The following is a 241,954-nucleotide window of genomic DNA, read 5'->3' as shown; positions in this document are numbered from 1 at the left end:
AGAAGAATGGAGCAACTCCTGGCTGACTCGGTAGAATATGTGACTCCATATCTCAGGGCTGTGAGTTCGACCCCAATGTTGGGTGTAGAGTTTACTTTAAAAAAGCTAAGGGAACTAAGGGGTAAAGTAAGACTACAAGATGTTAGTACAAAGATGGATACTATGGAATCCTGTATACTTGAAATGATTAGCTAATTCTTGTGTATATGTGTAATTGATCCCCAAAAGGCTGTCCACTTAAGAAACCCATGAATTGTAGTCATAGAAAGCTGTTGCTTAACGCAGTCTTGAGTCCCCATGATATACTGTGATGTGCAATCTAACTTAATCCAGGGATAAATTTTCATGGCATAATTTTCAGACTTCTACAAATACTGTTTCTTTGTAAATCTGAGAGGATACTCCCTTGATGCAGGAAGTGTAACTGGCGTAATTTTACCGAGTTGGGGATAAAATTTACAGATTTGGGGAAAATGAGACTATCAAAAAGAGGACCTAGGGGCACCTGACTGGCTCAGTTGGTGGAGCATGTGACTCTTGATCTCGGGATTGTCAGTTCAAGCCCCATGTTAGGCGTGGAGCCTATTTTTTAAAAAACTATAAAAAGAGGGCCCAAGTAGATTATCATACTATCCCCTCAGAGGTGAGTATGGGTACAGGTGTCAAATTATGTAAAACAGTGGAGCCCTGTTCACTTTTTTTTTAGATTTTATTTGTCAGAAGGAGGGCAGGAACGGGGTGGGAAAGAAACAGGCTCTCCGCTGAGCCAGGAACCCACCACAGGGCTCCATCCTAGGATCCTGAGATCATGACCTGACCTGAAGGCAGACGCTTAACTGACAGCCACCCAGGTGCCCCTCTGATCACTCTAAGTTTGAGAAAGTTCAAAGCGTGTATAAAGGAGAGAATGGGGTGTTGGAGATGGATGGTAGTGAAGTTTGCAGAATTTGAATGCACTTAATGCCACAGATGTGTGCACTCTTACAAATAGTAAATATGTGTAGTTTACTACACACAAAGACATAGTAAAAAATCAAACTCCCTAAAATAGAGATCCATACAGGGGCACCTGGGTGGCTCCGTCGTTAAGCGTCTGCCTTCAGCTCAGGTCATGATCCCGGGGTCCTGGGATCAAGCCCCGCATCGGGCTCCCTGCTCAGTGGGGAGCCTGCTTCTCCCTCTCCCACTCCCCCTGCTTGTGTTCCCTCTCACGCTCTCTCTCTCCCTGTCAATTAAATAAAATCTTTAAAAGAAAAATAAAGATCCATACATATCTTATTTGGTATTATTTCTCTCTGGTGTATCCTGTCATTTGATAGTTACCAAGTGATTAGGTAACCAATGAAGTGACTTGCTTCATGACTTGCTGTATCGTTGGTGCCTAGAACAGTGCCTGGCATGGAGTAAATGCCCAATAAATGTTTGTACAAATGAATGAATGAATGGGGATAGTAACAGGAAAAAGATTGGTAGGGTCCATAAACTAAATTCCCAATCAGAAAATTCCATCAGGTTAAACTAAAAAGCTAAAATATAAAAGGAGTAACAGAAGGGGGGTATAGGATGAAAGTATATTCAATCATGCTGATCCTCTAAAAGGGTTAAGACTCACCTTTGTTATAAACCCCTCTAATAAAGGAAGAGTAGTGACAATATAACAATTATAAAAGGATTGGTGCTTAAGTCACCTTGAAAGTTCATTTATATGGAACACAGATCCCTGATGTCAGATAAGTGAAGCATTCTGATATTTACAAAATCAAGTGTAGAGAAGTCACAGTGGAAAATGTTTTTTTGAAAGAAAGACATGAACTTTGTTTTCTGAGTACTGTACATTAAAAATTATTTTCAAGGGGGCGCCTGGCTGGCTCATTTGGTAAAGCATGCAACTTTTGATCTCTGGTTTGTGAGTTTGAACCCCACATTGGGTGTAGAGATTACTTAAATAATCTTTTATTTTTTATTTTATTTTATTTTAAAGATTTTATTTGAGAGAGAGAGCAGGAGAGGGGGCAGGGTCCGAGGGAGAAGCAGGCTCCCTGCTCAGCAGGGAGCCCGATGTGGGACTCAATCCTACGACTCCAGGATCATGACCTGAGCCAAAGGCAGACGCTTAACCAACTGAGCCACCCAGGTGCCCTTAAATAATCTTTTAAAAAATTATTTTCAGGGCGCCTGGGTGGCTCAGATGGTTGGGCGTCTGCCTTCGGCTCGGGTCATGATCCCAGTGTCCTGGGATCGAGTCCCGCATCGGTCTCCCTGCTAGGCGGGGAACCTGCTTCTCCCTCTGCCTCTGCCTCTCTCTCTCTCAATCTCATGAATAAATAAGTAAAAAAAAACATTTTAAGAAAAAATTATTTTCAGGGTGCCTGGCTGGCCCAGTTGGTGGAGCATAGGATTTTTTTTTTTTTAGATTTTATTTACTTCTTTGAGAGAGAGCACAAGCATGGGTGGGGAAGCGAGCAGAGGGAGGAGATACAGACTCCCTGCTAAGCAGGGAACCTGACACAGTGCTCGATCCCAGGACCCTGAGATCATCACCAAGCCTGAAGGCAGACGGTTAACTGAGCCACCCAGGTGCCCCAGTAGAGCATGGGATTCTTTTTTTTTCTTTTAAAGATTTTATTTATGTATTTGAGAGAGAGAGAATGAGTAGAGAGCACGAGAGGGAAGAGGGTCAGAGGGAGAAGCAGACTCCCCGCTGACCAGGGAGCCCGATGCGGGACTCGATCCCAGGACTCCAGGATCATGACCTGAGCCGAAGGCAGTCGCTCAACCAACCGAGCCACCCAGGCGCCCTAGAGCATGGGATTCTTGATTGTGGGGTTGTTAGTTCAAGACCCACATTGGGTGTAGAGATTACTTTTAAAAAATCTTTTTAAAAGTTATTTTCAGGGATGCCTGGGTGGGTCAGTCAGTTAAGCATCTGCCTTTGGCTCAGGTCATGATCCCAGGGTCCTGGGATCGAGTTCCACATCGAGCTCCCTGCTCAGTGGGGAGCCTGCTTCTCCCTGTGCCTGCCACTCCCCCTGCTTGTGCGCGCGCGCTCTTTCTCTCTCTCTCTCTCTCTCTCTCTCTCTCTCTCTCTCTCTCGCGCGCGCGCGCGCGCGCGCGGTTAAATAAATAAATAAATCTTTTAAAAAATTGGAAAAGAATATTTATAAAAAGTTATTTTCAGGGTGCCTGGGTGGCTCAGTTGGTTAAGCATCTGCTTTTGGCTCAGGTCATGATCCCAAGGGTCCTGGGATCGAGCCCTGCATCGGGCTCTCTGCTCAGCGGAGAGCCTGCTTCTCCCTCTGCCTGCTCCTCTATCTACTTGTGACCTCTCTCTCTGTCAAATAAATAAATAAAATCTAAAAAAAAAAAAAAAGTTATTTTCACTAATCTCTGTAAAGGTACAAATGTAATTAAACTTTTAATACAACTTAAAAATTTAAATTATTGTTTATATGTTCTGGTTCCTCAGGATTATTTAGGGTTGTTTACACTTACTTTTTTGTTAAGTTTTAAGTAATCTCTGTGCCCAGTGTGGGGCTCGAACTCACGACCCTGAGATCAAGAGTTAAATTCTGACTGAGCCAGCCAGGCACCCCCATTAATACCATGAATTTAAATACAAGACTTGAAGGGCGCCTGGGTGGCTCAGATGGTTAAGCATCTGCCTTCAGCTCAGGTCATGATCCCAGGGTCCTGGGATCGAGTTCCACATCAGGCTCCCTGCTAGGCAGGGAGCCTGCTTCTCCCTCTGCCTCTGCCTCTCTCTCTCTCTCTGACTTTCATGAATAAATAAATAAAACATTAAAAAATAAATAAATAAATAAATACAAGACTTGAAGAAAACAATATTTGTTGTCTTGTATACATGGGTCCTGAATCCATTTGTACACTACTGAATGGGAAGCCTAATATAAATATTCCAATCCTTACCCCATCTTTATATATACATTTCAGTGGAGTTTCAGAATACTCTGCTACATCGATCAAGGTGTCTTCTTAAATTCCAGCAAACAGGAGCGCCTGGGTGGCTCAGTCAGTTAAGTGGCAGGCTGGATTTCGGCTCAGGTAGTGATCTCAGGGTCCTGAGATTGACCCCACGTCAGGCTCTGTGCTTGGTGGGAAGTCTGCTTCTCTCTCTCCCTCTGCTCCACCCCCGACTCATTCTCTTTCTCAAATAAATAAAATCTTTTTTTAAAATTCCAGCAAACTTTCAGGGGTGCCTGGGTGGTGCATTCAGTTGAGCTCAGGTAGTGATATGGGTGGTGGGATCGCGCCCTGCATTGGGCTCCACACTTCGCTAGAGTGTACTTGAGATTCTCCTCTCCCTCCGGCCCTCCCGCAGCGTGCTTTCTCTCTCTCTCTCTCAAATCTTTTTTAAAAAAAATTCTAGCAAACATTCGGACATAGAAAATTATGTTAGTTCACATATGGCATCATATCCACTTAGGAAAATATAGGATGGGAAACAGCATGCAGCAGGGCAGGGTCGGACATTGCACAAGTTGCTGTAGTAGTCCTCACAGCAGTACAACTTGTGCAAGATGATGAAATCCACAGCATGCAAGTGCAGGACTCTCCCGGCTTTGAAAGCTTTATGTATCAGCACCCAGTATCTCTTTTGACAACTCTGTAGTATAACTTCCAAAGCTCCTGGAAGGCCTGTCCAGTTGTGTTACTGCGCTTGGAAGCTTCCAAGTATGGTGTCCCCATCAGATACAGTTTCTTTTGGTTCAGATGCATTTTACCAATCAGGTCATTTTTACCATAAGCAAATGTAACTGAGTTGACGTATTCTAGTTACCAGGGTGCCAGAGAATTTGACCTTTATTAATTTTAATCTGCTTCGACAGCACAGAAAGCGGTACAGAATCTCTCAAATTCTCATGCAGAAAGGGGCAGGGTTTTGTTAAGGAGAGTCCAGAATAGATGGAAGTACCTGTTAGGATTTATATGATAAATATGACATTTCATTTTGGTAGGAAAAGGACAAAAGATAGTACAATTGACTCTTTGGAAGGAATTAAATTCACACCCTTACCTCATACTACATTAATATAAACTACAAGTGGGTTAAATATGTACAGGTAAAAAATAAAGCTATAAATTAACCATTTGACAATCATGATAGTAATAAGACAAGCAAGAGTCCAATGGTTGCTAAAACTGGTAGACATATAAGTTTTAAGGGATGACGAGAAACACAGAGTCTGAACATCTTTCCCGGCAAGCTGCTTGCTGATTACAAAGGGAAAAAGTCTGTAGTTTTACGCCAGGGAAACCTGACAGACACCCCTTACCTAAGTGTTCAAAATGTGCATCACCACCAATGAGATTAATGGGCATTATATGCTTCCTGATAGACTGAGCTAAAGGCAATATCACTTGTGCATTGTATAAAAATATATAATGACTCTAATCATAAGGAGAACCAGATAACCTCTAGTCAAGACACATTCTATAAAGTAACTGATCTGTATGCTTCAAAAATTCCAATGTCATGAAAGAAGAAAGATTGAGGAATATTCCAGATTTAAGGAGACTGAAAAGACATGAATGCAAGCCATGATCTGGGGTTGTCTTGCTGTTTTTGTTTTTAAAATGTTTCTTATTTTGGGGACACCTGGGTGGCTCAGATGGTTAAGCCTCTGCCTTCAGCTCAGGTTATGATCTCAGGGTCCTGAGATCAAGCCCTGCATCAGGCTCCCTGCTCAGCGGGGAGCCTGCTTCTCCCTCTCCCTTTGCCTGCCGCTCCCCCAGCTTGTGCTCTCTCTCTCTCTGTCTCTGACAAATAAATAAAATCTTTTTAAAAATTATAAAAAAATAAAATATTTCTTATTTTAATTTTTTAAAGATATTATTTATTCATTTTTAGAGAAAGAAAGAGTGAGGGGAGGGGCTAAGGGGAGGGAGAAAGACAAGCAGACTCCCTGCTGAGCGTGGAGCCTCACCTGGGCTCTATCCCTATGACCCTGAGATTATGACCTGAACTGATATTAGGAGTCAGATGATTGACTGAGCCAGCCAGGTGACCCTTAAAAAAATACTTTTTTTAAGATTTTATTTATTCATGAGAGACAGAGAGAGAGACAGAGAGAGAGAGGCAGAGGGAGAAGTAGGCTCCCAAGGAGCAGGGACCCCGATGCAGGACCCGATCCCAGGACCTCGGGATCATGACCTGAGCTGAAGGCAGACGCTTAACCATCTGAGCCACCCAGGCGCCCCGCCTTAAAAATATTTTTAAATGTTTTGTTTTCACTTATAAGGATTCATACTATTAATCCTTCTTCTAGCCCTTTTTAAAATCAGCTTTATTGAGGTATAGTTTACATAAAATTAACCATTTTAAGTGTACAGTATGATTTTTGATTTTTGAAATGTATGCAGTTGCGGTTTACGTTAATCCGCTTCGACCGTGCAGAAACCTGTACAGAATCCCATATTGTCAGTTGTGCTCAGGCCCTCCTTAGTATTTATCCCATTAAATCTGTGAATTGACTTTCCAGATTTTAAGAAAAAGTTAAAAGGAAATTAAAGTTTAAATTAAAGTAAAAGTTTAAGTAAATTAAATCCTTGGTAAACGGGGCACCTGGATGGCTCAGTTGGTTAAGTGTCTGCCTTCGGCTCAGGTCATGATCCGGGGGTCCTGGGATCGAGCCCCGCATCGGGCTCCCTGCTCAGCTGTGAGTCTGCTTCTCTCTGCCACTCCCCCTGCTTGTGCGTTCTCTCTCTTTCTCTCTCTCTGTGTCAAATAAATAAATAAAATCTTAAAAAAAATCCTTGGTAAACTAAGGCTTACTCTACTTTTAGGTAACAGATGTAACATAACAAAACAAAGTGATAACCAAAATTTTATTTAGTGAAATAATTTTCATTCTATGGCCTTTTTATCTGTAGAGATTTAATAAAGGTCCTTCAATTTCCATAGTAAATTACAATTAGACTTAATTTTAAGGTATGTAAAGATTGCTAAACGTTGTTTATTAGATTAAAAGTTGGAAGCTAGGGGCGCCAGGGTGGCTCAGTCGGTTAAGCATCTGCCTTCAGCTCAGTTCATGATCCCAGCATCCTGTGATAGAGCCCCACATGGGGCTCTCTGCTCAGCAGAGACCTGCTTCTCCCTCTGCCTGCCCCTCCCCCAGCTTGCTCTCTCTCTCTGTCAAGTAAATAAATAAAATCTTAAAAAAAAAAAAAGTTGGAAGCTAACAGATTTTAAAACTTACTTTAAGAGTTGAAATAAAGGACTTTCTGACCAAAAGTCAATTGGTACAATTTAATTAACCAGATCAGTCCAACAGATGATCAAAACTTTACTAAATCTTAACATGAATATTCATAGAAATGGGCCTAAATTTGAGTTAAATTTATGTTGATCCTATATAGTACTCCAAATCTGAACTGGACATTTAGATTTAGAATTCTAAGTCATCTCTTGAACAACAGAACACTAATACATTTAAAAACCTAATTGACAGTTTAGATTGTTTTTCTCTCTTAGAATATGCCCAAAGACATACACTTATTTTTACTTAATAATTGCCAAACTAGTAGGAAAATGATGGTCTTAAATTTAAATAACCACTTCTAGGAATATACCTTAGGTATACATGAACGTGGGCACAAATATTCATGTATAAAATTCCTTATTGATATAACTTAGAAGTCCATCAACAAGAGACTAGTTAAATTATATAATGGCAATCCATTCAGCGGAATACTGTCTAGGTATTAAAACTTGCAGAAGGTGCGCCTGGGTGGCTCAGCCGTTAAGCGTCTGCCTTTGGCTCGGGTCATGATCCCAGGGTCCTGGGATCGAGCCCCACATCTGCTCTCTGCTCAGCGGGAAGCCTGCTTCTCCCTCTCCCCTGCCTGCGGCTCCCTCTGCTTCTGCTCTCGCTCTCTCTCTCTCTCTCTCAAATAAATAAATAAAATCTTAAAAAAAAAAACTTGCAGAAGAAAAATCCTTAAAAAATGAAACAATCTGGGGTACCTGGTTGGCTCAGTCATGTCAGGGTTGTGAATTCAAGCCCCACACTGTGCATGGATCCTAGTTAAAAACAAAAAAAAAACAAACAGGGCTCCTGGGTGGCTCAGTCCGTGAAGCATCTGCCTACATCTCAGGTCATGATCACAGGGTCCTGGGATCAAGTCCTGCATCGGGCTCCCTTTCCCACAGGGAGCCTGCTTCTTCCTCTGCCTTTGCCTCTCTCTCTCTCTCTCTCTGTCTCTCATGAATAAATAAAAATCTTTAAAAAAAATACAATCTATGTGTACTGATAAAACAATCTCCAAGGGATGCCTGGGTGGCTCAGTCTGTTAAGTGTCTGCCTTCAGCTCAGGTCATGATCCCAGGGGCCTGGGATGGAGCCCCAAGTCGGGCTCCCTGCTCAGCGAGGAGTCAGCTTCTCCCTCTCCCTCTGCCTGCTTCTTCCCCTGCTTGTGCTCTCTCTGTCTTTCTCGATGTCTCTCTCCCCAACAAATAAATAAATAAAATCTTAAAAAAAAATCTCCAAGATATATTGGTAAAGCAAAAAACATAGGTGTATAGTAGTATGTATTCTATGCTGTAATTTATGTATTTATGTGTGGTGTATATATGTACATGCATAAAATGGAGATATGTACATATTGCTGTAAATACTTAAGAAACACATGTAAGTGGTGCTTGGGTGGCTCAAGTCAGTTGAGTGACCCACTCTTGGTTTCGGCTCAGGTCATGATATGGGACCGAGCCCCATGTGGGGCTCCACGCTCTGTGGGAGTCTGCTCCAGATTCTCTCCCTCTCCCTCTGCCCCTCCCCCCACTCATGCTCTCTTTCTCTCTAAAAATAAATAAATCTTTAAAAACAATAAAATACATGTGAAATGGACATGGTAGTTTCCTTTGGGGAAGGAAATTAGTTTACTGCAGGTTGCATATTGAAGGGAGACTTAATTTTCAGTCCATTCATTAGCACTGTTTGAATTTTTTTTTTAAGATTTACTTATTTATTTATTTGGCAGAGAGACAGCGAGGAGGGAACACAAGCAGGGGGAGTGGGAGAGGGAGAAGCAGGCTTCCCGCGGAGCAGGGAGCCCGATGCGGGGCTCGATCCCAGGACCCCGGGACCATGACCTGAGCCGAAGGCAGATGCTTTACGACTGAGCCACCCAGGTGCCCCAGCACTGTTTGAATTTTTTAAAAATCATATATGTTTATTGTTTATTTAAAATAATTTAGGGGCGCCTGGGTGGCTCAGATGGTTGGGTGTCTGCCCTTGGCTCAGGTCATGATCTCCGGGTCCCCGCATCTGACTCTTGGCTCAGCAGGGAGCCTGCTTCTGCCTCTCCCCCTGCTCATGCTCTCTCTGTATCTCTCTGTCTCAAATGAATAAATAAAATCTTTAAGAAAAATAAAATAAAATTAAATTAAAATAAAATAAAATAAAATAAAATAAAATAATTTAGGAGTGCCTGGGTGGCCCAGTTGGTTGAGCATTAAACTCTTGGTTTCAGTTCAGGTCATGATCTCGCGGTTCTGGGAATGATCCCCGTGTCGGGCTCTGCGCTATGCAGGGTCTGCTTGAGACTCCAACTGCCCCTCCCTTACCTCTCTCTCTCTCTCTCAAATAAATAAATTTTTTAAAAAATTTAATGAAATAAAATAAACAATCAAATTGTGATTTTTTTTTTATTTCCAAAGATAAAATGTATAATTTTAAAACATGGAGTGATATTCGTCACCTGATTTACTGGAAAATGTTTCTCAATGTATGAAAAAAAAAACCAACACTGAAATTCTTGGAAAGAATTATTTTTAAAAAACAAGAAGGGACGCCTGGGTGGCTCAGTCCTTTAAGTGTCTGCCTTCAGCTCAGGTCATGATCCCAGGCTCCTGGGATCGAGCCCCATGTCTGGCTCCCTGCCAAGCAGGGAACCTGAATCTCCCTCTGCTTTGCAGCTCCCCTGGCTTGTGCTCTGTCACTCTGTCCAATGAATAAATAAAATCTTAAAAACAACAACAACAAGAAACTCTTACCTGGAAGAATTTCTTAGTTACCATTCTAAATTCATATAGCCCTTTTAAAATTGACTACTTGGATAAGTAGTCCATAAATGCTTGGTCAATCTTTTATGCTCATTTCTTCTTCTTTTTTTTTTTTTTAAGATTTTTTTTTATTTATTTGAGAGAGAGGGAGAAAAAGAAAGCACAAGCAGGGGGAGGGGCAGGGGAAGGAGCAGAGGGAGAGGGAGAATCAGGCTCCCCACTGAGCAGGGAGCCAGATGTGGGGCTTGATCCCAGGACCCTGGGATCATGACCTGAGCCCAAGGCAGACACTTAACCTACTGAGTCCACCCACGCTTCCCTTCTTCTTCTTTTTTAACCATTTAGCTAGACATTCTAGATTGAAATCTCAGGATTAAGTAAAATTTTATAATTATTTAATCCAACTCTCCATCTAATGATGGAATCCCCTCTAGAACAAGTTACTACTTAGATTAGGTAGTTTAAGGAAATGAGTCTTAACCTAGGGTCCATGGCTAGGAGTAATGAACTTTAAAGAGACCATGAACCTTTTAATATACGTTCAGAACTAGATGTGTTTGTATTTGTGTATATTTTCTCTAAATACCTTAATCCTCCTATCAGATTCTAAAAAGTGTTCCAAATACTCCCCAAATAAAAAACCATGGTCTTTTGGGTTAACAGAATTGAAGCCATGTTTTGGTTTGAAAATCATGAGTGGAAATATGGATGTTGGGAACCAATATTTTTCATTGTGGGAAAAGAAAGATGGAATAAGAGGAGGTGAGGAAGATCTCCGTCGTGTAGGATTTGAACTAGAGGTATTAGCATGCATTTACTCATATTAAAATATGTTTCCTTTTATCAGTATTACCCTCCCTCCATAAAGACAGAAAGCTTAAACAGACCAATTTCTAGAAAAAAATAAATATACTAAAGAACTAACCCAAGAAAATACATTTATTCTTTTTAATAGTCTTTCAAATCATCAGTAAGTATAAATTTATTTAAACAAAAACTAAAATGGGGGCACCTGGCTGGCTCAGTTGGCAGAGCATGTGACTCTTGATCTTGGGGTCATGAGCTTGAGCCCCATGTTGGGGATAGAGTTTACTTGAAAGAAAGAAACAGAGAGAGACTAAAATGTTAAAGTGTTTCAAACCTATCATTTGAAAGGGGAGACAACTGTGGTTAAAGCATACTCAATTATAATAAACAAAAAACTGGAAAAAATCCTACCTTTAAAATAAGAATGATCCTGGGTTTCGGCACCAAAAAATTCATGGAGGCACATGTGTTGTTCCACTATTGATGATGCTAGATCTGATCACTTTGTTAAAGTGGTGACTGCCAGACCTCTCCAACGTAAAAGAAAATTTCCGTTTTCTTTTAAAGAAAGAAATGAATGGTGCGGGGCGCCTGGGTGGCTCAGTCGGTTAAGTGACTGCCTTCGGCTCAGGTCATGATCCTGGAGTCCCGGGATCGAGTCCCGCATCGGGCTCCCTGCTCAGCGGGGAATCTGCTTCTCCCTCTGACCCTCTTCCCTCTCGTGCTCTCTATCTCTCATTCTCTCTCTCTCTCAAATAAATAAATAAAATCTTTAAAAAAAAAAAAAAAAAAGAAATGAATGGTGCTCGCTTCGGCAGCACATATACTAAAATTGGAACGATACAGAGAAGATTAGCATGGCCCCTGCGCAAGGATGACACGCAAATTCGTGAAGCGTTCCATATTTTTAATAAGTCAATCAGAGAAAGACATGTATCACATGACCTCACTGATATGAGGAATTCTTAATCTCAGGAAAGAAACTGAGTGTTACTGGAGTGGTTGGGGCTGGGAGGGATGGGGTGGCTGGGTGATAGACACTGGGGAGGGTATGTGCTACGGTGAGCGCTGTGAATTGTGCAAGACTGTTGAATCACAGATCTGTACTTCTGAAACAAATAATGCAACATATTTTAAGAAAAAAGATAACAGGAGAGGAAGAAAAGGGGAATATGTCAGAGGGGGAGACGAACCATGAGAGATGATGGACTCTGAAAAACAAACTGAGGGTTCTAGAGGGGAGGGGGGTAGGGGGATGGGTTAGCCTGGCGATGGGCATTGAGGAGGGCACGTTCTGCATGGAGCACTGGGTGTTATGAACAAACAATGAATCATGGAACACTGCACCAAAAACTAATGATGTAATATATGGTGATTAACATAACAATAAAAAAATTAAAAAAAAAAAGAAAGAAATGAATGGTCCAATCTCCAAAAACATTTCTTTTTTCTTTTTTTTTTTTTTAACTGGGCTTGGAGCCCAATGTGTGTTTGAATTCATGACCCTGAGGTCAAGCCCTGGGCTGAGATCAAGAGTTGGATGCTTTAAAAAAACAAAACAACCAAAAAAAAAAAGGGGGGGGGTTGGATGCTTAACTGACTGAGCCCCCATGTGCCCCCCAGAAACATTTCTTAAATGGGGTGGCTGGCTGGCTCAGTCAGAGCATGCGACTCTTGATTTTGGGGTTTTAAGTTCAAGCCGCCTGTTGGGTGTGGAGCCTACTTAAACAAACAAAAAACATTTCTACAATGTATATGGTATGAATTACTACTCCTGGGCCTGTTGGCACAGGGAATTTCACTTCGCTAACTACACTGCAAATAGGCTTAGAATATTTTTCAGCAGATTAATCCTTTGGAAAACAAATCCTGGCCTCATATTGTGAGAAAAACGCAACTAGTAGAATATTGTGTAGTACATAAACAGAGAAGTTAAAAAGACTTTGAGGGGCATCTGGGTGGTGTAGTTGGTTAAGCCTCTGATTCTATGTTTTTTTAAAGATTTTATTTATTTGACAGAGAGAGACACAGCGAGAGAGGGAACACAAGCAGGGGGAGTGGGAGAGGGAGAAGCAGGCCTCCCACTGAACAGGGAGCCCGATGCGGGGCTTGATCCCAGGATCCCAGGATCATGACCTGAGCCGAAGGCAGATGCTTAACGACTGAGCCACCCAGGCACCCCTAGAATTCATGTTTCATTCTATAGGTAGTAAAATCAGAAGAGTAAATGATGTCCAAGGGTCCATGAAATATGTTTGCTCTCTCTCTCCTTAAAAGTGATGCTTAGGGGCGCCTGGGTGGCTCAGTCGTTAAGCGTCTGCCTTCGACTCAGGTCATGGTCCCAGGGTCCTGGGATCGAGCCCCACATCGGGCTCCTGGCTCAGCAGGAAGCCTGCTTCTCCCTCTCCCTCTGCCTATCCCCCTCCTCATGCTCTATCTCTGTGTCTCAAATGAATAAATAAAATTTTTTAAAAATGCTTAAAAAAAAGTGATGCTTAGATAGGATTTCTTTTTGGGGCAATGAAAATGTTCTGGATGGGGTGCTGGGTGGCTCAGTCGTTAAGCATCTGCCTTCGGTTCAGGTCATGATCTCAGGGTCCTGGGATCAAGCCCCGCATTGGGTTCCCTGCTCAGTGGGAAGCCTGCTTCTCCCTCTCCCACTCCCCCTGCTTGTGTTCCCTTTCTCGCTGTGTCTCTCTCTGTCAAATAAGCAAATAATCTTTAAAAAAAAAAAACAATTTAAAAAAAGTTTTGAAAAAAATGTTTTGGAACTAGTTAGTGGTGATGGTCACATAACATAGTGGATATACAAAATGCTATTGTGTTGTACATTTTATTTTATTTTTATTTATTTATTTATTTTTATTTATTTGACAGAGAAGGAGAGAGAGAAAGCACATGAGCAGGGGGAGGGGCAGAGGGAGAGGGAGAAGCAGGCTCCCCGTGGAGCAGGGAGCCCGATGGGGGGCTCAATCCCAGGACCCTGGGATCATGACCTGAGCTGAAGGCAGACGCTTAACGACTGAACCACCCAGGCGCCCCCCAAATGATGAATTTTTTGAGAAGTAATTCTTCTAAAAGAATTTTTAAAGAGTGGTGTCTAAGGACAAAAGCCCACTCACTCCTTCTCTCACTTTTTTTTTAAAGATTTTATTTATTTATTTAATTGACAGAGAGAGAGAGAGAGAGAGAGACAGCGTGAGAGGGAACACAAGCACTCTTATAAGTGAGGTTTTTTTAAAAATGAATTCTACCACAATTATAATTCTAAATGGAAATGCATTATCCTCTACCATATTCTGCATTTCTTCCTAACAGAATAATCTAATTATGATCTATATCTCCATGTTAGCTGTGACATATGTTTCTTCAAACAATATTTAAATAGTAATGTAAAAACTAAGCTGTAGAGAAAATCATCCTTGGGTAGCAGTTTCCTGTTTCACGAGAATCAGTAAAATTTCACAGCTGGAAAGGGCTTTCAAGATCACTTAGTCCAGGGCGCCTGGGTGGCTCAGTCAGTTAAGGGTCTGGCTTTGGCTCAGGTCATGATCCCGGGATCCTGGGATTGAGTCCTGTGTCGGGCTCCCCCCTCAGTGGGGAGCTTGCTTTTCCCTCTGCCCCTACCTGTGCTTGTGTTCCCTGTCAAATAAATAAATAAAATCTTAAAAAGAAGTCATCTAGTCCAGCCTACTCATTTTCAAACTAGGGAACAGCCAGATAAAATGTATAAGGCTAAACATGATTTAGATGAGTCTAATTTGTTAACCATTAGTAGGCAAGAGTATCCTACATCTGGGAATATGACAGTGCACTGATATAATAATAATTTCTGCTTAGTTAACACACTGGCCAACAATTACCTGTTTTTTTCTCCATCCATTTGCTTAAGAACATGAAGAGTGCAAAATAAGCTTCAGCCTAGGTAAGGGTGAAGGGGAAAATGAGGGGCTCTGCTCTGAGCCAATAACCACTACCCTGTGAACTTTTACTTTCACAAAATCATCGTGAATCCATGCCTGGATGTTGAATATTGCTCCAAAAACAATGAAAGAAAGACAGGAGTCTGGAACAAGGCAATAAATGATCAAAGGCATCTATCAATGAATATTTTAAGACACAAGACTGGGAGAACCAGGATACTGTAATCTAGAAAGTCAAAATAAGAGGATATATGATTGCGTTTCAAAAGTTGCTGAAAGGGGCACCTGGCTGGCTCAGTCAGAAGAGCATGTGACTCTTGATCTCGAGGTGGTGAGTTTGAGCCCCACGTTGGGTATAGAGATTATTTAAATAAATAAACTTTAAAAACCTCAGGATCATGACCTGAGCCCAAGGCAGACACTTAACCGATTGAGCCACCCAGGTGTCCCTCACCAAATGTTTTTTGATGACACTTATTAAACAGAGAATTGCAGATGAACAAATCCATTTCAAAGTGTGCCCAGTACATAGAAGTCTTTACAGAAAAATCTATCTGCTATATACATCATTTTCAGAATCTAGTGATCACATATATGATTGTTTTTTAGCTCGCCAAACCATGAAACCTTATAACATTATACTACTACATTTTAGATGATGCTATTTGCTATTGTCCATCATAAAATAAAAAATGTAAAAACTGGGGCACCTGGCTGTCTCAGTCGGTAGAGTATGCAACTCTTGATCTTGGGGTCGTGAGTTTGATCCTCACGTTGGGTGTAGAGATTACTTAAAAAAAAAGAGGGGCGCCTGGGTGGCTCAGTCGCTAAGCATTTGCTTTAGGCTTGGGTCATGATCCCACGGTCCTGGTATAGAGCCCCACGTCGGGCTCCCTGCTCGGTGGGAAGCCTGCTTCTCCCTCTCCCACTCCCCCTGCTTGTGTTCCTGCTCTTGCTATCTCTCTCTCTGTCAAATAAATAAATAAAATCTTTTAAAAAGTGTAAAAATTAAGGATTCCATTAAAATCAAAGCATATGGGGCACCTGGGTGGCTCAGTTGGTTAAGCATCTGCCTTCCGCTCAGGTCATGATCTCAGGCTCCTGGGATTGAGTCCAGCATCTGGCTCCCTGCTCAGCGGGAAGTCGGCTTCTCCCTCTCCCTTTGCCCCTCCCCCTGCTCATGGTCTCTCCCTCTCAAATAAATAAGCAAAATCTTTTAAAAAAATCAAAGCACATATTTCACTATCTGATAATTACAGCTATTTTAAAGTGGAAGTTACCATGAGTTTACTGTAAATTCCTAGAACCCCATTTGATAGTTTATATGAAGTTCTCAGCAGGTTTACTTTTTTCACCCAAGAATTATTGTTTAAGGAGTTTAGATCAGATTAGCTCTTTTTCTGGACATTTTGCTATTTCTTCTTTTCAAACAGGACTATATCATACGGCTACATCATTAGGACTAAATCATAAAAATTTTATGTTTACTCAGTATATTTTGTCAAATGTGACAAAAATCATTCATAGTAAGCCTTAAAAAAGTTTTTTTTGAATTCTCTTATTTTTTAGAAGTTTATGTATGAATAAAACTTCATGATACTCTGACATGACTGTACTGATAATGAATTATGAGCACAGATTTACCATCACCCTTACAAAACTGAAAACTATAGAGCTCCAACATATTTTGGTTCAGAATTAGTTTATAGTCTCAATCCTGAAGTGGCTAGTTTTTCTTTGAAACTGGGTCACCACATGCCTTTTATGTTATTATTTTTAAGATTTTTAATTTTTACATTTTTTCTTATTTTTAAGAGATTTATCTTATTTTAGAGAGAGAGAGAGAACATGCAGGCACCAGAAGGGAGGGTCAGAGGGAGAGGGAAGAATCTCAGGTAGACTGCCCGCTGAGCACGGAGCCTGAGTCGCAAGGCTCTATCCCACAGCCCTTAGATGATGACCTGAGCAGAAATCAAGAGACAGATGCTGAACCACCCAGACACCCCTAAGATTTTATTTATTTATTTAAAAGATTTTATTTATTTGTTTGAGAGAGAGAATGAGATAGAGAGAGAGCATGAGAGGGGGGAGGGTCAGAGGGAGAAGCAGATTCCCCGCTGAGTAGGGAGCCTGACGTGGGGCTCGATCCCAGGACTCCAGGATCATGACCTGAGCCGAAGGCAGTCGCTTAACCAACTGAGCCACCCAGGCACCCAAGATTTTTTTATTTTTAAGTAATCTCTACACCCAACGTGGGGCTCAAACTCAAAACCTCAAAACCAAGACTTGCATGTTTCACTGACTGGGCCAGCTAGATGCCCCATCACATGCCTTTTAGAGTGTGAGTGGAGTATGTATTTGCACAAACATCCTAGCATCTGTATGTTCACCAGCTTTATTTGAGGACTTGCTTCATAGAAGACTGAACGTTAGATAATATCATGCATTCATTCAACAAATATTTATTGAGTATACACTACATGCCAGACAAAATTTTAAGTATTGGGAAATTAGCCGTAAGCAACATAGACCTAATACAAAAAAAAAAAATCCCTGCCCTCATGGAGTTTACTTACATACAAAGATAAAGCAGACCTCGCCAATCAGTTGACGCTCTAATAGAGGAGAAAAGTGTAAATTTTTTTTAATTTTTATTTTTTCAAGGATTTTTATTTTTTAATTTATTTAAAAGATTTATTTATTTTAGAGAGCATGAGTAGGGGAAGGGAAGAAGAGAGGGGGAGGGAAGAAGAGAGGGAGAGAGAACTTTCAAGCAGACTCCCTGCTGAGTGTAGAGCCTAGTGTGGGTCTCTATCCCAGGACCCTGAGCTTATGGCCTGAGCTGAAACCAAGAGTTAGCCACTCTACCAGCTGAGCCACCCAGGCACCCCCCTCCCCTTTTTAAAGTAATCTCTACACCCAACCTGGGGCTTGATTTACAACCCTAAATTCAAGAGCTGAATACTCCACTGACTGAGACAACCAGGGGCCCCCCAAATTTTTTTTTAAATGATAAATGTCTTGCAATATATAGACAAAGTGCTATGTCAAATTCAGACTTTAGGGGCGCCTGGGTGGCTCAGTCATTAAGTGTCTGCCTTCAGCTCAGGTCATGATCCCAGGGTCCTGGGATCGAGCCCCGCATCGGGCTCCCTGCTCAGCGGGAAGCCCACTTTCTCCCTTTCCCACTCCCCCTGCTTTTGTTCCCTCTCTTGCTGTGTCTCCCTCTGTCAAATAAATAAATAAAATCTTAAAAAAAATCAGACTTTGTTTTTATTTTTGCTTATTTATTTTTAAGTAACCTCTATGCCCAACATGGGGCTCAAACTCATGACCCCAAAATCAAGAGTAACCCATTCCACCAACTGAACCAGCCAGGCACCCCCAAATTCATACTTTAAAATTCTGCTATCAGAGGAGAGAGAGATTGTTTCTAGTTTCAAGGATCAAGGACTGTCTTCATGGAAAATAGTTTCAGTTGAGGCCAACCTACAAATGTCTAAGCTATGAATAACTGATACATAATTATTTTAAATTCATATATTACAAAATAAAAAGAACAAAGAAAAAGGAGGTAAGTTTAAAATATAAAGTGCACAATGTGTCTACCTTTGAATGTGTCATGGACATGAAATATTTTTAACCTGAAAAAATAGCAGCTTAGGAATTGAAAGGAAAAATAAACCCAAATTTGATTGCGTTTCTCAAAGAACTGTTAGTTCTGATTTTAGACCATAATGACTTTTCTCATTAAAAATATATTAAAATTTTGCAGTGGAATAAAAGTTTTATCAAATAAAAATCTCTTATCTTATATTGCATTATTAATAACTCCAAAGTAGCAGAACCAGATTAAAAGGCTTTTATTTATTTTTTTAAAGGCTTTTATTTTTATAAGCCTGGGAGCTATAAACTAAATAAATAATCTTTTCTACTAAGTTATCATTGAAAGTCTTCATTTATTTTCACATTATAAAATTTGTGTTAACGAAATATCCTTTCAATTTGCCTAGACTCTGAAAATTTTAGTCTCTGCAAAAATTTGAAATATCATAGGTGAAAGCACCACCCAAATCTCTTTCAATAAATTCCAATGAACTGGTTTTTTTTGGCATTAAATTTTATTATTTTAAGTAAGTGAGAAATAAGAAATGTCTTCTGAATCACTGTTTGCTTCATCAAGCTTCTCTCTCCATTTTACAAGAATGAATTAAACAGATAAAATGCACAGGGATACTCATATCACAGAGTATTAAAGTCTGAGTCCTATAACTGTGTTTATTTTAAATATTTAAAATAAAGATTCATTGGTAGAAATTTTTTTTTCTTAGAGCCCTGCTATTCCCATTATTTTTGCTAGTTTTTCAAGTTCGCCACTGCTAAAACTATTTTGCAAGGAGCAACTATGCTGAAGTTCTTTAATTCTATGGAAATTTCCTTCTGAATGTTGCTCAAATGAATGTTTCAACTCTAGAAGGGAAAACCCCAAGCCAGAGATATTCACTGCAGCTCAAATGAGAATTTTATGTCTGTCTTTTTTCTAAATAATTCTTACAGAATTTTTCAAGAAACCACCAAGAATAGAAGTAAACATAAATATTTAAACTGAGCACTTTAAATTCTTTAAATTCAGTATATATGAGTTAAATCTAATGATATTTTGTTTCCCTTTAGTTTGATCTAGAATATCTTCCAATTGGTCTCAAGAGGCTCCCGGGTTTTTTTTTTTTAGGTTTCAAGTTTTTTTTTTTTTTTTTTTTGTAATTTCTACACACAATGTGGAGCTCGAACTCATGGCACTGAGATCAAGAGTCACATGAAGAGGGGCGCCTGGGTGGCTCAGTGGTTAAGCATCTGCCTTCGGGTCAGGTCATGACCCTAGGGCCCTGGGATCGAGCCCCACATCAGGCTGCCTGCTCGGCGGAAGCCTGCTTCTCCCTCTCCCACTCCCCCTGCTTGTGTTCCCTCTCTCACTGGGTCTCTCTCTGTCAAATAAATAAAATCTTAAAAAAAAAAAAAATCACATGAAGAGGCTTCAGTTTTTGTTCTAATGATCTCTAATTTGTTTCTATAAAATTAAAATATCTAAATTGGTACATTCTTCAGAAATCTAAGGGAAGCAGTTAGAAAACTAAAGACAACTAATTATTAATAAACATTCACACTGATCATCTACTAATTTGACATTTGACTCACCTGTTTTTAAATTCTTAACATTTTTGTTTTGCTTTTATATTCTCTTTAGCCCATAAATTCTGTATAATGGTAATAATTTCTTACCTAAGTTCATACGAAGCATGAGGATCAAATTCTAACAGAAGGAAACCTTTGATAAAAATAAACTGTGGGAGCACCTGGCTAGCTCAGTCATCCAGTGTGGGGCTCGAACTCACAACCCTGAGATCAAGAGTCAGTCTCCACCGAATGAGCCAGCTGGATACCCCAAACATAAAATCTTTAAAAAAATCATTTTACTTGGAGAGTAATTTCTTATTTTATTTTTTTAATTCTTATAAATTTTGATCAGGACATTGGCTTGTGTTAGTGGTTGGAATCAATAAGGGATTCCTTTACAAGGAAGATTTTTTTTTTTAAAGATTTTATTTATTTATTTGACAGAGAGATACACAGTGAGAGAAGGAACACAAGCGGGGAGAGTGGCAGAGGGAGAAGCAGGCTTCCCGCCGAGCAGGGAGCCCGATGTGGGGCTCGATCCTAGGACCCTGGGACCATGACCTGAGCCAAAGGCAGATGCTTAACGACTGAGCCACCCAGGCACCCCAAGATTTTTGTTTTTATTCTTTTCCCACTTTTACAGATCTGTGGTATTTAAATAAGCTTTCTTTTCTCTGAAACTGGTGATATGTACACAAAATATCCCTCCTTTCATTATTTTTCGGTTTCAAGCAGTAATCCCTTCCCCACTTGCTTTTTATAGAACTTTCTGAAGTGGTCCAATAATTTCACTGATATTCCTAGTCTTCCTCCTTTTTCTGAAACTAAATTCCACAAATATTTGTAGAAAGCCTACTCGGTGCTCTGTTGTGAAAAAGGTAAAGGATGGTGTAAATAGTTTAAACTCTCTTTACAGCTGTGGAAACAAAGGCCAAGGAGGTTGAAAGAAAAAAATAAAACAAAACCCCAACCAACCCAGGGTGACAGGAGGGTCAGCTGCAACAGGTGCTGTTGTGGCGTCCACAGTTTATGAAGACCAACAGATCTCCAGGTAAACAACATTATGTAAGGGCAGCTTTTAATTCAAAGGTACAGCCAAGGACTTTGAGCTCTGAGGGTCATGTATCTAGTTAGGGGTGGGGAGCCAGAAGGATTTATGGCCAGTGACCACCACTCCATACTGGTATGAGCAAACAGAAGCTGGTGGCACGTGAGCCTCTGCCAACGGTTCAACAATCCAATGGATAGAAGAGGAGGGAAGAGTTTGAGTTACTGGGGAGATGTGTGTATGTGTGTGTGTGTAGTAATACACAGCTCCTCCCACCCCTGAAATTTCACGAAAGCAAAAAGAAAAGAAAACCCAAGCCCACTGTGAAACTGTTATATGGAGTAAATGTGAACATCCCATTTTTGAAGTTTGATATGAGGAAGAATTTCTTAGCTTACCACTAAGAGTGTGTCAGGTGGTTATTAATGCAGATTTCTTGGCCCCTAGAGGTCCTGATTGTAGCTGGGCCTTGAATCAAGTTTTTTGAGAATATACAAAAGAAATCATTGGATCTTCTTCTATACCAGCCTTTTCCACTGAACTGATTTTATATTTGGGATAGTTTAAATGAGATTCTGGACAGAGTTAGTGAAATGAACCATCACTCCCCCCACCCGCTCCGGCCCCCACAGGTCTCTTCTACCTCGAGGCTTTTGCCTTTAGCTTTCAAGGACTCACAGAACCATGCATCAGGATAATTGTAGGTTTTGTTTTGTTTTGTTTTTTTAAGTAATGGTATTGAGTCTGGGCAAACCTCACCTTGGGTCTGTTTTCTTATCACCAAAAATAGGAAAAAAAGTATTTGTTATATCTCCCACTCAGGACTGGCACATGGTTTCATTCTGTGATAAGCACATCTCAGCCTTGCCACTGAACCTGCATTGGACCTTCCCTGACCTCAATTTCCTCAACTGTAAAATGAGAAACTAACAGATCCCTAATAATCCTTCCAACCTGCACATTGTAGAATTGTTTCATTATGAAACAGGTTCTACTGAAAGTCATATGAAAGAGAAGATACTCTGTACAATTTCCTAATGAAACACACAAACAAAAAATCCAAAATTATTTATACAAGGTATCCAAGAATTTGGAATATATATAAAAAGGGGGAGATGTTTTCCCACATTGAGTCTTTTAGTGGGAGTCTCTAACATTTTGCATCAATCTCTTTCTCTTTCCATTAAACAAAAAGTGCTAACAGTATATGCTTCCAGAGACAAAATATTAACTACTGAAATTACATTTTAGAGAAATTTTAACTATTTACTATAGTGAATTTAGATTATCTTCCGGTTCACACAGCCTTTTCCTGTTACAAGTGCCTTAAACACTTTGACTTCCCTTTACACCACAGACTCTGCTTTCTTAACTTTATCCACTCGAGTCTAGGTTTTTGAAAACAATAATTTATTTGCATACTTATATTGGTATGTCCATAGCTGAATTCAAAATCCAGAGCCTATAACTTCATATTACATTGCATAATCACTTTGATAATGCCACTCTGTGGCAAGTTGCTTGAATTGTATTGCTTTCAAAATGAATTTCTTTGAATATTCAACTTCTAATCGGTTATATATACATAAAATCAAATTCTCTGATATCCTTAATTTACCGGTAAGATTTAAAAAAAAAAATCAGCAAAACCTGTTTTACGAACTTATAAATGCCTTTAAGTCTGTTGGTTTTTAATAGGTTATGTTTCAAGCTTTCATGGAAAAATTAGAAGGAAAAGAACAATATCTTAACCCATAGATAATAGATTTTAACTAAATAATTAAGTCTTTAGCTTAACTCTTGGGTTTTTTAATTTTCTGCAAGGAAACATGAAAAAACCTTTAAAAAACCAAGTAATGTTTTTATATCACATATAAAGTCACATAAATGAAACTACAAACTATTAAAGAGATTCTTCCCAAGTTAATTAGTAATATCTGCATACTAATCATACATTCAAGTTTATTAACTATTAACAATAAAAATTAGGAACCCGATCACTAGATTTGGTTGTGGGAAGACAGTTTCATTTTTGGCTTAATCAAGAGTTCCACAAGAAAAAACAAAAACAAAAACAAACAAAAAAGAGTTCCACAAACATGATTTTAATCTTTTTTCTTGCTTATACATCTTCTCTGTGCTTGGCTGTAATATATTTTTCCATTAGCTGCCACAGCTGAGAGTAATTCAGCTTATTATTATATTAGCAAAACAATGGCATAGACAAGATAGTAAGTGCAATACTTATTGTGAAATAAATAATAAACTTTTATTTAAAAAGCACTGGTCATTCTTCATCTGTTTAAAAACTCAAAGTGTTAAAACATTTGGCTATTCTAATATAACACGACCCCATCCCACCTCCTTGGTAATGAAATAACTTAGGGATATTTAATAATCAGGGAAAGAGAATATTTTACACAAATAGTAATAGGAAGGGACTATCATTGGTTGAAACAACATTCTTCATTTATAGCCACTAAAAACTTTATTGGTGGTCAGCTCTGAAGCAACATTAGAGTTTAATCCATTTCCTTATCCTTCAATAAATATCAAAAAGGCAGTAAATAACAGGACCCAGCTTTCACTTAAAATCTGAGTTTCCTTTCCACTGCCATTTGAATGGCTCCAAATTTAGGTTTCAAAACACGCTGCTTCAAAACAGCAAGAGACCCTATCTTCAACTCTTTTTTTTTTTATAGAGACATTTTCTCAAACAATGCTACTTACTTTGATTAAAACAAATTATCAACGTATGGATCATGTTTACAAATAGAAGTGGTAGAACAATCCAACAGGAAGGATTTGTGATAACTTATTTTGTAAATAAATTCAAAACCATTTTCAAAATAGGTGATCATGTTATTCTGTAACTTCTTAAATTGATCACATGTATGTTTTATTAATGCCATTGGATATTTTATGGGTATAATAAGTCTTTTACAAATAGAAAACAAGGCACAGAAAGAGAAAAATAAAACACTTTGAATTACTTAATTTCTACTGTTGATGTATTAATAGCATCCTAATTCCAGTTTGGTCTGTTTGTTACTCTTCTCTCCCCAGCTTTAAAAACACCGTATTGAAGAATTCTGATGGTGAAGGAAAAAACTTAAAAAAAAAAAAAATTGTGTCGACCTTGCCTGTCTTAACCTGCAAACTCAGAATTTGAACACAAGTTCTATCTTGCTTTATTCCTTTACAAATCCCCACAAAAGGCTTCTCAACAGGACTATGTGTGTATATTCTCACATCCAATTGCACACACTGACTGCATTCCATACCCAACAAAACTGCCCTCAACCACATTTGTTGCTGTTGAGGAGAAAGACTAATATTACCTGTAACTCTATTATCTATTTTACTAGATGGAAACACTCAATTTTTTGTTGTTTATTAATATTTAAAACAAAATTCAATTTAATCTTGTTTTTAAAAGTTCACAACTTTGGCTCCAAATTAAAATAAAATTTGAATATAACTATGGTTGCCAGGGATAAGCACCAATAATGCATCACACCAAAATTTCAGATTTTTTAGTTTTTCTATTTGGCTTTTTATAGATGGCCATTCACTTAAATCAAAACCAAAAATGTCTTTTTATTCTTGGTAGTAAAGAACTATAAGAGGAAAGAAATAACCGTTAAGAGATATGATAATAGGATTAAGGAGCAAAATCCAGGCAATTTTCAACAAACGAAAACAAAACATGGCGACATCATTCTGTATTTAATTGTTCCAGAACAAAATGTTATCAACATAACAGAGACCATACCTATTTCTGATGCAACAGAATTGGTATTTTTTTCTTGTTTTTTTATGACCTTTGTTAGTATCCTTTTATGAATTAGATTTTTAATAGCTGGATTAGAATTAAGATGTGTTAGAATTAGAAAGAAAGACCATATAGTTATGTTAGTTTAATGGAAAATATTCAATATGTTTCCTACTTGTTTGTAGGAAATTATACACATTTTAAAAAGTCTTTACTAATATTTGGGGGGGTAAGATGTAGTTACTTTTAAAGTATTCTCCAAGACTTGGAGAGTGCTGGGAAAAACATTTTTAGATTACAAATAAGATATGAATAGTTTACAAAGAAAAATAACTTAAAAATAGAAAAGTCACTCAATGATTGACACAGGACACCCTCCCTGCAAAATTAAATAAGGAGAAACTATCAAACAGGTTTAATTATTGATATCAAACCTCAGTTCAAATAAAACTTTGCCTTAGAGAAGGCACTAGCACTGTCATTTTAAAAATAATTGATCAGTAATTTGTCATTTGAGAAAAGCAACAAAAATTACCACCAACTTTTATGTTTTTAAGCAATCTACCACAAAAAAGAGGTAAATATTTCAAAAGAATTGTTAGGCACAATTTTTAGGACAGATCTTTATAGTGTCAATTTTGATAAAGATTTCAGATTAGTTTTGTTTTCTTTTCTGCTATGTCTTATGTTCTCAGATTCTTATGAACTTCAGCTGAGATGTTTTGAAATAATAATAATCCTCACCTAGCCTGCTGCTTCCATCTTTAAAACTGGGATCATCATACTAAGAGAAGCTCAGGACTAAAATGTAAACTGAACTCAAGGAGGAATGAATTTTAATGAGCCAAAGTGGAAATGGTAATGGTCTACCATTATTCCTGCAAGTAAGGAATTTACAAATATACTCTGCCTTACTAAAATCTAAAAATACACTTTCTATTTATAGACAGCATGTGGAATTCCTCAATTTGTCACTAAAATCACCTAGGAGCTGATTTGTTTTTATCTACTTATGTCACAAAATCTGCTGTTTCATGAAGGGCACTTTAGTTCCTGAGTTTTTTGTAATGGGATTCTGAGAAATGGTCAGGAAAAGAAAGGGTCCTAATAAGAAAATAGTACCTTAAAATGTGTCTTTTAAATGCACGTGTTAGAAAATGCTAAAAACTTGCCATGACCTCAGCATGTGCTTTGCTTTCCGATTATTTGAGTGAGGAGAGTAGGTTCTTACTGCTCTTTCCAGTGGGATTTCATGCCTGGATTACTGTCCCATTTTACTCCATTAGGTAATACATTCTCTTTACCACCTTCCCTCCACCTTTAGCAAGGAAACCTGCAGAGTTACAACCAAGAAAACAAGTTTAAATGCCCAACTCTTCTCAGCCTCTCCACACCCCTCCCCCCCACAGACAAATGCCTATCTTCTTTGTTTTCTGTGGCCCCGTCAGCAAATAGTTATGTACACACACCAATTACCAAAGACTCTTTCCACTAAAGGTCTCATTCCTCCCTCCTCCCATAAGAATAGTAATAATAAATGAATATTTTTAAAGTTTCACTCAAGTGAAGCAATAAAGGATATAATTGCAATAAAAGGAATCATGTTTATCTACTACTTTAACAATCATGTATAAAGTTTACCAGATAGATTAAAATTCGTAATCCTGACTTAGTTGAAAACTTAATGAATCAATTTCTCCCAAACAGAACAAATCTTTTTTTTAAAGAAAAATATTGGTTATATAAATCTTTGAATTTGAGAAAACGTTTGAAAATATCTCAGGTTTTAGAGTTTTGGCTTGTTCAGATTAATTTTGGAACTTTCTTTTTCAATTGAAATTTACTCTAAAAATTCTTTATTTTTTCTACTATATCATTTTCAAAATATAAAAATTACAGATCATGTAAGTCCCAACTTAGAATCACTTCACAAATAATCATCTTCACATTTAAAATTTTTTAGGTGTTTAAGGGTTATCTAAATTATTAACTCTATAATCTTCAGCATTACACTATAAATTTAGTTTCTAAGGTTTAATTTGTTCAACTCAAAATAAATCATTTGTAAGTTACTCTGATGTTTCTGAGAAATAATTTTACATGAAACTTCAAAAATAGATACCTATTAACCACATTCGAGAAACGTAGTTGAAATATATATACAAAATGTAAACAAAATCTGTATTTAAAAAGTTTTTCCTTACTAATTCAGTTTTTAAAAATTTGTTTTAAAGAGCTGCTCAAATAGCTTTTAGTATTATGGTAGGTGGTAATTTACCTTACTTCAGTTAGTTGGCTTTTAGAGATTAAAACGAAAAAACTAAATAGTTTTTCCAAAAGAACTTAGGAGGATGATGTAACACCATTACTAGCTAAGAGTTAACAATATAGAAAAAATTTTGAACTCACAGTTTTAAGCCGATTCTCTGAAGGTTTTTAATATTTACTAGGCAATTTTTGTTTTACTGGTTTTTAACCAAACCAGGTATTTTGTCAAGACTTAAAAAATGAACAATTATATTATCTGTGAACAATTTATTAAGTTGTATTTCTAATTGGTACATTTCATTTTCTTCAGATAATGAAAGAATTTGAGTCTGTTATGAAATTAGATATTCCAAACAAATTTACACTTCCCTCTTTTCTGTTATGGCCAGAGTTCTGATCTTTATTTTTGAGAAGAACAATAGCAACGTATGTCTATAAATACGAACCCACCAAAGACACCACTCCCTAGAATACAGCACTACAGCTGTTAGCTTTTTCAGTTAACCAAATTAAATATGGTTATTCGTTTGTTTTGTCCTTTTCCAAGCCAAATTCTTACTTATTTTTTCTCACCGTCTCCACCAAACGTCAGTAAAATTTGAACATTTCAGTTACAGAAATCGCTAATCCTTCAAGGTCGGTCTCGGCTTCTTTGGTCTTAGGGCAGCTTCAACGAAAACGTGGTCTCGGCATAGTTGATTTTACCCGGAATTTTTCGTTTGCTTTTTTTGGAGGGGTTGTTTGGTTTTGCTTAAAACAACCCTGTGGACCACAAAAGGGGGTTAGAAAGGGAGGGGGCAGAATGAGTCGGTTTCTCTGGAAGCCCAGGAAAATTCAGGCATCTGAAACCCTATCTTGTTGTTTTAAATAAAAAAGAGGTATAAATTCTAAGATGTTGGAAACGGGCAGGGAAACGATGTGACTCCAGCTGCTGAGCATGGCGCAAACCGAGGACCTCCGGGTGCTGGACGTTGGGGGAAGGGAGGGGACTCTGCGGGCACCACGCGGTCAGCCCAAGGGGCGGGCTCCACACGCACTCCCAACTATTTTCTACTCTTCCTCCCTCTTTCCTCCTTGGGGTTGGGGCGGGGGGCTCGCAGTTAAAGGGCAGGAAAAACGAGAAGACGAAGAGAGGAATTCAATCCCACCCCTCAACAACAAAACCAATGAGAGGGAGCAAAGGGTTATTTTCGCGCCACAAAAGATGGAAATCCAGGGGCGGCTCGGGGTCCAATGAATGGAAACCAGCAAACGGCTCCGGCGGCGGCAGCCGACGGTGATAGGCTCCCTCCGTCCACCAATCGGGTGAGAGAAGCAGCTCCCCCCGCCCCCTCCTCAGCCAGGGGCGGTGTCTCTCTCCATGCCGGTTGCTCAACTTGGTCTCGGCGAGTCGGCCCCGCGGAGCGCGAAACCCCGCCCCGGGGCCGCGTTTGCGCGCCGTGCGCCCGTCTCGCGGCCCCGCCCCGCCCCGGACCGAGGCGCCTGGCTCAGCCTGCGCTCCTTGCGGTCTTTCTCCGTGGGTACCAAACATCCCCCAGCGCCATGTAGCTCCTCGCACAGTCGAAATAGGCCTGAACTGCGGGAGGGTCGCCAAACACAAGCTGCCGCGGGCGGGCGCGCGCTGGCGAAAGAGAACCTCAGGTGGTGTCGTGCGCCGAGGGGAACCGTAGAGGTTCTCCCGACCCCTGCATTTAACTCGTCCACAGCTCCGCGCGGAGGGACAGAACCTGCGGCGGAGCCAGAAGGCGCCTGTCCCGCGGCAGGGCCAGGACGGTCCGGTGGTTGAGGGCCTCCGAGGCGAGCAGGCGAGGAACGAAGGGTCTTCCCCAGTGGGAGCTGCAAGAATCCCGCCCTCTTTTTTCCGGGCAGAACCAGGGGAAAAAGGAAACCACCCCATCTTCTCATCTCCTGGGGCCCTATTTTTGATTTTTAAACAAAAATTACTGAAGGCAGATGCCGGAGAGGGCAGAGCCAAGTTACCACTTATCACGCATCTGGTTTCAACAAACGAGTCCAGGAGAGCTGTTGGAAGGAGCAAGAGTATGATAAAAACACCTCCTATGGGGCCCAGGCGTCGCGGCGGGCATTGTGTGCCCACCCGCGGTAAGGACTTCGGCTCTCGGGTGCTCTCAGAAGTGGACGGGGTTTAGGGGTAGCAGCAAAAATGCCCTTTCCTTCGCTTCTACATGCTCAGCCTTCGCTCATAACCTGTGGATACAGCAACGGTAACCGACCTTCTAAACATAGTTTTTCTTCTTTAATATTACACTGACCCATAAGAAGCATTTTTATTGCCCTCAGGAGATAAGGAGTAGGTGCAGCTGTCCAAAGCATAAACAGGCTGCAGTTGGTGACACTCAGCCACATCAGAGCACACACAATGGGTGGGATTCTCTCGTGGGGTTAACATTAATTAGGAGCTGCAACTGCCTCGGGAAGAACTCGGAAGTAGCCCATGTGCACGGTTAATTTCCTGTGGGAGACTCATCGTAAGACTGGAACAGTTTGACTGACCTTATATTCATTTTTGAAAATCCACCAAAGATATTTTTGCACTTGAAATGCCAGAAAAAAGACAATTACCCGTGCTCTTTTTACTCAGCCTGTGAGTATATACTTGCCCCTCAAATGGCTGGAAGATTGGAAGTGGAGTGGACTGTATCTACCATCCTTTAATGTCTGAGCTTATACAACTCCTGTATGTTTTTAAGGTCCTACACGGAGTATCCAGTTTGTTACAATAATACACAGATTAAGTTCACGAGTCCCAGGAACATATTTCATCAAAACAGCACACACTTGTCTTAAATTCCAGGTGTTAGATGTGTTTGATAGTGACAGACAAGCATGGTCCAGCATTTACGGAAAATAAACAATTTATCCCATGGTTTAGAAGTAGCTACTTCCTTAGGTCTCAGTTTTAATAAGAGCAAATACAGTGAACAATCCCGAAGGCACCATTCAAGTGACTTTGGAAGCAAGCTGAATATAGAAAATTTGTTCTTAATGAAAAATTACTAAAAGTTAAATGATCAAGACTAATTTTTATAAATTACAGAGTTACAAAAGCAAGTATTACTAAATGAATGAAAAGCACATTTCTCCAAGTAGTTTTTGATCACATGCAACAGGTACATGAAAAATTCATAATTTTTTATATTTACATTTTGAATACCACAGAAGTTACTTATTTGTCTTTTTTAGAACCAAGATTTTCTTTTTCAAAACATGAAAAGGAAAAATAAGCTCTTTTTAAAAAGTTAAACCTAACCATAAACTTAAAATCTCACCACCCAAATGTTCTTTAAAGATAGAGCTCATAATTACTGAACATTACACAAGAGCACATCTGTCTCCTCGATCTCATAAAGTAAAAACATTTCACCAAATATCAATGAAAATACTGTGAAAGTGAGTTTACATTTAAAAAGTTGGATTTGCTTAACAGAAAAAAACCTGTTAAAAAGAACAGTTGCATTTAAAATGGATGATCTGACACCTTCCGGTTCAACACAAAATTATAAAATAAGTTCCTTTTAAAAGCTAAAATGTAAATACTCTATATCCTGCAATAGATCCCACATGTAGAAAAAATGTCATTCATCTTTTAATGGGAAAATACACATTTAAATGCCATATACGGATTTGACAAAGAGAAACAAACTATCAATTTTAATTACTGAAAATGTTTCAATGTAAATCATATTTTCTCTTTCGCACAATACATTTTCTACTACTAGGAGTACCAGGTCATTAAAGATTCCTGTTTTTATTTCCATGCTACATAGAATTTCATTCACTTTAAAAATAAGCATTTTTCATCTTTTCCATGGAATACCTGTTAAAAATACGCCACAAGTAACTGGTGCAAATGAAGCTTTTGAGTGGAGTACACAATCATGAAACGACACTTGCAGATTTCCACAAGAACCCCAGCACTATGTTCATTTCCGTATTCCTCTTCTCCAGTCTACATTTTGTTGGCCCAGTAAAGGCTTCACCGGGCCCAGACCCTCCCCCACACTCCCACCATTGTACTCGTTACATACGGGGGAAATTATGAATGGTTCTCATGGCCGAATGCGGGCAGAAAGGGACTCGAACAATTTTTCAAGTGCTAATATCACCTAGGGGTAACGCAGAATGGTCTTCCTGTTTCAAGAGTCCCAAGTTCTCCAACTAAAATTCTTTAAATAAAAGTACCAGCCTACCCCACTCCTCCTCCTCTGGAAACTACAGGAAGAATTGGTTTCCGTTTAGATACCGACTTCTCCCACTCTGACTTCTCTCCTCCGGCCTCCGAGGCTCCGGCCGCCCCCATCCCCACGCCAAATACCTCCGCCCCTACGCTCCCCTCCCCCACCGGTGGCCAAGCCCGCCCCCGGCCTCATTTATCTCTGAGCCTTTTCTGAATCGGGCAACCAATCGCAAACGCGAAGCCGAGAGCCAACGCGAGCGCAGGCGGAGGAGGTGTCGCCCAGACACCCGCCCAGGACGCCGCGGGCTCCCATCCCCCACCGCCCCGGGCTCGGGGCCGCCCCACTTCCCCGGTGCCAGGGCCCGTGAAGGGTGCCTGGGGTGGGGCGCGTCTGACCGCCTCTGCCGCCCCCTTCCCCCCACCCCCTTGCTGCGTTTCCGCCCCTGCCAGCCCTGGAAACGTGCTTGCGGCTTTGCCGGGGTTACACTTCAAATGTCATCAAAGCCACAAGGCGAGTTCGAAATTGGGACTCTTTGGTTTTGTTAATTACCTATTTTTTAAAAATCGAATATTTAAAACTCCGGTAACTAGAGCTGAGAAATTGCCTAGTTAGCACCTCCACCCGTATCTCATTAAAAAAAAAATCTTCCCTTTTTTCCTCCCCTCCCCCTCAGGACCCGCCCCGACCAGATAACCCTTTCTAAACTCTGTTGTGACAATCAGCGCCGCCAGCCGCGCTCCCCTCAGAGCCCCGGCTGAGGCTCCTTTAGTATTTTTCCCCTTCTTCCTCCTCCCGCCTCTCAGGGTCTCTCCCTCAAGCTCATTTCCCCTCCCCCTCTTCCTCCTCTCTCTCGCTCTTTTTTCCCCCCGAAACCCACTCTAATTGAGGCGCTGGGATTCCTCACGTGAGACGTTGATTTGTAGTTTGAACACGTGGCTCATTCAAAAAGCCGGACACTCGGAGCGGATTTTTTCCGCCTCCTGCGCCTTCCTCCCTCCACCCCTTCCCCCCTCCCTCCTGCCAGTCACCCTTCTGGGTTTTTTTATGGGGAGGCGGTGCCTGCCCTCACGTAGTGTGATATTTTCACAGTCCGCCGGCCGATGCCAAAGGGGTTGGGGAGGAAGAGACAAAAAGTAGTTCTTCCCCCCTCCTCCTCCTCTCCTTTTTCTCGCTAATCCCGCCTCCTCCTCAGAGTTAGGAAGACTCGTTGATACGTTTGGTTTGCAGCAAGGCTTTTTCTTTTCCTTTTTTTTAATACCCAGAAAAGGAAAAACAAGAACCTTAGGATTTGATTTTTCGCTCCTCGTTCTTGTTCTTGGTTCTTACTGTGTTTGTGTGTTTTAACGGCGAGAAGACGAGGGGAACAAAACCCGCCGGAGCCCTCCATCACTGTGGGTGGTTTTAATTTTTCGTTTTTCTCCGAATTTTTTAAAAAGCAACCACTCTTCACAATGAACAAACTGTATATCGGAAACCTCAGCGAGAATGCCGTCCCTTCGGACCTGGAAAGTATCTTCAAGGACGCCAAGATCCCGGTGTCGGGACCCTTCCTGGTGAAGACGGGCTACGCGTTCGTGGACTGTCCGGACGAGAGCTGGGCCCTCAAGGCCATCGAGGCGCTTTCAGGTGGGCCCGCCCCGGCCCCGCCGGCGCGCCCGCCCCAGCCCTGCGCCGCCCGCCCGGGCCTGCCGGGGTCGGGGACCCGGAGCCAGGCCCGCGGCTGCCGCTGGGGCGTCCAAACAGGGCCCCAGGCCCCGCGGAGGGCGGGCGGGGAGGTGGGGCGAGGCCCGGGCGCCCACACGCGTGAGGTCCGGGGTGCTTTCCTCAGCTAGGGCTCCAACCCGGCCCCCCCGGCTCCCCTCCTCCCGCCGGGGCTCTGCGGGCGGACGGCGGACGCGCTGTCAGAAAGCCGCGGCGCGGGCTCCGAGGGCAGCGGGGCTGGGGGAGGCGCGACCGCCGGACCTTCAGCGCTCGCCCCGCCCGGGCCCAGGCGCGGGCTCCAGTCTCCGGCACGCCGGGCCTTAGGGGCCGAGCGCGCTCGCCCGCTTCTCTCTCCCTCCCTCCTTCCTTCCTCTCTGCACGTTATTTATGGTGTTGGCTTCGCAGTTCTCCCGGTTCGCCCCAGACCCCAGGCGTGGGAGAATGCAAGTGGCCTCGACCCTGCTGCGGAGTGAGGCCTCGGGCTGGTGCCTAGCGCAGGCGGCCCGGCGCTTCCTCTAGATCCTGCGGGACGCAGGCTAGTGCGACCTGGGTGCCACGCTCCACCTCCCCCGCGTCCGACGAGCCGGAGGGGCAGGTGGGCGAGAGCGGCCAGTGGTCGCTGGCAAGGGAGCCCCAGCCGCCGCGCCGGGCCCCCCGTCGCTCCCCTCGTCCCGGCCGCGGCCTCCGGGGGTGGTGGGGCAAGCTCGAGTCCCGTCCCCCCCACCCCGCCCCCGGAGCCTGTGTGGCGGGCGCCGCGCAGTCCTTCGCGCCTCGTTCGTTCTGTGCTGAGATGCCTGTCTGGCCGTGCACTCTGTGCCTACCCTGCCGTCCTCGAACCTCTCCAGCTACTCCCTGTTTCTGGAGGGCCTGGGCTTGAAGCCGGGAGAAGGGCTCAGCGTCCCCTCCCGAATAAAAGCCAGCGTAGCCCACTCTGCAGAGTTTGTCTTGTGCGAGTGCCCGGGGAGGTGGGCGGAAGGGCCGCGTCAGTACTGCGGCTGTCGTGGAGTTGGGTGACCCCTGAGGTGGGCGGTGGAGGCCTGGGGGTAGACTGTTACCCAAGTAGTGGGCCAGCTAATGGGCCCTCTTCCCCACCCATCTGTAAGTTCTACACAGCCCTGAGGGGTCAGCTTTCCTCCCGGCCTTGAGACACATCCGGGTGCCTTGGGTGGGTGGGTGGGGGTGTCTCAGGAAGTCACTTGTGTCACTGCTTAGGCTTTGCCGGTCCTTCGTGCGGGAAGAGCCGCTAAACCCGGCCAACGTCTTGCACCTCTTGTGTGTCCTCAGGTAAAGTGGAACTGCACGGGAAATTAATGGAAGTCGAGCACTCTGTCCCAAAAAGACAAAGGTGAGCTTATTTATCACATTTTCATTAATTCTGTTCTCCCTTGTTGGGAGGAAAGACTCAACACAGCTGAAAACAACTTCTCTGACGCTTTTTGGATTACTGTATGCTGTATGGCTTGGCTTTTCCGTTTTTTATTCCTTGCGTTTAAGTTTATGGCAGGTGTGTGTGCGTGCGCTGGTAAGGAATAAAGATCTTGCCCGTCGCTCCTGCCACTGGATTATTGGTGTAGAAGTCTCTCAAGGAAGCTCTCACAGCTGTATGTTCTCCGAGTTGCTACAATAGGAAATCAAAGTCTTGAAGGGCAATTTTGGGATCTGTAGGAATTAGGAAGCAGTGGGTGACCCTCCCCCACTCCCCACCTATAAGTACAGGATAGAGGAAAGCAGCTGCAAACACGCGTGGGTATGGAGTGTTTTTTTCTCTGTCCCGAGTTGGCGGCGATGAGTCTGAGAGGCCTGGGAGGCCGTCTGTGTGTCTGAGAAGAGAGGAATTTGCTGATTGGAACACGTGAGTGAACGCCTGGGCTTCTCCTGCCCAGAAGCGCCTTTCAGTCACTCCAGAGTTACACAGGTTGGTGCAAACCAGCCTTTGTCTTCCACCCCCTCCCTCCCTCCTCGTCCCCCACCCCGCCAATATTTTTGCTTACAAATAACCACCAAGAGGTCGTGAAGATTAAAGATTTGTACTAAAGCAAGGGAATTGCATTTTTTGGAGAGCAAGTGTAGTGTGTCACTTTACAGAATGTTTGCAGACTGTTTTAACCTCTGGTGTATTGTGAAGAAATGGCTCCTTCAAGAGCAGGCCAGATCCCCGCTCTGTAACTAACTGGAAAGGCGCTGCTCCCTTACTGTGGTGCTAGGTTTAGTTTGTGCTTTTCTGAGTTGTGCAAGGTGGGGTTAGGGTTTCTGCCTTTCTCTCTTTCCATCCCCCCACTCCTAACTTGGGCTAAGAATAAGCTGAAAGTTAATCTAAACTAGGGCTGTATGTGTCTGGTTAGGTATTGGTGAGTGGTGTGTTAGAGGGCAGGAGAGGTTTGCTATGCATTTCCCTGGTGCTCTGCAGAGAGGTGGCTACACGAAGTGTCACCATGTGCCTATTTCTATATTGAGCTCCCTTTCAGGTAAAGCGTTTTCACAAACCTTGTTTTTGTTAGCTAGATTTTTGTGGATTTCTCTTGTTCATGTACTTAATTTTTATTAGCATTGTTGAAAAAGGATTTGTGTGATGAGATAGATTTAGTTCTAGTTGGGAATTTTGGTGAGGTCAAGTTATTTCACATAGTAGAAGGGAATTATTTTTTTAAGAGCTTCTAAAATAATAGAACATGTACTGAAAAGTATCTAAACTGATCTCCGTTTAATAGGAAGTGAAAAATTGAGGGAAAAGGCACATTTCCTTAAATATTTAAAGGCATAGTCTGTATTGTATAAGTAGGGTGGGAAAAATGTAGGTGCATTCTGCAAATTCTTACTGGTTTCATGTTTAGCCCGTGTGTCCTAATTTTCTTCAAATGTTGGATAAAAAAGAGGCAAATGGTTGTGTCAAAGGACTGGCATTTTAACATTTGAGAGTTTCTAAAGTTAAACATTAAATGTCTGGCATTTTTCAGATACAATTTATGGACCTGCATGGAAATGCAGATTATTTTGCTTTGCTCTCCTGATTTTCTTTTCCATCCTGGTGTGAATTTCCCCCCATGTGTAGGGAATGAAATTAAAAACATCTCGTAACAGACTGTTTTACCTTTAAGGCTTTTGCCCAACCTAAAAACATACTTACTTGTTACTTTATAACGAATAGGAGTTTGTTTTAGGAAAGCATATAAGGTATGATGCCACCAGGGGCAGCAGATCTTTATCAGTGAAAGCTTTTTCATTTTAACAACTTAGATTAAAATTTCAGGCTGATTTCGCTTACATTAAAATGCTCAGAATTTTAAATGAGATATTACTAGCAAATAGAATGAGGACATTGGAGACTTTTTTTTTCAAGATTTTATTTATTTTGACAGACAGCGAGAGAGGGAACACAAGCAGCGGGGAGTGGGAGAGGGGGAAGCAGGCTTCCTGTGGAGCAGGGAGCCCAATGTGGGGCTCAATCCCAGGACACTGGGATCATGACCTGAGCCGAAGGCAGATGTTTAACGACTGAGCCACCCAGGTGCCCCTGGAGACAACTTTCTACCTATAGGGAGAATAATTAAGTCCTTTTCTAGGATTGAAATGGCAAAAAAGAAAAGTAGAGGTTTCTTTTCTCTGCCCAGGGAAATTTGTTAGAACTCTAATTATAATACAATTTTGTTTTAACTGAACCTTGGAACTGTGATGCAGTTTCCCTTATCTGGACTGTTACACTGTCTGAATAGGCTTTGGGAGGGGGCTGAGGAGACACGTTGGTGGATCCATGCCTAGCTCCTATAGATAGTCAAGAAGTGGTATTGGTGGGGCGCCTGGGTGGCTCAGTCGTTAAGCGTCTGCCTTCGGCTTAGGTCATGATCTCAGGGTCCTGGGCTGGAGCCCCACGTTGGGCTCCCTGCTCCGCGGGAAGCCTGCTTCTTCCTCTCCCACTCCCCTGCTTGTGTTCCCTCTCTCACCGTGTCTCTGTCAAATAAATAAAATCTTAAAAAAAAAAAAAAAAGTGGTATTGGTGACAGTTGGTATTGGTGAATGCTGCAGACCAGTCTTTGCCAAGTGAGCCTGCTAGACTTCTGCGTGGAGTTTTTTGTGCTTAGCAGTCATTGCATTCCATCCCATCATCATGTGGGCATCTGAGGCAGGCACACCCACATGTGCAGCAGTGACCTTTATACCTGCTGTGCAAGGCATGTTGGGAGCCTGGTGCTGAAGAATGCTTATGGCAGCACTCTGAGATGGATGAGTGGGCTTGCAGCAACTAAATAGAGGAGCAGGCCCAGGAGGCAATTTGATGGCCCAGCTGTGACTGGGAGCTGAGCTGGGCACAGAACCTTTCAGGAAGGGGCACTGTGGAGTTTGGTTCTGACCAAGCTTGGCTTTTGATGGCCGAAGTCTCAGGGGAATGTGGAAGGAATGTTGCTTTTCTGCATTCAGGTACCCCTCAGTTGGGGAAGGTGATAGCACTGTTTTACAGAGCTTGAGATCCCCTGGGTCCAGAATGAAAAGATTGTGTTGAATATCTGTGATAGTGTTGCACTTTCTGTTCGGAGGTAAAGGATTCAGCACATGAATACTTGGCTTCACTCTGAAGTATAAGCTTGAACACTCACCCCACTCCCCACCCTGCCTTGGGGGCAAGGGTGGCTGTGAAAATTGTTGTGACTTTAGAAGACTGTAGCTCAGTTTGATTGGAAGAGCCGCTGGTATCTTGTGGGACCGCATATGTGCCCCTATGTGATTATGTAAATAGTACCGATTTCCTTTTTTGTTATGTTGTGGGCTGTTGGGCATGGGAGAGGGAATGGGAAAGTCGCTGACACTGGGGAACTGACAGGATGGTCGTTTTAGTTTGTTTTCCATGACTTTTTTAAGTTATGAAAAATTTTTTACATTTTTGGTTTTTTATGGCTTAAACTTGCTCATGATTTAGCTGTCAGCATTGATTAAGATTATATGAAGCCAAAATATATTTCAATGAAGGATAAACAAAATGGTAGGATATTGTAGTTAAATATTTTTCCAGGAAGGATCCATTAAAACAGACTGGTGTCTAAGCTCACATGATTTTGTTGTTTCCTTAAAAAAAGAAAATTAAGTGAACAACTTATTTCTATATTAGAGTCTTGTGTTTAGTATGTAAATTAGGTAGACATAGCATATGTAAAAGTTACTGGGGTTTTAAATGTATCTTTATTTATTTATTTAAAGGTTTTATTTGACAGAGAGAGACAGCAAGAGAGGGAACACAAGCAGGGGGAGTGGGAGAGGGAGAAGCAGGCTTCCCGTGGAGCAGGGAGCCCGACGTGGGGCTCGATCCCAGGACCCTGGGATCATGACCTGAGCTGAAGGCAGACGCTTAATGCCTGAGGCACCCAGGTGCCCCTGTATCTTACTTTAAATGTCTATTTAAAAGTGCTGCATTTTAACAGCTGTTATATATGGAATAGCATGGGGCCATAACCAGCAATTTGTCCATTAGCCAGGGCATATGATCCTGTTGTCTCAGGCCAATAAAAGCTGTTTTTAATGCTGAACATTTAAACATAGGCATGAATAGCTGTGCTGCTCCTTGCTTATCAGTTTGGAACAGGTGAGTCTTGTGAATTGGAAAGGTTTCTCACACAGAGACTTGAGGTTCTGTTAGGAAACTTTCATGGCTGGTAAAGAATCATAAGCAGTGTCTTTGGAGTGCTCAGTTTAAGGTCAGTAATGCATGACTGCTTAAGTGATTGTAGCCAACAAGATTTTTCTTGATTTCATGTTGTTTTCTTAGTACAGCTTGAGAGAGAGTAAAAGATTTCTTAACTTCAGCATTATTAGAATTAAAAAAATATATAAATGAACGTTGATGAGTCGCTTCTGTGGGGCTGTCCACAGTAACAAGGAAGACCTTATGGAAACATGACATGTGCCTGGAGCCAGTGGGAATTGAGAATCTTGGCTTCTGTTTCTGGCTTTCCTTTTGATTTGTGTGATCACTTACATTCTCTGTTCATGCCAAATGCCACTATAGTAAACTAACAGGGGGCATATTTTTTGAGTTTTGCCATTCTACTTGAAATGAGTTACCAGCTGAGGCTTAAAAATACCTTTTGGAATGAGACGTAGGGTCTTCCCTGTATAAAACTTGTATTTCTTGTATTTTCTGTAGTATGGCAGCTCAGTTGCTTTTGCACGTGTACCTTTTTCGGGCAGTCAGCAAGAGGGAAATGATCTTTGTCATACTTTGAAATCCTTTTATGAGTCATACCATTGCAGTTAATGTGTTGTCAAATAGGTGTTGGATTTTCTATTAAAGTGAAGCTGTTGAGCCACCTGGATATATATTTGAAGCAGCTCTATTGTAATTGTCTTCAGTGTTCAGATGTCAACTTTCCTAGCAGTAACTAATTTTTGAATTGTATGATTTATCCATTTATTATGGTAGATTTATTTATCCACCAACTTTGGTGGTTTGCTCTGGGAGGATGGAGAACCGCTGTGCTATTCTTAGCCAAGTTTCCTTTATTGACTATTGCCTCTGATTCAAGCTTCTAGAGTCACAAGACAGGAGGTGGCAGTGTGGTAGCGGTGACCAACGGATGGTATTGGCGTTTTTAGTTAGGAACTCTGCCCCGTAAATCTGATGTTTAAAAAAACTGGCTTGGTCTTGCAGGGTTTTGCTTGAAAGCTGGTCGCAAATGCAATTTTCAGTGCTCCATTAAAACTGAGGGTGTAGGGCGCCCGGGTGGCTCAGTCATTAAGCATCTGCCTTCGGCCTGGGTCATGGTCCTGGGATCAAGCCCCGCATGGGGCTCCCTGCTCGGCGGGAAGCCTGCTTCTTCCTCTCCCACTCCCCTTCCTTGTGTTCCCTTTCTTGCTGTGTCTCTCTCTCTGTCCAAGAAAAAAAAAAAAACAACTTAAAAATAAAACTGAAGGTATAATTTATCATGGTCTGAAATTGCTGTTTGGCAAGTATTGGTAAATAAACACAGTTATAAATATTAATATAGTATGTGGATTTTGTTGCCCTGAAGGGGAATACATAGTACATAAATTATGCATTTTAGAGGAATTATCCCGAGGCCATTTAACTTGATTAGGAAGTAGTTTGAAATTATTATAGATGTATTCTATGAGGAATCTAGTGGAACTATAATTTTTTTTGTTTGGTTTTTAAAGATTTTATTAAGTAATCCCGGCGTGGGGCTCAAACTCACAACTCTGAGATCAAGAGTTTCATGCTCCACTGGCTGAGCCAGCCAGGCGCCCCACGTAGAGGTGTAAGTTGAGAGAGGTTTAAGTCTTAGAATAGCTGGCCTTATCATTTAGTTGTTTAGAAGTTGAGTCCATTGCTAACATGGTGTTTCAGTTATCTCTTGCTTCATAATAAACTACCCCAAAACCTAGTGGCTCAAAACAACTTATTCTTCCTCATGATTCTGTGGGTCTGCTTGGTTGGTTCTGTTCCACATGGTGTCATTCTGGGTCCTTTGCTGAGCTGGTCTGAAAGGTCCAAGAAGGCTTCATTCACATGGCTGGCCTCCTCGTGCTGGTCCACATGACTTTTCTCCACATGGTATCTCAGCGCTCTGTAGTAGCCCTTGGTTACCAAGTGAGAGTAAGTAGAAGCGGCTAGACCTCTTAAAGGCTAGGCCCAGAATTGGCACATTATCCTACACATTCTGTCGATCAGGGCAAGTCACAAGGCCAGCACAGATTCAAGGGGGTATGGAAATAGTCTCCATCTCTTTTATTTATTTTTATTTATTTATTTATTTAAGATTTTATTTGAGTGGCATGAATGTACAGAGAGGAAGGAATTGATAGTGACCATCTTTGTAGATTCTCTTCCATAAATGGAAGGAGGGGAGGAGTAGTTCTTCAAAGTGATTGAAACCTAAAATATCTGAAAGCTACATTTCCTCTACCAGGAAGGTAGAGGAAAGCAAGCAGAGTGATCTGCTTCTGGGAGACTCATGAAAAAAGCCCGTGGATAAGGAAGGTGTAGTCAACGGGATGAAATACCACTGAGAGAGTGTGATTTAGATGGACCAAAGTGAGTGGGGATGGTGGTAAGTTCCAGCCTTCTGGTTGGGCAGTAGATAGATGGAGAGTGATTGATGAATTTTGGAGCAACCTGGAATATAGCCTTTCTTTCAGAATTCATTTATTAGTATCTAATCTTCTTTTTCTTTCCAGAAATATCTCTGAGCATGTTCTATTTATAACCTGCTAGAGATGGAAGAGTCCTAGGTTGGGTAGATCCTCTTGCCACTGGACAAGACTTGTTTGTTTCAGTTGACCTACTCTGGCATCTGTTTCAACACTTCTGGTGACTGAGCTTACTTTCTAGATTACCCGTTCTACTTTTTATTATACATTTGGAAAATCCTTTGAAGCTGTCTTAGGTTTCAAGGCAGTGTAGATCCAGGTCCAGTGCTTCTCTGTGGTTATCTAAAGACTTGATTTGGGGTACCTGGGTGGCTCAGTCCTTAAGCATCTGCCTTCGGCTCAGGTTGTGATCCCACAGTCCTGGGATCAAGTCCCGCATCAGGCTCCCTGTTCAGCGGGAAGCCTGCTTCTCCCTCTCCCACTCCCGCTGCTTGTGTTCCCTCTCTCGCTGTGTCTGTCTCTGTCAAATAAATAAATAAAATCTTAAAAAAAAAAATAGGCTTGATTTGAGTGGTGCTTGGGTGGCTCAGTCGGTTAAGCGTCTACCTTTGGCTTGGGTCACGATCCTGGGGACCTGGGATAAAGTCCCACATCTGACTCCCTGCTCAGCGGGGAACCTGCTGCTCCCCCTGCTTGTGCGTACTCTCTCTCTGTCACATAAAGAAAGGGGGGGGGCGCCTGGATGGCTCAGCCAGTTAAGCATCTGCCTTTGGCTCAGGTCACGATCCCAGGGTCTTGGGTTGGAGTCCCGCCTTGGGCTCCCTGCTCACTGGGGAGCCTGCTTTTCCCTCCCCCCTGCTTGTGCTTCCTTGCTCTCTCTCTCAAATAAATGAAATACTTATTTTATTTAATTTTTTAAAGATTTTATTTATTTGACACAGCGAGAGAGGGAACACATACAGGGGGAGCAGAAGTGGGAGAGGGAGAAGCAGGCTCTCCGCTGAGCAGGGAGCCCGAAGCGGGGCTCGATCCCAGAACCCTGGGATCATGACCTGATCCGAAGGCAGACGCTTAACGACTGAGCCACCCAGGCGCCTCTAAGTAAAATATTTAAAAAAAACAACAAAGACTTGATTGGAATATGTTAACTAACTGGAACTAAAAACTTAAAGACTTGATTTGACAAGCAAGGTTGAAACTATTGGCCAAAACATTTGTGGATATCATGGGCTAAGTTTAAAATACTTCAATCACTTTGTTATTTTAGGATGCTGGAATAAGTAAAGCATTCCTTCCATTTTATTCATAAAAATTTAGCTATAAGAAATACAAGAAACCTTTTGTAAGTACACTAAATTCCCTCATTTTTGCATATTTAAAAATCTGGTCCTTGGTAAAGCAGCTTTCTCCTCAAATTATAATTCTGGTTTTGGCTTCCATAGTCACCAAAACTAGGTGATGTGTTCAATCAGTTGGAGACTGATGACTGGATCTCAGTATATGTGGGGCGTCTGGGTGGCTTATTCATTAGGCATCTGCCTTCGGCTCTGGTCATGATCCCAGGGTCCTGGGTCCCAGGTCCAGCGGGAAGTCTGCTTCTCCCTCTCCCACTCCCCCTGCTTGTGTTCCCTCTCTCGCTGTGTCTCTCTCTGTCAAATAAAATCTTTAGAAAAAAAAAAAAGACTTGGTTTATGCAAATCCTCTGATTAGTCAAGTACTACTTTCAGAATGTGTTAAATATCTCCTATTTAAAGAAAAGAAAACCAATAAAAATGAGATAGAGTAATAGATTTTTTTAGTGGCATTAGTAGTTCTACCAAAGGATTCTCCATAAAGGCCTGAGAGAAGTGACTTGCCCAGGGCACTGCAGGTAATTAGTGGAACCCATTTTCCCCTTCGACTCTGTCCTGCCTTCGTTCCTCTCATTTAAATTGTCAAATCCTAACAGTAGCTTACACAGCAGCCTGATCACGTTCGCAATGGCAAGTTGGAGCAGAGATGTCCCGTTTCTTGCTTTCTCTGAAGAAAAAAAAAGAAATCTTGTTTGGCTTCTTTGAAGGTTGATTTATTGTCCTCCTGTAGGAAAAAGGCAAGTACAGATAGCCTGGAATTCTGGGGCTTACTATAGAATAAAAATATCTGGACATCTGTTGTAAGATGGAAAGGGGAACGGCTTCTTACTTGAAGGTATTTTTTTTTTTTTTTTAGCAGCTTCATCTTAATATAAACGAATTGTAGAAAAGCTAGAGGGGCGCCTAAGGAGGTAGGAGAGTAGAACAGAGGGCACGAGGAAGTAGATGCCATGGCTTTATCTCAGGCATGTGATTGTGACTCACGGGATATGTTTTAGATTGCAAAAGAGGTAGAAGTGTTTGGAGTGGAGTCCACGGTGCCTGCTTGTCCCAGCTCCTTAGCAAGTTTAGTGGGATCCAGGCTTGCAGAAGGAAGGCTTTTAAACTTGGAATATTGTTAAGGATTGGGAGAGAATAGGAGGGAGAAACTGTGCTGGAACTTCTTTTTTTTTTAAGATTTTTATTTATTTATTTGACAGAGACACAGCGAGAGAGGGAACACAAGCAGGGGGAATGGGAGAGGGAGAAGCAGGCTTCCCGCCGAGCAGGGAGACGGATGCGGGGCTCGATCCCAGGACCCTGGGATCAGGACCTGAGCTGAAGGCAGACGCTTAATGACTGAGCCACCCAGGCGCCCTGTGCTGGAACTTCTTGATGTGGAGCTCTGATGCTTGTGCCATGGGCCCTTGTTGAACTGAAGGGTATTGCCAGAAGAATGTGGGATATGAGGTCTGGGATCTGGGTTGAATCCCAGCTACATTTTCTAAATGCATGATGATTAAGGACAAGGAAATTCAGGTCTGGGGAGGTTAGAATGGTAAATAATGCCTGATAGGGTCCTGGGGACAACTTGTGTCAAGCATCACTACGGTATTTTTCCGTAGTAACTTCAGTGGCCGCTGTTGTCTTTTTGCCCTTGAGATTTAAGTACGAGGGCTGGCTGTAGATTATGTTTGGTGATAAGAGAAATAATGGAAAACTTTTGTTCTGGTTTTGGATGTGGACTCATGTAGATAGAGATCTGGGTGGTGTGTTTGTTTTTATTTTCATTGAGCTTGTAATACCTTTTTAAAAAATATGGTATAACCTATATACAATAGAGTATATAAATATTAAGTAAACAACTTGAATTTTTATGTATGTATGCATGCAAATTAATTCAAAACACAAGAAATAAAATGTGAAAAACTTGCTTTTTATTCCTCTTTATCTCCATGTATTTCCCTGGTCTTATACCTAGTAATTTGGTATATTCCAGAAATTCTTCTATGCATGTATCAATAAACTTTTTTTTGAAGATTTTATTTATTTGACACTTTTTGATTTTATTTTTATTTTTTAAAAAGATTTTATTTATTTATTTGACAGATAGTGAGAGCAGGAAAACAAACGGGGGAATGGGAGAGGGAGAAGCAGGCCTCCTGCCGAGCAGGGAGCCTGATGCGGGGACTGGATCCCAGGACACTGGGATCATGACCTGAGCCGAAGGCAGATGCTTAACTGACCCACCCAGGTGCCCCTCAATAAACATTTTTTAAATTTAATAATCAAACTATATTGTTTATAATTTGTTTTTACTGAATAATGTATCCTGAAGAATCTTCAGTGTAGGTACACTTAATTTTTTTAAACTCACCCTATTGTTCAACATAGGTGTGCAGCAGTTTAACCATTCTTTTCATAGTAGTCTCACTTGAGTGTATTTTAATGTCATAAGACTCTTGGTTGAGGGCACCTGGGTGGCTCAGTCAGTTAAGTGTCTGCCTTCGGCTCAGGTCATGATCCCGGGGTCCTGGGATCGAGCCCCGCATTGGGCTCCTTGCTCGGCAGGGAGCCTGCTTCTCCCTCTGCCTGCCACTCTCCCTGCTTGTGTTTGCTCTCTGTCTCTCTCTTGCTTGTTCTCTGTGTCAAAAAAAACAAAACAAAACAAAAAAAACACCCTTAAAAAAAAAAAGACTCTTGGTTGGATATTTTTATAAGGTAAACTCTTAGATTGGGAATTACAATGTCAGAAGACATGCACATTTTAATTTGTAAGTGCTCTGCCAAAAACACTTAACTTATATTGACGTGGTTAGTCATAAGACAACCAAGAGAGCAGTTTTCTTTTTCTGCCTTTTTTTTCCTTTTATTATGGAACTCTTTATGAATTTGTGTGTCATCTGTATGCAGGGGCCGTACTAATCTCCGTATCGTTCTAGTTTTAATGTACGTGCTGCCAAAATGAGCTCAAGAGAGCCATTTTCAATGAAGTATGCAGTAAGACAGTTTGGTTAAAAACTGTCTTTTCAAGCATAGAGGACTGTATGAATCTGGGAATAGCCTTATTCTTTATACATGGATATGGCTGACAAGTCTAGTCCTTATTCCTTTGTGCCTTTTGTATGTAAAAATTAAGTTAAAAACTATGATGATTAAGTTCTGACAACTTGTAGCTCGAATACATAGGGTTTATGTTCTCCTGTTCTTAGCACCTTGAAGTTTGGATTTTACCTCAGGGACTAATAATATTTTCTTGCAGTGAGAACTTTACTAAGTCATATTTTGAGGAAAAATTTGATTTAAAAATTAGTTTCCAAAACAGAGTGCTCCTCAGCTTCCCACTCTAGCTGGGCAGATGATTGGGGAGCTTAATTAAAAGAACCTGTGATTCCAGTTATGGAATAAGTCATGGGGATGAAAGGAGGTCATAGGGAGTATAGTCCATGGTATTCTAATAGCCTTATGTGGTGAGAGATGATGGCTACACTTGTGAGCAGAGCGTAACACACAGACTCGCTGAATTGCTGTGTTGGACACCTGAAACTAATGTGACATTGCACATCAACAATACGTCATTTAAAACCAAAGGAACCTATAATGGTAAAGCTGTTTGAAAAATGATTGTGTTCTTCCCCGTCATGCCCAAATGTCTGTTTTAGGGGCACCTGGGTGGCTCAGTCAGTCAAGCGCCGGGCTCTTCATCTCAGCTCTGGTCTTGATCTCAGGGTGGTGAGTTCAAGCCCAGCATTGGGTTCCACACTGGGTGTGGAGCCCACTTTAAAAAAAAGGGGGGGCACCTGGGTGGCTCAGTCGTTAAGCGTCTGCCTTCGGCTCAGGTCATGGTCCCAGGGTCCTGGGATCGAGCCCCCCATCAGGCTCCTGCTCGGCGGGAAGCCTGCCTCTCCCTCTCCCACTCCCCCCACTTGTGTTCCCTTTCTCGCTGTGTCTCTCTGTCAGGTGAATAAATAAAATCTTTAAAAAAATTTGGTAATCGTTTTTTTTTTTTTAAGATTTTATTCATTTATTTGACAGACAGCTGGAGAGGGAACACAAGGAACGGGAGCGGGAGGCGTCCCGCGGAGCAGGGAGCCCGACACGGGGCTCGATCCCAGGACCCTGGGATCATGACCTGAGCCGAAGGCAGATGCTTAACGACTGAGCCCCCCAGGCGCCCCCCAAATGTTTGTAATAAAAGTAAGCTACTCTTGGAAAAATGGAGAAGCTCTTGTGTTTTTTTTGGCTTTTTGTTTTTGTTTTTTGAGAGAGAGAAGTATGGGTGAAAATTTTAATTTTAAAGTAATCTTAAAATTTTTTGGGTGCTATGCTAATTTACCAATTTCTGCATTTTTGAGTTTCAGAAATGAGTTTATTTCCCATGGCTGATGTAAATTTTTAGTTTAACAAGCATAGATTGGGCACTGGTGCTCAAGGTCAGTTTAATGCTGGGTTTCAGGAGCTAGAAAGAAAAATAAGATACTTGTTCTGAAGAAAAGTTCGTGGCGTATAGTGGCCTTCACTTTGTTCTCTGTCAATGCCTGGGTGATATTTTTATCTTGAACACCAGCAGTGGCTCATTGTGGCATTGATCCAGAGGGTGGATGAATATCTCTGCAGGTAAAGAGAAGGTGTAAATATGTCATGGGGTATGTGTGGTATGCCCCAGAAACACGGGTTGGGGGGCATTAGGCTTAGGTGGGTATTGGTACAGCCAGCCAGGAAGGGATGTGAAGGTAGATGGAGGCTAACTGTGTGCAGTGGGGATGGAGAAGGCAGAAGGGACAGCAGGAGCCAAGGCATGTGAGTGTGAAATATCCTGGTGTGTGCTGGGGAACTACAGGCTGTTTGGGATTAGAGAGGCTCAAGTGTGAGGCTGGATACTGGTTGAGGCTGAGCCTAGAGGGGCTGGTGAGAGCAGCCTGTGTGCTTGAGGAGGGTCTATTACTTGGATTCTTGGATGTGTTTAACTTTCAGGGCTCAGTCAGTTTAGTTAATGCCATTTAGCAGATGGTTATTTGGGATCATCATGCAAGACTTGATGCCTAGATTAATTTAGGGTTCTGCTCACCAGAGATCATCTTGAAATGCTTTTACCTTTGAAGTACTTTGTGGGAATGACTGTGCCCCAATAAACTCCATGGGATTTAGGGCTGTTCTTAGGACACCCTCTGACAGGGTAATTGGGGTAAATTGTGATACGACGAGGAACCCTATAGTAAGACTGACTGAGCCTGGGTTGTTATATTACCTTTTTTAGGTCGTTTATGACAAGACAGTCAGCAGTGATTAAAACACCTGGTACTCTGTGATTTTTATTAAGGCATTTCAAATGATATAATGAACCGTTGGAGCAAAATGAGACACTTCTGTGTGCACACGTGATTAACTGAGCAAAATTAGGGCTGGCAGTAAAGCACAGCAGTAGGGAGGGCCAATGACATCTTGCTTGGAATCACCTAGACCTCAGTTAAAATCCTTGTTCAGCTCAGTGATCCTAGGCATAGTGATGAAACTCTCTGCACTCCTTAGTTTATCTAGAAATAGGGTCAATAAAACTTATTTGCACAAGGTTGTCGGGAATTCAATGATGTTTGTAAAGGATTCCTTGGAGTATCTGACACCTAAGTGGTATTGTCTCATATTAATAAGCTTGTGTATTTACATGTGGCAATTGAAAATAAAAGATAATTTTTCCGGGGTGCCTGGGTGGCTCAGTCAGTTAAGCGTCTGTCTTTGGCTCAGGTCATGATCTCAGGGTCCTGGGATCGAGCCCTGCATCGGGCTCCCTGCTCAGTGGGGAGCCTGCTTCTCCCTCCCCCTCTGCCTGCTGTTCCCCCTGCTTGTGTTCTCTCTCTCTGTCAAATAAATAAATAGATCTTAAAAAAAAAAAGATAATTATTCCTGCATAATCTCATGGCTTGTGCCTCATGCACATAGAAAGTTTCCACATTTCTTTGTAGAATGTGTGTTGTGAATAAGACTTTTTACTTTGTGTCTAGATTTGTAGCTTTTAGGATCCCTAAAATGTATCTAGTTGTGAAATTGTCTTAAGATGTTAAAAAAAAAAAAAAAGATTAGGAGGGGCGCCTAGGTGGCTGAGGCAGTTAAGCGTCTGCCTTCGGCTCAGGTCATGATCCCAGGGCCCTGGGATCGAGCTCCACGTCGGGCTCCCTGCTCAGTGTGGAGTCTGCTTCTTCCTCTGACCCCCCTCCCCCACCTCGAGGGCACGTACGCTCCCTCTCACAAAAATAAAAACTTTAGAAAAAGATTAGGAGATAAATAACTGCTGTTAATTTCAAAGAGGGAGACAACATAGTACAAAAATGTACAAAAAAAAAATAAAACTATAATGTACAAAGAAGTGGGAGTTCAGAAGGAAGTATCTGAAAAGCCAATGTACTTAGGAAAAGAGACCTAATCTTATTAGTTATTAGGTAAATGACATTTGTAAGAGCAATTTTTGCCTATCAGGTTGGGAAAAATGAACAAGATTGATAATACCTGGTGTTGGCAAGAGTGTGAAGGAATGGGCACTCATAAGCTAGAGTAAATTGGCAGACTTCTTGGTAGGTCATTTGGCAGTATCTGTTAGAACTTAAAATGTAACTACCCCTCAACCAAGCATATGAAATATGCAGAGAAAATCCAGCCTCACACAGATGTATAGTTGGAAAAAGAAAGGAATATTTTAATCTTTTTATTTTTTATTTTTTTTAGGATTTTATTCCATTTTTTGACAGAGAGAGACAGCATGAGAGGGAACACAAGCCAGGGGGAGTGGGAGAGGGAGAACCAGGCTTCCCGCCGAGCAGGGAACCTAATGCAGGGCTCGATCCCAGGACCCTGAGATCGTGACCTGAGCTGAAGGCAGATGCCCAGTGACTGAGCCACCCAGGCGCCCCTTAATCATCTTTTTAGGTAACTGTGGATATTCTTTGTTCCTACACCAGAACTCAACAAGTGGTAGTTTTTTTTAAGGCTAGTTGAAACGTGGGATATTGTATCAATGTGAAATCATTATCAGTGAATTTTATTCTGCTAGATTAAAATCCATTTATCTCTCTTGCACTTTGAATGGCTCCCTTATCCTTAAATATTAGGAAACTGTCAAAGCTCATGGCCAAAATTTTGATTTTTTTTTTTTTTTACTTAAAAGCTCAAATTTAGTAATTGGCAACAAATACTGTTAGTTTTTCTTGAAGTGACTGGCTGACTTTCTTCTCTTTTGAGAAAATGTCTGCCAGATACTCAAGCTTAAATAAACATAGTTTGTCTATAGCTCTTTCAAGTAAAAATGGTGCTCCGTGAAAAAAAAGTGGCTGATTCAGTCTTGCAACTCAAACAACTGCACAGTGCTTTTTCTCCAGAAAAAGCCATGATAGATAGCAGGAGTACTTTATGCCTACTGTCCTTTTCTTCATAGTTATTGACAAGGTGTGTATCCAAGGGTAATTGAAGAAAATCAATAGTTTTTACTGCTTCATCAAGGACATTTAAAAATGAAACTTGGATTGTATTTTACTGTGAGTGCCTGTGAAGAATGTAGTGACGACTACAGTTGAGTACCACTGCTTTGATTCATGCTAAGGTGCCAACAGTTTACCCACCATTGTCTTTGCCCCGTTTGCTTCAGTGCAAATGTCAACACAATGAAAAAGGCAAATAACATCTTAGTGTTGTAAAAATAGTTAAAAAAAAAAAAAAGTTTTGACTTCTTGTCCTCTTGACAGTGTCTCATGGACCCCCTAGGAGTCTGCATACTCTACAGTGAGAATTGCTGCTCTACACGAACGTGATATTTGAAATTATTTGGATTAGGTTCTCCTGTGAATATGTATTTACATCATCACACAACAGATGGCAAGAACAAGTGAGGATTTTCTGCAACTCCGTGGCATGTTAGCCTCAATAGGGAGTTTTACACAAGTCAGTTTGTGAAAAACAGGTGTGGGAAGAGGAAAAAAACAAAAAATAAGCACAAAGGAACAATCTAGGTGTATGAAGGATAAGATAATTAGAATAAATAGTTGGGGAGCACTTGAGTTGAATGCACGTGAGTTGAAATGAAAGGAGTTTGGAGTTTGGAGATTCAGTGACCCACAGTCACGCTTGAAGTTCCTTAAACCAAAGTGAACCCCACATGTTGTTGGCTACTGGTTGTGCCTCAGGAAATGAAAAGTCTTCAGTACCTTTGTTATTCCTGGGACATTGAATTCTAATCAGAATCTCAGGGCATCATCAAAGTTGAGGTGTTTTGAGGCTGGAAGTTTGTGGTGACTCACTGTGTGTTTGTAATGGTGACCAAGTGAAGAGTCCTGTCTCTGACCTATATCAGCCAGCTTTCCTTGCCCTAAGTAACTGTTGGTTAAATATAGAAAATAACTACCTTTGTTCCTATCACAGGAGAGGTTCTTTTCTTGCCTTAGACAATTTTTTTCTTTAAGAATTCTAAATACAATGGGCGCCTGGGTGGCTCAGTTGGTTAAGCGACTGCCTTTGGCTCGGGTCATGATCCTGGAGTCCCAGGATCGAGTCCCACATCGGGCTCCCTGCTCAGCAGGGAGTCTGCTTCTCCCTCTGACCCTCCCCCTTTCATGTGCTCTCTCTCTCAAATAAATAAATAAAATCTTAAAAAAAAGAATCCTAAATACAATGAATGACCTTTCAAGTCTTTTCCATTCTGTATATTTTTTCTGGTTTGAGAAAGCTTGGTAGCTTGCCATTATGTTATCTTTCTGCAAATGGTTCTGTTTTGTTGATTTTGGATCTTAGGAGTTTTTATTTTATTATTTTTTTAAGATTTATTTTGAGAGAGAGCCTGTGTGAATGCATGCATGTGCGTGAGTTTGGGGAGGGGCAGAGGGAGAGAATCTCAAGCAGACTCCCCGCTGAGCATGGGTCTGTTGTGGGTCTCCATCCCATAGCCCATGACATAGATCATGACTGGAGCCAAAAATCATGAGTTGGACACTTAATCATATGAGCCACCCAGGTGCTCCTCATCTTGGCCGTTTTTAAATGACTGATTTAACAAGTTTTTTTTTGTTTTTATTTATTTGTCAGAGGGTGGGGGGGGAGCACAAGCAGGGGGAGCGGCAGGCAGAGGGAGAAGCAGGCTCCCTGCCCGATGTGGGGCTTGATCCCAGGACCCTGGGATGAGGACCTGAGCTGGGGCAGATGCTACCGACTGAGCCACCAGGCACCCTTGATATAACAAATTTTTGAGTGTTTACTACTAGGGAGTGCTTTAGGTTCTTGGGAGAGAATTAAGTGGAAGATAGGAACTTACTCATGAAGCATGGGATGTAGAGTGACACTGCCCACTAGAGCAGCCCCAAGTGGCTCTCTAAGCAATGGAAATGTGGCTAGTCCAAATTCAGTTGTTGGGTACATATAAAATACACACTGGATTTTGAAGGCTCTTGAAAAAGAAAATATAAAATATCTCAGATAATTTTTATGTTGATTTCACCTATTTTTACTTGAATGTGGCTATGGGAAAATTTAATATATATGTAGCTTGCATTTGCAGCTTGTGTTATTTCTGTTGGGCAGCACAGATTTAGAGAGGAGATATGGACAAAATAAATATGTAACGTGAGGCATGTTGAAGACTACAGAGAAAAATAGGGTGAGGAAGAATGAGACAACTGGCAAGGGCTTGGTTTTGATTTTTTCATAGTGGATGATTAGGGAAATCCTCACCAGTACGGTGCTGCATGAGCAGAGGCTTATAGGAGGTTAAGGGAATGAGATGAGCAGGCAGGTAGGTGCCAAGTGGGGAAGAGTGACCCAAGCAGAGGGGACAGCCAAAGCCCATGCATGCTCACTGCCTTTCTAGTCATTAAGGAGGCCATCATGACTGGATTAGAGCAGAAGGAGAGCCATAGGAGAGGAGCGTGCATGTTGGTAGATGAGGAATGGGATGAGAGGAAGCCATGGATGGGTTTTTATTTTTTAAAAAGATTTTACTTATTTGAGAGAGAACATGCATGTGCGCACGAGCCTGGGAGGAGCAGAGGGAGATGGACAAGCAGACACTGTGCTGAGTGCAGAGCCCAATGTGGAGCTTGATCTCACGACCCTGAGATCACGACCTGAGCAGAAATCAAGAGTGGGATGCTCAACCAACTGAGCCACCCAGGTGCCCCTGGAAGGGTTTTTAGAAGGGACAGTTGTGATGGGATTTATCTTTGAAAGGGAACTCTCTCAAAATAGACCATGGTGGGCTGGTGGAATGGGATCAGGGAGACTAGTTAGAAGATTATAATTGTAGAGGTCAGAGACAGTGATATTGGGACCAGAGCTATTGAGGTGTTGTGGTAGTGGTGTTGAATGGTTAGAATCTTCTTCTTCTTCTTTTTTTTTAGATTTATTTGAGAGAGAGAGAGACAGTGACAGGGATGGCATGAGTGGGGGAGGGGCAGGGGGAGAGAATCTTTCAAGCAGACTCCACACTGAGTGTGGAGCCTGGCGTGGGGCTCGATCCTACCACCCATGAGATCATGACCTGAGCTGAAACCAAGAGTCAGAGGCTTAACCAACTGAGCCATCCAGGTACCCCTAGAATCTTCTATTATTATTATTTTTTTAAAGATTTTATTTATTTATTTGATAGAGACAGACACAGCGAGAGAGGGAACACAAGCAGGGGGAGTGGGAGAGGGAGAAGCAGGCTTCCCAAGGAGCAGGGAGCCCGATGCTGGGCTCTATCCCAGGACCCTGGGATCGTGACCTGAGCCGAAGGCAGATGCTTAACCGACTGAGCCACTCAGGCGCCCCTAGAATCTTCTATTTTGAGCAAAGGTGGAGGAACTGGGTATAGGGAGTGACGAAGGAACCAAGGATACCTTGACAGTTTATATAGCTAAAGCACCTGGAAAAATGAAGTTTCCACTAACTGTGATGAGCCAGATTGTGGGAGGGCATGATGAGGGATAGGGGAGACAATGAACTCAGTTTGACCAGGTTAAGTTTGAGATACCTATTAGACAGGTGGAGATAGGACAGTTAATGGATAGTAAACGGAGGGGAACTGGTGATGGAGCCCGAGGACAGGCCCATTGAGGAGGAGGAGAATCTTGAAAAGTCCCTGGAGGTTGGAAACTTGATGACAGTGTTCAGTAGGAAGTCATCAGCTGTGACAAATGTAGCAAAGGGTGAGAATGGAGTTGGCAACATTATCATCATTGGTGTCGTGATAGGTAGTTTAATGGAACAGAACGACTGAAACCCTGAATGGTGTGGGTTTGTGAATGGATAGATGGAGAAGAGGTAGAGACAGTGAGTATGGTTAGGCTTTCACGTAGATTGCTATAAAGACGTGAGAAATGGGATGGTAGTTGGAGGGGTTGTGGTCTAAAAGGGAGAGCTTTAAAAGCTTTTTACTTCAATTTACAGGAAAGTTGCAAAAACAGTGCAGATGATCCATACACCCTCTTTTTAGTTGTCCCACATTCGCTTTGACTACTCAAAATTTTCTGGAAAATTTGAGAGTGACTTGCACAACTACTGCCATTCTCCTCTAAATACTTCAGTATGTGTTTCCTAAAAACAAGAACATTCTACTACATGACCATAGTAAAATTACCAAAATAAAAAGGTTAACATTGATACAATAGTGTTTAATATATGGATGTTTAGATTTTGCCTATTGTCCCACTGTCTTTTTTTTTTTTTTTTTATCCTGGATTGAATCCAAGATTATATACTGCATTTAGTTGTGATGTTTCTTTGGTTTCTTTTATTTTTATTTTATTTTTTTAAAGATTTTATTTATTTCACAGAGAGAGACACAGCGAGAGTGGGAACAGAAGCAGGGGGAGTGGGAGAGGGAGAAGCAGGCTTCCCGCCGAGCAGGGAGCCTGACGCGGGCTCGATCCCAGGACCCTGGGACCATGACCTGAGCCAAAGGCAGATGCTTAATGACTGAGCCACCCAGGCGCCCCTCTTTGGTTTCTTTAATCTGGAACAATTCCTTCATCTTTTGTCTTTTCTGTCCTTTGTGATTTTTTTGTTGTTTTTTCTAAGACCTTCATGTTTGTGAGGAGTATAAGCTAATTATTTTGTAGAATGTTCCTCAGTATTGGTTGGTCTGATGTCTCCCCATTGTTAGAATCAGGTCATGTATTTTTGATGGAATACCACAAAAGTAATGGTGTCCTTAGTGTACCACATCAGGAATATGAGATGTTGATTTTTGTTCCAGTAGTGGAGATGTGTTAACTTAGACCGATTTTTTTTTTTTTTCTTAAAGATTTTATTTTATTTGACAGAGAGCAGGGGCTTGGGGGAGGAGAAGAGGGAGAGAGAAGCAGACTCCCAACTGAGCAGGGAGCCTGATGCAGGGCCCGAATTCCAGGAGGTTGGGACCATGACCTGCGCTGAAGGTAGATGCTTAACTGACTGAGCCATCCAGGCACCCCTAGACTGATTTGTTAGAGTGGCATCTGCCAGTATTCTCTAGTATAAAATTACTATTTTCTCGTTTGTATTAAGAATCTTGCGGGGGGCGGGGTGTATTTTAAGACTGTGAAAAGATCCTATTTCTCATCATACTTTCACTAGTTTTAGCATTCGTTGATAATTCTTATCTGAAACCATTATTACTCTAATGGCTGCGATAGGGTGACTTTCTAATCCCGTTATTTTTCCTACATTTGTTAGTTGGTATTTAACTTAAGAGATTTCCTCTTGATTTCGCCTCAGGTTATGATCTCAGGGTCCTGGCTGGGATCAAGCCCCACATCAGGCTACATGCTCGGCACAGTGTCTGCTTGTCCCTCTGCCTCCGCTCCTCCTCCCTGCTCTGTCTCTAAAATAAAATAAAAAAAAATTTTTTTTCTTCATTTGTTAATAGTAATATGGACTAGGTATGACTGAGCGATACAGGTGCCACTTAAAAAGCACTTTTAAGATATTAGCATGGTGGTGGTAGGCTAAAGGCATGATTCAGCACAGATGGAAAAATGATTATGATAACCAAATGTCCAAAATACTGGATGAAATCTTGCATGATAGTGTTTCATTTTAGACGAGCAGCTTTGTACTTAATTTGAAAACGTAACTGCCTAAATGCAATAAATCTTCTATCTTTGACTCATCAGGGGGTGTCTTATAACTAGTGAAAATCATGTCCTTCTTCATGTATCGGATACATTAAGTCTAAATTCAGATACTGTGTCCTGTACCTGAAAATGTATATACTAGACAATAGTTATTACACATCACTTACAAAAACTGTTATTCAGATGTAGGTTATTTTGTACCATACTGCCTTACTTAATTGTAGCTCCTAATTGTGCATTTTTCCCAGGCTGTTGGATTTTGATGCACTAATTCAGTAGTGTGAAATTGGTAGAGCATTGTCATATATTTCTCCAGTGTTTAATCTTCTGTCTCTTGGTGAGTGGTGTGCACACTGAACTGAATCAAAGTAATCTTTTTTTTAAGATTTTATTTTTAAGGGGCACCTGGGTGCCACAGTTTGTTAAGCATCTGACTCTTGGTTTTGGCTCGGGTTGTGATCTCAGCATCATGAGATTCATCCTCGCATCAGGTTCCATGCTGAGCACACAGATACTGCTTCATATTCTCTCTTCCTCTCCCCCTCCTGCTCATGTTCTCTCTCTCTCATGTAAATAAATCTTAAAAAAAAATTATTTTTAAGTAATCTCTATACCCAGTATGGGGCTTGAACTCATGACCCCAAGATCGAGTCACGTGTTCCACTTATTGAGCCAGCCAGGCGCCCCTCAAATGTAATCTTAAACTATTTTTTTGAGATAATATACTATATACAGAACACCCACAGGAATTAGGCAAAACTATTTTTTCCTATGGTAATTAAAAACGTTGGAAGATTGAAGGAGTGCCTGGCTGGTGCAGGTGGTAGAGCATGCGACTCTTGATCTCAGGGTTATGAGTTTGAGCTCCACATTGGGCATAGGACTTAGTACAATTAAAAAAAAATTTTTTTTTAGATTTCATTTATTCATTAGAGAGGGCACAAGCAGTGGGAAAGGCAGAGGGAGAGGGAGAAGCAGACTCCCCACTGAGCTGGGAGCCCAATGCAGGGGCTCCATCCCAGGATCCTGGGATCATGATCTGAGCCAAAGGCAGATGCTTAACCATCTGAGCCACCCAGGAGCCCCTTGATACAATTTTTTAAAAAGTTATAAAATCCTTATTTTTTTTTTAAAGATTTTATTTATTTGAGAGAGAAAGGGGGGAGAGAGACAAAACGAGCAGGGGGAGGAACAGAGGGAAGAGGAGAAGCAGACTCCCCACTGAGCAGGAGCCCTACCCGGGGCTTGATCCCAGGGTACCAGGACCATGAACTGAGCCAGAGGCAGATGTTCAACTGATGGAGCCACCCAAGCGCCCCAGCCCCCTTAGTGTTTTTAGAGGTTTTAAAAAGTAGGTGTTTTGTTTTGTTTTGTTTTGTTTTTTTAAGCTCTACACTCAAAGTGGGGCTTGAACTCATAACCCTGAGATCAAGAGTTGCAGGCTGTATTGACTGAGCCATACAGGTGCCACTGAAAAAGCACTTTTAAGAGTGCCTTTGGGGGCGCCTGGGTGGCTCAGTTGTTAAGTGGCTGCCTTTGGCTCAGATCATGATCCCAGAGTCCTGGGATCGAGCCCCGCATCAGGCTCCCTGCTCAGCTGGAGCCTGCTTCTCCCTCTGCCCCTCCCCCTGCTTGTGCTATCTCTCGTTCTCTCGTGCTTTTTCAAATAAAAACAATTTTTTTTAAAGATTTTATTTTTTTGACAGTGCACAAGCTGGGTGAGCAGTAGGCAGAAGGAGAGGTAGAAGCAGGCTCCCCATTGAGCAGGGAGCCAGCCCGATGTGGGGCTCGATCTCAAGACCCTGCAATCATGACCTGAGCTGAAGGCAGACACTTAACTGAGCCACCCAGGTGCCCCTCAAATAAAATCTTAAAAAAAAAAAAAATGTGTTGGAAGCTGGGAGGGGGGGAAATTGTGGTAATATAGTATGTTCAGTAGGATTAAAAATAGTGTTTTTTTGTTTTTAAGTAAACTATGTCCATTGTGGACTCAGGATGCTGAGATCCAAGAGTCACATGATTCATGGACTGAGCCGGCCAGGTGCCTCCAAAATAGTGGAGTCTTGATTGAGGAGTAAAGTATGTTTACCTATATCTGGATTGATAATATGTTAAAATTTGTTTTATTTTTAATTTTTTCTTTTCTTTTTTTTTTAAAGAATTTATTTGCGGGGCACCTGGGTGGCTCAGTCGTTAAGTGTCTGCCTTTGGCTCAGGTCACCCTGCATCAGGCTCCCTGCTCAGCGGGAAGCCTGCTTCTCCCTCTCCCACTCCCCCTGCTTGTGTTCCCTCTCTCGCTGTATCTCTTTCTGTCAAATAAATAAAATCTTTAAAAAAAATTTATTTATTTGAGAGAGAGCATGAGCAGGAGAAAGGGGCAAAGGGAGAGGGAGAAGCAGACTTCTTGCTGAGCAGGTAGCCTGATCCCGGGGTTCGATCTCAGGACCCCAGGATCATAAATGCCTTTGTTATTAGTAGGATATTAACAGTGTTACGTTATTTCCTTATTAGTACTTGTTATAGATTATTAAAATTTTCTGAAAATTCTAGCATGTGGTTTATTCCCATCATCAATTATGGAGATAAGAAAGGTGTTTGTGCAATATTGACCCAAAAGAAAAAAAGAACAAAACCCCCAAACCACGGGGCACCTGGGTGGCTTAGTCATTAAGCGTCTGCCTTCGGCTCAGGTCATGATCCCAGGGTGCTGGGATCGAGCCCCGCATTGGGCTCCCTGCTCCACGGGAAGCCTGCTTCTCCCTCTCCCACTCCCCCTGCTTGTGTTCCCTCTCTTACTGTGTCTCTCTCTGTCAAATAAATAAATAAAATCTTAAAAAAACAAAAACAAAAACCCAGACCTATGAAAATTACAGAGTAGTTTAAAAATGTCCTTTTAAAGGACATGTAAAAAAACATATTACATTAACTGGAACTAGTTCAGTGCTCTAAATTTAATTCTTAGTGTTCTTTTCCCCCCAACTTCTTTGTTTTTAAGATTTTAAGATTTTAAGCAAATCTCTACACCCAGTGTGGGGCTTGAACTCAAGATGCATGCTCTACTGACTGAGCTAGCTGGGTGCCCCTCAACTTCTTTGTTCAAAAAAAATTTTTAATTTTTTTCAATTTAATTTTTTTCAATTAAGTATACTCCACGCCCAGCATGGAGAGAGAGCATGAGCAGGGGGGAGAGGCGTCTTGATCTGATCATGACCTGAGCCAAAATCAAGAGTTGGAGGCTTAACCAACTGAACCACCCAGGCACCCCTAAAAATACTTAGGATATTTTACTTTTAATGTTTTTTATTTTTCTAATGGTGTTCTTAAACTGCTTCTTTGGGTTCCCAACCTGCTGTTTTATTTTTAAAATTAGAATTTTTGTTGAAAAGTCTTATTAAAATATTCTGGAAAAGACTGAAATTTGATTTGTAAACTTAAAAGAAAAAATAGTTCAGGATTTTAAAGAAGGAATTATTTTTAGTTTTTAGTTTTTTTTTTTTGTTTTTAAGATTTTATTGGAGAGAGAGCACGGGCACAAGTGGGGTGGAGGAGGAGAGGGAGAAGCGAGGTAGGGATCCATCCCAGCACCCTTAGATCACGCCCTGAACCGAAGGCAAATGCTTGACTGACTGAGCCACCCACGTGCCCCTTTTTTCTTTTTTTTTTAAAGATTTTAAGTGATCTGTACACCCAACATGGGGCTTGAACTCACAGCCCCCAGATCAAGAGTCAACACTGAATGAGCCAGCTGGGCAGCCCTATTTTTAGCTTTTAAGCTGTTAACATAAATGATGTAAAGTGAAATTTACATTAATGAATTTTTAACGAATGAAATACTGGTGTGTTTTGTTTAGGTGGAAATTTAAAACATCAGTGTACGTCAGTCTAGCTGATTCTGAATTTATGGACTTATTTAAAGATAGCTTTTATACAAACTACATAATTAAATGTTATTAAATATAATGAAATAGCTAATAATTTGATACTGTGTAATATATCTGATTAGTTATGTGTTTTCAATCTAAATAAGTTTATTTTAAAAAGAACACTGTTTATACTTTCTAAATATGTAGATCTGACATTTGAGTTTTGGTCATCTTAGATTTGTATCAGTGTGAATGTTTAACTTTTTCAGAATAAGTTCTAAATTTTATAGTAGCGCAGGGCACCTGGCTGGGTTAGTGATTAGGGTGTGCAGCTCTTGATCCTTGGGGTCGTGAGTTGGAGCCCCCACACTGGGGGTGGAGATTACATGAAAAAAATTTTCTAGGGTTGTCCGGGTGGCTCAGTCAGGCCTCTGGGTCTTAATTCGGCTCATGATCTCAGGGTTGAGGGATACAGCCCCGCGTTGGGCTCCACACTCAAGGGGGAGTCTACTTAGGATTCTTTCTCTCCCTCTGCCCCTCCCCCCAAAAACAAATAAATCTTTAAAAAAAAAGTTTTTTATAATGCTATTAATTAAAAAATGTTAAAATTTCACTAAAATGCTTTCTTGGTTAAAATTCTGGTAACTAGTTTTATTGTAATTTTTAATTTGGTTTAAATACTGCTATCCTAAATCTCTAAATTTGTCAGTGGGCTAGGTGGATGTTTTAGTAAAATAACCTCAAAATTCCTAAAACAATTTTTTTTAAGATTTTATTCTTAAGTAATCTCTATACCAACACGGCGTTCAAATTTAGAACCCCGAGATCAAGAATCACATGCTCTTCTGACTGAGCCAGCCAGGCACCCCAGTACTGAAACTTTTTGATTAACTTTGAAACATGACTTCTTGAAATCTGGGTATTGGTCTCAGCAAAGATTGAGTATGTATGTATTTTGTTATTCCAATAATGAAGCAAACACAGAAATGCTGAATTAAAATTTTTGAAAATTATACTTCTTCATTATTTGAACAAAACTTTAAAATTCCCAGGATGACATGAATCTGTAGCCAACCGATAATAAATCTATTTCAAGAGATTGTTTTAAAGCTATTGGTATTTGCAGTTTGACCTCTTGGCTTACTTGCAGTTCAGTTTTTCTTTACGCTTACCTATTGAGCCCTGCTAGTGATCACCTGTGTGCCAGGTGGTAGGGAGACAGAAAAGCATTATTTTCTCTTTTGAAGGAGAAAAACTAACATTTTATGGTAATTTTATTCAGTTAGAACAAATTTATATGAAATGTGCATTAACATCTTTTTAGCCATTGTCGTAATTGGCAGTAACTTTAAATGCATAGCTGGACTTAATCTTTCAGACTGATAATTTGCAGTTTCTAGAGGAGGTGGGAACTGTTAACATTCTGGAAGTCTCTTCTGTCTACAGAATTTTAAGATGTGTGTGTTATAAGTAAATCAGATTTGGTTGTTTGGTTTTTTTTGATGCTATTTGTTTGGTCTCCTAACTGTCATGACTCTGAATTTACAGGCTCTTGAAGAGATAAACCGAATTGCACAAATAGCATTTTTCCTGTTGCTTTTTCTGCTTGTATTAGAGTGAGGATAGAATTGTAATAGTTTTTTAGTTCCCCAGTCTCTATATTTAAAGCCTTCCCAGGTCCTGAAATACTTAAAGTTCTAAACATAGGGGTAAATAAATAAAGGCTGTCCCAACAGTTAAATCTGTAGGGAAAGGAATTAGAATCCCAAATATTTGTAAATGACATTGTAGTCTTAAATTTAAAATGTATTCGGGTTTTAATCATCAGTAGAGTATGCTAAATGTAAGTGTATGTAAGACCTTTTAGGAAAAAAAGTTAAAACTTTGACCTAGGTCCTTTCCCAGCCCTTCTGAAGCCTGGGTAAAAATTAAAATGACCTGATAAGCGGACAAATGGTGGTTAGGGGGTGTGTTTGTGTGCTGCCCCCTGGTGGATGGTCTGTCCTGATAGCTTACCTTCTGCATTTGTTTCTACAAGTCAGTCTTCAGGCAATTAATTAACGGCTTGGCTGTTTAACACGTTCTTAAGTGTTTTGAAAATGCATAAGCTTTTATTTTAACATTTTTACAAGGTGTTAAAGTCTAAAGCCCAGCCCACTAAAATTTTAATGCCCTGTACAGATTGTTAACGACAGATTTAGTTTGTGATAGTTTTTCTAATAGTAAAGCTTTCAAAACAGAACATTTAGGAAAGGGCTGGACAGGCCGGGTGGAAAGGGCCATTTTAAACTCTTGATGTCAGTATTACAGAGAAAGCCTGAGGGCAGGTAGATGTGTTGCGGGTACACTTGAGGGAATGTAATGTATGTACTGTGCAAAGGTGAGAGCCTGTATACTTGTATACCTTTGGTGCTCAGTGCCCTGTCTCCTTTTGGCTTATGCTAAACTTTTTGGCCAGTTACATTAACATGGTAAAGAAGACCAAAAGTTTCTGCCTTTGAGAGACTGTCTGTCCTTCATGGGTTTGGAGATGTGAGTCATAGATAGTGTTAGGGTATAATCACACTGATTATTTTTTTGATTATTACTATTTTAAATAATCTTTATGCCTAACTTGGGGCTTGAACTCATGACCTCGGGATCAAGAGTTGCATGCTCCATCCCCTGAGCCAACCAGGTGCCCCTACTCACAATGATTATAAGCATGATACTACATTTTAGATTGTCTTGACTGAGCCAGCCAGGCAGCCATGATAGGCAGTTTTAATATGTCACGTTCTAAACATGGCAGAAAGTGGAGTTGTTGAATTTTCTAGCATCTGGGGTTTTTAGGTTTATTTAGATTTTACCATCACTGCTCTTGGAAATTTGTCATCTTTTTCTTTTTTCAGAATGTAATTGGAAGTAAGAATATAATTTGGAAATGTGAAATATAGTTACTGAAGTTCTAAAGAAAAAACACAAATAGATTTATCATAAAGCTGCTTTTTTTTTTTTTTTTTAAAGTTTTATTTACTTAAGTAATGTAGCTCTACACCCATAGTGGAGCTCGAACTCACAACTTGGAGATCAGAAGTCGCATGCTCTTCCAACTGAGCCAGCCAGTGCCCCTTTTGTAAAGCTTTGTTAATTAAAAGACTAATGCCTAATACTTTTAAGATTATTTTAGCAAACAGCTTTTACATATAAACATGTTGGGCCGTTGAAAGGACTTCCCAGAAGGGAACTTCTTGAAATATCCTATGCATTGGATATTTTATTGTCAGTAGAGTTATTTGTCTTATTCATGTCTCGTATTAGCTGCTGGGTGAAGCTGGATATTTTGGTTACCTGAAATGATCTACTCTGTTTTGATGTGACCTCATTGATCATTCTCTATGAAATGTGGATATAAACTAAGTAATTTCTAGAATTTTCTGCAGGAGATTGGGATTGATAGTATTATGTTTATATTGGACAGTTTTCTTGAAGATCTGTGGGAGCGGTTTTTTTCTTACATGAAAGTCAAATAGTAGGCACCTAAAATTAAGGTAGAAATAGCATGGAAATTGGAGTGAGAAGTTTCAGTTTGGCTTTTCATTTACCTGCTTTTTACCTTGGTTAAAAGAACCTCTTGAGACTGTTTCCTTAGAGTGGAACTATTAATGCCTACTTGACCTGGTTGTTGGTGTAAGGACACATTGAAAATGTATTTCAAGTGCCTGGCATGATCTTTTGCCCTTTAGAAGTCACTGAATAAATGGTATCTCTTCTTTTAATTCTCAGTATTGAAATTTAAAAATTGATTCTTAAATTGTAATTGTGGCAGAAATAATCTGGAAATGATTACTCTCCCTGGGTGTTGCTGACTTTAATCTTGCTAGCAGTAGAAAATGCAACTTTTCATCTGCTGCATCTTTTTGTTTGTATCAGAATTGGCATAAATCCAAGTTGTGTAGAATTGTTGGACCGTGTAACAAAGAATTCTATTTTTTATTTTTTTTGAAGATTTTATTTTGGAAAGAGGATGCAAGTGCACATGAGCAGGGGGAAGGGCAGAGAAGCAGACTCCCTGCTGAGCAGGGAGTCTGATGCAGGACTTGATCCCAGGACCCCCGGGTCATGACCTGAGCTGAAGGCAGACGCTTAATGGCTGAGCTACCCAGGCGCCCCCAAAGAATTCTTTTTAAATGAACGGCACAGATAATTTCATTAATATACATTGTTACAAGATAGTTTTTTGTGAATATTCTATATTTGAAGTTACACTGTAGTTATTAAAATGAAAGGAATCTTGTACTATCCACCTTAGGCAAGAGGAGACTGTCATCTAAAGCAGTCTTAGGGGGCGCCTGGATGGCTCTGTCGTTAAGCCTTTGGCTCAGGTCATGATCCCGGAGTCCTGGGATCCAGCCCCACATCTGGCTTCCTGCTCAGTGGGGAGTCTGCTTCTCCCTCTGCCCTTCACCCTGCTCTTGTTCATTCTTACTCTGTCTCTCAAATGAATAGATACAATCTTTTTTTAAAAGATTTTATTTATTTATTTGACAGATAGCGAGAGCAGGAACATAAGCCTGGGGAGAAGCAGGCTTCCTGCTGAGCAGGGAGCCGGATGTGGGGCTGGATCCCAGGACTCTGGGATCATGACCTGAGCCCAAGGCAGACGCTTAACGACTGAGCCACCCAGGTGCCCTGAATAGGTACAATCTTTAAAAAAAGAGGGGGCAGTCTTAGGACCTTTTAGTGTTTCTGCAATATGGGAAATGCTAATGTGGTTGAAGGTTATGTGAGTGAAAAGTACTTAGGCTTCTTCACTATTAGACAGTTATACAAACTTAAATCATATTTTTCTTCTAAAACTTCTTTTCTCATGTTACAAGTATTGGGCTTGATTTTGGTGGGGTTTGTCATTTGTGAAGATGGTGACCTCTAGAGACTAGAGAGCAAAAAGAAATTTCAAAAGTACTACAGTAGAGACAATAATGTAATAAATCTTCTTCACCCATCACCTAGCTTCAAGAATCACCAGCTGATGACCAGCCTGGTAACCAGCCGGTTGGATATCTATGCCCCAGTGTCATACATCCCCCGATTATTTCTGAAGCAAATTCAAGACAGCCAATTATATTATATTCCAAGTTCTTTACATTGTTTCTGTAAAAGACAAGGACTTAAAGACTCATTACTTATAAAAAACATTGGCACTAATTCATGATAACAAATAGTCCCAATTTTTCCCAGTTGTCTAATTATTTTGTTTTGTTTTGGCAGTTTATTTGAATTAAGATTTATGTAAGTTCCATACATTTGTGATTGGTTGATATGTCTTAAGGCTTTATTTATTTTTTAAAAAGATTTTATTTTTGAGAGAGTATGAGTGAGCATAAGCAGTGCAGAGAGGCAGAGGGAGAAGACTCCCATTGAGCAGGGAGCCCGATGTGGGGCCTGATCCCAAGGCCCTGAGATTATGACCTCAGCCGAGGGCGGACGCTTAACGACTGAGCCACCCAGGCGCCCCTTTCTTTCTCTCTCTCTCTAATGTCTAGGTTCCCCATCTTTTTGATACTTATTATACAACTTAGATATTTGTCCTGGAGAGTTTCCCAGGGTCTGGATTTTGCTGATGTCATTTAACATGTACCTCTGTCCCCAGAGGACACCATAGGTCTAGAGTATTTATGATATTCAGTGATGCTTTATTATTATTATTACTATTATTATTTTTAAAGATTTTATTTATTTATTTGACAGAGACAGCGAGAGAGGGAACACAAGCAGGGGGAGTGGGAGAGGGAGAAGCAGGCTTCCCGCCGAGCAGGGAGCCTGATGAGGAGCTTGATCCCAGGGCCCCGGGATCATGACCTGAGCCAAAGGCAGACGCTTAACAGTTGAGCCACTCAGGTGCCCCTACTATTATTTTTTTAATTGGCAAACATGTTTAAGGCAAGACATGAGAATGTTTTAATGTCTTAGCCAAGTTGTGTTTGTATAAAGGAATAACAGATTCAAGTAGTTTTTTTCATGTGAGTTCAAGTCTATAGATGAGGAAGCATGTTGCATTGAAGTGAAGCATAGATTCTTCAACCTATTCTTCCTTAAGTAGTGTAGACATACCTGGTTTTGTTTTTTTACCTCACTGGAAAGTAGTTTTGTTTTTTTTTTTTTTAAAGATTTTATTTATTTATTTGATAGAGTACCAGGCAGAGGGAGATGGGGAAGCAGGCTCCCCCATGAGTGGGAGCCCAATGCAGGGCTTGATCCCAGGGCCCTGAGATCATGACCTGAGCTGCAGGCAGATGCTCAACCGACTGAGCCACCCAGGCGCCCCCTCACCAGAAAGTTAAGTAGCTTATTAAGCAAGAAAAAATTGGCTGCTATAAACCTGGTAAAGTTGCATTGCATTTATATTACTTGTTATTTATGCTCTTTGCTGGGAGAAGGATTATCTACAAGGTGGTATATGGTTATATCTTGGGAGAAAAGCAAGAGTTGGGTTGCTTTGGTACAAAGTATGTCAAACCAAGATGTTTGGATAAAACTTATATACCTTCTTTGTTTTCTTGATACCTAAGAATTATTAAAGACCTAATTATTTTAAAAAATTTATTGTAGAGGCAGATGGTGTGAGTGGGGGGAGGGTCAGAGGAAGAGGAAAAAAAGCAGATTCCTGGCTGAGTGTGGAGCCTGACTCAGGGCTCGATGTCATGACCAATCATGACCTGAGCTGAAATAAGAGTCGGACGCTTAATTGACTGAGCCACCCAGGTGCCCCAAGAATTCTTGACTTACATAAAACTGGGAATTTTCATACTGATTGTCTTGTGAGCAATTAACAATTGTTTGCTTATTTTATTTGCTTGATTATATAAAACATTAAAATTGGAAATATAAACCCTGTGGGTTGTATAATTCTACTTAGAAACAAGGCATCTACACTCTTCCTTCTTCAGACTCTCAGATAGTGGGATAATTGTAGTGTCTAAAGTTCATGAGTAGGTGATAGAATTTAATAGTAAATGTCGACTTCACTTAAAAAAAAAAAAAAAACTAAAACCCCAAAAGCCAACAAAACCAAAATCCAAGGATTTAGGATTGGCCTTAGATACGAACAACATCCAGTTAGTAGTAACGTGAAATAAAAAGCGTTAATGTAGAGATACCCCTATATTCAAAATACAGCACTTTTAAAAGTTTAATCACCTTAAAACACCTCTTCTTGCAGGTACAATTACAGTTTACTTAGTGATGGTGAATTTTAAGTGAGACATAATTCCCTATGAAACTTTTTTCTTGATCCTGAAATTCCATTGACAAACAGAAATAAAATTTGATCAATTGGTTTTGCCTTTGAGTGTCAAGTATACTAGATTTTAAGCAGCTCTGTCCAACTGAAAAATGTGAACTGTATATGTATGCAATTTTAACTTTTCTAGTAGCCACAGTAAGAAGTAAAAAGTAACAGGTAAAATTAATACTAGTATTTTATACAATTCAATATATCTAAAATTTTAATCTTTTAACATGTGGTCAGTATTAAAAATTGTTGAGAAATCTTTTTTTAAAATTATTTATTTTAGAGAGAGTGAGCATGAGCAGGGGGAGGAGCAGAGGGAGAGCGACAAGTGGACTCTGTGCTGAGCGCAGAGCCTGACATGGGGCTTGATCCCATGACCCCAGGATCATGACCTGAGCTGAAATTGAGTCGGATGCTTAACTGAGCCACCCAGGCACCCCTTTTGAGAAATTTAAAATTTTTTTTGTACTAAGTATTCAAAATCTGTTATACTTTATACTCACAGAACACATCAATTCAAATTGGATTAGCCACATTTCCAGCCTCGTGCGGCTAGTTGCTATTCCATTGGACAGAGTTGTTTTAATACAGACAGCTTTTAAAATCACTTTTTAAAAATGAGTCTTGCTGGAAAAAATGTATTGGTATTTATAAAATTAATTTAACTGGAAAAACATGGAAATGAATAATTTTCTTTGCTTTTTGTTTTTTAGGGAATGATTAATTTTCAGTGTGACTCAAACATATTAGACATTTTGTATCTGAGTATTCCCTTGTGATCACCCTAATTTTCAAGGAAGATACATGTAATTTGCTATATTGTGTTAATGTTGTACTTCAGAGTTAAACAGGCAGTGAGCTTTTTATTTAAATAGTAACTCCCTAGTGTTCAACTGCATGTGTTTCAGTGGTTGGTTGAAATACAGGTGGTGACTTTTTTGTTTAAAGGCTCAGTTTCAGTTTCAGATTGAAGACTACAGAAATCTTTAGCTATTCAGGAATTAAGGATCAGTTTGTACCGTATTAATTCAACTATTTTAGAACACTCTTCTGTTGTATTGCCTTGCACATGTCCTAAGGAAGTGTAAGAACTTTGTATTTCTCCATTGATGGGACATTTCTCCTACAAGAGAGATAGGAGTGTGTATTGCAAACATTAGTAATAGGACCAGCACACAGAAGCACATTTAGCCTTTCTTGGACTCTGCCAGCCTATGCTGTACCCTTGGCTTTGGTCAAGTTTTCATCTATACACTTATGGCTGTGAGACTTTTCTACATAGATGAAGATAAGGTGTGCAACTTTAAAACATATATACACTTGTTTTATTTAAAGGGACTAAAACACGGATGTGGTTCCCATGGTGATCTGGGAGTTAGGGGATGACAGAAGAATCACTTCAGATTTTCACTTCCAACTTTTTTTCATTCATTCCTTGTTTAAGCAATGTTGCTTAAATTGCTCATAATTAGCCAGGCAATTTGCTAAGCACTTGAATATGCAACAGTGAATAAGATAGAAATAACTTAGCCCTCCTGGGATTTGCCCTGTTAAATAGACGTCAGTGGTCCCCAGACTTAAGTATGTGTAAATTCACATTTCTCCAGCCCACCTCAGAGATTCTGATTTAGGAGGTCTGCATTGGTGCCCTGAAATTCTCATTTTAAGAAGCCCTCCTGGTGCTAATGTAGCTGGTCCTGTAGACCACACTTGGAATAACATCTGTATGGTTGAGGGGACACCATACTTTTCCTCTTTTCCTTTCTCCCATCCAGTATTCAGTTCACTAGGACCTGGCATCCTCTTTAACTGTTGGAACAAATACGTGTTTTTTTGTTTTGTTTTTTAAGGATTTCATTAATTTATCTGACAGAGCAAATGAGAGAGCACAAGTAGGGGGGAGCAGGAGAGAGAGGAGCAGGTTCCCCACTGAGCAGGGAGCCTGATGTGGGGCTGGATCCCAGGGCCCTGAGGTCATGACCTGAGCAGAAGGCAGACGTTTGACTGAGCCACCCAGGCGCCCCTTTAACAGAGATTCTTAACTTGATGTCTACCTGATTTACTCCATGTTGCTCCCTCCTTCCTGTTTTTACTGACACTTTAAGACTGACCTAAAATGTCTGATTTCTTCTGCTAGGCTGTAAAATCTTTGGGAGAGAAAGCACTCTGATGTTACAGAGTTAGTTAGAACTGTTGGAATCTAGAACTGGTTTCTCTTGCTTTATCTTAGATTATACTACAGGTTGGAAATAAGGCTGATGTCCCCCTTAACAATAAGTAAGCTTTATTTTATAAAACAAAACCAAAAAAATTGAAAGCCACCCATGATTCTCCCAGCTGGAGTGTGTAATGGTCCCTTTTACTGGGTCTCTGGGTGCTTCGTAGTTTCCTCTACAAATTTAAGGCTAGGTCTTTGAGCATGCTACAGTTTTATATGAGAAAATAACATAAGAAAGAGAATCCTTGAGTCAGAGGTTTTGATAAGAGACTGTCAAGTCAGTGATGAGGCAAGGTTATGCCAGTTGCTGCTTTTCACCAACAATGTGTATTAAACTTTTTTAAAAATTAAGGTGGACCAGGGCCCCTGGGGGGCTCAGTCGTTAAGTGTCTGCCTTTGGCTCAGGTCATGATCTCAGGGTCCTGGGATCGAGCCCCACATTGGGCTCCCTCCTCAGCAGGAAGCCTGCTTCTCCCTGTTCCACTCCCCCTGCTTGTGTTCCCTCTCGCTGTCTGTCAAATAAATAAATAAAATCTTTAAAAAAAAAAAAAAAAGAGGTGGCTCTTTTAAAGAGCCACTTCTTAAAAAAAAACAATTCATAACTAGAAAATCAGGAATGATATATATGCATATATAAAATATTGAATGCTATTACTAATATAAGTAATTAGCAATACTAAATTTGGCCGGGTTGAACAGGTTCCTTTTTGAGTATAGATTGAATTGGTTGGTACAGCTGGAATTAAAGTGTGCGGCTGGTACAGAGTGCCTCCATGTGGTGGGTCAAAGAGGCCACACTATACTGCTCTAAATCCACAGGTTTGGCTTTTTTTTTTTTTGGAAAACGACTGGTCCAAATGTGGACCATGTATCCTATTTCCTTGCGTAAGAAAACAAGGCAGAGAGAAACCGGTTACAAGTTAGATTTGGTTTTCTTTTCCTGCCTTCTGCTGGTGTTAGCCTGTTAGATTGTGATTAGAGCCTCAGTCTTGTTATGAGGTGAGAAATCAGTGATTTCCTTGATTTGTATAAGTGTTGGTAGAAAGAAAGGGGTGCAACAGAGCACCCTGTGGGAAATAAGGTGAAGAAAATGTACATTCAGGACGTGTAGGTAATTTGGACAGAAGGTTGCAAGTCTAATACATTTTTGTTTCTTGCATTAGGACTTACCTGTGAAATGACTGGCTTCCTAAGCACCTGGGTGCCTGTGTATGCAGTTGTCCTGATACTTGAGGCAGTTGAGTTAGCCAAGTTTTCAGCATTGTTGCCTTCCTTTCTTGGTATTAATATGTAACTTTGTCCATTTAATGTCAATATTGAGTCTTGATATGTAAATGATCATTTTTTGGTTTAAAGCTGTGGGATAAAGTGAAAATTTTGTGTAGGATTAGCCTATTTTTGACCTTGAGGGTGTAATAAAAATTACAGCCTGTAATCTTTCTGAAGTCATTTGATGTGGTTACATTGTTGGTTGGATTATAAGTGAAATCAGTGATTGAATATAACATAGTTAAGAGAGTAGACTCTGGAGCCAGAATGCCTGGAGATGGATGCTGACCCTGCTACACATGAGCAGTGTATATTTGGACAGGTTAAACTTATGCTTTGTTTCCTAATCGATAAAATGCTGACTGAGAGGGTTGAATGAGGTAACAGACACTGTCTTAGGCAGTGTGGCTGCTATTGCAAAATACCACAGACTGGGTGGCTTAAACAACAGACATTTATCACCTTTCTAGAGGCTGGGAAGTCCAAGATCAAGGTGCAGGCAGATGCTTTCTGTTCTTGGTAAGAGCCCTTTCTTCCTGGCCTGTGGAGAGACGCTTTCTTGCCTTTTTGATGTGGCTCACATGGCCTCTCTTCAACATGTGCCAGTGAAGGAGCACTGGTCTCTCTTCTTGCAGAGATAGGGATCCTGGGGCGCCCGGCTGGCTTAGAAGAGCATGCAGATCAAGATCTTGGGGTTGTGAGTTGGAGCCCCATGTTCAGTGTAGAGATTACTTTAAAAAAAGTCTTAGAGGAAAAAAAGGAGTAATCCTCCATCCTCATGACATCATCTAACTAAGCCTGAGTACTTTCCCAAAGGCCCAGCTTCCTAATACCATCATGTTGGAGGTTAGAGCTGCAACATAGGAATTTTGGGAGGTGGGGGGACACAAGCGTTCCATCCATAACAACATTTCCTTGTTTATATTCTTATCTGCTGTCAAACTTTACAGTGAAGAAACGCAAATAAGAAAGATACGTGGCAATAACCTAGTAATCTAAAATTTGAATTGGAAGTAATCCACATGAATATGTGGTTTATTTCTCTTTCCAACAAAATGTCAATTTTCCAGCTGTGGCCTAGGAGCAATGACCACCCTAATAATAATGAGCACTCTAGTGACTAGATTGTGTCTCACTGTATTAGGGGCCTAACGACTGAGCCACCCAGGTGCCCCTTATTTAAATTTTTTGAAGATTGTATTTTTGAGAGCGCGAGCACAAGCAGGGGGGAGGGGAGGGGCATAGGGAGAAGCAGACTCCCCGCTGAGTAGGGAGCCCAGCATGGGGCCCCATCTCAGGATCCTGAGATCACGACCTGAGTCCAAGCCCAAGGCAGACGCTTAATGACTGAGCCACCCAGGGCCCCTTTAAAATCCATTTTAAAAGAGCTACGAGGGGTGCCTGGGTGGCTCCGTCGGTTAAGCGGCTGCCTTTGGCTCAGGTAGTGATTCCAGGGTCCTGGGATCCAATCCCTGCCATCGAGCTCCCTGCTCAGCGGAGAGTCTGCTTCTCCCTCTCCCACTCCCCCTGCTTGTGTTCCCTCTCTCGCTGTCTCTCTGTCAAATAAATAAAATCTTTAAAAAAAATAAAAGAGCTACAAATATTCATAAATAAAAGGCGGAAGTGGCGGCGTCTGGGTGGCTCAGTCGTTAAGCATCTGCCTTTGGCTCAGGTCATGGTCCCAGAGTCCTGGGATCGAGCCCCACATTGGGCTCCTTGCTCCACGGGAAGCCTGCTTCTCCCTCTCCCACTCCCCCTGCTTGTGTTCCCGCTCTCGCTGTCTCTCTTTCTGTCAAATAAATCTTAAAAAAACAAAAAAAAGCAGAAGTGGCAAATTTGGGATGGTGGGTATGTTCCAGGAGGCAGGCCTTTGGAGTGGGAGAGAAGCATGGGTATCTTCAATTGTCTTGTTCTAATTATTTGGGCAGGTGTATTCGTAGATGTGTAATATTTTTATATTATAAAGCATAAAACATTGTATATCAAATTCAACATAGTAAACAATTTATTGAAAATGACACAAAAGGGATAAAATCCAGAATGAGTAAGGACTCCTGGGTGGCTCAGTCAGTTAAGTGTCTGCCTTCAGCTCAGGTCATGGTCCTGGGATCAAGCCCTGCATCGGGCTCCCTGCTTCTCCCTCTCCCTTTGCCTGCCGCTCCCCCTGCTTCTGCGGGTGCGCGCGCGCTCTCTCTCTCTCTCTCTCTCTGTCAAGTAAATAAATATCTTAAAAAAAAATTCCAGAATGAGTAATCATTCAGGATCTGTGACCTATCCACCAAATAAATGGCAAAATGAGTGAAGACCTAAAAGAGATCAAGTCCACATGTGTGTATTCTGTTAGGATTTAATGTAAGCTCTACACCCAAGGTGGGGCCTGAACTCACAACCCCGGGATCACAAATAGTGTGTGTTCTACTGACTGAGCCAGCCAGGTATCCCTCTGTAGGATCTTGATAGGAATAAGCCAAATGTACAAGGATATTTATTAAGCAATTGGAAATAGAATAGATATCTGATATCAAGGAATTTCTGTAAATCGCTTTGAGGAGCATGATGGTTTTATAGTCTCTGTTTCTCTTTAGAGAACGAGCACACTATTGGCTGTTTTCCCTCTTATGAGCTGTAAGAAAATCATTGGAAATGCTGGTAGTTTCTGATTGGCAGATCCTTGAGTCTTGGGTTTTTCTTCCCCAGGTATAGATTATAACAAATTTTAATTTAACTATCAGTTGCGTGCTTTTCAGGTGCCAAGCACTGTTCCAGGTTCTAAACACAACAGAGAATGAGATAGCCTAATTAATTAGTTTCTGTTCTAAGGCGTGTATATCCTATTGTTACTTAGGTTTGCTTTAGGTGGAGGTAGAACACCAACTCACTTTGCTGATAGTTAAACTGAACTTGAGTGATTAGGTAATCATATGGTAGAAGCATATCCGTATCCATTTTCTTGACTCTTAACTATTTAGAATCAAACCTAAATATAACCTAATTTTAAAAGCTGGGGTGGGAGATCAGTGAAGCAGTTGATGGTCCTTTTTTCTTTTTTTAAATATGAATGAACTTGATTTACTTGGATAATTTTTTTAATAGAATTTAACCTTGTTTTATTTGTTTAAAATAATCTCTATACACAATGTGGGGCTCCAACTCATGACCTTGGGATGAAGAGTTGCATGCTCTACCATCTGAGCCAGCCAGGCACCCCTGACTTTACTTGCATGGCTAGGAAAATCTAAAACATAATACTGAGCAAAAAAATAACTTGCAAAATTTATATATAGTAAATTTATCTATAAAAATAGGGAATGCAGGACGCCTGGGTGGCTCAGTCGATTGAGCATCCAGCTCTTGATTTCTGCTCAGGTCGTGATCTCGGAGTGTTGGGGTTGAGCCCCATACCAGACTCCGCTCTCAGTGAGGAGTCTGCTGGAGATGCTCTCTCTCTCTTTCTACCCCCCTCTGCCCCTCCTCCCACTCACATGCGTGTGGGCACGTGTTCTCTCTCTCTCTCTTGCTTTTTTTTTTTTTTAAGATTTTATTTATTTATTTGACGGAGAGAGAGAGTTAGCGAGAGTAGGAACACAAGTGGGGGAGTGGGAGAAGGGGAAGCAGGCTTCCTGCCGAGCAGGGAGCCCGATGCGGGGCTCGATCCCAGGACCCTGGGACCATGACCTGAGCTGAAGGCAGACGCTTAATGACTGAGCCACCCAGGCGCCCTCTCTCTTGCTTTCTCAAATAAATTCTAAAAAAAATTTTCACGAATTTGCGTGTCATCCTCGCTCAGGCCAGGCTAATCTTCTCTGTATCGCTTCAATTTTAGTATATGTGCTGCCGAATGGAGCACGCAGGTTGTGCATAGCCAACTCGTTAAGTGCAGCAGAGGGATGGATGTTCTCAAGGACTTCCCAGGTCAGAAGTTTGTGTTTATGTGCTGGATGGTTAGAATTCATGCCTTTTCTAGGTCTCTTTTAATGCTGAGCCTTTTGGGTCTTGTACTGTTGAGAAGGGAGCATGGGGTTAGGAGCAGGAGAGAAACTGCAGAGGTTAAGGTAAGTTACTGGTAAGTGGGAAAGAACAACTCTAGATGTGAAAACATTAACTATATGAAAATAATCTGATGTTTGTCTAAAATGAAACTTGAGAGAATCAGATAATGGAAATTGGACAGCCATTTAAGGGAAATAATTAGTTTGGAGTGACTTTCAATAAGTAAATGGGTGTTGGATATACATTTTGAAGAATGTGTTGGGAAAACATGGCTAATGGATTACTTCTAATGTACAAAAGATGGTATTCTATTTAAAGAATTTCTTGGGAGCCCTGTGAAGTGGGATTTATTTTTGTGATATGAATAATCACATGTTAGTTGACCTAAACTCTGTATGTACCCTTATATGTGTACTTTTGGGGGAAAATTTTGATAATATATATACCCAGGAAAGAGTCAAAGGGGATGAATACTTAGTTTCTTAACACTGCGCTGCTAATATTTACTGACGGGTGCTTGAATAAAACTTAGTACTTGCAGAGGTGCCTGAGTAGCTTAGGTCATGATCTCAGGGTCCTGGGATTGAGCCCCCCAGTTGGGCTCCCTGCTCAGCGGGGAGCCTGATTCTCCCTCTGCCTTTGATGCCCCCCTCGCCCCCCACTTGTGCTCTTTCTCTGCTCTTTTGCTCTGCTCTGTCTCTCTCGCTCTGCTCTCTCTCTGCTCTCTCTCTCTCGCTCTACTTTCTCTGTTGCTCTCTTGCTCTGCTCTCTCTTGCTCTGCTCTCTCTCCCGCTCTGCTTTGCTCTGTCCCTCTCTCTTGCTCTGCTTTGCTCTGTCGCTCTCTCTCGCTCTGCTTTGCTCTGTCCCTCTCTCTCGCTCTGCTTTGTTCTGTCGCTCTCTCTCGCTCTGCTTTGCTTTGTCCCTCTCTCTCGCTCTGCTTTGCTCTTTCGCTCTCTCTTGCTCTGCTTTGCTCTTTCGCTCTCTCTTGCTCTGCTTTGCTCTGTCGCTCTCTCTCACTCTGCTCTGTTGCTCTCGCTCTGCTTTGCTCTGTCGCTCTCTCTTGCTCTGCTTTGCTCTGTCACTCTCTCTCACTCTGCTTTGCTCTGTCCCACTCTCTTGCTCTGCTTTGCTGTCGCTCGCTCGCTCTCTGCTTTGCTCTCTCCCTCTGTCTCGCTCCGCTTTGCGCTGTCGTGCTCTCTTGCTCTGCTTTGCGCTGTCGCTGTCTCTCGCTCTGCTTTGCTGTTGCTCTCTCGCTCTGCTTTGCTCTGTCCCTCTCTCTCGCTCTGCTGTCGCTCTCGCTCTGCTTTGCTCTGTCGCTCTTTCTCGCTCTGCTTTGCTCTGTCTCTTGCTCTGCTCTCTCGCTCTCTCAAATAAAATCTTAAAAAAAAAAAAAACAACAACCAAAAACTTAGTACTTGCATATGTGTACTTGCATGCGTGTGGTAAATCTTATTCCTTGGTTACCCATGGTAAATACTACACAATGTTGAGTAACTTTTCTGCTAGCTAAAGCAACATATAGCAGTGTGTAATTTGTACATTAGACCTCTTAGTAGAGTGTGTTTGTGTGTATATGTATTTTTTTTTTTCTTAATTTGGGTATGGAGCTCAACTCGTGGCCCAAACTCATGACCCTGAAATCAGGACCTCAGCTGAGATCGAGAGTCTGATGCCTAACTCACTGAGCCACCCAGATACCCAAGTAGAGTGTATTTTTAAAGGCTTTTATGGGAAATATAACATTATCCAAAAGCAGAGAGACAGTATGTGCCCTGCACTTTAGTATTTGTTAGCACATGAGTTATTTTCAAACAAATCTCAGACAGCATTTCATGTGTAAATTCTGAGACTTAGGTGGTGGTTGAAATTTTTTTTTCTTAAATTGACATTCTTACCATCTCTTTGGTGTATTGTCCCTGATGACTGGGCTTTGTTTTACTGTCCCATAAAAATAATGTAAAACTGCTTTTTCCTTCCTCCTTAGTTTATGCGTACAAACAGGATGTACCTGAGTTTGGTTAATCTACATGTTCTTTATAGTTCCCTAAGGGATAGGCGGTATCTGACACATATTTCTCATGCTTTGAGGGAAATGCAAGAAAGAAAGGACTGGGTTATGAATGTGGTCTAAGTTGTGTTTTGCTGTGGTACTTCAAAATAAGTGGATTATTTGACCAGGAAGGGAGATTTCTAGTTTTAGAAGTTAAGTAATTTAATTATTTCACTTATGTTAAGCCCAATTGCTAATATATATATTTTTTAAATAGCTAGTTGACTATAAATTCCTTTACCTTCTAAGGGGGGTGATTTTGTGTGTGGCCTCTATTTTACAATCTCACATAATCTCTTCCTCCCCTTCTCCCTCTGACTGTTGAACAAGGGATAGAAGAAGAGAGGATTAAATGCATTATATTAAGTATTCTTGTATATAATTGATATTATGTAACCTATGTGTTTATATATATGGACATTTGAACTAAGGTCGGATTTTTTTGGGGGGTATTGAGGTATGAAAGCTTAATGAATCAGAATGGTTAATAATTACACATACAACGAGTTAGGCAATATCCAAACAATTTATACACATAGATATAATACCAAAGAGTTGAGTGGATGACACAAAGATTCGTACATGTAGGATGCTGAGACATTAGAATTATATTAGGTGTCAGTAAAACCAATAAAACCATCATAGTAATGAAGTGTTTTGTATATATAACAAGTGATTGTAAAGAATGCTAAATAACTCGAATAGCAAGTTTGAGTAGGTAAAGAGACAAATTGACAGCGTTTTTGACCAGTAAAGAGAGGATGCACATTTCCAAATGCCAACCAGAATTATTTCCATTGGAAAGGTTTTAGGCCTAATAAAAATTCCATAAACTTAACGAAAGCAGAAATCTTTATATATATGTGTGTGTATATATATATATGTATATATTTTTTTTAAGACTTTTTATTTGACAGAGAGAGACACAGCAAGAGAGGGAACACAAGCAGGGGGAGTGGGAGAGGGAGAGGGAGAAGCAGGCTCCCCGCTGAGCGTGGAGCTTGATGCGGGGCTTGATCCCAGGACCCTGGGATCATGACCTGAGCCGAAGGCAGACGCTTAATGACTGAGCCACCCAGGTGCCCAGATAACATATTTTTGAGCATTATGCAATGACGGTAGGAACCATCAGTGGAGGTGTACTCAATACGTAATACCTAGCTAAATACATATTTCATTAAAGATCTTTTATATAACAACTAGTTAGAAACTTTCCTTCAAATAAATAATATCTTAAAAAAATAGTTTGAAGTTTCTTTTTTTTAAAGTTTTTATTTTAATTTGAGTTAACTAACATACAGTGTTAGTAAGGCCAGTCAGGGATTTTTAGTGTTTTCTGTACTTGGTAGCCTGAAACTTATGGACCTCATAGGATGTTTTTCAGTGCATAACATAAAATACATAGGATTATGAAGGAAATCACTGATTTTTGAAATACAGTTAGCAAAATGTTAAAACTCATAGTAAATATGTACTGCTTAACATAATTTCTGGCAACACCTCTGAATCTCACAGTAAGGGGTGTAGATGATAAAAACCTGCAGCAAGTTAATGCGTTATAAAAATATCTGCTGTATATTAATGTCAAAATTACAAGTAGTGTGATTCTACTGTGGTTTAATGCCAACATTCACAACTAAGGAGGTACTAAATTTCAGTTAGGGGATAGTGAAAATAAATAGGTGACTTTTATCCCCCCCATCTAGGTTCCCTGTATCTATTTATGGACCCCTTGGCTGTGATCTTAGATTAAGAACATCTGTAGTATGGATTTGTTTGTGTCCTGGTATGCTTAATTTGAGGCTTGAGGGCTTGAATTTAGAATATAGTCACCAGAGGAAATGTTTCTCAAATATAATTTAAAAAAGCCAATTTTAGGGGCTCCTGGCTTGGCTCAGTCAGTAAAGCATGGAATGCTTGATTGTGGAGTTGTAAGTTTGAGCCTCACATTGGTTGTAGAGATTACTTAAAAAAAAAATCTCAAAAACTAATTTTAGTGGCTTTTAAAATAAACTGTAATAATCCAATGATGCTGGATCTCCAAATAGTCTTAATACGATCCTGTGATCAACTTGGTCTCTTTTTTCCTCCTTGGGCTGCATTTTCTTATTATACATTGGTTTGTATGTAGTTAATAAAAAGTTAATATGTTAAATAACTTCAAAGCATCCATGTTGGCTATTAATGTCTTTTGTTTTCATATTTTATTTTTCTTTTATAAAACATTTTAATTCTTCTGCAGGATCCGGAAACTTCAGATACGGAATATCCCGCCTCACTTACAGTGGGAGGTAAGAATTTACATATTTAATAAAGTCAAGATTTCTGTATCTAAGCTTACTCTTAGTTTTTTCCAAGCATTTTTCTACTTCCCCCCAACTCTGGGTTGTGCTAGAACACAAAATTCTTATGTATTGTCTTACTGTGGGGTTTTCTTTGCCGCGGCATAGAGTATCTCTGTTAAAAATCTGCTCTTTGATATACTTTAACTGGGTAATTTTCCTCATTCAGTCCCATCCTAACAGAATCTTGTTTGAGATCTTTCTGATGAGTTCACCACTTATATTTAAATATGGATTTCTCTCCCTAGCAGAATTTTTAAAGACACATACCTGCTACTTATGCTTTATTTTAAAATGTTAACTCTGCTTTCTTTTGCTCAGACGGTGGCACTGTAGTGACTATGTATAAACAAACTATTTAGCACAATTGAATCCCATTGTCAGTAACTTCCAAAACATAATAATGATGTCATGGTGAGAATTTGAGACACCAGTGGTTGAAGAGATTTAAAAACCATGTCTGTTGAATCTTCCTGACGATGGAACCTGAAAATTCCTGGCACCTTGGAGAAGTGGTGCCGGGAAAACTGCTCAGCTTTTATATATTTTCTAAAATAAAAATCAAGAGTAGCTAGCTTGGTGTGTTTCACTTTAGTCTTCTGAAATGACGTTTGATGAGTCAGTCACTAAACCCAAAACCTTCACTGAAATGAAAAGTATGGTTGAAAGGTTTCTTTGGCAGTAAATTAAGGCAGGTTGGTCTGAGGTGTGATTCTCCCAAGGTCCCATTTGGTAACAAATCATTTATGCTCGTAATATTCTAGAGCATTTATTTTCAGAACAATATTATTGAGTTTAATCTTTGCTGGAGGAGTTCTTTCTTCGGTATATGCTAAATATTTTCCAAGTTATATGATGTATAGAAAGTATGTTTTTGTAGATGGAAACAGTGACTTTTAAGATTAAACCTAAGGCATTTTCCTGTTTTAGATTAATACTTGTTTAGGAAATTCAGTAGCTTGGAGGATGGGTACTCAAATCAAGTGTTGTGCTAGTCAAGGTTACTGATTTGGTTCCCCTATTTTATTTTTATTGATATATTTGATCCCTCTATTTTGGTTTGTATGATTTTTGGTTTGTATACACTCGTATAGTGTAGCTTTCAATGAAATAATCAAATGGTAGCAGCCAATTTTAAGATAGGAATACTAGCACGTCAGCTACAGGCAAGGGGCGGTTCTCTTTTTATTCATTCATAGTATCTCTTCAAATTTAGATTGCACTAGCTTCTGAAGCATTTAATTTATTGTACTTTTGGTGGCTTTTCAAGGTTTTAGTTTACTGTATTCTTTCTCATTCTGGGTAAGATTTAATTCATTAGAATAAATATCTGTTTGCCGTGTTCAACTCTTTCTTAACTTTTTTATATTTCATTTTGCCCTCCTCCTAGCCCTTTGAGGTAAGGTGAAGTTGGGGGCGCTATCTCCTTTTTCAGGTGGGCGAATAAGGGCACACAGGATTAAAAAAAATAAGAACTACTACTGAATTGTAAGACGCTTAGAACTAGACTTTGAAACTCTTGACCTTTGATTTTAAATTTTTTTTAAATGTTTGAAATACTGATAAAAAATTACTGAGGGCTTGTCAGGAGTAGAATGAACTATTAGGGTGTTTCCTTTTACTTGAAGACTTGAGTGAATACCATCTGTTACTTCCTTTTTGAGATGAGTCACTTTGTATGACATTTTATTTGTACACACAGAGTATGCTGGCTGTCTTGTGCCAAAGCTGTATAGACAGTGATAATTTTGGATTTAAAGGTCCAGATTCCCTTTATAATGGAGGGATTAAACTTTGAATCCACTGGTTTATCTTAGATTCATTGACAATGGAATGGCCAAACATTTGTGCCTTCTGATTGGATGCAGTGAGGAAATACAGAGAAACACAGGTGAAATAGTCTAACCTTATTAAAAAAAAAAAAAAAGACTTGACTGGTTTCAATTTCAGTCTAACTTTGAATCACCAAAAATATAGACAATAGAGGCACAACTTTAAATGATGCCATGAAGAAACAACTAGTCAAGTCCAGAATATGAGACATTCCACAGGACATGTGATACTGTTCTAGTCAAACAAGGGCATGTTAAAAGGGAGAAGAACTGTTAGGGACTAGGACCTAAAAGGATAACAAACAAGCATATACTTAAAGTAAGTCATCTGTGAATCATGTCAATAGTCCTTCGAAGCAGCATGAAGTATCTAGAAAAGCCTTAGTGGCTTTTGGGGTCAGTATCTAGAAAAGCAGGCTTTTGGGGTTAGACTTGGAATTGTATCCCAGCTCCACTACTTTCTAGTTGTGTGATCTCTGAGCAGGTTTTAAAACTCTTCTGAGCCTCATTTTGTTCATTTATAACATGAGGATGAGGATCGCAGCCACCTCATTGGGTTGCTGTGAACATTGATAGAGTGATGTATGCTAAAGCCCTTAAAAATGCATGGTACGTAGAAGTGCACACTACATTTAAGCTAGGACATGAGCAACAAATCCACCTTCTCTCTTTTTTAATATTTTTTCTTAAAAAAATGTTTTTTTAAAGATTTTATTTGACAGAAAGCACAAGCAGGGAGAGTGGCAGAGGGAGAAGCAGGCTCCTCGCTGAGCAGGGAGCCCGATGTGGGGCTCAATCCCAGGACCCTGATCATGACCTGAGCCGAAGGCAGTCGCTTAACCAACTGAGCCACCCAGGTGCCCCCAAATTCATCTCCTCTTAACTTTATGTTCTGGTGCTTGTCTTAGGTCCTGCCTGGAGCCCAGAAAATACTATGTTTTTCACCAGGGGAAATTGAGTGTAAAGGATTACACAGGTGCTGGAGGACTGAAAGGGGGAATCCAGAGGTGATGACTGCAGGGAATGGCTACCATTTGAAGGCTGAGGGGTCAGACGAAAAGGTTGAGATGATCAGATCTTCGAAACTTGGAGAGAGAGCCCTGAGTATTTGAGACTCTGAGCAAGGGTTGTGGCTGGTGCCTGGGATGAGGGTGGGGGAGGGAGGTTATGAAACTGGCTCTAGGAGTGGCCATGGCAGCTAGAGACTGAAACGCACTGCTGATAGGGACAGCTGATAAATGGGAAAGAGCCTGTCCTGTGTCCTCATTCCTGACTTCCAGTCTCTGAAACTACCAGGGAACTGAGGTCAAAGGAGTGATATAGGGTATAGAGTCCTAGCATTGAAAAGTTGAAAGGTAGATCTGGAACCAAGAGCTTAATATTCACTCAGAGTTCTTTTTTTTTTTTTTTAATTTTACTTTTAATTTTATTTATTTATTTACTTATTTATTTTCATTCATTCATTTGCAAGAGAGCATGAGCTGTGGGGGGGGGCAGAGGGAGAGGGAGAAGCAGACTCCCCACTCAGCAGGGGGCCTGACTCTGGGCTTGATCGCAGAACCCCAGGATCATGACCTGAGCTAAAGGCAGTTTAACCAACTGAGCCACCCCAGGTGCTCTTCAGTCAGAGTTCTAACCCACAAGTGAAAATTTCTGCCCTGTTCTGCCAGTCAAGCCATTTTCTTTGAGGTTACTAAAGAGCTGACAGAATCTGGAACCAGGGTAGAAACACTGAATATGATGCTCTGTGACATTTTATCAGATCTGTAGCTGGATTGTTAATTACTTCATTCCACTATAATATTTTTTATTTTATGTTTGCATTCACTTATTGTTTATATTTTCTTTATACTGTCGTATACTAAATGATCAGAAGGGGATTCCTTTTGGGTTCTCTGTGTAGTGCATCTTTGCATGCTGTGTGTGCCAAGCAGGGGTTAAACAGATTCTAACCGTGTAGTTTTGGACGATGATAAAGCACTTAGGGGTATTGGATTGGCCAACTGTTTCACTACCTAAGTGTTTGTTTTTTGGCAGATAAAAACATGAGGAAACTAACTTTTTGAAGGACCTGTTGCTGGAGAATTAGGTAGTTTTGTTTTTCTCCAAGTATGTGGAATGTAAAAGGGGAATAGGAGAAATTGCTGCTTTTCTACTTCTCTTCCCCTTGCCTGAGATACTTGAAGGGTAGATTTTTGATGTGACCAGAATGATAGAAGGGCCACATCTACAGTCCTGGTGGCCAGCAGACCTGGGTCTTCAGATGCCCTGAACGAGGTGAGCATGTGTGCTAAGGATTTGAGTGGGTACCTTCTTGGACAAACAACACAGAGGTGGGGGAGTGACAGAGTCCCAGCAGTACAGTTCACTTTCAACACCTTTGAGAACATGGTTTCTTTTTATTCAGCATCTCAGATGGGCCCCATTTCCTAAATTTAAGAAATTTCTTTCTGCATTTAACAAATAAATTGCCAAGGCTTAGAAAAGGATTGTCAAAGAGAGTTTTTCCTAATCTCATTTCCTAATCTCTTACTACTCCTTTCCAGTCTAGATAATCAAAATTCCTAATAAGTACTCTCAATACCAAAACGAGTACCTTCTCTGAAAGAAATGTAAGACTCATTAGTTATGTAAATGAAATGTTATAAAGAGTAAGTTAGGTTCTCATTTTGGGGTTGGGCAATAAAAGTAGAGTGTTTCCCCAAGTTCCCTGTCTGGGAGAAGAGTCTGAGCCAGTTCGTCCTCTTCATCTGAGGGGTTCTGTATGACAAGGCCCTGACATTGCCCAAGACTGAAGCCACCATATTTTCTTTCGCTCTCTCTCTCTCTCTTTTTTAAGATTTTATTTGAGAGAGAGCATGAGGGAAGCGTGAGCTGGGGGGAAGGACAGAGGGAGAGGGAGAAGCAGACTCCCTGCTGAGCATGGAGCCTGTGACGGGGCTCGATCCCAGCACCCTGAGATTATGACCTGAGCCGAAGGCAGATGCTTAACCAACTGAGCCACCGAAACGCCCCACCACTATATTTTCTAAGGCAAAGATTTGAATATGTGGTCTGACAAATACTTAGGAGGATTGCATACTTTGATATCACAGTCTTGGTAGAAAATCCAGAATGTATGTTGGCTTTACCTCAAGGATTGAATATCCAATTTTTCCTGGACTTAACTGAGCTGGGAAGACAGGTATCTTGGGAAGAAACTCTGAAGAGATTTCCACAGTGTAAGGTCTGTTTCTGCCATGTGTGTAGTCTGGTGTGATTGAGTAGAGAAAGCAGAAGTGATATCATGGGCTGAACGTAGGAGAGGGGTAAAGGGATTTTCTTTATAACTAAAGCATTCTCCGTTTGTTTCAGCCTTCGGACATATATGAGTTGGTCTCTGGTTCTGGACAGGGAAAGCAAGTAACCAATGTACTAAAAATGAAAAACCAAAGCTATAAGTTGGAAATAGCAACATAAAATACTGTTTGGTTTTCTTCTCAGAGCAGAGTTACCTTAATGATTTTTTTTCTTTATCCATTTTTGAGCGAGCGTGAGAGAGCATGCAAGCGCATGAGTGGAGGGAGGAGCAGAGGGCGAGACTCTTCAAGCCGACTCTGCTGAGCTCAGAGCCTGACTTGTGGCTCAGTCCCATGACCTGTGAGATCACAGCCTGAGCCAAAACCAAGAGCTGGATGCTCAACCGACTGAGCCACCCAGGGGCCCCTTAATGATTTCTTCTAAAGGTCTTTTTGGTGCTTCCGTATGTGCTTGAAGCAATTTTTGGAAGTATATCTTGTAGGAAATTTTAGGAGGCTCTTCTTTCGCAGGGCTATAGTACTGCCTTAACAACACTGTATTTAGTGTTTGGCTAGTTTGTTTTGAACCTAGCTCCTAGTAACCAGCTTGGAGAACGTTGACTTCTAGGGGATAGGGAATGTTAAAACTTTCTTGGCTTCCTCCATGATTAAAAGTTTATTCCTTTATAGTGTGGTGGTGAGGAGTGTTGTTGATAGTAAGACCTAATAGGGGATGGTAGCAGAACCCTGTAAATTACATTCATGTTAGTCCTGTCCACTGTCTGATAGAAGGGCTAAAGCTTTTGAGAGATGGCCACATTTCAGACCGCAGTGGAAGACCTACTGTAATAAATAAGGTAGAAACCTCAGAAAATGGATATTTTGTGAGATGAGGCAAGTATTCAGAATGGAGAAATTATATTATCCATATTGCATTTAGAAGAATGCTTAATGGAGACAAGTTGTAGAGGTCAGAAATATGCATAAGATTAGTAACAGTTTCATAAAGCTGGTAACATCTCATGTCTGTTACTTTGTTTCTGTATGGACTCTGAATATAGTAAGAAAGATTGATTACAGGAGAAGCACCCTGGCTGTACTACTAGTAAGTGGAAATAACAATATTACTAGGCTCTGACAGAAGGGAAACCAAAGGAGTCTTTTTAGAAAGAAATAGGGAAGTAGGCAAGAAAGTAGTGATGCCGCGTTATCCAGTCTGGAAGGGGGAGAGCAAAACTGTATCATAGTTAACTAAAGTAGTTCACGGAGAGCCCTCCTAATAAGCCTTGGATGAGTGTGTGCTGAGAATTAGAAGACTGTGTTGGACACTGGGGGTAGGGGGGATGACTTCCCAGTAAAGAGATTTAAGCCAGGGCCATGGAGTCAGTTCGGTGACATCCCTGGTGGATGTGTTCAGTGGCAGAAACTCATTCATCTTCATCTGTGCAAGTGCTGATTATTGTTTGGTGCTCTGGTCAGATGCTTTTTGGCCCAGAGTGAATACATGAATTAATGATGAACAGAAGTTGGGTGAGACTGAACCGTTTAAGTATAATTGACGATGAAAAGCTAACAAGATGAGGTACTCAATCAAACAGAAAAAGACATCTCTAGACATAGTGGGGTTGACGTTAACCATGAATTGAATGAGAAGTTACAAGAGGCATTGATGTTGAATATTACAAATAGCCCATTTAAAGGTTGGCTTTTGCAGTAGATATCTTTGAGTTGTAAATAAAGTAGTAACAGATAAACAGTGTTCTTGGTAGGTGATTTTCTGACTTTTCTCTTCAAGGACATGGTATGGCAGAAGCCTGGTATATGAATATAAATGCAGAGCTGTTGAAAGCTGGCATAGGACCTTGTCTGCTGGTTCCCTCTTTCGCCCCTGGGGAAGTTTCGTGGGCCTCGTTGAAAATCACTGTGACATCAGTTGTTAGAGCTAGTTGATCTCTGTCAAATAAATCTGAAGGACTGGAACAGGCAAGTTGAGGAAACCATTGACACAGATAGGTGATCTTTCTTCACTGTGACCTGACTCTGATCACTGGCCCGTAAATAGCTGACACTTACTGAGCACTTATGTGGTAGGCGCTGAATTAACCCATTTTATCTTCACAACAGTCCCATGTCCCCACTTTACAGATGAGGCAGCTGAGGTACAGAGAGGTGAAGTAACTTGCCCAGGGTCACGCAACTGGAAAGTGGTAGAGTTTCTGCTCTTAATCAGGTTACTCAAACAGAAAACTTCCCCCAAAGGTAAGTTTCTCTTTCTTATAATTATCATTTGTTTGCTTTCAAGATGCCCCTACAATTTTGACAGTGAACCCAATAGAGAAGGGATTCTCCCCAGGTTTGGAGGAAATGCATGGTTATGAGTGATGAATGGGGTTGAACAGATTATTTGGGTAAGTTACTGGTAAACCCTTCCTTTTAGAGAACTGTGGACAGTGGTGTTCTTTATGCATCATTGCTCTGGGATGGGTTGGACGTGGTCTCATTAGAAAAGATTCAGTGAAAGACATGTAGGGGAATGAATACCAGAGTTATCCTATGACCTGTATAGAAATGGTATATGCGGCAAGTATTTCTGGTCCCAAGCTGCTACCTCCATGTGTTTACAGTGCCCTTGCACCATGATCCTGGACTTATGCCCTGTACTTCTGTTGTTCTTCTGAGATGGTTATCTCAAAGGTCTCCAGGCCCTTCATTTAAACTTTTTTTTTTTTTAAGATTTTTTATTTATTTCTTTGACAGAGAGAGACACAGTGAGAAAGGGAACACAAGCAGGGGGAGTGGGAGAGGGAGAAGCAGGCTTCCCACTGAGCAGGGAGCCCGATGCGGGGCTCGATCCCAGGACCCTGGGATCATGACTGAGCCGAAGTCAGACGCTTAATGACTGAGCCACCCAGGCGCCCCTAAACCTTTAATTACAAAAAATATCAAACATAAAAATAGGTTAATATATGATACACAGTTTCAACCATTATAAATATATGGTGAACCCATTTTGTTTATAGCTCTACTCTATTACCCTTTTCCAGATTACTTTGAAGCAAATCCTAGACTTCCTATTAATTTCATTTAGTAAATAACTGCAATGTGTATCTCTAAAAGATAATGTCTCTGTATTCGTTTGCTAGGGCTGCTGTAACAAAATGCCACAAGGTGGATGGCTTAAACAACAGAAACTTTATAATCTCATAGTTCTGGAGGCTAACAGTCTGATAACAAGCTGTCAGTGCATTTGTATTCTCCTGAAGGCTGTGAGGGAAGCATCTGTTCAAGACTTCTCTCTTCTGGTAGTTCCCTGGCTTGTGGCAGCGAAACTCCGGTCTTCATGTGCTGTTCTTGCTGTGTGTATGTCTGTTTCCAAATTTCTCCTTTTTATAAGGACATCCATTGTATTGCATTAGGATCGACCCTAATGACTTTTTTTTTTTTGAATAAGCTCCATGTGCAATGTGGGGTTTGAACTCATGATTCCAAGATCAAGAGTCACATGCTCTACTGACTGAACCAGCCAGGTGCCCCCTAATGACTTCATTTTAACTGGATCTCTGTAAAGTCCTGATCACCAAATACGGTTACAATCTGAGGTATTGGGAGTTAACACTTCATCATATGAATCTTGAGGATACACATTTCAATCCATAACCGTCTCTTTTAAAAATTCACCACTGGGTGGCTCAGTTGGTTAAGCATCTGACTCTTGATCTCAGCTCAGGTCTCTGTCTCAGGGTCCTGAGTTCAAGCCCTGCGTTGGGCTCCACACTGGGTGTGGAAACTACTTTAAAAAAAAATACATATTAAATTGATAGTAACTGAAATATCTAATCATTTGTGTTTCCTTGATTATCTCAATGTATAAAAGTTTTTGTTTGAATCAGGATCTAAGCAAGATCTTTTTTAAGACAGTTAATCAGTAAGAACGCCCCCATCCCCTTAATTGGTGCTATGTATGTCTTTTTATTTTTTATTCTTTATTTTTTAAAAAATTTTATTTATTTATTTATTTATTTGACGGAGAGAGAGATAGCGAGAGCAGGAACACAAGTAGGGGGAGTGGGAGAGGGAGAAACAGGCTTCCCGCTGAGCAGGGAGCCCAATGAGGGGGCTCAATCCCAGGAACCTGGGATCATGACCTGAGCCAAAGGCAGACGCCTAACGACTGAGCCACCCAGGCGCCCCTGGTGCTATGTATTTTTTTGAAGTTGGTTTATTCTGTACAATGTTCTACATTCTTACTTTCTGTTACCCCTTAACGTGTTCCTCTAACCCTTGTGGGTTAGATGTAAGTTCAGTTTTTTGTTTGGACAAAACAAAGTAATAGGTGGTTATGCATTCTTCTAATAGGTACATAATGTCTGTCTGTATGATGTGAAATGCTGCTGATTGCTGCTTAGATTCGTAATTGTGTGGTTGTAGGATGGTAATATTTTAATTCTATAATTTCTTCATTATTTGTAAACTTGTTCTCGTCAGTTATTTGACCACCCTGAGGTAAAGTCTGTAAGACAGACAGGAAAAGTGCTCAATTTTTCATTTTCTACCTTATAAATATGGGTGCCTTGGCATCCTACAAGAGTGACCACTGAGGGTTTTGTTTTTACCAATGAGTTTTTATGTATATAATTGTGAGCTCATGGATTTACATAACTTTGGGTTTCAAAGTTATTGGAATCATTCATATTAATACTCAAATTACCCTAATCCTGAGAGGCTTGTGAAAACTTCAAGACCATGCTAGTGTCCTTTTTTTTTTTTTTTTTAAGATTTTATATATTTGTTAAAGAGTGCGCGCGTGCACACACAAGCCAGGGGAACGGCAGGCAGAGGAAGAGGAGAAGAAGAAGCGGCTCCCTGCCGAGCAAGGAGCCTGACACGGGACTTGATCCCAGGACCCTAGGATCGTGACCTGAGCCAAAGGCAGACACTTAACTGAGCCACCCAGGTGTCCCGCCAGTGTCCTTTGGATGCTACCTCCATAGTTGAGATCTTCCTTGATTTGGGTTTCAAGAAGTTCCAGGTTCATCTTGTATGTTTTCTGCTCCAAGGACTGGAATCAGCCCTTTCTCTCAGGAGCCTGGCTCCTTGGGAAATGGGGTTGAGAGATCACAGAGTGTCATGCCCCCCTTGGGACCAAATCCATTGGCCTTTTCTTGGTTGTTCATTTTGTTTGCAACAGTTATGTTCTTAGCTCCTCTAACGGTTTTAGTCATGGCCACTCTTCTGTGCCCTGACATGTGCTTTTCCATTCCTAAATTGAACATTTCTCTATTATTCACTCCTTTGTTTTTTCTCTTAGAAATTCCACTTGTGGGCGCCTGGGTGGCTCAGATGGTTAAGCGTCTGCCTTTGGCTCAGGTCATGATCCCAGGGTCCTGGGATCGAGTCCCGCATCGGGCTCCCTGCTCCTTGGGAGCCTGCTTCTCCCTCTGCCTCTCTCTCTCTCTCTCTCTCATGAATAAATAAATAAAATCTAAAAAAAAAAAAAAAAAAAAAAATTCCACTTGTTGCTGCCTGTGTTTTGCTTCTTGCTTGGAAGCAAATGTTCTCTGGAATATTCTTTGAATTTAAGGTCTAAAACAGAGTTTCTTTCCCTCTCAAATCATTTCTTTGCTTTCCCTGTGAATTTTAATAGTGCTTAGGTCACATGGGCTTGGCCTTGAGGTCACCCTTGATTCTCTCTCCTGTTTGCTTTTTGGCCACAGGACACTAGGTGTCTGGCCCCTGGCCCCCCCCCCCCCACCCTCCCACCATGCTTCCTTTGGTGTATTTCCCTGTACCCTGTGGCTACCACCCTGTAGAAAATTCAGTCCTAAGGCAACTGTTTTAAGCATCTTACCATGTGTAAATGGAGAAAACATTGTGGTCACAACCACCCTCTGAGGGCTGACCGTGAGGGCTCCTGCTTTGTATTCTCAAGCTTTAAAACTATCTTTAGAAGGGCCTGAGCACTAATTTTAGAATTCTGCTTTAGTGCCAAGTTGTGAAATTGCTCTTTCAGTTTCATAATCTGCAAATGAGTCCTGTAACTCTTCAGATGAAAACAATTGGTCTTTTCTGTTTGAGTTACATTAAGCTACCAACAACCACAAACAGATTGTTCATAGTTGTAAACAGGAAAGGTCGTAAAGAGAGTCTTTGGTTTCAGTACTATTCACTTGCAGTCCTGGCAGATCCAAGAAGAAATAATTAGTAAATAAATCTCTTTCATTTGTGTTTCAGGCAGAGCTTTCTACAGGATTCCCATGCTACTTCCCAGTTCAAATTGGCGATTTAGGAATAAGTGTGATCCTATGAATAAAGACTGAGAGGAAAGGAAGTTAAATGCTTGGGGTGGGAAATAACGCAATAGTTAAGCAGACTTTAATGCTTCATGACCAAACAGCCAAATAACAAAGTAACTTTTACAAAGCCTATTTAAAAACTAATCTTTTTTCTGCATGGGTTTGATGGATCTTTATGTTCTAAAGTCTCAGGAGCTCTCAAAATACCCATAACCTTGCTGTTTTCTGTGTGAGGTAAGAGGTTTGTTGGCCTGGTTGAGAATGTTGAGAGGGGGTGATCTGTGTCATTATTACTTAGAACACTTCTTGTACCAAGTACATGGTATCTCTTCCAATACCATTCTCCCAACTCTTCAACACCAACAAAGTGTTCTACAACTCAATTCATTTCTGACACTAACTATTGGATTTAGTATCAGACTCCAGGTTAAGGGCTCCATCTCACCACACTGTCTGGACCTCAGATGCCACGTGCAATGGGATGCCCAGGTTACTCACACTTAGGCCTGATTATAAATTTGGAGAGTCCTACAGTAGCATGTCCCTCCCTTCTCCCTTCTCACCAGTAATTCACTAGAATGGCTCACAGAACTCAGGAAAGCACTTAACTTACTATTACCAATTTAGTATAAGTGATGTAACTCAGGAACAGCCAGATGGAAGAAATGCACAGGACAAGGTAAGGGGAAAGGGTTGCAGAGCTTCCATGTCCTCTCCAGGTACAGCATTCTTGCCACATCTCCATGTGTTCGCCAATCTGGAAGCTCTCCGAATTGGGATTTTATGAAGGCTTCATTACATAAGCATGATTAATTGAATCACTGGCCTTGGTGATTAATTCAATCTCCAGCGCTCCTCCTCTTCCCAGAGTTTGGGGAGTGGGGTGTAAGTTCTAAGTCTCCAATCGTGCCTTGGTCTCTCTGGTGACCAGCCTCCATTCTGAAGCTGTCTAGGACCCACCAAGAGTTGGCTCATCAGAACAGAAGACATTCCTATCACCCTGAGCATTCAGGAAACTCTAAGGGATTTAGGAGCTCTGTATCAGGAATCAGGGACAAAAACGAAATACATATTTCTTATGCTGCAGGAGACTTTCGTATTCTCAGTGCCTGGCATTGCTTGACACAAACTTTTGAAAGAAGGAATGGTAGAATAATAAGTCTGATTATAACCATATACTTTATTTTAGAACGGCATTCAGGTAATGTAGAAGGAAGCATCCATAAACCAAATAGATTACCAGGTAGCATGAGTTGAAGAAGAGGCCAAAAGAGATGATGTGTGGTGAGATGAAAGTGGTTAAAAGCCACACCTCAGTGTCCTACGTGGCACTTTGGGCTCCCCTCCCCTTCCTAGCCCTTCCTCCTCTCCTCTCACTCTTGCTCTCTCTCTGTACTGTTGCTGGTTTATTATAAAGGATACAACTCGGGGACTGCCAAATGGAAGAGATGCATAGGGCAAGGTCTGGGGGAAAGGGCATGGAGCTTCTCCCCCTCTCATTCTCTTCTGCTTTTTGTTTAATTTCTGTTGGTGAAAACACAAATATGTTTAAACAAAACAACTTAAGTTTTAATTTAAGTAATTTACCACATGTAAGTATTTACTTCTTGTAAAGCCAGTAAGCAGACAGCACTTGAACTGAATCAAAGGTGAATTTGGTTCTGTTAACACCATGATGTAAACAGTGGTGGATCAGGGGCTTCTAGCTGGCTCAGTCAGTAGAGCATGTGACTCTTGATCTCAGGGTGGTGAGTTTGTGCCTCGCGTTGGGAGTAGAGTTTACTTAAAAAAAAAAAAAAAAAAAAATCATACCCACTGGATGTCAAATGAGGTTTGGCAGTTAGCCTATAAATTATGGGACATTTGTATATCTAACTTTTATTTTTTTAATACAGTGAGCAATATATAACACCTGTGAAAACTAAGGAGAAAATGAGTTGAGTATTTAAAAATGTTGAGAAATTTTAGAATGTTCAATTTACTCATATGAACCATTAAGAAGACGTGAAAAAGGACAAGCCCGGAAGACCAAAAGTCAAAACACTAACAGTGGTGGTAGGCTTGTTATTTTTGTACCTTGTTTGTAAGGGCATTTAACCTAAATACTCAGATTGAGTATATTTTAGGGGTGACTATGGGGCTTTTTTTTTTTTTTTTTTTAAGTGGGCTCCATGCCCAACATAAGGCTTGAATTCATGACCTTCTGATCAAGGGTCACACTCTATACCAACTGAGCCAGCCAGGTGCCCCTCACTTGATAGGGAACCAAAATATGTATAAGTTACTGAGTCTGAGAAGAAAAAGGAGGGAAATATACCTGATTTTAAAAAAGAAAATAGGGGGCCTGGGTGGCTCAGTCCTTAAGTGTCTGCCTTCGGCTTAGGTCAGAATCCCAGGGTCCTGGGATCACACCCTGCATTGGGCTCCCTGCTCATCAGGAGTCTGCTTCTCCCCTTCCTTCCTGCTTGTGTTCTCTCTCACTATCTCTTTCTCTCTCAAATAAATAAAATACTTAAAAAAATAAAAAAAATACACTTATGAAGATTGGTGATCAGGAAAGCTTTATATAGTATTCTGTTGGATAAAATAAATTATTAAACAAAAAATATCTCAACATTCTTCAAAATAAATGAGTATTGAAATCCATTGAAGGTGGCATGTCATTCACATAAACTAGGGGCTCCTAGATTGTTCATCCTAGAAAAGGGAATCTTTAGGACTCCAGCAGGAGAGCATGTGACAAAGGCTGGGGGCAGGAGTGGGAAAAGATGTTAGTCTCACTGACTTGATGACTCTCTGTTGTTCTTGGTGTCTTCCTGCCTGCTCACTTGTTAATAATAACATATAGGAGTAAGTTTGCTTGAAATTAACCTACATTAAAACTGACCTTTTTCTGGCATTACAGTTCTTTGAATTTGAACATGTATATATTTGTGTGATACAGTTGCAGTCAGGATATAGAATCTGTCAGGACAAAAAGATACCCTAATGATACTCTTGTGTAGTCCTAGTCTCCTTACCTACCTCTAACAACTAAAGATTTTTGTGTCATATGGTAAATATGTTTACAAGAAACTGACCAACTGATCTACAAAGTGTCTGTACCATTTTTGTTTTCCCACCAGTAATTTATGAGTGATCCAGTTGGTCACCATCCTCATCAGCATTTGGTATTGTCAATATTTTTTATTTTAGCTATTCTAATATATGTGTAGTGTTATCTCATTTGGGCTTTATTTACATTTCTCGGTTGGGTAATGATGTTGAGCATCTTTTCGTGTACCTAATTACCTTCTGCATATTCTCTTTGAAGTGTCTGGTTAGTCTTCTGCTATTTAATTGGGTTGTTTTTTTTTACCAGTGGGTTTTCAGAGTTCTTCATATATTATGGATACAAATCCTTAGTCAAATATGTGATGTGCAGATATTTTCTCCTAGTAACTGTCTTTCCATTCTCTCTCAATTGTTTTATCAACAAAAGTTTAAAATTTTAGTGAAGTCTAATTTATTGATTTCACCACCCCCCTTTTATGGATAGTACTTTTGGTGTCTTTTCTTAAATCCAGGTTTTGAAGGTTTTCTTCTGTGGTAGTTCTATAGTCTTTAAGTTTTACATTTAGATCTATGATGCATTTTGAGTTACTTTTTGTATCGTGTAAGGCTTAGGCAGAGGCTTTTTTTTTTTTTTAACTTCTTAAGCTTTTTAAATTTTATTTGAGAGAGGGAGAGAGTGCACGTGTGTGTGTGTGCACACACACGAGGGGGGAGAGGCAGAGGCAGAGGCAGAGGAAGAAGCAGACTCCTTGCTGAGCAAGAAGCCCCACTAGAGTTCATCCCAGGACCCTGAGATAATGACCTAAGCTGAAGGCAGATGCTTAACCGACTGAGCCACCCAGGTGCCCTGAGGCTTATTTTTTTTGTGTATAGATGTCCAATTAATCCAACATGACATGTTGAAAAGACTATTATTTCTCCATTGAATTGCCTTTTCATCTTTGTCACAAATTGGCCATATACGTGTGGGTCTATTTCTGGATTATATTCTATTCCATTGATTGGTAGGTCTATAGCTTTGCCAATACTGTACTTTCTTGGCTACTGTGGCTTTATATAGTAAGTCTTAAAATTGGCTAGTACTGTTTCTCTAACTCTGTTCTTTTTCAGAATGGTTGTGACTATGCTAGTTACTTGGCCTTTACATATGTATTTTTTTTTAAAGATTTTATTTATTTGACAGAGAGACACAGCGAGAGAGGGAACACAAGCAGGCGGGGAGGGGGGGGAGAGGGAGAAGCAGGCTTCCCGCTGAGCAGGGAGCCCGATGCGGGGCTCGATCCATCATGACCTGAGCCGAAGGCAGACGCTTAATGATTGAGCCACCCAGGTGCCCCATATATGTATTTTTATTTTTTAATTTAGATTTTATTTGAGTGAGAGAGCAGGCACGCATAGGGGGAGGAACAGAGAGGGTGAGGGACAGGTAGACTCTGCATGGAGCGTGGGGCCCAGTGCAGGGCTTGATCTCATGACCCGGAGATCACAACCTGAGCCAAAACCAAGAGTCAGACACTTAACCAGTGAGCCACCCAGGCAACCCCTACATAAATATTTTAGAACAAGGACATCTATTTATCTACACAAAATCCTGCTGGGAGCAAATAGGTCCTATGTGTTTTGTGAGAGTCAAAAATATTTAAATTTTGGAGGGAGGGGTTATTCTATTATACATGGTTTTTAATTTTTAATTGTAGTAAAATACACAAATTTATATTAACCATTTTTAAGTATATGGTTGAGTAGTGTTAAGTATATTTACATTGTTGTGCAACCAATCTCCAGAGCTTTTTCATCTTGGAAAACTGAAACTCTATACCCATTAATAACTTCCAATTTTCCCCTTCCCTTAGCCCCTGGCAACCGCCTTTCTTTCTCTTTCTGTGAATTTAACTATTTTAGATACATGAGTGGAACCATACAGTATTTATCCTCTTGTGACTGGCTTATTTTACTTAGCATACTTTCAGGGTTCATCCAGGTTGTAGAATGTGTCAGAATTTCCTTTTGAAGTCTAAGAGAAAGACAAAGACCATATGATTTCACTCACACGTGGAATTTAAGAAACAAAACAGATGAACATGGGGAAAGGAAGGAAAAATAAAATAAAAACAGGGAGGCAAACCATAAGAGACTCTTAATCATGGGAAACAAACTGAGGGTTGCTGGAGGGAAGGGGGTGGGAGATGGGTTAAATGGGTGATGGGCATTAAGGAGGGCACTAGATATAATGAGCACTGGGTGTTATATGCAAGTGAGGAATCACTAAATTCTACCCCTGAAACTAATACACTATATGTTAACTAACTGTAAATTAAATTTAAAAATTGTATTTATTTATTTGACAGAGAAGGAGGATGAGCAGGGAGGAGGGCCAGAGGGAGAAGCAGACTCTCCGCTGAGCAGGGAGACTGATACAGTGCTCAATCCCAGGACTCTGGGATCATGACCTGAGCTGAAGGCAGACACTTAACTGACTGAGCCACCCAGGGGCCCCTTAAATAAAATTTTGAAAGAAAAAAAAAATTTCCTTTTGAAGTTTAAATAACGTTCTATTGTCTATGTACCACATTTTGTTTATTCCTTCATCTGTTGATGGATACTTGGGTTGCTTCCACTTTTTGGCTATTTTGAATAATGCTGCTATGAACATGGGTGTACAAATAATCTCTTTGAGACCATGCTTTCATTGTGTGTGTGTGTACCCTTAAGTAGAATTGCTGGATGATAAAGCAATTCTATTTTTAATTTTTTGAGGAACTGCCATACTGTATTCCATAGCAGCTGCACCATTTTACATTTCCACCAACATTGCTCAAGTGTTGTACATCCTTGCCAACACTTGTTATTTATTGATTTATTTAAAAAAAAAAAAGGTTCCTCCTTCACTGGGATTTCCATTTTATTTAAGCAGTCTCCACATCCAGCATAGGGCTTGAACTCACAACCCCAAGATCAAGAGTTGGACGCTCTACCAACTGAGCCAGCCAGGCGTGCCTAAATTTTACCGTTTAAGTTTTGGTTTCTCTTTAGTTGTTTTTAATATGTAGAAACGTGTTTAAATTTTGGGTATTGACCTTATATTTTGTAACACTGATAAATTACTAGTTCTAAACGGTTTTTTTTTTTTTAATAGATTGCTTGGGATTTAGTACTTAACCAATCATGTCATTTCAAAATGCATAGTTATACTTCTTTTCCAGTTTTATGCCTTTTATTTCCTTTTCATGCCTGTTACATTGCTTAGGACTTTGAATGAAAGTAGACATCCTTTGCTTTTTTCTCAGTCTTTGTGAGAAAATACTCACGTTTTGACCATTAAGTTAAATGTTAGCTATAGGTGTTTTGTAGATGGTCTTTGTCAGGTTGAGGATGTTATTTTTTTCTTCTAAAGTTATTTAAGTAATCTCTACACCCAACATGGGGCTTGAGCTCACAACCCCACGATCACAAGTCACATGCTCTTCTGATGGACCCAGCCAGGTGTCCGGAGTATGTTTTCATCTATTCCTAATTTGTTGACAGTCTCTTCCTAATGAATGAATGTTGGATTGTGTCAAATGCTTATTCTGTATAAATAGGTAAGATCATGTAGTTTTTAAAGGCTGTTATTATAATGGACTACATTGATTTTTAAATATTGAACCATTTTGCATTCCTACTATAAACTCCTCTTGTTTGTGGTATTCTAATTTAATTTTTTTTTTAAAAGATTTTATTTGAGAGAGAGAGAGAGATAGCGAGAGAGAGAGAGAAGCAGGCTCCCCCTGGGGTTCAATCCCAGGATCCTGGGATCATGACCTGAGTTGAAGGCAGATGCTTAACCAACTGAGCCACCCAGGTGGCCTGGTATTTTAATATATAGCTTGATTCAGTTTGCTGACATTTTTGTTGATGACTTATTGTGTCTGTTTTTGTGATCCTCTCATTTGTTCAGACTGACTAATTTCTATTCATTTGTCTTCATGAGCAGTGACAATTTCCTGTTTCTAAAAGGTGTCTGTTGAATTCATCCAATGAGTTTATTTTGGTTATTATATTTAGGCTCTAAATTTTTATTTGTATTTCCTAATTTTTGGACATTTTCTTCTCCCTTTCTTTTAAAAAAGATTTTATTTATTTGACACAGAGCAATCGAGAGCAGAAGCAGGGGAGCAGCAGAGGAGAGGGAGAAACAGGGGGGGGAGCCTGATGTGGGATTCAATCCCAGGATTCTGGGATCCTGATCTGAGCTGAAGGCAGATGCTTAACTGAGCCACCCAAGCACCCCTTTTAGACATTTTCTATCTTTCCTTTTCAAGAGTGCTCCTTTGTGGAGCATTTTTATAATAGTTTCTTTAAAGTCAGATAATTTCTGTGTCCGTGGGATTTTTTGCATTTACATTTGATTGCCCTTTCCCATATGAGTTGAGATTTTTCTGCTTCATATGCTGAGTAGTTTTGGATTATATCTTGGACATCTTGAATATAGTATTTATGAGACTCTGGGTCTTGTTCACATCTGGTGGAGAATGTTGATAATTTCATTTTAGGATGCAGTTGACCCAGTTGGCTTCAGGTTGAAAGTTGTAGCCAGCCTTTTGTAGATTATGGCTCCAATTTCACTTCTATTTTTGAAGTCTTTGAAGTCCTCTTTGGATCAGTCTCATGTGTGCACCACCCAGTGGTGGCTCGTTTGGGACCTGCGTGATCTTTCCCGGGGTCTCCGCTCTCATAATCTGTTCAGGTTCAGAGGCAAGCACACATAGATTGAGACTAAACCCAGGAGTTCCTAAACAACTTCATGCAGTTGCTTTCCTGAGCTCCTCCCTTTCCATGATCTGATTAGTACTTTCTTACTTCCAAGGGCTTCCCTTTTCGGTTCTTCAGCCAGAAAAGCCTTAGCTGGGTACTTGTTGTCACTGCACCCATGTCTGGGGCTAAATGGCAGGAAGACAGAAGGAAAAAGCAGTGGGATTCAACCCATCTCCTTGGAACCATAGCTCCTCCTCTCCAGAGCTCTGGGTACTGCCTTCCTGCTCCTCGAGCCAGAGCTACAGGGCTTCTCTTAGAGTTCTGTCTTTGCACTCAGAAACAGTTTCCAAGTTTTGAACTGTCCCGAGTCCAGGCTGAAGCATACCAGGGGGAAGGAGGAGGAGTGATGAATCACTTCAGGTGCAGTGTTACTTCACATCGCCTTATCCATCTGCTGTCATTTACTTCTCAGTCTTCAGGTAGTTGCTTCATACATTCTGTCCAGCTTTTTCTCTGCATTTCATGGGAGAAACAGGGTAGAATATGTCCACTCAGTTTTTTCTGGATCCATTCAAGTTTGAATTGTTCCTTTGAAGATAGTGTTTTATTCCTTTTGAATTTCACAAGCAGTGAGTTGAATCACTTATTTCTCAAGAGTGGAATAACTACTCATATATTTAGGACCAGTGTAGCCCTTGGTTGAATTGAATTAAAGCTGAACAAAACCTTGGCTATCATTTAAAAAAAAATAAACGTATTTAAACTGTTCATGCGATTCAGCACTAGGGATACGCTAGTAATGCTAAAAGAGATCATTTCAAAATTAAGTGTGTAGAAACTTCCCATTGTTGTTCTTTTCCTATTGCTTCCTACCTCTGATATGAATGAACAAATTCAGGGTTAACATGGAGGGAGAGGGGCCCAGGCAGGGGTTTAGAACAGTAAACCAATTGGGAATGGCAGGGCACTCTTAATCCTAATTCTAATTTTAGCACCAGCAACCAGAAAGGCAAGGTTCCTTCAGTAGTCAGGATATTTTCCCCCTTTCTGTTTTAGCATGGCTAAATGGCCTACTTCGTTGTAATCAAAACACAGTCTTACTCTTCAGAATTTCTACCCATATGTGGATGTGAACGACTGTAATTTTCTGTGGTCTTTCCTAGATGGTTAGTATAAATGCACTGACTTTTTTTCCTCAGGTATTGGTTCTTGTCTGGTGGACAAAAGGTGGTGGTTAGTAAGCACTGGTTGAGCTGAGAATGTGGTGGTTTCTGGAACATGATCATGAGCCAAAGAGAGATCTCTGTGTTTACCTTGGTAGATTCTTTCTTGGTCTGATGTTTTTTTATCACTCCTCTATGTACAAGTATCTATAAAAAAGAATGAAATTGTTTAATTAGCTTAGTTGGAATGATGGTGATGAATTGATATTTCATATTTCTCTTATAAATATTTTTTTAGAAGGGGGGGCAAAGGGAGAGGGAGAGAATCTCAAGCAGACTCCCTCCCCCTGAGCGGGGAGCCTGATGCAGGGCTTGATCTTAGGACCCATGAGATCCTGACCTGAGCCAAGGGCGGATGCTTAACTGACTGAACCACCAAGTGCCCCTACTCTTTTTACAAATATTTTCTAATGTTCCAGTTACAGTTCTGAAATGAAATTCACAGAAAATAGAACCCATTTACATATATAATTTAAAAATCAGTATCATGTTGTAGTAATGCCAGAAAAGGGAAATAGTTTATACAGAATAATATTACAGTGCATAAATACTTGGGCATGACTGGAACTTAAGGCTTAATGAAGTAATCAGGTGCTCGTGCCATACACAGAATAAACCTCAGTGAACCAGTATGAACACTAACATACAGGTAGGTTATATGGGCGACTCCAAGTTGTGTTGCTCCTTTTCTATAGTGGTGCTAAGCAGACCAAAATACAAGTGCATCTTGATTTACATGGTAGTTGTAGTTTTGGAAAATAGAATATATGTTAAAGCTGAGCAGTAAATAGGTCATAGGCTCAGGTAAATAGGCTTTTTGCATACGTGAATGTCAAGGATCTTCAATAGCAGGACATGGGGTATCTCTTTATGGTGTGAGACTATCCTGCCCACTTCAGAATGTTTGACATTTCAAATGGTCTCTGACATTCAAGTGTCCGTGAAGCCCCCTTCCCCCACCCCAGTGGACTCACAGATTTCTAAAACCACTCCCTAAGTAGTGAAGCTTTCTCCAGTGAGAATTACTGCTCTAGATCATTGCTTTCACAGCTGTGTGGAAGGACCATTTTTTTTCTCCCCAATCAATCACTGACTTTGTAAAATATGACAGTTACTGGAGAAATAAAATTTTAAAGTCCATCAAAAAGACAAGCCCTGATTTTTCTTAATAGATATCAGTATTGCAATCTATAAAAATTTCTAAATGCTTAATCTCCATTTCAGAACTTAACCTGTCACTGTGTGGTCTCTTCATTTTCCTCTCTGTCTCCCCAGAAAAATTCTTCCTTTTGGAAGATTTTAGTCCCATTCTCCCTAGCCAAATGCTCTATTCCCAGCACCTCCTTTGTTGTCCATAAATACTAGTTTAAAAAAAAAAAAGAATGTTTATTTTTTAGAAAGATTTTTATTTAGGGGCGCCTGTGTGGCTCATTTGGTTAAGTGTCTGCCTTTGGCTCAGGTCATGATCTCAGGGTCCTGGGATGGAGTCCTGCATCGGGCTCCCTGCTCAGCTGTGAGTCTGCTTCTCTCTCTCCCTTTGCCCCTCCCCTGGCTCTTGCATGCTCTCACTCTCAAAAATAAATAAATTAAATCTTTTAAAAGATTTTTATTTCACAGAGAGAAATAAATGAATGTTTATATTTTTAAAGATTTTCATTTATTTTAGAGCACTCGCGCGTGTGTGGGGGGAGGGGCAGAGGGCGAGAATCCTTCAAGCCGACTCGCCACTGAGCATGGTGCCGGACCTACGCAGGGCTGGATCCCACTACCCATGAGATCGAGACTTGAGACAAAACAAGAGTCGGTCACCCAACTGACTGAGCCACCTAGGCGCCCCCATAAATACTACTTTTTACCAAACTGTTGTAGTGTGAAATCATGGAAATGAGTTTAACTGCCTTCGCTACCAGGGATGCTTTTTTTTTTTTTTTAATTCTATGATACAAATTTGCAGTGTAGTTTAACAGGCATAACTCAAACTGTTTTTGATTTCACCTTAGCTTTATATACTGAAAATCCAGTCTGTTTTCTCCATGCAAACCCAGAGGGAAGCAGTGACTTTTCTAACCTTAATTTCAGAAGACTTCCTGCTCTGTTTGATCATACTGTGAGTGTCATAGTGATTGAAGATAATTCACATGACAAGTCAGGGAGGGTCCTGGATAATAACGTGCCTCAGCAGCTCATGTTGGTGACGCTGATGGCGGAACCCCCCGCCCAGCAGGGGCCTGCAGCCGCTCTTCTTGTGGGGAGAAGGTGAGCACTGCTGGGGAGGTGAGCTGGTTTTGCCAGAGTGACTCAGTCTTCTTCGTGACCAGCTTTGCTTCCTTAACCATTTGGGGTTCTAGAGGACTAGAACAGCAGAACAATGATCTGGTTTTCATAGGGACCATTCCTTCAAAGCTGGGTAAAAATCTGAGTTTTGTTTTAGCATTTTGAATACCTACCCCCTTCCAGCTGACTCCGTTCACATGCCGTCCTTCTGTGATGCATAGGGTTGGCTTTGCCGTGTTCAGGTAAGTATTTTTGCGATGGATCTGGGCACAGGGTACCAACGTGGCTTTTGAAGTTGTTCTCAAGTGAAATGAAAATGCTGTGGCATTTAGGTGGTGCATATAACAAACACAGTTCGGGGGAAGGATGTGATTTTAGTACCTGCTTTCCTTTGCGAGGCTGGGTTGGCCTTGGCTGGAATGGCTCCCTTTGGTTGTGCTATCTGTGTGACAGAGGTGGGGGTGTTCTTTGAAGAAGCCCTGTGGCTCTCATAATATGTACCCTGGAGGAGCAGGACAAAGCCGGCGATGGTTCTGAGGCCAAAACCCTGTTCAGATACAGTGCAGAGGCTGTTTTGTTTTTAGACTTTTACAGAGTTGAGTTGTCAGAAATGTGTTCATTTTAGTTGGATTTATGTATACGTGATCAAAAAAAATATTTTAAGTGGAGAATTCTTGTACATCATTTTATTTCATGATCCTTCATCCGAGGGAAATTGGTTATGGGAAATAGGACTGTTTCTTCAGTTGCTCAGCTTCTGTGTGCCTCATACATACTGAGAACATGTTTTAAGGGATTTTTTTTACTTTTTACATCATGTTTGTCTTAACCACCAGTCCGTAACCTGATGTGTATTAAATACAGAAATAACATCTTGTTCCAGTGTTGGAGGAACAGTTGGCTCATTTGGCCTTCGTGGGTGCTATGGACTGAATGTTTGTGTCTCCCCAGAATTCATGTTGAATCCCTGATCCCCAGTGTGAGGGTATTTGGAGGGGTAGCCTTTGGGAGATGATTCAGTCATGAGACTAGAGCCCCGTGAAGGGGATTAGTCAGTGTCCTTATGAGAAGAGACACCAGGGATGGTTGCTCTCTGCCATGTGAGGATAGAGCAAGAAGAGCACTGTCTGTAAACCAGGAAGAAGGCCCTCACCGAGATCCCAGTCATGCTGGCACCCTAATCTTGGACTTCCGGCCCATAGAACTGTGAAAAATAAATTTCTGTTGTTTAAGTCACCCAGTCTGTGGTCTTGATTAGAGCATCCCGAGATGTTGGGGAAGTTGTAGAAATGTGGTACCTTCCTTAGGAATTTAAAAATGGCTTCTGAAATTCTGTATTTGGGGAGTTTTCAAACATAGACACCTAGAGAAAATAGTATAATGAGCCTTCATGCACCTAGCTTTATTTTTTTTTTTTTTTTTTTTTTTTAATATTTTATTCATTTATTCATGAGAGACAGAGGGAGAGAGAGAGAGCAGCAGAGGGAGAAGCAGGCTCCCAAGGAGCAGGGAGCCCGACGCGGGACTCGATCCCAGGACCCCGGGACCATGACCTGAGCCGAAGGCAGACGCTTAACCATCTGAGCCACCCAGGCGCCCCTGTTCTTGTTTTACCTATATTCCTTAACTTTGTTATTTTCTGGATTATTGAAAAGCAATTCAGGGGTGACTGGTGGCACAGAAAACTTGTTTGACATGCTATGCATAAACATAGGTGTATTAGTTTCCTATTGCTACTGTAAGAAGTTACCACAAACTTGGTGGCATCTTAGTGTTTAAAACTTGGTGTTTTATTTATTTATTTTTTAAAGATTTTATTTTATTTTATTTTGACAGAGACCCAGCGAGAGAGGGAACACAAGCAGGGGGAGTAGGAGAGGGAGAAGCAGGCTTCCTGCTGAGCAGGGAGCCCAGTGCGGTGCTCCATCCCAGGACCCCAGGATCACAACCTGAGCCAAAGGCAGACGCTTAACGACTGAGCCACCCAGGCCGCCCCAGACTTGGTGTTTTAAACAACAGTCATTTATTCACTTACAGTTTTAGAAGCCAGGAGTATGAAATCAGCCTCAGTGGGCTAAAGTCAAGGTGTTGGCGGGGCTGATTCCTTCCAGAGACTCTAGAGGAGAATGCCTTGCCTTTTGTAGCTTCTAGAGGCCACCTGCGTTCCTTGGGTTGTGGCCTCTTCCTCTGTCTTGAGAGTGCATCACTACAGTCTCTGCGTCCATTGTCACCTGGCCTTCTCTTTGACTTTGACTCCTCTTACGCACCTTTTATAATGATTCTTGTGTTCACATTAGGCCCACTTGGATATTCTCCCTATCTTAAGATTTTTTTTTTTTTAAGATTTTATTTATTTCAGAGAGAGAGTGAGAGATAGAAAGCACGAGAGGGAAGAGGGTCAGAGGGAGAAGCAGACTCCCCGCTGATCACGAAGCCTGATGCGGGACTCGATCCCGGGACTCCAGGATCATGACCTGAGCCAAAGGCAGTCGCCCAACTAACTGAGCCACCCAGGTGCCCTCCCTATCTCAAGATTTTTTTTTTTTTAAGATTTTATTTATTTATTTGACAGAGAGAGACATAGCGAGAGCAGGAACACAAGCAGGGGGAGTGGGAGAGGGAGAAGCAGGCTTCCTGTTGAGCAAGGAGCCCGATGTGGGACTCGATCCCAGGACCCTGGAATCATGACCTGAGCCGAAGGCAGACGCTTAACGACTGAGCCACCCAGGCGCCCCCTATCTCAAGATTTTTAATTACGTCTGCAAAGTCTCTCCTGCCATATGAGATAATATTCACAGGTTTTAGGGATTAGGAGGTATATGCATTTGGGACTGTTATTCAGACTGCCACAGTAGGACCTCCGTGTGGTCAGCACTCCGATGTCAGGTAAATGGTAGGGCTGTGATCCCAAGCATGGGGACTCTAATCACAGGGAAACACATCAAGATTAAGTTCTTCAAAACCTCGAAGGATCTCTGTTCAGAGCACAGCTTGTCATTTTGTGTAGAGGATGTGGCATTCCCTTCAGATAACAAGGAAGAAGGAGGCACATGTTTGTATAAGGCCAGTTAATAACTTGGTGTCTTTTGAGACCTAAAAGACTCCAGCAGTCCAACATGAGGTTCAAGGTGATGCTAGCCGGTGCCTCATCTCGGGTTTTGCCTTGGCCAGCTGACAAAACGGCGCTCTCTTGGGCTTAGTGCCATTTTGATCTCCCTTCCCAGAGCTGCTGAGCCTTGCCCCTCCCCTTCTTTGCTCCTGCCTGTTTTGATAAGTCCTCATTGAACCTGTTTGAGTCCCTGCTATGTTTGAGAGCTGGACCTGCTGCATGGAGCAGCTTTATGTTGTATGAAGTCAGCTTCTCTGGACTCCACAAAAAAATGGATTCTTCCTAGCTCTGATGTTCACTAAATCTTTCCAGTGTCTGGCTTACTCTCCATATAAATCTGGGGAACTGTTTTCATAGTATATAAGGCAGAGGTGATGGGGTTTCCATAGCCCAACACTAAGCCCCAGAATGATGGAGTAGAAAGACAGGGAACTTTCAGGGCAACTTCTTGCAGGCTGAGACTTGGAGCAAAGGTAACACCCATTCAGAGCCTCTTGCCCATCTGTGACAAGGGGACTAGTAATATGGTCCTTTGAGGATCCTTGTGAGAACCAGCAAATAACACAAGTGCCTCACTGCATAGTTTATTACAAATACACTTCTTCAAGGGATTTGTCCTTTGGCTGGAATTCTTATCCTCTCTGCTCCGCTGTAGTGAAGTACTTTGCTTCTTTAACCCCCACCACTCACTTAGTTTCAGAGCTTTTGCCACATATGTTTTCTCTAAGTATCCATTCTCTGCTTTCTGTCTGTCTTAATTCGTATTAATTAGCCCTCAGCTTAAATGCCATTTCTTGTACAAAACCTTGTTATATTTTTCTGTCGTACTTGAATTATTAGGTGTGTCTCCGGTATTTCTCCCATACTTAGCACTATAGTACCACTTAGTGTTTCATATTTTAATTGCCTTCTGACTTGTTTCTATTCCCCTATTAGACCCTAAACTTTGAGGGTAGAAGGTAGTGCCCCCTTCTTCTCCCCTCCTCCACCAAGTTGTTTTCAAAGACCCAGAACATTCCCTGGTGCGGACTAGCTGGTTGTATCCACACACTGAACATCTCTTGGTTGGAAATGTTTTCAACTCTGTAATAGTTTTTTTTTTTTTTTTTAAGATTTTATTTATTTGAGAGAGCACAAGTGGCAGAGGAGAGGCAGAGGGATAGGGAGAGGGCAAAGCAGACTTCTGCTGAGCAGGAAGCCTGACGTGGGGCTCGATCCCAGGACCCTGAGATCATAACCCAAGCTGAAATCAGACACTTAAACGACTGAGCTACCCAGGTGCCCAACTTTGTAATAGATTAAAAAAAATAATCTGGATTTTGGGAAGGGGTGGAGAAGGTAGATGTAAAAAAAAAAAAAAAAGAATGTAGGGGTGCCTGGCTGGCTCAGAGGAGTGTGTGGCTCTTGATCTTGGGGTCATTAGTTCAAACCCCACATTTGGTGTAGAGATTACTTAAACTTAAAAAAGAATGTAAATTTGTTGTCCCAGGTCATTGAGTTTTATTGACGTACAGATCAGTTCACTGAAGTTTTTTTTTTCTAATGATGTGTTTATTTTGTGGGAATAAATTGAAATCTTGTTACAAGCTATGTTGGGCTCTTCACCAGCAGGTTGTTCTTTAGAGAGATACCTTGCACGTATTTTATCTTGCTTTGGCTACTTGTTTTAAGTAGTTTAGGTATTTTTGGTTAAACTTTCTAAAAGAATTTAACTTAAAATTTAACTTAATGTTTTGGAGAAAACTTGGGTTTTCTCTTTTAAAGAAAAACTTCAGACCTTAGTGTTGAAGAAATGAGTCACAAAGAACTCGGAAGCATCACTGAGTGATGCTCTTTATGGCTGTTACTGAGCAGGCTGTGCCCCCAGATGCCGGCCTCATTAGGATGGATTAATGCTAAGCCCTCCTGAGTTTACACCCATCATTACCTCCATGTTCTCCTTTCTCAGCAAATCTGATACCCGTCAACTCTGAGCATGTTCTGTACACTTCCAGTATGCCAGTATTGTTGAACAGGACCCGAAGTTGCCCAGTTGAACAAGTATTTCTGATTTCAAATAATCTTCATGATTTCTTTTCCATAAAAGACATGACTTAATCATGTTGGTTTCTTGCTTAGCTAAACATGGGCGAGTATTTCATCAGACACAGCTTTTTTTCTGTATGCTAGGAATTTTACCCTGACTTGATGTTAATGTTTGTTAAGTATATGTGCTGCCGAAGCGAGCACTAATTAATGTTTGTTTAATAAGTGGACCTATGCTCATATGCTTCCCTCTGCTGCTAGAGACAAAGCTTTGTAGTACATGATAGAGCCTTTCTACTTGCAAGAGCTATTTTCTGCTGAGTGGGTTCAGCTTGGCATGTTGTTTCTTCCTGAGTTTAAGGGTCACCTCTACCTTACAGTATAGAATTTCAACTTTACCACTGACTTCATACTAATCTTTTTTAACCCTGAATTTCCCCTGGCCTTATTTTTCCTTAATAGAAATTTAAAAAAAAAATCTTATGTTGATTGTCTTTTGTAAGTTGCTTCATCCTTTTGGTAAGTAGTTCTTAGTCATGCAGGTTTTTTGGTATCTAAAAGACCTTGGTGTGTGAACTAGATTGATGGTTCCCTCCTTTTAGAAAATGAGACTCTCAGTAAGCCTAATTCCTTCTTAAAATCACATACATCCAAAAATTGTGGTATGCACATGTGTAAGATTCATTGTTGTTCAGTTTACCAAAAATTCATGAAAGTATGTATGGATTTGTATATCTGTTGGAATAACTATGGCTTCTCAAGGATCCAATCCACTGATAAGGATCAATGGTGGGAAATCCAAGGTTGCCATGCCTCCTTTCCACACCAGGGGGACTCTCTAGCAGGGAAACTCTTTTCCCAATGAGCCTAGTTAAAGCCTCAGAACCCTTCTTACACAGTGCTCCAAATAGTCACAACCAATTGTTTGCAGCTGGAATGCAAAAAGAACATTATTTGTCTCCTTAGGGTAAATGATATTTTAAAAACCTATTCATTTTGTATAAATCTCTATTTGGTTCTGCTCCCTTGAGAGTATCTGCTACCTTGTTGACATATACAGATTCTCCCACTGTGTGGAGAGAGCAGTTTAGGGAGTACATTGTTTCTCTGAGATGTACTTGCCCAGATCATTCATCTCTGTCTCTCCTCTGTTCTATACCTCTGACCTCTCCCAGCTTGTTTCCCTCCGGGGGTATGGTTTCTGAATCTCTGAGAGAACTGTTTACAACTGAGTCCAGTATTCCACATGGATCTAAACTGTGCTTAGTGCAGTGTAGGACCTTTCCTCTCCTTAACATTTGTTCAGTGAAGGGGAGATTACGTGCCCACATTCCCTGGACATGAGACTTTGATTACAGTTTAACCAGCTTTTAGGTATTAAGAATATTAAAGTATTACTGATTTACTTGTTAAAAGGCATGTGTGTGGAGATTTCTAAGAATGAGGTGTCTGCCTTCTTAACTGTGCTGTTTGGTGCTAGCATGACAAACCAGTTAGGGTGATTAGTGGTGAGGTGATAGGTATAGAGTTTCTGCAGGCGAAGGGCTCTTTTAGAAGACCACGTGGGCAGAGAACATGCTGAGATTGGATGACAGCAAGTTTTCCTTGATTCTGGAAGTTGAAGTAGGTTAACGCTAAGCAAGGTGATGAAACTTGCTGAGTGTCCCCTAAGGTACTGAGGTATCAGGTTCTCCTCACTGTGAACTCCTAAGAAATTGACCATTGGTCATCTTAAAGCAATAAGGATCTGTGAGGAGTTAGTTATAATTTTATTTTAAATTTTAATTGTAATTTTTAAAAAATTGAGTATGGTTAACACATAATGTTAGTTTGAGGTATACACATTCTAATTTTTATTTTGTTAAAGATTTTATTTATTTGAGAGAGAGCATATGGGGGGGAGGGTCAGAGGGAGAAGCAGACTCCCTGCTGAGCAGGGAGGCCAATGCGGGACTCGATCCAGGACTCCAGGATCATGACCTGAGCCAAAGGCAGTCGCTTAACCAGCTGAGCCACCCAGGGACCCCCACATTCTAATTTTTAAATAGAAGTGTTCATTGTAGGGAAAAGAAATCAACCAAAAAAAAAAAAAATAGTACCTGTCATGCTATCATCCAGAGGTAACCATCAATGATAGTTGTGTGTTTTATTGATCTGTATATATACAGAGTGAGCTAGTTAAGTTTCTTTGGATTTTTCCTCCAAAATGGTTTTTTTCTTTCAGTTGTGGTAGCACCACTTACTGAATCAGCTGTTTCTTAAGCTGAGCCTTTGTGTTATCTGGGACTCTGAAAAGTTTACTGAAAGTGTTGCCTTTTCTCATTTGAGGTTTAGCCAAGCGCTGGGATTTTTTTTTTTTTAATAGGTTAATGAGGTAGGGACTGGTGGTCCTGCCTTGGCCACATCTGCCATACTGGGGACAGTATTGGCCATACATTTACCACTAAGCAGGAATTACGAATGTAAAGAAGAGCAGTCTGTTCCTTTTTTGGTACTGTCCCCCCCCCAATAATATCTGAACCCAAATACCTTGTCTTTATATTTTTGTGAGGCTAGCTAAGCTGATTAGGGTAGCAGTGTTGTACATTTTAATCTGAGAGCGCTATATTTTTTTCTTTTAAGATTTATTTGTTTAAGAGCGAGTGCGCATGGGGGACGGGGAGGTGCAGGGGAAGAGGGAGAAAAAGAATCCCAAGCCAACTCCCTAAGACACAGGGCTTGATCCCAAGACTCCAAGATCATGACGTGAGCTGAAATCAGGAGTCAGAGGCTCAAACAACTGAACCACCCAGGTGCCCCTGAGAGTACTCTATTTTATGCTATGATATCCTAGAATGACTGTTAATGAGATTTCCTGGGTTGTTCAGTTTTTAGCTTTGTTTTCAAATGCTTAGCAATGAATGTACTTGTTTCTTGAACTAAATGCATTTACCAGAAAGGGCTAGAAGTGGTGGTTAATGAACAGTCACGTCAAAGCCTTGTGCAAATTCTTACTCATTTTGATTTTATTCTGCCTTCTATATGTTACCAGTTTATTCAACAAGAGTATGTATTGGGCTTGTCTATAGACAACTGTTTTTGTTATTTTATTTCTATACACTGTGTGTGTGTGTGTGTGTGTGTGTGTGTGTGTGTGTGTGTGTTGAAAATCATTTGGATGAAACATTTCTCAGTTATTTTGCCTTGGTTTGGTGATACTTGATTCTTCTTGGCCCGGGGTGGGAGGGGTGGTCAGAGGTAGAGAGAAAATCTTAAGGGGCTTGATCTTACAACTCAGAGATCATGACCTGAGCTGAAATTGAGAGTTGGAAGCTTAACCGACTGAGCCACCCAGACACCCCTCATGATACCAGATTCTCAGGAAACAATCTGTAGTTCCTTGGTCATTGTTGACAGTTCTCAGTTTTGTGTTTTGTTTGGGGCTCAGTTCTGAAGAAGGTAAAAAACGGATCTGCATGGGCTCCCAGTAATTGGTCAGAATGTCTGAGTGCCTTTAAAAGCCCATCACGGCTGTCATAGCTGCCCTGGCACTCCCTGACAAAGACTGTTACTAGGGGGGGGAAGCTATTTCAGTAGCCATAAAATTGAGATTAAAGAAAGGCAAGGACCAAACCAAGGTGATTAGTCTTCTTTCCAAAAGTGTGAGTCTTGTGCACTATATAATTGTGACTTTGGGATCTGTATGCTGTATACATAGCCCACGAGGAAGGAGGGAAAGAGAGAAGGATGGTAGTGTACTTACAGATTCTGGGTTTAGTTCTAGCTGGCATATGAGAGATTTCATTCATGTGCAAGAATGGGGATGTCATGGAGGGGTCCTGCTACCCAGATCTTCCAAGTATCTCTGCCTGGTAGAGGTGTAGTAGTTTACTCCAATCTAGTGGTATTCTTTGCTTGCCTTTGGCTCAGTTGCTTTATCTGTATCCTATATGTGTTGGTCAGTCAAAGGACAGGTCAGCTCTTAATCAGTTGGTATTTTGGTTTTGAACTGCTTTCTGCTTTTTTGCAGAAGCTCTGATTAAAGGAACAACCTAACCACCCCCCCATAAGTAATAAAGATTCATTAGACAAAATTTGGGAAGTAAATGACAAAAAAAGGCTTGGTATATTCTCATTTCTATGCAGGTATACGTATAAGTTGAACTAGCATATTGGAGTCTGAACTTTTAGGATGTTTGCAGTTAAAAAGCTTTTGTATAAATTTTGTACTTTTAAGAAAAGATTTTATATATTTATTTATTTGAGAGAGTGTGAAAGAGCACAAGCGGGGGAGAGGGAGAAGCAGGCTCTGGGACCTGAGCTGAAGGCAGTCAGTCAACAAACTGAGCCACCCAGGCACCCCTAAATTTTGTACTTCTTTATACTTAAAGTCTTAGCCAATTTTATCTGCAAAAATTGGTAGTAGTATTTCATTTGACATGTGTAGGTCTCTTACATGGATGTGTACTTTTCTGGGGACACACTTTGAGTTTGAGAGTTTGTATGAAGATTATTTTAAGCTGAAAGACATTTGAGATCAACAGATTTTGAAAGAAGCCTATTGAAAGCTTTTTCTGACTGAGGGCAGAAACTTCTGGAGACTGACATAAATCTCTTTCCAGGGGAGTCTTACTGGCCTGAAAAAAGAAAAGACCATTTGCTCCTTTATAAGTGAACATGATCACAAACCTTAGCTCCCCCTGGTTCTAACTATGAAGTCTTTTCTCATTCCCCTGCCCCCACTCCCATCAAGTTAGGCATACCAATCCCCATCTTTAGCTAGTTAGAGAAGCACTTCTTTTGTGTTTCCACATGGGTATGTGAATAAACTTTGTAATTTTTTTTTCTTGTTAATCCGTCTGTTGTCAGTTAAATTGACAGGCTCCCCATTCACAGAACCTAAGTTGTTAGAGGAAAAAAGTTTTTCTCCCAACACTTGTATTTCTCTTGGGTGAATTCTAGGGGTAGGATAACTGGGTCACAAGATAGATATATGTCTAACGTTTAAGAAACTGCCAAACTGTTTTCCAAAGTTACTGTACCATTTTATGTTCCCACCAGTAAGTTTTGAGAGCTTTAGTCCTAAAGTGTACAGTTCAGTGGGTTTTAGTGTATTAATTGAGTTGTGGAACATCACCGCTATGTAATTTTAGGGCATTTTCATCACCCTCAAATCAACCCTGTACCCTTTACTACTCGCTTCCCTTTTACACCTCTCACCAGTCCCTGGCAACTACTAATCTATTTTGTGTCTCTGTGGATTTGCTTATTCTGGACATTTCAGATACACAGAATCATACTATATGCAGCCTTTTGTGACTGGCTCCTTCCACTTAATATAATTATTTAAGGTTCATGTTATGGCATGTATTGATGCCTTTTTTTTTTTAAGATTTTATTTATTTGACAGAGAGAGACACAGAGAGGGAACACAAGCAGGGGGAGTGGGAGAGGGAGAAGGAAGCTTCCTGTGGAGCAGGGAGCCCGATGCGGGGCCCGATCCCAGGACCCTGGGAAAATGACCTGAGCCGAAGGCAGACGCTTAACGACTGAGCCACCCAGGAGCCCCAGATGCTTTTTCTTGAGTAGGCTCCACCTGGGTCCAACGTGGGCTTAAACTTGTGACCCTGAGTTGTATGCTTTACTCACTGAACCAGCCAGGTGCCCACTTCATTTTTTTTTTTAAAGTAAATTTGTAATTTTAGAATAATTGGTAGATTTATAGAAAAATTACAAAGGTAGTACAGAAAGTTCCCATATACCCCACAGCCAGTCTCCCCTGTTACTAACATCTTACATTAGTATGGTACATTTGTCATAGTTAATGAACCAATCTTGTTGGATCCTAGTTTGTAATAAACTGAAGTTCATACTTCATTCAGATTTTCTTAGTTCTTACATAATATCACTCATCTGTTCCTGGATCCCATCCAGGATACCACATTAGCCACTTCTTGGCTGTGATAGTTTTTAGGCTTTCCTTAATTTTGATGACCGTGACAGTTTTGAGGAGTATTGATGGGTATTTGCATAATGTCTCTGGGGAACTTATCTGAAGCTTTTCTCATGATTAGACTGGATTTATGGGTTCTGGGGTGGAAGGCCACAGAGGTAAAAATGCCATTCCTGTTACATCATGTCAAGACTATATACCATCAACATGACTTACCACTCTTGAAGTTAAGCTTGATCCCCTGGATGAAATAGCTATGTTAGATTGTTTCACCGTGAAGCTGCTCCTCCACCTGCCCTCTGTCCCAATCCCCTTTCCATACTATACTCATTGAAAGGAAGTCACTGTGTATAGCCCACACTTAAGGAATAGGGAGTTATGCTTTACCTCCTTGAGGGCAGAATACCTAATGTAAAATATTTGGAATTCTTCTCCATGGACATTTGTTTATTCTCCTTCATTCATTTATTCAGTCATTTAAACTTGTGGATATTTATTTTATATCTTGAGTTATAATCCAATATTCATTTTGTTGATATTGTTCCAGCTTTGGCTCCTGGGAGCTTTCAGTTGGTACCTGTCTCCCTGCGATACCCTAACCATTGTGTGTGTGTGTGTGTGTGTGTGTGTGCGCGCGCGTGTGTGTTTTTCTGTTTGAGAACTTTTTTACTGTCCAGCAGCACAAGATATTCTGCAATCACCTTGTATAATTCCTGTTCTAGTCCTAGAATCAGCCATTTCTTTAAGGAGCTGTGGCTCTTTATATTGGAGAATGGTATTAGAAACCAAGATACCTGGGCAGTGGGTATGACCATTACCACTGGGGTGTCATTGCTTCTGGCTTCTCACAGCTGACAGCAAGGAAATACATATGTATATACTAACCTGTGTATATACACATCTATAAATATATCTTTGTGTAATTATATCAAACTAAATATTACTGGTACTTCATTCTTTTTTATTGCTAAATAATATTCTGTAGCTATAACATTTTGTTCATTTATCAGTTGATGGACATTTGGATGGTTTCCGCTTTTCAGATATTGTGAATACTGCTATGAACATTTGTTTACAAGTTTTTGTGTGGGCATATCCTGTTTCCTTGATAGGGACCTACGGTAACCCTATGTTTAATGTTTTGAGGAACTGCCAAACTGTTTTCCAAAGTGACTGCATCCTTATACATTTCCCACTAGCAATTAATAATGGTTGCAATTTCTCTACATTTTTATCATCCTTATTTTAGCCATCCTAAAGGGTATGAAGTGTTATTTCATTGTGGGGTTTTATTTATTTATTTATTTATTTATTTGAGAGGATGAGAGACAGCACGAGAGGGAAGAGGGTCAGAGGGAGAAGCAGACCCCCCGCTGAGCAGGGAGCCCGATGTGGGACTCGATCCCGGGACTCCAGGATCATAACCTGAGCTGAAGGCAGTCGCTTAACCAACTGAGCCACCCAGGCGCCCTGTGGGGTTTTTTAAATTTTGACTTTTTTAAATTTTTAAAAATTTTATTAGAGAGTACTTGTGCATGAGGGAAGGGAGGGGCAGAGGGATAGGGAGAAGCAGTCTCCCTGCTGAGCAAGTCCTGGGTCCTGGGATCATGACCTGAGCCGAAGGCAGACACTTAACCAACTGAGCCACCTATGCACACCTCTCACTGTGGTTTTAATTTGCATTTCCCTCATTACTAAAAGTATTGAACTTTTTTAAAAAGTTTATTTATTTATTTATTTGAGAGAGAGAATGAGATAGAGCATGAGAGGGGGGAGGGTCAGGGAGCCTGATGCGGGACTCGATCCTGGGACTCCAGGATCATGACCTGAGCCAAAGGCAGTTGCTTAACCAACTGAGCCACCCAGGCACCCCTCTCACTGTGGTTTTAATTTGCATTTCCCTCATTACCCAAAGTATTGAACATTTTTTTCATGTAGTTGCTGTTCATAGATTTTTTTGGTGGAGTGTTCTGTTTAAGTCTTTTGAACCTTTGGGGCACCTGGGTGGCTCAGTCGGTTGAGCTCCGACTCTTGATTTTGGCTCAGGTCATGATCTCAGGGTCATGGGTTCGAGACTTGCATTGGGCTCCGCACTCAGTGGGGAGTCTACTTGAGATTTTCTCCCTCTCCTTCTGCCCCTCCCCCCACATGCATGCACATCTGTGCGCACTCTCTCTCTGAAATAAATCTTTAAATCTTTTGAACATTTAAAAATTAGTTGTCTTATACTGAGTTTTGAAATTTCTGAGATACGTACACACAGATAAAAGTTTATCAGATGCGTGCTTTGCAAATATTTGCTTCCAGTCTCATTTGCTGGTTTTCTCATTTTCTTAAAAGAGTCTTTAAAAGAATATTGGAGGTAATTTTCATTTTCTTACTGATTTGTATGAACTATATGCTTATTCTTCAGCCATATTAGAGCTTTAACTTCAAAAAATGTTTGATTGTTAAAGCTTTCTAAAATGGGTAGTTTCAAGCATATACAAATGTAAAGAGAGTAGTGTAATGAATCACCCCATGAGCCTTTCACCTAACTTCAACAATGATCAGTTTATGGCCAATCTCATTTCCTCTATATATCACCCTTCAACATTATAACCAAATAAGGTCCATACTTTGCAGTTGGTTGATTTCTCTTAAGCCTTTTTTATTTTAAAGATTCTATTTTTGGGGTGCCTGGGTGGCTCAGTCGTTAAGCGTCTGCCTTCGGCTCAGGTTGTGATTCCAGGGTCCTGGGATCGAGCCCCTCATCGGGCTCCCTGCTCCGTGGGAAGCCTGCTTCTCCCTCTCCCACTCCCCCTGCTTGTGTTCCCTCTCTCGCTGTGTCTCTCTGTCAAATAAATAAATAAAATCTTTCAAAAAAAAATAAAGATTCTATTTTTTTTTTTAAAGTAATCTCTCTACCCACTGTGGGGCTTAAACTCACAACCCCAAGGTCAAGAGTCACAGGCTCTACAGACTGAGCCAGCCAGGTGCCCCACCCCCCCTTTTTAAAAAAATTTATTTATTTATTTGACAGAGCATAGGCAGGGGGAGCAGCAGGAAGAGGGACAGGGAGGAGCAGGCTCCCCGCTGAGCAGGGAGCCCGATATGGGACTTGATCCCAGGATCCAGAAATCATGACCTGAGCCAAAGGCAGATGCTTAACTGGCTGAGCCACCCAGGCGTCTCCAGGTGCCCCACTCTTAAGCCTCTTAATCTTTGGGTTCTCCATTTTGTTACCTTGTTACATGTTGAAGAAACTGGATTTTTTTTTTTTTGTCCTGTCACAATAGGTTAGTTAATTCTACCCTTGTAGTTTGTAGCTTTGTTTCTCAGCCCTCTATATTCCTGTGAATTGGTAGTTAAGTCTAGAGCAGGGATCGTCGCCGTGGCTGCATGTTAGAACCACCCGGGGAGTTTATAAAAAAATTTAATGTCCAGGCTATATTTCAGACTACTTAAATCATAACTCCAGGGTTAGGGCCCAGGCTTTAGTATTTTAAGCTCTCCACGTGATGCTGCTGTGTTGCCAAGGTTGAGACCACAAGTCTTGGCCATATGCAGATTTTCTACCACCCCACCCCCCCAACTTCTCTTTAAGCGAGAATAATTCATAGGTGGTAGTACAGACATCTGTCATTTGGTTTCCTTTTTGTAATTTAGCATCCATAGTTTTTGAGAAATCATTTTATGAAGGGAAGCAAAAAGGGTGACTTTTCAGTTTTATTCTCATTAATTGAAATAGTTTTATAAAGAGAAACTTCTGCAGAGATACTATTTGGTTACTGTGAGATTAATTTCCTACAAGAAAGGCAGTGTTTGTTTCTGTTTATTTACTAGCCTTGGTTCTCCAGCGGTAACAGATACTTTTAAATATTTGAGTTTATATACTTGATACTTGAGTTTATAATATTTGTGTCTCAGTCTATTTTTGTTAGCTTTACTGATAGTTTGTCCCATTTTTATCCGGTGGGAGCTCTTTCAGGTTGTCTCCTGAGTCCTCCTGCAGTACGTCTGTGTTAAGAAAGCAAAGAAGCTAGGGACTCCTGGGTGGCTCAGTCAGTTAAGCGTCTGCCTTCGGCTTGGGTCATGATCTCAGGGTCCTGGGATTGAGTCCTGCATCGGGCTCCTTGCTCAGCGGGGGGGCCTGCTTCTCCCTCTACCCCTCTCCCTGCCTGTGCTCTCCTGGTCTCTCTCTGTCAAATAAATAAATCTTTTAAAAAAAAAAAAGCAAAGAAGCTAACTACTAGCATGTAAATGACACTAACGTGAACTAAAGGTTCTCATTTTGTGAGCAAAATACATGCTGCTTATATAAAAAGTCAAACAGAAAGTCAAAGTGAAAATTTCCATTGATGAGGAGGTTTAGTGAAGAATTTTCTGAACATGCTTTATTTTTTGGCTATACACGTGTGGTTATTGACATACGTGGAATGATACCATGAGTGCTGTTTTGCAGGCCTAGTTTTTAGTACTTACCAGGTGTGTTGTAGAGATCCGTTCATCGCCTTTTTTGATGGCTGTATAACTTGAAAAGACTAACTTATTTTTATTGGTATATGGATTGTTTTCCAGTTTCTCATTCTTATAAAAAGACCCCCTTTTATTATGATTTCACTGAGATAATCACGTCTTGCAATTCATCTGTTTAAAGTACACAAATCAATGGTTTTTAGTATATTCATAGGTATGTGTGACTGTCATCACAGTTAATTTTAGAATATTTTCATCACATCAGAAAGAAATCCTGTACCCTTCAGCTGATCCCTCTTATCCTCCACCTACCCCTTAGCCCTAAGCAACCACTATATTTTTTTGTCTGTATAGATTTGCCTATTATGGGCATTTCATTAAAATACATTCCGTATAGTCTTTGTGTCTGGCTTTTTTCACCCAGCAAAATGTTTTCAAGGCATCTCTGTGTTGTAGCATGTATCAGTATGTTGTCCTTTTTTGTCGCCAAATTACAGGCCATTGTACGCATACACCACCTTTTGTTTTCCTGTTCATCTCTTGAAGGACATATTGGTTGTTTGCACTGTTTTTGGCTATTGTGAATAATGCTGCTGTGAACATGTTTTTTTGATGCGAACATGTTTTCATTTCTCTTGGGAACATACATAGTAGTGCAGTTGTTGAGTCCTAAAGTAACCATTTAAGGTTTTGAGGAACTGCCACACTGTTGTCTGGAGTGGCTGTACCACCCTGAAATTGATACTCTTAGCAGTAGTGTATGAGAGCTCTGCTTTCTCCACATCCTTTGTTGTTTTGTGATTTTCTGACCTTGTGATTATAGCCATCCTAGTGGATTTATTTATTTATTTATTTGAAATTTTAAAAAAGATTTTATTATTTAAGAGAGAGAATGAGATAGAGCATGAGAGGGGGGAGGGTCAGAGGGAGAAGCAGACTCCCTGCTGAGCAGGAGCCCGATGCAGAACTCGATCCCGGAACTCCAGGATCATGACCTGAGCTGAAGGCAGTCGCTTAGCCAACTGATCCACCCGGGCGCCCGCCAAGCATCCTTTCATGTGCTTTTTGGCAATTTGTATATCTTCTTTGGGGGAAATGTCTATTCAGGTCCTCTGCCCATTTCATTTTTTAAGTTTTTATTCTCGCTAACATAAAGTGTGATATTAGTTTCAGGTGTACAGTATAGTGATTTCCATAATCCCATGCATCACCCAGTGCTCATTACAACAAGCACATTCCTTAATCCTCATCACCTATTTTACCCCTCCCACCCATTTTCTTTTTAAAAGATTTATTTATTTTAGAGAGAGTGCGCGCATGCATGCATGAGCAAGCGGAGGCCCGGGGCAGAGGGAGAGGGAGAGAGAAACTTAAGCAGACTCTGTGCTGAACACATAGCCTGACTTGGGGCTCAGTCTCACCACCCTGAGATCACGACCTGAGCCGAAACCAGGAAGCGGAGGCTTTAACCAACTGTACCACCCAGGTGCCCTTCTACCCATTTTTAAATTGGATTATCTTTTATTATTGAGTTGTAAGAGTTCTTTATATATTCTAGATGTAAGTCACTTACCAGATATAATTTACACATTAGTCTGCATGTAAACATGTAAATCTCTCCCCTCACCTGTCCTAATTTTTGCCCTGTACCTCCATCAGTGTTCATTGTATGTATGTGAATAATTAGTGTTGAAGACATGCCTGCCTTCGGCTCGGGTTATGGTCCCAGGGTCCTGGGATCGAGCCCCGCATCGGGCTCTCTGCTCAGCAGGAAGCCTGCTTCTCCTTCTCCCACTGCCCCTGCTTGTGTTCCCTCTCTCTATATGTCTCTATCAAATAAATAAAATCTTTAAAAAAAAAAAAGACATGTTGATCAGAATGACCCATGTACTTAGTGTTTCCACACATGGCTTTGCTTAGGGAAAATGAGTCCGTTTATCGTGGGATTCTGAATTTTGATTTCTATACTTGTCTGAGGTGTCACTAATGAGCAGGCTGTTTCTGTTTGACTTGTAGAGATTATAATACAACAGTGATATAAACAGGGCTGGGAGGGTAATTACTGGGGTAGCAGATGATGCACTGGTTGTGAAGTAAGTGAGTTTGTATTTAGCTTAACCTTTGGTCATAAATGAAATTCTGACAGATATGTTGCTTGAGTTTTTTTTAATTTCAGAGACACTGCTAAAAAATAAAAATTTGGGTTTTGTCTATAAAATATAAGAACATTTTTAAAAAAGATTTATTTGAGAGAGAGTGTGTGAGCACGTGCAAGAGCCTGAATGGGAGTTGTAGGAGGGGCATACAGAGAGGGAGAAGCAGGCTCCCCGCTGAGCCCGACCCAGGATCATGACCTGAGCTGAAGGCAGAAGTTTAACTGACTGAGCCACCCAGCCACCCTAAAAGCTTTAAAATTATTTGAGCATGCCCACTTCTGGTCCCAATTCTTCAGTAATAGGCGCTATACAAGTTGAAAATCAAATATTTTCTAAATGGCACATAGTAGGATTATGTTAAAATCTGAGGGGTAGGATCTGGGTGAAAAGCTTGTGCAGTAGAATTTTGGAGCGAAAGCAGTGCTCAAGAGCTAATGAGTGGTTTTTAAGTATAGCACATATGTGGCTGGGCTCCAGGTTAGGCCTTGATCTTGAGTAATCCACTACCAGTGACTGAGAACAATGGATGGGTGTGGGGGAAACCCTGGCTTGCCATGTGGACGCGCCTGCCTCACTTGACCAGTGAATTGCAGAGTGTAGAAATTCCAAGAACATTTGTATGGGCACCTTTTAGCTTGGCAGTATTGTGATGATTTGTCCACCCCACTGTGCAAAAGCAATTAAGGAAATGCACATCTGTCATAGGAAACAAATAGCAATGAGCAAAGGATTCCACTTGACTTTTGTTCCGCTTTTTTGTCTCTTCTAGCACTGTGTCTTAGCAGGGTTCAAGTCTGTTACAGTAGGTTGGTATGGTAAGCATCTTTCCTCTGCCCAAAAAATTCATGGATTTGGCTCTGCCCTTTGTTCATTTGTTTTTCTAGAACTCTCTCCAAGTGAGAGCCTTAAGAATGGGGGGGGGGGGCGGGGAGGAACACTATTTTCTTGGCATTCTTTTTTTTTTTTTTTAAACCATTTAAAGGTCAGTATAATCCAGTTTGATCTCATTTTTTTTCTTGATTGTAAAATTACATGTTCATTGTACAAAATTTGGAAGGAGAAAAGGAAAGAAGAAAAAGTCTCTTTCTCCCCAGTGGCAATATTGTTAAATGACTCATAGTTCACTTTGGTATGATAGGCATTGTTCAACATGGTTAGATTGTGTTGTATGTGTAAAGTTGATATCCTGTTATGTCTTAAATGTGCTTTTTAAGAAAATTGAGCTATAATTCATATACCGTAAAATTCATATTTTAAAGCATATAATTCAGTATTTTTTAGTGTATTCACAAGGTGTAAGGAACCATCACCACTATGTAATTCTTGAACATTTTTCATTATCCCAAAAAGTAACCCTATAGGCATTAATACTCACTGCCCTTCCGCCCTTGTAGCCTTTTGCAGCCCCTGGCAACCATATTCTGCTTTATCTCTCTAGATTTGCCTTTTCTGGACACTTCATATAAATGGTATTATACAATACGTGGCCTCTTTCATTTAACATTTGGAAGGTGCATCCACATTGTAGTATGTACTTCATTCCTTTTCATGGCCAGACAGTATTCAAGTGTATGATTATACCATATATTGTTATCCATTCTTCACTTCCAGTATTTTATTATAAGGCCCCATAGAGCCCAGTAGAATACCTAAAGCACATCTGAAGGACTAATTCTTAAGGGAGATATTCTAATCCATACTGACTTTGCACCAACCTCTTTTTTCTACTCCAGCTGTTTGTATTTTTCATTTTTTTAAATAATTTTTTTTAAAGATTTTATTTATTTGACAGAGACATAACACAAGCAGGGGGAGTGGGAGAGGGAGAAGCAGGCTTCCCACCGAGCAGGGAGCCCGATGCAGGGCTCGATCCCAGGACCTCGGGATCATGACCCGAGCCGAAGGCAGATGCTTAACGACTGAGCCACCCAGGCGCCCCTGTATTTTTCATTTTTAAATAAACTTCCAATAGGGGTAATAGATAAAATGCCAGCATCTGGGATTGTCTACTACCACTTTGGGAGGCCACTGTAATCTTGGGTATTTCTCACCTCATTAGATGAATCGCTTTTTAATTAGTGCCTTCACCCATGATAATGTTAGAATTGTAATTAGGCTTTTGAACTGCTTTCTCTTTTCCTTTAGTCATTTGTAGCTGTTTGGAGTGGTAATCCCTACCTTTCTGCTAAAGGAGTAAGTAAGTAACTGAAACTTGTGTTTACTTCTAGGATTTCCTAATCTTTCCATGTTTGGTTGTGGAGCCCCCGGGGGCGGGGCGGGGGGGGGGGCAAGGTCTGGAAGGAAGACCAGGCAGTCACTGCTCTTAGTCTTCTGCTGGGCTCTCTCCAGACCCTGTGGCATGTTGGGGTAGGTCACAGACAGCTCAGTGTTCGAGGTTTGGAAGATTGAGGGACTGAAGAAAAGACTGCAGGTTAATAGTCTGTACTGTGGAAATCCATGTGGCAGTTAAAAAGAAGAATGTAATTTTGTGTTTACCAACATAGACTGGCCACAAAGATGATAGATTGGGGAGGGGGAAGGCAAGACAATGTCAGACTTTTTTAAGTTACTTAAAATCTGCCTCAGTTTATTCTTCAAAATGGGGAAAGTAGCCACATTGTGAGAGATAATTGAGAAAGTATAAGTAAGCTGTTTAGAACAGTAATTGATTTTATGAAAATTAACAAAATCATCTTCTGTGGGTGGATGTGTGAATACATAAACATCTACATGTACTTTAAATAAAAACTTGAGCTAAAATTCACATAATTATGAAAGTAACCATGTCAGAGTGTGCAATTCAGTGGGTTTCAGCATATTGACAAGACTGTACAACCATCACTACAAATTCCAGAACATTTTCATCACTCCAGAAAGAATACCCCCGTCTGTAAGCCGTCACTCCCCGTTTCTCCGTCCTCCAGCCCCCAGCAACCACTAGTCTGCTTTTGTCTCCGTGGATTTACCGATTCTGATAAATGGAGTTGTGTAATATGTGACCTTGAATGTCTGGCTTATTTTGCACCTAGCGGAATGTTTCCAAGATTTATCCACATTATAGCACATATCAGTACTTCATTCCTTCTTTGGCTGAGTAATAAATAGTCCATTTGTGTGTGTATACCGCATTATCCTTTCAGGGATGGTGAATGATGCTTTTAGGAACATAGGTGTACAAATATCTCTTTGGGTACCTGATGTCAGTTCTACTGGGTATATATTCGGAAGTGGAATTGTTGGGTCATGTGTAATTCTATTTTTAATTTTTTTGAGGAACTGCCATACTGTTTTCCATAGAGGCTGCACTATTTTACATTTCTCCCAACAAAGTATGAGAATTCTAATTTTTTCACCTTCTTGACAAGACCTCTATTATTTTCCTTAAAAAAAAATTACAGCCATCTAGTGAGTGTGAAGCAATCTCAGTGTGGCTTTCATTTACATTTCCTCAATGACTGATGAGTTGAACACCTCTTCATGGGACACATACTTCTAAAAACACTTGGAGAGAGCCATCAAACTGACAGTGGTTTCTTTGAGGATTTGGGGGAAGTAACTGGTTTGAAAGCAGGTAGTCAGAGGGACCTTTTAACTTTATATTATTTGGTGTGTTTCACAAGTATTGCAGTTAGTAAAATGTAGAACAAGTTACTCTGATTGAGGTATATAGAAATACAGTGTTTAGTGCTTGGAACAAGGGCTAGAAAAGCCTGTTGACCCTTAGAGTTGATAAAGTTCTTCGCCTACCAAAAGGCTGATTTTGATCTTCCAGCAAAGAAAGGATTGACTGGCTTCAGTCTGTATCATTATGTTTTATTTTATTTTTTTATTATTTTTTTAAAGATTTTATTTATTTGACAGAGAAAGACAGCAAGAGAGGGAACACAAACAGGGGGAGTGGGAGAGGGAGAGGCAGGCTTCCTGCTGAGCAGGGAGCCCGATGCGGGGCTCAATCCCGGGACCCTGGGATCACGACCTGAGCCGAAGGCAGCTGCTTAACAACTGAGCCACCCAGGCGCCCCCATTATATTTTAATTGTGTGGGAAAATGAGGCAGCTTAGTTGACCAAGTAGTAAAAGTGTGGGCACTGGAATCTGACAGCTGTGGTTTTAAATCATTTCTGTATCACTTATCTATCCAAGTTTAAAACACCGTTAACTTCCCCATGCCGTGATTTACGCATCTATAAAATGGGATGTTCCTTTATGGGACTGTGTGGAATTAAATGAGTTAAAATAGATAAAATATTTAAGACAGTGCTTCTACTGGAAAGCACCAAATGTTATCACCCATAATTCATTACTGAAAGAAGGCCAGCATATTTGGAAAGGAGAGCTTGGCATTAGATGACGAGCAGCTCACATGGGTCCTTCAGAGTGCTTGTTAGGGACTTTGGATCCTTTCCCAAATACAAAGGGAAGCTCTTAGAGTTTATCATAGGGTGTAAGTTGATTAGCTCAGCTTTTAAAAAATCGGTCTAGCTTAGCATGGTCCAGTAGAAAGAAAATGCAGGCCACTAATGCAATTAAAAATTGTCTAGTAGCCATGTTAAAATAAAAAGGTGAAAATTTTAATAGTACTTTACTTAACCTCATATATTCAAAATATTACAATTTTAACATGTAATCAATATTTTAAAAATGGGATTTTTATATATTTTGTACTAAACCTTCAAAATCTGGTGTTTATTTATTTTTTAAGTAGGCTCCACACCCAGCATGGAGCCCAATGTAGGGCTTGAACTCACCACCCTGAGATCAAGACCTGAACTGAGATCAAGAGTTGGACACTTAACTGATTGAGCCACCCAGGCACCGCTGGTGTTTATTTTACATTTAAGCACATTTCAAATGTGGATTAGCCACCTTTCAGGTGCCCAGTGGCTAGCACACTGACAATGTAAGTCTTGTTGTTTGAGAACAAATAATTGGAAGCAGAAATGAATACGGGGAGACAACCCAGGAGCATTTTGCAGTAGCGCGGAGAGGTGATGGAGGCTGGGTCTGGCATGGCAGAAGCGAGAGCAGTGGATAGGCCCAAAACAATGTGTAGATGGACTTTTACTGAGCTTCATGGGGTTAAAGGTGAAATTTTTGAGGCTTAAATGAGCAAGGCTCTGGCATTTGTAACTCTATATCTGTATCACCACTGACTATAGTAGGCAGTAGCGGGACAAATGGACACAGCATTGGGTTTGGGCATGGATGGCGATCATAAAATTTCTCCTGGCAGGAGCTCCTGGGGCTTGCTGTGATTTTGAGGCCTGTGTGTGTGCATGGTAACCCGACTGTTCTCTGTCAGTTGCTCCATCACATGATTTTATAAAATCCTAAATTATTATCTCCTTCCCATGTTAGAGGATCTAACTTGGAAGTGGAGTGTGGCTAGGAAGTTGTGAGGCTTTGCTCTATGCACCTCTAACACTGACACATTCATGTGGGGTGATGGAGGCTGAGATGCCCTCTGGGTGTTATCAGTGATAAAGATGATGTGCCACCTGGCTTGTGAGGTTGTCAAAGATCTGGTCTGTGTATGTTGGCCTTCTTGAATTGAAATCTTATATGGAGTTTGGTGTGAGAAAATGGTTTGTTACTCAAATACTTGTGGTGATCACACTTCAAGGAACTCTTCATTAAGGTGGATATTTCTTTAAATTTTTTTTCGATCTGAATTTTGTACCAGTGTTACAAATGCTTATTGAGGCCTGCAATATAGAGTTGTTCTTTGTTAATATAGCTAGTTTTCTCATAGATGATGTAAAAGAAAAAAATTCCTGGAATGATTTTTATCCATAAAGAGCAACAAGTGGGTTCCTGTTTCTCTAAAATGTGTTAAGCTGTATTTGAAGGAAGTTCCCTTTATCTCTACATACCTGGCTCTCCAAAGTTGATTTTGTGGAGGTTTTTCCTCCTTGTTCTTGTTGAAATGGGGAATAGTAAAAAATAACTTCTTTCTTGGAGGGGAGGGGGTTGGGGGGATGGGGTAATGGGGTGATGGACATAAAGGAGGGCATGTGATGTGATGAGCACTGGTGAATTACTGACCTCTACCTTTGAAACCAGTTATACGTTATATATTAATTAATTGAATTTACACTAACACCCCCCCCCAAAAAAAGGAAATTGGGTCTTTGTAGATGTAATCAAATTAAGATGATGTCATACGGGATTAGAGTGGGTCCTAGGTCCAATGGCTGACGTCTTTATATGAGAAAGGAGAGGCAGATTCAGATGCAGAGACAGAGACCCAGACACGGAGGTGGTGGCGGAGGCCATGTGCCACGGGGGGCAGAGAGTGAAGTGGTGCAGCTACAGGCTCGGGAACAGCAAGGATTGCCAGCAGCAACCAGAAGCTGGAAGAGGCAGGGAAGGATTCTTCCTTGGACCCTACAGAGGGAGCAGGGCCCTGCTGACACCTTGATTTTGGACTTCCGGCCTCCAGAACTATGGAAATAAGAGCCCTGAGAGAGTCAGTAACTTGCCCCCCTCCCCCCCAAAAAAACCCAACTTCTTTCTGGTAACCCCTCCCCAGAGTCTGAGTGTGGTTTTAGTGTTTGGAACGTTTATTATTGTGTGGGTGTGTGTCCACGTGTATGTATTTTGGTAAAGTGTGTGTTGGGGCAAGAGAGCATTAAATATCCTGCTTTGAATTTTAATGTAACTTGTTCTTATAATGCTTGACTTTACACTTCTACATCTTCTTATATGAATTCATGATGAATACCTGTTCACTTATATCACTTTGGACTTGTAAAGGAACCTGGAATTAGTTTCCTTCGCTCTTAGGACAAAAAATGTTTGGTGGCTTTCTTTTAACCCATTAGTTTTTGTTGTTGCTCCTCACTGAGCTAAGTGTATGGTTCTCAGGTAACAAAGCTATGGTCTCTTTCCTTAAAAGTTTAGAGACAAGTGGAGCTCTGTGTGGCGGAGGGGCATTTCCAGAGGCACTTTAAGAAAAGAGTAGCACACAAGATTGTAATATCCAGCACTGTCCCATTAGCTTCTGAAATGCACGTGGCACATAAGAAGGACTTGGATTCTATTATTGTATATGTACTGTAAGTTTTCTTAAGTGTGGAAGCCATTGTAACCATTAGGGGTAGATTATTTGTGACACACTTGACAATCGCATCGCTATGGTTAATTATGACTAGTCTAGTGGGAGAATAAAGATCAGTGAAGAGATTGTAAAATGACATTGCTTTCATTTCTAGGATTAGGTGAGCTCAGGTACTATGGAAACAAGGGTGTTTTATCCAGTCTTGATGGTGTGACTGGAGCATTAGGTGTGTGGGAAGTATATTGAAGAGGATGGAAGAGGTAGGCAGTACCAGATCATTGATTATCTTCTCCACCATGTTGAACTTGTGACAATTTCTGTCAGTTATTTGAAGTCACTGAGGAGTAGTAACTTTTAGCAGAAGAGTGACGGGATAGGGTGGTGGACTGGAGGCAAGATGTCAGACCCTCAGTTCAGCTAGTTCAGAGGTAATGGGACCTCATGAGCAGTGGGTATAAAGAATCAGCAGTTAGCAGAAGGTTTATCTGCAGAGCATGAATTATGCATAATGCCCATAAGGGCACCTCTGACCTCCAGCTCGTTTGATCGGGGGCAGAGATGGTGGTGGTGGAGGTGGTCTGCTGTGGCAGAGGAAGTCTGATCTTGTCCAAGGCACAAAGAGTTTTCCAGGTACCTTTATTTCGATGTTCTGTGTATGAATAAACCAGCCTACTAGGTTGAAGAGGGGCATGAAGAAACTTAGCTTGATTATGGTGGTGGCCTCAGGAGAGTGTACATAATGGCGGGACTGATCAAATTTTGTGCGGTTCATTGTATTACAGTAGCTCTTCAAAGCTAAAAAAAAATCTTAGGCCATTATTAAGTAATACTGACCTTAGTTATTAGTTACTCTTTTTTTTTTTTTTTTAAAGATTTTATTTATTAGAGAGGGAGCAGGAGGGAGAGGGAGAAGCAGACTCCCTGCTGAGCAGGGAGCTCACCTGGGGCTTGATCCCAGGACCCTGGGACCATGACCTGAGCCGAAGGCAGACACTTAACCAAATGAGCCACCCAGGCACCCCGATCTTAGTTACTCTTAACAGCTTTATGGAAATACAATTCACATACAATTCACCCATTTACAATGTATGATTCATTGTTTTATAGTGTAACAGATATGTGTACCCATCACCACAGCTGATGTTTATTGACTTTTTTATCATCTCAGAAAAAAGCCTCTTCAGCTGTCACCCTCTATTCCCACTCACCAGCCCTATGCAACCACTAATTTACTTTCGGTCTTTATAGATTTCCCTTTTCTGGACATTGCCTACTAACGGAATCACTTGACATGTTGTTTTTGTTTTTTTTTTGGTGATTGGCTTCTTTGACTTAACGTTTCAACGTTGATTCATGTAGTCTATGTTAGTAGTTCATTCGTTTTTATGGCCAAATAATATTCAGTTGTATGGCTATACCACATTTGTCTATCCATTCCTCACCCTAGATTGTTTCCACTCTATACAGTTACAAATGATTTTAATTCTCCTCCACAGCTATGTGAAGGACAATGATAATCTTGGTATTTATTGTGAGATGCTATTTCTATATGTGGATGAACTTTTTTTAAAATAAAGCCTGAATATTTGAGATTTTTAAGTCCTAAATAATAAAAAAGGGACATTCCACCAAGACATTTCCTCTGAGGCTTTAATTTGCTTTGATGCCTTCTTTCCCCTCCAGTTGGAATTTAAAACTTAGTGACACATAGAGAAATGTTTCCTTTGTGGCTTGAGTAAAATAAATTCATTTAGGATTGAGAATGAAGAGATTTATGGAAATGTTGGAAATGTGCAATGGAAGTTTTTATTTTACTTTTTACCTTCAAACAAAGCTGTTTAATTTAAAACATGTGTAGCGGAAATAGATGGGAGAGGTAGAAACTACAAGGTGTTCTAGCAACTGAAAAGATACCCAAACCCAGGGGGTGGATGGTTAACTGACAGATAACAGGAATGTTTGTCTTCCTAATTAATGCAGAATGAATCAAAATGTCCGAACTTACTTAGGGTTAAGTTGTAGTTACTCTTGGAGAGTTGAGTGGGTTGGAGTGGCATGATACAGTTTGGTAGTCCTGACCTGTTTGACATAGCACATGGAGACAAATGCCTGCCTAACAGACTTAAGGAAAACTGGTCACTATAGCACTGCTTACTTAGCGGGGGTTAGAAACCCTTTTGGGATTTGGGAATTGCATGGGGCTATTAACAGTCCTTCCTCTGTCTCTCAGTTGTGATGATCCCCAAAGTTTGTGCATAAAATTTGAATTAAGACCTCAAAGACCCATTGAAATTCATCTTTTGGTGTCTAGATAAAACCCCTCAGGTTGTGGTGTTAACTTGATTCTTAACTAGGTGTCAAGATTGATGCTGGACCTGTTTGTTTGTTTGTTTTTAGGATTATAGTGTTTTTGTTTTCTTTAGAATTAGATTTATTTAAGTACAGTTCACATACAATAAAATTCGCCTTTTTAGTGTATAGAACCGTAGTTTCTAATTACTTTTCTAGAGATTTTACACACGAAATCATTGACAAACAATGGCATTTATTATTAGCAATAGATGTTATAACTACAAGCAGTTTTTTTGTTTTTGGGGGGGCAGTTTCTTTCAAACTCTACAGTCAACATGGGGTTCACACTTAGGACCCTGAGATCAAGAGTTGCATACTCTACCAACTGAGCCAGCGAGGCGCCCTCAAGCAATTTTGTTACGAAAATACTAAGCTTTCTACAATATACGCAGTGAAAATTCTGATGTACATTTCCTTGATTTTTTAAGTTAAATTATATCTCTTATTTAATGTTTGTGTATATGTATATAGTATATATTTACACATAAGTGTGTATATGTATAGTAGTACAAGTTAAGGTAGTATAAGCTATGTGGAGACTAATGTATTACTGAACAAATTGCTTTTAGGAAGAATTAAGAATGGTGTTTATTTAATATTGGCATTTATCCCTACTCCCTACACCCCTTCTCTACCACTACCACATCAAAACTGCAGTATAAAAATAGGTAACTACTCCATTCACAAATAGGTATTAGCCCTATTTAAAATGGGGAAAAATATTAAAGTGCATCCCCAGACAAACCTTGCTATAAATTTCAAACTTAAATCAGTAAACAAAATAAATGACTGAAAGATACCACACGAGATAAATGTTCGTTTTGAAGAAATTGCTTTGAAGTTTAGTAGGGAATTAACAAAAAAAAATTTAGTGTTCCTTAATGGTTTACTGTGTTGGGGGCAGAAAACATTCTCAAGGAATTGTCCTTTAATTTTGCAATTAAATTGTTGAGTAAGTGGTTCACTATAAATTAATAAAAACTTGTTTTACTTTTCAAGAAAAGTTTTACAGTTCTTGGAAACTAGGGACAGTTGAATTTGGTTTATACTGATAAGACCATGAGATGTACATCTGCAGTTTATACTATAAAAGAATTTAGTTACTGTTTTAACAGCTTCTCTTTAGAGAAACATGCACAGTGTAATAATAATGCAGCTGCAGGAAAGATGGTAAAAACAGTTTCAAATTGTACATTTTCCAACAGTGTTAAATTAATTTCAGGTCAGTTAGGTTAATCTTCAACTTAAGACTCCGGGTAGAAAATCAACTATTCTTTTCATTTTGCCAGTCTGCCTTGAGAATAGTCTGTTCTCATTTGCCCATAATGGCTGTGAAAGGAAGTTCTTTGAAAAGGAACATCTTTAAGATAAAACTTGACTTGGGGCCTTATCTCATATGATGATGTGTTGATATACGTATGAGAAATACATGGTTCTTTCTCCTCCAGCTTCAGGAATCAGGCGGCTATGGTTTTGAATACTTTGCTGAGCCACTTAACTTCTTGGTTAGCCATAGGAAGTGAGCTTAAAGTCAGATCTGGGAATAGGCAGGAGAGAGAATCCCACTGTGTGCTCTCTATGGTACCCTTCCCTTGCTTTTGTAGTCCCAAAACCCCAGTTAATTTTTTTTTTTGGCTCATTTCCATCACAATTACTTTGTGATTTTAAAACATATTTCTGCCCTTGTTAATAACTTGGGAAATTGAAAATCTGTAATTTTTTCTCGCCCTCCTGATAGGTGCTGGATAGTTTACTAGTCCAGTATGGAGTGGTGGAAAGCTGTGAGCAAGGTACATGTCTTCTCAATTGCTTTCAAATTTGTAAAAGGAAGGAAATAGAAAGAAAACTAACATTTTTTTTCTCTTCACTTTTCTCTTCCTCTAGTGAACACTGACTCGGAAACTGCAGTCGTAAATGTAACCTATTCCAGTAAGGACCAAGCTAGACAGTAAGCAGTTTGGAACTTTTAATCTATATGTAATAACTAGGTTAAGCACAGTGCTTATATTTTGGGCGGTTGGGTAGCAGAAATAAGTATTATTTTGCGAAGTTTGACCCTGCAATTCTTTTTAAGTTTGAATGTCTAATAAGAATCAGCCCTGGTAAAGATTTATTACATTTTTAATATGTCTTTAATGCCAATAATAGAGTGACACAGTGTGAAGCTGAATTACATCCTATTTGCAAAAAGCTTTGGGCCTGGAGATCCTTGCCAAATTATATAAAGACTTTTTTTTTCTTATCGGTATGTTACATACAGTATTGCTATTTAATGTAAAGCTGGTAAGTTGATCATGTGTTAAACTAACACCTGGGTAAGTTTTCTTGGTCACTGATTTTTCTAATGATTACTATTAAATAGAGGAGTGTGCAGACATTGGATCAATGTAATTTGTCTTTAGATTTGAAAAATAGATTCCAATGCAGTTGACAGGAGGAACTTCACAGATGAAAAGATAATTCTGTAGGCTTGGGAGTGATGTAATGAACTGACTGAGCACTAGACTAGATGAGGATGTCACAAACACTGCCTTGGACAGAGCTCCTCAGAACACAAAACGCGGAGGAACAGCATGCGAGGTGCCTATGGCAACGTGCTGAGTGTCCGTAGACCATGGAAGCCTTAACTGCCTCTAGATACAGTACAGGCAGGAGCAGACTGCCTGTCCTCTGCGTGTGTAGAGGTGAGAGGAGAAACCATTACCATGCTTGCTGACCCTCAGCCCTAAAAGGGAAAGGTGAAACCAGTTTCATGGGTGGGAACAGAGCTGGGTTACAAAGGCAGCACCCATTCAAGGAAGGACGATGAAAGGAAAGACAGGGCTGGGAAGGAGGTGGGGATTTGCATAACACAAATGGGACTTATTTTTTAAATTGGTAATACTAACATGGTTCAAATTTTTAGAGGCACAAAGATGTAAATCTTCTTTCCAGTATTGTCCCCAGTCACTTTGTTGCCTTCCTTGGAGATAACTACACAGAAGACAAATGTGTGTATATTTCCTCTTCATACACGTGATACCCTAACATTTGACTGTTTCGTACATGTAAATACATTTATGACTTACTTAGTCCCAGATTGGATATTAAGTTGTCTTAAGTTTCCAGCAGTTATGAACAGTGCTGTAGTGAATCCCTTTGTTCATGTCATTTTGCATGTGTGTGAACATGGCCACAGGTTAAATTACTAGAACTGGATTTGCTAAGTCTAGATGTATCTGCTTTCTTTTTTGTTGGATATTGGCAAATTATCCTTCATGGAGTTTGAAATACTTCAAATTCCCATCAGCACTGTGAGTCTGTTTCTCTTTATTCTCCCTAACATGGGGCTTCATCAAACTTTGCTGATCTAGTGGGTAAAAAGTAGTAATTAATTATGTTAATTTCATTTTTTTTCTCCTAAATGAGACTTAATGGAATTCACTTTTAATGTTTTAACGTGAAACTTTGAATATGTTTAAAAGCACCCTATTTTTCCCTCTGTTTGTATCTTCATTTGAAAAAATTTAAGCTTATATGAGGTGTTTGGATATTACAGAAATTGTGGTATAAGTTGTAAAACTGGCTTTTAAAAAAAAAAACAAAACAACCTTTTCTTCAACCATATCGTGTAAGGGGAAATACAGGAAAGTAGATTGGGGCATCAGAGTGAGGGCGGTAAGAATAGAAGGCTCCATTTTATCTCTGTATTTCAGTCTCTACAAAGATCTTTAATGAATACTTGGTAGAGTCAACTCCCTGTTAGATGGAAAATATGAGATAACATGTTAAATCTGAAGATATTTGGAGACAGAGGCCTGTTCTAGCTGTCTATTTGAAAACTTAGGTGAGGCTGGGTAAAGGGGGAAATACTTAATTCAACAGTTAGTTATAAGGAGACATAACTCATGCAGCTTTGAAGAAACATAGAGGAATTTAAGTAGGGACAGGCTGACGTTTAGCACTCCCCTCCCTCTTAAAAAAAGTACCCCAACCGGCTAAGAAGAGTACAAGTGCGGGAGGTGTAGAGTGGCCAGTCAAGGCACAGTCACTGCGGACATGGATCCGAACGTGACAGCAATGCGAATGCAGGGACATTTTAGTCTAAAGGTACTTGGTAGTGGTTGTTAGAAATTGGCAGGCTCCTGTTGATCCCAAAGACTGTTAGGAATTTGTAATTTAATAAATTAGGTAACCTAAACAAATAAATTGGGCATTTCAGTGAGGGAAATAGTTATCATATCCCTTATTCTAATAGTTAATCAGCCAGGAGTTATTGATTATCAACTATTGACCAAAAGATACCGGTGAATTTAAAGGCAAAGTCACTATCCTCAAGGATATACGTCCCTGTGGTGAAAGAGAGTAATGGAGGGGGATCAATTCCTGCCCAAGTTGAGTTTCCTTACAAGCATATTGGGGTTTCTCCCCCTCAAGAATTCCTGAGTTCTAAGACAATTAGAAAATAATGGCATATTCAGAGAAAGTTAGTAGACTTAAAAAATGGGGAAAAAAACCAATTTTGTGAAACCATGTTATGAAAATTGTACATTAAAGTTCTCTAGTAAGTTTTTAAAAAAGATGTGGAGTACATTCTTGTTCTGTGAGGAGAATTTATCTTGAGAGGCATTGGATGTAATGGAGAAAGCATGGACTCTGGAGTCAGACAGCTCTGACTGTAACCTTGACCTCTCTGATTTTCAGTTTTCTCAGCTGCAAAACGAGGGTTAACAAATATATTCATGCATGTACACACATACTTATAGAAAACGGTCTTATCAAGTGGCCTGACACATAGACACCCAGTAAAGAGGGCCTCACCTTCAACCCTCTGTTTCTGGGTTGCTTCTAGAGCAGCTTGAAGTAGGTTGAGCTGGGGAAGATTGGTCCCTCTAGGACTTGCTCCCCTGAAGCCTGGTTGCCTGTTCTCTGGGCTCCAGTATGACTGCTGCCTACACTAGCCTGATGTGATTTCTCCACACCCTTTCCTTGGCAGCCATCCAAAGCTTATGCCTTCAGGTAACGAGAGCGGGGGGGGGGGGATCGATAATCTCATTTGACTTCTTTGCTTAGCATCTGTATTACCCGAGAGTGCACAGAACTGGGATGTGCTTGCACAGGTGGGAGAAGAGGGTGGACACTATATTCCAGAGTCCAGTTCCATGGAATGGTCTCTGCGCCACCACTTTTCTCACTGTGACTCTGGCCAGATGAATCTATTTTAGTTCACCCCCATCTTGTAAGATGGGAGTAATTATAGTCCTTAGCTCATGAAACTGTTCAGAGAAACTCACATAATGCCTCCAAAACACTTGTGATAATACCTAAAAGGTAGTAAGAGCTCTAAAGGTAGCAGCTATTATGCATTTTCCTAACATTTTTCATTACTGCTGCTAATACCCTGTTATTTATTATATAGTATACTTCATTTCAGATAATGACTGGCCACCGATACTCAGGAGATCAGGTCCTGGTTTAAAAACATTTGTGGCTGCCTCTTTGTTACTTACAGCTCTATGAATGCCACTTTTAAGAGGATTCTTCAGTAAGGCTGTCTCTAGAATTTAACATGGAAATTCCTGCCACCTTCTGGCTAAGAAAAATCAAAGGTTAATAATGCATACATTGCTAGGAAATACATACATTAGTTTTAATCATAAGTCTTGAATTACTAATTTGTTAAAATAATAAAATGGGTAACAATGATGAAAATTTTTAAAAAATCATTAAAAACAGAAGTCTGTATTTCAGTATTTCTTGTGTCTCGGAGCAAGAGAGGCTTGGGTCTCTGGATCCCCCTGTTGCCTCTGTTCTCTGGGGACGCTTAGATGATGCAAAGACAGACATTACTCATTGGAAGGTTTGTCATGTGTGACAGAAATAACCCTTCAGAATTTGTAGGCATTTCTGTAGTTCTTATACTTCCTTTTCTTTAGGGTTCTTACTTCTGATGTTGATGTTTTTATTAGGGAATAGGAATACAGTCTATTTATAGTTTGAAGCTAGCATTGCAGATGCTTTTACATCCATTTGAAGAAGTGTTTGAAACAATGTGACTGATGGCTGAGGGGGAGGAAATTGACCCTAAACTTTGAAAATTATGTAAATAGAAGATTTATTCTGGAAAAAGAAATGACTGATAAAGCAGTAAAAACAGTGGGATTTCTTGCCATTTTGCCATTTAAGATAACATTTATGTTTGCCATCAAGTTTGGTAGACATTGTCCCGTCATAACTTAAAAAGTGACAAAAGATAATTTTGTGCAGTATTGCAGATTGTCTTGCCACTAACATATTTATACCGTTTGTAATCTCTGTGTAATATTTTGTTCCTACCACAGTCTCTATGTATCCAGCTCTCTACTGCGTATCTGGGTTGTTGGAGGTTGCTTTTTTTGCTTTTAGAACCAGTTTAGTAATAAATTCCTTTGCAGGTAAATATTTGGTTTTTGTCCATAATAGTTGCCTTATGTTGCATCCCTGCAATGGTATATTACCAGATGTTTACTAATTATAGCAGAATTGTATGTCTCAACCTTTTTTTTTTTTTTTTTTAAACCTCTTATTCTTCCTACAAGGAGAAAACAGAATGGTTTGACTTTTCAGTAATGGCTAAACCTCATTTTGTTCAGAACTATGTGATATACACTAGTGAGGTCTGGAGTTTTAGAGTTTAAAGGGACTATAAATCTGTTAGTTTTGTCAGTGAGGAGGCTAATGCCAAACAAGAAAACGACCTTTCCAAGGTTACTTGGCTACTTATTATTCAAGTTGATTAGAATTCTGGTCCTTGGTCCATCTTCTTTTGTACTACTCAGAACTGTATGTGTGTTTTCTTGGATAAGTTTAACTTCTCTGGGCCTCAATTCTTCTTTACCTCCCTCTTCCTCATCCTTGAGTTAAACTACTAATTCTCTGTCTAAAGGCCCTTTCAGCTGTACACTGTGACTTGCCCTGATAAACTTATCAATGTGATTAAGTGCTACCCCTAGCAAAACTATTTACCTCCTTCTGAAAATCGCATCAGAGCAGTCTTGTAATGATGGGAAACAGGATCCTGAGGTTGTGCTTGCTTGATAAACATCCTTGAGTTCCGCTGAACTGAAACACATGTGTTTTGAGTAATTATAATTGTTTATCATACATCTTGCATTTGCAGCAGGTTTGGTGAAAATATTATGTTGGCCTCATAAACTCAGCAGACCACCTGATGACATAACTGAATTTTAAACTTTGGGCATAAAAAGGCTACAGTAATTGACAACTTACAATCTCCAATTGTGAGGAATCCTTTGTTTGCAGTTAGGTTACTCCTGTACTTTTTCAGCTATATCCAAGTTTGGAGCACTGTGGTTTGAGAGCTCCAGAACTCTTAGTTGGCAGTTAGACAGTGGAATACACAGAGTATGAATGCTGAATGCTCTCTGACAGGAACAGTCTGAGTTTGGAGCATTGAGGACCCAGGCTATGCACTGGGTACCGAAGCACCATGCTGTCTGACCTTTCTTTCCCCCTCAAAAATCTTTTTTTTAAAGCAAAACAGTGAAGTTTGGAAGTGAGTTTATGCGAAGTTGAGAGGGCTATTTCTTGGGGACAAGTGTGACTTTATTTAGATAGCCTCAGAATACTTAGAAGCGGCTGGTGATTTACATGTCTATATCCCCATGGAGGAGGAGGTCTATGTCTGTCTGTGTATGGTCCTTTCTCTCAAGAAAGAAGTTACTTACCTTTTTTTGGTAACATTACTGACTTATCTCCACAAATTTTACTACTTTTCTTCTGAAGTTAGCAATATTCAGTTTATAGTGGGAAAGGATATTATAGCAAACTGTATTGCCTTTATGCCCACAGATATAGTTGATTCCTTCATTATTGCATTCCTTATTTTTATTTCATTATTATTTTTAAAAGATTTATTTGAGAGAGAGCGTGTGTGCGCATGTGCACATGAGTTGCGGGGGAAGGGGCAGAGAGGGGGAGAGAGAGGGAGAGAAGCAGACTCCCCACTGAGCACAGAGCCTGATACAGAATGCAGAACTGATCTCACAACCCTGAAATCATGACCTGAGCCAAAATCAAGAGTTGGATGCTTATTAACTGACTGAGCCACCCAGGCACCCCTTTCCCTATGCTTTTGAAAGAACCGTCAGTGATTTGTTTCACCATGGCCTTTGAAAAAGTTAAAAGTTGCTTTGAATGAATATCTAATTGGTTGAAACTTGTATGCAATCCCAGCTTTCTATAATAAGTATACCTCATAAATGTTAACAAAATTTCTCAGCTGTTGTCATCTTTGAGAAATAACCAAAATATTTTTTGGACCTTAATCCACATTTTCCTTAAGGAAAAAGAGGAGAAGGAGAAAGGAACAATGTGTTAACCTAAGGTTCTGTTATCAGAGCATTGATAAAAGTTGGTGCTGTGTGTGCTGCTATCACCCTGTGAAACTTAAGAAAAGAATGCTGTCTGGGACACTTGGGTGGCTCAGTCAGTTAAGCGTCTGCCTTCGGCTCAGGTCATGATCCCAGGGTCCTGGGGTCGAGCCCCACGTAGTGTCAGCAGGGAGCCTGCTTCTCCCTCTCCCCCTCACCCCCCGCTCCTCCCTGTTCATCCTCTTTCTCTGTCTGTCAAATAAATAAAATCTTTAAAAAAAAAAAAAAGAAAAGAAAAGAACATCCTCTGAAATAGAAATCACTGAGAAATATCCCAAGATATATTGTATTTGGGGTGGGGGGGACGCAAGACCGGAAACATTTATGATAAGATCTCAATTATGCTTTTATTTTTTAAGGTATCGTAAAGCAATTTTTAATTAAAAAATGACTAAACTATTGATAATTTAGAAGCCACGCACTGTTCTTTTCTATATTTGTGTTCAAATGTATACGTGTGTATTTGTGGGTATAATTTATAATTTTTCTTATTTACCAGTTTTATTGAGAAATAATTGACAAAACACTAAGTTTAAGGGGTACATCATGATTTGACTTACATATATGATGAAATGATAACCAAGGTAAACTAGTTAACATGGGTCATCTCATAGATTAAAAAAAAAGAGAAACAATTTTTCCTCCTGATGAGAATGTTCAGAATCTTCTCTCTTAACAACTGTCAAATACGCCAAACAGCAGAGTTAACTGTTAATATGTTGTATATTATATCCATAGTACTTAAAACTGAAATTTTGTACCTCTTAAAAAGCTTTTTAAAATTTGAGTATAGTTGACACAATGTCACATTAGTTTCAGGTTCAATGATGCTTTTAAACAGGGTACTGAACACATACACACGTGTAAATGTATGGAAAGTACTGGTCTGTTTGCAGAGATGTTCAGTTAACAGTGATTCTGGGAAGGGTCTTGGGGGGTTGATGATGGGGACAGAGAAATTTCTTGTTACTTGTATATTTCTCCTTGATTGGGATGTCTTGTAATCTGAGTTCATTCTGCGCTCTAGGCACTGTAGGACAGTGATGCAGCAGAGGATTCAAGTAAGAAGAGAGGGCAGAATTAGGGGGTCCCAAGAACATCACACCCTCTCTACTTGCCTAGGCCTGTCTGCCAATTGCATGCTTATGGTACCCTTTTGGTGTTAGAACTACTGCTTTTTTCCCCTTAGCATCCAAGTCAGAAACTGAATCTGCAAATAAGGAAAACAGTATGTGAACAAGAAATGACCACTCTGAGCAACTGGAGAGAAACTGCTTCATGCCTGTTTTTTGTTCCCTGCCTGAGCTGATCTCAGTGCCCATTGGAACAGAATCTGAGCAAAGACTTTGTATAACCCTAGAGAAAAAGTGTGGGGCCTTTATATGTTTTTAATTTTGTTGTGTACTGGGGAGTGTATATTCTTAAGAGTGTTTATGTGTGCTTTTAAAATTTTGGCCATATCTTCTCTATCAATTTTTTGTTGAGTTATCCACTTATAAAATATGTAGGTAATATAGAACACAATGTAGATGAATGTTACAAACATAAGTAGAAGATGCTAGGCATGATAGTACCTAATGTATACTCATGTATACTTATTAATACAGAAGTTTGAAATAGGCAAAATTAATCTATTGTGTAAAAAAAAAAAAAAGAAATCTAGGGGAGGGGTAATTACTGAAAAGAGGTCCTGGTGGGGCTTCTGGGGCATTGGTATGTCCTAGTTCTGGATCTGGATATGCATGTTCACCTTAAGAAAATTCATTGAGGTGTAAGCTAAAGATTGGGTACTTTTCCATAGTAAGGTTTAAAATGATGAAAAAGAGCTCCTTTCCAAATATAGAGATGGGTGGATAAATGGATGCATGGATGCACGGATGGATGGATAGATAAAGTAGAAAATAGCTTCATTTGCTCTTTTTGGTTCACCAGCACCCCTGTCTCTCTGCCCCAAATCAGATCATAAATTCCACAAGGTCAGGACTGCTATTTTCTCAGGGACTTGCTCATAATAGGCACTGAGAATTTAGAATTTATTGACTGATTGATTATCTTGAGTATTAACTTCTGTGAATCTCCTGTTGAGTGGTTTAGGGATACTTGTCCTTAAATTCTTAAAATGTTTTAATATTTGTATTTCTTAAGAGGGTGAAGTGAGGGAGGTACACATTTGTAATGTCTTTTCCATTCTGATTCGGAAAAACAAGACAAGACAAAGACTGTCCACTCACTTCTCTTGCTGTTCGGGTACTCATAAGCTGTTCCTAACCTCACAGGTAGTAACATTTTGTCAAGCTCTTTTGATTAAGCTTTTTTATTTTCTACTTTTCATTGGTAGGTGGTAAATATGTTCTCTTTGGAAGCTTGGTCTTTTCTTCCGTGCGTGCGTGCGTGTGTGTGTGTGTGTGTGTGTGTGTGTGTGGAGGTTGGGTTACATGTGTTAGGAGTTTGCTACTTGTTCAGTGGCTTTATTCAGAAGTTTCAGAGGTAGTAATCCTGAGTGGAAGAGATGGGTATTGCTTTGCTGAAAGGTTTCTAGAGCTCAATTTCTCTTCCTGTACTCTGCTCTTTGTCATTTTCCAGAGCATTAGACAAACTGAATGGATTCCAGTTGGAGAGCTTCACGTTGAAAGTGGCCTACATCCCTGATGAAACTGCTGCCCAGCAGAACCCCTTGCAGCAGCCCCGAGGTCGCCGTGGGTTTGGGCAGAGGGGCTCATCGAGGCAGGGGTCTCCAGGATCAGTCTCCAAGCAGAAACCGTGTGACTTGCCTCTACGCCTGCTGGTCCCCACCCAGTTTGTTGGAGCCATAATAGGAAAAGAAGGTGCCACCATTCGGAACATTACCAAACAGACTCAGTCTAAGTGAGTATTAGTGAGGCTGCAGTGGGTATTAATGTTTTTCCCTTTGAATCTTAACAGAGTAAGTTGTTCTGGTACTGGGTGTCCTTCTGAGTGTGGCTGTGATCCTTCCTTGCACAGTACTTGGGAATCTGGAAAACCCTTGTGATTTGATGTCTTAGTGTTCATTTTATGTAAATCTGAGGCTTAAGCTTAATCGCCAAGAGAACTTCAAATTTGCATACATGAGTGGAAAACGATCCCCAATCCCTTTCTGATGGGGGAGGCACTGATGAACAAAAGGGCCACTTCTTGGTTATTTTCTGCTCTCCTATCCACACCACCATCCCCTGGGATACCTGCCTTCTGTGTTATAGGAAGGAATTTTCTGGGGTCCGGTACAGAGACGGTTTTCAGTCTTGCTTTATTTCAGTAAAAAATCATCCAGCTTATGTTCCAAACTTATCCTGTGATTAAGCCATGTAGTTAGATTGACTTTTTTTTTTTTTTTAAGGATGTTTGATAGCTTTAATAGGAAAATTTTAAGGGAATGGAAGATTCTCCATTAAACATTGGAGCTAGCTTTGCAGGAGTAGAAAGCAGGAGCTATAAACAGACAGTAGCCCCAGTGCTGACACATTGTCTGGTATGTAGAAGGCTCTCATATTTGTCAAATGAATGAAATGACTGGATGTAAATTATGCTCAATGCCCTTAAAATATGTCTAAGATACTCTATCAATTTAAAAGCTTCAACGAATTATATATTAGTTGTTCTGCTTTATTAACCATCCTTTTAGGCTGTATGTGGAGATTTTGACCCAAAGAAGCTTAGCAATGAACTGTCTTCACCCCTGTTCTTTAAAGTGCACTAGGCACATCTCTGGGACAGCATATTCCATATTTCCTGAAGAACAGTGAGTGCACTGGGGAGAAGTGGCCGTGTCATTGTATGCAAAAGAGTATGGAAATGGCCTTGGCCCAGCTACAGAGATGAGAATGGTTTATTTTACCTTTTAAATTTAGTAAGGAAAATGATTTCATTTTATGTGGTCCAAGCAATTAAGCAGTCTTTTCCTGAAAGTACAACTATAGTGCTGTGTATATCTTGCTTATGTATGTTTGTTCCAATAGGCTTAAGAGGATATCCATATTTATCATAGGGACCATGCCTGTGTTGAACTAGTGGACTCATTTCTCATGCAGAACCAAAATGAACTGTGCTTAGTGGTGTTGCACGCCCACTCTACCTGCAGAGTGATGTCTGATCCTGCCTTCCCCAGCCTTCCCCTGCTTTGAAGCAGGAGATGTTGGATATGGATTACCTTTGTGCTAAATCAATGGTCTTTGACTTCATCATGTAGGGAGTGGGGAAGACAGTTGAACCATAGTTGGGATCATTTTTAATCTTAAATTTGCCTGGTTTTAATATTAAAATTCAAGGGCTCCTTGCTTTTCTTGATCCACTGTTACCTGCAGAAACTAATTATTAAATGGTTTCCCTCCCTTGTCGTGTGGCAGATTAGAGTTTTCCTTTTAAAGCTACTCATTTCCTTGTCAGAGGAAAGGGCTTCTATGATTTAAATTGAACTGTTTGTTTTATTTAAGGCAGGAAGATGGAGGATGGAGAGGGAAGGGAAGCAATTTTTGTTATATCCGATGATTCATTTGCAGAGTTCTGCCAGTGGATTTAATTAACTCTTGCCGTTGAAACTAGTCATTATTAGATCCTCTGTTTCTGGAATGGTCTCAGAGGGCTACCCTGATCTGTAAAGCAATATTCCTTCTCTCAGAGGATCAGAGTTTTATAATCCTTAACACTGTGAATGGGTGGAAATAAACTAGAAGGAGAGAGATTAACATGTTACCTACTAGAAGATAAGCTATAATTTACAGTGATGGGGGATTGAAACAGTGGTTGGAAAGATGGTTCCTGAGATTGGGACTGTTACCTAAGGCACATCTAATTATTTCTAAATGTCGCTTATTTGTTTCATTTTTATATTGCCTTTTTTTCTAAGAGTTTGGAAATTTTTTTAAATTGAAGTGTAATTACAATACAGTGTTACATTATTTTCAGGTATACAATATAATGATTCAACAATTGCATACATACTCAGTGCTTACCATGTTAAGTGTGCCCTTTATCTCACCCATCCCCCCACCTACTCATTGCCCTTATTTTTAGGTCTAGGTTTTAATTCTGAGATAAACTTCAGTTTTCAAACATTTAAGAAAATGAAATCCAAACTTTGACTTTATTGGTGTGATGAAGTGGTCATTCTTTTTATTTTTTAAACCAAGTACATTTTATTTCATTTTTATTTCTTTTAGAGAGAGAGGAGGGGGAGGGGCCGAGGGAGAGGGAGAAAGAGAATCTCAATCAAACTCCCCACTGAGCACGGAGCCTGAGGGAGCCTGACATGGGGCTTGATCTCAGGACTCTGAGATCATGAACTGAGCCGAAATCAAAGAGTCAGACGCTTAACCGACTGAGCCAGCCAGGTGCCCCTGAAGTGGTCATTCTTTTTTTTTTTTTTTTTTTTAAGATTTGATTTATTTATTTGAGAGAGAGAGAATGAGAGCCAGAGAGCACGAGAGGGAAGAGGGTCAGAGGGAGAAGCAGACTCCCTGCCGAGCAGGGAGCCCGATGTGGGACTCGATCCCTGGACTCCAGGATCATGATCTGAGCCGAAGGCAGTCACTCAACCAACTGAGCCACCCGGGCACCCTGAAGTGGTCATTCTTAATGGCCAGGAGTTCTGTAGGTTTTCTAGTGTTTGAGTGGCTAGAGGGACTCACCAGTACTTGATTTTCCCCAGACCTACTTTTCCAGATAGTTGATTTTCTTTCTTGTACTTTTTAAACAACAGAAGACTTATTTTGTATTTAATTCAAAATATACAGCATGCAAATTTTTTTAAAGAGGGGATTACCTTTTATCTTATTCCTGGAGGTAGCCATTGTTAAGGTGGGAATGTAACTTTATAGGACATGTTCTGCGTACCTACTAACGTGTAGCTTTAAGAGAGAAACCCTATCATATGTATTGTGTTGTTTTTCATGTACTATGTTGGTACCTGTAATTTGACATGTTTTTACACTGCTAGATGACATGTTACTTAAACACCTCCTCCTCATGGCCATTTTGAAGATAATTCCAATTTTCTTTCTGTGTAAGTAGTGCCACAGTGAACATTCTTAGGCCAGTGGTTTTTAAGCAGTGGTGATCTTTCCCCATAGCAGACATTTGGTTATGTCCAGTGTGGTTGTCACAACTGGATGAGGGGATGCTATTGGCATCTAGTGGGTATAGGCCAGGGATACTGCTGAACATCCTCCAGTGCACAGGACAACTCCCTGCAACAAAGAACTAATCTGGCTCAAAATGTCAATAATGCTGAGGGTGAGAAATACCACTTTAGGCCCACATATGAGACTATATCTGTAGGAGGTGTTACAGAAAGTAGAATTCTTGGGTCAAGAGATGATAAGCGTTTTTGCTTTGACAGGTCCTGCCAGTTTGTTCTACACTCACACCATAGTGTGAGAGTGCCTACTTACATCCTCTTGCCAACACTTAATCTAAACTATTTGAAGATCTGGAACCCAATGACCTCTTGTTTTGATTGACTTGTATGTGATTACTAGGGAGGTTGAACATCATTTTGTGTTTATTAGCCATTTGGTTTTCTTTGAAGTAGAATTGCCATCTTCTGGGGTTCCATTGCTATCACTCTCTAGTTTGTGGACTTTCCTCTATCAAGGAGGCAAAAATATGGAAAGAGCCTTGCAAGAAGAAACAGATGAGCGAAGTCTCATATGATGGATAGTGGATATTCTGTGTGGCATAATGAATTCACTGTGGCTTGTGGGATTCCAACCCTGGCCCTCTTGACTTACGTTCCAGCTCCTATTTGCCTTAGAGCAGAAGAAAGCCTTTTGTCTGAACCAAGCCTTTCTGACATGAGATGTTTGCTCTGTGACACCAAGATGAAAAATTAGGCTCATACTGCTTGGGAGAAAGAAAAGATGTGCCTACTTGAGAAAAGGGGATGGGGGGTGGTGGATATTCCTGGAATTCAAATTTGTCTTTAAGGCATCAAAGTTGACAGCTTTTATCAAGAGTTTATACTCTTGAGGGAAGTGAGTCATCCACTCTTTGCCCGGAAGTCTTATGACTGTGAAGGTGGTACTTACAGACTCTGTAATTGTGAATACGTGCTTACAGCTTTCCTTTTCTTCTTCCCTTGCACTCACCGTAAGAATTGATGTCCATCGTAAAGAGAATGCGGGTGCTGCTGAGAAGTCAATTACTATCCTCTCTACCCCTGAAGGTACCTCTGCGGCTTGTAAGTCTATTCTGGAGATTATGCATAAGGAAGCTCAAGATATAAAATTGTGAGTAAAGAGGATTAACCTGTGAAGAGGTTGATGTTCATACTGTTTGATTTTGGAGTTCTAAGACACAGTTCTTAGGAATTGCGAACAACACAGGGAAATCCTGTCCTGAAGAGCTACGGTGGTTGGCACTATTGATTTGGTTGGAAAGCATAAGTCTTTAAAAGATTTTATTTTCATTCATGTTTGGATTTGGGGTGACTGGTATGAATGGACACAGTCTAACTGTAGAAGAAGGCACTTAGGGAATAGGAAGCCCACCTAAGGACCAAGAAGTATCGCATGGATTTACCCAAAATGTGCCTCAAATCCTGACTCCTTTATTCTGAACTCACTGGAGCTCTTGTTCGTGTTGTGTGCCCAGCCCTACTCTGCAGCAGCAGGGAAGATAGGAGCTGAGAAATCCCTAATCCTGTGCTAAGGCAAACTAGAGATTTATTTGGGTGTTCCAAGTTGAAACTCTAAATGCCTATCCCACAGGAACTTTGAGCGGAGTTTGGGTTCCATGCCATTTGAGTGTACAACACAATGTTACCCTAAAAGGAGAGTCCAGAATAAGGTACTGGAGTTAGCCTGGGGACCTAATCAACAGCACTTAATTTGTAGGGACCTTTAACATGTATTAAATATATTTTAGTTATAAGGTGTTATATGTTTGCTATATTATAAAATTATAATTCTCTTTCAAAATAGAGAAAAATTTTAAAAAGTTCACCATCTGGATAATACCAGTGATATTTTCAAACAGTGATAGGTATCAGTTGGAAATTCAAAAAGGTACTCAATGAAAAGTGAAAGCCCCCCTTCCTGTTCTTACACTCTTCCCCTAAAGAGTAATCACTGTTGAGTTTCTTCTGGTTCCTTCTGTAAATTAAGCATGTATCTCTAGGTAGGCATTTTAAAAAAATTTATAGCAAAATTATATGGTTTTGGATTTACACATTGTGTTCTGGTATTGGGGATTTAGGAATATGGATTTGAGTAAAATGTGTTTTCAGTGAACTAGGAGAATCTGTCCTTGGAAGATATTCCCTGAGATGCATTAAAAAAAAAAAGTTTTAAAAATTAACTTCAGGGGCGCCTGGGTGGCTCAGTCGTTGGGTGTCTGCCTTCGGCTCAGGTCATGATCCCAGGGTCCTGGGATCGAGCCCCACATTGGGCTCCCTGCTCCGCGGGAAGCCTGCTTCTCCCTCTCCTACTCTCCCTGCTTGTGTTCCCTCTCTCGCTGTCTCTCTCTCTGTCAAATAAGTATTTTTAAAAAAAATTAACTTCAAATACTTCTGGTTTTTTTTTTTTTCGTGCCCCCTCTATTCATGCATTACTAGAATGTAGGTCAGCAGACTTTAAACTCTACCTGGCATTTTGCTTCCTATATGGTAGGTGGAAGTAAATGTTTAATGAGTGGATATTGTCTTTTTACCTAGGAGAAGGTTTACTTATCCTGATTTTATGACCTTTTTCTTTTTTACTTACAGCACAGAAGAGATTCCCTTGAAGATATTAGCCCATAATAACTTTGTAGGCCGTCTTATTGGTAAGGAGGGAAGAAACCTTAAAAAAATTGAGCAAGACACTGACACTAAAATCACGATATCTCCGTAAGTGCTGCCTTGCTTTTGAGTTAGAAAATTCTCAAGCACTTTTGTTGAGTTGTAGGTTATATATTAAGCAGAGTTTCTCCCATTTTAGAGGTGTTTGAGCTAGCCTGTACCACCATACTTAGGTTTTATTTCTCAAACTTAATCTACTGTTGGTGTCTAACCCATATTGAAAGCATTATCTGTTCCTACTAAAGACGTAGAAAGCACTAAATACTTTATATTCATATTTTCTAGCTGAAGTCTTAGGTTTTCTGATATATACTCCTAAAGTGGAAATATATAACCCAGTTTATTATCCATTGCTGTGTAATGAATTATCCCAACATTTGACAGCTTGAGACAGTAGTAAATAGGTATTGCTCACCTAATTTCTGTGGGTCAGGAATTCAGGCGCAGCCTAACTGGGTGGTTCTGGCTTGGGGTCTCTTGATGTTGGTGACAAGTCCATGCTGGCTGTTGGTGTGAGTTCTCTGCACAGGGCTCGTTGGGTATCTTTAAGAACTGGTAGTTGTCAGGGCACCTGGGTGGCTCAGTCATTAAGCACCTGCCTTCGGCTCAGGTCATGATCCTAGGGTCCTGGGATCAAGTCTCGCATCGGGCTCCCTACTGGGCGGGAAGCCTGCTTCTCCCTCTCCCACTCCCCCTGCTTGTGTTCCCTCTCTCGCTGGGGGTCTCTCTGTCAAATAAATAGAATCTTAAAAAAAAAAAGAACTGGTAGTTGTCTTCCCCCAGAGTGGATTATCCAAGAAAGCGCAAGGTGAAAGTGGCAGCATTTTTTTATAACACAGTTTCCAAAATCACACACTGTCAGTTTTCTAATACGGTTTACACAAGTCAGCTGTACTCAGTGGGGGAGAGGACTGCACTCACTGGAGAGTAGGTCGTCTTGGAAGCTGGCTGCCACACCTTGGGTCCATGAATCCTCTGAAATTATACGGAAAGGTCTCTCTAAGGGTAACTATTCTTAGTTTATGCAGAGTACCCAAAAAAGATGAGGTGAGAAGAGATTGATAAACTGAGGAAGAATGGTAAAGAGAGATAGGCAACATGTTCATGTAGCAAGGAGTTTTCAAAGAAGGGAGAGGTAGGAATTTGGAAGGTCCTGTTTGTTGTAAAGGAAAAAAACCCCACATAATAAATGATCCTACCCGGTCTTGAATTTTACATCCAGAAAGGGGAGAGTTTTAAGAGAAAAAAAATCTTAAAAGCTATTCTAAAGCAGCTATTTAAAAACAAACAAACAAAAAAAACCCTGTAATATAAAATGCTTAGGGGAGAGGTGAGACCAGAGATGAAAAACAAACTTTTTTAGTCTGCGAAACAGTCTTCATTGTGTAGATGTTTACCTTTTTAGCAAATTAGAGAAAAAGTTAAGGAATACTAACCCATTCATCTGGCTCAAGTTTAGCTTAAGACATTCTGCTAAGTAGTGAAAATGAGAATTTTAACTACGGTTATGAAGGAGAGCTACACCAATTTTCTGTATCCTTTCAATCTATGTACTTAGTCTTATTTTCCATGGCTAAGAGTCTCCCATTGCTTCTCTCAAGGCTGTTGACTGGCTCAGGCTCAGGCGTCTCAGATGTCATCTGAGTGGATTTTGAAGCTTCAGCAGGACTTAGGTCAAGTAGGGAGTTGCTGAATATTGCTAATGTCTTCTAACTTTTCAGTGGTCTTAATGATCATCAAGGGGTCATTTTTTTTATTTAGTCAAGACAGACTGATTTATGTTATTTTCTCCAGCTTACTTTGATGTAAACTCTAAAATTTTTGGCAAAAAGGAAGTTTGGACACATGAATTCTGGTTTGCTTTTTGGGAATATTTCCATGCTTATTTATTGCATGGTGACCCCGAAGATGCAATTGCATGAGAATGCCAATTAGTTTAGAATTGGTCAGTGCAGACTAGAAACATCTTCATTAAAGGTTATGTACGTCTGGTTCTTGGTTTCCACTAAAACCGTACATCCCTCTGATCATTTTCTTTGTTTCACTGTTAAATTGTGAAAAAGGTTCACCTTAATTGGGCAAGAAGTACACTGTGTTTCAAACATGGACTTCATTGAACTGTGTACACCCAGTAATTTTTATTGAGAAGGTAGGAGGGGGAAGTATTTTCTTCTGCAGCTTTACAGTTCTTGGATTCATGTCTTTGGGGGGCTTACTCATTGTTCATGTCTGATCACCCATTTTTACATGTCGCCAGGCACCATAGTTGGGTTTTAGTTGCCATCTGTGGCTGAAGTTTAATTAACTGTCTTCCTCCTGTAATTTCCATTCTTTTTCTTTCTCCTCTTTTTCATTCTGCAGATTGCAGGAATTGACGCTGTATAATCCAGAGCGCACCATTACAGTCAAAGGCAACGTTGAAACATGTGCCAAAGCTGAGGAAGAGATAATGAAGAAAATCAGGGAGTCTTATGAAAATGATATTGCTTCTATGAATGTTAGTTTTAATATGGAGGACATGCCTTTATTTTGATGAACAGTTAAAAGATGTTGTCAATTACATAAATATTGATGTCTTTAATGGTGCCGGCATTAGATGGAGTCTCTAGTTGATTTTTAGCACTGTAGTGAGTGTGCCCTGGGATAGTTGGGAAGAAGGCTTTGACATTAGCCTTTGTTCTCTGTGATTTTAGCAAATTATTTAGTCTTTGAGACTTGGCTTCCTTATCTGTTACATAAGGCTAATACCTACCTAAAAAGGTTTCTATCTTCCACACAATGTTAATTTGAAGAAGATTAGTATAGTAGGAACGTGGGCTTAAGAGGTAGGTATGTGAACTGAGTTTGAATCCCAGCTCAATCACTTATTAGCTACAGTTCTGTTCTCTTGGTTGGTCCCCAAGCATTGGTTTCCTCATCTGTAAAATGGGGCTACTATGGTTATACTGATTCCATGATTAGGACTGGGATTACAGTAGATAGTGTGCATATAAAATCAACTGTAAAGAATTCAAATTTAAAACTTAATTGGTCAGTCATAAACCTTGGAGACGAATTAAAAATGATAATAATTTGTCTAGCACAATGAAGGCAATTGAAGTGAACGGCTGACATTCCTTAATGGATGGAATGATGCAGAAAATATAACATTTCAAAAGTCCATTTTGAATTTTCAAGTAAATGATTGAAAAACACACTCCTCAGTGGGGCCCTACACCTAAAAGAAGGGAAATAGAGAAATGATAGTACCTTTTGAGAGAAGAGCCTAGAAGAATGCTGATTGTTTTAGCCCACATGACTGGCTTCCTGGCCTACCTTCTCATCATCACTGCTCATCTGATGTTTCAGTGTCCCTTGAGAGCAAATCCAATTCCATATACCTTTTAAAGAGCTTCTCAAGTATGCTCACATCTCAGCTCTGTCATCTCCACCTCACTTCCTGAATCTTTATAAAATTCAACCAAAACAAAATCCCCTTTCTGGCTCCTGGATCTACTCCAAAGATAGGTTTAGTTGCCATAGTTACATGGGCTGGGACCTGATTTGCAAAGATCTTGACTTTGTTTTAGGCCTTTAGACCCATGGCTGCCAAATTTTATCCAAGTACTAAAGATCTCTTAATAGCTTGTTCTGTATATCTGGTTTGCTTTTCAGTGCACAAATCTTGTTTGCTTACTTCTTCATCTAATGCATGTTTTTCAGCTTGTATTTACTGTGTGCCCATAGCATACAGAGTACATATTTGTTTAAGCACTGTGAGCTGATCATTAAAGAAAGGAAGAGGGTGTGTTTCCTGCTTTAAGAAAGGTAGTGTAGCTTTGCATTAAAGAGGGGGCAAACGAGCACATGGATTTTAAAATATCAAGAAATATGAACAAATACTCAAGTAGAATTACATGGAACATCTGCTTTGTTCTAAAATTTGAGTCATAAAATGATTTTTTTCTTGACAAGAGGTCACAATCTGAATATTGTCACTTATAAATACTCACACTTGATTTTTTAATTGTAAAATGAGAGACCTTTTTACTGTTGCAGCTTCAAGCACATTTAATTCCTGGATTAAATCTGAATGCCTTGGGTCTGTTCCCACCCACTTCAGGGATGCCACCTCCCACCTCAGGGCCCCCTTCAGCTATGACTCCTCCTTACCCACAGTTTGAGGTAAGATAATGTACCTTGGCTTTCTGTGTGGTTGAGTGGGATGCAGTCAGAGGGCCACAGTCAGACTTTGTTGCCCTCAAGCCATGTGACATTAAATGCTCATTGGGACAAATTCTAATGTAAAACCTGGTTCCCATATGATCTATCAGTTGGGAGCCAGCACATGCTTTCCAGTTCCTGTCAGTGGAACCTTTTTTCCTACCCCTTTGTAGAGTGGACATGTGAATTACCTTTTGAAGTTTTGGGGTGGTAGGGTTGTCAACATTGGTTTTTAAATACCAAAAGAAATGGTTGAGACTTGGTGGCGGGGGGGGAGAAGTTATTTCTAAAAATTGAAGGAAAGGACTTTTTGTTTTAATTTAATTTTATTTTATTTTATTATGTTGTTAGTCACCATACAATACATCATACTTTTTGATGTAGTGATCCACGATTCATTGTTTGCATATAACACCCAGTGCTCCACGCAGTATGTGCCCTCCTTAATACCCATCACCAGGCTCACCCCCCCCAACTCCCCTCCCCTCTAACACCCTCTGTTTGTTTCTCAGAGTCCATCGTCTCTCATGGTTCGTCTCCCCCTCCGATTCCCCCCCTTCATTTTTCCCTTCCTTTGCCTAATGTCCTTCATGAGGAAAGGACTTTTAAAAGCCTTCCTTCAAAAAAAAAAATTAAAAAATAAAAAGCTTCCTTCATCTTTAACTTCACTTGGAAGTTAACTGCTTTGAAAGGTCAATAAAGGGGCGCCTGGGTGGCTCAGTCGGTGAAGCGTCTGCCTTTGGCCCAGGTCCTGATCTCAGGGTCCTGGAATCAAGCCCCGTGTTGGGCTCCCGGCACAGCAGGTAGCCTGCCTCCCCACCACCCCCCAATATGCTCTCTTAGTGCATGCTCTTTTTCTCAAATAAATAAAAAATTTTTTTAAAGGTTAATACATGTTTTCCATTTTGAGTGTGCTTTTTATTTTTATTTATTTTTTAAATATTTTATTTATTTACCAGAGAGAAAGAGAAAGCACAAGTAGGGGGGAGCAGCAGAGGGAGAGGGAGAAGCAGTCTCTCCGCCGATCCCGGGACCCTGGGATCATGACCTGAGCTGAAAGCAGACGCTTAACCGACTGAGCCACCCAGGCATCCCTTGAGTGTGCTTTTTAAACAGTGAACTCAAGATAGTTTTGCTCACAGGTCTATTACGTATGTGTGTGCGCAACCATTAAACAGCTTTTATTTGTTTGTAAAGAGGTAGACTGTTAAGAAAGAAACCTTATTTTTATATTTGCTTTTTAAGAAGAGCATTTTCTCTGAGGTTTCAAAAATGGGAGACCAGTGATAGTATAAAAATAATTGCAGCATAGCAGATACTTTACATAGTAATTTTTTGGGAAAGTAGTTCACAATTCTCTTGCATAGTCAATGATAATTGGAGGTAGACAGTCATGTGAAATAAATTTAGCATCATTCTAGGATCTTCCGTCATGGATTTGTTTTTACTTCTCTCCCTTCCTGTTTGACTCTTCTATACTAGATGGTTTGAGTAGTGCCTCCTATACCAATTTAGGAAAATGTCCAGCTGGAATTCGTTGGGCATTCCATTATAACACTGCCTAGACTATGTGTAGAGTAAAATGCTTCTGGAATTGTATAGAGAACACAGATTGCTAAGATTGTTCATATTTTATCCCTTTATGAAGGAGAATTTCCTTGGCCTGTCCTTAACCACCAGACTGTGTTAGATGTTCTTCACTTTTGGCCTCTTGCAGTGTTTCTGCCTTCATGATCAGCAACATTTGCATCTTCCCCTGCAACTCACCTGCCACTCCGAACATGTTTGGTGCCAGAATCCATATAACAAAGCCCATTAAACTATGGATAGGCATCAAAATTTCAACTCCACATCAGTGTGAATAGATACATCATGCATTATCTGAAGCTTTCCAATACAGCTAAAGGTGCTGTGAAGTATCTAACTTGTGTGTACCTTGATGCTGAAAGGGGCTGGGGTAAGGATCCCTGGGGTGAGAGCCCAACACAGGGCTTGATTCCAGGACCCTGAGATCAGGACCTGGGCCAAGGCAGACGCTTCACCGACTGAGCCACCCAGGTGCCCCTTTATTGACCTTTCAAAGCAGTTAACTTCCAAGTGAAGTTAAAGATGAAGGAAGCCTTTTATTTTTTAATTTTTTATTTTTTTGAAGGAAGGCTTTTAAAAGTCCTTTCCTCATGGAGGACATTAGGAGAAGGAAGGGAAAAATGAAGGGGGGAAATCGGAGGGGGAGACGAACCATGAGAGACCAGCCCAGCTCTGCCTGCGCTTTATATCGCCATAGGTCACTCTCCTTTTCCCTCTGCGTTTGTTTTCTCACCTGTGCATTGAAGAAACTAAAATAGATGAATTATCTCTAAGGACTCTTCTCTCAAGTTAGGCATTTCTAGTTTTTACATAATTCAATAATATAAAAAGTTTAAGAGGAGGGTAATAGTAAGCCTAAAACAGGAATTTGAGAGAATATGGACTTAACATCTAATAATGGCTGCTATTTTCTTTATTATAAATAGATGCATTTGTCCTATTACTGAGTTTAGGGCACATGTATCCCTGACACTTCTGTGTAAAACAGCACTGATTAAAAGTGACAAAGAGCTGATTATTTAAAGTAACTCTGTGCTGAAGAAGTTCTTATGTAAACTGCATCTCTGCTAGCTGTCCTAAACTAGCTTTCTCTTTGGACACGCCCCTTTATCTGTCTGTCCCTCACTTTCCCAATTTGTAAACTGAAGTGTCATTTAAATTCTTTTCTCTCTACTGGTTACATATCATGATCAGTAAAGCTTCTCACATTACAACTGGTAGCATTACAGAACATTCTGTCCTTTACACTTATGTGGCTGCTTCAGTGCAGAAATTCCTAAAGTGAATTGTTAGGTAGCTATTTTTAAGATACATAAATAAGAGGAATATTATCTAGATTTATTCAGTTTTGTAATTTAGTGATACAGTTCTGTGTAATGGGTTGTGTTCCAAGAAAAATTAGGATTCTTTTAAGAGAAGGGAGAGTATGTTAAAAACATTATTTCCAAAGGATTTTTTATGATTTTAAATATCTGAGTGACTGAAGCAAGTAGAGATTTTGTTTCATTTTAAGAATGGGGTAAGAGGGTCAGTGATCTTTAATAAAAGCGAATCAAAAGTAAATGTAAGGAAGATCCCACTGGAATAGGTGGTCTTTGCTTTTCCTGAGACTTTAGAACTAAATCAGCTAGGTGTAGAAGCAGCCAATGAGATCAGAAGATGGAGAAGCTGCCGGTAGTAACGGCAGAAACACTGCAAGGGGGAAGGAGCTCAGAACCCCTGAGGGCTGGTGGTTTCAGGGGAAGGAAAGGAAAGTCTCTTCCTAAACGGATAAAATGTGGACAATCTTAACAATCCAAGTTCTTTGCAGAATTCAAGTGGGCATTTTATTCTACATATACGTAGGCAGTGGTATAATAGAATCCCCACCTTCACACATGGACATTTCTCTAAATTGGTGTAGGAGGTAGCATTCAAAACAGTGCTAAGAAAGAAGACAAATCTATCATCTATCTAGGTGGAATGGTTGATAAATTATGGGTATATTGCATGTGTTTGCTGTAGATGAGTGTGTTCTTGTGATTTTTCTGTAGATTTAAACCTGCTAACTTTATCTCTGCATATTAGTCTTAGACCTCAAAGAATGTGTCAGCAATTATCCGGAGAACTACTCCTGTAATCTACCCTTTTCTCCAGAATGGAATAAATCTTTGTTTTTGTGGATTTCAAAAAATGTGCTCGCAATTGCCTTTCCTCTTAGAAATACATAGGTATATAATCCTGTCTTGGAAATTTGGTATATATGTGTACAAACGTTGTAATTAAAGGTAATTATTAATGGGAGCTTTGTACTATTTTTAACTTAGTCTCCTCAAGGAATTCACCTTGATGTTAACCACAGTATCATCATCACTCTTAAGAAACTTGGCACAAGAGCGCCTGGGTGGCTCAGTCAGTTAAGTGTCTGCTTTTAGCTCAAGTCATAATCCTGGGGTCCTGGGATGGAGTCCTGCATAGGGCTCCCTGCTCAGCGGGGAGCCTGCTTCTCCTTCTCCCACTGCCTGCCACTCCCCCTGCTTGTGTGTGTGCTTGCTCGCACGCTCTGTCAAATAAATAAAATCCAAAAAAAAGAAAGAAACTTGGCACAGTACTATTATTTGATATGCAGTCTGTACTTAAATTTCATAGTTATCCCAATAATGTTCTATTACATAGCAGTGTTTTCAGTAAAGAATCCAATTAGGGATTATACATTGCAGTTGTCATGTCTCTCTAGTCCCCCCCTTTTTTTTTTTTAGCAGGAGTGCATCCTATGTGGTGTCACCTACTGCCTATCCCCCCCACTTGTTTTTTTATTTAGGGCGTTGAAAAATCCAGGCTAGTGGTTAGACTGCTGCCTAATTTGGGTTTGAGTAACTATTTGTACATGATTAGGCTCAGGGTTGTACCTTTTGGGGGGGGGGGCAGGAATACCTTCTCTGTGTCCCAGGGGAAGCAGATGATGTCATGTGTTTCATTGTTGGCCATGTTGTTTGATCATAAAATTAAGGTAGTGTCTGTCTGATTTCTGCACTGTAAAGGTATCTTTCCTATCTATGATTAAGATGTAATCAGTAGTACTTTGAGAATATGTGTCTTGCTCCCCAACATTCTTTCCCCCAGTGGGTTTAATATCCATTGCTGACATTTGCCTAATCTTATATTACTATTTTTATGTCCGTCGTCTTTTACATGTATTAGTTGGCAATGTTCTGTAAAGAATAGCTTTCTTTACTTTCTGCTTTACGAGGAAAAATGTTTTTTTGTTCTTTACATTAGAATTACCCTGGACCTTTTGTGTTAGAGTCCATCCCCAAGGGTAGGAATTGGGAGTGAGACTCAGGTATTACTACTTTGAAAAGCTCTCTGGCTGACTCCAGTGTGGAGGTAGCCAAGGTTAACAACAGCTGCTCTGTTTAACTGGTTAAGGACCTGTGCCTCTCCTTGGACTTACATGAATCAAAATCTCAGTGGGAGCAGATGGAAGCTCAGAAATTTGTGATTTTGTAAAGGTCATCAGGAGTTTTTCGTTACCCATTCATTGCCAAACTGCTGTTCTGCAAGTAATGTTTACTGTTCTATGGAAGGTGGACTTAAATGTTGGAAAAAATATTAAGGGCAATGCACAGTAGACAATATTTGGGATAAGCATAAATACATACCACTTAGGTATGTCACTCTTTCTACCTTGTATGGTGCTTTATTTTAAAGTGTGGGCAAGGGGCGCCTGGGTGACTCAGTCAAACGTCCAACTCTTGATTTGGGCTCAGATCATCACCTCAGGGGCATGAGATCAAGCCCCGCATCCGGCTCCATGCTGGGCGTGGAGCCTGCTTAAGTTTCTCTTCTTAGGCCTCCCTGCCTCACCCCACTTGCACTTTCTCTCTCTTAAAAAAAAAAAAAAAAAAAAAACCCGTGGTCAAAAACTTTTGCCCCCTTTTCTCTGGATCACCTGTTCTTACAACGCACAAATATCAGGCCAAAACCATCTATGAGATGCTGCCATATGTCTGTTTTCATGCCTCTAAATATATTTTGGCATGCTATGTGTATCAGGATTAGCTTTGGCTCTGTGTTACAGGAAAATAAATTGGTTTAAATGAATTTTCCTTCTTCATCAGAAGAGGTGAAGGGTAGACAATCCAAGGCTGGTAGTGGTTGTGCTGCATCATCTAGGACAGGTGCTCCTATTGGCTTAGTTAGCATGCTGCCTCCCAGATCAGAATGACTGCTCAAGCTCCAGCCATTGAGTCTGATTCTAGCCAGCAAGAATGAAGGATAAAAAATCAAGAGCCACCTCATATAAGGACACTGACAATAGCTTTTTACACTTCCACGCATTGGTCATGTTTGCCAGAACATAACATCGGTTACAGCTACCTGCAAGAGAAGCTGGGAAACCGTGTCTGTAACTGAAGAGATGAATAATTCTTTCCCACTGGATTTAGTAATACTACCTGCAAAAGGAATCTTGCAGAGCCTGGGAGGGTGCAGGTGAGCTTTTAAGTTCTCTCAAAAACAAAACCAAACAAAAACCATGCAAAAAAAAAAAAAAAACAAAACCCCCCAAAAACCCCAGAATAATCTAAATTGATTCTGGAGGAGAAAATTCGATCTTTCAGATTCCACTCCTACAGATCATTTTCACATCGAAACAAAGGGAAAACACCATTTTCAGAGAATGTACTGTGTTTCTGGATCCTAGGTAGAGTGAACTATACTTCCAAATAGCTGTGAGGTAACTTCCTGATTTACTGTTTTAAGGGAACAATTCTTTGACAAGTTTTGTTTTAGTATAGAACTTCTTGGTGGGGAAGTATTTAATTTGGAATAGCTTTGTCTTCACTGTATATTATTAGACTCGGTTCTTTGTCTAAACTCAGATCACTAATACTATTAAGTCTTACCTAATGGTCACCACTTTTTGAAACACAAACTTGTTTTTAAAGGCAATAATTAAATTTACCAAAGCTTTATCAATTTTTTTTCTTACCATTTCTTTTTACATCCCTTTTTTTCCCTTTGGCTTCACTTTTCTTCTTGCTGAGGAACCTAGTATTGTAGGTCTTTGAGGGTCTGTGATGACATTTATTTAAAAACTGGGTTGGAGGGATAAAGGTTGGCAGGTGTCTGCGCTTAGCACGTGAGGTTGCTCTTCCACCGCAGCCTGGCATCCACAGCTGCTGATGAGAAGCTTGCTGGTCCTTAGAAGCTCTCACAGGGAAGTCGGTTACTTATTAAGGTTGACTCTTTAATCCTTGATGCCCTGTAGGTTAGCAGTGGATCTCTTTTACTTTAAGTGTATATTGCCTGGTAAGTAGGTTTTGATGACTCAATGTTTCAAAGACTCTGACTCTCTTTTTATGTATTGCTTCCTCTTTTTTTTAGAGTTGTTTCATTTTTCTACTCCTGTTTTCTCACTGCTGCTTTGTAATATGAAAGGCGAACTGATGGACCTCGACTTTGGATAAATCCCTTGCTTCCGTTCTATTCCAGAACTTTGCTCACCCTCCCACCTCCCCACCTCCCCCCCCCCCCCCAACAATGTATTCTAACTGGAACCTGCCAGGTGGATTTTTTTCTAATAGAGCCAGAGTCGGTTCTTCCAACAGACAAAAAGTCTCTAGTTCCTGCCTAGCAGCTGGCTCAGGCAGTACTTAATTGGCAAACTTTGAGTTTAGAAATGACAAGAAATGCTCCTTTCAAAAACGCTCAGACAGTAGGGAAGAGGCAATTGGCAGCCCCTGAACACAGCAAGAGCTGAAGCTGGCATAGCACAGAACAGCATCCATAGCTGAATGTTATTTCCTGACGTTCGGGTTGGCAGAAGTTAGCTCCAGTGCTGTTGTCTTCATAATTTTGATAGCGTCTTTGGAATCTTCCCAGAAGTCTCCAGAACAATAGTGTGATCTTACAATTGCAAACTTACTGTTTATCGAAGAGGCAAGATGGATGAACATTTTCTTAGGTTTTTAGATAGTTCAAGGTGCTCTTTAAGAAAAAATATTTTATGAGTTGGAAGGGATTTTTGAATCCGTTCTCTTAGCCTTACTTAGGATTTATTGTAGGTACAGCTCTTTTGTCAGTAAAAAAAAAAAAAATTCAAAGTAAATAACTTACTGTATTAGCCACTGAGTAGCTCTAGGAGGCCTTGGTTTTACTTAGCTATGGGGAGAAACTTTCTGTGCCCCCCCCCCCTTTTTTTTAAGTTTTCAATATTCTGTTCAGGTCATGGAGTTGAGTAAACTTAATTTCAGTTCCAGACTCAAATCCATTAAAACAAAATAAACAAACCAAAACAAACCCCCCCCCCCCAGGAGTATCTGTTATACAAACCAAAGGGAAACACTGGCATCCTTCCAGGTTCCTGAAGGCTGGTCTTGATGGCTGGCAGGCAGGTCTCCATGCCTTTGTGATGTCTTCGATTCTGTTCCCCACAAAGTAAATACACTTAACCTTACTGTTTGCTCATTCTTGTATCTCCTCATGATAGATGATTAGGAATTACTCATTGGCAGACTTCACCAGTTATGCAAACTTTCAGTTGAGCAGCTTTGTTCTTATGTTATTTCAAGCTATAACGTAGAGTCTGCCAAGAAGTCCAAAGGAAGTTTTGCCGATAGGCATCTGGCAGAAATCCATTGGGAAGCAGCTTGGGTCATGTGACCATCCTTCACCTCTGAAGATTTAGGACGAAGGGTTCAGGATAATGCAGCTGAACATTAACCTAAATGCAAAGAATGTGTAACAAGAAAGGGTAATGCTAAAGAGTTTTTTCAAGCTTGATCTCAGAGACTTAAAGTCACAGGTGCAAGGGGCTTATCATAACCCATTGTTCTGGCTTCTTAGTTCTGTAAATAAGAATCATCTCCATATCCAAATCCTGGAAACATGGCTTACTATGCAGAACTCTACACAACAGTAATTTGTACCACAGAGCCAGTTTTTTTTTTTTTTAAGATTTTATTTATTTGAGGGGCGCCTGGGTGGCTCACTCAGTTCGTTAAGCGACTGCCTTCGGCTCAGGTCATGATCCTGGAGTCCCGGGATCGAGTTCCGCATTGGGCTCCCTGCTCAGCGAGGAGCCTGCTTCTCCCTCTCACCCTCCCCCCTCTCATGTACTTGTTCTCTCTCTCATTCTTTCTCTCTCAAATAAATCTTTTTTTTAAAGATTTATTTGAGAGAGACACAGCGAAAGAGGGAACACAGGGGGAGTGGGAGAGGGAGAAGCAGGCTTCCCGAGGAGCAGGGAGCCTAATGTGGGGCTCGATCCCAGGACCCTGGGATCATGACCTGAACCGAAGGCAGATGCTTAACTGAACCACCCAGGCGACCCCCACAGAGCCAGTTTAATGATTGTCAAATAGGATAATTATGTGAGATGCCTTATATTCCCAGAGAAAAAGTTCCTTTAAAAGGGGGTGGGGGGATGGGTTAGCCCAGTGATGGGTATTAAGGAGGGCATGTACTGAATGGAGAGCACTGGGTGTTATACGCAAACAATGAATCATGGAACACTACATCAAAAAGTAATGATGTATGGTGACTAACATAACATAATAAAAAAAAGTTACGGTTGGGGAGGTGCTCGGTGGATATGGAATTGGCATGAAGGGAGTTGGGTGATGTTCAGAAATGTCTTCATCATGGGGCGCCTGGGTGGCTCAGTCGTTAAGCATCTGCCTTAGGCTCGGGTCATGGCCCCGGGATCCTGGGATCGAGCCCCGTGTCGGGCTCCTGCTCTGCGGGAAGCCTGCTTCTCCCTCTCCCACTCCCCCTGCTTGTGTTCCCTCTCTCGCTGTGTCTCTGTCAAATGGGTAGATAGAATCTTAAAAAAAAAAAAAAAAAAGTTTTCATCAAGCCTCAGACTTCTGATGAGTCAACTTTTTATTAAGGTGCTATTGCCAGGAGTGCACATCACTGCCCATCAGTGTGGGGCATCACCTCTTGGTACGTTTAGTTTGCTTCTTTCTGACACTGCTTTTGCTATTTGACAAACTTTGTTGTTCCTGTTTTCATCGCAGCACAGAACATTTTTCTGTATGCGGATTCTTTATGTCTTAACTTTAAAATTTGGTCCCTTCGGCCCTTCTCTACTGACCACCCCTCCTTTTCCAAAGCCTCACACAACTTTACAGTTTGTTCTTAGTCTTCATATTGGACGTGTTCACTCCTACTTGATTCCCACTCCCAAAAAGCAACGAAAAAAAGCGCTGATGGCCTTTCATCACTATGTCAGAAAGATTATTTGGCTTTTGTTCAGCTTTTGTGGCGGTAGCATAGGTTTGAGCTTTTCTCCTAGCAGAGTTGTCTTCAGTATCTTCTGGACTAGGACACATGCCCACTCTGTGCTTGCGAAGCTCTGCAGCTTTCGCTCCAAGGATTCCTGTTAACATCAATCCTCTGAAGACAGAAAGAAGTTGTGCTCTCTGGGCTCAGTCCTGGGAAAAGTGTTTTTTACTAAGCAAATGGATAGTTTTTCTCTTCCAGGCATACTCAGTTATGCAGCTGATTTTCTTTTTTAAAATTAGCTGCTAGGAAGCTTAGTTCCAAATGTATACAAGAACAGCATTCCTGGCTTCATCTTTTATATTCAGGTCCCTATGGTCTTATTTCTTCGCCTCCTTTGTTTTACTTCTAGATTATGTGTATTTTCTGAGCAGCTTAAAATCTTTCTGGAACAAGGCCCAGAAAACAAATAATTACACAGTCATGGCAAAATACAATGGGGCAGATCTGGGCGAGTTACAGATTGGGTTTAGTCTGATCATTAAAAAGGTCTTTATCGCTGTCAGGCCAAAAAAAAGGGATATTATTCAGAAGAACATGGTATAGATGTTCTCAGTGAGATAAAATACTTAGATTCTATCTTTACTTAAAGAAAAAGTTAGGATTAATGTTATCAGTTTTGCCATAAGGATCAGAATGACAAATTAATATTAACATTAAGCACCATTTATGGTCAATGTCCTCATTAATTCAGTTATTAAAATAAGAAAGGCCTTAAAGTGTCCCCTGGAATAAATGGTACTTAGTCATTACAGAACACACTGACAGGCTGTGAAGTATGGTGCTTTGCACACAGAGGCACTATTCTTGGGACTGGGAAATACTAAAAGAATGAACTAATGTTACTCGTTCAGTGTTCTTCACTGGTGAATAGCAACAGAAGTGATTTGGCCAAGCTGTGCAGGACAGGCCCCTATCACAGATCTCCACAGTTCAGAGTTTAGTGGGAAGGCAAACCCTCTTCTGGTATATTTGCTCTAAGAGTGCTTATATGGAGATCAGGCAGGCTCCATGTAGCTGACTGCTGTATTAAGACCTGCAGTGTGTTACGACGTCCTGGGAAACATCAGGGATACTAAGTTGTAAAGAAAGTAGTACAACTATTTATACATATGCTGAAGAAACAGAATCCAATGATTTTCCTCAGTAATATTTCCTGGAGTTGGATTTGGGGTTAACTCTTAACAGGAAATAGGAGGTACGTGTGGGTTACAGGTCAAGAAAGAGACTTAGAAAGAAGAGCACAGTTCAGATGATTTGCATTTGTAGAAAACACGGCCTGGGGTCTCGAGTCTGATGTTGCTTTCTGTTTCGTAAGTGTGAAAGGCGTGGTTCAAAATAAGATGATTTCCCCCTTTCTTGAATATCTATGTTGACCATAAAATAAATGTGTTAGTATGAAAATTTGGAAATAACCTGTCAATTTTAAATGCTAATGCTCCAATCCAGCGTTTCTATTACATAAAAATCTTAGAAGTATTTGTATAGGGGCACAGGATTTATGTTTAGAGATTTGATGGTAGTGTTAGAGAAATTAGTGAAAAAATGGAAACCAAATTTTCTGCAGATCTTGAATAGTACCTTCAGATACAACAAAATAACTGTCAGGTAAAGATGAAGGAATTGTGAATTTTTTCTTAAACTTTTCTGTGATGTGGTTATTTTATTCTCACAGTGGAAACAAACATTGAGACTCTTAAGTTATAAAGTATGTTAAATACTCATAGAGGGGCACCTGGGTGGTTCAGTCGTTAAGCGTCTGCCTTCGGCTCAGGTCATGATCCCAGGGTCCTGGGATCGAGCCCCGCATTGGGCTCCCTGCTCAGCAGGAAGCCTGCTTCTCCCTCTCCCTCTCCCCCGGCTTGTGTTCCCTCTCTCGCTGTGTCTCTCTCTGTCAAATAAATAAAATCTTCAAAAAAAAAAAAAAATGTGTGCTGATGAGCAAACCTGTTGCTGTCGGATCCTTGTTCTGTTGGAGCATCTTTTTTTTTGTTTTTTTTTGGTGTGTGATTCAATTAAACTATTAAAGTTTTTGTAAATTTTTTTGAGGTATAATTGACATACAACATTGGTGTCAGGGGTACATAATGATTTGATATTTGTATATATTGCAAAACGATCACAGTAAGTCAACATCCATTAGCATGGTGGTTTTTTCCTTGTTGATAAGAACTTTTAAGATCTCTCTTAGCGACCTTCCAATATGCTGTATAATATTAACTGTAGTCATCAAGCTGTACATTACATTCCCATGACTTATTATATAGCTGGAAGTTTGTGCCTTTTGACCCCCTTTACATCATTCTTAACCTTTAGTTATCCCTTTTCTTCAAAATAAAGAATTTTTTTTATAGTGGGCAGCTCCACACCCAATGTGGAATTTGAACTCACAACCCTGAGATCAAGACCCGAGATTGAGTTGGACGCTCTACTGACTGTGAGCCACCCAGGTGCCCCCCAAATAAACAATTTTTAATGGACTATCTCTGATGCCATTTTTTGCACATTGATAATCAAAGGCTTAAGCTTTTGCCAACTACCCATAGGAAATTTCTTTTGACTCAGGAAAGGTATCATACCAGGTAGATAGAAGAATGATACCACCAGGGAAGGCAGCACCTCCTCAGCTGAGAGTTCTGTTGGGCTATTACGTGGGTTTTTGTTTTGTTTGTCTGTTTTGAGAGCTCCAGTGGGGTAGGGGGAGAGGAAGAGGGACAAGCAGGCCCCCTGCTAAGCAGAGAACCCCACGTGGGACTCGATCCCAAGACCCTGAGATCATGATATGAGCTGAAGTCAGTCGCTTAATTGACTGAACCACCCAGGCGCCCCTGGGCTGTTCTTAAGAATCACTTCTGCAGCTCTGTGTTATAAAGCGTATCTATAGCTGTTGGAAACACGGGTTTTTTTTTTTTTTTTTTAAGAAACATGGCTTGAGAGAGAAGTCTCTGAATGCTGGCTGCAACACTAATCAGTATATGACCATGTACAAGTCACTTAATCTCTTTTGCTCGGTTTTCTCATTTTTAAAATGGAAATGCTGTTAGTTTCTATTAGTTGTATGGGTAGTGAGGTGTAGATGAGATGATGCACCTCACAGAGAACACTCACAAACTCTCACCACACAGGACTCCTGTATACCCCTGCTCCCTGATCATAGTTGCCTTCTTCCTAAACTTGAATTTTGACCTCAGCATGCTTTTTACTCATCTTCCACCATGCTAAACACAAAGGTAGCACTCAAATATTCCGTGAATGTCTTAACTGGGATTCCAACAGAGTGGGGAAACTTTTTGTATAACTTGATAATTATCAATTTTGAACGTTCAGAACCTTTGACTCAGTTTTATTTCTAAGAATCTATATAGTAGAGGTATTTGTACAAGGGCACAATTTTTTATACAAAGATTTGATTGCAGCATTACATGAATTAGTTGAAAATTGCTAACTACACATACACAAACACACATGCACGGAGATGAGTCAGCAGTAGTGAGTCTAGCTGGACTACCCTGTTTAATGGGATGAGTCAGGGCCATATGAATGAATGAGATCCAAGCTGTATCGTTATGGTAAAAAAACAAATTAGAACATGTTATTTGGGGGTGCCTGAGTGGCTCAGTCGGTTAAGCGTCTGCTTTTGGCTTGGGTCATGATCCTGGGGTCCTGGGATGCAGCCCTGCATCAGGCTCCATGCTCAGTGGAAAGCCTGCTTCTCCCTCTCCCACTCTCCCTGCTTGTGTTCCCTCTCTGTGTCTCTGTCAAATAAAATCTTAAAAAAAAAAAAACAAAAAAAACAAAGACATGTTATTTGTAGCATGTTCCCATTCATTGACTATTTTGGCTTATTAAATCCATTTCCCCCGTCCTTACCTAGTTTCCCACGTCGTCTTTTCCGCTGGGTTTGGTCATTCTTCCTGAGCATTTTGCCTGGAAGAATTAGACTTACTTGGGCTTGGTGCTTTCTTTAGGTAATTAGTTGATTATAGAAGTTAACAGTTGTTTAGGTCAATGTAAATTCTTCTGATTTTTGGTAAATCCTATTAGACAAATTTTTGATATTTTCAGATTTATTGACATTGTATCTTTTTATCTTATATTTCCCCCTTTTTATTTCAATTTTTTTTTTTTTAAGATTTTATTTGAGAGAGATAGCGAGAGCAAGAACACAAGCAGGGGGAGTGGGAAAGGGAGAAGCAGGCTTCGCAGTCAGCAGGGAGCCTGATGTGGGGCTCGATCCCAGGACCCTGCGATCATGATCTGAGCCAAAGGCAGACGCTTAACGACTGAGCCACCCAGGCGCCCCCATTTCAATTTCTTAACTGATACATAGACAAAAGGTTTTCCTTTAAGAACCAGCCCAGCCTTTTTGTTATTTCCAGAGTGTTTCTGTTTACTAATTTAGTTTTTAAAAAAAATTCCTACCAAATAGTGTCAGTAAACTGTCCTATGGTGGAATGGCCTTCTGGTAAGTGCGTGTGGAGGGACAAATGAAATGGCTGATTCATCCATACGTGGGTTTCTGCTGTTGAGCGCCATCTCCCCATAGACCCGTGGTATGGAGTGCTCCATGCTCTCTGGGCTTAATAGGGAGAAGATGGAGCTGATAATGCCCCTTGTAATTTTTGTGTTGGAAGAGTGGTGGTCATTTGGTGGACTAACATTAGGTAGCATAAAATTTGTTCCACATCCAGTAAAAATGAATGAGCCCAGTGCTCCTGTTTCCTTTGACTAAGATTTTCAGAAACTGCTTAAAATGATCATGTTCTAAAGATTTTCCTAGTTCCTGGGATGTTTGAAAGCCAAACTGTTGACCTGTTTGTTCGAGACTTTACAAATTTAGAGAGGGTTTGTAAATTAGAAATTAGACTGATGCTGTTTCATGGCTCTGTGTGAACATATTACAGTACTTGAGGGACCAACTTGAGTACTTGGAAATGGAATTTATCCTATCCTCCATAATAGGAATTTAAGAAGGCTCAAGAGAGAATTCTGTGAAGTGTTTCTTACCAAGTAGTTAATGTGTACATTTCTTACTGCAATATATCCTCTAATATCTCTATAAATCTTAGTTGGTAGGTGAACTTTTTAAAAAACTGCATATTGAGTTAGTATATTCAATTGTGGTCATCTTAAAATATTTCTTGGCATATATGAGAAATCTGTACCTGCCTCTCAATTTTGCTGTGAACCTAAAATTGCTCTAAAAAAGTCTTAGAAAATAAAAAATATTTCCTGGAGTAAATTTCTTAGAATTGACTTATCCTGGGAAGCATGTTTTTTTTAATGTTGTTAGAAAGTAAGGAAGTATTGAGGCACCTGGGTGGCTCAGTTAAGCATCCAACTCTTGATTCCAGCTCAGGTCTTGATCTCAGGGTTGTAAGTTTGGGCCCCACGGTGGGCTCCACACTAGGCATGGAGTCTACTTAAAAAAAAAAAAAAGGCAAGTATTAATATATGAACATGTGCACTGCTTCTGCATTTTAGAACCGGTAGCTCACCAGTAACATCACTGAATCTTGGATTAGCTTTTTTTTGAACCCAGTCACTGTGTTCTCTTGAGTGTCTGTTAGCCCTACAAGAATGACTATTTGAAGGGAAATGATTCAGGAAGGACATAGTTGGCTTGAAGTGGGAAGTTGAGAAGTGTATAGATAAAATCCATATTTGAAGAACCTTTGAGGAGTTAGCCTTAAAAATGTTTTCCAATTTGTCCGTGTGTTAAGTGGCAAAGGAAGGGCAGAGATGGGAGGAATAACGAACTATATGGGAAAGAATCTTAGGGCGTTTTGCCACTAATGTGAGCGTTCTCTTCTAATCCTGTCCTATGTTTGGGTGTGGTTGTGTACCAAATGGTGGTGCTAAGGTTTTACACAATTCAGTCCTATGTAATGAGACTCAAGAGTTCTTCCCTTTGAGACTAGTTCATCAGGTATGTGTTTATGAAGCAAAACCCACACCGATAAGGTGTAGACTTGGTGTCCTTGGATGCAGTTGTGTTCGGTGATGTGTGGCCCAGAATTTCACTTGTCAAGAATCTAAACTTTATGACTCTGACTTACCTTTTAAATCTGTAAATCAGTGACATCCTAAAGTTGAAGAAAACTGTGTAGAGAAAAGTGACCTTTTAAATTCAGATGCTTTCAGGATGAATAGGAGATGTTCTCAACTTCAGGTAAACTCTTACCAGCACTCTTACCAACTTCCTAATATTCCTACCATATGAGAATGCCCCCACCTCTCTGCCAATGATAATAGCCTAATTTTACCAAATACACACGTATGTCCTGTCTTTTCCAGCAGCAATCAGAAACGGAGACTGTTCATCTGTTTATCCCAGCCCTATCTGTTGGCGCCATTATCGGCAAGCAGGGGCAGCACATCAAGCAGCTTTCTCGCTTTGCAGGAGCTTCTATTAAGGTACTGTTCTGCCAACCGTGGCTGTTAGTGCTTTAATGACAGTAAGTCACAGGAACATGAGTCGTCCTGCCACTTCATAATCGAACTGCATGTGGCAGTCTATACCGCAGCTACATAGGGTGTAACAGAAAACCCTGAACAACAGCTTCAACAAAGTAAGTTGCCTTCTCAGAAAAAAGTAGTCTGGAGGTAAGCAGTCCAACTACCGCTGGTGCGGTAGTTTTGGCCCACTAAGTCCCTGGACCTGGGTTAGTTCTAGCTTATCTTCCCCAGGCATGGCCTTGGTCCCTCTTGGCCCCAAATGACAATATTCTGTGCTCTCACAAGTCTGGGGTCCAGCCAGTTGGAGAACACTAAGAACCTTCCTCTTACAGAGGTTTCTTATTAGCTGCCGTAAGATATTTTTATCTCCATTTCATTGCTCAGAAACTGCATCAGAAGGCCAGACACAGCTGAAAGAGCAACAGGGAAATGTTGAGCTAAATATTTTATTATGGAAAGTGGGATAACAAATATCAGAGGACAGTTAATGGTATCCACCAACTAGAGAATTGTGTGCTCTGAAGATTCTGAATTTTGATATGCTGAGAAACAATATAACAGAGATAGCTCATTGTGTTTAACATACGCACAAACTGATAATGGCTCAATGCAGTGATATTTTTCTTCAGGAAAACATCAGTCTAGTGGGGTGTTTTTTGTTGTTAATGTTTTATAAAAATTTTTTTTAAAGATTTTTTAATATCTATTTGACAGACAGCGAAAGAGGGAACACAAGCAGGGGGAGTGGGAGAGGGAGAAGCAGGCTTCCCATGGAGCAGGGAGCCCGATGTGGGGCTCGATCCCAGGACCCTGGGATCATGACCTGAGCCGAAGGGCAGACGCTTAACAACTGAGCCACCCAGGCGCCCTTAAGATATTTTATTTAAAGGAATACAGTACTGGGGTGCCTGGGTGGCTCAGTCACTTGAGCCTCTGACTCTTGATTTCGGCTCAGATCATTATCTCAGGATCCTGGAATCGAGCCCCATGTAGGGCTCCAAGCTCAGTGGGGAGTCTGCCCCTCCCCTCTACACGTGCACTCTTTCATAATAAATAAGTGAATCTCTAAATAAAATCTTAAAAAAAATAGTACACAAAAAAGTTGGACTCAAATGTTTATAGCATCTTTATTTGCAGCTATCGCCCAAGGGGAAGCAGCACATGTTCAGCAAAGGGCAAATAGATAAACTGTGGTCCACCTATACAGAGGATATTAAGAATAAACTATTGATATATACATGTTGGTTGGATCTCATGTTACATGCTAAGGGAAAGAAATCAGACCCAAAAGGCCACATACTCTATGATCCAATCGTATGTAAAATCTGGAAAAGGCAGAACTATAGGAATAGAGAAAAAATTCAGTGGTTACTAGGAACTGGAGGTGGAATATAGGCTTGAATATAAAGAGAGATAGCAGGAAGAATTGTGGAGAGTGACTGAACTATTTTTGATTGTAGTGGTGGTTATCTGCCTATGCATTTGTTACCAAAGAATGAATTTTACTGTATGTAAATTAAATAGTTAATAAAAAAGCAAAACACAGAAATAGCCCTCATATGCTCTCTTGTAGCAAAAGATAACAAAATACATTAACAGGAAATGCAGCCAAGATAAACAGATAAAGGGAAAGAGATGGTAAAAGACTGAGGGCTGAACCAACTTTACTGTGCTACAAGTTTCCTGATTGAGTTAAAAATAAGTCTTTGACACGTGCAAGAAGAACCTAGTAGATTGGCTTTGGAAAAACTGCATATTTAGATATTCAGTGTTCTTTCAGGCTTTAAAGGTTTTATAATTAGGGTAAAATATTTTGTTTCCAAGAAAGTCTGAAACATAATCTGAAAGATGCACCACCATTCTTTTTTTTTTTTTAAAGATTTTATTTATTCATGAGAGATGGGGAGAGAGAGAGAGAGAGAAGCAGAGGGAGAAGCAGGCTCCCAAGGAGCAGGGAGCCCGATGTGGGACTCGATCCCAGGACCCTGGGATCATGACCTGAGCTGAAGGCAGACGCTTAACCATCTGAGCCACCCAGGCACCCGCACCACCATTCTTAACACTTTGCTAGATTTACACATACATAAATTTCATATATGTACTTAATAGGCATATATTTGGTATTTGCTAATTATTTGTTCACTTATTGGACACTTAGACTGTTCCTAACTTATTCTGCACAAATAGTGCCATGTTCTATTAGCAAATTGTTACATACAAACTTATTCTTTAAGGTAAGTCTATAAAAGTAGATTTGGTGAGTCGAAGGGCATGTGTTTTCAGACTTTTCAGAGACTATAGCAATTTATACTCTTAACCTCCATGTATGAGTGCCCTTAGCCCCAGTCCTCCCTCACCAGTATTGACAAATCTAGTCAGAAAGATAAAGAATGATATTTTTGTTCCAGGGGTTTCCTGTGAATAATTCTAAGAGCTTAGACTAAAGGGAAGTAATTATTTGCTTGTTTTATAGACTCAAAATTAGTGCCCAGCATAAAGTAGGAATAGTATTAGCGTGGCTGTAGGTGACAGAGGAAGAGAGAAAAGATGACTCCATTAAAAATAAAAACATTCTTTGATTGTGTAAACATGTGTGGGAAGAGATCTAGTAACTACATTAGTAACTGACGGATCATAATGAATGGTAGAATTTAGGGTAGTTTTTATCATTTTTTTGCTTCCTGTTCTTACATAATAATCTATTTGGTAAATAGTAAGAATTTGTTTCTAATACAGCATATGTCTAGCAAATTTTTTTCTTTTAAAATGACTACCAGCTGGGTCCCCAAATCCTATGACTGAGGAAGAATGCTGGTTTCCTCTCCCTTCAATAGCCTCTGCAACAGTTCCCCTGGCCCAGGCTTTTTGTGTGATTTCATATATTCAGCAAAAATAGAAAAGCCATTTACTTTCCTTCTGCCAAATTAGTGCTAGTTTATTTCATGTTATTCTAACGAGCATACTTCAGGGGAATTTACCAATAGTCTTAGATTTGTGAACATAGCAGTTCCTTGCACATACAGACCTGGGGGTTCTGATGCATATGGGCCAAAGACCACACTTTGAGCACCATTGGTGTAGTGATGAGGAACATGGGCAGTGGAGACAAGATCCAGTTCTCCCTCCAGCTGGATTAGCTATGTGATCATGGGTGGGCCAGGTAACTCAACTTCTTCAGCCTTGTTTCCCCTCTGTAAAGTACAGGTACCACCTCATTAGAACCCAGTGAGGATTACCTGAGATTGCATGTGGACATTTACATCAGGGCCGGGCACAATTTAAGTGCTCAGTTCATGGCAGGAGCCAGAAATAATGAACCCACGTTAATCACTGCTGCTCTGTAGCTTTCTTCCAGAAGGCTTTCATTTTACATTTCAGTAAGTCGTGCACAAATGTCAGGCTGGTGTATGTAACGTTTCTATCAGTGGCACCTGAACGTGTCATCCCCCCTTGATGTGTCTATTACAGATTGCTCCAGCTGAAGCACCAGATGCTAAAGTGAGGATGGTGATTATCACTGGGCCACCAGAGGCTCAGTTCAAGGTATGTGTTCTAGAGTGTGTGCACAGGTAACAAATGAATGGATTCAAAGAATGTTAATGCTTTCTTTTCAGGAACTCCATAACCTGGCTTCTCCCTTAATAAAACTCAGTAAAGAATCTCCCAATGGAAAATCATAAGGCTAAGAACAGAGTAGAAATATACCCAGAGTTACATTTCAAAACAAAAAACAAACAAGACTTTGTTTCAATTTTGAGAGTTTTGTAATGGTTGCTGAGTTTACCTATCTCCCAAAGGAGAATTTACTCAGTGCCTTCTTACTATGTGAAGGTGAGACCTTTAAGACTGACATTTACAAACCTGTCCGGTTATTATGCCGTGGAAAGCTTGTTCCTCAAATTTCCCTCTTGTCCTTGAGAGGCCTTAACCTTGAATTAAAATGCCCCCCCCCCTTTCTCTTACCCTTCTATTAACTCTGAGCCCTTGTCCAGAGTCTGACCACAAATCACTCTAATCCTTCCAATTTTAGAAGCAGAAATGGTAGGAACTCTTCTGGCATGTGTCCTGGTGTGAACCACTGTTTATATTTATTGGGGTTTGGGACCTTTGCAGCTGGAATGCCCTTCGTTGTATAATGAGAGTTGATGAAGAGCAGAGACTGGGCATCCAGGCTGCCAGTTCAAATCCTAGCTCTATCATTTATCTGCTGTGTGACCTTGGGCAAATTACTTAACCTTTCTCTGGCTACTCAGCTGTAAAATGAGGATTAGAACACCCACAAGGTTGAAACAAGGTTATAAGGTATAAAGACTATATAAAGTGCTTAGAATATTCCTTGCCACATAGGAAGCACAATATAAATAAGCTGATGGTGGTTTTCAGCAGACTCGGGATGAATCAGACTGACTCTGCCAAATTCTCAAACACATACTTTCAAGTACATGATTTCTCCCGTAAAACTTAGTACAAGTGTTGTAAAAATAACTACTGCATTAGAATTTAACTACTTTATCCCAAACCCATGTCTTATTCTTACCACCTGTATAACAGGACAACTCTTGAACCTTACGTTCCCTTAGCTCTAAAATGCGGCTAGTAACAGTGCCTACTTCTCCCCAATTCCCCCCCTTTTAAAATATCACTTTCATAGATCTTTCAGTAAAAATCCAAAGCTTTTTTCACTTCATTTACAGAAAGAACAGGAAACAAAAGGAGGTGCTTTGAGATGTGGGTGCAGTTGGCTGGGCTCTAACTCAGGTGAAGAAATTTAGTCTCTCACACCAGCCTTCTGGTCCAGGCAGTTGAAGTCCTAACTCAGAAATGTTACAAACTGTTTCCTATCCCAAACCTACAGGATCAGTCACTTTTAGTTTGAAATCTTAAAAGATAAACATAGACATCACTGTATGTTTCTTCTTCGTGCTGAGCTCTTTTTTATAAATGGAACTACTATCTTAAAATTCCTATATTTGTATGCTGGGAAACTCGCTTTGTTTCCCTGAATCCTTCAATGCCCATGTGGTATAGTATAGTCATCTTAAATGGAATATTTTTTTTTAAAGATTTTATTTATTTATTTGAGAGAGAGAGAGAATGAGAGATAGAGAGCACAAGAGGGAAGAGGGTCAGAGGGAGAAGCAGACTCCCCGCTGAGCAGGGAGCCCAATGCGGGACTCGATCCCGGGACTCCAGGATCATGACCTGAGCCGAAGGCAGTCGCTTAAACAACTGAGCCACCCGGGCACCCTTAAATGGAATATTTAAGAAAAGCTGTAATGCTTAAATATTTGTGTGATCAGTGATAATTACAAGTGAATTATTTTAGAGATCTAAGGAGTGGTAAACCTCCTATCCCATATTTTTTCTGATGAATTCGAGAGCTTTTGTTTTGGAAGAGGGATGTATATTCCCATGTCCTTTGTGTTAATACCTAGATCTGTGGCCTAAGACATGAGAATGGAATATAGGGTACCAAGATGGATTTTTGTTTTTTCTGTAACCCCCTCTAATGAGCTTATCATTTCTGCACCAGTGAAAATGTAAAATGTGTTGGGTACTTTTGTTTTTGTGATTGACCCTGGTAGCTTGTCAGATTAAACCAACTCTGACTTCTTTATCCTTTGGTATATACTAGAGCAAATTAATGGCTGTACATAATAGACGTTTCTTAAGCATAATGTCTCTTTGCATGCAGTAGGTATCAGGATGTGTTGACTATATCATAAGTGTGTGTTAACCTGATTTTGTCGCTTTATTCAAAGTAGAAGCCACTTGGCTAAGATGAAGAAACCCTTCAATAGAAAATATCCTCTCAGCAGGTGTGACCCTGACACAGCTGGCTCTATAGTTCTTCCCCATCTCTTATCCTCAAGAAAAACGCAATTACTTTCTTACTGAAAGCAGGAAAGGTTTTACCTTTTACAATCTGAGGGCAAATGGCCATTTGCCCACAAAAATGATTTATTTTTAGTTAGGCTGAGTACTAATTGGCTTTAATTCTTTTTGTTCAAAGAATAAATCGTATTCTTCAGTCAGTCATTCAGTTGCCACCTCTGTGATGCCTGGTTGTTACTGTGAACCTTCCTAACTTTGCCTCTTAGGCCATCTGCAACAGTCTATCACCTGCAGGTGTCCCTACCAAGAGCCATTCCAGTGGATTTGGGCCATCTCTGACGTTAATGGACCTTCTTTCCCTTCATGAATGACACTGATAGGATATGTTCTCATCTGTAGGCTCAGGGAAGAATTTATGGAAAAATTAAAGAAGAAAACTTTGTTAGTCCTAAAGAAGAGGTGAAACTTGAAGCTCATATCAGAGTGCCGTCCTTTGCTGCTGGCAGAGTTATTGGAAAAGGAGGCAAAACGGCAAGTACATCAGCAAAACCTGTGCAGTGGTATGAAAGGGAAAGCGTTGAAAGGTACTTAGGAGTTCCAAGTCCCTGAATTTGGGCTAACTTATAAAAGCAGGATCATCTGGGCCAAGGTTTGGAGAAGACTGCCTTTTGTTCTTCCTGAGTGTTGGTGTCAGCCACTAGTCGAAGTAATGCCTTGCTTTCAGCCCACTTTGTGTGGGAGGACTCTCATGTACAAGGGGCACTTAGCATTTCTGGTTGACGTAACTTCAGCTTTTGATTTTTGCACACTTGATGGAAAGAAAACTTTTTAAAATGTCATCTACCTTTATAACCTACCTCTGTAACAAAAAAGCAAATGGTTGCCAGCTTCTCTTTAGCACATGTAACTTCTAAGGTGTTTTCAAAGCTGTTTATAATTTTGAAGTAATTGAGTGCATCCACTTTGGAATCAGACTTTCAGGGATTCAGTCTGGTTCTGCCATTCACTTGTGTAATGGGTCAAATCAATTTTTTTGGCTAAGTCTTAGTTTATATCTAGATTACTAGATAGTTTACTAGTTTACTATCATCTTGAAATGGGCACAGTACTGATAACCTGATAGAATTATCACTGGATTAGATGCAATTTGTAAAGCCACAGTTTAGTGTTTGGCCCATAGTAAGTGCTCAGCAAATGGTAATTTTTTTTAAAACCTCAATTTAACATGATGTGTTTATCTTGTTCAGGTGAATGAGCTCCAGAATTTGTCAAGTGCAGAAGTAGTTGTCCCTCGTGACCAGACACCTGATGAGAATGACCAAGTGGTTGTGAAAATAACTGGTCACTTCTATGCTTGCCAGGCAAGTGGGCTCTAATGTGGTAAGCTCTTTTGCTTCTTTCCCCAATGGAAGCAATTCTCCTGTGGGTGTGCCCCCACCCCATATAAATCTTCAGCATTGTTTGGTGCTTAACACGCTTAATCCCTTTTTAGCAGGTAATTTCAGACTACTAGGAAACTAAACTAGTATGTATCTTTAACCTTCAAATCTGAAGTTGGTGAAATGGAAGAGTAAAATCACTTTTAGTAACCTTTGATTAGGTAGAAATTTCAAATCCCTCTCCTTTTGCAGGTTGCCCAGAGAAAAATTCAGGAAATTTTGACTCAGGTAAAACAGCACCAACAGCAGAAAGCTCTGCAAAGTGGACCACCTCAGTCAAGACGGAAGTAAAGGCTCAGGAAACAGCCCACCACAGAGGCAGATGCCAAACCAAAGACAGATTGCTTAACCAACAGATGGGCGCTGAACCCCTAATATCCAGAATTACATGCACAAGTTTTTACCTAGCCAGTTGTTTCTGAGGACCAGGCAACTTTTGAACTCCTGTCTCTGTGAGAATGTATACTTTATGCTCTCTGAAATGTATGACACCCAGCTTTAAAAAAAATAAGTGGGGGGAGGGAGGGAAAGAGAGGAGCTCTGCACTTCCCTTTTGTTGTATTCTCGGTGTAACAAATATTCTAATTTTTCTTAATATACCCCCCTAATGCCAGAAATCGGCTTAATGATGCAGTCACTTAAATTCATAAAATATAGATTGCTCCCAAATCCAATTGTTAAAATTGGATCAGAATAGAATGATTACAGCAACTTAAGCTATTAGCATAGGAAAACTGTTCTCAGTTTTATTTTTATCTAACACTAACATGAATAACCTAAGGGAAGTGCTGAATGGTGTTGGCAGGGGTATTAAACGTGCATTTTTACTCAACTACCTCAGGTATTCAGTAATGCAATGAAAGCAAATTGTTTTTGTTTTTGTTTTGAAAAATTTTATATACTTTATAAAGATAAAAGTCCAACAGTTTTTTAAAAAACTTTAATTAGCTAACAGGAAAATAACAGAAAAGTTTTACTTCTGGCTGGTGACCGTAAAGCTGGAAAATTAATTTCAGGTTTTTTGAGGCTTTTGACACCACTAGTTGGAAAGTCCAATAAATGTTCAGTGATATGGAGCAGTGCCTATATTTGGAGAGCAGCAATACCATTTAATTTTTCGTTTATGGTAGGGAACTCTTTTGATGGTACTAAACAGAGCAAAGTGGTTGCAGGAGGTTTTGGAACGGCTAGTTTAAATGAGTTTCAGGAGACTTCAGTTTTTTTTGTTTGGCTACGTGATTAAATGCATAAAAATGCTTTGTGCTTTAGACTATCACTACCTAAAGTGCATGGATGAAGAGATGCAGCCCCTGTGGACTTTGGCAAAAAGCAAGCTTCAGCTTGTCCTACGGGATGCTTAGTTTGCCAACACACTTCAGACCAGTTGGTCTACACTTTGAGCAGACCCCAACAGAACTGCTTTGTGAAGACCAATGGGGTACTCAGACGGTGGGACAGTGTTTAAGGGCAGTATCAAGGCTACATCTCCATGTGCCAGGCACTGTCATGAGCCTCACTAAGCTATTTTGAAGATTTTTAAACAATGATCAAGAAAAATATAAGGCTACCTAAAATATTACATAAAATACAGAAGGATTTCTGTATTCTCTGCAACCAGTTGTTTGAAAAGTCAAAAAGCAGAGGATACCAGAAAACAGTATCTGGAATATAATTTGAATGACTATGAGAAGACATTTGACCTTTGATACAGAATACTGAATTCATGTGCCCATTCCTAAACTTGATGGCAAAGCCCAATATGTACAATTATGTGGGTGTGGGTGGTCTCCAAGGCCACACTGCTCTCAGAATTGTTGCTTTTGTTCATTGAATGATCAGTCATCATTATCACACTGATCTGAAGGGCATATATAATAAGCCTTTGAAAAATATGGCCGCCTTTGTATTTCAAGATGAATTTCTACAGACTAGATACGTTTTTCTGATCATTATCACACTGATCTGAAGGGCATATATAATAAGCCTTTGAAAAATATGGCCTCCTTTGTATTTCAAGATGAATTTCTACAGACTAGATACGTTTTTCTGAAGATCACTGTTACCAATTAATTCTGAAGATCACTGTTATCAATTAAACATTTTGAAAAAGACTTGAAATGTTTTCCTAAATGTTTTCAGAAAACCAGTTCATTTTGTAGTTTTAGCCAAAAAGTGCCCTTTCACACAATTCACCTAGCATTCATAATTTTTTCATATAATGAATTGCAAAAATAAAATCATAGACTGGCTTTCTGGTTGGATTTCAGGTGAGATGTGCTTAGGCCAGAGCTCTTCCTCAGTGTTTAATTTTTCCCATGTTTGTTTTTATATATATATATAATATATATATATACACACACACACACACACACACACACACACACAGATAGGTGCTGCATTTATTTCTGCTGGTTTAAAATTCTATCATATTTCACTTCTAGCCTTTAGCAAATCGTTTTACCTTTAATTAAGCAATGGTAATGGAGTATCTAATTCTGTAATTGAGTTTTGTACTCACCGCACATGGATCATTCCTCATCTGTAATGTGCCCCAAATGCAGCTTCGTTTTCCAGATACCTTGATGCAGAATAAAGTTTTTCATCAGTAGGTGCAGCCTGGTGTATGGAATGTTTTATTTCTGGTTTTTCGAATAAATGTGAATGTTCAAATTTAATCAAGCTATAAACTCAGATTTTTACTAATACTATGTCAGTCTCAATTTACCACTAGATATTGGTGCTTACCTTATCATCTTCATTCTATAGTACTTACTGTGGATCTTGATACTACAGTGGTGCCTATAAAGTAAGAACTGTAGGTTTTTAAGTAATAAGACCAATGGGGTGGTTATGTGTTTTTTGCTTTATTTAAAAAAAAAAAACGACTATTCCATTCTACAGAATAAGATTTACACTCAGGCAAAATCGAACTGTGGGCAGAGTACAGGGGCCAATGTTAACTCTGGGAAATCCTGCTGGGATCTCAGGAATAAAAACTATATTAAAATTTTAGTTTAAATGTACTGATTCTTGGTGTGACAATCAGCTCACTTACCTACAATTTCCACATTCATTTAGCATGAGTGCCCACAGATAAGGCTTGTTTTGACAACAACCTGACCAATCAGGTGGAGTTTCAGAGCTGTATTTTTAAGAAGTAACTCAATCCAAATCTGATAATGACTGAAACAATTCATATCCTTTTATTCTCATTTGAACTCCACCGGAGTCGGGGATGAAGTGTCTTCTATTCCGAGAATGAAGTCTTCAGGTAAAGTCTCAGGTGCTATCTGTGCTAACTGGTCATCATAAGAACGCAGGGTCCATAATTTCTCTAATTCATAGGTTTCTCTGGTTTCTGGAAGCATCAAGTGAATCACCATGCTGCCTATCAATCAAGGACAGATAAGAATTAAAAATAAAGAAGCAGTTCATTAGCTTTTATTTTTGTGCTTTTCAAGCCTCTGTGATAGAACAGTGGTTGTCAAAGTATGGACCCCAGATTAGGATTACCTGGGGATTTACTAGAAATGCAAATTATGGATACCGTGCCTACAAAAATACCATAGAAATGACGTTCTGCTTTTCTAAGTGCATCATACAGGAGGTACATGGAGCAAGATGTAACATTCCTGGTGATGTTAACTTCACGCTCCATGGGTATCACATTTCTGCATATCCTATGAGCAAAGCATGGATTGCCTTTTGTTCTAGACTATCTTTTCAAGGATGACCGTATAGTGAACAGTCTCAGAGGCCATCTCCCTCCAGAGCAAAGGACAGGTTTACTTATAGCAGTGGTTCTCAGGACATTTTTGATTTTCACAAATGGGGCTGGAGAAGAGAAGGGAGACTACTAAACATCCTACAATGCACAGGCTGTATTTCCCCACTCCCACCTGAATCACGTGGTCCTCAGCCTTAGCAGAAAAAGTGTCTTCCACCACAGCAAATGTGGGTCTCTTTCCTGCCCATTAGAAACAGGGTTCCTCTCTTAGAACTTTGTCTGCAGATGTCATCTGGCCCTGTGTTTCTCTATCTATTAGAAATGGGGGCTCAGGGAAGCGGGTGGGAAAAAAAATGCTGCTACTGTTACTGTGATGAGTAATAAAACTGGCCATCTCTAACCCAGGAATAGCTTGGAGTCTCTGACCAATACCCATGAAACTGGGCAGCTAACTTGTTATAAAATCTCAGACCCTTCACAGTTCTTAACAATTACTGTTTTTCCCTTTTTAGTAAGTATCTTGTGGGGGAGATACTCTGAAACTATGTATATACAAATACCCAAATTTATTAGGTCTTTTCAAAATTCCAGTCCTCTGCTCTTATCCTTCTCATTACCTGGAATGCCCTTTAACCTTCAACTCATCAGAGTCATTCTGGGCCAATGTTATGTACACCCCAAGCCTTCTACCACCACTGTGGGACCTCTCCCATCTCTACCATGTTATCCACTCTGCTCTCCACCATCTTTCTGACCTGCATGGCTAGTTATATACATATCACATTAGGTGAGGATTTCACATGCTAGTAAGACCTCTTGGGTTATAATTAAAACTTACTGTAAACAAATAATAAAAATTTCACATGAAAAAAAGCAATCTGAATCTCAAATCCTTTTGCAACTGAAAATAGTTCCAGATTAGGACAAAACAAATATCTGTAAAATATGTCAAAATAACTTACCAAAGTCCACGCAGAGCCAGTCATCAGTGTCCTTCCCTTCAATCTTAACATGAGGCTCACTTGTACATTTCAGGTATTTATACTGAAAAAAGCCAGATTATATATTAGGCGGGGGGATGGAGGAAGTCTCTGTTCTCACTGAGGATGGTCTGTGGGGGTATTTTTCTTGATCTTAAGAGGAATGAGCAGGCTAGTTCTCAAATTAACTACACCCCATAATAAATGTTGAGGACACTATTTCCCCCCCTAAATCCTACCTACCTCCTATCCTCTCTCTACTGAATCCTCCTGCCCAAACCCTTCTGAAAGGGCCATCCTACTCATATCCACCAAGGTGTCTCTGAGGAGAGAGGACCAAGCTCACTCTAACATCTGGTCCTCATCTACACCAACAACCTTCAGGACAATATTCATGGGATTTTATTATCCCATGTCTCTATTCCCAACGGGTCTTAGGAATGGTCCAAAACAACAGATATACTAATATCAGACAAATAGACTTTAAGTCAAAAACTATTACAAGAGACAAGGATACTAATACAGTGATAATAGGGTCAAATACCCCAGATGATATAATGATTACAAACATATGCACCAAAAATCAGGACTCCTAAACATATGGAAACAAACACTGACAGAACTGAAGGGAGAAACAGATGACAACACAACAATATAGAAGACTTAATACTTCATTTTCAATAATGGATAAAAAAACCAGACAAGATCAATAAGGAAATAGATGATTTGAACAACACTACAGGCTAAATGGAGCTACCAGACATTAATAGAACATTCCACCCAAAAGCAGAATACACATTTTCCTAAAGTGCACATGTAACATTCCCTAGGAAAGATCATATGTAGGCTGTAAAATAACTCAATAAATTTAAAAAGACTGAAATTGCAAAGTGTATTTTCTGATCACAATGAAATGAAACTAGAAATCAGAAGGAAAACCAAAAAGTCATAAAAACAATGAGTCGAAGATATCACAAGGGAAAGCAGAAAATATCTTCAGACAAATGATACCAAAACTTAATGGGATACAGAGCAAGTAGTGTTAAGAGGGAAATTTATAGTTATAAAAGCTTCCATTAAAAAAAAAAGTTCCCAAATCAACCACCTAAATTTACACCTTAGAGAACTAGGAAATGAAGAACAAATTAAAGCTCGCAGAAGGAAGGAAACAAAAGATTACAGAAAACCAAAACTGATAAAAACCCATGAAACCAAGATTTGGGCCTTGAAAAAGATAAACAAAACTGACAAATCTTTAGCTAGGCTGACTAAGAGAAAACGGAAGACCTGAATAAAATCAGAAATAAGCAAGGGGACATGACTTCTTAAAAGCATTATGAGTGCTATGAACAACCACACATCAGCTAACTGGGTAATTTAGACAAAATGGACAAATTCCTACAAACACACAACTTACCAAGATTGAATTGGGATGAAATTGAAAACCTCCAAACACTATTATATCTCAATTAAAAAAGAAAGAAAGAAGAAAAAAAAGAAAAAAACAATCTCCCAACAAAGAAAAGCCCTGACCAGATGGTTTCACTGTGAATTCCACCATTTAAACAAAAGCTAACACAAATTCTTCCCAAACTCTTCCAAAAAATTGAAACGGCAACACTTCATAACTCATTCTATGAAACCACCATTATCCTGAAACCAAGGCCAAAAGACACCACAAAAAAGAAAAAAGAAAACTACAGACCATTATCCTTGAGGAACACTGATGCAAAAATCCTCAATAAATTACTAGCAAGCCCAGTTCAACAGCATATTAAGAGGATTATATATCATGACTGGGATTTATTCCTGGAAAGGAAGGATGGTTCCACATGAAAATCAATCAATATAATAAACCACATCAACAAAATGAAAAAAGCCACAGGATCATCTCAGATTTATGCAGAAAAGTATTTTACAAAATTCAACACCCTTTCATGATAAAAATTACTCAACAAACTAAAAGATAAAAAGATAAAAGATAAAACTCAAGATAATAAAGGTCATACATGAAAAGCCTACAGCTATTATCCTACTCAATGGTGAAAGATTGAAAGTTTTTCCTCTAAGGTCAGGAACAAGCCAAGAATGCCCACTTTTGCCACTTCTATTCAACACGGTGCTGGAAGTTCTGGCCAGAGAAATTAGAGCAAGGGACGGGGGAAAAAAAAGGTAACCAAATTGGAAAGGAAATAAAATTATCATGGTTTACAGACAACATGACTTATATGTATAAAACCCCAAAGATTCCACAAAATCACATGTTAAAATAAATGAATTCAGCAAAGTTGATACAAAATTAACATGCCCAATCAGCTGTGTTTCTATACACTACCTAATCAACAACCTGAAAAGGAAATTAACAATTTCATTTACAATGGAATCATAAAGAATAAAATACTTACCAATAAATTTAACCATGGAGACAAAAAGACTTGTACACTGAAAACTACAAGATGTTGCTAAAGAAATTAAAGACGACATCAACAAACAGACACTCTGTATTCATGGACTGGAAAACCTAACGTTGGTAAAATGTCAGTACTACCCAAAGCTAATTCAATGCAATCCCTACCAAAATCCCAAAGACTTTTTTAGCAAAAGTAGAAAATTCCATCCTAATATTTATATGTAATCTAAAAGGACCCCAAAAAGCCAAAAACAACCTTGAAAAGTTAGAACACAGTTGGAGCTCTCAACTTACTGATTTCAAAACTAACTACAGAGCTTTCATAATCACAACAGTGAGCAAGCAGGACACCTGGGTGGCTCAGTCAGTTAAGCATCCAACTCTTGGTTTCAGCGCAGGTCATCTCATCTCAGAGTCGCGAGACTGTGCCACGTGACAGGCCACACACTCAGCGCAGAGTTGGCTTGAGATTCCCTCGCCCACCCACCCACCTGTGTACTCTCTCAAATAAAAATCTTTTAAAAAAGGGTGGGGCACCTGGGTGGCTCAGTTGGTTAAGCATCTGCTTTAGGCTCAAATAATGATCCAGGGGTCCTGGGATCAAGCCCCACCTCAGGCTCCCCGCTCAGTGAGGAGCCTGCTTCTCCCTCTGCCCCACCCACCCTCTGCTTGTGCTCTAATAAATAAAATCTTAAAAACAAAACCAGTGAGCAAGGGACACCAATGGAATAAAAGAAAGCCCATACAATCATGATTTTCAACAGGGGTGCCAAGTTCATTCAATGGGAAAAGGGCGGCCTTTTCAACAAAGGGAGCAGGGAAAACTACACATCTCCGTGCAACACAACAAAGCTGGACCCGTACTTTACACCATGTACAAGAACTAACTTAAAACCAATCAAAGACCTAAACATATCACCTAAAATTTTTAGCAGAAAACACAGTGGAAAGGCTTCCTGACACATGACACTTGCATTTGGCAATGACTGCTTGGATATGACACCAAAGGCACAGGAACAACAAGAGATAAACTGGACTTTATCATAATTAAAAGCTTTTGTGCATCCAAGGACACTACCAATAGACAACCTAAAGAATGAAAGAAAATATTTGTAAATCACATACTTGTTTTGGGATTAATATCCAGAATATATACGGAACTCCTACAACTTCACAACAACAACAAAAAAAACCCACCTGATTAAAACATAGACAAAAGACTTCATTAGGCTTTTTCCCAAAGACATACAAACGGCCAGTAACATGTAAGAGGATGCTCAACATCACTAATCAGGGAAGTGCAAATCAAAACCACAATGAGATGCCACTTCCACCCATTAGGATTACTGTGATCAAAAACCCAGAAAATAAGAAGTGTTGGCAAAGATACAGAGAAACTGGAACCCTTGTGAACTGCTGGTGGGAATGTAAAGTGGTGTGGCCACTAAGGAAAAGAGCATGGTGGTTCCTCAAAAAATTAAAAGCAGAATTATCACGATCCAGCAATTCCAATCCTAAAATTAAAAGCAGGGACATGAATAGACATTTCTACACTCACGTTTATAGCAGCAATATTCACAATCTCCAAAAGGTGGAAGCAACCCAAATGAAAATCAATGGATGAATTGATACAACGTGATCTATACATACAATAAAATGCTCAGCCTTCAAAAGATGAAATTCCAACACAAGCCACAACATGGATGAACTCTGAAAACATTATGCTAAGTGAAATAAGCCAGTCATAAATGATAAATAGGGTATGATTCTACTCACATGAGGTACTTAGAGTAGTTGAATTCAGAGAGACAGAAAGCAGAATGGTGGTTGCCAGGATGGAGAAGGAGAATGGAAAATTACTGTTCAATGTGTACAGAATTTCAGTTTTGCAAGACGAAAAACATTCTGGAGATGGATGGTGGTAAATGACTGCACAATGATGTGAATGTAACTAATGCCACTTAACTGCACACTTTTAAAAATGGTTAAATGGTTAAAATGGAAAACCTCCCATTCCTTTTATATCTCCAAGTGCAATGGTCACGTCTAAGTCTTCATCTTACTCTGTCCCACTAGAACATCTAACAGAGATCCTGCAACCCCGTCTTATAACTTATAACTGTATGCCCTCTTGGTTCTCTTTCTGTCTCTCCAACTACTTTTTGGAATCTTCCTTTGCTTTGCCATATTGCACCAGGGTTCTGTTTTCAGTCCCCTTCTTATTTTACCACCCTTCTCTAGGCAAACCTAACTTTGTTTTGGTCTTAACTGTCTGACCAATTTTCTACTAGCTAAGAGAGGTCATGCTCCCCTTTAGAGTGTTATCAGAATCAGCTAAAGGCCTCCAAGTATATTCCTCACTCTGATTCCTATTCAGTCTAATTAGAAAATGAACTGCCTTCCCTTTCCTCAACTGGACCTATGAATTCGGAGGGTGAGGACTAGATCTTTTCCATCCTTCCAATACCCAGCACAGTGCTTGGAAACACTGGACACATTCAAACATTTGAATTAAACTACAGGCCAACACGGTCCAATAGAACTTTCTGCAATTATGGAAACGTTTTATAGTTGTGCTGTACAATATGGTAGCCATTAGCCACATGTGGCCACTCAGTACCTGAAATATGGCTAGTACAACTGTAGAACTGAATTTTTATTTTATAATTAGTCACATGTGGCTAGTAGCTACCACAATGAACAGTGCTGCTCTAGAAATTCCTTTGGGTTATACTGTCTTCTAGCCTGCCTCAAATTATTTATTTTTATATTTTTATTTATATTTTTTATTCATTCATTTATTCATTCATTCACTCAATGACCACAAGAGACAAGAATTAGAAATATCCTGACTCATTTGTCCCCATAACTTTCACTATCAACGAACATCAAACACATGCAAATACTGAGAATCTGGGCTTCTTACATCATGCACTTTTTAAGTGCTGCTCCTCAGCATGATGCACTGACACTCGTCTATTAATGATTCCAAAGAGAAGAGAAAGCATCCTACCATTTTCACAATGTAGTAGGCCATCGCATGCAAGTGTCGGGTGGAAGTTCCGCTACCAATCACAAAGTAATCTGTATATTTCAGTTCTGGAGGAACCTTGATCACACAAATGTCTTTTGCATTTTCTTGCCTCAGAAGTGAAACCAGCATATCGATGTCAAACTTGGGACCAGTATGATCTGAAATGCACAAAGATTCACTTGTGTCAGGTGGCCAAGCAGAAGATTCTGTATGCATCCAGATGCAGCAGCTAACAATGAAACTGCTCCTCCAGGGCGCCTGGGTGGCTCAGTTGGTTAAGCGACTGCCTTTGGCTCAGGTCATGATCCTGGAGTCCCGGGATCGAGTCCCACATCGGGCTCCCTGCTCAGCAGGGAGTCTGCTTCTCCCTCTGACCCTCCCCCCTCTCATGTGCTCTCTCTCTCTCATTCTCGCTCTCTCAAATAAATAAAATCTTTAAAAAAAAAAAGAAAGAAACTGCTCCTCCATGAAGGTGTTTAGAATCTAAATGTTTTGAAAGACAGCAGTGTCCAGACCTCCTGGAAGCTAAACCTGGGCAGTGGTTTCATACAGCATCACTCAACTTTTATGGGAAGAGTGAATGTTCAGGTTACACAGAGCCACCATACATCCTTTGCTATTACCACATGCAAGTAAAACCATACATCCACAACAAATGGCTTTCTGTTTACTAATACCTGAGGAAATGAGTGACACATCTCGAACATACACAGAACTACAACTGTAGTTGTAGTTGACCTGAAAAGGCTCTTAGGTAGTGTCTGGTCCACAATCTTAACACTTGAGAGATGAAGAAGATTAGGCCTAGCAGAATAAATGAGCAGGCCCCAAGCCAACCTTGGGGAGAGCTAAAACTTTAACAGTGAGAGTTAAACTTTAACAGTGATTTTCATTTTGAATCCTCAAGGTTTTCTTATAAAGCCATTTGGGTTATGTAGCAACTGTTATCTGTGAAAACTTAACTTTCTTTTTTTCTGTAGAGATTTGCATATTCTGTTCTTTACCTTGGAGTATTAGAACCTGTAAATTGTAGCTCTCCTACGTTCTAAAACTGATTCCCAAGAACCCGTTGGCTAAGTCCATTAAGACCTCTCCCTCTCACACCCCAACCTTTCACAGATGACATCTGTTTACAATCTCTCAAATTTCTAAAAACTTGCAATAATTAGAGGACCTTCAATTGACCCCGTCTCCCACTAGCGCTTATTATGCACCTCTTGGACTCCAGCCCTAGCTCTTCCTCAAAATCCTCACACCCTCACACTTTTGCCAAGTCCACTTCTCGGGACGCTAGGAAGAGTATGAAGGGAGCTGAGGACAGTGAGGCTGTGATGCCAAGGGTCCGGTGCGGCCATTCGGACGTCTGGGGTTTTGGAGACGTCAGTTTAAGTTGGGGCCAACATCTTTGAAGTCCCTTCCAGCTCCTGAGCTGTAGGAGCTTTGCTGACTCCAAGAGAAAATGCATTAATAGGGGAACTCAGAGGCTCCTCGACTGAGACCCGGCTCCCGGCTGCCCGGAGGGGCGGCCGCCGCCGCCGCCGCCGCCCTCCTCCAGGCCCGTACCTGCTGTGCCTGAATCCGGGCGCCCCTGGCCGGCTGCCCTCTCCTCCAGGCCCGGTCCGCCATGCAGACCGCGCGCGCGGTCCGGTGTCAGGCAGGCCAGACCCAGCGCCGGTCCCGCCTTAAGCCGCCCCGCAGCCAGCAGCCCAAGCCGCGGCCCGGGGCCCACCGAGGGCCCCGCTCCCGGGAATAGGGCCCCACGCCACAGCAGCGACACGAGCCGCCACGCCACACAGCCTCCGGAGCCCATCGGCTTCGGCGAGCGACGACTCACGGGGCGGGCCTTAATGGAACCCGAGCAGGTCGGCTTTCCATTGGCCAGGCCAACGCGTCAAGGCCTAGAAAATTGTCGTGAGGGGCGTGGGCGGGGCCAGAGCCCGGAGGTGGGCGGAGTCTGAAGGCCTGAGGGCCGGGCGGTGACCCGGAAGGGCTGATTTGGGTTTAGGTTCTGTAGGAGGCGGTGGGCTAGTATTTGACTGCCCACCCCTTGCTTTGCCCTACGTCGTGGTGCAGTGCGCTAAGGTGTTCACTCTCTTCTCTAAATGTCTTCCTCCACTGGAATGTAAACTGCACGAAAGCAGTTTGGTTTGTTTTGAACTGGTCTCCACAGAACCTAAAAGAGCTGGTCCTGAATGTATGGAAGTTGCTGCTGTTGATTACGATGAGGGATAGCAGCAAAAAATGTTCACCTTTAGCCCAAAAGGCTGACTTACAGCCTGCACAGTTCTGATAAGGATCAAATAGTACTGGCTGCTACATTCTTAAAGGGTCTCATCACTGCCTATACTTCTCACCAAGAGTTAATATCTAGCTGAATGATAAGCACCGAAGAAATCTTGTGAAATTAGTTTTATGAGTAGAAGAAGTTCGAAGAAGATACGTAGGATCGAATACTCCCCGCACGTCCCCTCCCTCCCTTCCCCCTTGAGCATTACGCGTTTAAGGACCAGCTTCATACAGCAAAAGGGCCGCTCTTTCTACCCCTGACTCCTGTACCCGTGCTACTTAAATAAGCTTAGTAAGCTGCACTGTAAAATGCCCCAAGAGTTCTTTCTTGGCCATTATGCTTATAAATCCTGCAATAATTGCTGGAATTAGGACATAAAATTTCCTACTCATTGCCTATTACCAAGAAAATTATCAAGATTCCCTTGCAAATTTGAAATCCCATGAAGAAAATCTGTTATTCTGAGGTGGGGTGGGGCGGGAGGTAGAGGTGTAAAGGACCATTTGGGAAACTTTCTTCGTGTACACTCTCTGTATGGTGTTGTTTAGGCCAAGAGCCTGCATTGTGGGGCCCACCTCTGTGAGAACAAAGAATGCTGAGGTCCAGTTACGCTATTAAACCATAGGATTTGAGAGCTGAAAGAGACCCAGGGAAGAAAAGTGACTTGCCTCTGGCCAAGCCAAAACTAGAAGCAATTTCTGAAATCCAAGCTTGGTAATTTCTGAAAGCAAGAAACCAGGAGAAGGGGGCAAATATCCCAAATGTCTGGAACAGTACCAAGCACACAGTAGGTACTCCAAATTCTTGATACATTATTTAATTTCTCTTACAGAAAAAAACTCCAAGCACTAATTTTGGGGAAATTATAAACTACAGAAACTAATATAAGTACCTGTGTGTACCACCCCAAATACGAGTTAGTTTTGAAAATAAGAAGAATACAGTATTACAGGGGCGCCTGAGTGGCTCAGTCGTTAAGCGTCTGCCTTCGGCTCAGTCATGATGGGATCGAGCCCCGCATCGGGCTCCCTGCTCCACGGGAAGCCTGCTTCTCCCTCTCCCACTCCCCCTGCTTGTGTTCCCTCTCTCGCTGTGTCTCTCTCTGTCAAATAAATAAATCAAATCTTAAAAAAAAAAAAAGAATACAGTATTACAGATAAAAGTTAAGTCTCATCCTCTTCACTTCCATTTCCCAGAACATACGCTTGGATTTGGTGTGTTTCTCCTAGCTTTTGCCATCAGCTCCATGTTACTACCCTTTTCTCTGAACATCCCAAACCTGATTTACCATCTGTATTTGCCATCTCATTTAATGGATCATCATCCTCATATCCTAAACTCTGGGTTGCATTCACTCCAGGACCTCCTGGCAATAACTAATCCATTGTCAGATCCTGCTTATGCTACCTCCAAAGGATTTTTTAAAAATTCAGCTTCTTGGGGCACCTGGGTGGCTCAGTTGTCAAGCGTCTGACTTGGGCTCAGGTCATGGTCCCAGGATCCTGGGATCAAGCCCCACATCAGGCTCCCTGCTCAGCGGGAAGCCTGCTTCTCCCTCTCCCACTTCCCCCCACTTGTGTTCCCTCTCTCCCTGTCTCTGTCAAAAAATAAATAAAATCTTAAAAAAAAAATTCAACTTCTTGTCTTCATTCCCACCTCCTCAGTCTGAGTCCCCATCAGCTCTGTCACCAATCCATCTCTACTTTTTCCTCCCTTCATGCTGCTATGCATTCTACTAAAATTATTTTAGCACCGTCTGCTTTTTGCTGTTTTCCAAACACACCATAACCTTTCAATGCCGAGCTTTGCATATGCTATTCCATTTTCTTAGAGTGCTCTTCCTCCACCTTTTCACAAGATGAACTCAGACTCACTCCATAGGACCTACCTTAAACATTAAGGCGTCTCCCCCCTACTCTCTCATATGGTCCTTCATGGGAGAAGCCACTGGCAGTGCTCTGGTTTGCCCTGAAGCCATAGGTTCGGTGGTTCATCTTGTTCAGGTTGGACTCCCTCTGCAACAGCATGAATAGCATGCCAGACAGACCAACACAAAACATCTGAGAAAGCATGCAACACAGACCCTGTGCCCCGTGGGGAGCTCAGGTGAAGAAAGACAGTGCCTTACCCTTGCATTATAAAATAATGAGCCCTTGTTGCTCCTCTCTATTTTTTTTCAAAGAAAAAAAATACAGAAATCAATTAAAACATTTAAATATGAAAAACCAAAGGAAATTGGGTGGGAAGAGGAAAGAGAGGAAAGGAACTGGAGTTTCTTGGGAAGGAAGTGTCCCCCATGTCACCATGCCCATTAATGAATGGGCTTGAGGCCTGGGATACGAGGCTCACACGGTGAATTTGCAGTGACACAGCTCCTTGTAGATCTGTCAACGAAGTTTGGGCATGTCCTGCTGGGTGCAGCTGAATGGCTGAGACAGGGCCAGGTACTTGCAGTCCCCAGTGTTAACAAAGCAGGCCACGAGAACCACCTACCTAGCATCCCCCAAGTCAGGACCTGTGCTACACACTTCACAGGAGCCAGATCCGTCTCCTCTCTTCTCTTTAAAAGGATTTCCCCCTCTTCTGATTAGGAGGTTTGCAAACAGGACAAAAGAATTTTTAAACAGAAATATACTTAGAGTATAACTAATGGGCTTTGTAAGGGAGGCAATTTTAATCTTAGCCCTTCTCTCTGTGTGGTTTCCTGAGGGCAGAAACTGTACAAAGAGTGGAAATCTGGGAAAAGGATGAAACTTAAATGAGGGAGGAACATTAGCTGAGGCTGGAAAGGAGTGGTCCCAACCTTTTTAATTTTAACGAGCTTTTGTTTTAAAAATTGTGGCTCTTTCCACACACGCATGACAAAAAGCTGCTGTGTGCTAAGCAATGCTTTTAAATAAAATTATATCGAATTACGTTTAGCATCTACATCCATTTGCTGTGGGAGATGGTTGTTTATTCTGTCCAAAGACAATGTGTGATCCACATATGGATTTGAGGCTCCTTTGCAACCAAAAGGAAGTTCATGGGTTTACAGATAAGGACACACAAACGTGTAAGAAACTGATGCACAGACTCAGCAAAGGTTGGACTTGATAAACTCCTGAGTCCCCAAACTATATGAATTCAGTCATTAATTTATTAAACAATTATATGCCAGACGTGATGTTAAGTGCCCCACGGTCAAGTGTGGGTACATCAGGGAAGCTTGCTCAGCCTTTCTCTAGTTTAACCCCTGGGCTCTGCTCTGTCCCAACTTGCTCTGTTCTTCCTTCCTTTGTGTTCTCTTCGAAGCAGGTCCCTGAGGCTCCTCTGGTGTCCTCTCCACCAGTCGCACCCTAACCCTCTCCCCAGTCGCTGGGGCTAGCTGCACACACCTCTGTGACTGCAACTTCCCACCTTCCTAGCTTCCCCTGAAGCCCCAGGGAACAAGTTTGGGAGCCTTTTGACTGCTGCAAACAGAGCAAACAGGATGTTATTAGGGTCCAGAATCTTAGGAAGTCCTCTTAGTCACAGACCCTGGTTAATACATAATTCCCAAATCCCTCAGCGAGTTGCTTCAACACTCTGTTCTCAGCCCCCTGAAGGCAGAGATTATCAAACCATCATCCTCTTCTGATTCCGCCTTTCAAAAGCAGCACAGACTGAAAGCAAAATCCAAGCCTAACAGCAGATGGTCCCATTCTCAAGTGGGGGACATTTTGCTTTTCTGTGGACCCCACTAATGGGTAACATCCCCCCCAAGTCTTTACTTCAGGTAGGAAGGAAAATCGTAAAAACAAACAAACGGAAACAAAAACCTTTTGTTAATTAACATGAAAGACACAGTGCTGACAAACCTTGTCTCTGAAATCATAGATTATGAGAAACTGCCGCTGGGAATTACTTCGATGAGAATGGAACATCTTACCCTTGCCTGAAGCCTCAGAAACACGTGGGTCATTTCACACTGAGAAGCAGTTTTGATAACGCTCCCCCCGCCAACACACACTCTTCAGAGAAAGGGGTTTCAGACCCAACTCTCCACATGTATCTCAACTTTGTCTTTCTAAGGAGCAAGGTCCCTGAGTCTGCATTTCAGCTCGGCTGGGAGTCAGATTCTGGCGTCCCTAACGGCACGGACAACGATGTTACCCACAGGACACGTTTCTCCCCAGAACCCGCACCCCTGCTGAGTCAATGAGCTTTCTCCTGTGGTATTAGGCGGAGCTCTGTGGCCCTCCTGACCCAAAAGGCAAATCAGAGCTCCACTCCCCACCAACAACACCTTGGGCTGTTCTCTTGCCGTCAAAACCCGATTTCTGACTGGCCTCTGATTTCTTCTATTCTGACCTGTTGACAATTGAATAAAGATTCTGTTTGCTTTTCCTTTTTATAATCCCAGTTTTATGAATTTCCTCTATTTCCGAATTATGATGGCACGAGTAATTCTGAAGAGCAAATGAGCGTCAGCCCTGATGGCTGAGCTCCAGCAGGCTGCTTCAGAGCAAACCAACCGCCTCCTCAGCTGCAGCTCCCATCCCCTGATCAGGTCCCGGCTGTGGCTCATTTCCAGCCCTGTGTCAGGTCACCACCACAGGAGGGTGCCCAGAGGCGGCAAGTGGCCAAATTTGAACCTGGGATCTCCTCTTTACAACTTCACAGTTTGGGGCAAGTGACCACAGACATTCAGGCCCACGGTGGTGACACATCCATTCTCCTCTCTCCCCGGGGGCTTCACAAATCCACGCCGAATAGAAATTCTGAGAAATATTATATATACAACTATTAGGAGCACTGCAGGCTGGTCCATTCAAGCTTCTTGAAATACAGAGAGGCTTTCTTAGCTCCCTGGGGAAAGGTCCGAGGCCCAGTCTAGCCCTGAGATGAGTGGCTTCTGGGGACACTGCATTTCCTCCAGGCTCTTTCGGCCATTTCCTGCTGCTAATGCAAGAAGCCGCTGTCTGGAGCAAGGTGATAACATCAAAGGCACGGTTACTTTCGGCACCAATAACACTGGTAGCATTCAGTGGTTTTATTACAAAGGCAGACCTCATTTTATTGTGCTTCCCTTTACACTTCACAGATCCTGCATTTTTTACAGATTGAAGGTCTGGGGCAACCCTGAGTTGAGCAAGTCTATCAGCACCATTTTCCCAACAGCATTTGCTCGCTTCACATCTCTGGGTCACATTTTGGTATTCTCAAAATATTTCAGACTTTTTCATTATTATTATATTTGTTATGGTGATCTGTGATCAGCAGTCTTCGATGTTACTACTGTACTGTTTTTAGGTGCCACAAAACGCACCCATACACGTTCGCAAACTTAATAAATGTTGTGCCTTCTGACTGTTCCACAGGCAGGTGGTGCCCCGCCTCCACCCCGCCCCCACGTCTTTCTCCTTTTCCCTGGGCCTCCCTATTCCCTGACATACGACAACATTGAAGTTAGGCCAATTAGTGACCCTACAATGGACTCTAAGTGTTCAAGCGAAAGGAAGAGTTACACATCTCTCATTTTAAATCAAAAGCTAGAATTGATTATGCTTAGTGAGGAAGGCATGTCAAAAGCTGAGGTTGGCGGGGAAGCTAGGTCTCCTGTGCCAGTTAGCCAAGTTGTGAATGCAACGGAAAAGTTCCTAGAAGAAATTAAAGAAGCTATTCCAGTGAACACAGGAATGATAAGAAAGCAAAATAGCGTCATTGCTGACGTGGAGAAAGTTGTAGTTAGATAGTTAGAAAGATCACATTAGCCACAATATTCCCTTAAACCAAAGCCTAATCCAGAGCAAGGTCCTAACACTCCTCAATTCTGTGAAGGCTGGGGGAGGTGAGGAAGCTGCCGAAGACGAGTCTGAAGCTAGCAGAGGTTGGTTCGTGAGGTGTAAGGAAAGAGGCCATCTCCAGAACATGACAGTGCAAGGGGGAGCAGCAGGTGCTGATTAGAAGCTGCAGCAAGTTCTCCAGAAGCTGTAGCTCAGATAATCCAGGAAGGTGGGCTGCCCTAAACAACTGATCTTTAATCTAAACAAAACAGCCTTTTATTGGAAGAACATGCCACCTAGGACTGCCATAGCCAGAGAGAAGTCAGTACCTGGCTTCAAAGCTTCAAAGGACAGGCTGACTCTGGTTAGGGGCTAATGCAGTGGGTGACTTTTAAGTTGAAGCCAGTGCTCATCTGCCATTCTGAAGATCCTCGGGCCCTTAAGAATTATGCTAAATCTACTCTGCCTGTGCTCTCTAAATGGAACAACAAAGCCTGGATGACAGCACACCTGTTCACAACATGGTCTACTGAATATTTTAAGCCCACTGTTGAAACCTAGTGCTCAGGAAAAAGGATTCCTTTTTTAAAAAGTTTTTATTTAAATTCCAGTTAGTTAACACAGGGTAATATTAGGTTCAGGGGTACAATATAGTGATTCAACACATCCATACACCACCCTTGCTCATCATAGCAACTGAATCCCCATCCCCTATTTCTCTCCCCCGAAACCGCCCTCCTGGCAACCATCAGTTTGTTCTCTATAATTAAGAGTCTGATGCTCGGTTTGCCCCCTCTCTCTTTTTTCTCCTCTCTCTGCACATTTGTTTTGTTTCTTAAATTCTACCTATGAGTGAAATCATATGGTATTTGTCTTTCTCTGACTTATTTTGCTTAGCATAATACTCTTTAGCTCCATCCATTTCATTGTAAATGGCAAGATTTCATTCTTTTTTATGGCTGAGTAACATTCCATTATATGTATCTCACATCTTCTTTATGCATTCTTTAATCGATGGACACTTGGGCTATTTCCGTAATGTGGCTACTGTAGATAATGCTGCTATAAACACTGGGGTGCATGTATCCCTTTGAATTAGTATTCTTGTATTAAGAGTCCTTTTAAGATATTACTGCTCATTGATAATGCACCTGGTCACCCAAGAGCTCTGATGCAGATGGACACTGAGGTTAATGTTGCTTTCATGCCTGCTAACACAATGTCCATTTTGCAGCTTATGGATCAAGGAGTAATTTTGACTTCCAAGTATTCTTATTGAAAAAATATATTTTGTAAGCTTGCAGCTGCCACAGAGAGTGATTCCTCTGATGGATCTGAGCAAAGCAAATGGAAAACCTTCTGGAAAGGATTCACCATTCCAGATGCCATTAAAAACATTTGTAGTTTGTTGAAAGTGGTCAGAATTATCAACATGAACAGGATCTTGGCAGAAGTCGACTCCAGCCCTCATGGATGGTGCGGAGGGGTTCAAGGCTTCAGTGGAGGAAGTACCTGCAGATGTGGTGGAAACAGCAAGAGAACTAGAACTAGATGTGCAGCCTGAAGATGGGGCTGAATGGCTGCAACCTCATGATCAAACTTTAATGGATGAGGAGTTGCTTCTTATGGATGTGCAAAGAAAGTGTGGTTTCTTGACATGGAATCTACTCCTAGTGAAGATGCTGTGAAGATTGTTGAAAGGACAACACAGGATTTAGAATATTCCATAAACTTAGTTGATAAAGCAGCAGCAGAGTTTGAGGGGGTTGACTCCAATTTTGAAAGAAGTTCTGTGCTTCACACAGCATTGCACTTCATGGAAGGAAGAGTTCATCTATGTGGCCAACTTCATTGTTGTCTTATTTTAAGAAATTGCCACAGCCACTTCAACTTTCAGCAACCACCACCCTGACCAGTCAGCAGCCATCCACATCCAGGCAGGACGCTCCACCAGGAAAAGATTACCAAAAATCACTGAAAGCTTGAAGGATGGTTAGCATTTTTTAGCAACAAAGTGCTTTTAATTAACGTATGTACATCATTTTTTTAGACATAAGGCCATTGCACACTTAATAGACTACAGTATTGTGTAAACATAACTTTTATATGCACTGGGAAACCAAAACATTCATTTGCTTCACTTTATTGCCATTGTCTGGAACCAAACCTGTGGTATCTCTGAGGTGTGCCTGTGTGAGGTGAGGTAATTTTTTGGATTAGCCAACCAAAAATGTGAATCGAATAAGAAATAATGTCTTTAAGTTGGAGGGTAGATTTGGTAGGAAAAGGCAAAGAGGTCAGGGCTTTAAGTTTTAAAACTCTAGACAAGTTTGAATACAATGGCTTAAATTTTGTTTCTACAAGGTTGTCCAGACTACACATGAGGAATGAAAAGACTGTTAATAATTTATTCTTTTAAAAAGTTATAATGCTGTATTTCAAACCTATAGAAGAGTGGAGAGAAAAACAAATGAACTACTGAGATTTACCAGGTGTTCATTTTGCTCTCTTTGTTTCAGATCACTCCCCCGCCTTTTTTTTTTTTTTTGAAGATTTTATTGATTTGTCAGAGAGAGAGAGAGAGAGAGAGAGAGAGAGACAGAGAGAACACAAGCAGGGGGAGTGGCAGGCAGAGGGAGAGGGAGAAGCAGGCTCCCTGCTGAGCAGGGAGTCGGACGCGGGGCTCCATCCCAGGACCCCAGGATCATGACCTGAGCCAAAGGCAGATGCTTAACCGACTGAGCCACCCAGGCGCCCCCTCTTTACCCCTTTAGACATGTTACAGATTCAGCTCAAGCCCCTTCACACCCCTCCCTAATCCCATGTCTCTCTCCCCATCATTAGAGACAACCACTACCCTGAATTTTTTTTAAAGATTTTTATTTATTTATTCGTCAGAGCACAAGCAGGGGGAGCGACAGGCAGAGGGAGAGGGAGAGGGAGAGGGAGGCTTCCCGCTGAGCAGGGAGCCCGATGTGGGGCTCGATCCCAGGACCCCGAGATCATGACCTGAGCTGAAGGCAGGCGCCCCTACCTGACTTTAATGTGCACCTTTCCCATGCATCTTTCCATTCTTTATCTCTGTATGTATGCATACAGAATTTACAGTATTGTTTTAAATGTTTAAATTTTACCTGAGTATTATCATACCATACCAATGGCTTATTTTTGCTATACCTTTCTTCTTTTCAGTTGCATTTCCCCGATTTCTGGTGTGGCTGAACATCTTTTCATGTATGTATTGGCATTTGGATTTCCTCTTGTGGACTGTCTGCTCGTGAATCAATTTTTTTCTACTAAGTTGTCTTTATCTTCAAATTCTTTTTAGAAATTCTTATTTTATCCCACTTGAAAACATTTGCAAACTACTGAAGAATACACATAACGTGTAAAATATAACAAACAACAATAAAACAAACCTATAGTCAGCTCAGCTAATAAAACATGGCTAGTACTATTGAAGCCCGAGCACTCCTCCCAACAGTACCTTGCTCCTCCTCCTCAGGGACAATCACTGGGGTCAATTTCATATAATAATTATTTTGCTTCTTTTCTATAGGTTTATGACATATTTGTTTTTTTAATAATTTTTTATTGTTATGTTAATCACCATACATTACATCATTAGTTTTTGATGTAGTGTTCCATGATTCATTGTTTGTGCATAACACCCAGTGCTCCACGCAGAACGTGCCCTCTTTAATACCCATCACCAGGCTAACCCATCCCCCCACCCCGTTTATGACATATTTGTATACCTTCCCATATTGTTTAGTTTTCCTTGCTTTTGGAGACTTTATGTAAATGGCATCATACTGCATGTATTCTTTTGCAACTTGCTCTTTCCTGTCACTATTACATTGGCGAGTCTTTCCTCTTGGCATTTATAGCTGGAGATTCATTCATCTTCACTGATGCTTGTATATCACAATTGATGTATGCATTCTCCTGTTGAGGAGCATTTGGGTTGTTTCTCATGCTGCTCTGAATGTTCTTGTCCCCAGGAACACATGCCCAAGAGTTCCTCTGGAACATTCTATACCTAGGAGTGAGGTGGCTGGGTCACAGGTATGTGCATCTTCAACTCCACCAGATGATGCCAGATTGTTTCCAAAAACCAGTGTTCTGATTTAAACTCCCAACAGCAAAGTGTAAGTGTTCTGGTGTTCGTTCTTGTCAACACTTGACTTTGTCAGATTTTTTCATCTTTGCCCATCTCCTGGGTATGAAATGATGTCTCACTGGTGTGATGCCTACTGGGTGTGAAATGATGATTTGCATTTTCCTAACAGTTCTTTGTAAACTCTGGGGATTAATCTTTTTCAGCTTACAAGTATTGCAAACATATTCTTCCAGTCTGTATCTTTCCATTTTTAATCAACTTTTTTGAGGTGTCATTATGTAAAACACAGATAACCAAGCCTACAATTTGATATTTGAGAAATGTATACAGTTACGTAATTACTATTATGGTTTAAAAAGTGTCCCTTGCCCCAAAAGTTCCCTTGTGCCCCCAGTCAATCCCCTCTCCTCTCTAGTCCCAGGCAAGCATGGATTTGCTCCCCATCACTATAGTTTTGCCTTTTCCTCAACATCCTATCAATAGTCTCATTCAGTATGGCTGGCTTCTTTCCTTTAGCATAATGCTTTGAGATTTATCCATGTTATTCCATCTATCAAAAGTTTATACCTTTTTCTTGTCAAGTAGTATTTCATTGTATGGACATAACACATCTGCTTGTTTATTCACCTACTGATGGAAACGTAGGCTGCTACAAATAACATTATTGTGAACATTTCAGTACAAGTTGTTGTGCGAACATGTCTTAATTTCTCTTGGGTAAATACCTAGGAGTACAAGGGCCAAGTCATATGGTATGTGTATATATAACTTCATAAGAGGGCGCCTGGGTAGCTCAGGTCGTGATCCTGGAGTCCCGGGATCGAGTCCCGCATCGGGCTCCCTGCTCAGCAGGGAGCCTGCTTCTCCCTCTGACACTCTTCCCTCTCGTGCTCTCTCTCATTCTCTCTCTCAAGTAAATAAATAAAATCTTAAAAACAAAACAAAACAAAACAACTTCATAAGAAACTGCCAAACTGTTTTTCCAAACAGCTGAATTGTTTTCCATCTTGCACTTTGACCAGCAGTGTAGGAGAATTGTGTTGTTTTTTTTTAAGCAAGAAGTTTATGGTGTCTTTTTCATATAGAACTTTAGAATTGGAACATTATCCAATATAGCAATCTTTTTCTTTATGGTTGGTACTTTTGGGGATTTATGAAATCCTTCATCACTTGGTTCTTCATGTTATGATTCTCCTATTTGAAATTTCTCCTGAGAGGATTAGATATTTTTTTCCAGAAAGATCTTTTCTGACTTTTCCCCACAGTGGCTCACAGACAAGGTACACTTAACTTACTGTGTCTGATAATACAGGCTTTGTTGTCATTACAGAATAATGTGATATGAAATTGAGGGTAAGAGCTCAAAATCCTCAGGAAAATTACATTTCACGTAATTGAAATTCTCTGAAGAATTCTTGTTTTTCAACTGAGTTCAGAGTTGAACAATGCTTTAAAACAAAGATCAGCAAACATTTTTTCTATAAAGGACTAAGTAGTAAATATTTTAGACTGTGCAGACCATAGGTCTCTGTCCCATCTACTCAGCTCTGTTGTTTTCATGCAAAAGCAGTTGCTAAAAGTATATAAATGAATGAGTTTGGCTATGTTCCAATAAAACTTTATTTATAGACACAGAAATTTGAACTTCATATAATTCTTATGTGGCACAAAATAATATTCTCTTTTGACCTTTCCTGAACAGTAAAAAAATATATAAAAACCAAGTTTTGCTTATGGGCCATAGAAGAAGAGGCAGAGAGCCAGATTCGACCCATAAACCATAGGGTGCCAACCCCTGATTTAGAATACAATCCTTCTGACATCAGTGTAAGGAAACTGCATAATGTTATCCTCCCCATTTTGCACAGTAGAGCATTAGAACCCCAAAGACTTTAGATAGAATTCATCCAGTTTAGTTTCCCTCTCATCCCTTTTATAGTTGAGGAGGTTTTGGTGCAGAGAGAGAAAATCACTGGCCTCAGGGCACGTAGCTAGCGAGTGACAAGGCCAGGCTGAAGCTCAGATATCTCCACTTAAGTCCTACCTACCTTCCTCAACTCAATTCCAAAAGCTAAAACTTAAAACTAGATCCACAGCCACAAAATCCTTCTGCTACTTCTCAACAGCAGTTAAGCTTTTTTTTTTTTATCCCAAAGGAATTTATTCTAATAAATACTTTAAAATTAAGGACTTACCAAGCTCCAGCCCTGGTATTTAATTTGTATCATTAATACCTATACAACGCAATTAACAGTGACAACTGAATTAGAAGTTTTGATTAGGGAGATGACATGATGATATCTGTGGGAAAATTATACAGAGAATTCAAACTGCTTAAATTCTAAAATAGCATTAAGACACCCAAATTCCGAATAGCCTATGGAAGTTGTCCAAGCAAATTTTATTCCAGAATTTCAAAAAGGAATGGCAGTTCAGCTCTAAGTAACAGAGGAATAGCCTCTGCAGATTAGACTGAGGCCATGGGGGATCGGCCAGGATGGGGGGCAGCGGGGGGCGGATCCAGGCCAGAGATTAGGGCCCTCATTTCAATGGACATCTGGAACCAAGCTCCAAGCCAGAAGAATCCTTGTCTCTAGTTCAAAGCAGTGTCCCCTCCAGACTAGAGCCTGGGACATACTGGGGATCAGTAAATGATGGCTGAAGGATCAAAATCAGTCTGCAAAGAGTGATTCCTGGGAACTGACCTCTGAATTTTTAGGGTACGTATTCCAGCAGCTTTGGGATGCTTCTTTGTAAAAAACCTTAAGGGATTCCTCCCCACCAGGAGCCCCGTCAGAAGGTGGTCACCTTCATCCCCTGGATGACTGTCTTCTCATCTGCTCTTTGCCTGTTGCTTTAGGTCTGGAATTATCCATTTGGGATGTAATGAATGCATTGAAAGTATTGCCCTCTAAACTCTTAAACAATTGGAAATTCAATGGTGGCAACCAATCTTTATGAATGACTCAGAAGTGTTCAAAGTGCAGACATTTATAAAAAAAAGTCCTAGGAATAAGAAATTCCCAGAATAATTTATTACCTGTGCATTTCAATTTTCTTTGGAAGTTCTAATTCTCAGCAAACATTAATCAAGTCATCTCACTATCTTTCAGGTTGTTTCCCCCATTTCACAGAGAGCGAATGAGCCGAAATTAAATGACTTGCTACCAAGGTCACATGGAGAATATAAATCTAAATCATGATTTCAGCCCTCTCTCCTGCCCTTTGTTAGACTAAACGGAGGGAAGAGGTTTGATGGGGATTTCCACTGGCTTCCTAGGTGATCGACTGTGTATTTGCTGCTCTCTGCTACCCCCTGTTGATACAATAAGGGAAGAGGGGATCTCAAGACCAGTACTTCTCAGGTCGTGGACCAGCAGTATCCACATCACCTGGGATTTAGTAAAAAATCCAGATATGGGGCCCCACCCCAGAACACTGGATTAGAAACTCTGGGGGTGGGGCTTGGCCGACCTGGAACAAGCTACAAGTGATTCTGCTGTAACCTGATATTACATTTCTGCTTTAGGAACTAATGTCCCGGCCTCCTAATCCTCACAAAAATGGTAACACCTCTTCACCTTGCTCGTGTCCTTGGGCCTCACACGGAGTATATACCACTATTGCCGTATACAAAGTGCTGTCATGTCCATTTGTTCTTTCAGGTGGACTGGTAGCAGCCCCATGAATTGCGCTAGGGAAGGATTGCATATCCACTTTACAGATGAGGAGGCTAGAGCTCAGGAAGGCCAAAAAACGGGCCCAGGGCTACTCAGCTTCAAATGGCAGGGCAGGATTCAAATCCAAACCTCCTGTCTTCACATCCATGTTCTGGACCTCTTCACTTAGTCCACAACAGGGTTTCTGACATTTGGGGCCACATAACATGGGGTGCTTAGTTGTGGGGTGCTCTTCTGTAGACTGTAGGATATTCAGCAGCTTCCCCCGCCTCTACCTATTAGATACCAGCAGGACCCCCACCCTAATTACGACAACCAAAAACGTCTCCTAATATTGCCAATGCCCCCAAGGGGCATAGTAATCTGTGTTGAGAACCACTGACCTACAGCCAGCACGTAATTAGAGAGGAATTTCAACAATCTGTGTTTGGCAAATGTTGTAATCTTTGGAGACGATTTCAGAAAAAAATAGCTTATTTTTGGCCTCCAGGACATCTACGAAGTGAAAGAACTAGACTAAATGGTGGTGTCCACCAACTGCTTAAGAAAATCTTGACTACTCCTTAAGAAAATTAACAATTTTATATCTAGTATCCAGCATGTATTCAAATTTCCCTCAGTTGTCACAAGAATGCCTTTCATAGTGGTTTGTTTTTTAATGCTAACATGCAGTCTATATTCCTAAATTACTTTTGATTGCTGTGTCTCTTTGGTCTTTTTTAGTTTAGAACATTGGTCAACAAACTATGACCCATGGGCCAAATCCGGCCTACTACCTGCCTTTGTAAATATGCTCCTGCTGGAACACAGCATGCTCTTTCATTTACATCAATGCTGCTTTCGTGCTACAAGAGCAGAAGTGAGTAGTTACAACAGAAACTGTATGGCCCACGAAGCCTAAAGTGTTGACTCCCCAGCCCGTTACAGAAAAAGTTTGCTGATCTCTGACCTAGAACTCTCCTCTTGCCTTTATTTTTATTTTTTTTTTTTTAAAGATTTTATTTATTTATTTGAGAGAGAGAGAATGAGAGATAGAGAGCACGAGAGGGAGGAGGGTCAGAGGGAGAAGCAGACTCCCCGCCGAGCAGGGAGCCCGATGTGGGACTCGATCCCGGGACTCCAGGATCATGACCCGAGCTGAAGGCAGTCGCTTAACCAACTGAGCCACCCAGGCGCCCTGCCTTTATTTTTAATATAATACTGACTGTTCAAAGAGTCCAGAACACTTGCTCACAGAAACTCCTTTTTTTAGATCGATCCGATTTATATTTATGTATTACATTTATTGAAATTTAACATACTATATATATATTTCAAAATATAAAATACTTATGAAATGATCAGTGCTCCATGGGGCAGCGCTAAACAACTTTTTATGTGTTTCAACTGTAAACGCAATAGAAAGGCGAACAATAAATTGGAAAAAGAATTATAATTCCAAGATCTTATCTCTTTTCATCCTTTATTTTTCAGGAAGGAGAAAAAAAAGCATGTCCTGTCTGACATCTGGTAGAGAGTTTTAATTACAAATGGAAGTAAAACCCTTACTGATCAAGTCCCTATATCATTCAAATAGAGAAACCAGTAGGAAAAGCAGGGGCCTCCTTCTTTGGAAAATCATAATATATAATTTCAAATACATGCACCGAGTGTACAGAAATTGAGATATATATATACAGGACTGTGAGCACTCTGACTGTAGGGCTGGGTACCTAGCAAGCGTGCCTGATACACAGAAAGTACTCAGTAGAGGTCTACAGAGTAAATGAATGATTAGCATTCCTTTACACAGCTGGGCATGGCAGGTTTCAGGAAAATATTCACACCTATGTATTAGATTAGTATATACTTTTTTTTTTTTTTTTAGTGTAAGAAGCATGCACATCACACTAAGTGTTTGGCCCGTTACTTTTTTGCTAGGAACTCATGCATGTTCACCGAAGTAGCATTCAGTTAGCTTGGAACATGGATAGCTAGACAGCGTCCAGCCTCTCCTTCCAGTGAACTGAGGCCAGACTCCAATGAATAGTACCTTCTCCCCCTACTCTTTGGACATAGTGTGTCTATCCCACTGACCACCTAAGACATTATAAGTGAAACATAAATCATAATGAAAGAAAGCAGTTCTAACTGTTTTTATCAGTTCTATAACACAGCTGAGGCTGCGCACAGTGCAATTCTTCTTTACTTCTCTAAGATATCATTTAGCCCGTAAAAAAACCCTTTGGACCTCCCTAAGCCCCAGTATATATTTTAACAATAATCTTTAGGAACAGAAGTTAAGTCATCAACTCTGGAATAGCTCACCTGAAGAGTGAGCTGTTGGTCAGAAATAAAGCTGAAGATTTAAACAGTTTCCGGTTGGTGCTTGAGCAATGGATCTTTTTCCTGGTTTCCAGGGCAGAACATGGCCTTTGCGTGGTTGAGGAAGACATTCAGGCCTTTGCCTTTGACCACAATCCCAGTACCGTTTCCTATCAGGTATTTGTATTCCTTGTGTTTTCTGAAAACAATGTGTTAGACAGATTGAAAAAAAAAAAAGATTTCCAACTGGAATATGTTACTATTATCTCTTACATGCCAAGTACAAAAGGGTTAATTCCATTTAATCCAATCCACAGCTTTTAAGACATTGATGTCTAATCAAAGTATAGTTATTTTCCCTTCTTCATGCAAGAAATGTGCCTGCCTACTATAATTTGCGATTACATGTTAAACACTAAGCTGACACAATTTTGTAAAGTTATGATGTCTGGTAGCATTTTTAGGATTAAAAGAAAAAACTCACAGCAAAATTAATAGTCTTGTTTGGTATTCATTCAATGTTAGATTTTTCTCCCCTACACAGACCGTTTAAAAGCAAAAAAGGGGAAATGGCCCATTTATGCAGGAATATACAACTTATTTTTGACAATATACTATACTAAGTGTTAAAAGCAGCAACTTACTTGTATACTAAAAGGGTGATCACAGTGACAAATATGGCTAAGCAGCCAACGGAGACCAGGGCACCATTTGCCATGCTTGAAGGGGAAGCTGGGTCTTAAAACAGAAGACAGTATTAGCGACATCTTCCGCCTAGAGGACATGCTACTTGTAATGCAATTAAATAAATGAGGAAGGGAGCTATCAGAAGATATATGGCTCCCTCTGGGTTTTCAGTAATCTTTTCCATTAAATAATACATAGTCTTTGGGTCAGCTTATCTTCCATTTAGAGAATGAGTTAGCATGTCTGGAACACCGCGTCAAGGGCTCAGAAGAGAGATGTCATGTCCTGGAGACACCTGCTCAGGTCTCAGCTGACCCAACAGCACCCACATGAAGAAGGGCTACATGACCCTCCTGGCCGCTCCTCTGGCCCCATCTCCCACTATCCAGCTGTGCTAAAAATCCTGGGAGTGGCCTATCCTCCCCCCTGCTCTTTCAAATCTCCATGCCTTCTGCCAGGAACATCCTTCCCCTGGCTCATTTCAAGTTTTCACCCCTTTGGGGTGCCTTCCGGACATTCACGAGGGCACCAGGTCACCACACCTGCCTGTGTCACTCCTCTACTTGCTTCTCTTCCTCTGCCTCAATCACACCGTGTCGCAAGTACTGCTTTGTACATGTTTCTCTCCTACCAGACTGTGGGAACCACAAGGCAGGGATTACATCTTCTCTGTATTCCTGGAAACCAGCAAATTAACTCGTCTCGTCACTACTGCCAAAGTGTAACTGGAATTTATCTTTTTTCTCCATCCCCTGCCACCACTGCAGTCCCAGCCACCAGTCTTCTCCTCCTGAGAGGACATCCTGTCTACCTGCTTCCACTCTCACCTTCCCATGATCCCTGCTTCCCTCGGTAGGCAGAATTATCTTTAAAAGCATCAATCAGATCATGCTTTAAACCTGCCGGAGGATCCCCTTATACACAGAATAAAACTCAAGCCCTACCAGTGGTCTACAACCATCTAAATGGACTGCTCATTCCTGAAAGGTTTCAGTTCAGAGAAGGCCCTTCACAGGCAGATGCTGCTGGGTGGGCAGGCCTGTCAGTGACCTCCCCAATCCTGACAGCCAACCTCTGTGCCCTCTCTCCCTCATGCTTGTCGCTCTCCATGCCTGGTTTTATTTTCTTTTATTTTCTTCACAATGTCATCTTATGTGTTGTCTCTTTCCACCCACAAAGGCAGGGAGGGATCTTCTTCATCTTGTTCCCCACTCTGTCTGGAACTGTGTATCTCATGCCTACATCTCTTTTGGGCATGGAGTAGATGCTCAATGAGTATTTGTTGAAAGAATTGCAGGTGCTTCACGAACGTTCATGGAATCAATGAATAAAAGTCATTTCTGCTGAAAGTCTATGGGTTTGCTTTTGACCAAAGATCTGTTTCTGAAATTCTGACTTTGAAACCCCAAGCCATCAAGTTACAATCCCCCCTGGATTAAAAGCTCTCTTTCTGAGCTTCCTTTATTTGGATTTTGAAAATGGCTCAGGTCCCCTAAAGGTACCACTCACTGCAAGAAGAATTAAAGGAAAGCCAATGTCTAAACATCTAATCTAGATGAGAGAACAGTGGTTTGCCAGCCCCGAAGAAGCTTCACAGAATAGGTTATGACCCTAAAAGGCTGTTCTACACCCCCCCACCCCGCCCTGGCAGCCCAAGAATAACCACAGCAGCTCCTGGAGGTGACGGCTCAGAAGACCCGCACTCACTTGGTCCAAGTGCCCCAGCCTGCCTCCTTCTTCCCCACCCTCCCAGCTCCCCACCCCGGCCTTGGAGGAAGCAGGGCACCCGTGTCTCCTTGTTTTGTTTTTAAATCTGTGCCTCAGATCTCACCAACTATAAGCCCTCATACACATAATTATATGTATGGTTACTTAAGCTTTTCTTTCAATGAGGTTAAAGCTGCCTTTTATACAGTTAATGAGTAAATCTATGTTTCAGTACATTTTTACCTTATGAGATAGGCTCCAAATCCAAAGGAGTTGTGAGTTAGTCATTAGGTTGTGCCTAACAATACTCAAATGAAGCAGCAAAACATGTGTTGTAATGTGTGCACAATTTAATCCCTCTTTCCCATTCCACCACAGAGCGTTTCTTCTGAGAGAGAAAGCAGTATCTTACAACAAGGTAGACTGAAGTGAAATTCAGCTAGGGTCACCAGGTGGAATCCTAATTTGGTGCCTGGGAAAGTTGGAAGCCAGCAGTAAATGACAATTTCTCAATGAGATTCCTTAGTCCACTAGCATTTCACCTCTCCGAGCACTAGGGCGGCAAAGAGTAGGTTTACTGGTGAACATCTGAGGACTAGGCAAGTTGGTTTGTTACTGTTTCAGTGTAATGCTTGGTAGAATTTGGGAAGGGAAAGAGAGGACACATGGCAGATTAGAAAGGAGCCAGCAATCCAGCTGGTTTCTCATTTCTCTTCCTGGTTTCATGTCTTTGCCTAGGGGGATTCTAACAACGACAGTGTACCAGTCTCCCCCTTTTTATAAGTTAATTGGAGAACACTGTTATTTTTGGATGTTAGGCTTTATCCTTTTCCCTTGACATATAAATCTCTTCGAGCACGCAGTAATCATATCCCATTATTACTGGTCCATGATCACAGCTGATTTTTTTCGTCAGAAGACTTATCTTTAGTCATTATTTCATTGGGTCTCTCTCTCATCCCTTCTCTAAGTAGATTTGCTACTGGACTTTAATGCCAGTTGTCCAATCCACATTAACAATAGTTCAATGATTTTTGCACTGAAATAAAGTTAAACATTGTTAGTGAAGCCTTGAATGGCTTTAGTATATAGGACACACACTGCCCCTGCAACATGAAATGTTCGTACAAACATAAAAACAAAACTTACCTCTTGCAGGGACAGGGACAAGGGTGCTCGTGAGGGCCAGGCTTGTATCATCGCCCAGAGTGAGGTTCAGACAGTATGTCCCAGACCCCCTGAAGGCTCTCCTCACAGTCAGGAAGCACGAATCCCCTGTGTTCACATCGACAGGGTCGCAGACCGTGTTGTAGGTGATCTGGCAGCTAGGGTCAGAAACTACGGTACAGACCTCTGTGGGCATGCTGAGGGGACAGACGGCACCCAGGGAGGGAGATGTAAAATCAGTTTAAAAGGGACAATCATAATCATTACCTGTCCCTAAAACTGACTAGAGTTCCACTAGAACTAACTTGAATTCCACTTTATTCTTTTATTCTTGCATCTGATAGAAGAATATCAAACCATATGATGTCAAATTGTGGCATATAATTTACTCTTCAACAAGCCTGGGTATGAGCTACTGTTTCCCCTGCACCCTCAGAAAGGTGTGGCCCTGGGCGTGGCGGAGAAAGAAATTACCACCACCACTACCAACGCCGCCCCCGCCCCACAAAGGCAAAGGGCTATTGGAAACTGTGCGAAGTCCAAGTCATTCCTCCACACCTGGCCTCCCTAGGATGTGTGCAGGTGTGGTCGGCTTAGGTGTGGGGCAAAGATACTGTCAAATGCCAGAGCTGGCCCACCTGGGTCCCTGCAGGGGTCTGACAGTGACAGGAACAGTGGCTGTTTAGCCAGTATTTACTACGTGCAAGACACAAAGCTGTAGGTGTGTGACACGGTCTTGTCTATTCCTCTCAGTGACCCGATGAGGAAAGTAGGATTAGCCTAGTGTAGCAGGTGACAAGCCAGCTCAGGGAGGGGAGACAGCTAGCCCAAGGTCACACAGCAGTTAGGGGTGGAGCTGGGACTTGAATAAACGAGGTTTGACAACCATGAGGCGATATGACCACGCATTACTGCGGTAGGCCCTGTTTCCCTTGTGAGTGGACCTTCTGGAGGGAGCGGCCGTGCTGATGCTGGGTCTGGTGAGGCAGGGGTGGCATCCAGGACACGCGGTCTTCTCAGCGGGCCTCATTCCTCCGTCAGGTTTTTCTCTTCTCTCTCATCGCCCTCCCCCCTCCCCAAGCTGGAGAGCTCCTTAGCTATCCCTTTGTATCAGATAAGGCCACATTTTTATACCATCTCATTCTCTTGATTAACTTATACATTTACACACATACATTTTAATTACTTAATTTACCTATTACACATAAATTTGTGAATTTATATATTAACTTATATTTAGTCTATTATATAGTTCTAACCAAACCGTTAGAAGTCAAATTACGTAATGCAAGCTTTGTAGGGGCGCCTGGGTGACTCAGTTGTTAAGTGACTGCCTTTGGCTCAGGTCATGATCCCAGGGTCCTGGGATCGAGTCCCACATTGGGCTCCTTGCTCACTGGGGAGCCTGCTTCTCCCTCTCCCTCTGCCCACCTTGCGCTTGCTCTCTCTTTCAAATAAATAAATCATTAAAAAAATTAAAAAATTAAAAAAGAAAACTTCAAAAAAAAGGAAGAAAAAGCTTTGTAAAGTTTAGAGAGACAGGATTATTGGGCATTGCTATTAATTCATGCGAGGACATGGCCATTCCACACTGGCTTCCCACCACTTGGAGGGGCCTCAGGGAGCCTAAGAGCTGGGCTCTGAGCCAGACCATAGCCTGTGAACCATGCTCTGCAGGTACCCACCATCTATGGGGGCAAGTTCTATAATCACTGTGTGCCTCAGGGGACCCATCGGTAAAATGAGGAGACTCAGGATTGGGTGAGGATTCAAGAGGAGAACAGATGCAAGATGTTAAGAACATGGTAAGTGTAAAATCAATAATTACTATTCAATTTCATCATCAGCTTAAAGGTAACGAGCATTGTTCCATCTAGCAAAGCAAGAGTGTGCTTCTGAGCACCTCCTGGGGCCCTTCCTTGTCGCGGCTGACCGATGAACCGGAATCTAAATCAACTTTGAAGGGGAAATGGCGTTAGGGCCCCTGCTCAGGTCTTGGCCTGGTCCTCTGCCTGAGATGTACTCACATCCCTTGGCAGGTCACGACAAAATCCATCAGCAAGTTGTCAGGCTGTGGTGCGGGCATCAGAACGTCTGTCATCTGGATGATGTTGACCTCCAGAATTCCGTCTAACAAAACACCCCCCACAGAAAAACACATCAAAACACAGAAGAAACCAGACCCAACCATTCCTTAATAAATCAGAAAGCCACACCAAACGGAGACACGGCGTCCTTGCCACACCAGAATCACACCAGATCTGGGAGTCTACCCCGTAACATGCATACGTGTCTATGCAGCACTTTCAAAGTCAAACTGAATTGCTCCTCATTCCAACCTGGCTCTTCGTTTCTGGAGCTTGTGTATGTGTTAGAAGGTTGCATTCCTTCTGGACAGGAATTTCAGAGAAAGGGAACCCCATCCCCAGGGAATATGCAGCCCTTGGGCTCAGGGGGCACTGGCTTCTCTCAGCCCCGGGGTGCACAGCTGGGGATTTAGCCCCATCTCCAGAACCGGGGTGCCTCAGCTGGGCTTCGGGCCCCATCTGTCTTCTCTGGGGTGCCTGTGGGCAGTGCCCACAATACACAGCCATCTGTGGTAGCCCTGTTCGTCCCTCTTTCTTACACACTAGACGTGGGACTTTGTGAAGTCAGCTAGAGGAAGGAAGTAGCAATTGTGGGAACTTGCTACTGGCCTTCCTTCAAGGCACATTCAGATTTCTGGAATGCACAGGGTGGGGGATCTAGGCCCAGGGCAGGCTCAGTAGTAGGTGGGCCTCACACTGGGCTCATTTCCACCAGAATGTCTAAGGAAGGCTGGGGTAGGCCAGTTGGAACCTAGAAACTGGCAGCGTCTTTGCTTGTGCCCACGTGGTATGATGTTGAACAGAGAGTAGGGCCCCCGCCCCCACCCCTCCAGAGTCGAGAGGCTGGCCCGGGGTAGATCCTAACACCCTTCCCCTGCTGCTCCTACCTACAATCGTGAGGGTGGCTCTAAAGTAACCGTATCTGTTAATGTGGCAGGTTTCATCGGGAGTCTTCCTCAGCTCCAGGGGGCTGTCACCGGCTGACGCTGGACAGTTGGGATAAAAACATTTTAGATGAGTTGCTGAGAATGTAAAGATATACGTAATACATAATAACCCAAAATCTAAACAGGTACATGATAACCAAAAATCTAAACATCTACTTGCCCTTTAGAAAAACATCAAGAGTTCTATACTATTAAGTTACTGCAGAAATTTGAACTAAATATGTAATGATTCACAGAGATGTGAGAACTAGGAGGTGTTATAATTATTAAATTATGTAAGTAAACACAATCCTGTATCTTCTTTAAACATGGGAATCAAATGAAAGGTAGAAACCAAATTAAAATGTGTGGTACAACAATCCTGATGAAATCAAGCAGGCCGTGATAGATAAAATCATATTTTAGGGGCGCCTGGGTAGCTCAGTCAGTTAAGCATCTAGTTAGTTTTGGCTCAGGTCATGATCCCAGGGTCCTGGGATCAAGCCCCTTGCATGCTCATGTGCATGCTCTCTCCCTTTCCCTCTCACTCACAAATAAATAAAATCTTTAAAAAAATAGACTGTTAAATAAACTAACATTAAACCCTTTACCATTTAGGAATTTCTAGACAGATCTAGATATTACAGGCATCTGCAATTTATTTTGAATTTTACACCTGGTCTCCTTATTTGTAAAGAAGACCGTTGATACTTATAGAAAAAGAAATTCTCTTACAGAAATATCAGAATGAAGCTATATGGGGTGCCTGGGTGGCTCAGTTGGTTAAGCATCTGTCTTCAGCTCAGGTCACGATCCCGGTGTCCTGGGATCGAGCCCCACATCAGGCTCCATGCTCAGCAGGGAGCCTGCTTCTCCCTCTCCCTCTGCCTGCCTGCCTGCCTACTTGTGCTCTCTGTCAAATAAAGAAATAAAATCTTAAAAGAAAAAAGGGAAGAAGGAAGCTATCTGATTAGAGTTGTTCAATGCAGTTATATTTGTAACTGGAATTAGGATTAACCTAATCAACCATCGATAAAGAGAATAGTTAAATAAATTATATATAAATTATACATTTATACATACTATATTACTTATATACTAAGTTTATACATACTATGAAATACTATGTAGCCATTGAATAAAGTGAGTTAAATTTTATGTACTGACAAGGGAAAGAAGATGTCCATGTTTGTTAAGTGAAGAAAAGCAAATTATAGAACCATATATACAGCATAAGCCCATTTACTTAAAAATCAAAACAACAACACCTATATATACTTATACAGTTTGTAAAGGCATAGAAAAAGATCGGGAAAGAAACGCTCCCAACTATTAACAAGGTTTAACTCTTGGGAGGAGAATGTGAATAGGACTTTTACTTTTATTCTAGGGTTCTCTACTGTTTGAATTTTTATTAAGGAACATGCATTAATTTTGTAATTGAAAACATTTCAAAAAAGAATGAATCAACATCAGTAATAACTTACAGTGTCCTGATTTAGACATGCCCAATTTAATGAGTTCTCATTTTGTTAATAACAGACTATTATAACAATTTATTATTTATAACAGGTTTTGGTAAAAACAAGAATTGCAACAAGTCTGGACATGGTGCTGGAGTTATTTCCTCTGGGCTTGGTGATGGCGCCCTCTTGTGACCAGTGGGAGGATGTCCGTCTATTACCGTCCCCTTCCCGTCGCCGTCGTCCGGGTGCGGAGTACTCACGGCAGAGTGGGGTAGGGTGGGGCAACAGATGGAAGCTAACACTTTCCAAAGTAGACTCTTAAGAACTTCTTAAATGGCCTCATATACTATTAGTATAGAGTGGAATTTAATTTATTATGCCTTACATCCAGAACAATCTTAATGTCTAGAGTCTTTCCAGCTTGCTTGCCGAGAAATATTCTCAAGGTACATTCTTTCTTGGGCCATCTGGAAACTACTTTCAAGTATGGCTGTGTTTTCGCAGGACACTAGGTGGATGTGGGCAGAGCAGGGAGGAGAATGGAAGTGGGGAGAAATGTGGGAGGGGGGAGAAAGAAAGTGGGGATGGCCTGCATGCTTATAAAGGGCCAAGGTGTGTTCTCACATGAGGAAAAAATGGGGAACAGAAATGTGATGGGGCAGACAGGGAAAGCATCTGTACACATAACGAGGACCAGTACAAATTAGGAAGGTCAAAGAGCTGCACTCAAGTCACGAAATTCTACTTGCAAAGTGACTTTAAACGTACTCTCCTTTCTTCCATATTCTAACAGCTTAAAATGGTGATAAAGTGGCTAAAGAATGACATACAGAATGGGATCACAGCAGACTCTCCACACAATCCTTTAAACTAGGGATCTAATTATGTAACCTATATTATTAGGGTTTTTTTCAAAGATTTAATTTATTTATTTGAGAGAGAGAGAATGAGAGACAGAGAGCACATGAGGGAGGAAGGGTCAGAGGGAGAAGCTGACTCCCTTCTGATCAAGGAGCCTGATGCAGGACTTGATCCCGGGACCCCAGGATCATGACCCGAGTCAAAGGCAGCCGCTGAACCAACTGACCCACCCAGGCGCCCCCCCTTTTTTTTTTAGCTGTTAAGGAACCCCCCTCAAAGATCACCTGGAAAACACTTACATAAAGGAGACGTGGGTGTTGGAGGTTTGGGTGCAGGCGAAGGACAAGGTCCAGGTACTGCAGCTTGTACAGTGAGGTTAAGGCTGAAGGTTCCGTTGAGCACGTATGTGTGATTCAAAGTTGGGTTGTTGGAAACAAACAGACCAGTATTATCCCCGAAGTTCCACTTGTAGTAAATGGCCGACTCATTGAGGAAGTGACTAGGGTCGTGAATCAGGACATTGAACATAATGGGGAGGTCCCTGAGGAAGGTCTCATCAGATAAATTTCGATCATTCTTCTGATACATAGTCACAAATACAGGAACGTGATCTAAAAGATATACCCCAAAATAGAAACAACACACGATTGCTTGATTTTAAGTAGATGACTTCAGTAATGCTTTTAGGTTCAAAACTTAAAACAAGAGATAATTCAGCATCATTTCCCCTTTTCCTACACAAGTTTTCCAGGGTTTTTCCAAGTTATTCTGGAAACATAGATGGAGTACAATATAATTAAATATATAAGCGAGGGAAGGAACCCATACTAATTGTTAACCCAGCCCAGAACACTTGGCTCTAGCTCTTTCTTAACCCACTAACATCACCAGAGCAAAGTGCCTCACCATCAGTTAACTTCGAGTTCACGCCACTCACCTGTTACCACGTACACGTCTTTCACTTTTGCGATGGGGACATATGCATGTCGGTGTCTTCTATAAACAATTACTTCCATGAGTTGAGGGCCAAGTGTCACATTGGCTGTGTTTATAGAAACTCTTGCTGAACCCCGTCCTAATTTCTGCAAATACTGACCTTTGAGAGGATGGAAATTTTTAGTTATTGGCCACATTATGTGATCATTATAGGAAGTTGTTGTTTCTTTATGACTAGTGACTTCTCCTTAGAGAACATTCTGGAAAAGGAAAAACAGGATGGGGAGGTGGTCCTGGCCGCTTCAGGAAGGAAGATGGTGCTCATTTTATGTAAAACCCTATAACACAAAGCCACAGTTACAGAAATATAATTTGGTTAGTTGGTTAAAACGAAAAGAGCAGTTTAGTGGGACAATACTGTTAGTCCTCAGTTTACAAATTAAAAATGTTTATAAGAGGTCTGGCACTTGAAATACATGTGTTTCCCAGAGAAGACCCATTCAGTGCAATGGTGAGGTGTCTAAAGGAGTTAAAAAAAATTTATCCAAAGATCTACCTTATTGTTGTAACAGTATTACCATTTCAGTTATATCACTAAGCCGTTTTTTTCTTTTCTTTTTTTTTTAGGGGACTAGAATCCATTTTCTAATAGAATTTGTATATAAAAAAACAGTAAGTGATGAAAAAGAAGTAGGGTATGGTAGGCATAAAAAGAAATGTAGTGGTTCTATAAACACATTTTTAGGACATTCTTGACTCACTCTTTCTCTTTCTCCAGCCCTAACCAAAATCTGACTGCCACTGGCTGTAGCTAGTAAAAATGATTCCTAACCTTCAGGGCCCAAGGATTTTTCTAATCCTATTGAGGCGCCCAGCACAGATGTGCAATTGAAACAACACGGATGGTGACACAGATACTTGCGGAGATGTTTAAAGACCATGTTTATTACAAGATCAAAGGTATCAGAAAATTATACTAATCTTCTCAGGGATATGTGGTTTGGAATCCCCTTTACCTCGAAATGCAGAGGCAGTTCTGTTGGAGGTTGTAGGGGAAAGAGGTGTCTCTCGGGGTTAATTATACGGGAGGAAAATGTCAGTCCTGGCATTGAGAGACCACATAAGCAACTGTTAGTTGAAGGAGAATATCAGTTAACTCTGAGACTTCAGAATATGGAAATTCAAAACAGTCTTGTTAGAAAAACAGCAATTTCTGGGCTAAAAGCTGATTTTAATAGATACCTTAACTAAAAAGAGGGCTAAAGAGAGATCGGAGTGCTAGTGAGCATACACAACTCCATGCAAATGGTCAGGTCAAAGAAATCATGACATTTGGGGACCTGACTGACGGGGCCGTGAAGGCATGTTTTGAAACAAAGTCAGCCTTCAACCTCGACATAACTAGACGGGCATACTATCTGGTATCTATTTTGTACTTTGTTAAACTGATGTCTATTGTTAATGTGTGTTGTTTTGATTTATTAGCGAGTTAATGGGACAAAGAAACTCTAATTTATGAAAAAAGACAAAACATTTAGAAGTTTGGAGCCTGCATGGTTGGTAGCAATTTTCAAACATTCAGAGCCAGATGGCATCTGGTGACATATTTAAGAACTTAGCAGCTTTGCTAATCATAATGTAAAGTTGCTCCTTCTAAAAATAACCACTTCAGGGACAACTGGGTGGCTCAGTCGTTGAGCGTCTGCCTTCGGCTCAGGTCATGATCCCAGAGTCCTGGGATCGAGCCCCGCATCGGGCTCCCTGCTCGGTGGGGAGCCTGCTTCTCCCTCTGCCACTCCCCCTGCTTGTGTTCCCTCTCTTGCTGTGTCTCTCTCTGTAAATAAGTAAAATCTTTAAAAAAAAAAAAATAACCACTTCACCAATAATAAAACAAAAGTGGGTACCATTTGTGGTTAAAAAAAAAAAAGAGGCTTTGTTAAAGGAGAATAGTGGTTAGATTATGTTATTTCTACACAATGGAATATTATGCAGTCATTAAAATAATGTGCATAAAGAATTTTAATGCTATAGTCAAGTGCTCATGATAGTTAACAAAAATGTGTATACATTCTAATCTTAATCAGGGAATACTAGCAAAAAAAATACCATCGTGTTAACAGTGATAATCTCGTGTTAATTATGGGTGACTTATTTTTCATTTGTACTTTTCTGCATTTTCTAAATTTCCTTCAAAGAGCATAAGTTTCTTCAACAAATCTTTTGCCAATAAAAAATTAAAGAAAAAATCAAATACCCATCTAGGTGCCACTCAAATATTCCTATTTTTCATATTACTGTTTTAGACAAAAAGAAATTGAACAGTTTTCTTTTAAAAATGAAAACTGAATTAATTTTTTTCCCCTTCTTCTAATTCTTTGGTGTTCTGAAGATTTGTCAAGGCTAAACAAGATTTTCTTTTTAACTCTCACCCTCCGCCCCAGCTAAGGAAAGTTCACAGAGTAACTGTTGTTAAACTTTTAGTGTTAGCATTCTTGATTATAGAATAAGAAAAGTGAAAAAAGTTAAAGTTTTAAGGGCAGGTAAAGAAGAAGCTAAGGAGGTTTCGTAAAAAGTCCAACCAAGTGTGTGAAAGACGTAGACAAAATCACATCTCTTCCATCCAGGGTGGTGAGGGAAAGGCTTTCCGTCAGGGTACACGTGGTGATGGTGTTGGTTGGGGCCATTTCCCCAGCCATCTTCCTCGGTCCAGCTGTAAACATACAGGTCAGGAGATGGGCCAGTATCTAAACAGAGAAAGAAACAAACCAGGCTTGTCATCTGGGCTCAGAATGCCCAACGCTCATCTTTGAATTAAACATCTTTTCGTATTTTTCATAAATACAAATATAGTTGGGCAATTAAAACACTAATTTTGAGAATTCATCCAGTGGTGTATATTTATGACCTGTCCATTTTCTGCCTATAGGTTACATTTCAGTAAAAGTTTCTTTATATAAAGCAATTATTCAGAAAGGTCCAATCTAGAGATACCACAATATATTTATTTTTAATATTGGATCTCCACATCACAACTGTATTCAAACCAAACTGAGGGATGCTTTATCTTTTTACATTGATACCTGCTATCTGTAGCCTTTTTTATTTATTTATTTTTTTTACCCTGAGTCATTTGGCATCAAATGACTCTCAACTCCTAAGGATTTTGGCATATATCTCCTACAAATAAGGACATTAACCTATATAACCACAATATCATTACCACTCTTCCTATAGTCTAATCAAGGGTCACATACTATATTTGGCTATTTTGTCTCTTCAAACGATTCAGAAAAAACCAGATAGATAGAAGTAACTATGGCAAAATGTTAAAATTGTTGAGTCTAGGTAGGAGGTTTTGGTGTATCAGTGTATACCCTGATTTCAACTTTTTTGTATGTATGACATTTTTTCTTTTTAAATAGTCTTTACACCCAACGTGGGGCTCGAACTCATGACCCCAAGATCAAGAGTTACACGCTCTCCCAACTGAGCCAGCCAGGCACCCCAACATATTTCATTGTAAACAAGTCATGACCAATATCTTTTCATCTAGAACAGTTCCCTCACCCTCTTGGTTTTTTAATGTCACTGACATTTTTGAAGAATCTTTTTATTTATCAATGTATTAGAGCCATTTTTATTTTTTATTCTTAAATTGTCCCAAATAGCCAGGGGGAGTCCCTTCAAGCTGGCTTCTGTGTCCTTGTGATGTGTCCCTGTTAGTCCTTGAGTATTTACTTACTTGGACACAATAAGATGTGCCAGACTCACCTGGTACTTTCCCTGCCCTAGACCTGATAAATCAATAAGGAATGAACACATTGACAGTTTAACAGAAGTTCTAAGTCATAAAATCAGATCATAAATGCATTTAACAGTCTTGTCACTGAAGAATCTCAGTAATTAGCTCCAAGTTTTTGAGAATGTGCAGTTCTCAAGATAATTTCCCTTGACTCATTTGTGTTCCTTTGTGCTCTTTAACATGTACAAAGAGCTTACCCGCTTTAAGGGCAAAGCAAAACCACAACATACACATCTAAGTATTTGCACCAGCTACACATTTGCTTAAGCAATACTTGGAAGCAGAAATTGATCTGATCAGCAAATATCTGTCAGATTGGCTCTTCTTTGAGTATCCAAAAGAATTCCAAGTAATCAAACCAAAATCTGAGAATCAACATGGTGTTCTCTGGCTAATCAACTAGACCCTAAGAAAAAGGTGAGCATGACAATGTAGCTCTTGAAGAAGGTTCCAAGTAGCAGAAAGCCACCAGTTTGCTCAAGTGGGTTTGGCTAATGTTGATATAGGAACTGGATGGAGCAACACCTCCCTGTCATCCAATTTGAGGAGGGGGTGACATGGGGTGATGGCATCTTGCATTTACATAAGTACCTGTGAGCCTTTAGGTTTATGAGATGGGTCTCCAGTAGTTAGGAGAACTAGCCTGTTCCTGTGGCATGAATAACATTCCTTACCATTTCTGCAGTTCTTCTCATAGACTATGTTGCCACTGACATCTTCCTCTTGGCATCTGGGGAATACCAGGTCTACTACAAACGTGATAGTTGAGCCCACAAGTGCTGGTGAATCACTGGTCAGAATCGCCTGCACATGGCCTCCTAGCACACAGAGAGTGCAGTTTAATGATCAAGCATCTTTTTCCTTTCATTGATAAATTAATCCACCAATAAGGACCAGAGCATCCCAATGCCTTTTTTTTTTTTTTTTTAAGTAAACACTATGCCCAGCGTGGGGCTTGAACTCATGACCTAGAGATCAAGAGTTGCGTGCTCTACCGACTGAGCCAGCCAGGTGCCCTCCCATCTTTATGCCTCTTAACAATAAATTATTTTCTGGATTCCTAACTTTTTCAGAGTACAACATTCTAGAAGGAAAAAAAAAGTCAGACCAATTAAAGAAATCTCTGACCATAGAAAGAACATTTACTTAAAAAAATCTGCTCAACTGGATTGAAGAAACAAGTTCTAAGGTTTGTATTTTTAAACTCAAAACTGATGACCAAAGGACTCATTATTTCATGCAAATGGAAAGATATTCACTTTCTGGTAAACCACACTTTTGAGGTGGTCAAAATAGCTCTAGTGTCTCAGATCTTCTGAGAGACCATTCCCATAAATAGGTTTGAGGCTAAATCTGTTTGCTCTCCAAAATCTTCCAAGAACTACAAACTTGTCAATTTCTAAGTGGACTAAAGTTGTGTGTGTGTGTGTGTGTGTGTAAATTAGAGAGTGACAATGTTGAGATAAAGATTGCCAAACCTAAGTGCCTCCCACTTGGTAACTAGAGTACTGTCACTCACAGAAGCAACATAAGCCATGTGATCTCCAAGTCTACAATCTATGAGACTAAGACAAATAGGAAATGACAGTTGTTTGGCTTGAATATTTGACTTACCTTTCCAGGAGTTTTTCCACCTTGGGTCTTCCTTCTTCCACACTGGATACAGTTTTTCATTCCATTCATTTTCATCTGAAGACCAACCAGCCAGTTGGTTGTGCTCCCTCATATAATCAGAAGTTCTTTCATTGCTCAGCACATCATGAAATCCTATATCAATATTTGAAAAACAAATTGTCTACTCCTTTTCTCATTTGGTACTTATTTAACAGTAGTTAAAGCAACTTCTTCTTTCATAAGTTTGGAAAGTCATACTTAATATTTCCAATAAGTCAAATAGGTTTTTATTTTAATGTCTACTGGAAATAGCTTAAATACAACTATTCAAACCCTTTTTGTGTACTTTAAATGAGTCAAGGAGGGGCACCTGGGTGGCGCATGCAGTTAAGCATCTGACTCCTGCTTTCTGCTCAGGTCCTGATCTCAGAGTCATGAGATCGAGCCCCATGTTGGGCTCTGTGCTCAGTGCAGAGTCTGCCTGAGACTATCTCTCCCTTTCCCTCTGCCTCCCCCTCTCCCATGCTTGCTCTAAAATAAATAAGTAAATCTTTTTTAAAAAATATTTTATTTAGGGGCACCTGGGTGGCTCAGTCATTAAGCGTCTGCCTTTGGCTCAGGTCATGATCCCAGGGTCCTGGGATCAAGCCCCGCATGGGGCTCCCCGCTCAGCGGGAAGCCCGCTTCTCCGTCTCCCACTCCCCCTGCTTGTGTTCCCTCTCTTGCTCTTTCTCTGTCAAATGAATAAATATTTATTTGACAGAGAGAGAGACAGAGAGAGAACAAGCAGGGGGAGCAGCAGGCAGAGGGAGAAGCAAACTCCCCACCGGAGCAGGGAGCCTTGCCTGAAAGAAAATTTGCCAATTTCTTCTTTCAATTCTGTTCAGTTTTCACTTAATGTATTTTGAAGCTCTGTTTAGAATTGCTGAGACTTCTTCATGAATTGATCCTCTTACCATTAGGAATTGACTTATCTCTGGTAATATTCCTTGTCCTGAAGAATACTTTGATAGTAATGCTTAGTGGTTAACTGGTACATCTTTTTCCATCCTACTATTTTAAATGGATATATATTTTTATATTTGAAGTGGGTTTCTTGTAGACAGTATATTGGTTTTTTTTTTTAATGTAGTCAAAAAGATGTGAATCTTCATTTGGAGTGTTTAGGTAATTTATGTTTACTGTATTTATTAATATTGTGGGATTTAAGTCTACCATCTTGTTATTTTTCTATTTGTCCCATCTGTTCTTTATTCCTTTTTCTTCTTTTCCTGTACTTTTTGGGGTTATTCTTGGAGTCCATTTTATCTCCACTTCTGGCTTATTAGCTGTATCTTTTATGTTTTGTGCAGTTGCTCCAGGGTTTATAAATTTTTCTTTTGAGATTCTAATCTCAAGTTGATGTCTTTTTACCTTGCCTGACAACTCCAATGGTCACGTGGTCTCTTTCTTTGAGGATTGTAGCAGACTGGTTGGCTGCCATTTCCAGGCTGCACCCCTACTCTTTTTTTCCCCTTATTGCAGAGCTTCTACTATAACAGTTCAAAATTCCAAAGACTCACTTTCCTAGATTTCCTTACAGTATGGGCAGGAGCAGATGATTAGAACCTGGCCAATCAGAACTGAGAGGAAGTCTTTTGAGGGCTTCTGGGAAGTTTTCCTCCCTTTATATATATATATATAAAACAAACTCCATTTTTGTTCACATCAGAATTGATTTTGGGGATAGTAATGTAGTGATGTGATGCTCAGAGCTGGGATAGCCATACTTAGCCATGAGGGCATAAATCTGAAGAAGCAAGCCAACACACCAAGGATGTCAGAGTGGAAGGATGCAAAGAAAGAATTCTCGATGTTGTCAAGTTCTTGGTCTAGCCTTGCTCGCCTCTGGACTGGTTAAGGTAAAAAGTGTCTTGCTCAACCTATCTGAGTATTCTGCTACAGCCAAAAAGTCAATTGTCTATAACTCACAGCCAGCTCCTAATCATACATTATCATAAACTGTCCTCTCATCAATTCATATGGTCTTGTGTCATCTGGACTCATAGAGCCAGAAATACTGTCTTCTCTTAAATACTGGAAGAGGACTTCCACAAGGTTTGGTATTCGGCAGGTGCTCAGCGAAGACATTTTGAGTGGATACCACTAACATCTATCTTCTATTTCTCCTTTTTGGTAGAAGGAGGCAAAAGCCTGTTGTTTCCTTCTTATAAGGGAGACAGATGGAATGGGGAAGAATATTGAAATGAATACTGAACAATCTAGATGTCCTACAATGGGTGAATGTTACAAAAATGGGTGAATATTTCTAGTCTTGATTTTGTTACTAAACAGGCTGTGTTGCCCGCAGACCATGTCTTCTCTGGGCCTCCAAATCAGACAAAAACCAAATGTCTTATGATTCTGTGGAACTGTTTTTATTTGGAAACAGACACTAAGTGAGGGCAGGAAACGTAGGCTTATCAATAAATGTTTATAACTGGATATTCATTCGAATTGAGCACAGAGTGGTAGAATATTCAATTTGGAAAAAACATTAGTTCAAATCACTTCATTTTACATATGAAGAAATTTAGGCCTACAGAAGCGACAGAATTTACTCAGGGTCACTTTTAATGGAGTGGAAATGAAGATTCACATCTTTTGATTCCCAGGACTGATTTTTTCCACTGTCCTGAAGAGTCTTTCTCTTCCACAGATCCTGAGAGAAAGTGAGTGGTTCCAGAAACAAAACACAGGTTTCTCCTCTGATTTTAAATGTCAGAAGTCAAGGAAAAATACAAACTTAAAAGAGTGACAAGGAACAGATACAGGGGTCCATGGAACAGAATGGATAATGTAGAAATAGACCCACACAAATATGCCTTACTGATTTTTGACAGAGATGCAAAAACAACCCAATGGAGTTTCAAAAGATAGCCTTTTCAACAAATGGTGCTATCAGAAAGTAAAAAGCATAGGAGAAATTTTTAGGCTCTAGGCTAGGCCAGAATTCTTTGACTTGACACCCAAGACATGATCCATAAAAGGAAAAAATGATAAATTAGACCTCATTAAAATGAAAAACATTTGTTCTGTGAAATAACATGTGAAGAAGATGAAAAGGCAAATTACAAACTGGGAGAGAATATTTGCAAACCACATTTCCAGTAAAGGACTGCTATCTAGAATATAGAAAGAATTTTCAATACTCAACATTAAAAAACAATCCAACTAAAAAAAATGATAAAAGACCTGAACATTACACTGAAGAGGATATACAGACAGCAAAGAGACACATGAAATGATGTCCAGTATCATTAACCAGTAGGGAAATGCACATCAAAACCACAGTGGGATATCACTTACACCTATCAGAATGACTAAATAAGAAAACAGTGATGCATCAAACGTAGGCGAGAATATGAAGACGCTGGATCACTCATACATTTATGGTGGGAACGAAAAATGGTACAGCTACTCTGGAAAACAGTTTGGCAGTTTCTTGTAAAACATGCTGCACGAGATGCCTGGGTGGTTCAGTCAGTTAAGTGTTTTTCTTCAGCTCAGGTCACGATCCCAGGGTCCTGGGGTTGAGTCCCACATCGGGCTCCCTGCTTGGAGGGGAGTCTTTTCCCTCTGCCTGCCCTGCCTGCCGCTCCCCCGCTGCTTGTGCTCTCTGACAAATAAATATTTTTAAAAAACCTAAACATGCAATTAACATACAACTAAAATATTGTACTCTTGGATATTTGTCCCAAAGAAATGGAAACTTATGGTTACCCAAAACCCTGTACATGAATGTTCATAGAAACTTTATTCATAGTAGGGCAAACTGAAACACTCCAGATGTCTTATAATGGGTGAATGTTTAAACAAACTGTGGTATATCTGTACTGTGGAATACTACCTAATGATAAAAAAGAACTATTGATACATGCAACACTTAAATTATGAGTAAAAAAAGCCAAGGCCCCTAAATTACATACTGTAAGGATTCTATTTATAACATTCTTGAAGTCACAAAATTATAAAAATGGAGGATGGATTAGTAGTTGCCAGGGCAGAAGGTGGGGTGGGAAGGGGAAGTTGGTTTGGCTATAAAAGGGTATGAAGGACCCTTGTGGGGGTGGAACTGTTTGGTATTTTGACTGTATCGGTGTCAATATCCTGGCTGTGATATTGTGCAATAATTCTACAAGACGTTACCATTGGGAGAAACTGGGAAAGGTATACAGGGGAATCTTGCATTATTTCTCAAAACTGCATGTGAATCTATGACTTCAAAAACTTGAGTTAAAAAAGAGAAAAGACACCCAAGAGTAAGCGGGTTTTAAAAGAAAAAAAGAGGCGTATGGGGGGCTGTTAGAAGTGAAGGGAAATGGAGTCACACCCAGCACTGCTGTGGCTTTTCTCTCTCCATTCTAGAATCTCTGCTCCATCCACCAGCAAAGGATTAGGGGTGGGGGGGGGGGTGGCCAGGTTGTTTGTTAACTACTTTGTCAACACCCGCTCTTGTCTTTTTCACCAGGGCTATGATTGGAAAGTGGCAAGGAATCCCTTGGTGTTTGATATGGTGGTAAATTCTACCCATTCTTATTTTTTCTGGATAGAATATTTAGTCTAGGGCAAGGTGAAGACGGGAATGGTGGGTTTTGTTACGTTTTGCCTAATAGGTTGGGACTCCTCTCAAACTGACAGCCAACATTTAACCTCAGGCTAATCTGTTTCACTGAGCAAATTAGTACTGCTGGAAAGGCGGCTAGAATTAGGCACGGGCTCTCCACTGTCACTTCTCTGTCCCTCCATCTCCCAGGACTGCAGGGAATCTGTCCTGGGACCTACCCTGAGGTAAGACCATTGCTACCTTGTAGGACTCCCACCCCAAGCACCATCTGTTAGCTGATCTCACAAGCACCCCATTGCCCAGATTATCAAATGAGGAAATGAAAGCTCAAGGGCACTAAGTCGCTTGTGGCCCAGCCCTCCAGCTGGCAGGGAACCCAAGTCTGTCCAACTGCAGGAAGGACAGTGGTTGGTTTGGGCTTTCTTCCTCTTAATTGCTGCGTGGCCTGGGGCAAGTCACTTGCCCTGTCTGTGGCTGCCTTCCTCATCTGGGAAACATGACCATCCTTCCAGCACTGTTCTGAGGCCAACAGGTCCCAGCCCTGGCCCCCTGCTGAAATCCCTGCGTCTGGGCCCCCTCATCAGGTCCAGTCACAGGAGACGGAAGGACAGGGGTCTCCGGGGACCAGCATGGCCCAAGCATCAGGGCCCAGCAGGTGAAAAGCAAGACCTGGATTCTTGGTTTCCATACCTGTTGAATGGTGGGAGGACCATCTGCCCCACAAAGGCGGTTGTGGGGGTTACCGAGGGATGTAAGTGCAGGAGCTGGTATAGTGACTGTACGCGGTGGCCACAAGGTAGATGCTGGCCCCTTCTCTACACCTATCCACCTCCCGCCCCTGCCCCCGACCATGGAGTTGTCTGGTAAAATCAGGACCCTCAAACTTTTCATCCAGTGAGTGTCCCTCCTCGGTTGGAGGTGGAGTGGACCTTCCGGGTGATATATAATTCACTTCTTTCTCCCACCACTGCCACCCATCCCCTGGACAGGGTACATGGGCCGAAACCCTGCTTTGCATTAGAGGAGGATTTTTTTGTTTGTTTTTCAAGTAGGCTCTACACCGAGCATGGAGCTCAACATGGGGCTTGAACTAATGACCCCGAGTTCAAGATCTCAGCTGAGATCAAGAGTCGGACGCTTAACCCACTGAGCCACCCGGGTGCCCCATAAGAGGGGCTTTTTAAACAAGGAGGTTCCAAACTGACCTCCAAAGAGTCTGCTTTCATCAATTGGGCATCAGTTGTTAGGAAGTCCCCAACCTCGAATGTGGGACTAGAATAGAGACCCCGGGCTTTGGCTCTTCTCTCAGTAACCTCACCCCAGAGGCAGCAAGCTCCCGCAGGCCTGTGAAAACTTCCCAACAGCTTCTGGGCTGGGATGATGATCAGTGAACTGGTCTCTAGCTCTTCTTGGGCCCTGCTTTACGGGAGCTCTGTTTACTACCGGAATCCAGACGAAGTGTAGCAGGTGGCATTGCTTTGTTCTCAGGCCGGGGACCGTTCCCCTCACACGTGCACCCTCCCCGTGTCTGGGGAGAGAAAAGGGGGTGATCGCAATGGGAAAAAAAAACCCTAAGAGAGGGGCTGCCTGGTTACTACTTTCCGAGAGCCTGAAGCCAAGAACGGAACGGGAGGCATTCTGCTGTAGTTCCAACATTCCCAAAGGTTTCAAGAAATGAGTGAACACGAAACCTTCCAGAGGATCTTCATGAAGTCAGCCTTCTGGCGTGGACAACAATACTTCAGACAACCCATCACTTTAGCTGACAAAGAACAGGTTAAAACCGACTTGTGTACTCACGTTTGGCAGCATCAAGTGGCAATCTTGCAGCCAGAAGCAGAAATCCCAGGAAATAGTAGAGACATTCCATGCTGAATTCTCCTAGACCCAGGCAATCAAGGTTTAACTTTAACTCCTCTGGCTCCCCCCGCTAAGAGCAACAGTGCTCTTCTGGCTCGGCCCTGCCCCACTCCTTCTTTTAATTAAATACAGGGTGCCTGGGGCAGATCATGTGATGGTATTAAGCAGTCTTGCCTGATCTGGTCTCTGGAGTTCAAGCTCTAACAACTCATGTGCTTCTGACTCACTCACTCTAAGCATCTATTTTCTCTTTTTACAGGCTCACCGTTTCAGTGTTGTGATTCCACATTTCTAGTTAAAGGAATTTCCTTTCCTATGGACCCATATCCCTCACCAAATAAAATTTCAGGGAGAAGCAGATTCCCCGCTGAGCAGGGAGCCCGACATAGGGCTCGATCCCAACCTCACTGATTATCAACTTGAGGCGGTTCCTTTACTGATCCATTTCCCCAGCTCATTTTTTTAAAGATTTATTTATTTATTTACTTGAGAGAGCGAGAACGAGAGACAGCATGAGAGGGAAGAGGGTCAGAGGGAGAAGCAGACTCCCTGCTGAGCAGGGAGCCCGATGTGGGACTCGATCCCGAGACTCCAGGATCATGACCTGAGCCGAAGGCAGTCGCTTAACCAACTGAGCCACCCAGGCGCCCCTCCCCAGCTCATTTAGATGACCAGCCCTTCCTAGGGCCAATTAATGCTTGTACGTTCCCTTCCCCCTGGAGGAGACCAGCTCGGGGGCGGGGGGTGCAGTGGATAGCACTTCAATCACGTACAATTGGGGATCACATATATGGGTAATAGCATATGTGATGCCTGGAGATGCTTGAAACACGCGCACAGGGCTCCAATTACTGAGAAATGCACTTACAAGCCCATTGAGGACATCTGTGCAGTTCCATATAACTTTTGGAACAACCTGCATAATTTCTGGTAACTGCTCTGCAAGTATTCCTGTGTTGTACCTCCTAAGGCCAATTGCATAAAACATACTGCGTGTTTATTTCATGTTACAGAAAGCAGGCATTAAATGAAAAAAAACAAGCTTGCCTGGAATAAATCGTTTTGGTTATAGAATGTGCAGAAAATGTGGCAACACGAACACTTGACAACATGTGATCTTTCTCTAAGTCACATCCACACGACCATCTTCAGTGCATATAAAAGTCCTAATTGGGGAGAGGGTCAAGTTTGGGGTATTAATTTATGTTTTGGTGATGATAACAAGGCATAGGAAGAAAGTCTGTGAAACTGCAGTCTGCCAAGCAGGTGTGGCCATCTCCCTACCCGAGGGCCACGTGCAGCTCTTTTTAAAGCTCTTTTTTACAGACTTTGAAGCGCATATGAAGAGGAAAAAAACAGCACAGGGAACATATTTATGACGGAAACAAAACTATTTTCAAATACGGATGAATAAATGAACAATGGAAGTATTTATTGTATGTAATGTGAATAATCTATATAGTTCTGTGGGGTTTTTTGTTGTTTTTACAATCAACATGTGTAACTTACCATAAAAAAAGGCTTTTCAGTTTAGGGAAAACTTTCTTTTTTAAAGGGTTTATTTATTTCAGAGAGAGAAAGAGAGCAGAGGGAGAACCGACTCCCCGCTGAGCGGGGAGCCCGACATGGGGCTCGATCCCAGGACCCTGAGATCACGACCTGAGTTACAGGTAGACACCCAACCGACTGAGCCACTGAGGGATCCCTCAATTCTAGCTTTTATGTTTGGCCACATTATTAGCTACCTCCGTCGCCAAGTAAAGAGCGTAAGTGTCAGGCTCTTCTGTAAAAAAATAAATAAATAAAAATGAATAGGGAGAGGCACAGTGATGAAGTTTTCTTTTATGTCTTCTCTCCTTCCTGCTCCTTCAAGGGCAGATGACGATGACTTAGGACAATAGGTAAAATGGGAGGCAGCTGGATGGAGGTGAGGAAGAAACCAGAAGTTGTTCATTCCAAAACACTACACATTGGATGGATAATCTGTGCCCTTATAATCACCAGTTGACAGCATATAAAGTTTACTTTGTAGGATTCAGATACAGGGTTATTTTGGATAAGAAGTTTTCTCAAGGGTTTTTTTAAATTAAATTATACCGTGAATTAAATTTTGTTCATTGAAAGAAGGGAGCCATCTCATTTACTTGGTATTATCAACATGATTATTCTATTTGGAAACGAAGCTGAAAAATAGTCAACTTTTAAGAATGGACTAAATTGCCTCTAAGCGTCCTGGTTCCTGACAGCCCCTCATGGTGGCTTAAGTCCTGCCCTGAGGAGCCACCGCTGACGGGTAGTGCTTATAGCAGCCCCCCAAAGGGGAATGTGGGCAGTGGCAGGCGGCAGGGAGTTACCACCTTTTTAAAAAATTTATTTATTTGACAGAGAGAGACACAGCGAGAGAGGGAACACAAGCAGGGGGAGTGGGAGAGGGAGAAGCAGGCTTCCCGCGGAGCAGGGAGCCTGATGTGGGGCTCGATCCCAGGACCCTGGGATCATGACCTGAGCCGAAGGCTGACGCTTAACGACTGAGCCACCCAGGCGCCCCACCACTTTTAATTTCAGAAATTTCTCAGTTCAGACTGGTGTTTTTAAGCAAGATAATAAAAATTCAGGTCCTTTTCTCTTCAACTCTTACAAACAACTGTTGTATTGCCACCGTAACAAATTGCAGAAACTTGGAAGCTTAAAACAACACAGATCTATTACCTTATATTCTGGAAGTCAAAATTCTGGAATACGTCTCACTGGGCCCAAATCAAAGTGTCAGTAAGGAAGCTCTAGAAGAATCTGTTTTCTTGTGTTTTCAGGCTTCTAGAGGCCTCCCCGTATTTCCTGGCTGGTTCATAACTCGCATCCATTGTTAAAGCCAGCAACGGCGAGTTGCGTCTTTCTCCCAGGGAATCATTCTGACACGGATTCTCCTTCCTTCCTCTCTCACTTATAAGGAATCTTATGATTACCCCAAACTCACCTGGATGATCCAGATTAATTGCCTTGTGTCAAAGTCAGTTGATTAGCAACCTTATTCCATCTGCAATCTTAATCCCCCCCGCCCTTGCCATAGAACCTATTCACAAATTCCAGGGATTAGAATGTAGACATCTTTAGGGGCCGTGATTCTGCTTTATCACAATTATACAGCGGATGACTTAACAAAAATTCTGTTTATGAAGAAGCGTTTGTGATGAGAGTAGTCATGGGAAATACCTCTCAAAGATTACAAGACTTGTTGAAACAAAGGCTTTGATATTTGGCAGAGCAGAAAAGCAAGAATAAACTAAAGATAAAGGAATCAGTTCAGAAAGAGAGAAAGCCCATGTGACTGCCTTGTCCTAATGTGGGCTTTTTAACATGTTATAACCAGAGTTATTGTTTTTAGATTTAAGCATTAACAAATGACTCAGAGGCTTCTGTTTTGTGTCTACTTCTTTAGTCTCTCCTGTCTGGGTGCTCTCCACACGAATAAGTAATTAAATTCTCATTTCCAGGTTTACTAAATTTTGAAATTATTTTTCCTCCAAAATATTTTTCCTAGCCTTTCAGGGAAAGAAGAGAAAATGAATCACCAAGGTCAATGCATTCTTTTCTGGTCACTTCTGAAATCACAAAGCATCAGTGGTTGTTGTATTTTTAGCCTGATTTTCTACCTGAAGGAATTGGACACTAGATTTGGTCAAAGACATTTTCTTCTTGAGCACTGGCTGCAAACATTTTTTTTTTCTTTCTTTCTTTCTTTTTTTTTTTTTAGAGAGGGAGAGAGGGAGGGTGTAGGAGCAGAAGGAGAGGGAGCGAAAGAATCTCAAGCAGGCTCCATGCCCAGCCCAGAGCCTGATGCGGGGCTCGATCTCCTGACCCTGAGATCATGACCTGAGCCAAAATCAAGAGTTGGACTGAGCTACCCAGGTGCCCCATGCAAACAATGTGTGACATGACTCTTCTTATGGAGTTATTGGCTCCATTTGAAATTAAAAAGAGCAGTAAGTGTAGAAACATATGGGTTATCGCACTTTTGAAGTCCTAGTTTCTCTGTATTTTTAGTGTGACAGGAACATAAGACGTGAAAGTTTGTTGTGTGAATGCAGAAGCAAAGATAAGTACGCTCCTTTGGTGCCCACAGAATAGTGGGATAGAGAAGGGAGAAACAGAATGGCTCTTTGGAGAAAGAAAGAAAGGAGGGGCCAAAATAGAAATCTGAACGGAAACTTGGCTTCCAGTTTTATAATTAGGGATTATCTAGAAATGGTTCAGAATACTGGAGTAAGTGCATTCTGCTCATTCATTACAGATCAGTTGTAAGCCCAGGAAAGAAGAAGCTAGAACAGAAACCAAAAGGGATTTTGACTATAGAAGAAAGGCCAGGAGTCTAAAGATAGAACAGCATCTTGTATATTGATTCTTATACCTAAATTCAGTTTTTTCTCAATGAAAATTTTAAACACCTCAGATAAAATTTAATTCAACAAACATGGGTGGCAGTCTATTTTTCTAGGCCATTACCCACCAACACATGAATGACAATCTGTGACCTCAAAGGAGCATATGATCTCCCTGGGAGGGTAAGATATTAACCTAGAACAGGTAATAGTGTGGGGCGCTATTTGAAATTTTTTATCCTGGAAACCTTTAAACATCCACAAAAATGGAATGGCATTAATCAACCTCCAGGTCCCCATTACTTGCTTCAATCAACGACCATCAGTATCTGACCAAGCTTGTCTCCTTCACGCTCCTCTCCACACTATTATCTGCTGGATTATTTTAGAACCGATCTTAAATATCACTGATGTGTGTGGCATTTAAACTAAGTTTTGTAGATAGAGCTAAAGGAGTTCAGAGAGGACAAAGATGCAGAGAAGTCTTTATGGAGAAAGTATGAGTTGACTTAATCTTTTTTTTTAAGATTTTATTTATTTATTTGACACAGAGAGAGCGAGAGCAGGAACACAAGCGGGGGGAGTGGGAGAGGGAGAAGCAGGCTTCCTGCGGAGCAGGGAGACCGATGTGGGGCTCGATCCAGGGACCCTGGGATCATGACCTGAGCCGAAGGCAGATGCTTAACCGGCGGAGCCGCCCAGGCGCCCCTGTATAACATTATTAACAAGATTTTTTTACATTTTTTTTCAGCAGTCTTTGAAATCCAGTGTTCACACTTAGAGCCCGTGTGTCACTTAGACCAGCACATTGCAGTGCTCACTGGCTGGTATATGGGACAGCGCCACTGGGGAGAGACCAGAGAAGCTTCTCCAGAGGGTGAGGCACGGCCTGGGGCTTGTGGGGGTCACGGCCCAGAGGGGAGCAGGGGCTGGAGGGGTGCGCGGTCTGCCAGCTCTGAGGGTGACGTGCAGCCAGGGTGGCGGGTCCAGCCCAATTTTGATGGAAACTGAATGTTGTGGGGAGTATGTTTTAATGCACATCTGGTATTTTTTTTCTCTGACTGATTTCCCAGGAGAGGAGATAAAGAAGTGGTCGAGTTGTCATTACACCTAATTGATTTAATGACTATTCCCCGCCCCCAACACCCCGACTGTCCGTCTCCAGCTTTCTTTTCAAAGTGGAAATAAATCTTGCAAAACTTGGTTGTAAAACTTATTCATCTCGCCTTAATCGTCAGTGTCTTGCTCAAGACATGTTTCAGTGTTAACCAAGAGCGGAATCTCTCAAGGCAAGTGATTTCAGAAGTGCAAGGTATGTTCCCATAACCTTTCTTCAACTTTAATTTCATTTCAAAATAATTGCAAACACACAGAAGAGTGACAAGAAGAGTACAACTCCAATATACCCTTTACCCAGATGCACCAATTCTAACATTTTGCCACACATGTGTGCGAACTTACATATACTTGTGTGTATATCCATATATATACATTTCTCGTGTCATTATTTTTTTTATGAAACAAATCGCAGACATTATGCTCCTTTACCCTTCTCTTCAGCTGGTATTTCCTGAAATCAAGGGCAATCTGTTAACAATAAGTACAGTGCAATTATCAAAATCAGGAAATCTAACATTAACATAATATATACTATCTAATTCCTAGTTTATTTTCAAATCTGTCCTGTTATTCCAATAACATCCTTTAGAGCAATTCCCCCCCAACGCCGCCCCTCCCCCATTCTGGATCCAGTCCAAGATCATGCCCTGTATTTAGTTGTCATGCCTCTTTAGTCTCTTTTAATCTGGAACATTCCCTCAGGCCACTTTATCTTTCACATTATTTGTGAAGACTATTGGCCAATTTTTTATGGAGCACCCCTCACTTTGGAGTTGTCCGATGTTTCCTTGTACTTAGGTTCAGGTTATGCATTTTGAGCAGGGATACCTCGTAAATGATATTACTCCCTTTCCAGGGCATCTCATCTTCCAGTAACTGTTGATCACTTTGAGTTCATTAAATTGGAAAGGATATGATTTAACCAGAAATATATCCAATCTCTTAGCACAGGGCAAGGCATGGGGTAGGCTCTGGAACATTGTTGATTGAGGTTTGGAGGCCTTATGTCAGTAAGAGAGGCCAGTCCAATTGTCACATGAACTTTATAAACAAAGTTTCATTCACAGAAAAAGCAGCAAGCTTGTTCTGATTTTAGTATATATGAGAAAATTCTGAACATGTTTAGAGTGTGATATCATTGAAAATATTTACATAGATGTAAGGAGACAGGTCGCACACACAAGAACCCTTTCTTCCTTGTTAGAACAGTTCAGTTTTTATAAGAGTCTACATTGCAGAAGTTTCGCAGCTTGCCCTCTTTACCTTCAGCATTTTCTTAGTTCACTGGGTTTGGACAGTAATACCCTTGCACATGTACTTAGCATTCATTCACTCATTTATTCGTTCACTCATTCATTCATTCAGCACGAGGGAGTGGGGTGGGTAGATGGAGGGAGACGGAGAGAGAATCTTAAGCAGGCTCCATGCCTAGCACAGAGCCCAATGTGGGGCTCAATCTCAGGACCCTGAGATTATGACCTGAGCCAAAATGAAGAGTTGGACGCCCAACTGACTGAGCCACCCCAGCGCCCCCTTTCTTTTATTAATCATGGGAATTGTAAAGCTTTTTTAGCTTTGTTGCTAAATGGTATATATTCATTCATCCTTTAAAAAATGGAACAGGGGGTTTTGCTCGATACCCCTAACTAAATAAGGAAATGCAAAAGTAACAGAGCTCAGTGCAGACTGCCCAGCTGTATAAAATAGAACAGGCTGGTGTTCCAGAGCCTGAGACCTCTGAGCAGAATCAGATTCAAGGCCCAGCACCACCACAGTCTCATCTTGGCTTCTCCTGGGACCCACGGATCCCAGCTGGGAAAGGGGGCATGCCTAGAAGCTGACACTTGCTGTCTTGGCTCCCTTACTTCTCACCCATTCACCCCGGAGTGCAAATTCCATTACAGTTTTGAGTGCGTGCTTGTGTGTGGGTTGAGGGTGCCGATTACAACGGGTCATGAAAAGTGCAGTGTTTGGAGTGGAGAGCACCTCCATATAGCCATATCTGGATTTCTGGGGGAAGTTGGATAGACCACGGTTCATTGCAGTCGCCAATGCTTTAAAGTTTAAACATTTAACTATGTTTTGTTGTTCTTTTGACCAGTTCCTCACTACCTTCTGACATGGGGAGATACCTACAAAGTCAGGGCTATGTGCCGGACTGGTCAAGGCAGGTGCCTTTGTGAAACCAAGGGTTTTAGTTGCTATGTTTGTTTGTAATTTCTCACCACACCCCCATTCCCTCCAAGTTCCTGTGGGGAGGACTGTGTGGATGGACTTACGTATGCCATATGGATCTAAGCAGGTGGGGCTGTCAGAACGGGACAGGGAGAGGGTGTGGGGACAGACCCCACTGAAGTCACAAACTGAACAGAAGCTGGGGACAGTGATATGGAGCAAGCGGAGCGCCAAATGTTTTTAAAAGTATAAAAAGCCCACCAGATCAGAACTCTCTATCTATGGAGTTGGCATTTCAGGATTTCTATCTTTAAAGGTTGTATTACTTTCCGTGTTAGTCCTTGTTTGACGGTGCTCTCACTTGCCCCTCTGCTGAATGGAGCGTGTGAGGGGCACAAACGGGACGTGTAGCTCGGGAGTCTGGAGCCTGGAAGGAGCCATCTGCCGGGCCGTGCTCTCGGGCCCACGGCTCTGACTCACGCGGCCTGGATCGCAGGCTGGGCACCGGCTCCTGTCTTCTCCAAGCCTGTGTGTTCACGCTCAGGTCTTTCTTTTCTACCCGTGGCAGCCAACTTGGTTTGTAAGTCATTACTTGCATTTGCACCTCATGGTTCTGTTTGATTGCTGTTTAACCAATGCAGAAGATGACTCCAGTGATCCTGATGAGCCAGTCATTAGGAATGGGAGGGTTTTGAGTCCAAGAGGTCTGTGGGACACTATTCAGTCCATGAGTGCGCAGCGGCACAAGGGTCCTGACTGGGGAACGGTACATTTTAAGAGAAAAGGCCAAGCAGAGGCGTTGCTGGGTGGTGCAGTTGGTTCGGTATCTGACTCTTGGTTTTGGCTTAAGTCCTACCTCAGGGTCCTGAGATCCAGCTTTGTGTTGTCTGGTGCTCAGCGTGGCGTCTGCTTGGGTTTCTCTCCCTCTCCCTCTGCCCCTCCCCACCCTGCCCACCCCCCTGCGCCCCCTGCTTGCATGCTCTGTCTCTCTCTCTCAAATAAATAAATCTTAAAAAAGAGAAAAGAGAAGAGGAAAGAGAAGAAAAGAAAAGAAAAAAAAAAAGAAAAGAAAAGGCCAAGCAGAGCTTGTAAAAGCTACTCAGCTGACTCTGGAGCTTCTATTGTTTGAAAACCATCTGAAACTATTTGGGAAACTTATGCTATTTTAAAACAAGTTATAGTCTTAGGAAAGATTGGAATTAAGCTACTGCTTGTTTCTGTTCACAACAAATCGTTCAAATTTCTGGGTTGCCTTGCCAAGGTAAAAAATCAGCCTCCCCATTAGCCCTGGGGCAGACATTATTTATTGCCTACCCTAAAGCCATTCTCTGATTCCTCCTTCCCTGATGCAGTTTGAGTTCTGGGGGGAGATCTCTAGTTCTCCAAGACCAGGAGATCCAGCCCCTGTGATCAGCTTCTGGCTCATACCATGAGGGGAGGTCTGCTGGTGAGCCTCAGGGAATATTTTCCTCTCCTGTAAGTGGAGGGCACACCAGGTCAAGTTCTTTGTGGACACTGAAATTTGTATTTTGCATATTATTCAAGTGTCACAGAATGTTATTTTTTCCCCTTCAACCATTTAAAGATATAAAAAAACTTTCTTAGCAGGCTGTACTTAACTAGAAGACAGGCTGGATTTGGCCCATGGGCTGCAGATTACCGACCCCTGTGCTCTGCAAAGGGGGTGCTTACAAAAAAGAAATCTTTTTGATTTACAGGAAGGGAAAACTAAAAGTAGGGAAAAGACAGGCTTTAAAGTTGTGTTGTCCTTCCACTTTTGTCCTGACACAAAAGAAAACCTCTGGGCAGATGCAAAGGGCTAAGAGATAGGAGAGGACTGGAAACCCATGTGAATGGAAGAGATGTTCAAGGACTTTTATGTTCTCGAGGTGTGGGTGAAGAAGCTCTCCCCTCAGCCCCTGCCACCGAGATATTTACCCACATTTTCTTTTATTAATCCCATTGTTTCAGCTTTTGGATTTTGGTCTCTAATTGAGCTACGGTTCACTTCATATGCAATGTTAGGTGGTGATTCTGTTTTATTTTTATCCATAGAGTAGCAAGATTTCCCAAGATCATCTTTGGAGAAACCCGTTTTTCCCTAAATTGTTGTGGAGGATGGTTGGGGGCAGCCTGGCTGTCACCCGGGGAAGGGGAGCGTCAAATGTCAGGGTATGCACCCAGGGTACATATGAAGTCCTCATAGCCACAGGGATCTTAAGACCATAGGGAAAATGTACAGGCAACATTTACGGAACAGAAGGCCACATGCATTCCCCAGCACACCCTCTTTACCAAACACCGGGAAACCGAGAATCACCTTAAACACAGAACAGTGGGTGGGGGGATATGGCAGTGAGGAGAGTGAATAAGAGAATACAGAAATAACTAAATAAAGCAAGGGAACGGATATGTGGAGATTAATGCCAGGCACATACCTCAAATGGAGGAATAAAGTTAACTCTCTTCATATAGGTTGATTTTTTTTTTTTTTTTAAAGTAATGAGCATCTTGAAAAACCAGATCTGGGTCATGTTGTGACCTGGGGTGTCCTGATCATGCCTGCCTTCCAAGTGAAAGTTTGCTAATTTATCATGCCACAGCAAAGCAGCTTCCTCGTAGGTGGAGTGGCGGACCTGTTGATGAATGAAAAAATGCCGGAGGTTTTTGTGAGACAAGGGTAGGGGTTAGGAAGCAAGAGCGTGAGGAAGGATTGGAGCAGTGCTGGGGGAGGACCATCCTGGCAGGGGTGTGAGGCCAGATGGAGAGAATGAATGTCATTCACCCAAGATGACATTGACAGATATGACAATTGCTGATTGCTTTCCATATGCTAGACCATAATCTAAGTGTTTTACATCCTCATAGCAACCTGCCTGGGGTAGGTTGTTTTTGTGGGTTTTTAAAAATTTCTTTTTAGAGAGGGAAGGGGGGATGGAGTGGAGGGAGAGAGAGAGAGGGAGAGCATCTCAAGCAGACTCCCTGCTGAGCTTGGCGCCTGATGAGGGGCTCGATCTCACAACTCTGAGATCACGACCTGAGTCAAAATCAAGAGTTTAAGGTTTAACCGGCTGAGCCACCCAGGCACCCCCGGGGTAGGTACCTTAATTGTTCTGATTCTGAAGAAGAGAAGACTAATGCACAGAGAGGTGAGGTAATTTGTCCAAGGTCACACAGCTAGTAAGTACTGGAACTGGAATTTGAACCCCCGCAGTCTGGTTCCAGAATCTGTCACCAAATCCTCTCCCTGCGCTGAGGGTTTCACCCTATCACCTGCACCACTTACGCTGCTGGTATTAGTGGATTAATTATAAAAGGCTTAACTTTTTGAAAATATGGAGGCAGTCAGTATTACAAGGGACAATACGCAGATTTTTTTTGCTTTAAGTCTTTTTTCAAAAAGATTTGCTCCGTGGTTTTATTTTTCAGTAAATTAATATACCACTGACTACTTTTAAGTAAAAAATATAGAGGGTCATGTTCTCTGCTGGTGCCCCAGATATACTTCGAAGTGTCCTTCCTGGGCCTGGATATTGAGAATGACGATGGTGACAAGAGTCCATTTTGATGGAGTTACAAATTTGACAAGTTAACAGGTTAGCTGGAGGCTTTTAATCTCGAATTAAATCATTTGTAACTGAGTCCATGGAAAAGATCTGGCATGTCTTCATTAGTCTTAAAATAAATGATTGCATTTACACAACCAAGCAGATAAAAATACTGTCAGCGAGCAGAACAAAATGCAGAGGAAAGAAAATGATTAGAATAATGCCAGTGAGCTGTATAAAAGGGAAAGTTAAAGATTCTTGTATTCACGGCTCTCCAGCGTTAAATTGATCTTTCAGGCCAATGTTTTGGAGTGTGTTCAAACCAAGAAAAAAGAGCGACATTCTTCATTAGCTGGAGATAACAAGAGGCATTTTCAGGGGGATTTAATGCTGGGTAGAGACTGCAGCAAGCATGGAAATAATTGGGAGTCTGAACTCATTGAACTGATTTGTGCTCTTTACTGATGTTCAAAACTAAAAAGGCCCCATTGATTCAAGTTCTCTGCCCCTGAATCCTTTCATCAAGTGGGCAAAGAATTGGCACGACACTCAAGGCCAAAAAGAGTGACACCATGAGAAAGAGACGCGTAAAGGAAGTGGACTTTTCTGGCAGGAGCACCTCTGAGCCTGTGAAAGGGAACAGTGAGCGTCTGTGGGGCCAGGCCAGGCAGGGGCCACAGCTGTCAGATGGGGCCTGAGTGGAGCACGTGACCTCTGCCCAAGGAGCGGGGTTCCTGAGAAAGAATGAAGGCCCCGGCCGAGGTGGTGGAGGAGAGCTCAGAATGGTGAAAAAGACAGCTGGGGCTGGCACCAGGAGAGCACCCCAGCCCCCTGAAAGGCAGCCCTGCTGCGAATAAGGGCCATTGTTCCAGGACACTTCAGCCCCGGGGCCTCAGGCAGACCTGCTGCGAGGAGGTGCCTGTCCCTCTGGGTCCGCTCTCACCAGACTCCGTGACACACCGGGTTGCAGCTTAAATCCCACTTTTAAGAGGAGAGAATTCTGCAAATACTATTTATTTATTTATTTAATTTAGTATTATTTTTAAAAGATTTATTTGTTTATTTGTCAGAGAGAGAGAGAGAGAGAGAGAACACAAGCAGGGGGGAGCAGCAGAGGGAGAGGGAGAAGCAGGCTTCCCGCCGACGAGGGAGCCCGGTGCGGGGCTCAATCCCAGGACTCTGGGATCATGACCTGAGCTGAAGGCAGACGCTCAATGATTGAGCCACCCGGGCGCCCCTGAAAATATTATTTAACAGGTACATCCTTCAGAAAGACAGCAGGCCAAAGGGGGACACCCTTGTAAGTGAGACAAAGTTGAACGGACAATTAGGAAACAACATGAAGAAGGAGGAGGAGGGGAAGAGGGAGGGAAAAGGAGATTTAAGGCTGAACTCTTTCTCTCTAAGCACACATATCTATATGCATGTATGTTTACATGTTATTTTGAAAAATTTCAGACATACATAAAGACAGAATAGCACAATGATTCCCTGTATATCCCTCACCTGGGTCTCATACTAACAATATTTTGCCATATTTTCTTCATATATTTTTCATCTATTTATTTCTTTACTATTATTTTTTAAAGACTTTATTTACTTGAGAGAGGAAGAGAGTGCGAGTGGCAGGGGAGGGGAAGGGAGAGAGAGAGCATCTCAAGCAGACTCCCTGCTGAGCATGGAGCCTGAGGTGGGGCTCTATCTCAGGACCCTGAGATCCTGATATGAGCCGAAACCAAGAGTCAGACGCTTAACCCACTGAGCCACCCAGGTGCCCCTCTTTATTATTATTTTAAAACAGATCCCAGACATTTCCTGAATACTTCAGTATGCATCACTAATAAAAACATTTTTTGTGATTCCAAGTTGTAAGTTATAATAATTCCTTAATATCATTTTATACTCAGTCCATTGTATTAGTTATGTGTCACTGCATAACAAATTACCACAAACTTAGTGGCTTAAAACAGGACAAACTCATTGAGTCACGATTTTGATGGGTTAGGAGTCTGAGCCCAGCTTACCTGGGTCCTCTGCTCAGGGTCACACAGACCTCGATTAAGATGTCAGTTGGACTGCATTCCTTTCTAGACCCCAGGGTCTTCTCCCAGGCTCATGTCATTGGCAGAATTCAGGCCTGAGGTCCCCAGGCTTGCTGGCCAGCTTCTCTCCCAGTTCTCTGCTGATCTTTGTAGCACGGCTCCTGAAAAGCACGTCCACATCCAGGGCATCCACCACCTCTCCTCCTATTACCTTCTGAAACCATTTCAGACAGGGTTTTTATCCTACCATTGTGCTGGACCGGCTCTTATCGAGGTCACCATGACCTCCATATTGTCAAATCCGATGGTCCATTCTGAATTTTCATCTTATTTTACCCAAGAGCATCATCAAACACCACTGATCCCCTTCCTCCTCTATATACCATCTTCTCTTGGATTCCAGGACTCCACACTCTGCTGTCCTCTCCCTCCTTCTCAACCTTTTTTGCTGGTTCCTTCCCAACTCCTTGACCCCTAGCTGTCACAGTGCTCCAATCCTCTACCTGCATGCACTCCTTAGGTGAGCCCATCTACTCCCATGGCTTTTTTTTTTTTTAAGATTTTTATTTATTTATTTGACAGAGAGAGAGAGAGAGAGAGCACAGGCAGGGGGGAGCAGCAGAGGGGGAGGGAGAAGCAGGCTTCCAGCCAAGCCAAGGAGCCCGATTCGGGGCTTGATCCCAGGAGCCTGGGATCATGACCTGAGCCGAAGGCACACTTAACAGACTGGGCCACCCAGGCACCCCTACTCCCATGGCTTTAAAGGCCTGCTGTATGCTGATGACTTCAAATGATCTCCAGCCTGGTCCTTTTTGCTAAACTTCAGACACATAAATAACAGTAGTAATAGTAATAATGATAATAGTAATAATAAAAACAGCAACAACAACAAAACTGATAAAATAAACACAGTGTATTGTGTATTTGCATTTGCTGTATTATTAATTAAAACAATAATTATTAATTAAAATAATTATTATATAGCAAAAGCAAACACATACACAGTGCTAATTTTGTGATAGGTACTGTTTTAAACACTATAAACATTAACTCATTTACTGCATCCTCATCAGTTTCTCCACTTTTTCATGAGGATATTCACCGCACCCAGGGCTGACTTCATGGGTGTGTGACTCAGGCAGTCCCACAGGGCTCCATCCCTACAAGGGCCCCGTGGTTGCTTTACTGCCCTGCCGTCGCCATCTCGAAAGTCTTCATTTTTGAACAAGCAGTCTTGTGTTTTCATTTTGCACTTGGTCCACAGATCATGTAGCCAGTCCTGATCCTGCCTCCAGCCAGGGCCTTAGAGTGTATCACACTGTGGTCTGGAAGAGCCACATCCTAGGCTGTGTCAGGGAGGGCTTCATTGACCTTGTTGATACTGAAGGGTTTGCAGAGCTGGCTCAGAGATAATGGCTATGGGGGTCCTATCTGACTGCCCCAGCAGGCCCTCCAAAACCCACCCAGGGGTTAAGCTAACCAGCTGAGATGTGTTCCCAAAGAGCATAGTCTTGGTTCCTGCAGGACTGATTTGCAGTGCTCACTTTGGCCTGAGGCCCTCTCTTCTGCTTAAGGATGTGGTACAAAACAGACCTGTGAGGCCACTATAGGGCATCCCAGAGAAATTATTGAGGACGCCGTTGACTGCATCACTTGTACACCAGAAACTTCTTTTTGGTCTCAGCATATGGGGTGTTTAGCCTTCTCCTGAGCAGTGGTTTGTCTTCTATTTTTAGAAAAAAATGGTAGGGTCACCATGGACCACATACATCGCTCACATCATTGTTGCCTTCGCTGTCTTGCTGTGAGGAAGCTGAGCCAGCCGCTACCACCGCTCTACATTTTGGTGAGAGCCCTTGTTCTTTGCTCTACTTTATCTTTCCTGCCCCTGCTTTTGTTTGGGCCCATTTTCCTCATCTATGGAAATTTTTTCTTATTGTATGTATTTTTATAAGTCATTTCATACCCTTTCTAGAAAAAAGTTATAACTCAATAAATTAAATGACAATTGTTAAATCAAATCCTATAAGATCAAGTGCCTTCTTCTCATAAAAATTCCTTTAAGATAAAAAGATTTTTCTGGACCTATTCACTAAGCAGTATCATTCACAAGAACATTCTGGCACAACAGTGACCCGGGCAGTCCCATGGAGTCATGGGATTTTCTCTGCGAGGACCTGAGCCTGGTGCTGAAAGGCTGCCAGGCAAACAAGCCCGTGACACCGAGTCAGCTGTTCGGGGCTCCTAGGGAGAAGGTCACTACCCCCCTCGTCCTCTTTCTCAAAAGTATAACAAATCCAAATCAGCTCACTGACCACTGACCAGATAAATGCTTGGCAGCCTTCTCTGACCCCCAAATGCAGCACACTTAGTGCAGCAGGTGGATTCTGCCTCACTGCACGAGCCATGCAGGAGGGGGGTGACAGAAAGCCAGCCACTAGGCTAACTTACTTTGCCTCCGGCAGCTTATTTAGAATATCACTGGAAGAAGAATGGATGAGGGTCAGGCATCACATTATTGAACTCTGACAAAGCACCATGATGTTTTAGGCAGCACGAGACAGAGAAGGGTCCTCAGCTTCATTCCTGTACCACTTTCGTGCTTTTTCTCATATCTGGGTCCTTTTTTTTTTTAAAGATTTAATTTACTTATATGAGTGAGAGAGAGAGAGCGAGAGAGCGCGCACAAGCAGGGTGAGTGGCAGGCAGAGGGAGAAGCAGTCTCCCTGCTGAGCAGGGAGCCCGATGGGGGACTCGATCCCAGGACCCCGGGATCATGACCTGAAGGGAAGGCAGACGCCCAACCATCTGAGCCACCCAGGCGTCCCTATATCTGTGTACTTTTTATTACAGTTTTACTTAATATGTATCTTTGAATCTACATCAATACTTTAATCTCCTCCTATGCAATAGGACTCCAAATGTAGGAGTTTGATCTAGTTATGTTTTTTCTATCTATAGAAAAACAATCTACTGTAATCTGTTGTAAAATAAATATTGAAAATTTGTTGGAATGTACCTTCTAAAGTCATCTCATGTACCTCCAGTGGTAGGCACGCCACACCCCGGGGACACTCTGTAGGAGAAACTAAATCTGGGGTCTCATAGGGCTGCCCAGAACAGCAGTGGCTATGGTGGGATGTGGGGGGAGCAGAGAACCTATCCTTTAAGTGCCAGATGTACATACACATGTTATTATAGACTGAAAAAGGTTAGGCTTTGGGAAACCAAAATAATCACAAGTTAGGATCTATAACTTGTATACCTTCCCTGCCTCTGTTTCGAGTCTTCTTTGGGTAAAGTTGTCTTTGAAACAAATATGTTTACTAACGCCAACAGTGCAGCATTTGTAGAGCCCTTTAGAAACAATGCCAGCAGGTATAGTAAGTTCTCTCTATATTTTAGGAGTAATACTTGTCCATTAAGTTTACCAAGCACCAGTAAAAGGAAGTCTTGTTACAAAAAATATCAGCAAATGTGGCCAGCAGGAAGACAGTATTCCAGAGTGGGCTGGGGGTTCCTCTGGGAGCCCCCCTGGAGCTGAGCACGCTGGAAGAGGGGTGAGCATCCCATCAAAGAGAGGCTGGAGAGAGAATATTTCCAGGCTGTGTTTTCACTCCATGGTGGGCATGGGGTAGAAGGAGGAGGAAGAGGACCTCTACCGCAAGGGTTGGCAAATGGGGTTGGTGGTGTTTTGTCGTGGCACAAGTAAGGATGTGAAAGCAAAAGAGAAAAAAGTTGGAAAAATAAATTTTCTGCAAGGTCAAGTAAGAGAAAGTTTATCAGCAACAAAAGAAGGATGGGAAGTGTAATTGGGTATTAACTGGAGACCTGGTCAATGGTAGAGCTGGGTGCTAGAACTTCAAAACTAAGGCTAGCCCAGAGAGGTTTGTGATTATTTTTTTTAAATCAGATCTCAGAAGCAGAAAGGACACATGACATACTTCTGAGAGATGCTGCATTCATTTAGCCAGAAGTGCTGATTCATGGCTTCAAGGTGGTGGGTTGGCAGGTTAAGGGCATTGGGGGACAGGCAGGCCATTCCCCACAAAGCCACGGGACCAAGACAGAAGCTGAGAAGTCAGGCATTGGTCTGAGGTCACCTCTTTGGGGATGGAGGTTGGAGGGTCGTGGTAGTGGCTCTTTCTGTGGCTTGGGTCATAGCAGCAAAAGAAGAGAAATTGGAAATTTCAAGATTTTTGCCAATTCTTTTGAACTGTTATGGTGGGAATAGAGGCAGGACAGATTAGGAGAAAGTTTCCCCCATCACCTCTACTGAGTTGACTCAGAGAGATTAGAAGGCAAGTGGGGCTTCCGCAGAAATTTGAAGCATTTTTTTCCTTCTAATTTTAGGGGAAGCTTCAAAGAGCCCCTCTATCAACAGCTGGACTACATCTGGAGATCTGAAGACAATGAAGAAAATGTCTAGCTATTGCAGCCTCCAGGGTCCCATCTCCCTTCCTCTTCCTCAAAGTGGTCACAGGAACATACATTGTGACATGTTAGTGGTGTGATGGAAAGTTCCTTAAAAGCACAAAAAGCACAATTCAGCAGTCATGTGCTTGATGAGGGTGATAAAGAAAGAACCGTGTGATGTGAGTGTGTATGTCAGTGGGCAAGGTCCTAGAATATGCATCTTTTTTTTTAAAGATTTTATTTATTTATTTGACAGCGAGAGACACAGCGAGAGAGGGAACACAAGCAAGGGGAGTGGGAGAGGGAGAAGCAGGCTCCCCACCGAGCAGGGAGACTGATGCGGGGCTCGATCCCAGACCCTGGGTTCATGATCTGAGCCGAAGGCAGACGCTTAACGACTGAGCCACCCAGGTACCCCCTAAAATGTGCATCTTGTGCAACATTATCTGTGTTAGGAAATAGCTAGAAAAACCCAAATGTCCTTCAGAAAAGGAGAGGTTAAATAAATTATGATACATTTGTGCAATGGAATATTATGCAGCTATTAAAAAGGAGGAGGTAGATCTTTGTTTCAGAGTTTGGTCATCAGAAGAGACTCTGTATATTAGGTGATTGACCCAAGATGGGCACATGGCCTTGATCACAGCCAGGGAGAGGCTGTGAGGATTTTGTCGGTAATCCTGGGAAAGAGACCCTTTTTCTTCGCTAACTCTCTAAGAGATGTAGGGTCTGAAGCTGCTGCAGGAATGTTGTCAGTGGGAAAAGGGAGCCTGGACAGATGCCTAACTGGAATAAGGGGTGAGACAAACTGAAAAGGGTTGAAGTGTGAGGTGAGAATGTGTGGGGGGGGAAAGTGGTCAAGTGAAATAAGGTTTAGAGAAATGTGGCTTTTACAGGAAACAGAGAGCTGGGGTGGTGGTTTTGGAAGACAAGGTCAAGAGCACTTTGCATTTGTTTTTCCCCAGCAGAGAGGTGCTACAGCACGTGTGATGTTTATGGCGGACTCAGCAAAGGGGAAGAACAGGTGACTCAGGAGGAGAGCGGATAACTGGTGGTGTCCCATAAGCATGTGTGAAGGGCTGGCTTTGGAGTACAGAAGAGA

The 241,954-nt window shown here is 41.1% G+C and overlaps 3 protein-coding genes, 1 long non-coding RNA gene, 2 other non-coding genes and 1 pseudogene across 6 annotated transcripts; 2 read left to right on the top strand and 5 right to left on the bottom strand.

Annotated features, from left to right (window-relative positions):
• The first annotated feature begins 11,630 nt into the window (after positions 1-11,630).
• LOC118356164 lies at positions 11,631-11,737 on the top strand. The gene has a single exon (XR_004819496.1). It is a non-coding gene; the product is annotated as a U6 spliceosomal RNA (small nuclear RNA).
• Positions 11,738-32,364: 20,627 nt separating this feature from the next.
• IGF2BP3 (insulin like growth factor 2 mRNA binding protein 3) lies at positions 32,365-175,671 on the top strand. The gene is made up of 15 exons (XM_027573663.2): positions 32,365-32,842; positions 34,202-34,262; positions 78,294-78,342; positions 129,911-129,962; positions 130,057-130,120; positions 139,167-139,448; positions 143,690-143,824; positions 145,300-145,422; positions 147,736-147,871; positions 149,413-149,538; positions 165,733-165,849; positions 169,360-169,434; positions 172,126-172,257; positions 172,974-173,087; positions 173,358-175,671. Exons 1-15 carry the CDS (start codon positions 32,668-32,670, stop codon positions 173,454-173,456), a joined length of 1,740 nt encoding a protein of 579 aa, XP_027429464.1. The 5' UTR covers positions 32,365-32,667; the 3' UTR covers positions 173,457-175,671.
• LOC113912079 lies at positions 45,190-45,293 on the bottom strand. Its single transcript, XR_003516701.2, has one exon. It is a non-coding gene; the product is annotated as a U6 spliceosomal RNA (small nuclear RNA).
• On the bottom strand, positions 73,759-73,858 carry LOC113912061 (annotated as a pseudogene).
• LOC113911286 lies at positions 147,429-164,807 on the bottom strand. The gene is made up of 3 exons (XR_003516428.2): positions 164,749-164,807; positions 163,303-163,469; positions 147,429-147,809 (listed from the first exon to the last, which is right to left on the bottom strand). It is a non-coding gene; the product is annotated as an uncharacterized LOC113911286 (long non-coding RNA).
• Positions 175,672-176,345: 674 nt separating the features above from the next.
• MALSU1 (mitochondrial assembly of ribosomal large subunit 1) lies at positions 176,346-185,164 on the bottom strand. The gene is made up of 4 exons (XM_027573664.2): positions 184,880-185,164; positions 183,296-183,474; positions 177,855-177,936; positions 176,346-176,553 (listed from the first exon to the last, which is right to left on the bottom strand). Exons 1-4 carry the CDS (start codon positions 185,124-185,126, stop codon positions 176,375-176,377), a joined length of 687 nt encoding a protein of 228 aa, XP_027429465.1. The 5' UTR covers positions 185,127-185,164; the 3' UTR covers positions 176,346-176,374.
• Positions 185,165-201,002: 15,838 nt separating this feature from the next.
• On the bottom strand, positions 201,003-223,303 carry GPNMB (glycoprotein nmb). Its single transcript, XM_027575072.1, has 11 exons — positions 223,117-223,303; positions 216,711-216,863; positions 215,771-215,914; positions 213,874-214,038; positions 211,296-211,454; positions 210,658-210,969; positions 207,993-208,091; positions 207,046-207,148; positions 205,001-205,215; positions 202,102-202,195; positions 201,003-201,656 (listed from the first exon to the last, which is right to left on the bottom strand). The coding sequence occupies exons 1-11, from the start codon at positions 223,184-223,186 to the stop codon at positions 201,500-201,502; spliced, it is 1,671 nt and encodes a 556-aa protein (XP_027430873.1). The 5' UTR covers positions 223,187-223,303; the 3' UTR covers positions 201,003-201,499.
• Between the last annotated feature and the right edge of the window lie 18,651 nt (positions 223,304-241,954).

The sequence above is a fragment of the Zalophus californianus genome, chromosome 12 (assembly GCF_009762305.2).
Source record: "Zalophus californianus isolate mZalCal1 chromosome 12, mZalCal1.pri.v2, whole genome shotgun sequence".
In the NCBI taxonomy this organism is placed as follows: Eukaryota; Metazoa; Chordata; class Mammalia; order Carnivora; family Otariidae; genus Zalophus; species Zalophus californianus.
The sequence above is the reverse complement of the archived record's forward strand: the minus strand, read 5'-3'. Positions and strand labels throughout refer to the sequence as shown.

Excerpts from the sequence above, each read along its gene's own strand:
- GPNMB (XM_027575072.1), bottom strand. The coding sequence starts at position 223,186 with ATGGAATGTCTCTACTATTTCCTGGGATTTCTGCTTCTGGCTGCAAGA. Across the intron at positions 205,216-207,045 it reads GTCGTGACCTGCCAAGGGAT|CATGCCCACAGAGGTCTGTA; the intron begins GTGAGTACATCT and ends CTGTCCCCTCAG. Across the intron at positions 202,196-205,000 it reads TGTCCCTGTCCCTGCAAGAG|ACCCAGCTTCCCCTTCAAGC; the intron begins GTAAGTTTTGTT and ends TTCTGTTTTAAG.
- MALSU1 (XM_027573664.2), bottom strand. The coding sequence starts at position 185,126 with ATGGGCTCCGGAGGCTGTGTGGCGTGGCGGCTCGTGTCGCTGCTGTGG. Across the intron at positions 183,475-184,879 it reads CCCGGATTCAGGCACAGCAG|ATCATACTGGTCCCAAGTTT; the intron begins GTACGGGCCTGG and ends TGTGCATTTCAG. Across the intron at positions 176,554-177,854 it reads CTGGCTCTGCGTGGACTTTG|GCAGCATGGTGATTCACTTG; the intron begins GTAAGTTATTTT and ends CTTGATTGATAG.
- IGF2BP3 (XM_027573663.2), top strand. The coding sequence starts at position 32,668 with ATGAACAAACTGTATATCGGAAACCTCAGCGAGAATGCCGTCCCTTCG. Across the intron at positions 130,121-139,166 it reads AGTAAGGACCAAGCTAGACA|AGCATTAGACAAACTGAATG; the intron begins GTAAGCAGTTTG and ends GTCATTTTCCAG. Across the intron at positions 172,258-172,973 it reads TTGGAAAAGGAGGCAAAACG|GTGAATGAGCTCCAGAATTT; the intron begins GCAAGTACATCA and ends TATCTTGTTCAG.